Raw genomic sequence first — 265,669 nt, 5'->3', positions numbered from 1 at the left:
CACGTGCTGTGGGGACTTGGCTGCTCTGCTCCTCATTAACCAGAGCCTGACCTGCCTGGATCTGAGTGATAATGAGCTTGGAGATGGTGGGGTGCAGCAACTCTGCCAGCTACTGAAGCACCCCGCCTGCCGGTTGCAGACAGTGGGGTAAGAGATATGGGGCTCCCCTGTTCATTCTCTACTCCAGCCTGCCATGGGACCCCAAGGAAAAGCACTATTATTATTGCACCTACCTGGACTTTTCCATCTGTGCTGGACCAGAATTGTCTCGGCCTGGAGCCAGCACTTGCACTTGCAACATTGGGCTTCATAGTCTGGGTGACTCTTACCAGGCACAGCCACATAGACCCACGAGCCACCCAGGCCCTGCCTGTCCAATGCCTTTTGCTTGGACAGCAAGGAGACCCTGGGCTTTCCTAGAAGACTCAAATACAGAATTGCACTCTCTAGACCTATGCACCCCAGAGCTAAAGAGTAACCAGAAACAAGAGCTCAAGGCCCCCGTGACCTCATGCCCCAGCAAGAGCCAGGACAGAGACTGGCTTGGGTCAGAGTACTTCAGGTGGGCCCTGTGAGACTCCTGCCATGTACTAGCCCTGCCTCCCGTTCCCTGACTTGGCACTTGAAAAGACTGAAGCAGATACGGTTCACGTGGCCAGACACTGAGACAGGATGACCAAAGTGTCCCTCTCTTGCCTGTGGTGCCCTGGGTGCACCAGGGCTGATTTCAGGCCAACATGGTAAATCCCACGAGCTGCGCAGCTCTGAGCCCCTTCTATTCCCTGTCACTCTTTCCCCAGGAGCCCCAGGGCAGTGAATGCCATGGGCAGGGAGTGGGGATGGCATCAGGGCTATGGCCACACAGGCACCCTGGTGCTGGATGCTGTGGGGCAGGGACAGTGCGTCATCATCTTTGTGTGTACCACGGCCTGCAGTCTCAGGCAGCAGTCAGTATCTAGGGTGGTTTTACCAATTCTTCTCTTTTTCTTTCTATTTAAAGATTGAACACATCTGGATTCAATGAAGAAACACAGCAGGAGCTGGCTGCACTCAAGAGAATAAAGCCCAACCTGAAGATAGGGTATTTTTTTGAGCAAGAAAGTCTGCATCCAAGGCCTATGGTCCAGCTGACCTCTCACCAGGGAGTCCTGTTGGGTAGAGGTGGAGGAAGGGTCAGGAAGATATTTCCCTCTTTTATGCATGGGCCTTTTTACAACAGGAACAATTACTAGCTTGCTAGTGGTAGAGATCTGATAAGTGTCCCTGAAGAAGGGGCACTGAAGAAGATGGAAGATGACCCTGGTCATGTATGATGGGACCTGGAACGTGGTCCTGTGTGAATCTGCTGGGGGGTTGAGGCAGAGCAACTCTGTGCAGGGGATGAGGCCATGGGTGAGGGGGCAGATGAGTCTGGCAACTTTCTCTGATCAGTCTGCTGAGGCAGTACAGAGTCCAGTGGGGAGAAAAGGGCTTTGGATCTAGCTCGCAAGGTTTATATACTTATGTATTTCATTCATTCACTGAGATTTTTGCATTTCTGATGGCTTCTGTCATTGTTTCTGATTCCACAGTTAGTACCAGGGACCTTTCTCTCTCCCTTTTGACCATGCACTTACCTGTGAGTATTTCTGTTAGTCTAGTAATGCCAAATAAAGGCCCTGGATTCTGCCCCAGAAATCCTGCAGTGCTGTGGTCCTTCTGTTCCTTCCTGCCATCACCCCAGGATGCTATACAGCACTCTCAATGCCTAGACCCTCCAGGGAGGTTTTCTGTGAGTCCAGCTCCTGTTCCATAATGGCCAAGGGAAGATCTGACTAAGCTGCAGAAAGATGAGACTCTCTGATTGTGGAGCCTTGCTTACTCGGGAAGAGGATGAAGGGCTGCTGGAGCTGGGTACACAGGGCAGCGTGAGTGGAGGACCTGGGCACAGCTCCCAGGAGAGGAGCCAGTGGGAGCCACTGATAGAGGGAGTGGGGGAGTGGGATATGGCTAATAGAGACAGAGGCATCTAGGGCCAGTGGACAGAGGGCAGCATGCAGCAACCACAATTAGTTTTTGGCTGGAACAGTTCTTTTCTCCCTTTCTTGCAGAGCCCAGACTGTAAATCAGCCATGCAATCTCCTCCATGCCAGGGCCATCGCTTCGGCATGGGAGCCCCGCTTGTGCGTGGAAACTCCCAAGGCAGCACTGAGGTGAGCCTGGCCTCGGGCTCCTGGGGCACTTGCAGGGGGTCCAGGCTCCTTGCAGGGGCCTGCAAGCAGATGGAGGTACTGCCCAGCTGCCTGCAGGTGTGTGCCCCACAGCGTGTGAGCCCCCGCAGCAGCTGTGCTTGCCTCCAGCAGCTGAACCAAGGCAGGAAGAAAGTGGTTTCCCCTTTGCGCTCCACCAGCCCCTGCAAGGAAGTGGCTGTGGCAGACCAAGTGACAGTGTGGGGCAGTGGGAGGTGCAGCCGCTGCACTCTTGCCCTAGCACCCATGTCTGCTGGACCCACTAAAAAGCCAGCATCTTGCCATGTGCTTCTGCTCAGCCAGCTGCATTTCAGACTAACATAATGATTTCTCAAGTCAGCCCTTTCCCGATCCTCATGCACTACTGGATGCTCCTCTTCCGCCTGAGCCCTTTCCCTAAGCACAGCAGCCTGGGAGACCTTGTCAAAGCTCTTCCTCACATCTTTCTTCTTTATGTGCCCTTTTCACTGGAGCTTGAGCTGGCTTAGATGGGCTGCCGTCCTGAGATGTCAGCTCATTTCCTGAGCCTCGAGGCAGACTGTTCTTGTGATCAGCAGAGACTGTCCTTTGTGCTCTGCTGGCTGCATTGCACTCGGGTAGATGCTGGGAAGGTTAAATGTGACAATGACAAAGAAGAAGCTTTACCAGTGACTCCACCCACACAAAGCAGTGTAGCCCAGGGGCTGTCCCCAGTCCTTCCTTGAGCAGTCCCCTTGACCAGAAAGGTCAAGGGCACTGCCGCTGGTCTCCCGTGACCCTCAGTTTTGTCCTACGTTGCTCTGGATTTGCTCCAGGCCTTTGGAATATCTCCAAAGATGAAGACTCCACAACCTTTATGGGCAACCTGTTCCAGTGCTCTGTCACTTTCACAGGAAAGAAGTTTTGCCTTCATCCCGGATGGAATTTTCTCTGTTTCAGTTTGTGCCTGTTGTTTTTATCCTGTTCCTGGGCACCACTGGAAAGAGTCTGCCCCACGCTCTTTACGCACTCCCTTCATATATTTATACTCATTGGTAAAGATTCTCCTCTCAGTCTTTTCCACACTGACCAGGCCCAGCTCTCTCAGCCTTTCCTCATATGACACATGCTCCCGTCCCTTCAGTATCTTTGTAGCCCTACGCTGGACTCACTCCAGTAGCTCCACGTCTCTCTTGTACTGGGGAGCCCAGAACTGCACGCAGCACTCCAGATGTGGCCTCCTCAGAGCTCAGGAGAGGGGCAGGATCACCTCCCTTGACCTGCTGCCCATGATACTGTTGGCCTTCTTGGCCAGAGGGACACTTTGCTGGCTCATGGTCAACTTGCTGTCCACCAGGCTTCCCAGGTATTTATCTGCATGGCTGCTTTCCAGTAGATCAGCCCCCAGCCTCTCCTGGGGCATGGGGTTATTCCTCCCTAGGTGAGCAATTCTGTACTTCCCTTTATTCAGCTCCATGAGTTTTCCCCTGCCCATCTCCCCAGATTGTTGAGCTCCCTCAGAATAGCTACACAACCCTAAGGGGTATCAGCCAGTAACTCTCAGTTTTGGATCATCAGCAGACTTGCTGTGGGTGCACTCTGTCCTTTCATCCATGTCACTGAGTAAAAAGATGAACAATAGTCAACCCAGTATGGACCCCTGGGAGACACTGCTAGCTACAGGCCTTCAGTTAGACTCTGTGTCACTCATCACAACCCTTTGAGCTCTTCCAGATAGCCAGTTTTCAAGCCACCTCATTGTCTGCTCATATAACTCACTCTTCCTCAGCTCGCCCATGAGGATGTTATAGGAGATAAAGTCCAAAACCTTACTCAAGTCAAGAAAGATAACTTCCACTGCTCCCCTCATCTACCAGCCAGGCATCCCATCATAGAAGGTCTCACGTTGGTTAGGCATGGCTTCCCCCCCCCATTTCGTCATCCATGCTGACTACTCTGGATCACCTTCTTAGCCTTCACAGGCTTGGCAATGGCTTTGCAGGAATCAAAGTGAGGCTGCCCAGCCTGTATTTCCCTGCACCCTCCTTCTTACCCTCTTTGAAAACTGGAGTCACATTGACTTTCTTCCAGGCCTCAGGCACCTCTCCTGATCTCCAGCACCTTCCAAAGAGGATTGAGAGTGGCTTAGCAATGAAATTGGCCAGCTCAGCATTCCTGAGCACATCCTATCAGTCACATGGACTTGTATATGTCCAGTTTGCTTCAGTGATCCCTAAGCACATCCTCCTCCGCCAAGAGAAAGTCTTCCTTTCTCCAGGTTTTCTCCCTGCTCTCCAGGGCCTGGGATTTGGGGAGGGCCTGTCTTCAAAGGAAAGACTGCAGCAAAGTGGGCATTCAGGATCTCTGCTTTTTCTGTATCCTTTGTCACCAGGGCCTCTGCCCTGGTCATCAGTGGCCCACAATTTCCTCACTTTTCCTTTGTTACTCTCTCTAGACCTGTGCACCCCAGAGCTAAAGAGTAACCAGAAACAAGAGCTCAAGGCCCCCGTGACCTCATGCCCCAGCAAGAGCCAGGACAGAGACTGGCTTGGGTCAGAGTACTTCAGGTGGGCCCTGTGAGACTCCTGCCATGTACTAGCCCTGCCTCCCGTTCCCTGACTTGGCACTTGAAAAGACTGAAGCAGATACGGTTCACGTGGCCAGACACTGAGACAGGATGACCAAAGTGTCCCTCTCTTGCCTGTGGTGCCCTGGGTGCACCAGGGCTGATTTCAGGCCAACATGGTAAATCCCACGAGCTGCGCAGCTCTGAGCCCCTTCTATTCCCTGTCACTCTTTCCCCAGGAGCCCCAGGGCAGTGAATGCCATGGGCAGGGAGTGGGGATGGCATCAGGGCTATGGCCACACAGGCACCCTGGTGCTGGATGCTGTGGGGCAGGGACAGTGCGTCATCATCTTTGTGTGTACCACGGCCTGCAGTCTCAGGCAGCAGTCAGTATCTAGGGTGGTTTTACCAATTCTTCTCCTTTTCTTGTTCTATTTAAAGATTGAACACATCTGGATTCAGTGAAGAAACACAGCAGGAGCTGGCTGCACTCAAGGGAATTAGGGGACTTTTGCTGCTGTCATACCCTAGGGCTTCCTTGGGGGTTTGCATCATCTATGCAGAAAGGAATAACTGAGATGGGGTTTTTCTCCCATCTGGAATTTTACCACCCATCTGGGCCAGTGTTCACCTGGATAGTTGTACGCACTGCAGCACCTCAAGGGGCCGGGCTGTACCATGGACTATAAATTAGCCAGGCAGTCCCCTCCGTGGCTGGAGCTGTAGCTTTGGCATAGGAGCCCTGCTTTTGCATGGAAACGCCCAGGGTAGCACTGAGGTGAGCATGGCCTTGGGCTCCTCAGAGCATTTGCAGGGTGGCTTTGGCCCCTCACAGGGGCCCACAGGCAGAAGGAGAAGCTGCCTCTACTGCCTGCAGCTGTGTGTCCCACAGCTTGTGAGCTTCCACAGCAGCTGCCCTCACCCCCTGACAGCACTGAGGAAGGAAGGAGGTGGTTTTCCCCTCCGCCCCGACACTTTCCAGCCCCCACAAGGAAGCTGCCATAGTAGCCCAGGTGCTGGTGTGGGGCAGCATGGGGTGCAGCTGCTGCACTCCTGCCACATCACACAGGCCTGCTGGGCCACCAGATAGCCAGCATCTTGCCACCTGCTTCTGCTTCTGCTCAGCTAGCTGCATTTCAAACTATGATAATGTTACAATTTGCGTGGCATTATATCTTTCCAAAATCTTTAAGGTTTTAGGATATTATCATGTATTTTACTACTGCAACTAATAATTGATTTTCCATCTCCATGACCACTCAGAGATGAGGGAGGGCAGCTCTGCAGGGACAGCAGTCAGCTCCCTTAGCACCCTTGGCTACAGCTCATTGGGTCCCAGGGTCTTTGGGAGCACTGAGATTTCTCAAGTCAGCCCTTTCTTGATCCTCATGCACTACTGGATGTTCCTCTCCTGCCTGAGCCCTTTCCCTAAGCACACCAGCCTGGGAGACCTTGTTGTCAAAGCTCATCCTTGTTTCCTCCTCCTGTACATGCCCCTTTTCACAGGAGCTCGGGCCAGCTTAGCCAGGCTGCCATCCTGAGATTGTCTCCTGAACCTTGGGACAGACTGTTCTTGTGTTTGGTGGAGGCTGTCCTTTACGCCTTGCTGGCTGCCAGAGCTCTCCTGTGCCCCTCAGCTTTGTTTCCAGAGCCCCTGGGTCACTCTGGATTTTTTTTCCAGGTCTCTGTGGTAGTGTCACAGAGAAGAGATACCGTTACAAAAAAGCCTGGTGTTATCATGGTCTGAAATGCAGCTGGCTGAGCAGAAATAGAAGCAGGTGGTGAGATACTGGCTGTTCAGTAGGCCCAGCAGATGCGTGTACTCTTGACACGGAGCGGCCCTCAGGCTGCCGCAGTTGCCTCTTCACGGGGGCTGATGTGCAACGGGGGAACCACCTCCTTCCTGCCTCCGTGCTGTGTGGGGCCAGCACAGCTGCTGTGGGGGCTTACGGGCTGTGGGGCACACACATGCAGGCAGCTGGGCCAGCACATCCATCTGCCCGCAGGCCACTGCAAGGGGCCAAGGCCCTCCTGCAATTGTCCCATGAAGCCTGGGGCTGGGCTGGGCTTGGTACTGCCCTTGAGGTCTCTAGCCCTGAGGCAGCCCCAGGGCTTGGCCTGTGCCGAGGGCTGAGGCACCTGATGCCAGGATCAGCCCTGCAGCAGCAAGGAAGCTGCAGCAGATGCTGCCCCCAGCAGAGGACGGTCCCTGTCTGAGCAGGGCTCTTGCCAGGTTCCCTGGCACGGTGTGCCAGACTCATAGCCATGCAGGCTCAGGCATGGGAAGGGCCCCCACACCCTGCACCCACTGCAGGCACCCAGGCAAGGAGCCCTGCTCAGCTCATCAGGCTCCCCACAGGGAAGGCCAGGTGGGAGCCCACCCATCAGTGGAGCGCACGTGATGCCAGAAGCAGAGCCGAGCCGCATATATGGGCATGCACGGGGATGGAGAAGGTTATTGGAGGTTGGGGCTCCGTCAGATGGGAGATAACCCTCCTGATAATGTCTCAAAAGGTGTCTGCCACGTTGATTGGCTCCTCTGGCAGCAGGGCCTGCGTCTCTGTCTATATATTGCCCTCCCTACAGCGGGGGCCTGTGGAGCCCAGGAGGTGAGCGAGTGCTAGGGGCTGCACCATGGGGCAGGAGGCCAATGGGATGGCTAACATCAGTCGGTTCCTTGACAAGGCTCTGGGGCTGCTTCTGTGCGTGCAGCTCTGCAGGGGTGAGTGCCTGTGGGCTCGCCAGGGCTGGAGCTGCCTGCCCTCATGCCAAGAGGGGGAGGCAGCCCTTGGGATAGAGAGGCCACAGTGGGGCTGGGGTGGCTGCCAAGGCTCTGTGCGTGACCTGCTGGGGCAAGCTTCCCAGGGACAGCAGCAGAGACACCCTGTCTGGGTAGCCCTCGGGGTCTTGCAGTTCCTGGACTGTGCTGGGTACAGGGTATTTGCTGGTGGGGCCAAATGCTGACCACATGTGGCAGAACACATGCTCTGCCACGTCCCCTTGCATCGGGCACAAGGCTTTCGGGGGCTGGATACGGCCCTGCCTTTCTTTGCAGCTTGCATCCTGTAGTGCCGCAGGGCTTTTCCACCATCACAGCCATATACTAGGGCCAAGGGCCAGGCCCAGAGTGGGGAGTGGAGGTCATCAGGGTAGGGGACAGCCGTGGGACACAGCCCCCAGGCCAGCCTGGCAGGGTAGGCTATGCCAGACATCCGTGGCACCGTGCTGGGGCTCCACATCCTCCTTTACGGTCCCATATGGGCACCCACAGGCACCGGGGAGTTGCGGCTGGTTGGTGGAGGCAGCCGTTGTGCGGGCCGGGTAGAGGTGAAGCACGAGGGCCAGTGGGGCACCGTGTGCAGCTATGACTTCGACTGGGATGCCCGAGGGGCCTCCGTGGTCTGCAGGCAGCTGGGATGTGGCACTGTGGCCAGAGCCTCCCCGTACATCCCGTTTGGGCCCGGGGCTGGCCAGATCTGGCTGCACCCCTTCTTCTGCCGTGGCACCGAGACTGAGCTCCAACACTGTCCCCACTTTGGATGGGGTCAGCACTACTGCGGCCATGACCGGGACGTGGGTGTGACATGTTCAGGTGAGGGATCGGGTGATCGCGCTGGGGTGCAGCCCCTTGGCTGCACATGGTTGGGAGCCGTCATGGCTGTGCCCAGGGCCTCCCTGGGCAGAGATGAAGTACAGGAGTGGGACCAGAGCACAGCATCCTCATGCCCTGTGCGTACCTTTGGTGCAGATGCTGTGGAGCTGAAGCTGGTGAATGGAGGTGGTCCCTGCGCAGGCAGAGTGGAGGTGAAGCTGCAGGGCCAGTGGGGGACAATCGCAGATGACACATGGGACATAGAAGATGCCGAGGTGGTGTGTCAGCAGCTGGGCTGTGGCTCGGCTAAAAGTGCCCACAGCTCAATCCGCTTTGGGAAAGGGTCTGGACCAATTCATCTGGCTCTGGTTGACTGTCATGGGAACGAGTCCGCCATCTGGAAATGTGATGTCAAGGGATGGGGGTCATATATTGGCCCCCATGACTGGGATGTTGGTGTGGTCTGCCAAGGTAAGAGCCATGGGGTCACCCCAGGCTGCCTCGCACCCGGGGCCGGTTGTGCCAGCACCAAGGCTTTCGGGGCAGCCCCTCCACAACACCCCAGCATGTTTCAGGGACCTCCAAGAGACCTCGGCTTCTCTCCCTGGCAGGGTTTGTGAGGCTGGTCAGTGGGGACAGCGCCTGCTCGGGCCGCGTGGAGGCCAGGCAGGGTCGAGACTGGGCCACCCTCTGCAAGGCCCACATGGACATCAATGCCGCCCACGTCATCTGCAAGGAGCTAGGCTGTGGAGCAGCTCTGGCTGTCACTGAGGCAGAGCACTTTGGGTCTGGAGCTGGGCCCATCTGGAATGGGGGCTTCGCGTGTGCAGGCAATGAATCTCTCCTGTCTGCCTGTGCCCGCAGGCTGCCCCACAGCCAGGGCTGCACCCACGCCAGCGACGCCGGCATCATCTGCTCCCGTAAGAGTGCGGGGCATGGGGTAGAAGCTGTAGAGGGGGAGACAGGCAGTGGGGACAGGGGTGCCCTGGGCAGGGATGGGGCAGAGAGGCTGCAGACTGGCCTGTGGCAGCCCCCAGGGGTGCAGGGAGGCAGAGGGGTATGGGGAAGCAGAGGGCTGCCATACCTGCATGCCTCCCCCCATCATAGGGGGACAGGGCATGGAGCTGTCACCTCCAGCTCCGCTTCTCCCTCCCAGCCTACACGGGCTTCAGGCTGGTGAACAGCAGCACGGCGTGTGCAGGACGGGTGGAGCTGGAGGCTCGGGGCACCTGGGGCTCCCTCTGTGATGCCAGCTGGGACACGGCTGATGCTCAAGTGCTCTGCCACCACCTCGGCTGTGGGTTTGCTGCCTCCGTGCCCCGCGGAGGGTATTTTGGGACAGGGAGTGGCCCACTGTGGCAGGACACGTTTCACTGCAGCGGGACTGAGTCCCACCTGGGAGAGTGCCCTGCCATGGTGCTGGGGATCCCCGTGTGCTCGTCAGGCCGTGCTGCTGCGGTCAATTGCTCAGGTACGTGTGGGGCAGGCCACGAGGGTCTCCTGGGGGAAGGGGACCTGGCACTCCTAAAAGGAGGAGTCTCCAGGAGCTGTGGGGCGCAGGGACCATCTGGAGAAGCAGGGCCACCTCAGGGCAGGAGGAGGGCTGAGCCCAGGCACAAGGCAGCAGAGACACAGGCGGGAGGAGGGGAGTGGAGCCATGGTGCCCCTCGCCATCCTGTGGGGCTCCCTGGCACCTCTGGTGCTGCCATCTGCTCCATCGCTGCTGAAGCCACCCCAGGGAGGGACATGGCAGGGACTCTTTGCTCTCCCCTGCCACCCCAGCCCTGCTGGGAGCACTCACATGGCTTGCAAGCTGCAGGTGCAGCCCCTGGGCTGGCAGGGATGGGGCAGCCAGGGCCCTGCGGGCAGGCACAGCACCCTGTGGTCCCCACAGCACCTCAGGACATCTCCCCTCTGTGCGGTCCCAGGTGATGCTGAACCCCTGCGGCTGGTGGATGGGAAGAGCCGATGCGATGGGCACCTGGAGGTGGCTCTGAGTGGGGCCTGGGGCCGAGTCCTTGCAGAGCAGTGGGACACCAGCAGTGCCAGTGTGGTGTGCCGGCAGCTCCAGTGTGGCGTGGCCCAGAAGGCCTATGCCGCCCCTGCACTGGGGCCAGGGTTGAGCCCCGTGGAGCTGAGCGGGCTCCAGTGTGAGGGAACAGAGACTCACCTGGCCCAGTGCAACATCACGCTGCCGAACGCCACACTGGCGGACCGTGCTGAGGACGCAGCGGTTGTGTGCTCAGGTGAGTGTGCCAGGAAGGGCCCTGGGGCACCACAGGGGCCCAAGTAGCTGCCCCAGTTTGGGCTGTCTCCTGCTGCAGGAAGCCAGCAGGTGCGGCTGGCGAGCGGCCCCGGGCGCTGCGCAGGGCGAGTGGAGGTCTACATCCAGGGGGCCTGGAGCCGTGTCTGCGAGGACACCTGGGACCTCTGGGACGCCACCGTCGTCTGCCGCCAGCTAGGATGCGGCAGGGCCCTGGCAGCGCCCGGCTCAGCCCGCTACGGCCAGGGCTCAGGGCCAGTGTGGCTGGGCGCCGGGGGCTGCTCCGGGGCTGAGGAAACGCTCTGGGACTGCCCAGCCCCAGCCCCAGAGCAGGATGGCTGCAAGCAGGGTGCCGGTGCGGCAGCCGTCTGCTCAGGTCAGCACCACACTCCACCGGGGCCGAGGGCAGTGGGGCTGCAAGATCGGCCGTGGGCCCAGTTCTCCCCACCGGTCTCCCTGCCCACCTCCTCAACACTCTAGGCAGTCCTGAGTCCTTCGCCCCACTGGCCTGGAGTGTCTGCTCCTTGGGGTGCTTCTCTTGGTGCCCCAGGGAGGTGCAGGGGAGGCCGGACAGCGAGGGTGTCTGCCTGGCCCCAGCTGAGCCGTGTCCCCTGTTCTGCCCCTTTGCAGAGCTCACAGCCCTGCGGCTGGCAGGTGACAGCGGCTGCACTGGGCGCTTGGAGGTCTTCTACAACGGGACATGGGGGAGCGTGTGCGCCAACGGCACCAACTCCACTACAGCTGCTGTGGTGTGCCGGCAGCTGGGCTGCGGGGCCGGGGGCCGGCTGGCATCTGCTCCTGCAGCCACGCAGGACTCAGGCCCCGCATGGCTGGCCTGGGTGCAGTGTGGGCTGGGGGCTGTCTCTCTCTGGCACTGCCCCTCGGCACCCTGGCACCTGCAGCCCTGCGACTCCCTCGGGGACACCCACATCACATGCAACAGGGAGCCTGGAAGCACTAGAGGGACTCCCACGCCACCCATGAGAACTGGCTACCCAGATGGCACAGCCTACACAGGTAGCTCTGCCCATGCAGGGCAGCACAGTGACCCCAAGAACCTGCAGCTCTGGCCAGTGCAGCCCAGTGGAGGGGGAACAGATCTGTCAAGGAGAGCCTTTGCCACCCCTCAACCACATGCACAGGTTGGCCCTTTCGGAAGCCAAGGGGTGCCCTCCTTGGCCCCTCTGTCCCGGCAGTCACTTACCTGCATCCCCCTGTGCATCTACTGGTCCCAGCACTGCAGGAAGGGACAAGGTCCCCAGCCTCACTCCAGCTTGACCGCATATCGTTGTCCTCGCAGGTACCCCCAGGAGCCTCTTGGAGGGTGCTGGGGCCATGCCAGTGCCTATCATCCTCTGCATCGTCCTGGGGACCCTTCTCTGCCTGGCCTTGGGTGCCCTTGCCATGCAGGCATGGCATGCCATGGCTCAGCACAGAGGTGAGTTGCACTGGAGGTCTCCAGAGCTGAAGCGACCAGGACAAGGGGTGAGGGCAGAGCCAAAGGGGGCCGGGGGCTGCTTATGGCTCCTGGGACTGCCCAGCCATGGGGCAGCCCGGCTGCCTAGGCTGGGGGCAGGCATGGTGGTCAGGCTAGGCTAGGAGGTCAGCACAGAGCAAGGGCAGGACCCAGAGAAGCATGGGAGCCAGACAGAGGCACCAGAGCCACTTGGAAGATGCAGCAAAGCAGTGGAGCTGGGCCACAGGGTTACCAGGGGAGAGCTGGTAACGTCGGCATCCTGTAAGCTGTGCCAGCAGCCTGGGGTTATGTCTGCCCTTCCTTTCCAGGCCCTGGCAGAGGTGCAGATGCAATCTCTGAGGCTGTCTATGAGGAGCTTGACTATACGCTGACGCCTGACTACCAGGAGGTGCCCAGTGGCTCAGGTGTGTGCACACCAGGCCTGGCAGGCTGTGACTCAACAGCCCCCCCCTGCCCGGCCCAGCCCAGCCCTGCCGTCTCTCCCCAATGAGGGAGATCTCTGCACCAAGGCCCCCATGCACCCACCACAGCACCCAGCCTGGGAGCCCGGCCATGTGCTGGCGCAGGGAGCCACAATGCGGAGGCGTCTCCTGGCCCTCTACGGTCTCTGCTCTGCAGCAGGCTGTCCTGCACTCAGTGCTGGCCAGGCCCTGGGGCCAGGTGGACTCCCCTAACACCTCATCCTCCAGGCTCCCCGTCAGAGGGCTCAGTGACAAAGCTGCCATATTACACCAGTGACAGCATCAAGGACAACAGCCCCGGGACAGCACCAGGTATGAGGCCAGGGTGCAGGGCTCTGTTTCCACGTACCCTGAGGTGCAGCCCTTGCACCACAGCCAGGGCCAGCACAGGCCTCATGTGGTGCCTGAGGCAGCACGGTTGCGTGGCCCTCAGATTTTCTGGGCTGGCGCTTGTGGCTGGGGATGAGCCTCAGGGCTGCCGTCTCCATCCAAGAACTGGCAGTGGGCCCCAAAGTCAGCATCCCCAACCCTGCAGCCAGTGCGGGCTGGCACAATGTGACCCATGCCTCAGCCTTGGCCTTCGTTTCACACGCCTGCCTGTCGCAGACACTCCTGCCCAGCCCAAACACAGCCCCCCAGAGGGGTACGATGATGTTGCGGCCCTGGACCCGGGAGAGGCTGCTGCTCCAGAGCCGAACGACGGATGTGCCTCTGAGGTGGCAGGACTGGGAGATAAGAGGTGCCACAGCCTGCGCGACAGCTCCACGGGGCTCAGCGAGGGCCAGCTCCCTGCTGGGGACAGCAGGCCCAGCCCCGTGGAGCTGCCGGGAGCTGCGAAGGACACTCTGGCCTCAGCGCCATGGGACATGAGCTACGATGACGTCGGCGTCAGCGACCCCAGGGTGTCGCCATGAGCACAGCAGGGCCACGCTGCGGGAGTCCCTGAGGCCACGTGCAGCGCTGCGGGGCTCTGCGCCTGCAGAGCCACAGCCCCGCCACGGAGGGGATGGCCCACCTGACCGCCCGCCCGCTCAGGCCTGTGACTAGGAGAACCACCTCCATCGTCCCTCCCACACGGGCCTCTGGGTGCTGCCCGAGTTCACGTGTGCTTCCAGTGTGCCTTTCTCTCTTTTCTATTAAAAAAAAAAAAAAAAAAACGGTTTTGGAGCCTCAGCGCCGGGGTCAGGGCTTCGGGCGCGCTGCCGTCCCCGAAGGCGGCCGGGGCAGACGCAGAGCACGTCCTGAGGGCGCTTCCCCCGCGCGGGGCCGCGGGCGGGCGGCGGCTCCGCCCCGGCAGCGCCGCCCCAGGGGGCCGCCGGCGGTGCGCGCCCGCCGCCGCCAGGGGCCGCCGCGGAGCGGGCACAGCTCTCCGGAAAGAGCCGAGCATCGGCGGCGCCGCCCGAGGAGGCGCGCGGCGGCGGCGGCGGCAGCGGCGGCGGGGGATCATGGCGCAGCAGGTCGAGCAGCTGCGGGCTGACGGCGTCCACAAGGAGCTGATCCGCGAGGGCGCGGGCCCGCTGCCCGACTTCCGAGACGGCACCAAGGTCGGCGCCGGGCGGCGGAGGCGGGGGGCGGGGGGCAGGGGGTGGGGGGGGGGGCTGGGAGAGGCGCGCATGCGCCGGCCGGGGTTGGGGGGGGGGAGGTCGCCGCGTAGCCTTGGCGAGGCGCCCCCCCAACGCTGCCCCGCAGGCGACCTTCCACTACCGGACACTGCGGTGCGGGGCCGAGGAGCGGGTCCTGGACGACAGCCGCGCGAGGGGGAAACCCATGGAGCTCATCGCCGGCAAGAAGTTCAAGCTGCCGGTGTGGGAGGCGGCGCTACGCACCATGCGGCCGGGAGAGCGCGCCCGCTTCCGCTGCGACGTCAAGGTGCGCGGCGGGGCGGGGCCGGGGGCGGGGCCAGGGGGGCGGGGCCAGGGGGCAAGAGCCCGGGGGGCGGGGCCCGAGTCGGGGGCGGGGCCTGTTCACATACGTCCGGGGCGTGCGCCTTCCACCTGTCGCCCGGGGTAGACGTGGTGGCTGTTCCGTACCCTGCACTTCGCACCCTGCAGCATGTCGTGCTGTATCCCATGGTGTCCAAGAGCCTGCGCAACATCGCAGCAGGGAAGGACCCGCTGGAGGGGCAGCGGCACTGCTGCGGCATCGCACAGCTCCATGAGCACCACTCACTTGGCTACCCTGACCTTGACGAGCTGCAGAAGAACCCCGAGCCCCTTACCTTCGACATTGAATTGCTCAAGGTGAGCGGTGGGCCCACGAGACATCATGGGGCTCTGCGGCACTGCCTGCCAAGTGTGGGACCCCAGAGGTGGCAAGGGTGATCGAGGTTCTCCCGACCATTGCACAGGCAATAGTGGTTGGACCAGACCACGCTTGGCCCTTCCTAGGGTGGAGGATCCAGGTGCCCGGGATTCTCCCTCTGCCATGGGAGCAGTGTGGCAGCTTGTGGGGACAGTCTCTTCTGTGATGTGGTGCTGGCAGGTAGAGGAGCCCGGCTCATACCAGCAGGACCCCTGGGCCATGACGGACGAGGAGAAGCTGCAGGCTGTACCCCTGATCCACAAAGAGGGCAATGAACTGTACCGGCAGGGCAAAGTGCATGAGGCAGCCGCCAAGTACTATGATGCCATCGCCTGCCTCAAGAACCTGCAGATGAAGGTGAGAGTCCCCAGTCCCTCTGTGGATTACCCTGCCCCACACACAGGCCCCCCACTATCACCCTTGGGAGCTTTGCCTCACTCTTTCCCCTCATTTTTGTCCTTCTGCTGGGCAGGAACAGCCTGGCTCTCCAGACTGGATTGAGCTCGACCAGAAGATCACACCACTGCTGTTAAACTATTGCCAGTGCAAGCTGCAGTGCCAGGAATACTACGAGGTGCTGGATCATTGCTCCTCCATTCTCAACAAGTATGAGGGTAAGGAGCCGTGGGTTGGCACAGCCGGCTGCAGTGGGTTCCCATGGGACAAGCAGGTGCTGGAGAGATTGTGTGGGAACCGTGGCAGGCTGGGGAGCGCCCTCACGCTGTGCCGGCCCAGCAGCTCTCTCCTTGCAGACAACGTCAAGGCCTACTTCAAGCGGGGCAAGGCGCATGCGGCAGTGTGGAACGTGGCGGAGGCACAGGCTGACTTTGCCAAGGTGCTGGCGCTTGACCCCTCACTGCGCTCCATCGTGGCCAAGGAGTTGCGGAGCCTGGAAGCCCGCCTGCGCGAGAAGGACAAGGAGGACAAGGTCCGCTTCAAGGGCATCTTCTCTCAGTAGAGGACATGGCTGCATGTGAGAGTCCAATACTCTCTAACCAGGTTCTTTTAGATATTCCACATGTGGAATGTTTATTAATGTTTATTAATGTTTAATACAAGGTTTACTTATTTGAAGTTATTTGGAATTGCACAGGGTTTTGACTTAGCAGTGATACAGTCGTGCACTTAAATCACAATATAAGTTCAAATTAGACTTAGCAGAGTATAGCAATTGCAGTATACAGTTAAATCACAGTATAAATGTAAATCTCATTGCCTGTCTCTACAATACGCTCATCAGCAGAACGCCAAGCATCCTCAATCACCAGAAAGGACTGTGTTGAAGCCTGCTCAAACCCATTGCTCTCTGATATCAGAGTTCCTTTGTTTGTTCTTTGGTTTTTATACGTTATATTGGGCTGTATGATCCCCATGCCAGTCTGGCTGAGTTGTTCATAGCCATGGGGTCTCCAGTGCCAAGTTTGTGCCCCATCTCTTACTGCTTCGTGCCTGTACTCCTCTATGACACATCCTGTGTCACAACTTCTCAAGGCCTCTGCACTCATACCAGGCCTGTATTTCTCTATGCCACATCATTTTGTCATAGTCCTAAATGTCTTATTCTACATAGAATAACTGCTTGTTACTGCTATCTGTGTAAAACTATGGTCGTACTATCTAAAGATAAAACAAATATAAAACAAATTAACCACAGACCCTGGTCAATTAGAAACATTGCTGTTGAAGCTAAACCAAAGCTGCAGGCAGGCCAAGAAAAATTCAGAGCAAGCCTGACAAGAGGATCACAGTATATAAGCAGATTTAATACATATACAAGCTATGTTACTTTAACAATAAGCTTATCCCTAAAATTAGTTTTGTCCCGCTCTAGGTCTGGATAGTTTTACCATGGGCTGTTACGCTTAGCTAAGTGTGAGGGGCCTTCTAGTATTTCAGCCTTGCCGAGTGCTGTCTGTCCTAGCCAGTAGCGGCTCAGAGCTGGGGCTGGATGAAGCTTCCCAAACCGCCATCCCCCTCACTGCTATGCCCAACCCTGAGATGGGATTTCAGTCTTTGAGCTGGGATTTAGCCTTGTGCCAGGGACTTAGCACTGCAGACACAAGATGACTACCAGGGGGATGGCAGTGCCATGAAGCTCAATATGTGCCTCACTCACCTGCGTTGCTCTGGCTGCTGAGCCAGTGGCCCCAGCGCTCAGCTCTGCACCCTCTGCGCAGGACTCGTGAAACTAGGTCAGGGCCATGCCGGGTGTCTCTGGCCACTTCAGCAGTCTGGGAAAGCTGCTTAGAGGCTTGTATCATCCAGGGGAAAGGGACCAACCTATGGCTCAGTGGCTGAGTCAGACACCCACAAGGAGCCCAACCTGCCTGGGTGCCTTCTGCAGCAAAACCCAAAGGTAACCACGGAGGATGTGGGGTACACACACTCTCACACAGCTTTGCCAGGGTGAGGCTGCAGGGCTGAGATGCCCCCAGCCGTGGGGACAGACCCTATAAGGGCACAAGCTACAAGCATGCCTCCATGCTAGGGACAAGACAGGTAAAGGAGGCTCCCATGGCCCCATCACAGAGGTGGTAGCAAGACAGCTGAGTTGCCGAGGTCTTGCTTTGCTATCTAAAGACTGTTGCCTCTTCCTGTCCTGTTTGTCTCTGCTGTCCTGGTTCACCTGAACGATGACAGTCCCTGGGATCAGGACTGTGCTTGCAGGGGAACTCGACTCCTCATATCTGCCTCCTCCCAAAGCAGAGGTGGTCATGCTGCGTACCTGGCTGGGGAGGGGGTGGGAGACAAATGGGTGCAAAGCACTGGGTATTTGATGTAACAACAACCTGTACCCGCCAGACCCACACAATTAGACTTACTAAAAAAAAGGTCACAGTCCTCATGGCTTGAAGAATGTTTGAAGAGGTGTTGGTGAGCCAACACCTCAGTCCTACTTTCTCCCTGCATTGGATGCTGGGTTATCCAAGGTCCAGGCATGGTGCCTCTCCCTTTGGCTTCAACCTACAGGCCTACTCAGGAGCCCAACTGAGCCCAGAGATACCAAATTTCCCCCAGGGCCTGTCTGGTTCCCCAGCTGCCCTAGGTGTCAGGCTATCACTCAGGGTGACAACTTTGTTCCTGTGGCCCAGTGAGTGTTGCACCAGGAGAGCAGACATCTTTCCAAGCATCCCTGTGCCAGCGTTAACATCTGTAAGAGGAGCCACACGTGCCCTGGCTGCTCTTTATATTGCTTTATTTCACATTGCAACAAAATCAACAGAACAAAGGAACCATGTTTTAATCCCAGCCCTTCCCCTGCCCGATGACTCTCAAGACCAGAAGGAAATAAATAAGTGGTCAGGGTGGTGGTGGGGAGATAGGGATGGTGCCACTGGCCCTCCCATTACGTGCCTACACCTCCAACTCCAGGGGTAGGCAAGGAGGGCAGACCCTGGGGACTGCAGCAGGAGGAAGCCCTGGGAGAGGTGAACCAGCGCACGACAGCCCTGCAGGCACAGGGCTGGGGGGCAGTGCACCAGTTCCCCACACCATGCTGGGGAGAAAGGCCGGGGGCAAAGCCCAAAGGCCAGCTGCAGCTCCCACAAGCCTAGAGAAAAAGGGGCACAAAGAGCTGGAGGACAGGATGGGGAGGCCAAGGAGAGGCGTTCGGCATGGGGGCAGAGCTGGGGGGCAGCAGGCAGTACCCAGTGTGGCTCAGCACTAAGGGGGTTGCTGCTGCTCCTGGGGCAGCACAGAGCACCATCTCCCAGGGCCCCATGATCTCCGGGCCCGGTGCCTTCCTCTCCTTCGTATCAGCTCCGGGCCTGCGGTGCCAGCTCGGGCACCGGGCACTCCTGGCTGGGAAATCAAGGCTGTTGCCGTGGGTGACTCACGGCAGGGGGACGGGGGCCGCATCACACTCACTCCTCGCTCTCCAGCTTGAGACTGACACTGCGGGGCTTGGCCCGAGGCAGGCCAGGCGGTGCCGGCGGGGGTCCCCCATCACGCTCTGCCTGGCTTGGCCCCCGCGACCGCAGCAGCTGGCTCTGCTTGCGCAGGAAGTCGACGGGCGCTGGGCAGCCGTAAGTGCCTTTACCCAGCGTCGGTCGTGGTGGTCCTTTTGGGGAGTGGGCCAGGGATGCCGCCTCCAGCTGGGCCAGGTGGGCTACGTAGCCTTCAGAGAGGAACTGCAGGATATGGATGGCCTGAGCTGTGCTAGCCCCTGCCAAGGCTTCGCAACCCACTGCAACAGTCACAAGCCCTAGCGGGGACAACCACCCCACCACCTGCTTCCACCACCCTGCCATCCAGATCAGCACATGGCCACCCAACAGCCCCAGCCTAGCCACCGTACCTGGCACTGGCTGTGAAACTTCTTCACAGCCCGGCCCACAATGTAGATGTGAGCTGGTGAAAGCCCCAGGGAGCTGTAGACAGAGATGTCCTTGGTGGAGCCATAGCCAGCGACGATGGTGATCTCTGCCTGTCACAGACAGGAGGAGCCTCATCAGGGCATGGACCAACCATCCCCTCTGGTTCCAACAATTCCCGTGGTAGAGAGAGGCCACATATGTCCTGGTCCTGGCCACCCTGGGCTACAGCCCAACAAAAGCAGCAGGGACCTAGACTCTCTCATCTGCAGTCATGGTAGCTGTAATAGCCCCTCCTCATCCTCCTCCACGCCATGAGCCTGGTTCTGGCCCTGGTTCCGGACAGTGACAGTGGTGGCAGGCTCTGCCATCGCAGCCAGGCCCAGCTCCGAGTACCTCTGCATGCAGCTCCTCTGTGCTACAGTGCTTCTCTGCTATGCTCCAGTCCCAGGAACGAAGGGCAGGGGACCACAGCACAACCCAGGCTCCCACCACCACCAGCACAGGCCCTAAGCCACCTCAGCAAGCCCTCTGGTCCCATCCTGCTCATGTCTCCAGCCCTGAGCAGGCAGGATTGGGGCCCACCTCGGTCTGCAGGCTCTGCAGGAAAGCTGCCTTCTGGCGCAAGGGGTCATGGGTGAGACCATCACAGAAGGAGACAGCGCCATGGGGGAAGTTGTGCTGGGAGAGCCAGGCCACTACGCGGTGCTTCTGCATGTCAGGACGTCCTGTCACATAAATGATCATGTAGCCGGAGTCCTGCCAGTGCCTGAGAAAGGGAAGATGTGTCACTGCATGGTGTGAGGGAGGTTCAGGGGGACCACAGTGCCTTGTGTGAAGAGCAAGGCCACCAGACAGGTGGCAGGATGGGGTGTGCATTGCACACCACAGTGGGGCAAAAGGCTGGAGCTGCAGGGAAGGCAGCAAGCATGGATGTGGCACAGCCAGAGGCACCACGGCAGGGCTGGGAGCTAAGCACAAGATTTTCTATAGCGGGACAACAGGGAAAGGGCCACCTGAAGAGTGGGGACAGGCAGAGATGGCTGTGGTCACCAGGACAGAGGGGGGAGCACTGTTGGGAACACACACTACAAGCTTTACTGGAAATCTTCAGCAAACCCATGACAAAACCACTAACTTTCAGTCGTTCGCTAGGGGAAAGGGGAAGTCACCACTCCCAGAGCAGCCGGAAGGACAGAAAGAGGCTGTTTGTGCTGTGACAAAGAAGTGGAGAAGTCAGAGCCAGCTTAAAGGTCCACTCGAGCCCTGCCAGTAGGAAAGACTCCAGACTTCTCCCAGAGATTATCCATGGGCTCTGGTTCCCAAAAAGCTCTCATGGCTTCCCCCACGCATTAAATCCTGCTCCATGGCTTGCAAAGACCATGCTTATTCTCCCTCTGGGGACTTCAGCAACTCTGGATGCACAGCAGAGCTGCGTCATATCACAACAGGCTTCTACAATTAAAACCACCATTAGTGGAGTGCCACCAGGAACAGCCCAAAGGATCTTCAACAGACTTCCAGGAAAGCTACCTCCTGTGCCTGCTGACAGCACATGCTGAGCAGTCCTGGCATTTCACTGGGCACAGACAAAGCAGTTCCCTCCTCCCAGATCTCTTCTGCAGCCCAGCCTTGGGAGCCTACATAGAGTCCAGCTGAGGAGCTGCAGGGTTGGATAGTGCCAGGCTCTAGGGAAAGGGGGAAATGTTTTCCTGCAACAAGCTGCCAATACAGAAACACCATGAGGCTCCAGGCAAGGCCTTTGTGGGTTCTGAAAGATATCTCCAGCTCTCCCAGGGGACAGGAGGCTACTTTGATGCCCCAAACACCCTGATTTTATGAATGGGTTGTCACCAAGTCACAATAGGAGAGGGTATTTGCCACCCTGTGAGAAAGAAACCTACCTTACAACATCGACAGCCCCAGCCCGCACTTTAGGGTCGCTGCCCATGATAGAGACACTGGCTGTGAAGGAGCCATCGATGCTGAACACAACTGACTCAGTGCCTCGTGCCACCACTGTCAGATAAGCCTCCGCATAGGTGTGATCACCCCTGGCACAGGAGAGAAGAGAGCATCAGAGTCTGCTATCTCAGCATCTGCGGAGCTGCAGGGACCTCCCACCCTCCAGTGCCTGACTCACCTATCCTCCCACTAGGCTTCCTCCCACATTGCCCAGAAGCCCCAACACACGGGCTGGAGCAAAGGTGGACATGGCCTGGCCAGCTCACACAGCCAGGACAAGGGGAGGGCAGAAAAAAGCTACCACCCAAGGGATATCTATGGTAACAGGATCTACAAAGCTGAGGTCCTTCAGGCTGAGAGTGCACACAGAGCAAGAACCAAGCTGAGATGCCCCTACCTGCACCAAATTGAGCGTCAGCCCTGGCCACCTCTCACCTTACCACCATGCGCACAGGGTATATGCCAATGGCCAAGGCCTTGTCTGGAGGGATGGTGAAGTTCAGGCGCCCGCTGCCGCTAGTCACTTCAGTGCCATAGTGCAGCCATTTCCCTGACAGCGGCTGCGTCATGATGTAGATATCCACCTGAGTTGGAGGAAAAGGGCTGATCAAGGACCGGCCCCAGGAAGTCCATCCACTCTGTCACATCCTGATGGCTTCTATGTCCCCACCTTACTCCACCCCAACCACAGATCTACAAGACAAAATGGCTCTTTTCTGCCATCCCAAAGGATCCTGAGGGGCCATGCTCCTTATAACCCTTTCCTGCCCCCCAGGCCACAGCAGACACCAGCCCTGTGTCCACTTCTAGACATACTACTCCCTGCCTTGTCCATCCAGGCCCCCAGCAGGTCCCAGTAGCACCACAAGCCCTAGCAATACCTTCTCCCCTGTCAGCGTCACCACGTCCAAAGGTCCGTACATGAAGCGCCCACTGAGGACCTGCGGTTTGCCCTCACAAACAATGGTGTCACTGGCCCGGTGGTTGGCTGTCACATTCTGCAAGGACGTACAGGGCTCAGCAGCCACAAAATCCTGAGGGGGGAGGGAAGGGGGGCACAGTGCAGAAAGCAGTAACTAGGTGCAGCCTGGGAGGGCACATACCCGAATCTTCACTTGGGTGCGCTTGCGTTGCCACTTCTCCCGGGGGATAGCAGGGCTGTAGACAGAGCTCTCCTCACTCTCCATCAGCTCTGGCCCCTCCTTCTCAATCACCTACAGAGCAGCACAGCCTCAGCTCAGCCTCTCTGGCCCCGCCCACACTGCCGTGCCCACCCGCACACCTGCCACACCTGCCGCAAGATGAAGGCCACTACATCGGAGGACTCCCAGTAGCTGGCGTGGAAGAGGTGAGGCAGGGTGATGGTGGGGAAGGCGGTCAGCGCATCAGGGCAGTACAGTGAGTAGTCGATGCGCTTCGGGCCCCACCAGCGCTCCAGGACTGCAGGGAGAGCTGCGTGAACTCACGTGAATCCATCCCCAGATGAATCTATCCTCCATAACCCATCCATGCTGAGCCCATTTCACACTCTGCATCACGTCTCGGGACCTCTTGCCTTGCCCTGGTCCCACCTCTTACGCCCAACCACCCACCTTCCCCTGGAATGGCATGGGCAACCCAGGTCAGGGTATAGCACTTACTCTTGACAACTTCACTGGTGCTGGCTGGAGTGGGGGGCTCGCCTGGCTCGCTGCCTCTCCAAAAGCCCCCAAAACTGCTGGTGGGGGTAGTAGGGACGGTCACGTCCGCCTCATCCAAGAAGAGAGCAGAGTGTGTCTGCAGGGTGTCCGCTGCAGAGCCATACAGAGTGTGGAGTAAGGTCACAGCATTGCAACCTGTTTGGGGTCTCCCCCATGGCCCAAAGACCCTGTGGGGATGCCCAGCCACGCTGCAGCCACCGCTGTCGCTTCACTCCACTTCCACTCCACTCCTCCCTTGCCCACCGCAGGGACAGCAGGCTCATACAGGCACTTGAGTAGGCACTGGGTGTATCTTTGCTTCTCAGTGGAAGGGGAGCAGCATTGGCACCTGCCTCAGCAAGCTAGAGATGCTCCACACGCCCCTCAAATAGGAGGAAAAACCCCACCATAACCTTCTGTGCTGGACACCAAAGGGGACTGCAGATGCTGCAAGTTGCCTTTCCCCCTTTTCCACCCACCCCAACGAGGCTCCTGTAGTGCCATGGGTGCTCACCCAGCAGCGAGGTGGTGCCGTCTCCCAGCGGGTACTTCTGGTAGCGTGGCACACTGAGAGGTGGTACGGCATGGAAGGCCTTGGCCAAGAGGGGCTCCAGGCGAGAGGCGCATGGGTCAGCCGCATGGAAGAGGTTGTAGATTTGCTCGCAGGCAGGACGCAGCTGGGCCACTGGGGCAAAGAGAGGGAGTCGGTGCACCCAAGGTGGCCCAGCCTGTGTGCCAGGTGGCAAGGAGCCCAAGGATGATGGGGAACAGGCCTCAGGCAGTGGCACATGAGGGCTGGCAGGTACAGGGAGAGGGGCTTGGGCTGGCACCCATGCAGTGAGGTGCTGAAATCTGCCCTCAGCTGGCAGGGAGCTCCAGGGTGCAGGCAGGGAGGGCAGGCCCACAGCAGGGAAGGCAAAAGGAGCTCGCAGCATATTCAGGCCCTCATGAAGCAAGGGGAAAGGCCAGGCCTGAGGAAAAGGCTGAACCTGGAGGAAAGTCCCTCCATCAGCCCTGTAGAGGCTGCATCCAGCTGTGTGCTGGGAGAGGCAAGCCCAGGATACCAGCAGAGGCACTTTGGCCTTAGTAAGGCATATGTCCCCAGCCCAGCTGCCAAGCTAGGCTCAGGCTGGCACACAGCAGAGAAGGGGATGCTCAGGCACACATGAATGTTGAGATCTGCACAGCGAGGGCTTGGCCTGGAAGGGGTTTAAACCCACACAGGGTTGATTGGGGAGATCCCAGGTGGGGTTCAGGCTTGCGCCGGGGAAGCATGATTCATATTTCAGTAGGTAGAAGGGGCTCTTGGGGCCCCAGCACCAGAAGATGACAGAGCAGGGAGGCTCCAGGGCCTGCACCACAGGGCCTCACAGCTCACAGGGGTCCTCACCATCCATAGTAGGCATGACGGTCTTGCGCAGTGCTAGCACCAGCCCCAGCGGAGAGCCAAAGAGGAAGAAGCCGGATACCTTAAAGTCAAGGCGGGCGCTGGTGCCCTCAGCCCCATCCAGCGCTGAGCTACCGCTCCGTGGTGCCTCTGCCTCCAGTGGCGGCTCGCTGGCCTGTAGGCTGGACAGCAGAGTAGACTGGGCCTCAGCCAGGAAACATGGGGCCTTCCTGGCCATGGCGATTCCTGGTCCCACCAGACTCAGGAGCCACTGTGCTATGGAACAGGCAAAGCTGTTAGCAGAGAGGAGCTCCTGGGAGCGGCAGAGCTCCAGCAAGATGTCCCCAGTCCTTGGGAGCAGACTACATCCATGCAGTGCTCCTTCCCAGGCTGGACCCCCCATGGGGCTGCAAAGGACAAATTTCCCAGCCACCTCAGAGAAAAAGCACAAAATCTGTTGCAGCTGCTCCAAAAAGCATTAGTGCTTCCACAGGGACCAAGTGGCTGCATGCATATGCCCTGCCCACCCATGGAGGCATGTCTGGTGCTTCCCAATTGCACTCTAACCCTCCCAGTGCACTGGCTGCTCTCACCTGCATAAGGAGCTGTGGTGTTGGCTGTCCCCGGGCTCCCGGGAGGGCAGCTGTGCCCCCAGCTCTGGACTGACCTGGGCTGATCCTCCTGCTCCATCTGCTCCTTCAGCCAGCAGGTCTTTCCCGCCGCACAGCTCTGGGGAGATGGGCTCCATGTTCTGGGAGATGAAAAGCAGCAAGCGCCCAGCATCTGCTGAGCTGATCTGAGATGCCATGGACACACTTCCCCACCGCTGCCAGCCCCTGTCCATCCTCGCTGAGGGGCACCATGGCAAAATATAGCACAATTCCCCTGGATGGGCATTTTGTTTAGCTAACCCTGCACTCCCACCCACAGCCAACAGCATTGTCTTTAGAGGCACCCATGGGTGCAAATCCCTTTCACACACTCTCTGTGCTCCCAGACACAGCAGGATGCTAGTAGAAGAGCACAGGCACTACTAGGGGTGGAGGGGAAGCGGGCAAATGGGATAGGGCCCAAAATGTCCCATGCACTCACCAGGCTGCCCCGGCGGCTGCTGCTCCGACTGCCCCCTAAGCCTGCTCGGCTTTGGCACAGCACATCGAAGCCCAGGATGCCTCCCACACAGTCCCCGATGAGCACCACCTACAGGACAGCCCAAAGCCATGCTGAGGGCCAGGAGGGAGAGCGCCTCCAGACCCACCAGGCAGCCAGCCCCTCTGCCATTTGGACACAGGAAAATATGTCCAGGTTGGAGCCAAGCTCCAGCAGTCCCATGACCACCAGTTGATGCCTAAGAAGGACCAACATTTTCCCCAAATTGTCCCCCAGCCTCCAGCAACTCATAGCTCAAGAACTCCATTTGGCTAGCACCTCTGTCCACCACAGCACCTCTCACCTGGCCGCAGAAGCCGGCTCCCTCCCCAGAGTGCAGGAAGGTGCTGTAAGCCTGGTTGGCCCGAGCAATAACAGTGCCCACTGCATGCTGGTAGCTCCCCGAGGACGTGGCCAGGAGTGGGAGGGCTGCCAGTGGGATGTGATCCTGGCTGCTGGACAGGCTGTCCCCATCATGGCTGTACGGGCTGAGCCTGAGAGATGGGGGAGAATAAGCAGGGCTGCCCCTGCCCCAACACCCAGGGAAGCCAAACCAGGAGGAGAGTCCCCTCTCCAGAATCATCCCCTCCCCAATTACTTCTGCAGCCCTGGGCTATTTGCCAGGGAAAATTGCACCCTTGTCTTCCCTTAGCATGATATGTCACCCTGAGCTAGCAGGCCACAGCCCCCTAGCCCATCATGACGCCAGCCGTACTTGGAGACAAGGGCGTAAGCAGCAGCACAGATGGGTGGGCAGGGCACCAGGCGCAGTGCCACGTGCCCCAGAGCCTCCGGGAAGTGGATGCGGGTGACGGCATCAAAAGTGGCAGCCAGTGTCTGTACATCAGCCTGTTTGGAGCCCGGCTCGCCTGTGCCCTGGTCCAGGATGTTCCCACTGTGGAGGATGAGGAAAAGCACGTGGATCCGACACGCCTGCGCCGCACTCTCCACTGAGCCACCCTGCAGGAAGGAGAGCGCTGCCATCTACCCCATGGGCATCCATGCTGAGGAGGGCATGGCCAGATTTACCCAACACAAGGGCAGGGGAGAGCAGGATGCACATACCTCAGGCAAGCCAGGCCCCGCCAGTCCTTCGCTACCTGCCTTGGCAGCGCTAGCTCCATCCTCTGCAAAGACAGGGCCCGGATGAGCCTACCTGGGGTTTCCAAAAAGGGATCCAGCTCCTGTCCTGGGACACTCATGCCAGGTCTCAGGCAGTAGACAGGTCAAACATCCACAATCATGCCTTTCCCACTCCAGGCCCCTGCATGTAGCGCTCACAACTGTCCCAGACTCACCTAGCGCTTCATCCAGCTCCACTGGCTGCTCCAGCGTGTCCAGGAAGTCATTAGAGCTCCACTTCGTCATCTCCTTTGCAAAGACCTCGTCACTGTCAGACAAGTCCTCTGTGGCAGCAAGGAGAGCTCTGTGGGCAGGTGGTCCCACAAAGCTCGAGCCATATGTCCTGCACCCACACCCTGCTCCCACCATGGGAGCTAACATCCACCCTAGGAATCCTTCCCAGAATGGCAGAGGTGGAATCCAGCCCACCTAGAGCATAGGCAAGCCAAAGCTTGCAATGAGCCTGCAGTGGGAACTCCCGCTGCACCAGTGCCCAGCCCCGGCTGGGGGTTTCAACCACCAAAACCCTGCATGTCCCCAGGCTGAGGTCACGGGGACCGGGCAGGGCTGCTCTGCTGTACCGTGGGCATCAAAGAACTCCTCCTCAGAGCTGTTCTCGGAGTCCCGTGCGATGTTCTGCATGCGCCATTCGGACAGACTCTGAGGAGACACCCCCCCTGCCCCAGATAAGGAATCAGAGCCCAGAGCCCCCTCTGCAGCAAGGCATCACTCTTGCTCCATGAAACCTATAGGTCCTGCTGCCCCAAACCCCTGTGGCAGTTCTTGTGCCCAGAACCATCCACTGGGAGATCCAGGTTCAGAAAGACAGCGTTCCCCTCTGCAGCATCCCCTCCTGAGAAGGGCTCCTGGGTCCCTATCACTCCACTGAGAAGGGATCCCCATCCCAGTGCACACAGAATCTCTCTTCCCAGACAGGTCTCTCACCTCCATGCTGGGAAGAGTAGGACGACCGGGAGGATGTGGACCATTGCTTAGCAAAGTTATCATCAGGGGAGGCATCGGATGCCCCCTGTGGCTCAGCACTGTCCTGCCCATTGGCACCACTTGGCTCCAGGCGGCTTTCAGTGCTGGGGCCAGCTGCAGGGGTCTCCTCAGCCTCAGTGCACTTGGCCATCTTCTGCGCCAGCATATGGGCTGTTTCCTCCTCCAGCTGCCGGATGTCCTCCATGGTCAGGTCTGTCCATTCATCCTGCCAGCACCAAGCCTGGCGGTGTGCTCGCAGCATCACTTTGCGCAAGCCTGTGAGAACAAAACGAGCGAGGCATATCCTAAGCCCCTGGCAGACCCATCTCCCATTCACTAGGCTTGGTGGTTTAGGATGTTCCATCTAGGCAGAACTCTCAATGGTTTCAGGGGGCTGCCCCTAGCCACCCTGGCCCTCCCCACTGCCTTCAAAATAAGTCTCATCCATGCATCCCCCCAGCATGCCATGTACGGCTCCCAGCAGCTTTATGGCTCCTGCACACACACACAGATCTCTGCCCTTCACCTGCTTCTTGCATCAGCCCTCCTCTCTCTCCATCAGCACAGCACCAGCTCTGCTAGCACAGAGCATTGCCAGGACAGCACAGATGCCAGATGGATACAGGTTCTGATTGAATACTGGTCACAACACCACAGCATGGATGCTGGAGAACCACAGCATCCATCAGCCAACGAACATCGGACACAGCAGGCAGGGAGGTGCCGAGGTCCCACACTCACCTACGTCATGGATGAACTGCTCAATTTTGGACTGCATGCCCCAGTAGCGAAACTCCACCTTGCAGAGCTTGTAGGCACACATTAGGGGCCCACCAGCTGCCACTTCCAGCCAGTCATCACCCAGTGGGCCCCGGCCCGTCTTCACGGAGTGATACAGCTTTGGGTCCTCCTCGGGCTTGTACTCCCCAGGGGAGATAGGGTCTCGCACAATGTCGATGGTGTCTACAGGGAGCAGGCAGAGAGTGGTGCTGATGGTGCTGCATCCCACACTCTGCCATTACACGCTCGCAGGCTGCAGTGATGGCTGGAACAGCCCAAGGGCTTGGGCAGAGCAAGGAAGGGGCAGAGAAGTGTGGAAACAGGAGGGGAGACCCTGCAAGTTATTATAGCTAAGCCAGATCTCCAACACAGCCTGCAGCGCAGCATATAGTATTAGTCTGCCCACCTGAGGGATGGTAAACTGCCCTTCAGGGCAGCTTCTTAAAGCTGGTACTGACAACAAATACTTTCTGTTCCCAAGACCACCAGGTCAAAGCCACCTTTGGCTATACCCAGCTGTCCAGATCCCTTCTCTACACCAGGGCCTGATCCAGCAAGAAGAAAGACAAGGAGGCAAGCCCCCTTCCCATGTCTGCGCACTGTAGGTCCAGAGCAGGCAGAGCATGGCTGCAAGAGGCACAGGCAGCCGCTGGGGAAGGCACAGAAGCTGCCAGCTGTATTAACAGCAAGGATGACACACATACACGCATTAGCGAGGAGATTTGGCAGCTGGAAGAAAGGCTCAGGTGACTCCAGGGAATGCGTGGGCTGGGTGAGGAGGACTAGGCTAGACTGGGCAGACTGACACAGCTGTGATGGGGCAGCAAGGTGTGAAGCAGCAGGGTGTGAAGGCCCTGGGGCCTGAGGGTCACAGGCCCCGGCTCGCAGCTCTGTGAAAGCAGCCTTTGCTGCTGTCAGCTGGGATTTCTGTGCTCATGCGTAGTAGATGCTGAAGGACCCCCTGAAAGGCTCAGCAGAAATCCTCTTGAGTAACTCACAGCATGTCCCCTAACTACTGATTTCCCATCTCAAGATCCCCAAGCAGGCTCTAGCAACAGGGCAAGGCATAAAAGCAGGCTTAGCAACACTTCAAGCAAAAGCAAACTGCGCTGTGAGCAAGGAGGAACCCCCCCCATCAAATAGCCCTTGTTCTCATTCTGCAACTGGAACACTCTTCAAAACTGCTCATGCAATTAAAGACAGGGCTCACAGGCAAGGGGCTGCAGAGAGCTGGAAAGGGGGAAGAAGCAAGGAAAATACAAGATATACTTCTTAAAAGTAAAGGCTGAAGCAAAGCAAAGGATAAGAAGCAGTGAAGCACGGACCAGCCCATGCAGGTAAGACACCCCCAGTCAGAAGAATCACACAAGGCAGAAGCTGGTGGCACCAGGCACTGGAATTACAGAGCAGAACCTGCTACATCTCTGCTCTGCTCAAGGACAGCATCCAGCAAAAATCAGATACAGACTTGACAGTCATTTAGATAGCTCAAAAGGATGGTGCACAGTGGGTGTTTGAAGGAACAAGACTCAGTCGGATTGGTTCTCTCTAATGCCAGGACAGGGTGGGAAGCCCTAGTGCAGAGTTTGGGACCAAAAGAAATCAGTCTCCGTCTATGCATCTGTTGCTCAAAGAGAAACAGAATAAGATTAGGAAGCGTGGGAAGCAAGTGGTGTGAGCCCTGCAGCCACGAGAGACTGTTGTTAGAGCACTCAGTGTTGTCACCCTGAACGCGGCTGGCATCCCAGAGGAGCACACAGACAGGGAAATCTACATTTCTGCAGCCAACACTACATTAGCAAAAGGACTCTGCTCTGGTCAAAACAAGACTAATTCCCCAATTCCTCTCTAATGGAGGACTGTGTTGACTGTCCCTCTCCAGATATCTGCAGGCGAGACCTTTCTCCTAATGGGGAGTCAGACTGACACATCTGGTTTGCTGCTGGGCTGGTCTACTGTAAAAAACAACGCAATTTGCCCTCACCAAGCTAGATCCGAACCTGTATTTGATGCACTATAAATAGCATCTGCTTAGAGCAGTCAGATGGATTGGCAGCAGGGCTAAAGGCAGCACCTGAGACATCGGGCACTGCTTTTTGTTTGCTATGCCTGCAGGATCAGAGGTAGATGCTGCCAAGCAAGCTGATCATCCTAAACTAACCATGCTTTAGTAGTATTCACAGAATCACTAGAAAAACAAATGGGTCAGAACAGACTATAGGAAGTCATTTGGTCCAAATTCTGCACAAACCCTCTTTTATTTTTCATGAGCACCTCTGAATGGGGAAGCATAGGCTCAGGTAAGCCACTGGCACTCTCTCACTCACACCAAAGCAGAAGAACTGGGAGGAGGATAAGGGTAGCTGCCTCAGCCTGCAACACAGAGCACTTCCTACAAAATGTATCTGTGGTCACAGAAAGGTCACAGAGACCCAGCAGGTGGCCATGACCATCTCAGCAGCCCTCCAGCTGGGACACTAGAGACACTCTTGACTTCTCTTGCTCAGCACCAGGGTTTCACCTTCAGGTAAGCACTTCATTGCAGCTGTGCCATCGTCTTGGGACTACAATACATGCAGGGTAGGACGCACATCCTGCAGGTGCCCCTGAACCCAATGCCTGGAGCACAGCAGCTAAGACCACAGGAATATCCCTTTCTATGACTGAGGCAGTCCTTTCCCACAGTATTTTCCAGACTTCTGGATGAGAAATAATGCAGAAGCTACAATTCCAGAAGTAACCCAGAGAGGAGCAACCATTCCTGACTCCTTAGATCCCAAAACCACTCAAAAATGCATTTCAATACCAGGCCAAGACATGCACAGATTAGGTCAGCTCCAAGGACACTGCTTAACACTTGTTTGAAGGCAAGGTCAAAACTCCCACCAGGCCACACACAGCATAAATTGAACTGACAGCCAGGCGATACGCACGTGACCCAGCTGCATCCCACTGCCTCAACCACAAAGAGAACACAAGCCCCGTCTGCATTAAATCAGAAAGCATCCAGTTAACTTACTGAGCAACTCAGATCACACCACAGCACATTTGACAGCAGGGAACTGTAACAAGACCCTGCACACTTGCCAGCATAACATCCTAGAACAGGAGTAACTCACAGCATGTTTCATAGCTAACTTCCCCTAAGAGGCAGCCCCAGTCCTCATCCACAGTGCTCCGCACAGCGAGCAGACAGCGCCTTGCCCGAAGGGATGCGGTGGGCCACAGCACCTCCAGAGCAACCAGCCTGACCGATTAGCCAGGCCAGACTGCTGCAGGCAGGTCATCCTCAGGACTGCAAACAGGTAGTGAATGCTTCAGAGTGAGAAGTGGTATTACCACAGGAGGAAATTGATACAAAAGCCACAAAGAATTGAAACAGCACATAGAAAGCATCAAATGTATCACTATGCAGCAAAGGAAGGGGGTTTCTGAGATGACCTGCAGAACTGAGAAACATTCAAGCTTGCATTTATCCCACTGCAGTATTATTCACATGACAACTTGCAGGTCTATTCACTATTACTGCTACATGCTATGGGACAAAAAAACAATTTGTGAGGATGCAGTTATACAGTTTACAGGTGCAAGGAGACTGGTTTGGATCCTAGAGTCCAAACCTTGGCATTTACTCTGCCTTCAGTCCCCTTTGAAATGTGATACGGGTCAGCAGGGATTTAAGCCTGAGGTGTCACAGGACTCCCGGACAAGAACATAAGCCAGCAAAGAAAATTCCGCCCTGGGTCAGCCATCGCAACAGGAGTGCAACAGGACATGGTCCCACCGCAGCCCCCCTTTCCGAGGGGAAGCCATTGGAGGCAGCAGTCGCCCTCTCCAAGGTGTGGCCAGGCCCTGCAGAAAGCCCAAGGGGAAAGAGGCCAGAGGAGAAGTCAGACCAGGAGATCCAGCCCTGCCACGAGGGTCGATGAGAATGGAGCACAAGGATGGTGCACTGTCAGTGGTCAGTTCATACTCAGTCACTGCCCAATGACTGCGAGAGCGAGATTCATTTCCCCCCCACACACACATTTTTAGACACCAACATCGAAGCTGGACATCCCCAGATCCCACAAGAGCCAATGAAAGAAATAGGTCAGATGAATCATTTCCTCCGAGTGCCTATTTTAAGGCCTCCATTTTAAGAGGCGGCGCATCATACTGCACTCCAGCACCTAAAACGGCGAGCTCTCCATCACCCAGAAAGGGAGGTTGCAGTGACAAGTGCCAAAACCTCCCTGTGGTAGCTGAATCCCACCCAAGTGTCCAGGCTCTCCCACTGCAACGCTTCCAGGAAGCACAAGAGTGATCTGAATCAAAGTGCTGAGGAATGGGGGAAAGCAAAGGAGCAAGGAGCAGGATGGAAGTAAAGGTACGGAGGTGCTCAGTGATAGGTGGTTTAGTCTCTCCTCCTGAGACTTAGAAAAAAATTATTTTTTACCTACTTGGAAGGAGGAGACTCATTTCCCCTCTTCAGCTAAGCCCTGGACTGCCCCTAAATCCCCTCCAAGAACCCTCAGTAGGTTCCCACACACACCTGCTCTTCTTGGAGAGACTTCAGGAAGGCAAAGCTGTGCCAGATGACAGGGAAGAGGGAATGGAATAAGGGAATAGGAGGGAGCAGCCTTCCACCAGCTCCCCTGCCAGCACCGGGGTGTTAGGTTCCCTTCCAGGAAGGGAAGAGCTGAAAATAAAGATACAGCCCAGGGAAAAAGGAAGGGGACAAAATTGTCCTCTGTAACATTTTTAATGTGGAATCTATTTCATCCGTGCTGCCAAGGGGCCTGAGCAGGGAGCTTGGGGCACATTTGCCTCCTGCTGCCACAGTCCCCAGGTAGCTGGCCCCAGAACTCAGAAGACAGCAGGGTAAGTAAAGTCCAGTCTGTTAAAGATGCTGAGCTGTGAGGCTCACCCCAGGACACACAGGGTTGCTCTGTGGGAAGCTGCGCGATAAACCTATACATCCAGTCCTGCTAGGCACTGTGGGAACGCTACATGGGAAGGCTCCACACAGCACCTCCACCTTGGTACGAGTTAATTCCTACTCGTGCCCCAAGCAAGGCTCACAACAGCATCCCCGCCCCACGGCTTCTGCCATGCCATCTGCTTTGCCAACATGGCTGCCCAGAGGCCAGCAACAGCGGTACACACCCAAAATCCTCTGCCTCTTCTCAGCTGCACTCAAGTTGAAGACGTTAGTCTGCTGGCCGGAGTCTGGCCGGTAGTAAGTCTCAATCTCGATGGAGAACTTCTCCACAAAGGGGCAGGTGTACCTGCAGGAGGCACGGGAAGGGGGCTGAGCCAAGCAGGGGGGACCCGAAGCCCACCCATCCCTCTAAGGCCACGTGGAGCGGAAGCAGGGCTGTCCCCCTGGGGGGGGGGTTGCCCACCAGGAGCCCACCTGGTGCGAGTGTAAGGGTAGGCGTTCCAGGACTCCTCCTCAACCTGAAGGGCAGCCTTGGGCAGCAGGGCCCGGAACCAGCTGGGAATGTGAGAGCCCACATGGTAGATCTTGTGGGTGTACTGCCCGCTGCCTCCCGGGCCATCACTGTAGGGCCGGTTGGCCAGGATCTCCACCCCGCTGCCCTCTCCACTCGATTCCTCCCGGCTTTTCTTCTGCAGGGCAAGAGGTGAGCTCAGCTGTGTCCCACAACACCCACACCATAGGGCCCCTCTGTCTGCATCCACGCCCCTGAGCCCAGCCCTGGCACGCAGGCCCACCTTTGAGACTCCCTTACCCAGCCTTATGCCTCTGTGCCCACCCCAGAGACCCTCATGCCCCCAAAGCGCAGCACCTCACTGGCCCCTGCAGCCACCCATGCACCTGCAGATCCCTGTTCACCCAGACCTCAGCACCTGCACGTATCCCCCTGCATCCCTCATGGTCCTGCATCCATCCCAGTCCCCACGCTCAGCCTCGTCTCTCTGGGTCCTTAACATCCCCCAAACCTCACTGCCACCCCTGCACCCGGTAAACACACTGGGCTCATTGGTCGCCATGCCCCTGCACCCCCTAGCTCCATGCTTAGCCCCATGGCCCTGCATCCCTTGGTTCCATGCTCAGCCCCATGCCCCTGCACCCCTATGGCTCCATGATCAGCCCCATGCCCCTGCACTCCCCCCATCTCCACATAGTCCCCATATCCCCAGGCCTCTGCACCTTCCCAACTTCGTGATCAGCCCCATATCCCCATGCCCCTGCACCCCTCAGCTCCAGGCTCAGCCCCACGTCCCATGCGCCTGCATCCCTTGGCTCCACCTAGGTCCCACAGCTCCGTGCCTCCGCCCCCTCCCAGCCCCCAGGCTCCTGCCCTCCCTGGGCTCTGCGCAGTCCCGATGCGCCCACGGCTCCGCACCTCCACGGCTCCATGCTCAGCCCCAAGTCCCAGATGTGCGACCATGCTCGGCCCCACAGCCCCCCGCTCGGCCCCACAGAGCCAAGCCGAGCCGCTGCCCCCCGCCGGCCCCGCGGCCGAGCCCACCTGGATCATGTAGAGCTGGGCCACCTGGTACTCCTCCAGGCTCATGGGCAGCAGGATGTGGTACTCCTTGATGAGCATGGCGGCGGGGGGCAGCGCCTGCGGGCAGCGCCGCCGTCAGCCCCCGGCCCGGCCCGGCCCGGCCCCGCCGCCGCCGCCGCCGCCGCCGCCGCCGCCGCGGCCCCGCCCCGCTCCCATGGCAACGCACCCCCTCCGGCACGGCCCGCCCCGGCCCGGCTCGGCTCGGCTCGGCCCCCGCACCGCCCCTCGCCCCCCGCCGCTGTCACATGCCGCCGGCCGCCAGCGCTCCGCCGAACCTGCGCCCCCTGCGCTGCTCCGCGCCGGCCTGTGACATCACAGCCCGTTCCCAAGGAGACGGCTGTGACGTCAGGGGGCCGTGACGTCAAACTGAGGAAGTGGCGCGCTTCCCGCGTCCTCGGCGGCCCCCAGCGGCCTCTGCCCTGCCCGGGGCCCCTGCCCCCTCCCACGCTCCCGAGGCACCCCAGGAGCCCCTCCAGGCCAAGCCCGGCCCACAGCAGGGCGCCCTGGGCCGGCTGCGTGGAGCAGCCTGCTGTCGGGGTCGAACGCCTCCGAGGGTGGAGCGTTCCCTCTTGGCGGCAACCTGGTCCCGTGCTCAGCCACCCTCACAGCAAAAGATAAAATAAAATTAAATTAAAATAAATTAAATTAAATTAAAAGGGGTCTTTTGTTCAAATAGGATTTCATTTAAGTCAATTTGTGCCCGTTGCCTCTCATCCTGTCACTGAGCACTACTGAGCTACTGAGAAGAGTCCTGCTCTGACTTCTGCACCCCCCCATCAGGTACCGATGGGCTGGTCAGGCGTATTGATCCCTCCTGAATCTTATCCAGGCTAACCAGCCCGAGCTCTCTTGGCCTCTCCTCACATGAGAGATGCTCCAGTGCCTCAGTCATCGCTGTGGCCTTTGCAGGACTTGCTGCAGCAGGTCCCTGTCTTTCTTGTTCTGGGGAGCCCAGACCTGGACCTAGCACCCCAGATGTGGCCCAGTCAGGGCTGAGTAGAGGGGAAGGATCATTTCCCTCACCCTGCTGGCCACACTCTTCCTAATGCAGCCCAGGATGCTGTTGGCCCATGGTCACCCTAATGCCCTCCAGGATCCCCAGGTACTTCACTGTAAAGCTGCTCTCCAGCTAGTCAATGCCCAGCCTGTTCTGGTGCCTGGGTTTATTCCTCCTCAGGAGCAGGGCTGCATTTCCCTTTGCTAAATTTTAGGAGTTTCCTCTCTGCCCCTCTCTCCAGCCTGCCAAGGTCCCTTGGAATGGCAGCATAGCCCTTTGGTATATCACCCACTCCTCCCAGTTGTGTGTCATCTGTAAACTTACTGAGGCAAGTTTACTGTCCTGATCTGTCCCATCATCCAGGTCACTAATGAAGATGCTAAATAGTAGTGGACCCAGTAGAAGCCCCAGAGATGCACAGCTCGCGGCTGACCTCCTGTTGGAGTTTGTATCACTGATTGCAACCCTCTGAGCCCAGCAGCTCAGCCAGCTTTCAGTCCACCTCTGTGTCCATTTATTTAGTCCATACTGCCTCAGTTTGCCTTACGAGACAGTGCTGAAAGCCTCATCAAAATCAAGATCACAGCATCCACTGCTCTCCCCTCAGCCACCAAGCCCATTATCTCATTGTAGAAGGCTGTCAGGTTGCTCAAGCATGACTCCCCCTTCCTAAAGCCATGTTCCAATCACTCCTCCCCACCTGTCCGTGTCCTGCCCTGCCTACCTCTGCCTCTACCTGCCCTCCCTGTGCCTTCTTCCTGCCCTAGTAGGCTCACCATTGCCCCTGCCAGCTCTGCCACAGCCATGGTCTGGAAGCAGGTGCTGCCCTTACTTTTCTCCTGGGACACATTCCTCCCCAATCCCCTCTGCATTACTGCAGGGTTAACGTGGGAACGCTGGACTCAGCCAAATCCCTTTCACGGTCACCCACCCTTCATAGCTCTAGGGGAACAAAGACGTCCTAGCCCCAACAACCTGTGAAAAGCCCTTGTTCTCATTCCAAAAATAGCCCTGCCCTACTAAAATTCTCTTTCTGCTCAGTGTTCTTCCTGCAGCCCTATCTTCTCCCCTCCCCCTAGAAAGGACACTGTGTCACCTCCACATCCCCCAGTGTACAGGGGGCAAGCCAAGCATGTGACCAACCCCACCACTGTTGAGCTCTTCAGTCCCACAGAACAGACAGCACCCAAACTCCAAACATGGGGCACAGGCAGGATGTACGCAATAGGGCGGTGTCATATTTTCCTTGCAAAACCCATAGCTCCAGACCCACCCTGGCAGGCTGCCCTAGTGCCTGGCCCACCAGCATAGCCGTGCTGCACACATTGTTCATCTCATCCCAAAACACAGGGCCAGGCTCCAGGAAAAGAGGCTCTCCTGACTCCAAGTGTGAGATTTAAATTGCGCCAGCTCCTCCACCACTTCCAGGCTTAACCAGCAGAGCAGCTATTGCCCACAGCAGAGGAGACAAAGCACAAGGGCTGGAGGCAGATCAGAATCCCAACAATTTCCTTTATTTATAAAAACAAGCATTTATAAAGAGAGAAGAAAAGCCCTGGAGGTGCTTGCAGCGCGCAGCAAAAGGCCGGCTTCCCAGCGCTGCCTAGCAGCGGGGCAGCTGCCAAGGATCAGGTGGCTGTCAGGTAAAAAGGTCTGTATAGGACGAAGAAAGAACCAGGCTCTCAAGACACTGATTGGTGGCAAGGTTCACAGGGGATGGACGACCTCCAGGTCTCGGACGCTCGCAGACAGAAAGGTCCATAAAGATTGGCTGTTACGTGCGTGCGTTGCGCTCTGTCTCTGCCAGGCACTCTCTCACCAGCGCCCGAGCATGGATAATGCCTACAGTGAGAAGTACAAAGGACACCGTACATCATCCAACTCCATAACGAAGGGTCGGTCCACCTGGAGGGGCTCCCAGACCACCCCAGCTCTGCATGTCACCCCCTAGACACTCAAAGCAGGTATAGCAGGACCCAGTGGGGTAAGCAGAGCTGGGCTATATCCCTTCCCCTCCAAGCCTGCGTGGGATGGAGGGACTCCTGCTGCTGTCGCAGTGGAGACTGTCAGCAGGGCACAACGTCCTGCATTCAGGCTTTCAACTTGAGCCAAAATATTTCCTCTGTCACCCCAGCCTGCTCAGCAGAGGGGAAGGGAGAGAATCGCAAGAGAACTGCTAATTAGCTCCCACTCCAGTCTCCAACGCCAAGGGATACGTGCCAGCAGGACAGCACCACCAACGTGCCTGGCACAGCAACAACATGACGGTGCATTTGTACTCAGAAGATAACACCCAGAGCAGCAAGCAGCTTAGGCCCACCACAGGCTCAGCGGGCTTCATGCATGCAGGGGGCTACTTTTCCTTCTAGGACAGCGGGACCCCTGCTGCACGCACCCCCTTCAGCTGCCCTGCTCAGCCCCGAGGGCCAGCTGGGCCTGAAACCAAAGCATCCAAGCACCTCGTACCCCGCTTCAGCCGTTCCATGGCGCTCTTGCTGCCTGCATAGGTGGGCCGGATCTCTTTGCCCATCTCCTCGATGACAGACAGTAGATCTGTGTATGTGCTCTGGGAGCCCTGTGACCCAGGCGGCTTCATAGCCTGCAAGGGACAGAGGACGATGGGTGAGGGAGGCCCGGTTGTGTGGGCAGGGCCGCTCACCCTGGCCGGCCCCGGCCCCGGGGCTCACCTGCACGTAGCCCATGGACGGTGGGCCGAAGTCATTGAAGAGGGGCCGGAAGGGGGCAGCGGCTCCAGGCACGGATCCGGACGGTGACGGGACACTCGTGGCTGGCGGGGGCAGGCAGAGAAAGAGCAGGTTACCGGGGAACCGGCTGCCGCAGCCTCCCTCCTTCGCACCCACCCCCCCAGCGCACTCTCCCTCCGCGGCGAGGCCGCTGCCCCGCGGCTTCCCGGTGGGGGGAGGGGACGGGCGGGGTTCTCACCGGCGGGCGGGGCCCCCGGCCCGGGCGGTGCGGGGCTGGCGCTGCTGCTCGTGCTGGTGCCGGCGGCTCCGGGGGTGGCGGGGGCGGGCGCGATGGGCTTGTAGGACATCCCCGCCGGCGCGCGCCCTCCCGGCTCCCTGGCGCGCGGCGGCGGCAGCGGCGGCGGCTCCGGCGGCGCCGCGGGTTGGTGGGCGGCCCCCGCGCGCGCGCCCCCGATTGGCCGGCCGGTGCGGCGCCTCACGCCGATTGGGCCTCACCACTCACCCCCTCCGCGGTGATTGGCCGCCGCTTCCCCCTCCTCTCCCCTCCCCTCCCGCTCCGCGCCGGGACCCGGCGCCGCGGGTCGGCTACGCCCCGCCGCTAAGGGCGGGCGGGTCCCCGTGGCCACAGGAGGCGGCCCGGCCCGGCCCGGGCGCCGCCAGGGCACGATCTTGCGCGGTTCGGCTCAGCACGCCGCCGGCTCCGCTCCGCTGCGCGAGGTCCGAAGAGCGCCGCGCTTGCACCCGGCGTGGCCGCTCGCCCTGATGACGCCGCCTGCGCCTGCGCGCGCCGCCCGACTGACGTCACCGCGTCGTCGCGCGCCGCCCGCCCCGCCCCCGTCACCGTGGAGACCGGCGGCGTCGGCTCCGCCCAGCAGCGGCGGGAGGGCGGCGGGAGCGGGGCCGGGCCGGGCCTTCTCCCTTTCGCTAGGGAGGCGGCCGAGGGGGAACCGGCTGCCTTCCCCCCCCGGGGGCCTTGGCCCGGTGTCGGAGTGGGGCGACCGCCCCCCCCGGGCCACCCGCCCGCCGTCCGCGGCGGCCCTGTCGGAACGGCTTCTCCCGTCGAGCGGCAACCAGCAGCCACGGGAAACACCCTTGGGCTGCAGGAGCGTGAACTACTTCTGTTTAGATTCGGTAGAAGTACAGTCAGAAGTACATAGCCCACGTTTTCCATTTTCGAAAGGGCAAAGGTGGAAAATGAATAAATTGGTTCAGTTGAAATCCCCCCAGCAGGGGAGCATGAGAACTGAAAGTAGAGCAGCCAGAACTTCCTCAACTCCAGAGATGCAAAAGCTATCCAGAACCGTTTCCAGAGCTGCGGGAATCAGCTCAGAGCTCAGCTCACCTGCTACCACAGGCCTTCAGCCTGACTCTGAGCTAGCCACACTCGCTTCCCCACCTTCCAGCAGCTGACGACAGGCCTTTCCCCAGCTTCCCACCTTCACTCCTGGGTGAAGAATAATAATGTTTTATTCTTGATTTCTTTCCTCAAGGGTTTTCAGTCAATGAGGCTGAAGCTCCAAAGAATATTCCTTGTTTTGGGGGTAGAACAAGAACATTTCTGAGGGCCTGTGCTGACCCCAAACTCAGATGAGGAAGCCAAAGGGTGCCTCTTCCACATAGGGCAGGACAGAGCAGGACACAAGAGTCTTGGGTAGATCCGCACGTATGTGTATCTGGTCCAAGCAGAAACCACAATAACCAGCGCAGAGCACTGGAAGGAGGCAGGCTCTGGGTTACGCTGTAACGTTAGCCCTAAATCATGCCATGGAGATAGGGTCAGAGTGCAGAGTCAAGACTGAGGGGCTGGGACTCAGCATTACGGTTGGATACAGGGGTCAAAACCAGAATGGAGTGGTAAGCCAGCAGGGTTGGTGTGCAGGGATGGAAGGATTGTTAGATTGGAGCTGGACCACAGCTGTGGGGTAGGGACTGAAGATGTTTCTAGGAGTTTACAGGAATAGCAAGGCAAGTTAAAGTTGGAGTGAGAAGGGGGGAGCTGCAGAGGCAGGGGTAGGAAACAGGACAAGAAGGGTTGGAAAGCAGGGAACTCGGAGAAAGGGGGAGAGATCAGAGCCAGGCAGTGTAAACTGTCCAGCACAGAGATCAGAGCAAGAGCAGCCAAAGTCCTGCTGAATCTGCATTAAAAGAGGTTTGGTGTGAACTCAGGTGTGCCACACCATGTTTTGAACTTGGCAGCAAGACCGGTGTGCAGCCAAGGATGAGTCTGAGCAAGTCCAGAACTGAAGAAGTGAGGGCCTTGCCTAGGGCTTGGGCGTTGTGTTGCCCCAGTGCAGCCCGTGGTCTGGGAGTCCTCCCTTGCGGTAGTCTGAGCTAGGAGTCTCCTCTGTGGCCCCCTCCTCTTTGTAAGGCACAGCAGGGCTCCTGTCTCATGTTGGCATGCACTGCCCTCAGCGTGACATCATCCGCACAAACTCTGCTGGCAGAGAGCAATGCCTCAGGGAGAATATCTGCCCACCTCTCCCCTACATTTCCAGGGACAAGACAAGCCCTGCTCCCACCCGCTGGCCCCTCAAACTGCCCTCCCTGAGCCAAGGCCACAAGTCCATGTTGCAGCTCCCTCCCAGGCTTAACCCACTAGGCCTCAGCCCCCTGTCCATCCCATACCTTCGAAGTCCACCAAGCCGTCTCCATTGAGATCCACATCCTTCAGGATCTCATCCACCTCGCGGTAGTTGAGTTGCTGCCCCAGGAGTTTGCGCATGGCCTCCCGCAGCTCTGCAATGCTGATCTGCCCATCCCCGTTGGTGTCGAACTGCGAGGGAAGTGCTGATGGCTGAGTGCTGCCACGTGCACTGGCTGCCTTTGGCACATTGCGAGCTTTCCCATCTACCTTGCTGTCCCCCTCGGTGCCTGTGCTGCCCACTCAAAGCATCTGTCCCAGCACCATGGCCATTAGGGTCCCTTCCACGGTGCCCACCTTCCTCACGTCCAGCCATGCAGAGCCCTTCTCACCTCACGGAAGGCGTCACGTAACTCCTTGATCCCAATCATGTCCGCTGTCTCCGCCAGCATCTTGGGACCCATCAGCTCCACAAAATCATCAAAATCCACCTTGCCACCTGCTGCAGAAGAACAAAAGTGTCAGCAGGACCAGAAGTGCAAGGGCTAGCTCCTGCCTTTTGAGGTGTGAACCCCCAGGCAGAGCACAAGAGGCAGGTCTGGCTGCCAAGGAGGGAAGAGAGTGGTCCACATCAGGACCAGGTTTCTGCATATGGGAAGGAACAGAACAACCTCACTACAGTCCCTACCCACCCCTGCCATAGAGAGGGCAGAGAGGAGGGTCTGGGTAGGGCGATCACCCTGCATGGTCCAGGCGCACCCCTGGCACGTACTGATCTGCTGCGACAGCTCGATGAGCTCCATCTCGGTGGGCATGTAGCCCATGGTCCGCATGCACTCGCCTAGGTCCTTGTAGCTGATGTACCCGTCATGGTCCTTGTCGAACTCCCGGAAGGCCTGCTTCAGCTCTGGGCACAGGGCAGAGTCACAGTCACAGCCCGGCCACCACATGCCCACAGTCGGGAGAAACAGGACCCAGTTCTGCCCCATGGTATACCCCTTCCCCAGGGCCCCTCAAGCTGCCCTCTTCCACACTGCCCTGCCAGCCACTGGGAGGGATGGCCACATGCTCACAGACAGTGGGGAATGTGTACCAACCCAGGGAGGCTGGGTCCTAGTCTGTGGTCCACAGCAGCCCAAAAGGGAGAGCCCACTTTCCACGCTTTTACCAGCTGGGGCTACCCCAGCTTCAGGACTGGGTTAGCTCAGGCACCCCCAGTGGGCTGCTCTTGCAAGGCAGCACATCCCTGCAAGGACACCAGTGGGGTCAGCCATGGGGTACTGCCCTGTGCTCTACCTTCGATCTCTTCTGGCCGCAGCTCTCGGTCCTAGGAAAGAAGCAGGAAGAGTAAAAGGACAGGCCCTAATGCAAGTCCTTGTCCCCATGGGTCCCCTCCCCAGCAAGCCAGCTGAGCAGCCCATGCCATGCTGCTCTGGGGCCATGGGGCAGAGGGGCAACGGGCACTGTGGGGGCACAACAGGCAATCCTCTGGGATCCTGCAGCTGCAAGGTTGGGGGAGAGGAGAGGATCTGGGGGCACAAGAGCTGAGGCAGCAAGTGCAGGGCACATGGGCTGGTGTGGCACAGACAGCAGCAACCCAAAGTGGCACCCAGTGCCCAGAAGTGGCATGGTCACAAGGCCAACGGGTGGCACCATTAAGACAGGTTCAGCTACAGACAAGGCAATCCAGGAGGGCTCAGGGGCAGGACAGGCAGAGGGAGAATGCGGCCCAGGGCACGGCTGGGCCATGGCCGCGCTATACGTACCAGCTGGGTGATGGCGATGCTCTGGCGGAGGAAGATGCAAGCTGGCCCCACCAGCCCGTGCAGCACTGAGTAGTTCTGCAATGGAGGTGACTGTGCAGCCTCTGCCAGCTCATCAGGGTCTTGGGGGCCCGAGGCAGGACAGCCAGAGTGCTGCTTCCCATCCTGGAGGCAGAGCGGGCCATTAGCAGAAAGGAGGGCTGCTCCGTGGTGGCAAAGCCTCCCTGGGGGCTGGCTAGAGCCAGCCCTGGGAAGGCAGTGTGCACCCTGACCCCGCACGGACTCCTGCAGAGAGCAAGGCCAGCAAGAAATGCCTGCGTTACAGGCTCCGCACAGGGCTCACCAACCTCCTACCAGCACCCGAGCAATTCCCCTCAGGGCTCCCTGTCCCATCCTGCCCGCTCCTTTGGGCTGGTGCACAAGCCCTGGCAAGGATGGGATGAGGCCAGAGCGCGGCGGGGCCTCCCCACGCACTCAGCCAGGCCTTACCTTTGAGAGCCTCCTCTCAGGGGTCTTGGTGCAGTTGCCCATGGCTGGCGGCACCCCCCGTGCCACAGGGCATGCCTGGCCCCAGGGTGATGGCTGGCGCAGTCCTTGGGGCTGGCACTCTGGCCAGGACAAGCCAGGACTGGTTTTTTTATAGTAACAGTGGCTGCGTGGGGATTTGAGGTTTTTATTGAATATCTCTGGATATGCAGGGCAGGCAGGGGGGTGGGGAAAACACGCACCCGCGCGCACTCACACACTCACACATAATCCTCAGGATTATTCTCCACTCAGTCATGCCGCTCCAGATGTGGGGAGCCACCCAGCTGTTCCCCTCCCGCCCAGGCCCCTGCCTGCAGGGATGACCTGCCCCCCCTCACTGCCAGCACACCCCAGACCCCCTGCCCCAGTCCCCTTCGCTCCCCTCATTGGCACGCAGCCCTAATTTCCTGTGGCAGTGATGGCGATGGTGAAATCTCTCCCTCGTTTGCTGGTCAGCTCCCCTGTGGGCAGTGCCACCCCCTGAGCAGGCTCAGGCCACATCATGCATGGAGGAGATGCCCCACTGGATGGGATTAGGGAGCCAGGGGGGGAACACGGTGCCCTGCAAGTGATGCCAGTGCATGGGGGTACTTGGCAGCCCCCAAAACTGGGAGTGGGCCTCGGTTTTCAGCACTGCACCCCCTGCTTGATTCGCTTTGCCCTCTGTCCCTGCCATGCTGCTCTTTTTCCCCAGCCAGGTACCCTGTCCCTCCCCTGGCCCGCGCCCCAGGCTGCTTACCCTGCTAGGGGTTACCTGCCCAGAGGCAGAGGGCACTTCGAGCCTCACATCCTTGGTGGCCAAAGGATGATCCTTGGGAAACGAGCCGCACTTGCTCAGTGACATGTTGTGCTGGATGCTGGTGGCAGCACGGGGGCAGATCTTCTGTCCTCTAGGCCGTGGGGTCTGGCCATGGCCACCCCTCTTGCTGGCCCTATGCCCCGCATTCTTGCGCCAGCTGGATGCACCCTGGGAGGCAGGCAACACGGCGCAGGCTGTGGGGCTTTCACCGCTCAGCCGCCGCGGTCCCCGGAAGAAAAAGAACATGCCTTGGCCAGCGTGTCCTGCCGCACAGCCCTTCTCGCCTTCTGCCCCCTTTGCCAGCCCTCCACTCCCTGCTCCCGTCCTGCACGACGCCAGCCCAGACCTCCGCCACCGCCTGCCCCGAATCCGATTCCCCCATTCCCAGGAGTGAGATTGCAGCGGGGGTGGGAGGGAAACCAGATCCAGCAGGGCAGACACACGACCCGGACCTGTCTCCGCTCACTGCAACAATGACACCGGGCGACGCGATCCCCGGCAGCCCGAAACCGGAGCGCAGGTGGGACAAAGTGGGGAGAGAGGCGGGGGGCAGCGCGGCCCCAGCTGCCAGGTTGCTGGGACGGATGAGCGCAACGCCGCCCTGACAGGAAGGTTACAGGGACAGATGTGGGCCCGGCCCAGGGACAGCGCTGGCCCAACAGGAGGGCTGTGGGGACAGGGACAGCACTGCCCCGACGGGGGGGTGCAGGGACGGACTGAGGCAACCCAGCCCTGACGGGAGGGTTGTGGGGATGGAGGCGGGCCCGGCCGGGGCCCCCGCCCCGCCGACAGGGGCGCGCCGAGCACGGACGCGGGCCCGGCCGGGGCCCCCGCCCCGCCGACAGGGGCGCCCTGAGCACGGACGCGGGCCCGGCCGGGGCCCCCGCCTCCGCCTCCGCCTCGCGCGCGCACCGGCGACGTCACGGCGGCGCCGAGGACGTCACGGCGGCGCCGAGCGGCGATTAACGGGCGGGGGCGGCTGAAGGTGACGGGCGGCTGAGCACCGCCATGGCCGCCCGGCAGCTTCTGGCGCTGCGGCACCTCCCTGCTGCCGCCGCCTACTCGGTGAGCGGGACCCGGGGGGAGGCGGGGGCGGGGCGGGCCGGTGCTGGTGCTGAAGTAATGCCTCTCCGCAGACGGCGCCCAAGAAGACGCAGTTCGGGTCGCTGCGGGACGAGGACCGGATCTTCACCAACCTCTACGGGCGGCACGACTGGAGGTGAGCGCCGGAGGCCCGGGGGGGGCGGCTCGAGGGGGCGGCCCGAGGCGCCGCCGTGCCACGGGCCGTTGCGCTGTTGCTGCAGGCTGCGGGGCGCCCTGAGCCGCGGTGACTGGTACAAGACCAAAGAGATCCTGCTCAAGGGGGTGGACTGGATCCTCAACGAGATCAAGGTGTCGGGACTGCGGGGTCGCGGTGGGGCTGGCTTCCCCACTGGCCTCAAGTGGAGCTTCATGAACAAGCCCCCCGACGGCAGGTGAGGTCAGGCTGGGCTGCCTGCTCCCAGCGGGGAAGGGAACGAAGCCTGTGGGGGGCGCTGGCAGGGAGAGGAGTGTGTAATGGTGCATCCCTTGCAGACCCAAGTACCTGGTCGTGAACGCAGATGAGGGGGAGCCAGGCACTTGCAAGGACCGTGAGATCATGCGGCACGACCCGCACAAGCTGGTGGAGGGTTGCCTCGTGGCAGGGCGAGCCATGGGGGCCCGAGCTGCCTATATCTACATCCGTGGTGAATTCTATAATGAAGCCTCCAACCTGCAAGTGAGCGGCAAGATGCAGCAGTGGGCATGGAGCACAGTGGCGGGCACCAGGGAGAGTGCCCTGTTGACCATCTTATCCGCAGGTGGCCATCAGAGAGGCCTACGAGGCTGGGCTGCTGGGGAAGGATGCCTGCGGCTCAGGCTACGCTTTCGACGTGTTCGTGGTGCGAGGCGCTGGGGCCTACATCTGCGGGGAGGAAACTGCCCTAATCGAATCTATTGAGGGCAAGCAGGGCAAGCCGCGCCTGAAGCCGCCCTTCCCTGCAGATGTGGGTATGTTCCCAGCCCCGTTCCCCTTCCTCTGCCCTGAGAGCTAGTGAGCATGGGACGTTTCTCCCTTCTCCCACCGCACCACAGAGACCTCCTGTAGTCCTCGGCAGCATGAAAACATTTCTAAGCAATTGATGCTGATTGATTGAGAGAAAAGGGGCTGGAGGAAACAACCATGATCATGGCCAAAAATGGTTGTTCCTGTAGCAGGAACGAAACAGCTGATGCGCTCTGAGCAGATGCAGCCTTTACGAGCTTTTGCTGCTTCCAGGTGTGTTTGGGTGTCCCACCACGGTGGCTAACGTGGAGACGGTGGCAGTGTCCCCCACCATCTGCCGTCGAGGAGGGGCCTGGTTTGCTAGCTTTGGGCGTGAACGCAACTCTGGCACGAAGCTCTTCAATATCTCTGGCCATGTCAACAACCCCTGCACAGTGGAGGAGGAGATGTCAGTGCCCTTGAAGGAGCTCATTGAGAAGCATGCAGGTAAGGTGCAACAGGCTGGCCTATGGAGGGGCACAGGGCTGGCTGTCAACTGGCCTCAGCCTGTCTCCTTCTCTGCCAGGGGGTGTCCGTGGGGGTTGGGACAACCTGCTGGCTGTGATTCCGGGAGGCTCCTCAACGCCACTCCTCCCCAAGTCGGTGTGTGAGACTGTGCTGATGGACTTCGATTCCCTGGTGCAGGTGCAGAGTGGGCTTGGCACAGCTGCTGTCATTGTCATGGACAAATCGGTAAGGGACAGTTTCCCTCACTGGTCCTCTGTGTGCCCCAGCAGGACTAGGAAAGGTGCTCAGCGTCTGCTCCTTCCTCCCCTAGACTGACATTATTAAAGCTATCGCCCGCCTCATTGAGTTTTACAAGCACGAGAGCTGCGGACAATGTACCCCGTGCCGAGAAGGTGAGCACAGGGCTGTACGAAGCGGTGAGGCCACTGGGCAGTGGCTGTGCCACAGGTTCATTACAGCTTTTCTCTCTCCACAGGAGTTGACTGGATGAACAAAGTTATGGCACGGTTCGTGCAGGGCAACGCCCAGGTAGCAGAGATCGATGCGCTGTGGGAGATCAGCAAGCAGATCGAGGGCCATACCATTTGCGCACTGGGTGATGGGGCTGCCTGGCCCGTGCAGGTAAGGGATTTGGGCTGGGGCTGGCCCCAGGAGCAGGATGTTGGGGGACTGTGGTGTTATACTGCCTAACTGACTCTGCTTGTTTGGTCTACGCAGGGTCTCATCCGTCACTTCCGCCCAGAGCTGGAGGAGAGGATGCGACGCTACGAGGAGGCCAAAGCTCGAGTGGCATCAGCTTAAGGACAAACTGGTGTAGACTGGGAGGAGTCCAGGCTGAGTTCCTTCTGGAGCACCCCTGCCTGCAGACACACAGGACCACTGACACCCATGGCCCTGCCTTTTCCCGCTAGTGGGCATTTGTCTTGCGCGAGTGGCTCCCTGCAGCTGTTCGTGGGGTAGTGGGACTGTACTCCCTCACTGGTGTTTCTCAATAAACACTGCTGTGCTCACTGGGCCTTCCTTTCTGCAAATATCGGCTGCAGGTGTAAAATCGTGGTAGCACTGGTGGGAAGGGACTGCCAGAGGGCTCTTGGTCCAGCCTCGCTTTGGAGTAGGCCCATCCCAGCACAGGATCAGGGTCACCGTGGCTTTGCCTGGCTACCATTTGGAAACCTTCAGCTTCTCCATGGAAATCCAGGCTCTTTATGCCCTGTCCCAGGGCTGCACAGTCCCCCAGGGGAAGGATTTTTATCCTAAAGCTTGTCCTGGAACTCCCAGGCCATAACTCATGACTGTAGCCCCCATTGTAGCAGCTGTTGCTCTTGCAAAGTGTGGCTCCGTTGCCTTTATTATGGCCATGGCTCACAAGCCGCTATTCGCAAATGCTGCCTAAAGGCTCCGTCACTCACTCCAACCTTCCTCTGCCTGGTCACAGCGAGCAGCAGTGCAGCCTGCAGCTGGGAGGGCAGGCACACACGTGCCTGGTTGACCCCGGCTGCCTTAAGACCTTGCAGGTGCTCCTGCCCATCTGCCTCATGCTGACTTGGGCAGAGAGTTGCCATGAGGGAGCCAGAGCTGCTGCTGGCTGTGCTGTTGGCTCTCTATGCTTCTCTTGTTTCCAGCTGTTTGACTTACTTAATATCTCAAGGAGGAGCTCCCTTTCTGAGGAAAAAAATGAAATGTTGCCAAAGCTTTTCCAAAGGAGCTTAAAGCTGCATGGGTGGGGTTTTTCTTGAAACAGAAGGTGTTTTTCACACATTGTTTTATTAAAAGGCTTGGTCACAGCCTTCCTTTACTTCTCTTTTGCCTCTTCCTGGTATTTAGCTGGTGCATGCTAATTCTGATCCTAGTTAGTTCCCACCAGGATGCCTAGACCAGCAGTCACTGCTCTGGCACTGAGCCACCTTCTCCCTTCCTATGGGATTTTTTAAAAAGTCAGCTACTCCCATGTTTACTGAGAGCAGCAACGGTGGAGGCTGAGCACTGTCATCCTCCAGGGCCTCCGTAACTCCTTGGGGCCTCTCCTGCTGATGTTGCTGATTTGAGCATTTCTGCAGCTGACTCTACAGCCAGATATTGATGGGAGACTTTCCCCAAGGCTGTAGTGATCTGTCTTTTCTTCCGTCTGTAGACCCACCCCAGTTTTGTGTTTGCCCCACTCTCAAGAAAACCCTTGAGATACCCTACACTGGTCTAGCGGATACTTTAAGGGGAGAAAAAAAAATTAGGCTTCAAAAGTGAAGGAGAGAGTGAGTAAAGTAACAAAGAGGTGAGAGTCTCACAACTCAGAGCTTGGGTCGTGGGGCAGCAACATGCAGCAGAGAGAGAAAAATCTTGCACAGCAGCATGTTCTTCCCTGGGCCACTGACACAAGCAAGCGCCCCACAAACTCCCCGAGTGTCACAGCAGGGTTGGTTTCCCCCATACAAATGCAGGAGAGAACCCCCCCCCCAATCTTGCTCTAAGAGCTGAGCTTGCTGCTCCCCTGCAGTGCTGGCACAGAAGGCCCCCACCCTTTAAGAGCTGGAGGCTGTGATGCAAGTGGTTTAAAACATTATACTTTACTTTGCTAAATCACAAGGTGTGGCAACAGCTGTGGGCACAGGACCACTCGAGCCCTGTGGCAAAGAGCTGGCAGCACTGCGGATGAGCGACAGTGGAGCCGGCTCCTGGGCCGCCCTAGTTTCCCAGCAGCATCCTCCTGCCAATCAGGAGTGTGTGGCGAGAGTGTCCTAGAGGTGCCCAAAGGAATAAAACAGCAGCCCAGACAAGGCACTCGGAAAGATCTGTCTGTGCAGGCTCTGCATCAACCACCACTGGCCACATCCCAGGCCTGCAAGTGCTTTGTAAAGCCCACTGTCACCGAGAGCTGGGGCGAGGGGGGGGGGGGGGGGGGTCAACACCCCAGCAGCCTCTGGTCCCCTCCCACAAAAGTCAGGACCCAGGACCAAGCTCTCCCTGCTAACAGAGGAGCAGGCTGGCAGGGTCTCAGCGGTCACCAGTCACCCGTGTCTTCCTGCGGTAGAGGTCAGGCGCCAGCAGCTCCAGTGTCAGCTCGGTGATGATGGCTGTGAGCCCCCATACCTTGTAGGGCCCATTGAGGAAAACGGGCAGGGTGTAGCTGTAGCGGCCCTTGGAGCGGAAGTGAGTGTAGCCCTGGTTCTCCGCCTGCAGCAGGTGAGCCAAGGGGATGGTGAAGACCTCCTCAACCTGGGCAGAGACATGTAGGTGACAGTTGCACTGCCTTGTCCAGGGCCTCCTCCTTGTGGTAGACCCCCCCCCCCCATGCAGGCCAACTGGCAAGTATGGGTATGTAGCTACCAGGGTCTGGGAAGGCATCTGAAACAGCTTTCCCAGGCGAGAGCTCAGAAAGGGGGGGGGATGGGCGGGGGGGACCTCATCCTACTGCCACCCAGGGCAAACATTTCTGGATCCCAGAGAGACTGACCGGGATCAGAGGGACTGACTAGGAGCTAGCTGGAAAGACATTCAGTGCTGGGATGGCCAGCAGGGAAGGGGCCCACAGAGAGGGCCCTTCTGCAGGCAGCACACACATGTCTGGGCAGTGCCAAGGAGAACCCTGAGCATGTAGAGCTACAAGGGGCAGCGTGGGACGAGGGCCGCCGTGGCATCACCCACCTCATGGGGGTTGGGCGTAAGAGTCATGTCCTCGAAGGGCCCCAGGTTCGCAAGGACAGGAGCCACCATCATCCCCTGCTGGAACCAAGCGCAGTGGGACAGTAGCAATGATAAGGGTGCCAAACCAGTTCCCCAGGATGCCACCCAGCCAGGCGGGGCCTTCCTACACCCATCTGGTATCAGCACCAGGTCCCCAGTACCCCAGCCCCCTATCCCTGTAATCCTGTACCCTAGTCCCCAACACCTCCATCTCCCACCTCATGTCCCCCTCCCCCTCACCCCATACCCAAACAACCACGTCCCTGCTACCTGCACCCCATCCCTCAACATCCATCAGCCCTGTTCCTGCCACCCAACACTCCATTCTCCAGACATCCCATCCGGTGTCCACAAGCGGTGCCCGTGTTCCTGCCACCCCCGCCCCAGACACCCCTGTGCCCCATGGTCCTGTTGCTTTCTCCTTAGTCCCTCATGTCCCTGTTGACCGGTCCCCAGATATTCCATATCCCTCATGCTCCCGTTGCCCTATCCCCAAATACTTCATATCCTATGTCCCTGTCACTCTGTCCCCAAACACCCCATGTCCCTGCTACCCCCAGCCCTCTGTCTCTGTCCTGTCACCCAGACACCCCTGCACCCTATGTCCCTGTCACCTTGTCCCCAGACACCCCATGTCCCTGTCACTTCATCCACAGACATCCCTGAACCCCATGTCCCTTTCACCCCATCCACAGACACCTTGTGTGCACGGTGCACCTATAACCTCGTCCCGGTCATCCTGTCCCCAGACCACCCCCGCCTGGGTCCCTGTCACCCTGTCTCCACAACCCCGCGTCCCTGGCCCCAGACACTTGGCGCCCCGTGCCCGGCCGCCCCGCCTCTGGCGCCGCTACCCGGTTGGGCACGGCCCGCAGGAGGCCCCACACGCGTTCGGGGCCCACGGCGAGGCCCAGCTCCTCCCGCGTCTCCCGCAGCGCCGTGGCCACCGCGTCGCCGTCCGCCGCGTCTCGCTTGCCGCCGGGGAAGCTGCAAGAACCCACGCGCGCCCCTGAGCGCCGCGGGGCTCCGCGCCGGGGGGCGCCGCGCTGCCCCGGGCCCCGGCGCTACCTCACGTCGCCGCTGTGGGCGCCGCCCATGGCGCGGGAGCGCAGCGTGAAGAGCAGCGCGGGGCGGCCGCGCACGGCGCACAGCGGCACCAGCACCGCCGCCGCCGCCGCCGCCGCCCCGCGCCCCGCCGCCGCCAGCCGCGCCCGGCACCGCTGCTCGCTGCCGCCGCTCAGGTACCCGCGCGCCCCCGCCGCGCCGCCGGGCCCCAGCATGGCGCCGCCGCCGAGCCGCCGGCGGGGCCCTTCCGGGGCGGCCCCTGCCCGCCCCCGCCGCCGCCGCCCCGGGCACGGCGCAGCGGCTCGGCCGGACGCCGCCGGCGGGGCGGGCCTGCCCCTGGCGCGTCCCGCCACCGAGCGGGTCTCCAGCCGGCGGGGCACCCCGTCCCGCAGCCGTGAGGCCCCTCCAGCAGCTGCGTACGCCTTCTCAGCGGGGGCGGGGGGGGAGGGGGGGAGAGCCTCCCGCCAGCTGTGCACCCCGTGAGAGCCTCCTGCCAGCTGTGCACCCCAACCTGCCCGGGAGAGAGCCTCCCACCAGCTGTGCACCCCAACCTGCCTGGGGAGAGAGCCTCCCGCCAGCTGTGCACCCCGTGAGAGCCTCCCGCCAGCTGTGCACCCCGTGAGAGCCTCCTGCCAGCTGTGCACCCCAACCTGCCCGGGAGAGAGCCTCCCACCAGCTGTGCACCCCAACCTGCCTGGGGAGAGAGCCTCCCGCCGGCTGTGCACCCCAACCTGCCTGGAGAGAGCCTCCCGCCAGCTGTGCACCCCAACCTGCCTGGTGGGAGAGCCTCCTGCCAGCTGTGCACCCCGTGAGAGCCTCCTGCCAGCTGTGCACCCCAACCTGCCTGGTGGGAGAGCCTCCCGCCGGCTGTGCACCCCAACTTGCCCGGTGGGAGAGCCTCCCACCAGCTGTGCACCCCAACCTGCCTGGGGAGAGAGCCTCCCGCCGGCTGTGCACCCCAACCTGCCCGGTGGGAGAGCCTCCTGCCAGCTGTGCACCCCCACCTACAGGTTGTGTGCCTTCCCCCGCCAATGCCGCTTTTACACCCCCTCCTGCCACCGCGTCGCAGCTGAGGCGACACCAGAGCAGGCCTGGCCTGAGGAGCAGCCAGCTATTAGATTTCTCCCTCCACTCCAGGTGATCGCATCCCTGAAATCGAGCCGCCCGTTCTTTGGCCGCGGGTACTGACGGACAGGAAATCGAGCTGAAGCAGATGCCCAGGTAGCCTTACGGTGTCGCTTTTCTGCCTGGGCCCTGCCACAGCCTGCTTCCGTGACTTGCAATTATTCAACAGCCGTCACTGAGCGGCTCGTGAACCCACCAATGTGCCTTCCTGTGGCCATTCTGGTATTTGGGGCAGCCGCTGCCCAATCTCCTGTGAGATTTTCACAGCTAGTCTTTTTAAAAGTTTGGTTATTTCTCAGGGTGTTACTTTTCTAGGCACTGCTAGCCTGCAGAGGAATTTCCTCTGTTGAAATAAAGCCTTAATTGGTTTCAAGGCTGAGAAGAGTCTCTCCCGGGATTAATAGTGGGAAGCAGTATAAAGGTTTCTGGAGCCAATATTAACATAGTAGTCATAAAAACAAGGCACTGAGACTAAAGATCAGTCTGAGGCTGGACCAATTTTCATTCTGCTCTGCAAGCCCCCTATGGAAAGAGGACAAGGATAAACTTGAAAAAAATAAGCACAAAAAAATAAAAAACAGAATGAGGAGGGCTGTGCTCTCACTAGCTCAACACTGGCCCTACAATGTGGCTGTCCAGGAGAGCTTGTCCTCATGCTGCTGAGCCAGGGCCACTGGCCAGCTTAGGCAAGGGCTAACAGACCAAAAAAAAACCCATTATGGATCTCCCATGCCATAATTTCTGACTTTCCTGGAGAGAAAGTCCATGTTTGAGGGCTTGTCCTCCTTGCATTTTGCCTTAGGAGACTCTTGGAAACAGCCCATTTCTCCTTGGCCCCATGTTTAGCTCAACCCCTCATTGCTCAAGGTCCTGGGAAAATGCTTCCCAAAACGCAAGCCTGCTCTGAGCCCTGCTGGCTGTTTTCTGATCCAGAGGACAACAGTGTGAGGGGGCTGCTCCTCTGCACCCCAAGGCACTAAGCTGCCCCTCCACCCTGGAAAGGGCCAGCTCTCCTTATCTCCAGCGTTTTGAGAGGCAAAAATAACAGATAGCTGTAATCTCCGTCCTGGTGGCATCTGAGCCTCAGTCAGTCAAAGTCCCAGCTGCCCTGATCTGCCACTGGAATGCTCCTTCTCCAGGCAGGAGGCTGGACCAGAGATCTCCAAAGTCTCTCCCATCAGCACTGGGGAGTAAGCTGCAGTGTTGCTCCCTCCATGTGCCCTCCTCTGTCCTCACCAGGGCCAACACAGCTTCAAAAGAGACAACATGAAGCCCTGAGGGTGCATCAGATCAAGGCTAGCTCAGTGCTGTCCTGGCTCTTCCACCATTTCCTCCATGTCCCCATCAAGACAGAGCACTGGGCGACTGAGGTCTTTCAGAAGCCACCGGAGCTTTGAGTTATTCACTCCTCGCTAGACGATTTCCAGCCCAGTGGGGCAAACACAGATTTGCACTGCTGCAGTTACAACCTGTCCTGACCCTGCAATGTTCCAGGCTGTCACGGCCCCCAGCCATGGCGAGCTGCAACCCAGAAACCAGTGTCTCAACCACTGCATATCCCACTATTTGTGGTGAGTCCTGCAGAGCACGCAGCACAGGACCCGCTCAGCTCCAGGATGGAATGGAGCCAGCTGGGCCCTCTCCCCTGTTACCCTCCACTTGCAGGGATGCCTGATGAGGCCTCATCCAGCTCTTCCAGGAGGCAGAGCCTCCTGCCCCTTCCCAGGGTTAGTTTTGCAGCTACAGGCCACCACACTATCCCTTCCTCCCTCTCCTTGCAAGATGCACCTTCCCCTATGCCCCTGCTTGTGATACTTCTGGTCAGTCCTGCACTGTGCACAGACATCTCGCCATGAAGCAATACTCTGGAATTTATCCCACTTTCCTCATGCTAAATGAGGGCAAATTTCCTGCAAAAGCAGCAAACTCACTGGCCACAGTGAACACTGGCTGTTTCCCTGTGGTGTCCTTCCCCTCTGCTCTTTCCAGCCACTCTGTGTTTTCCTCTAGTCTCTGCAGCTTGTACCCACTCAGCAATCAAATGTAACCTGCTGCACAAGAAAGGCTCATTTCAGCAGCCACGAGCAGGATTGAGGCAAGCTAGAAAACACTCTGACATTGTTTTGTATCTTATTTTTCTGCCATCACCCATCTGAGTTGGGAACAGGCAGCGCTGTTGCATGTTCCATGAGGCACTGCAGGGCCCTGAGCGGTGGGGCCGCCTGCGCCTGTAGCGTTTGTAGTGTTTGGGGTCTAGGATCACAGCTGGGAAAAAAAAAATGGCTCCAAGGAAAATGGAAGTAGGGAGGGATCCCAACAGCCCCAGCCACTCTTACTGAGGGCAGAGCCAGCCCTAAGGCCGGGTCGGTGCTCAGGCCTCAGCCACACATGATCTCTCCCAGAAGGGAGATTCTCTTCCCTGGCCTGGCCCCAGGCTGCCCTGCTCTCACATAGGCTTCTTCTTCCCCCCTACACCCAGCCACAACTGTAGCACTGCTGGTCCCCAGCCCTCCTAGGGCAGGACTTGGTTGTTATTTCCACGCACTGAGGTCCCCCTGACCCCAGCACTGCCCTCCAGTGCTCCAGCTGCTTCCCCTGCCCCATTTTTGGCGCTCCCATGCCTGTCAAGTATGCAGTTCCATCCCATCATCCAACTCGTTAACGAGGACATGAAACTGCAACAGCCCCAGGACCAATGGGAGCAATGCCCCTAGTGACCAGCCCCCAACTGAACTTCCATAGCTCTTTGAGCCCAGATGCCCAGCCGCTTTTCCACCCAGCCAGCTCTCCTCTGTACATCTACAAGAATGCTAGAGGAGCCCATGTTACTCCAGAAGCCTCAGGGTGCAGGGGAGAAGCGTGATTCACCATGAAGCCACGGTCTTGTCTGGCCAAATTGAGCCCACAGCAAGTGCACGGCAAAGGCAGTCACCTAAGTACCCTACATCTGGCTGTGGTGCCTCCCTTGCAAAGTCCAACAGTGAGGCCTACTGTGGTTGCAGCAGGGACAGTGCTCTCCAGTTGTTGGATCTTGGCCCAGAGTAGGAGGGAACCTAGGAGATCAGCCACAGCACGAGAGGGGGGATGGTGTGTCAGCTCCAGCAGGCTGCAGGAGCTCTATGAGGGCCACAGGGATGCACGACCATCCTGAAGTCACTGAAGTCTGATTCCTGACTGCAAGGATAATCTCATTTTCCTGTCCATAGGAGCCATGGGGCTGTCCATATGGGATTACACTTAACAAGCTAATCCCACAGCCTCAGGGCTCTGCTGGGACATGTCAGAAGAGATTTTCTCCTCTGATGTAATAATCCTGGTGTGGTGCTCAAGACCCTGCGTCCGGGAATGTGAACGTCAGGATGGTGGCAGGGCCCCAGTCTGCTGTTTGTCCTGCTCTTGTCAGGGTGGACACCCTCGCTCAGACACAGAAAAGGGGAGCCCATAGAGCCATGGTGAAACATGCTTTGTTACACCGAGACCTGAGAGGTGACGTCTCTACCTGGAAGAGAAGGAAGCCTTCCCCCAGGAAGCCCACAGCCCCACAACAGACACTCTTGCACAACCACCTTCGCCTCTCAGGATTAAATGATTTTTTTTTAAAAAAAAAAAAAAAAAAAGAAAGAAACAAAAGAAAAGGAGAAAAAAAGAAAAAAATCTGTATAGAAATCACCACTCTCTCATGATTCTGTGTGTCTGGAGCCCAGCATCAGCTCTGGGACTCTACTTGCAGCTCCAGCTTCAGCGAAACCTCCTCTCCTCCCACACATATCGCTTCCCTGTGGGCACCTTGCGGAAAAACAGGCTGTTCCCTCGGCTCATGTTGCCCTAGAAGGGGGAGAGAATTACCACTGGATGAGCCAGGGCTGCCCAAATCTACAACAGGGCCCCAAGCCCAATCATGGCTCCCTAGCAAGGGACAACCCACCACCTCCTGGCCAACAGCTCCATCCTCCAAGTGCTCTGAACAGAGTAGGGCTCACCCAGGGCAGCCCAACCGGGGGCAGCCCCTTGTGCTGCAGGGGCTGGCAGGGGGCAGGACACAGGCCCCAGAGCATTGCAGGGCTCCAATCTATCCCTTCCTAGCAGCCAGGCAGCATCGGGCACTGCCCAGTGCTGGCTGCTTACCTCCTTGTGCAGCTGGCTCCAGCAGTCCAGCCAAGATGAATAGGTGGGTGCATAGGGCAGGAGGCCTCCCGCCAGCCTGGGGAGAAGAGAAGAGAGCCACAGGGAATTAACTTCTGCCCCAGACCAAGCCAGCTGGTGAGATAAGACACATATCTCTGCCAGCCTGAGCTCCCCACCAGTTGCTGCAGCTAATTCCAGCCCAGCTGCACAGACTCCACTCTCCAGCTGCACACATGACCAGCCATGCTCCTGGGTGCGGCAGATCCTGCAGCTGTGCACTAGATTGAACCCCGAGACAGCCCTTTCCAAACACCCCTGGGGCTACGCTTAGGCTGAGGGCCCTGCCCAGCTCCACCTCAGTGCTTCCCCCCTCACAGCATCATCCAGTAAGGGATCAGGCATACAGGCAGCATGGCTGTGAGTGTTGGGAAGGCAGTTTTGGGAACTGATCCATCAGGGTGGGACATGGCTGCCACCTACACCAATGCCTCCAGACACAAATATGTCCTCTCAGGGATGCAGAGAGGAGCCGTGCAGCAGGGCCAGGCCCAGTCACAACAGCAGGAAGGTCCCAGGGCCCATGTGCTTGCGAGGGAGGTGATGGTGGCACACTCACCCACAATTATTAATGGCCATCAGGTTGGAGACCAGCACAAAGGGGTATGTCAGCATGCTGGCAAAGAACTGCAATGGAGAGCAGGGTTGGTTAGCCACACTAGGCACACCCACCCCAGCTGGGACCTGCCCACATCCCTGGCATGCAGTAGGGATCCCTCCCACAGCACACAGCCCTGCTGGGTTAAACAACTCACTAGCACCTGTTGCCCACCTGGAAGTGGGGAAAAGCAAGCCCCGGAGGAACCCAGTGATCCCCCCACAGCTGGGAGGTAACCCTCTCCCGTAGGCCTGCAGACAGTCTGGTCTGTTGGTTAAGCTCCATGAGACACCACACAGGGATGGACAATGCAGAAGTATGGTCAAGGCCACAACACATGCCCTACACAGGCAGCCTGCTGTGTGTACGGCCAACTCATGCTCCTCCATGAGCGCGAATTCCTCCACAGCCTGGGGCAGCACCCAGTTCTGCTCCCCAATCCCAGCAGCAGCAAGGTGGACAGGCTTACACATCACCCTCTTCTCTCCAGGGATACGCTGCTTCCCCAGTGCCAAGGAAAGGATTCAACTCACTCCACCCACCCCTTGAGAGACAGCATCACAGATATGCACACACACATGCACACACACAGAGGGGCTGTACTCACTCCAGTAACTGCCTGTGAGTAGCTCTTCATCTCAGTCATGGTTGAGACCTGTGAATGAAGAAAGGTGACTTCAAACCCTGCCGAGTCACACTGCCACCCCAAAGGGGCGATCTGGGCAGCTCCGGGGCCAGATCCACCCCAGCCTGTGCTCTGAGTGCCCTCCCACTCAGTCCTGCAGCCCTCACTGATTGCAACCCCTGGGCCTGCTGTCAGCTAAACACCAATGTTGCAGGCAGAACTCCCTCAGACCGGTCAGGCAGGTCACTGCATCCCCGAGCCCACCGCAGGGCCTATGCTCCAGAGCAACATCCAAGTGAGAGCACAGAGCCCGTACCCCGTTTTCCAGGGCATATGTGTTGATGAGGTAGGCCAGCATGTTGCAGAGCCACAGCGAAAGGATGTCTCCAAGAAGCCGGGGGATGAGGCCCCTGAAAGAGAACAGGCAGCAGGAACATGAGCAGTTTCCCATCCTAGTGCCAAACCCCTGCCGTGATCCAGCCGCAGAGAGAGTCTGGAAGCAGCCAGCCAGTGCAGGTGTCCTCCCCAGACCAAGATGGCAAGGCAGAGCCATCACACGACAGTGGCAGGAGGCAGGTTTGGAAACAGAAGGCAGCAGCTATTCCCTCAATGCTCAGGTAACCGGGGGAACTCCTTGTCACAGGAGTGCACACACAGAAAATGAAGGCCCACAGTAGTTCAAAAAGTAACTGAGTGCAGAAGAAAACTTCTTTGAGGGCTGTTATACAGTTCTGACTCCAGATACCCGTGAGCTACCAACTGTGGGAGGCACATTTTCCTGGGAACGATTACTACACACTTGCTCTCTTTTAAAGTTCTCATGCACCAGATGTTGGTCACTGTCAGGCAGAACCCAAAGCTGATGGACCTGTGGTCTCAACTGCTAGTTGTACTCATGACGCAAGGACTTGTTGGATCTTCCCCAGAAAATCCTCTGTGGGAGGGCAAAGTGGGGACTGCTTGCTCCAACAGCAGCCCAAGCTGCAATTAGGGCAGAGATTTATTAAGCCCAGCTAGCAAGAAGACAGAAGACATGCAGCACCAGGCACCACTTGCCAAAGCAGAAGCAACATCAGAGCAATGAGCAAGGCCCACAGATCTTTTAGAAGTGACTGTGCTGCCCCATACAAGGCCCAAAGGAGAGCCAGCCATCCACTGATGGCACTCACGCGAAGAATCCCAGGATGCCTTCTTCTCGGTAAATCGTGGTGAAGGCGCTTAGTGTCCCGCTGGGCCAGAGGAAAAAGAGAAGAGAGACCCAGTCACATGGTGCTCTGCACTAGAAACAAGTCACCTGGGCAAAATGCCTCAGCCTCACCACTTGGACCTGAAAGCACAGCTCCCTCCCCACCACCACAGGGCTGGGCAGTGCCCTCCCCTCCCCAGATCCCAGCCCGAGGGAAGGTGAAGTCCACAAGCCCCACTGCCCCCGTACCTATACTTGGTCTCCCTGCCGATGAACTGCACCATACATCTCAGGGTGATCACTGCGAGCAGAGCCAGACAGCGTGGGATCAGCGGGGAGCAAAGGCATTCCCGGGACTCTCCCGGGCAATAAAACAGCAATACAGCTACAACATCCATCACTCAAGCCACCAAGGCAGACAAGGTCGCATGGAGGAGCGGTGGCCTCAAGTTCTGCATCGGCTGTGCAGGGGTTACCTACCATGAAAGGGGTGGGTGATGAGCGTTGCAGCAGAGCGAGCAACCATCTCTCGAGAGGTCTGGAGGAGAAACAGGCTGTCAAATGAGGGGAGCAAGACTGGGTGGGGGCAGGGGATGGGGCAGCACAGGTGTGGCAGGAGAGAGCCCAGCCACCAAGCAGCACCAGCATCGCACCATACACCATGAGCAACACCGATTTGTGTGCTCCCAGCCCCTCTCTCGTCACAGCAAGCCCAACACGCTCACCCCAACACTCTTCTCCTCCTGTCAGCTGCAAGGAACAAAGGCAAACGTGGGTGCGTGCCAGACCTCAGCCCTGCACAGCCCCACTGTCACACAGTGCTCTGCCAGGGCAGAAGCCACCTGGTGGGTGGTGGGACACACCAGGGACATACTGGGGCAAATCCCTTCCTCTCTGCCAGCACGTCCTCAGACAGAGGCTCCAGCACAAGCCCTAAGAATGAAGGCTCATGGCCTTGAACCTGGATCAGTCCCTGCCTCAATCTCCAGTTCCAGCTATGTTCTTACCTCCTTGAGAACTTGTTCCAGTGAGGACACAGGCTCCTTCTTGCTTGCTCCTGGCTGGAGAGAACAAGAAAGCATCAGACAGGGAACAACCCCCTAGATGCACCACTCCCTCCCCAGCACCCCACCTGCTGAAACCATCTGTCCTCCCAAGTACAGGGTCTGTAGTTCCCCATATCCTGGCCCCACCAGATTCCCCCACACTGTGTGCTGCGCAGCTATGCCATTTCTCTGGGAGCAGCACTTAAAAGCCAGCTCTATTCTGGGCTGCCTCCTCTCTTCCCAATACCCACAGGGCACAGCCTTGCCGGGCAGGAGCAGCTGCCAGGGAGAGGAGAGAGATTCACAAAGGGAAATAGTCTCAGACATACCTCAGCCTGCTCAGCCTCCTGGTACCGCTAGGGAGAAAAGAGTACAGTCAGTACAGCTAGACTGGGACAAGGGAAGGCCTTTCCTGTCACAGAGACCTGCTGGCATGGGGGAATCTGCGCTGCCAATGAGGTGAGATGCTGATGAGACAGGAGACAAAAGAGCCTTCAAGGCCTCGGCAGTCGCACTGGCCCAGCTCTCAGACCACTCAAGAAGTAGAGACAATCCTTCTGTGCAGCAGGGTTTCATAGCACCCCGCCGGGGACAACGCTTCCGGCCCTGTGGGGCCCCACGTCCCCTTCCAGCACCCAGCACAATAGAGGTGTAGGCCAGCAGCTGCCACCTGGCAGAGCTGTGCGCACATCACAGCTCAGGGTACAAGTTGTTGCCAGTGAGGTCAGGCCACTTGTTCTGCGCCTCGTGCAAACTGTGCGTGATACCTGCAGCACTTTGCTGTGCACAATGGTGCCGATGGCTCCAGAGCAGAGTCGAGGGGTCAGGCCTTTGAAGAGTCCTGCTCTTCCATCAACCTTCACAATGTGTTTGGCTGGGCAAAGAAAAGTTAGCAGACATTAGGGCTTGTCATGCCACATACCTTCCTCACCATTTCCCCTCTAGTTTATCTTACACAATCAAGAGAAACATCTCCAGAGACCTGTGAAGCAAGCATCTACCACTCAGCTCCAACCAGAACAAGACTCCAGAAAAACCTATCTGTCTGTGTCACTGGTGGAACAGGGACCCATGCCCAACAGGACACCAAAGAGCTCTGCTTCACTGCTGCCCTACACGCAAGAGAAGCAACTGACCCACGTCACAAACCACGAACTTCTCCCTCCTTAGCCCTAGTGCTTCACATTAGGTTACTCAGACTTCAGATTGATACACATGTCTCGGAGACAGACTCACCATAAGCAAAGAGACCTGGCAGCTGGTAAACCTGTCGCCCAAAAATATTCCTTCCTAGAGTTGGCGGAAGAGGCTCATATCCCACCTTTAAAACAAAGAGACAGCCTGCACTGGCCACCATGCAAGGCTGGGCATCCCTCCCACAGCACCCCTCATGCCACAATCGTTTTGTTCTCTGGATCCTGTCAGTCTGCTCGGGCCTTCTAAAGACTCTGGTGCCTGGAGGTGATGGGAGCCTGGAATCCGTCAGCCTTTGGGCTCGGGCCACGCTGCAGACCCCACATCTCACCCAAGGTGAGTCCCAGGAAGCAGCCCCTTGCGCTGCGTGCCAGCCTGGCGGGAGGCCTCTAGAGGCAGCGCAAGGGGCTGAGGGCAAATAGGGCTCCTGTTCCCAGCAAGACCCTTCTCTCAGACACGCTCAGGGCTGGCCGGCTCTGTGTATTCACCCTGCCTGCCCTGCGCGGGCCTGGAGCCCCTGTCACTGAGCGGGGCGGGGGGGGGGGGGGGAGAAGGACACCGATGTCATTGGAACAGGAAAGGGAGGGACCAGTGTCACCAGGCAGGGCAGGGAGCAAAGGGACGGGCACCTCCGAGACCAGGCAGGGGGGAAGTGAAAAAGGACCGGTGCCACCGGGACGGGGCACAGAGGAGCCCCGGGCGCTGCGAACCGCTGCTGCTCCCTGCACGGCTGCTGCCGCCCGCCGCCTCCAGCTCCTCCTCGCCGCCAGCTACCGGGGCTCCCCCACGCACCGGCTCCCTTACCTGCACCAGCACCTTCACGTACATGAGGGGCTGCGACAGCACAGCCAGCCCCGAGCCCAGCAGCACCTGCGAGGCCGTATCCGCCATGGTGCCGCCTCGGCGTCACGGCCCAGAAGGACGCCGCCGCCGCCGCTTCCGCTGCCGCCGCCGGTACTTCCGGCGCGCCCGCCGCGCGCCCCTGCCCGCCTCGCGCTCGGCCCGGCCCGGCCCGGGGCGCCGCCTGGGGGCAGGGAGGGCCCGGCCCGGCGGCGGGGCGGGGGGAAGTCCAGCGCTGGGCGTCTCCGCGGGGGCTCTGGGTTCCCCATCCCTGGTGGGAGCATCTCCTCCCTGCTCCACGCACCCCGCCGCGGGGGGGGCCACGGCGCCGAGGCCCCAGCAGCACCTGCCTGGCCAGAGGCATCACCGTGGTGATGAGGCCTGAGGCCTCAGTGGGGCCTACGATGCTGGGGATGTCACCATGGCAACCGCACCTACCTGGCCTGAGACATCACCATGGCAGCAAAACCTACCCGGCCTGAGGTGCTGCTGTAGCACCAGGGCCTGCCCGGCCTGAGGCATCATCATGGCCACAGGGCCTGCCCAGCCTGAGGCATCATCATGGCCACAGGGCCTGCCCGGCCCGAGGCATCATCATGGCAACAGGGCCTGCCAGGCCTGAGGCATCATCACAGCCACAGGGCCTGCCAGGCCCGAGGTATCATCACGGCCACAGGGCCTGCCCGGCTCGAGGCATCGTCATGGCCACAGGGCCTGCCCGGCCCGAGGCATCATCATGGCAACAGGGCCTGCCAGGCCTGAGGCATCATCACGGCCACAGGGACTGCCCAGCCTGAGGCATCGTCATGGCCACAGGGCCTGCCCGGCCCGAGGCATCGTCATGGCCACAGGGCCTACCTGGCCCGAGACATCATCATGGCCACAGGGCCTACCTGGCCTGAGGCCTACTTGGCCTTGGGCGTAAGTGTGGCAACAAGGCCTAGGCCCACAACCTGAGGCACAGGGCTGATGCTGGAATGGCTAGAGTAGCCCAGAGGGGAGCGCACCAACAGGCCAACAGCTGCCGGCAGGCAGAGGGGCTGGGGCATCTGGGTTCAGCTGAGGAGCAGGCTATGGCAGTGTTTGATGTGAGCACCTAGGCAGGCTAGCAAGATCTGGGGGCCATGCAAGGAGGGGCACCTGGCATGGGACAGTGTTGAGGAGCAGGGTCTGGAGAGCATATCACCCTGCACACCTGCCTCACCTGATGCTCCTCCTGCAGCTGCAGGCATCTCTGGCCCAAGTGGCTCATCAGGCCATGCCATAAGGTGGCTGTGCTCTGCTGCCATGACCCCAGCCTTCCTCCTTGTCCCTGTGGGAGGGAGGTGTTCTTCTGCTCCCAAGCAGCCTTGGGCTCCGTCCCCCATGGAGCCCCATTGCCAGAAAGCACCTGTGCCCTTCATGCGAGACAGCAGTAAGGGAGCCTGGCAGCTCGGCTGTGCTTCTTCCTGCTCTCTTGGTTTGGCTGCTGCAAAGTGACAGAAAAGCCTGGGAGCTGCAAAAACAACCATTTCTGGGTGTGTTAACCATGGAGCGGCTTGTTCCCTCACTGGCCCATACACTGGTTCCTGCGTACTGCTGGTTTAGGTGGAGTGATGAAACTCAGTTGCCCGTGGGGACCCACTAGCAGTGGTAACCCTGGAGAAGTTGCTGTGTAGTCCCATGCAAAGGCCTGGCCCAGAGCATCCAGGGGTGCAGCCCTGTGCTGCAGCACCACCTTTAATACTGAACACAAGCATGACAACACACCGTTGGTGAGCAGCTACATTTGGAGGCTGGGTATGGGACCTGTGGCCTTGCCCAAGGGTGAGCACTTTCCATTCCCACTGGGTTTCTTCTGGCCAGGAGCTGAGGCAGGTCCCCCTGTGGCACAAGACAGCCGGCTCCTCGCTGTCGAGAGGCTCAGCGCCTCTGCAGAGTGCTGCCTGCGAGCAGCTGCTCGGTGACGCACGAGGCACTTGGAGCAAGCACCTGCGGGGTCAGGCGCCACAGCCCACCCGTTGCAGCGCTCCACGCAGGGCCGGCGCCTGTGCTCCCCGTGGGGGCTGGTAAGGCAGGACTGCGTCCTGCTCCCGTGGGAAGCTGTCTTGCGTCCGTCGTGCAGCTCACCCCACCATACAGGCAACTTGGTTATGTCTCCTGAGTCCGCAGCCTGTGGGGAAACAAAGCCAGCGCTATGGCAGGTGCCGTTTCCATGGGTGCTGCCGCAGCCTGCCAGCTGGCATCACCCGTCTCTGCTCCAAGCAGTCAGAGTCCCATTTGCAGCAAAGCTTTGGGGCTAGTTCCTCAGCTCGGCATCTCTTGGAGTGGCCAGGCCCGTGTGGTGGCCACTCAGCGTTGTCTGACAGCCCAGCACAACTCGGATGCTGCCACCCACTCTCCTTGCCAACTACAAATCCACCACCCCACCCCACCCCCCGCCAGCAGCATGGCTCCTTGGGTGACAGTGCGCACCCTGTTCCAGCCAAAATGTGTGCACTCATGTTACCGGGAGTGTTGTTCAGGGGCATCAGTAAATCTCAAACCTATGCCAGTGCTCCAGGCCTCCTCTGAAGTCTTGGTTTTGTCCTTGCTGCTGGTGTTCTCTGGCCAGCAGGACACTGCAGTGATGGGTTGGCAGCCAGCACCCACCATGCCTCCCCTCTCTGCTAGGGCAGCCCTGGGCCAGGCCAAAGAAAAGACAGGATCTCCCTCCTGGGAGAGGGGTGAAATGTAGCTGAAGCTGGGCTCCCATGTTGGCTTTGAGGTTAGTCACGCTCTGAGCAGGGGGTGCCTGGGGGAGCCAACGGCCCTCCCACCTCGTGGCACCCATTGGCGGAACTGGGTGCTGGCTAGGATCAGAAAGGTCTTGCCGGAGGCAGCACCACGTACCTGCTTCATCTCTCCTCCTGCACTGCTGTCCCTCATCAGGGCCGTGTAGAGAGCTGGTTGCCTCTGTGGTCTAGGCGATCCTGGCCTCACCTGGATGGGGCCAGTAAAGAGGGGCTTGACCCACTCGAAGCCCCACTGAGTGGCTGGGCCTCATGCTGGTAACAGCGCTGTTCTGGCCTGGAACCCAACTGTGGCGCCACTGCCTGCTCTGTGCTGGGCTCCTGCCGCAGGTATCCCCATGCTCCATTGACACAGGGGTGCCAGAACCCAAGCTGGAGCCAGGGATGCTGCCCCGAGCTACAGCCACAGGTGCTAGCGGATGGTGGGAGAGGAGCTGGATCCTTCTGGCAGTCTGGGGAGATCATGGCCAATGCAGGGAAGTCTCTAATTGCATCCCCAGCGGGAATCTCCCAGAGGGGCCCTGGGTAGGATGGCTTGGGCTCCTGGCCCTGATCTGCCCAGGTATCTCCCAGGCCCTCTGCGCTGCTCACCAAGACGCTCTCCCGGCTCGGCTGGTCCCAGGAGATGGAGTATTGCTGACGCAGGGCGTTCCTCTCTCTCCTTGTCTGCAACTGCTTCTTTTTCCTTTGTTTAAGCTGGTCCAGGCAGCAAAGTGACACCTGAGTATGTCTCTGCTGGGAGTCCCCATCCCTGCGAAGCCTTGTGTCTCCCCAAAGCTTCATGGGGCAGCTCTATTTACTGGCCTCCCCCATGCCACTCCCATCCTGAAAGCAGCTCGCAACAAGGCAGCCTCCTCCGCGCTGCCTTGGCTGAGCCTCACTAGGCCCAGAGGGCACGGATGCCCCCAGGCTCCGCACACCATGGCCCCCAGGCCCAGGCGCTTGGTGGTGAGGTCTCAGCTGCCCACGGGCTTGTGCTGAAGACACTCACCTGCTCTGCCGGGCTGAGGAGGTGAGCAGGAGGACTGTCAGACTCGGAGCTGTTGGAGCCACTGGTGCTGTGCGAGGGAGAGAAACTGCCTGCAGCTCCTGCAGCTGGATGGGTCTCTAGCTAAGCCCTTGCCCTACTTCCCCTGTGAATTTCTGTGATTTTGAGATGCCCTTTACCAAGTGATGCTGGGGAAGACATGAGCTGGCGGCAAGACAAGTGGACTTGGGCAATGGGGCATGTCTGCATGCTGGGGTTTTCCAAGTCTCAGCCACGCCAAGCCACAGCCACTCTGATCCAGGGCTGGAGTGATCCTGCTTCAAGGGGACCCTGGACTGGAGAGCCCCACCAGTCCCATCCTGCCAGTGTTGCTGGGAGATCTGGGGGTGTCACAGAGTTGTATGCCTGGTGACAGCAGAGGGATTTACCTGGATTCGAGGTCTGAGAGGGAGATACCACTCCAGCTACCACCAGAGCCTGGCTTACATCCAAGCTTTTGATGAAGTTGCTGCTGCAGCAGCACATCCAGCTCCAACAGGCACTGCTGGACCTGCAGGCAGTAGTGAGGGTCACTGGTGCTGCCAGCTCCTGTGACTTGGGCACAGCCAGACTATGGCTGCAGAGGTGACGAGGAATGCCACCGGGCACTGTGGCCAAGTGCGGAGCTGCAAATAGTACCTTTACAGCACTGAGTTCGTGCCTCTACCAGGAGCCAACCCAGGTACCTGGGCTGCCCTCGCCTGTCCCTCAGCATGGACCCACCTTGGAAAGATCAGGGCTGCAGAAGTCCAGTAGCGTGTAGCAGATGTGGTAGCCCAGTGATTTGAGGTCCTCCACACTGAAGTGTGAGTGCCTCTCACCTGAAAGGGAAAGATGGGAGCAAAGCAAGCCATGGCTTCATGATCCAAGCCCCAATCACCTTGTGCTGGGTCCTGCCTTCCCCGCCAGCCCGGGGGGGCCATGCACTGTCTGTCTCCCCATGCCAGACTGTCCCAGCCAGCCACCGCTCTGCATCCCAAAGATCATCTCACCATGGCCCCTAGTGGTCACCTTCTTTCCCACCCCAGGGGCCTCGGGGCCCAAATCCCATCCCCAAGCATGATGCCACTGTGCCCAGCACCCAGCTCCTCTTTGGCTGCGCCTCAAGATGTGTGGCTCTCTCCGTGGTGTTCTGGCAGCCCCTGGCACCCACAGCACTCCCGGGCCCTCAGTACAGTCTCTCACCCAGCGTGGAGCCGCCAAAGGCTGCCTCCATAGTGTAGCTGTTGGAGATGCCCATCCGCCACATGACGATCCTCCCGGTTCCCTCTTTGCTCTTTTGCACCTTAAACTTACAGCTGCGGAAGGAAAACTGGGGCCAGCCCCACAGTCAGCATGGCAGAACAAAGGGTGAGGGGGACATATCCTTCTCCCAAGCCCTAAGGGGACAACCTCATGCCTCCGCCTGTGGGGCGAGGCAGTTTCTCCATCGTGACTCTCCCTGTGTTGGGAAGCATAACATGGTGGCCATGATCTGGTGCCCATGTTGCCATCCATCATCACAATGAAACTCATCAAGGAAACCACTTCCCAGGACCACCAGGTGTGGGTCCTGTCTGACCAGGAGCAGAGGATGGCTTCCCCAAGGGATGTGCCCAAGCAGGCAGCCTCAGACAGCCAAAGGGAGCAGGATGGAAGAGGTGGCACTACATCTCCTGGTGCAGAGGAGAGATGTCCTCAGGGGCACCCACCTTGTCAGGGGCATTTTTGCTCAGGGGCACCCACCTTGTCAGGGGCATTTTTGCTCAGCATCAGTGGGAAGACACGTTCATGTAGCCGTGGCGCAGCACCAGCCTCGCTGCCGCTACAACCATACATGAAGACGTTGTTCTTGCGGCTGTGCCCATGGAAATCGCAGTACAGCAGGATCTCACGCTCTGCCAGGACCCTGTGCACAAGCAGTCCGGCACATGGGTACAAGTGCTTGGAGCTGCCCTTGCAGCCTGTTGGCACCATGGGTGCCAGCTTCCCTGGCCACAGGCCAGAGCGTGAAGTGGAGGACATTGCTGGAAACACATGACCAAACAGCAGCCCCATTCTGCATCCCACCAGGCAACCTCCCAGCGGCTGCCCTGTGCCCCAGCCTCACCTCTCCACCATGGCTCGCGTGTGCCAGACACAGGGGAAAGAGTCCTTGAGCACCGTCCTGTAGGCCCTGTTGAGGTCCTTGCCTGCCAGGGAGCAGCGGGAATTGCCCACGACCACGCCATCAGGGTTCAGCATGGGCACAACCTTGAAGATGAAGAGCTGGCGGAGGAGCTGAGCATCGGGGGCATCACTCAAGATGAAGTCGAGGAAGCCTCTCATCACCCAAGAGCCACCACTCTCACCGGGGTGCACGCGGGCGCTCAGCACCACTGTCTTCTTGACCGCAGCGCCCGTGGGGCTGCTGATGGTGAGCAAGTAGACGGTGTTGCCAGCCAGGCTGTGGCACAACACTCGCACCTTGCAGTACTGTGAGCGGACAGGGTCACCCACCACCGCCTGCAGGTAACGCTGCAGGTCCGAGTAGGTGTAAGGGTAGGAATGGGCAAAGTAGCAGGTATCGCCATCATGGGGGAAACGCACAGTCCAGGTGAGGCAGTAGGCAGCCTGGCCCTCTCCAGAGGCACCCCGGTAGTAGCGGATGTCATCCCCAGCTCTGCGCCAGCCAATGCCACAGCCCTGGGCATCCCGCTGCGAGTAGAATAGTGGCTTCATGCCTGCACTGTAGAGGCTCTTGGGCTTCGCCAGGTTGGCGATGGTGAAACGGTAGACAGGGTCTTTCCTGGTGTTTTGCACGCGGAAGTAAAACCATTGAGTGTGCTTGCTGGTGTACAGGTCTGGCCGCAGAGTTAGCACGTACTCATAAGGGCCCCTACAATGCAGCAACAGGGACACTCTGGCTCCCCCTCCCCACTGCACCCAGCTCCTGCTCCAGCAGCACCTTCCCCCAGCATCGCCTTGCTCACAGACTCAGTGCAGGAGCTTTGGCACTGCTTTCCTCCCCAGCTTCCCCAGCCCTCAAGGCTCCCAGAAGCCTCCCCTCTGGCTCGAGGCTGACCCAAACCTCGTGTGCTAGCTCCCATAAGCAAACTGCGACACAAGCAGCGGGGGCAGCTCCTCCTCACTGCAGCTATGGGACGGTGCCATCTGCCTTTGGTTGCTACCTTGCACAGATCCCCCCCCCCCCCCCGCCATCCTTGCACCCTTACACCTTGATGGCCTTCTGGAGGTTGCCACTCTCAAACCGTGATTCAAAAAGGAGGGTGGTGTCACAGGGACCTGCCAGGGTGGCCGCTGGTGAGGAGAGGGGGCCCTGAGCCCCCCCAACTCGAGCACGGGTGAAGCAGGAGCCTCCAATCACTGTGGGAGGAAAAGATGGACTCAGCATGGCAGTGCCCCTGGAATCGGTGCTGGAGGCTTTCAGGAGATGAACTGGGTGCCTGTGGGTGCTTCTTCTCCCTGCCAGGCCCCAGGCTAGCCCAGGCCACGACAGAGCCACGGAACAGGCTGGCCCCACTACCTGGGCTGACATGGTAGACAACGGTACCGCACTCCTCACTGCCAGCTGGGGCCTGCTCGCACCCTGTGGGCTGGTAGAACGGCTCCGGCTGAGGGGGAATCCACTCTGAAAGGGGACAGGAGACAAGGACAAAGGCCAGGGCCCTTTGGCACGAAGGGCTCTGACAAAGAAGAAGGGTCCGGGGGCCGCCCCCAGCAACATGGCTCCAGCTATGGCAGGGATGGCGACAGGACCTGAGAGCCTCCTCACCAATGTGCTCAATCTCCTCCTTGATGACTTCGCACTCCACAGGCCAGCGGGGAGCAGGGAGGGGGCCTCGCGCCGACGGCAGGGCGAAAAGAGCCCGTGGCTCGCGCAGCAGCAGGGAACTGCGGCCTGGAGGCTGCCCCAAGACAAGCTGCTTGCTCTTGCAGAGGGCCAGCTCCAACATCTGAAGGGCTGCAAGAGGACCAGAAGCTGTTTGGGGGGGGCCTGCAGGATACCCCGTGCTACCAGCCCCACAGTCCAACTAAGGCAACCCAAGGCAGGAGGGGCTGGTACTGCAGCCCCCAAGGGGAGCAGGCAATGGGAAGGCTCTGGGGTCCACAGTTCAGAGCAATCCTCACACCAAGGGAGATCACCTTTCCCCCTCTAGATCCGCTGCCCCTCACCTGGAAGGGGCAGCAGCAGCAGGGACCTCCCCAGGCCCTGTCATGCTCAGGCATCGCGCAGAGAGGAACACCAGCCCCTCCGTGGGGCTTCACTCACATGTTGGCTCCTTCCCCAGGCCCTGCGGAGAGCTGCCGGCTGTCTTGGCACTGCCCAGGCTGGGTGCCTCAGCAGGCTGGCACTGGGAGGACCCCTGCCCATGCTCCTGGGAGGATGCAGGGCTCTTCTGCTGGCCTGTCTTCTGGCCTTGGGGAGAACATTGCTGCCACTAGGGTGCCAAAACAAAGGGCCTGGGGATTGCTGTGGGGTGGGATAGGACCAGGCTATCCAGCCTCATGGGGACAATGGGGAGAGAGACAGCCCTGGTGCAGGGACTGGTGCTGCGAGCACGATGTCCCTCACGTGGGACCCAGCATACCCACCAGTCACGGCCCACCAAGCTCACAGCTCACCTTGGAAGTAGCCATAGTAGCTCAGGTGTCTGTGCATGAAGCTGTCATAGGGCTCAGGGATGGCCTGGGCAAGGCAACACCAGTCAGGTATCATTCCCAGTCTCCCTTTCCCAGCTGGAGATGGGAGCAAGCCCTGATTCCACCCCCCTCCTCAACCAAACCACCCCCACCCTGGGCTGGTCCAAGCCAGCCTCCCTCCCCCCAACCCCCTGACCTGGGCAGTGGGGCGCTCGCAGGGCTGCATGGCTGCTTAAGGCCAGGCCTCATCCCTCTCCCTAATGGTGCCAGAGCAAGGACGCGGTCACTTAGCAACCAGCAGAGCAAGGGCAGCAGGAAGTTGGAGCAGGATGGGATGGGGCGGTCCTAGAGCTGAGCTGGGCAAGGGTCCAGAAAGCTTTGTTTATCCCTTCAATCAAGACAGCATGTCCCAAACTGCTACAATTTATTGGACAACAGTCAAGTCTAAACTGTACATCTGTAAAAAATAGTGCCGCGCGCCTCATGTGCTTGAAGTGGTTTTCCTCCGCTTCAGCCGCGCTCGCCAGTCTTCTGGCAGTGCCTCGAAGTTGGCGTTCCTCTCTGCCATACCACTGTGGGGACAAATGGGGGTTAGAGCCCAGGAGATGCAAGGAGACATTTGCTACTGCCTGCCACCCAGCCTCCTTCATCTCCCCCATGCCTGGACACCCAAGCACCCACTCCTCCCTCTGTCCTGGGAGCAAGGAAATGGCCCTGCCCAGGAGAAGCCCATCAAGGAGTTTCTCCCTCAAAGCAGCCTTGCGGCAGGTGGGTAACCGTTGAAGGACTAGTTCTTCTTCAGGAACATGACTCTACTGGTATGTGTTTATCTGGGTCTTTGTATGACATCCTGCTCCATGGAAGCCATGATCTCACATGTTCCCTGGGGCCTGAGGGATGAAGATCACCAGGAGCCAGTGCCCTAAGGCACCACAGCAGGGGAACCTGCCCAGTCCCTTGCGGAATGCAGGCTCCTCAGGGAAGAGGGGAGTTCCTGCCAAGGCGCCTCAGCCATTTCCAGCTGGGGCAGGCAGCACCACCACTGAAGCTAGGCAGCACTAGAGCAGCAGCAAGAAGGGCTGCTGGCTCCCAGACAGTCTCCGGAGCCTGCATGTACCTCAGCAGCTGCTGCTGCTTCCATTCCTCAATACGCCTCTGTGCGGTTGTCTCCCGGTCCTCCTCGCTGGAGCTGGAGTTCTCTTCCTCATCCAGCTCTCGCTGGATGCTCTGCCACTTCTTCACCAGAGACGGCATCTTCGTTTTACCCTTCTTGCCCTGTGCCAGGAATTCCATAGGCCACAGTCAGAGCAGGCGAAAGAGGAGAGGAATCTTGCAGATTCTAGAGGGTGCTGAGCTATAGTTACTCCCAGCAGAAGGGCAGCCTTGCACACTGGCAAGGGAACACCACAGCTATCCCACGATATCCCTTCCTTCTGCTGCCACAGCTGCCAGGGAACAAGCTGCTGCTTTAAGGCAGAGCTACAGATCACACAAGCAACCCAGCAGTTTTGGCTGCAGCCAGGGAACACAGGAGCCGCTTCAATCCGGCTCACTCAGTCCTGGAGCCTTTCTGCTGTCCCATGGCACTGAGGCATGCGGGCCAGCCCAAGGCAGCGGAGGCTCCGCAGAGCTCTTGGAGTCCCATCAGTGAAAGCCATCCCAGGGAGGCTACTCAAAGCAAGGCCCTGGAGGCAGGGACAGGACCCTGATGTCCTGGTTTCCAGCCCTGGAACAGCAGTGGCCCACGCACCCCTGCCTGCCCTCCCGGCCAGGCACCAGAGCACAGTCCTACCTTGTCCTTCCTCCCTTTCCTTGGTTTCTCCGGTGGCAGAGCCTTGGGGGCAGGAGGAGGAGGTGGCTGCGGAGGAGGTGGGGGAGGCAGCTGCTCTGTGGTGCTGGCAATAGGCAGGGCTCCTCGTGCAGGGGCTGGCTGCATGGTGGCAGCAGTAAGCCCAACGGGCATGGCACACTCCGAATAGCTCATGACAGAAGGTGCAGCGGGTGCTGTCACTCCCAAGTAGGCAGACTGTAGACCCAGTCCTGCAGGCTGAGGGCCTGCATGCCCTGGAGCAATGCGGAGGTTGGTGCGGCTTTGGATCTCGCCTTGCAGGCGCTGCCGTGGCCGCAGGGAGCCAAGGGGCACAGCTGAAGGCTGATACTTGCTGGCAGCCATGAGGGGCTGGCTGTAGATGACAGGGCAGCTGCCAATGGTGGCTGTTCGTTGCATCAACCCCGGGCTCATCTCCACAGCTTTCCTCTTCTGAGACTTGGTAGAGAGCAGAGAGGCAGGGCTAGTTTCAATAGCACCCTGGAAGGGAGAGAATCAAGGATGAGAGCTGGGTCAACAGGCCCCAAGGCTTGGTCAAATCAAAACAGCAGCGGTGCCCAGACAGGCCTTCTGAGCTGGGGGCTTTGCTGCTCTGCTACCCTACCAGCGCCATCCTGTTCTCTACGTTGCCTTTGCGGCCCCTTCTCCCTGGGCTCACACTCTCCTCCTATCTCCCTAGTCCCAGTACTTTGTGGGTCACACACTCTGATCAGGGGCACATGCCATGTGGGGTTAGGAAAGGAGCCCAGTCACAGCAGGGCCAGTCAGATACAGAGCTGTGCTCCTGGTCATGGAGAGACACCGGCCAAGCCTAGCTTGTTCTAGCCCCAGTTGCCAGAACTGCTGCTCACCTGGCCACTGCTGACAGCTGGGCGGAGAAGAGGCTTCAGGGGAGCATCTTCTTCCGTTCCCGGGGCGGGTGGCTCCTCACCCCCCTCATCTTCCATCTCCACTTCCTGGATCTCTCCATCTTCTCCAGGAGGCGGTGGTGGTGGTGGCGGCGGCGGTGGGGGCGAATCTGGTGGAGGCGGAGGCGGCGGAGGCATTTCCAAAGGCAAAGGAGGTTGGAGTACCGGGACAGAGGACTGAAGCAGAGTCCAAAATGGAGTGAGCGGCATGAGAGACGTAGCAGGAACTTGGCCTGAGAAGGATTCTTTACAAAGGGAGCCTGAAGAATACATATTGACACAGGCTTGAAAACCCACGCTACTGACCGCGCTGCCCACCGCTCCCCAGTCACCTCTGCTGCCTTCACTCGAGGCAGCTCCCCAGCACAGGTACTTACTGCCTCCCTTCCAGAGCCCTGCCTGGGAACTGGGTTGCAAAGATCAGGCCACAGGCTCTTAGACCTCAATTTGAGGAGCTGCTACATCCCACCTTCACGAGCACTACTAGAATCCCAGGCAACTAAAACGATTCAGGACACTTCAGCCACTGGAGTAGCATTTGTCCCAGCTTCTGTAAAGCTACTGCTAGATGCCTGGGTAAGAGAGTCGAGGAGCACTGTGGACTGCTCTAAGCACCACTGTGCTCAAGGGGGCCAATGAAGTGCCACAGCAACCTGGCTGCGTGTCTGCGGGGAACACAGCACAGAAAGGGACCTGCTTCTGGGCCAGGACGCTCAAACCACAGCAGCAATCTGCTAACCACTTTTGCTCCCACCCTTCGTAGCCCCCCACTGTGCTGTACCTGCGGAGTGCTCGGATGAGTCCCCGGTGTGCTCTCCTTTCTCTTTTGGAGGTGGTTTAGGAGGACCGTCGGCTTTTCTGTCAGTGGTCTGCTGTCCTTCCTCTTCGTCCTCCCCGTCGGGGAACTCCCACTGCGACTCTCCTGAGTGCTCGTTAACATAGAAATAGCGTCTATGCTCCCTAAATCACAAGAAAGAAACCGAGGCTTTACATTCTCTCCCCCTTAAATGACACGTTAAGGCAGGCCTGCCTGCGACAGCAATGTGCTCTCACAGGGAAGACCCTCTGCAGCAGGGCTGCCATTCACAAACGCAACAAACAACTTTGAGGACAGAGGCAGGAGAGGCCCGAGCCGATTCGCTCAAAGCTATTTGCATTGCTGGCTCTGTGAATATAGCCCTGAGCCCTCCGCTCCAAGAGAGGAGGGCTGAGAAAGCAGGTCAATGTGCAGCAGAGCGAGGTCTCGCTAGCATTGGGACTTTCAGCCACTGCCCTGGCTTAAAGTCACCCTCCAGAACAGGTATTGGGGAACAGCCCAGTTTAGAGAAGTGGCTGCCCCCCTACCCCGTGGTGCGTGGAGGTCGCATTTATGATACTCTTGGTGTCAAACATACAGTGAATGCTAGAAAGAGGGAGCGGATCTGGGAGCTGAAAAACAAAAGAGCAAACATTTCAAATAAGGAAAAATTAATCGAGAAAGCCAAATAGAAAAAGAAATGTTTGGGTCTGACCTGCTGGCAGGAGAGAGAAATCTTGTTCTTCATTCCGTCGATGAGTTGAAGTTTGTCCTTTGTCAGTGCTGTTGGTCAGAAGAGGTGATCCAGAGGTCCTGCAAAGTTCACAGAGCTCTCGCATGCGCGACCCCCCAGGCCCGCCCTCCACAGCGCTTTACACTCGCGAGAGTGAAAACCAGCTCTGTCCAATCAGTGAATCAGATCCGTCTCAAAACACTGAGCAATCACTTTGGATTCTCCAATTTGGTGGCTGGCCCAAACTCTGTAAGTGCTGGAAGTTTCTCTGCCTGCCCAGCACTGCTAACAGAAGCTGCTCTCAGTCTCCAAGAGGGATGGCACCACGTCGTCAGGTGTTGATGTTCACAAATCACGTCTGAGATGTCAAAGATGAAAGGTGAGAAAGGTAGGAGAGCGCGTACCTGTCCCAGTGGCAGGACCAGCCTTTAGGGGTGGCGTTTATTTCGTATTGTTTTAGCTGTTCGGCTGCGTCTTGAAGTTTGCGTTTGAGGTAGTTTCCATTGAGAGCACCTTCTCGCCAGTCAGCAATGCGGGTCTAGAGGGCAAGAAGTAGGGGAAGCCATTGAGACAGAGCGCCAAAGGCTTTCAGGACAGGACTTGTGGTCAAGGATGGCCCTTATAGCACAGGACCAAGGGGGCCAGAAGGAAGATACTGCTTCCAGCAAATCATGGTCTCCCCACCACAGGGTAGGGGCCTTGCAGGAGGCATGCACATGGCACTCTACTGCCTGAAGTTACAAGGTTCATGCAGCACCAGCCCCCACTGCTTGGTGCTTGAGTGGTGGAAAGTGTTTTGATCCCCTTCAAAACAAAAAGGCCTCGTTACCTCTGTCTGCAACAGCAGCATGTGGAAGTTGGAGACAGATTGTCTGTTGATGCCAAGAAACTCCAATTTACTAGTCAGAGTATTTGCCAGTTCTCCAATTTGAAACTGCCAAGGAGAAAAGGAAGAGTAAAGAGCTGTTCTCGGATAGCATACAAGGCTGCTGTACCCACTGCAGCCCTGTGGCTCAAGGTCACCTCAGGCAAATGGGAGTTAGGACTGCCTACAGCCCTTCAGCCTGCGCAGGCAGGAGGAAAGAGGAGCAGGAAGAATAATCTTGAACTTCTACTTTCCCAGTTACCCCCTCCTATAAGCCCCACAGCCTCCTGCACCCTCAGGGATGGGGTCTGTGCAGGGTGGCAGGACACAAGACCTTCTCTGACTCCACTAGTTGGAGATACCTGCAAAAATGCCAGCAAATCCCATTCCTTTGCACCCAACCTTTCCTCACTTCCAGCTACAGCTCCCACAGCTTCTTGGCAGTTACCACTTCAAATCAGCCAAAGGAGACTACAGAGTCAGTCCATTTCAGCACCCCAACCACAAAGTCATAGCACAGCAATCACAGGGGCAGAAAACATTGAACAACACTTTAACCATCTCCCAAAGGAAATGGGCCAGCCTGTACTTTCAGGCTTCTTAAAAATCATCACTTTCCAACACAACTAGCTGGAAAGTGCACAAGAAAAGCAACAACTTTGGATTTACTCTCAAGTAAAGGACAGTATCTATTTTAAGATTCAGACTGGAATATAGTGATTATGGTTACTCAAATCCAGCATCCATGTAGGAGTGAAAAATCCAAGTTACACTATGACATGACTGATTGAGGGAAATTGCATAAAAGCAAATACAAGCCACAAAACAATTAAAAGTAGAAACAGAGAGATGCCCACAAGTGGGAAAAAATAAAAGATTCCTTTAAGGAAGGCTCTGAAAATTTTTTCCTTCTTTCTTCAAAAGAGACTCCGGAAGGCCTCAAAAGCCAGCAGTGTAGCATCCATCTCCAGAGACAGGGATGGGCAAGATAGACTAGCAGTGCTAGAGAAGCCCAAGGCAGCCAAATGAGTTCTCTGCATCAACACTGACACAAGTAAGCTAGGAAAGATCCTGCATCAGTGGGTTATTTCACAGCAGAGGTGCCGGAGAATCTCCTACAAAAAAATGAACTGGCAGAAGAGATATTAGCCCAAACCAACACAGCAAATATAAATTACCAGGCAGATGGACATTCATCCAATAGCTCTAATGGCATCTTGCATGTGTTACAGTATACAGTCCATCATATAGAGGACCTTTAGTATTAGAGGATTTCAAAGGCTTTCAGAAGAATCTGGGACACAGCAAGCCAGCGAGCACGATTCTTGCAGCTGGCATTCTTTAATTGAAAAATGGGACAGACTTGTGTATATAATACACTTGGAGAGGCTTGTAGGTTACATGCAGGGAAATCATGTCTCAGAACTCCTATGTTACTTTTTTTTTTTTTTTAAAGGAGACAGAGCCTGACTCTATGATGAGGAAAGCAGAAAAGACACTTCACACTCAAAAAAAATGATTAAATGATGGGAAATGAAGGTAGGACTAATAGTCTTCACAGTGAAAGACACTTCCCCTGGGTCCCTGGGTTTCTCCTGAGCTATCTATTCTCCATATATAAAGCATCTGGCAAAGGGAGGCAACAACATTTACTAATGAAGTAAAATTACTCAAAGGCAAATTCAATGCTGCAGAAGATGTCATGGTACTGAATGACTGCAAAATAAAGTACAGGCTGATAGGGACAGATGGAAAGATTTCCGCTTGCACCCCGCATAACTATGCACACACAGCAGCAAGTTCTGAGTGAACTATACGGCTCTAGGAGGGACTCTGGGTATCATTCAGCTGCCATCAAAAAAGCAAACCAGGCCTTCGAAGACAGCAGAAGAAAAAACATCAAAACAGCGCTGCAAAAATCCTTACAGCATTCACAACTTGCATCCAACAGCCAATTTCTGGCCACTCTTGCCTCAAAAAGAAGTGATGCCAAGATACAGGAAAAATGACAAAGATCAACAGCCTCCAGACAGAGAGGCTACAGATTCGGATTCTTCAGTCTGGAAACAGGATGACTAAATGGCACCTGAGAAAGGACTGTAATATCATTAATAGTAGGAAGAAAGTCAAAACAAAAGCATTTGCTCTCTGTCTCATAAGATGACCTAGGGGTCATTCTTTGCCCAGTTCTCCTCCCCTCCACCCCACTCCCTTCAAGCCTTTGCTGCTGGCTTCTGCTGCAGACAGGACACTGGGCTAAAGAGATCCTGGCCAGCCATTCCTTCATAGGGAAAAGCCAACACTAAGGGAACTGGCCAGACAAGCTGTTCTTGCAGTAAAGCTCAGAGATCCAGGGCTGCCCCCACCATCCCTTTCAGCACAGACTACAATGCTGTTCTGCCAGTGGTGTGGAAGGCAGGCAAAGTTAGCCCTGCACAGGCTGGGTTAAAACCCACAGCTTAAATATCAACGGCTCAAGTGTCCAGCTAGCTTGTGTACTCTGCGCAGAGCTGGCCAAGGCAGTGAGAACACCCCTCAGCACTGACTGCAGCATGGCAACTACCATGGAGGCTGGGGAAAGACCAGGAGCTGTGGTGAAAGCACACTGCTCGCAGCTTCAGGGAGCAACTGAGCTCCCAGCCATTCTCTTATGCACACTGGAACAACTCTCACCAGCACACACCTCTGCATCTCCATACCTTTAAGTCCTGCTCTTCCTCTTCTATTTTTGGTGCCCCTTGGACTTTTGCTTTCTCCTGGGGCTCCTCAGGCTCTGCCTCTTTTTCTGAATTCTCATCAGCTGCTTCTGTGCTTGCTGCTGCAGGAGAAGAAACAACTAGTGAGCCCTTTTCCCACCACCACCACGGCACTGTCCTCTCTCTCATACACAGTGGGCCCAAGACATCCATGCTAGGGAATTTCCTTCCTACAGGAGCTGATGACAAAAGGCTGAGTTTAAAAGGAGAAAGGGTCACACACACACGTACTGCAGATGATTGGGTTCCTCCCAGAAGGACATTACAAAAAATGGTGAATTACAGATATTACAAAACAAGGACAGGAAAGAGGAACAGGAGTATGGAAGTTAAAAGCAGCAGACCGAGAGCAAACTGCCAGGCAGGCAATCATTGAACTCCTGCAGTTTAACATTTTTCCAGGAAAAGAGATTAAAGTATATATACATATATAAGTTGAGATAATTAGCTCAGAAGATTGAAGAGATAAGAGAGCTCCCAAAAGATGTTCAGATATTAAGGTCTTCTTTTGAGTCATATCATGGGTTAGCAGCAGCTAATTACCTTTCCAAGTGACAAAGTCCTAGGAGGAAGTGGGAAGTTTTGTTAGGGACGCCTACCAAAAACTTTGTTGGAGGGGGAAGAGAAGAAGAGCGGAAAAAAACAAAATAACCCCCAAAACACCCCATGCCCCACATTTCAAGTATGTCTTAGGTTTCAAGAGCACAACAATTCTCTCAGTTACCACGGAACACTAGGGTACACCCCCAAATTTAAACATGTTATTTTAAAATAACAGCTTTTTTCCCCAGGTGTCAATAAATGAGAAAACAGCATTATTGTTTAAGAGTTGGCTCCAGACACACACTGCTTGCAAGCTGCTGACAAGCTTGCAAGGTACAAGACATCAGAAAAGCTTCCAGTAAACTCTTAACTTAGAAAAGCCGCCCTGAACAAACAACTTTGCCATGCAGTTCCACTCACACTTCTGCCTGAAGTATACTTACACAAGAGCCATGCTCTCACAGCACCCCCTGCCTAGGACCGGCACCATCTCCCATTTCAGCAGGATACAGATTGGTATGAGCATAGGGCACTTTTGTATCGTATTTTCTCTGGGAAAAGCAGATATCTCATTCAGTAAGTTTTCTTTGCTATGAGGCAGGCAGCTGGCCTGCATCCCTAGGCCAAGGAGGGAATGGCACATTTAGGAGAAACAGGGCTGCCAGGCACACGTTGACTCCTTGGACGCAATGGAGCGCAGCACTCTGGCTGGCATGTTTGGGGACAGCAACTCTGGAGCGGCTGGGCTTGCATACTTAGGGGTGGACTGCCCTAGCACAGAGCTACTCTGTCCAGCCATAACCACCACTAACTGGGGACAGCTGGAGGATTGGTAAAAACAACATCCATAACATTCAATGAAGCATGAACAGCATTCAAGTGTATTGTCAACAATCACACTACTTCCCAAGACAGTAGATTTATGTGATGCTAGGCAACATCTGCCAAACTGCTGTTAAAATCCATTTGATCATGCTTTCTAAAATAAAGTGGCTGTATTTCTCACACCAGTACAGAAGGCCAGAGAGCTAATGGACACATGAGCAAACTCCATAGGCATAAGTAATAGTGCACGTGCTGCCATTAGGGGTGCTGCTGCTCAATGAAGTGTTAAATCAGCCAGTGCATCTGAGGTAAGAACAATCCTTTTACAAATCAGATCTTTCCCACAGTACAGTCCTGTCTAATACTTTTTATTCACTAACATGAGAATAGGTGGACTGGCTCTCAAGTAACAGATCAGCAGTCCAAAATTTGGAGGCTGTTACCAGGCAACTTAGTGAGAAACAGACTTCAAAAGAGGAAGGTAACAGTTCTTGACATATCATGGTCAGGCTTTATAACTTCAGGAGGAAAGTGCAAGGCAATGGGGCATGAAGCAGCCGTTATCACACTTCTGCATTCCTTTTTCTGATATTGTTGAATATGTGCACTCTCCTAATTTTACTTAATCACTGGATAAAGGAAAGAATGTGGAAGAGCATCATCTTATCCCCAGCACCATCCTGAGCCTGCCAGATGTTACTGTACACTTGCATACTCTGCTGCAACAGCAGTGGAAATCACACCTGCAGGCCTGGCTCTGCTCTACACAGATACCTCATCTACCATATCCTGATTTCTATACACACAGAGTGAGACTTCGTATCTCCCACGTGAGCTGCTTCTTTGGCCAATAGTGGGTAAAAGATACTCTGGTGGGAGAGGGCTGCAGACTTTCAGATTGCCAGCTTCTCCCTCCAAGGGGAGCTGTTCAAATTACCTGCTTCACCAGCTTCTGGGCTGTCTCGGCCCGTTTTGCTGGAGCCTCGACTAGTAGACTCTGGGCTGGCAGCTCCAACAAACAGTTTCCATTTCCCTCGCTTGGAGGCCAGTCTGCGAGTTGCATCCTGTGAGGCTGACTGGCTCCCATCGGAAAGCGGGCTGGAGCCCGAAACACTGCCATCTCCCTCTTCCAAGGCACGCAGTTCTGCCTGTGAAGGGACAAGACGGTGAATGGCGCTACAGGGACCTGACCAAAACTAGGACAGCAGCCATGGTGACTTACAAGAAGTAGAGAAGATATACGAAATAACAGACACGAATAGCTGCTGTAATCAGAACACTGTGGTAATAACAGCGAAGAGAAAGCAGGAGTTCACTAATGGCTCCTCTATTGCCAGCAGCATCCATGCGAGGCAGTGGCTGATCAGCTTCCAGCTCCATTAGGAGCCCATGCCAGCAGAGGACTTGTATAGGAATTGCAGTTTCTCTCTCAAAGGAGCCATACAAGAATTGCAAACATTTTCCTTGTATTATTTCTAACAAGACACACCCTTCCCTCAGCTTCCCTAAAAGCCACTCGCTAACACTATTCATTCACTGCAGCCATGGCCTTATTTCTGTGAAAAAAGTCTCCCCATTACCTTCTTTCTCTCTAGCACCATCTCCAGCTCAAGGGTGTCTTGCTCCTCCTCTTCCTCACCACTCTCCCCTGACTGCACCACACTACACAGATCCTCTTGCAGTGTGTCTTCCAGAGGATGCCTGCAAGGCTCCGACTCTTTGGGGGCAGCCACTACTTCTGCTTTTGCTTCCTCTTCTGGAGGTGGCTCAACTTCCTCTTTGCAGATCACCTTTCTTCTCCAACGTTCCTCTTCCTCCTTCACCACATCAGGCAGGAGAGGTGCCAGGAGGGATGCAGCCACCCCCTTCTTCTCCTCCTCACTATTGGAGAGGGCTTGCACGCCTTCATTCACTTCCTGAAGGATGTGCACAGGAATAAAGCATTGCACGGGCTGACAGTAGCAGCAGCACTGCTCCCCCACCAGCCAACCCCAAAGCAAGATCTTCCCCAAGCAGCAAAGGAGATCCCCAACCCACAGAGGAAGAAGCCTGAGCAGGCCCACACCCTCAGGGCACCCGGGGCCCCTCTCCAGCATGCAAATGCTTTTACTGGAGCAGCCTGACCCACCCACAACTGAGGAAACCAAAAAGGGCATGTGTACAGGCATTAAGGCAACAAGTACTTGGTGCTTGGATTGTTTGACTGACCTTCTTCACCTCTCGCTTGGCAAGGCTGGCCCCACGGCTCACACTGCCTGTAGCAACCCCTTTTTCCTGGGGGTACAGGTCTGTAGTCACTACAAAACTCCCATTCGCACCTGCCGCTGTGCTGCTGAGGAAGAGGAGAGAGAGTGAAGGGCTGGCACAGGGGTAAGTCCCTTTTACACCCCCTTGCTGCTGATGGGCCAAGTGCTGCAGGCCTGGGTGATTCTTACCTGTGCTGGTAGTGCTGCAGACCCTGAACCTGTGTTGCGAGATACTGTGGCAGTTCCCAGGTCACCTCGTTACTCTGAGTGTTCCAGTAATAGTAACAGCCAGTGTTCTCGTCCCACACTTCCTGCCAGTCACCCATCTCTACACCCACTGGTGAGGAAACAAAGAATGGCTGTCAGCCACTGGACACACAGAGGAGGCATCTTGGTGCCAGCCAGCTCTGACATCAGTTCCCCAGGCAGTTGTCACTCCGTGCCCTTCCTTGCCGTAAGTCACTTGTCACCTGCCCTCACTTCCCTTTAGCAAACAGGAACCCCTGGCATTTGCTGGTCACCCAGAATGTCACCCTTGGAAACCACAGCAAAACACCCTCCCTAGAATCACATCACTAGAGGTGTCTGTAGACAAATAAGGAAGGGGAGAGCAGTCCCCCAGGATGGGCGCAGCAGAGGACACCCACAGCCCTGGCACTGAGGACCCAGAGACATGCTCACCTCCTGCCAGCGAGCACTGCGTGTCATACTGCCACTCTGAGGCCTGAGCGGAGCCTGTGCCGTTGGCAGTGGCTGAGGAGTGACCTGACCCAGACTCCTTGGGCTCGGGGCGTGGAGGTGTGGGAGGTGGAGCGGAGGCTGCAGCCGTGGACTCAGCAGGCTGTGAAGGAGCTGTGATGGCATCAATCTCCTTTAAAAACATGAACATCACAAGATGAATTGAAATCCCAGAGGAGAAAGTGGGCTGTCTGGGTAATGGGACAACCAAAGTGCCTACAAACGGGCAAAGGACCACATCTAGGACCATGAAACTAACCTTTTTATCTACAACCCCCTTCTTTCCCCTGTGATGCGGTTTCTTCGCATGGAGAAAACTCCCCTCTGCCCTGTCTCCCCACTGCCCTCAGCACTCCCCAGAGCCACAAACAAGCTTCACTAACCGCCAGAAAGTTTGCCAGCGTGCTGTCAATGTCTGTTGAATTATTTCCATTTGCATCTGTGGAATGTGTCGACTTCTCAGGAGTTTCACCCTCTTCATCATCGCTGTCTGCATACGCACCAAGCAAACACAAGCCTCCTGGCAGGGAGAAGAGAAGAGCAATAGGCTGTGACAGAAATATATTGTGAAAAGGAAAATCAAAACAGTTCAGCATCTGGGTATCTTGGTTTTCAGAGTGAGGTAAGAAACCTGTACGGGTCAAACTACAAAAAGCTCACAGGGAGTAAGCAAGCGATGACATATTTAAAATAAATAAATAAGAGCTCTATATACACATTCATGCATCTGCTCAACACACACTGCCTCCAAGCCATTAATTGTGAGCTCCCCTGGATGTACACTGAGATCAGGGCCCATCCTGCTGCAGAACAGAAATGGATCCAACCAGCCGCTTGGCTGGATTCTCTCTCCCTGTTAATCCTGCGAAGCATACAAGGAGAGAGCCAACCCCTTCATGACATGAGGAGGAGCGAACTGCGCAGCTAGAGCAGCACGTCACCATCACGGAGCGGAGCCAGGCTGCGCAGGGCCCAGTGCGGTTGGGAGGCGGTGCAGGCACATCCTTCCTGCTACACACATCCAGCCAGAGCCGCCCCAGAACCACCCCCCACCCCGTCCCTCTTCCGCTCAGGGCTGGCAGCCCTAACCTTCTTAGGGCGAAACAGGCAGCCCTGAGACAAAAATGCAGCAGAGAAAAACACCTCCCACCCCTCTTAAAAACAGTTGCAGGGCCATTTGCCCCACCACTAAATCACTGGGGTGGGAGAACATCCTCCTCCTTCACTCTAAAGACCACTGGCGTGGGGGGAGGCATCCAGCACTCCCATCCACCACATGGAGCAGAAAAAAAAAAAAAAAACCACTCAACATCTCCTGAAGGTTGGGAGGAGGGAAACTATCCTCCCTCCTCCGTTAAAAAAAAAAAAAAAAAAAAAAAGTAAGAGGGGAAAAAAATCACTTCCTCCCCCACTCAAAAACAAAACACTAACAGAGTAGAACCAATACCTCCCTCCAAAATAATAATAAAAAAATACTGGTGTGGGGAGATGATGTCCACCTCCTCTCAACACAGCACTTTAGAGGACAGTCACAACTCCCCCTCCAAAGTAGGGGATGACTTAAGCCACGCAATCTCTCCACTCCCCCAAAACACACTGCAAGAGTGGCAAATGCATTCCTCCCTCTCCCTAAAATCCCGTGAAGAGCAGAAATCGCATGCTCCTCCTCCCTAAAAACCACACTTAAACGGGGCAATCGCACCTCTCGGGGGGCGGGGGCACTTATGGGGGAGCAATCGTCCCCATGCAGGAAGTAGGGGAGAAAATGTCCTCACTCCCCTCCAACATGGAGGAGGGTGGAATCTCCCGCCCCCCAAAATCTTAAGAAATACATTAAAGGAAGAAGAAACACTCCCCCTCAACCCCCCCCCCAAGCCGTTACGGCGGCAAACTCCTCCCCCCCCCATCCACGGAGATCCCCCTTCCCAAGGGGGGAACGGAGGGCCACTCCCGCCCGCCTCACGGCCGTACCTGTGGGCTTGACAGCGGCGGGGCCGGCGGGCGGCGGGTTGGGAGCACTGCGGGGGGGCTCCGCCACCACCTCGGGCTCGTCTGTGGTAAGAGAGGGCGACTGTTAAACGGGCGGCGCCGCCAGGCCTCGCCCGCGGGGTCCCCCCGCCCCAGGCCCCGCAGGCCTTACCCGCCACCGCGGGGCTACTACGTGGCCGCGGCGCCGCCGCCAGGCCCTGGCGCCACTAGGCCGCGCCCCGCCAACAAAGCGCTCCCTCCCCCTCCGCTTCCCCGTGGCGCGGCCCGCCGCGGCCGTACCCGGCTCAGAGCCCGATTCGGCCCCCTCAGCCGGCGGCGTCGCCGCCGCCTCGTCACGGCCGCCGGGGCGCGGGCCCGGCGGCGACAGCTGCAGGATAGGCCGGCGGCCCGGCGCGGCGCGAGACTTCTTCCCCATGGCGGCGGCGGCGGCAGCGGGTGCGGCGCGCGGCGGCGGCGGGTCTGCGCCTGCGCGCGCCCGCGGAGTGGGGGTGGCGCGGGGCGGCGGGTCTGCGCCTGCGCGCGCCCGCGGAGTGGGTGTTGGGCGGCGGGTCTGCGCCTGCGCGTGCCGCGGAGTGGGGGCGGGGCAGGGTGGTGCCGCGCGCGCCGCCCCGCCCCCGCCCGCTTCGCTCCGTTGTTGGCGGGCGGCTGCTGGGGCCTGCGGCCCGGAGCTGCGCTTAGGACCTATCGTTGCGTGTCGTAGCTCAGCCCTATAACCCCGTCCTGCCCCTGAGCGACGAGACGAGCTACAGGGGTGAGTCGTTCGGCTCCATCCTGCACATCAGCCGTATAGTTGAAGCGTGTGGCTTGACCCTGAGACATTCAGAGCAGAAACTTGCTGAGGTCTAATAAATTCCTAGAAGCTGCACCTGGCTCAAAGCCCCTGAGCTGCAGGGAGGAGGGGGCCAAGAGCCTCCAGGAGCAGCAGTACAATACATGCTGGCTCTGCTTTTCCACGGCTCCACCAGCCCTTTGTCCACAGGGAGGATGTTTGGGAAATATCCTCCTCCCATAGGAGGAAAGGAAAGCCCAGCGCATACCAGGCTCAGCCAGGATGGGTCACCATCACAAGCGCTTTGTGCCACAACGGCCACTAAAGCACAAAAGGAGGCAGGCCCTCAGTTCAGGACTTGTAACAGCTAGTGGGTAAATGCAGCTGGGACTACAGGAGTTGCAGCTCACATTGCATTTCTCATGATCTGTGACTTTTCCCTCTCCTGTCTGCCAAGACCACTGGCTAAAGCAGGCCCCCGAAGCATGTCAACACCCTCCACAAGCTGAAACGGGGAGAACAAAGGGCTTCAAAGTCAGCAACTCAGACTTGCACGCTTACAGTGGATGATCTCTCGCATCGGCGACTGCTCCAACCATATTAAAGGAGCACATGAGACCATCACAGTCCTGAGCAGTGGTTTGAACACTGACAGGGAGCTTGCAGGTCATCCATCAATGAGATGAGCCCATAATGTTCCCACTTGGACTTCTACAGAAGGTCCCCAGCAAGAAATCAGTGTACATGCAGGAGCCTGGTGTAGGGTCCCTATAGTCTGCACTTTACCATCCAAACCCTGCTAAAGCTGCCACTGTGCTCCCAGAATGTCCCCCTTAGCAGGCAGCAAAAGTGTAGAAAATATCAGTTTTCAGTCACTCAACAGTCTTGACTCAGGCTTGTAGTAATGTTTTCTTTTATTAAAGGTCATTCAAAAACACCACAATAAATAAAAGAAATGACAAAACTTTCTATGTATCATACAGCATGAGAAAGACAGTATTTCCCCTGGCAAAGGAGTTCAGTAAAAAGAGGCAGGGCGTACTGAACACACCATATTAAGCCAGTGTTCTTTGTTAATAACTGCTGATACCCCCAAAGGATATGCGGATGCATATTTGACACATTGAAAATATACTTTGTCCCCCTGAATGGGACCATTATGGAAAAATGACTAAAAATAGCACCACCAGCTGAGTGAGCAAAGAGTGGGACTTTGTCAACTCACAGAGGCAGGCCTTGGTTGACAGTGTCACAAAGACCTGTCACCTTGAGTACAAGCTGTTCTGGGCCCCAGATCCAGGTCTCTCCAGGCACTGGACAGTGGTCAACGCTGCACAGATTGGGCTACTGCTAGTTGCACCGGTACAAGCGGTCTCGGGTGGCCATGCTGACCTTCTGCTGATAGTCTTCCATCTTGTCATGTACCTTCTGGTAGAGCTAGGCAAGAGGCAAAGCAGCCATCAGAAACAAGCAACATGCTTTGCTTCCATCTCCTTGTCTCAAGCACCAGTCTCATCTTTATTCTGCTTGTACACAAGAGGAGCCAGCAGCTAGCAGGGCTGCACTCCTGAGTCTCCCTTGAAAGCAGCAGTTTTTGGGGGTCTCTCCCCACCATTGGGAGGACTCTAGGACACAGATGTCACAAGATGGAACAGCTGCCCTCAAAGATTGTTCACCACCTTTTGTTCCTAATTTGTCTTATCCATCAGCTCCTTTCCCCCAACCAGTAGCCTGCCTCAGGTATCACTGAGTGTCCGAGGGTCACCTACCCCGGTTTCATGCACTCAGTTCCAGTTCCCTTCCTGCAGATTCCCTCTAGGCACACGCCCTGCTCTGCATCTAGTGCAGAACACAAGCATCACCTGCACTGCCCTTTGTCAGGTTTCCCTTGAAATCAGCTTTCTTGGTACGACATCCCCATTTGGATGGGGATTCCCAATCCCATTCTTCTAATCGCAATTAGAAGCCTCCTGCAGAATGCCCCAGCCATATGTGAGAGGACTTGTGCTGTGCAGCAAGGCAAGGGAGTTAGGAACTCCAGCTCCTATCACCTGGCACATACTCTGGGCATCCAACCCTCCAGCTCCTCCTCACCAAGGTCTGAACTGCAGTGACTTCTTTCACAGCCTCCTGTTCCCACTTGCTCCCTGGTAACCCTCACTCCCCAAACAGGATGTTTGTGAGCACCCTTTATTTTCCCTAGCAAGCCAGTGTTCTTTGCATATGGGCTGGAAGCTTTACCTACCACGATGTTGTGTTGGTTGGTGGTGCTTTCTCGTAAGGCTTGGAGCAGCTGGTCAATAGCGGTATAGGGCAGCCACACCATTGGGGCTGTAGCAGACAGAGGGAACTGGAAAGAAAAGGAAACCTTATGTTGTGTGGTGCTCATGGCAGAAACACTCCTCTCCACTTTCAGGGTGAGCAAGAGCTCACAACTACAATTGCTTCCAACACCTGCTTGTTATTCTACACACACTAAAGGGTGGTCTCTAGAGTGGATTATTCACACTAATTTTTCCTGGGAGCATCCAAGTCATTCTTACAGAAAAACCCCAACACAGAGCAGTGAACTGCCCCAAGGAAGCATGCTAGAATTAAACAGAGGCACCTGCTTGCAGGCTGCTGATGAAAGAGCTGCTCTGCCACCCACCCTTATGCCTTATGCTCTGAGCATGAGGCAACTCATAGCTTCTGCTCAGTTGTTCCTTCAGGAGAAGCAACTAGGAAAGAAAGGGGAACTGCTACCTAAGAAGCTAATGTTGCAAAGGCAGCACAACACATCCCATTCTGGAGATAAGCTCACCTCAATTCCAAAATACTGGTGACCTTTGCCGAGCACAGCATCTACGTATTCCAGGACCAGATCTACAGCTTCCTCCAGCAGATCATAATTCAAATAGAGACGCAGCAGTTCAGCAGCATCCACTTTCTGCAAGTAAAGGGGATTGCTGTCACCATGGCCCTTTTTTTGCCAGGGAGTGCTTTAAAGAACTACTATGATGCTTAGAGGAATTAAGTCCCAGTAACAGGCACAAGGTATCCAGCACAGGTTCCCAGAGCTGGGGCAACAGGGAGGCAGGAAAGGTGACATGTAGCCAGCAAGTGTCTGGCTGGGAACATGCTTGCCAAAGCAAAGGCTAGCAGCCAGGATGACTGCCAGAAGAGGAAGTCAATGAGGCCTTCTACAGACAGCTGGAAGTAGCCTCACTATCATAGGCCCTGGTTCTCATGGGAGAATTGAACCACCCTCATGTCTGCTGGAAGAATACAGCTAGGCACAAACAGTCCAGGAGGCTCCTGCAGAGCATCAATGATAACTTTTTGACACAGGTGGTGGGGAAGCCAACAAGGGGGGTGTCATGCTGGACCTTGTCCTAACCATCAAAGGAGGACTGGTTGGAGACATGAAGGTTAGGGACAGCCTTGACCGCAGTGACCATGAGATGGTGGAGTTCAGGATCCTGTGTGGAGGAAGCAAGCCAATAAGCAGGATTGCAACCCTGGACTTCAGGAGAGTGGACTTTGGGCTCTTCAGAGACCTACTTGGAGGAATCCCACAGTTAAGGCCCTAGAGGGAAGGGGGGGGGGGCGGAGAGCTGGCTAGTATTCAAGCATTACTTCCTCCAAGCTCAAGAGCAGTGCATCCCTATGAGTAAAAAGTCCAGCAAAGGGAGCAGGAGACCTGCATGGATGAGCAAGGAGCTCCTGGTAAAACTCTAGCAGAAGAGGAAAGGATACAGAATGTGGAAGAGGGGACAGGCTGCTTGGGAGGAATATAAGAATGTTGTCAGAGTATGCAGGGATGCGATGAGGAAGGCTAAGGCCCATTTGGAATTAAATCTGGCAAGGAATGTCGAGGACAACAAGAAGGGCTTCTTCAAATACATTAGTAGCAAGAGAAAGACTAAGGAAAATGTCGACCTGCTGCCGAATGGGGTGGAGACCCTGGTGACAAAGGCTACAGAGAAGGCAGAGTTACCGAATGCCTCCTTTGCTTTGGTCTTTACTGCTAAGGGCAGCCCTCAGGAATCCCAGACCCTGGAAACAACGGAGAAAGTCTGGAGAAAGGAAGACTTCCCTTTGGTCGAGGAGGATCGGGTTAGAGATCTTTTGGCCAAATTTGACATCCACAAATCTATGTGCCTTGATGGGATGCACCCACACGTAATGAGGGAGCTGGCAGATATTGTTGCCAGGCCACTCTCCATCTTCGAAAGGTCATGGAGAACAGGAGAGGTGCCTGAGGAGTGGAAGAAAGCCAGTGTCGCTCCTGTCTTCAAGAAGGAGGACCCAGAAAGTTATAGGCCAGTCTCACCTCCATCCCTGGAAAGGTGATGGAACATTCTGGATGTCATCTCTAAGCATGTGGAGGAAAAGAAAGTGGTCAGGAGTAGTCAGCATGGATTCACCAAGGGGAAATCCTGCTTAACCAATCTGCTAGCCTTCTATGATGGAATGACTGGCTGGGTTGATGAGGGAAGTGAATGTTGTCCACCTTGACCTCAGCAAGGCTTTCGACACTGTCTCCCATAACATCCTCCTAGGCAAGCTCAGGAAGTGTGGGCTAGATGAGTGGACAGTGAGGTGGATTGAGAACTGGCTGAAAGGCAGAGCTCAGAGGGTTGTGCTCAGCAGCACAGAGTTGAGTTGGAGGCCTGTGGCTAGTGGAGTTCCCCAGGGATCAGTACTGGGTCCCGTCCTGTTCCACTTATTCATCAATGACCTGGATGAAGGGACAGAGTGCCTCCTCAGCAAGTTTGCTGACAGCTGAGGAGCAGCTGATACACCTCAGGGCTGTGCTGCCATACAGAGAGACCTGGGCATGCTGGAGAACTGGGCAGAGAGGAACCTCCTGAGGTTCAACAAGCACAAGTGCAGGGCACTGCACTTAGGGAGGACTAATCCTATGCACCAGTACAAACTGGGGGCTGACCTGCTGGAGAGCAGCTCTGCAGAGAAGGACCTGGGAGTGCTCGTGGATGACAAGTTGACTATGAGTCAGCAAGGTGCCCTTGTGGCCAGGAAGGCCAATGGTATCGTGGGGTACATTGGAAAGAGTGTTGCCAGCAGGTCGAGGGAGGTGATCCTGCCCCTCTACTCAGCCCTGGTGAGGCCTCATCTCCAGTCCTGTGTCCAGCTCTGGGCTCCCCAGTACAAGAGAGACATGGAGCTACTGGAGAGAGTCCAGCACAGGGCTACGAAGATGGTCAGAGGACTGGAGCATCTGCCCTACACGAGGAACGACTGCAAGAGCTGGGCCTCTTCGGCCTGGGGAAGAGAAGACTGAGGGGAGATCTTATCAATGTGTATAAGTACCTGAAGGGAGAGTGTCAAGGGGATGGGGACAAACTCTTTTCAGTTGTCCCATGTGACAAGACAAGAGGCAATGGGGACAAACTGAACCACAGGAAGTTCTGCCTGAATATGAGAAGGAATTTCTTCACTGTGAGAGTGACGGAGCACTGGAACAGGTTGCCCAGAGGGGTTGTGGAGTCTCCTTCTCCGGAGATATTCAAAGCCCACCTGGATGCAATCCCATCTAACATGCTCTAAGTGAGCCTGCTTGAGCAGGGGAGTTGGGCTCAATCTCCAGAGGTCCCTTTGAACCTCAACCATTCTGCGATTCTGTGACTGGGTTTTGGCCCGAGCTACTACAGACGTGCTGAGCAGCTACCCTCTCCAAATTCTTACCTTGTAGCTGTTGATGAGCCAGTTGGGCAGAGGTATTCCGTGTGCCATGAGCTTGTTGATGACACAGCGATGGTACAGACTGTTCTGGGATGGATAACGTTCAAGGTAGGATGACAGCAGTCGCCAGGCTTCGTCTGTGGCACTGCAAGACAACACTTCCCCTCAGAAGCCATGCCCGCAGCACAAAGACACACACTCCTCTCCCACAGATGATGAGGGCCTACCTGGACTCCTTGGTGGTAACCAGTGCAGAAAGCTGGTTTGCTGCAAGCCAGTCCCAAGCCTCTGCTTGTGCCGCTTCCCCTCCCAGCTGCAGTTTGATGCACCTGGAACATACAGAGCAGGTACAGTGCAAACATGACCACCTTCAGAGCACAGCCCTTGTGTCCTGCCTTGCCACAGCTGCCAGTGGAGTCAACAAGCACAGGACTATTCCCAAACAACACCTATGAATTAACTGGCTTGGCAGGAAAAAAAAAAGACTATTAGAGTGATTTCTAAGCTGCTCAAAGTGCCAAAGAGGAATTAATACATACTCTGTTTGCAAGCTTTAGGGCCTGAGCCTAGGTAAGAGGGGCCCCTCAACACATCCAGCCAAGGAACAGGTCACAGCAGAGCTCCCAAATGGCTCTGCAGACACAACACATCTTGTATAAGCGTGAAAGGGTAAAGGAAAAGAGGAATCCTGAGGTTACAGATGAGGCATGAGAGCAAACAGCACAGAGGAGATCAGACAGAAGAGCAAATGCTCTGCCAACCACTGTTCAAGAGCTGCCGAACGGCTTGAACAAATCTTCTGTAAGCAGCTCACTGAGTATCAACAGGAGCATGTCATGAGCCAGCCTACCAGAAGTGTTTCCAGATGATGACTGTGCCTGTGTCAGGGCTGTCTGTGACTGTAACGTGTCAGCTCTCCCTCCTGAGACAAGGGAGAAATCTCCCTTCCACTACCTGCTCGGCAAGGCTCTTGCATTTTTCCTTTTCAGGTGTCAGGAGTAAGTTCCATCTCAAAACCACTAAACCAGCAGCTACAGGTAAGGGCAGCTCTGGCTTCTGAGCCTAGGAAGCTGCAAGCTGCACTCTGCAAACATCACAACAACGCCAGACTCTCCAGTTGTGTGTCACCCAAGGGAAGAAGTAGATGCTCATTACGTACTTGAAAGCGAGTCCCTCAAAGATGGGTGTCAAGGGAAGTTTGAAAGTTTGGCACAGACTTATGGCGGTGTCAAAGAGGCCAGCTCGGACCAGGAGAGCAACCGTTTCCTCGGGAGTAGAGCTGCCTGCAGGGAACAAGGTTGAGGTAAACACCTTCCCCTGTCACAGCCCCCCAGGCTTATTGGTGCCTGACCCCATGCGGTTCAATGACAGAATTACAGTGGCACCACACCAATGGCCAAATATAAAATACATTACAGCCATATTACTCATTGTATGGTTTGAGGTCTTCTTGGTGTCAGGAGCATCTCACGAGCCCAGGAGCATTCCCCACAGGGATTGCACAAAGCAGCAGTGCTCCTCATTAGAGCACAGTAACATACGGATGCATCTAAGAATAAGACCCCAACTGGGAGAGGGACAGAAGTAGCAATACTTAGTCCACCTCCAAATTCTGCTATCATTTAGGCAGATGGGAAGGGGACATGTCCCATGCTGCAGATTGCCTAATAAGAGCTTGGCAGAAACCCTCCAAAAAGTGGAAGACTTAAAAGTGGTTTTCAGGATCCGCCTCTCCAAAGCTGGTAAAATTGGTGGCAGTGTTTCATGTCAGGGAGGTGAGCTGCACTGTCAATGCCAGCTCCTGTTTTTTCCTTTGGAATGGAACATAACTGTTGCTTACTTGCTTGAACTACAACTGCATGTGCTGCAACTAACAAAAACCATGAGGAAGTTAGAGGTGGTTGCTCTGTGTCCCTCTCTTACCTGCCACAGCAGCTGTTGACAAGTCATGCTGAACCAGAGTCAGCCGGATCTGGGCCAACACACACTCCCTTTCCAAATCCTCCAGCTCCAGGATCTCAATTTGGCGTGTTGCTGTATCACATATAAATTAATGGCTTTTAGCATTTTAAAAAGGACTCATACAGGATCGTGCAGAATGTCTACACCCCTCTGTCATCCTAGAGTCACATCACAGCCAAGCACTGAAGGAAGGATCGGGTTTTGTTGTCCTTCCTTGCTATCTTGAAGTCTATGCATCTCCTTGATACAAGCCTCCCCTCCCACCTCTATTAGGGATACAGACTGTCAGATTATCTTATGTTTGGTAACAGCTGCTATGCCAACTGCCAGCATACACTACAAAAGAGCTCATCAGAAGTGTCACTGTAAAAATACCTGACCTTAAACTTTTCTAGACTAATGCTGAGAATTACAAGGCCAGCCTGACCCCACCATCCTATGCTTAGATAGATATATGTGCAGAGTAGAGACCTTACCAGCAGAGACTAGCTGTATCAGCAGGGTTTTCAACACTATGAGCAACAAAAATTTTAAAGAGCTGGAAACCGCCTCACAAAGGCTTTATATTTAAGAAGTACAAGGTATTTCTACTGAATGTAAAAAACTGAACAAGACGTCAAACTACAGACACGTGTGCACAGAAACTCCTCAGAGAATAGCTGTAAACACATCTGTTACACAGTGGTATACTGTAGCTGGCAAACATCAACACTGGGAGAGTTAACTGGCTTTCAATCCCCCAAATAATTAATCTGCCAAAGAGCCACTGCAAGCCACCTCCCAGCTCACAAGGGAGCAACAGAGCTCTGAGGCAATGGGAAAGGCTGTTGGAACACATGAAAAAGGAAACACCAGGACCAGGCACTTACTTGGAATGACTGTGCACTCCCCATCGTGGCTTCTCTTTGGGGATGCTCCTGGGCGCTCATACTTTTAGGAAAAAATGGAAAAAGGGTTTGCACCCAGCTTTCCAAAAGACAAACTACCTCAGTGCACCCCCCCCTCTCTCCTCCAACCCCAGCTCTTTATTTTAATTCTTGAGTTGGATCAGAAGAGCCATGCAACTGCTTGGCAGTTCAGGTTATATTTCTGCAACTTTTGATATCAGAAATGCAGCACAGCATTAGCTGAACAGACTACACTCCCCTCCCCTCCACAGACAGATCTGAAACATAAGCCATGTTCCAGTAATTCTCCTTCTCACACATATTTTGGCTATCTGGACTCCCCCAAAAGATTTGCTCTGATTTCAGTAAAAGGTGATATATATTCATATTTCTGATCTCCTGCAAGTCCCATTAAATACTTTAAAGCTTTTTACATGTTTGCTCCCAACAGAACTGAATTCTCCTCATGCCCCTCTCCCTCTTCTGCGCCTCATCTAAGTTTCAGTCAGGAACAGTCTGGGAAGCATGAAAGCATGGCCTTGTAAGTCTCATAGGAACAAACCACCAGCAAAGTTCCCACATGTGCCCATAAGCTGTCCTGGTTCCAATCTGCTCCACACGGGGGCAATGACACAAGGCCAATAAATAGGCAGGATCGATGTTTCTGCTAAGCAAGGCAAGAAAGTGCTGCACGTGACCAAGAGCATGAGAACAGCGGATTGGAAAAGCCCAACACCTCTACTCATTGTCTTGGGAAGGATTTTTGAAAGCACTTTCTCAAGCATACACCTGTAAACGTCCCTACAGCTCCAGTCAGCTCAGCATTTCCTACCACAGCTCCAGAAGCAGGCTGCACTATCCATGCATACTCTGGGCGAATCAGCCGTAAGCAGTTAATAGCAGCGAGGAAACAGTTTCCTTGTTTCTGGAGTCCTCGGAGTGTCCGCACCTCCCTGCCTAGGCGCATGCCATATTCAAACATCACTGTTCCAGCTGAGAAGAAAAGGGGAACACATTAGCCCCGTCACTGCTCCCTGCTGGCAGCACAAGACTCAGGACAGGCCACCCCACAGGGTAGGGCGAGTGGTGTACCAAAGAGGCTGGTTGTTATGCTAAAACATGCCCTCCCCAGGCCTTACCCTTGCGATAGTTGTGACGGTAGATATGGAAAGCATACAACAGTTCATAGTAATTGTGGGTCATCAGGTCCACTGCTCGAGCATGAGATTCAATGATCCCCACAACCTGTAGCACATAAAGGGGGCAGTCAACCTATCTGAACTTCTAAGAGAGCAGTTTGCCCCCCCCCCTCCCCCCCATCCCAGTACAGGAGGATTACCTCATTATGGAGGTTCACATAGGGGAACTCCACCAGGTCCTGGAGCTGGGAGCGCTCACAGAGAACCACCACTAGCTGGCGCAGACAGTCCAGCTGCCTGGGAAGAGAGAAGGACATCCATTCTGGAGGAGCTGAGCAAGGGGAGCACGAACAAACGACTCTCCAGGACACCCAGCTCGTAAGCCACAAGCATGCTGCCTTGGATGAGCTGTGTACGCTTTTCCAGCCAAAAGCAGCAACTAGTGTTTGGCTCAGGACCGGGGTCCTTTCAAACTACATTCATGTCGGAAATGAAAGTTCAGGACAATAGAGACAGAGCCTCCTCTCTGTAAGAGTCACTAAAAAAGGCAACCTTCCCCCCTCAGCACTATTAGGTAAGATTTTCTTCAGCCTCAATTCTGCAATACATTCCTACTTCTTACATGAACATGCAGGACTCCATCTTCCAGCCATTTCTGCTCATCACACCTATCTCCACTAGCCTGAAGTTTCCTCCATCTAATTCACTTCCCACAAGTGACTCTGGCCAAAATTCAATCCCAAGTCTTTTCTTCAATAACTAAATTGTTTTGACTCCTAAAGCTTTCCAAATTACAATGCCACCTTCAACTCTTAAGTCATTCTTTCGGCTTTTCTCTGAATTAGCTCCTAATTTTTGGGGGGTTTTTTTTTCCCTCTCCACTCTTCTTGATAGTGCTGATCCCAGTTGAACACAGCTACTGATGCTCAGTCCTTACAAGGAGGAAGCTTTTTTAAACACACTTCTGTACAGATTAAAACTGAACCTCTCAATGCAGCAGTCATGTCCTGTACTAAAGTATCATCTTCCTTTCACTTTAAAGCAAAATTTGAGAGAGGCAGACACACACACATATCTCCAACACAGGTATATCAAAAGGCATAAAACTGTCACCTACCTGCTTGGATCTGGATTTTGTGTTAAGGCCACATATGCTTCACTGTTATGTCCTAAATCCAAGTGGTGTTTGAAGATGCAAGTCCTCAAAGTAGCCTGAGAACACCAAAGAGCATGAACCAGCATATTTCAAGTTAAATAATAATAAATTAACCCCCACACATATTACTAGATTCCATAAGAAAACATCAAGATGGAAAAGAAATAACATGTACCTGACTTCTCCAGTCATCAGCTGCTTCCATTATAGCCAAGGTAGCCAGCTGGATGACCAGTTCTGGTAAACCAACCATGTCCAATAAGCGCAGAACCTGAAGATGACAATATTCTAGTGTTGGCTACAGCAGTACTGAAGAACTGGCGATACTGGAGAGGGTTTAGGTTGTTTTCAAGAACTATTCCAGCCCCCACGAACCATAAGAACAATCAAAAGATTATGCCGATGTTTCTAAATGACTAGACTGAAAGAGGAAAGATTTTGGCAAATCACAGATGTCTGAATCAAGTCCCAGCATAACAGGCTCAGGCTATGGCTTTTCTGAAGGATTTCACCTCCGCAGGAGTGCAGGTTCTTTGACTGATTTAACATTAATGGCAACAGTAAAACCCTGTAACAGACATGTAAACAATTCTGTCCCCTAGCATGCACACAACTGTATCAGAGAGATAAGTGCTGTCTCCAAGGGCACCTGACAACTCTTGTATTTTATATGTTTTAAAACCAGGGAATCCTTTACAGTAAGTACAGGTTCTAGCCTGCAGCCTGTCTGAGCCACGCTATCATGTAAGAAGGTAACGGCTTTAAACAGAGATAGAATCTAAGTGAAATTTGCCTCAAAGCTTAATAACCTTCCCTTAAGCATACATCTTACATCTGGTCTGGACATGCCTAGCTTCTACTTCCAGCAGTGAGATCTCATCCTGCCTTTTTCTGCTGAATCAAAGTCCTCTGCTATTAGGAAACTAACAGGAGGAAAGCATATAGTATTAGGCACTTGTAAAAGTTACTACTAGTTACCTAGTACATTCTAGTCACATCTTCACCACCCCCCAAAGAAACTACATAACTACTATGAAGTTTCCCGAGAGAATATGTTTTCTAAATCTCAAGTCATTTCTCCTGAAAGGTGAGGTCTGAGTAGGAAGTCTCTCTCTAAACAGCATCTTTGTAGGTGATTCAGTGCTGACCCTGCATGGTTGGGACCACATATATTGGATTAGCTCAGCCGTACCTTGTTGTAATACTGCAGACGTGGAGTGGAGATCATCTCACCTTCCTCAGCTTGGATCAGCCTGTCCAAGAACTCTTCTCTTCCCACCTCTGATGCAGCTTGACAGAAACAGTCCAAAGCCTAGAATAACACCAGAAAGCAGCTCACATGTGTTCCTGGGGGGACTGACTCAATCTCACATACTGGTGAGAAGACAGTGCTGTCCAGTCTAGCTCCAACATGTGGGGTCTGCTGGGCCCAAGCTAACAACAACTTCCCCAGGAGCAAATCCCAATGTCCCCCTCCAGATCTGTTTTACACCCAAAGGAGGTAGAGTTCAACAGATTGATATTTCTGACTCACAAAGCAGTTGTGAAGACTGAGGAGAGAGGGAAAAAAAAAACGGTTATGAAGACTGAGGGGAGAGGGAAAAAAACCTTTGTGAAGACTGAGGAGAAAAAAGTTAGAGAAAAGGCTTATTTCTGCAATTTCTCCTGCACTCCCCCAGGTTCTGGTAGCTCCTAAACGATTTGTTCAGGATTGGGCCCATCCTCATTCCCATTCTGCTGAGAGCCCTGTTCTGCCTGCATATCACCCCAGCACTGTCAGCACAAAGACATGTTCCCTCTCATTCACCCTAGATTATGCAGCTAGCATAGGCCCTGGTGCTCAGTCGTATCCTCTCCACTAGTACCCTGGCTCAAGCTTTAGCTCTCAGCTGCTATATTCAGCAGTCCAGAACACCAACCAGGTGCATGTCACGCTGCAAGTACACTGTAGGCAGGGGACTGTCCCCAGCACTCTTGCCTATATGTCATTAGGCAAGTCCAAGCACTGTGTGTGTGTGTACAGTGAAAATTATCTTTCCCCACAGCATGAATGCCGACAGTGCGAGCTGCTGAGGGGGCACTGATTTGTGCAAAAACCTGCCTGTGTTTTTCACCCCTTTCAAGGAGAAGGGTCGTAGCCCCAAACCCTAGAGGTGAGGCAATGCTGGAGGAAGAACAGTGTCTTACCTTATGCCCCTCACCCATGACAAGGTAGCATCTGCCCATCATGAAGCAGCAGGAACCCATGTTCACATGGCACCACGGCTGCAGCAGGCGAATGTACTCCTGCAGAAAGGAACGCAGGTCAGCACATGCTTGTTAGCTGCAGGCACCCAGTACTAGAAGAAAGAATGGAGGGTTTAAGTCTCAACCCCAAAGCACTATTTTGGTGGCACCTTTAGCTGCAGTATTCACAGAAATCCAGCCTGAGGGCTAGTTTCCCCAGCCTCAAAGACCCTTTGGTGCACAGATGGAGAGAGACCCTCTCTGTACTCCTAGTAAACAACCCGCCTTGATCAGCTCCAGTGTCTGTACAAAAGACATCCGAAACAGCATCTGACTTCCAAGCAAATCAGACACAATGCTCTCTAAAGCTGTTACACACTTGCTGAAGGGAACCATAAAGGAAATATTACATTGGTGCGCACAGAGCACAAATGAGAGTGTGAGTGTATGAAGGCACCAGGAGAGCAGGCAAAGCAGGGATTAAGAGTGGTATTTGTGCAGCAGGGCAGCAGACTGAGATCAGCCATGGCACCCAGGGTAGATCGTAGATTCCAGCACCAACTGACAGGCATCAGGTGGGGGACTGACGGCACTAAGAACACACAATGGATAAGGCCTCAGCACAGATACCGGCCAAAATCGGGTGATACAACTCAGCCTGGCCCTGTGCCTTCTTTGGCAAAAGAATACAAAATCTACAAAATGTCATCACCAATTAAAAAGAAGATGGAAGACATGATGAAGACGCAATAGGTGGCATCCTTCATCTTCTATGCCTCAGAAGCATTTCTGATCAGACCACCAGGACACCTGTCTTGATATGTACAAGTATAAAAGAATATGCAAGAGAAATTAGTGACGGAAAGAGTATCGGTGAGTGACAGCAACTTTGTTTAAAGAACAGATTCCACAATGCTATACTAGCTATGGACACAGCTATGTTAGCTGCCACAGTATCTTCTTCTGAAGGGCTACAAGAGAACAAAACCAATAGCACTAGAGGTTTCCCTGGGAGACTGATATTTGCTCTTCTTATTGAAAGGAAGAATGATGAGCCAGTCTCACTAGCAGGACACTGCAACTCAGAGGGAAAGGACATGCAGGAATCAGAGTTCATCAGTAAAACGTGTAAATGCAACACAACCAGCACATATGCCTTGCCTGTCCCAGCCACAGCTCCACCAAAACCCACATGAATTCTGTGCTCAAATCAGCCACCTGCAAGACATAAAACCCACACCAGACTTACTCAACAGCTTGTCATACAGAATAAACAGCAAGGGAGGCTTGGCTCTCATCCCAGGCCTGTGTGTTGGTCACTAGACCTTCTCTGTGCCTGCTTGTTACTTACAGGATGCTTCCTGTATCTCCACCTCTATTTGGGTCAGCGTGTTCACATTCACAGACAAATCTGGTGTTAGCTCACTGAGGTCGATGCACTTAATCCAAGTTTACGTGACTGACTGGGATCAGTAAGCATAACAGAAGGTAGCAGGGGAGGAGGAAGAGCCCGCTCCTGCAGAGATAAAAGCCTCTTGCATCTCCTTGACAAGCGAGACAAAAGCACTGCAAGAAAATTCAAAGTATGCTCGTGCCATGAGAAACCGTAGCACTGCGCACAGAGACCAAGAGGCAGAATGACGTTGTCCAAACCATCTTGGCATTTCCTGGCTCAGAAGCTTTAAAGATTTGACATTCTTCTCAACAACACAAGCACAAAAAGAATAATTCAGCCCCCAGGTGCAAGTGGCTGTGAGAATAAAAGCCCTACTAAAATATATAGGAAAAATGTCTTATTAATAACACTCTGTCTAGTCTTGAACACATCAAGGACTGCCATCAGTAGGGCAATGAAATGCATCACACGGCACTACAGACAGGAAATCACAGTTTAGGACTGGAATACAAGCAGCTACAACTACCAAGCCTCTAAAGAGCACAGGAAGAGACAGTGCAAGAAATAATGCAATGAAATATAACAGCCTGTGGAGATACCTGAAAATAAGTAGTTCCTTCATATTGCTACCAAGACATCAAATGCGTAGCCAGTGATGAAAAGATTGATGGACATTTCTTATGTCACATTTTACTCATAAGAACACTTAAGTTATAAATGAGCCCTCCTGAAATTGTATTTCTGCTGCTAGATTTTAGATAGTTTCTCAAATGCCTGATCTTGAGGCCAATATGCTTGCAATTGTACCACAGAAAGAGTTACGGGGTTTACCAGCAGCTCACAGGTGATTAGGTTACAGGTTTGCTATGATACTTCAACAAGCTCACAAACAAGTTACGTGCCCACAGTTTCATACTATCAGACAAGTCCTGGGAGACTGAACTTCTGCACAGAAGGTTATATAATAATCCTGAGCATTTCTGTCTGGATATTGTTGAAAACATAGAAGACTAAACCTGTAAAGCAGATCATCTTAAATTAACCTGCAACAAAATCATTGCTGCATTTTGTTGGTATGAGACACTTAACAAAAAGCCCTTCAGTTAGTAGAGGCTGAGGTGGGCACTAACAGGAAAGGGATGGCTGCACAAGAAAGATGGAAGATATTTTCTAACTTACGTTTGTTTAGTGTGCTGACATTGCACTAGCTATGACATAAGGCAAAGATTCCCAACAGCTCTCCAAAAGAGCAGTTCCTTATAGCTGATTTTATCCGCGGGGCAAACTTCCAGCCCATCATCTCCAGAAGGCAAAACGGGAGCAGAGAGTTTGGAAAGATTAGGTCACATGTGAGTTCAGAGAGCAGCGACTATGGAAAAGCAGAACAAACTCCACTGACTGCAGATGCAGTCTTGGGTAGACAGGGCCTTTCTAAGTGGAGGTCAGGCAGCTGTGAATGGAGATTGCATTGTGTTACACCTGTGCAACAGCAAAGGTGCAGACTTGCTACTGAAAAAAGAAATCGGTCCATAGGAAGAGGCAATTGCACTCACCGCTGTCCTCTTTCAACTCCCAAAGGCAAAAACATCACTTTTTGCAACCTTAGCTGGAAGAATGATGCACTCCAGTAACACTACCTCTTAAGGAGGTGAGCCATGGCACACTCCAAGTGAAGACATGCAAACAGGTCTCCCAAAGAGACTGCTGTCAGGCAAGAATCAAAAGCAGTAGCTGATGCAACTAACATTTCCCTTGCACACAGAGATTAAGTTACTCTTAGGAAAACTGTGCGCACACAGTGCTAAAAGACTATTCTTCAGCAATATCATCCCTTTGCAGGCCTTTGCTGACTCTGGGGCATGTCTGCATGCCACACTGCTCCTGGTCCCAGCAGTACTTTCCTAGCTGTGTAAAGGAAGGCATAGGGCATTTTCTAGAGCTTCATTGCACAAGCACTGTTAGAGAGAGACAGAATGAAGCACTCACCTGCAGCTGGGTATACTGACAGCTCCCCATCAAACACTCTGGAAAGAGAAAGCCAGGATTGCTGGGCCACCTGAGCAGAGGTTAAGGAAGAAAGCAGAACCCAGTCCAGAGAGCTTGAGGCAATAGTCTAAAACTCTGTGCCTCTCTTAGCTTGTGGGGGGAGGGGGGAGAAAAGAGAAGATTAAGCTGCTCTTTACACAACTTATTATTCTGTAATAAGATTTATCCATATTAGAGCAAAACCATTATTATATCTAATCCATAACTACCCAAATCCTGTTACCATTCCAAATCTCCCAGCATCACTCCTCACCAGGATAAGTTTCTAGAACTCAGGGGCTTAAAGTCAGAAATTCAAATCTGTTCTTGTGCACCTAAACAGGATGGATTCTGTGAAACCTTAAATACCCACAAATCCCACAAACACTAATAGTTGCTTGTTCAGGAGACTTGTTTTGGAGATTCGGGTTTGGAAACGTTGCTTTTGAAACTGCACAAGGATCTCTGGTGGAGATGGCCAACTTACTGCTCCACCACCATAACCATTCCGCTAGTCCCAACACTCTGCTTACAAACCTGCCAACACATTCAGCCTCATGACATGGATGTGATTCACGTAATCTCGCAGTCTTCATGTAATCTCGCAGAACTCACATGGCAGCCCCACATAGGGGCTGCAGCACTGCCACGCTGCACAAAAACTTCCACTAATTACAGTCCAGCAAGATGGAACACCTTGCTGTGGGTTTACAGTCAAGGATACAGGAGTGGCAGAAAGTCAGCCACTATCGCAGTAATAAGATGGGGCCAATTCAAACTTGTTTCGGCCAAAGAGGTGTTTGGTTGCGAAAAGAGTCGAGATATGATGTGCTTTCTGGCCACTTCCTGGAAGAACAGCTCCACAATTGTTTGAGGGCTGGATACTAAAATACAAGTTAAAGAAACACTGAGAACAGGGCCCACGGCAGACTTCTCACTTCCTACATCAAGCTGCTATGCTGGGCTCATCAGCCCAAACATCACAGATTAAATCACAACAAAACAAAAAGCATGTTGAATACTCCAATTTGTTGGTTTTGGATTCCTCTTGACGTCTGCTGGTTAAATCAGAGGCGGTAGCAGGAGATCAATGAATCACACGCTGCAGTGTTTATTAATTGCAACTCAATTATAACCAAAAAAAAAAAAGAAAGGAAAAAAAAAGCGAGCTGCTCTCTCTCTCTGATTGTGCTATTAGCAATCCATTTGTAGCTTTCCAACACAACTGGATGTTTTGCAGGGCAGAGCTGAGGGAGTGCTGACTTCGCTATCTGGCTCTGTTCAAATGCCTCCCTTCTCATTCCAGGCCCCTAAGCAGTCTCATCTGGCTAACCTCTCAGTAGCTGTTTTCAACGCCTCTCCCCAAGCTGCCACCTCCTTTACATTTTTCCCCATTTTTTACATATTTTTTTCCTGAAGCACAGTGGTCAAATAGGACTTTCCTCATGAATGGGTCAAGAAATAACTCACAACACTGGCACACACAAAGGATATTTTCAGTTTCCCTTTAACGCACTGACATTTGCTTTGAGGCAACTGCCTCTTGAACTGAGGTTTTCATGGGGAGTTCAGACTCTGAAGATCTCAGCATAGTCACAAAGAGGACAAATCCCCCAGGCCTATCAGTAAGTGGAGATAATTCCTCCCAAACTCATAGCCCTTCACACCTGGCATTGCTGCCTCTGTTCGTAACTGAGCTTCCCTTTAGCTCTCTCTAAAATATCTCAGCTCTGACGTTTCATACAAGCTACTTTCAGCAGGGTCACCACTGTGCATTTTCCTCATACTCTGCTCATCACCTGCTCCTGCAACCATTTCAAGGAATTCATTCCTCTGCTTAAGTTACCTTTTACTGTCCTCCATTAGGATCCCTTTCCCCCAAGACAGTGACTGAAAGTATCTCTCTCTGTCTAGGGTTTGCAGCAAGACTTCCAAAATGTGAATGAATTACCAGCTGCTATTTCCCATTTGTGTGTTGCTGCTCACAGCTGGTAGCTCACATCTTAACTGTCTGAATTGTGAATCGTTAGAAACACAAACATGTTCTTGTAAAGTATTCCTGCATGTTCTCCCTTCTCTGAGCTGCTGCTTCTGCTCACTGTTGGACAAAGGCTAGCAAGCAGGACAGACCTAGTATGACCTGCTACAGTCACTGTAACACACGAGTGGCAGATGAACTTGGCTGATACTACCGGGCCCAGAATTAATACCATTTGGCTGAGCGAGGCCTTCCCCTCCATTGTCAGTTGACTCAGGTTGATAACAAGACTTGTGTCTGGGATAGAAGGTCCAACATGGCAGATTTTTTTTTTTTTTTTTTTTTTTGGGTGGATAGCATGACAAATGACTCCATACAAAGGAGTTTGTTCAAACATGTCATCCATTGGCACGCTGCATTAAGCAATTTCCTTGGTGGCAAAGACACAGGAGACAACAGCATCCTGACGAGTAACAACCCCTGTAACTCTAGCACTGCTAGGGGGATATGCACTCACTAAAAGGCAAGGGTCCTTACAGATGCTCAGAACAGTTTTTCATGCATCTGGGAAGTTACACACCACCACTTCATTAAAAGAACATTGCTGGGATTGCAGAATCCAGCACGCACAGCACAAACTGCTGTACTAAAGGAGCTAAACCATCACCCTCAGTCATAGATGGAGCAATCAACTTCCTCTGTGAAGAAAGGCCCAATTTAGAGAGAGGAATGTCAAGCTCCAAAATCAGGAATCCCCCCAAATCAGGCTTTTTTTGAAAGATTCAACTATCAAGCTTAAGGAAGTATAAATAAAAAAAAAATGAGAGCTGATGAACTGCGGACATATCTTACCTAGTTTGTGAGGTGTTATGGCAGTAGTGTCTGCTAACTCCAATACAGACAGATGCTGCAGATTAGATTCCCTAGAGAAGAAAAAGCCATCAGTGAAAAGACAACAAAAGGCACCTCCTGCTTTAAGCATACTCATTGTTCAAGTCAAATCACTCTTTATCACTGAAAAAAGGCAGTGGGTCATGGAGCACTGAACCCTCACACCACAGAATTAGCATAAGCTAATTCTAATAAGGAGTCAACTCAAACAGGAAACAGAGAGAGAGAGAGAGAGAGAGAGAGAGAGAGAGAGAGAGAGAGAGAGAGAGAACAAATCCAAAACAGCACAGCCTGACTCCTACAGCAAGATTCGCAGAGAAACCATCACCTTCTCATACTTATAATGGCATTTCAGGAGAATTTAGTACAAAACCCACATCAGTCAGAGACAGAGTGGAAAGATACTTACAGTGTGTCAACAGGGACATCCGAAGCGAGGCACTGACTTGCCCACCTGATCAGATAGTATGACAGGAGCAGAGGAGAAGTGCGGTGCAGCAGGTCCTGCTGAGACTGGAACAGCTGTCCCCCTCCCATAACCATCTGCAAGGAAACCTCAAAGGTTGGCACACCAAGAGGCCAAGCCCAGAGAGGAACAGCAGGACAAGGACAATCAGCATTTTTTTTTTTTTTTTAACCAGGCCCAACTCATTCCTCCTGCTAACATGAAGGTGGCCAATAGGCTGGCAGACAACCAGACCCACTCAGACCACCAGCAGTACTGCTGCATGTACCAGAATAACACAGATATGTGCTAAGCCCTAAGCTATGGGCTTAAGGACTGCTTCTCTACAAACACCAGCACGACACTCAGTATGCCTACTGATATCAGGGACACCAGCAAAGAGGGGCTTTTCACTATTGTGACAATGCTGCTTAGTGGGGAAAACAGCTTTTCTACAGAGACCATCTCCCAGCCTAGCTCTGCTTTCCAGGGGTTGTATTTTTTCATGTTCCAGTCAGAAGCAGCATGGGCAGGAGATGTGGAAGGGAAAGCAATCCACACTTGTGAAGGACACAGGCATGTCAAGGAGGGAAAACACAGTTCCTAACCAAGCGAGCAGCACAAGTCACATGCCTTACTAGTCTGTGAGAAAGCTTGGCTCCAGAAGGACACCTTGCAACACGATATAAGTGCTACCAGGGTGACCTTATCCAGGAAGAAGTTAATTTCTGTTAAATCAAGAAACTAAAGCAGTAATGATTCCAAGTAAACAATATTGGTTGAAACAATGCTCCCCTTGCCCGTGGACCTGTTCCCATCCCTTGTGTTCCACTCAAGGCATGAGCACAATCACTTCTGCAGCCACACAGCCAACAGGATCAACCCAGACCTGTCTACCACAGCCACAAACACAGCTGCCACCACAGTGGCTGCTTACACTGGCTGAAGCAGCCCTCACACAGAAGGTGAGATCAGTCTCTGGGGAAATGCTACTGCCACAATACAAAGGTGCTGTGCTCTGTGCTGCCAGAGAACAAGGCCATAGTCATCAGGCTGGGCATTCTAGGCTGGCACAGTGGCGTGGGAGTGATGGGGCACAGAAGGAAGAACTGTATGTGCCCAAACAGCACAACTTTGTATCAGAGGCTAGAAATAATGTTCTCCTCCTACAGAACAGAGCAAAGAAAGTTTTGCTTTCTATTTCCTGGATACTGAGTATGAAAACAGGGAGTTAGGGTGTGTTAGCAGCGCACTGCTTTACTTAGGATGATAGAAGTCACTAGATGAGAAGAAAAGGGCTTGTGAATGCCTTCTGCTAGTTTCAACAGCCTCCAATGTTTTTATGGGGGAGACAGCTCAGAATCTGGCATTGGCTGAACCTCAGACCCACAAAGTTCAAAGCACTGACAGTGCACTCAGTAGCTTCAAGAGCTATACTCACAGGATCTCCAAGTCGCAGTAACAGCTGTTGGAGGATCAACAGGTCCCGGCAGATCAGGAAACGGATTGTGACAATCTTACACACTCCCCAGCAAACCACATTGACCGCAGTACCACTACCATACAGCTGTGTGAGGTTCATGCGCATATTTAGAGGCTGAGCTGAAAGACAAAATTACTGGAATAAGAGTAGGAACTAGATCAACAAGAACCCTTGCTAAGCAGCTGCTGCTTTCCTAGGCTGATTACGCTGCTGTAGAGCTTTTACCTCTTTCCATGTCAGCATCCGTCTCATAGTCCATTTCTCGGATAAGGGCTCCTATGGCATGGATTGGGTTTCTGATCTCCTGCAATTTGCTGTGAATGTCCTCCATCACATTTTCTCTGCAAAGAAAGAATTATTTGACAACATGACATTTGAACTCAAGGGGGTTCTTTCTCCTCCCGTAACGATCCTCTCTGGGAGGGAGCATATCTGATCAGCTTGGACATTCCTGAAGGGAATCCTCTTCTGGCTTTGAGTTTTTATTACAGTGCCTGCAGGGACCAGTCTATTCCACTCCCTCAGGCTACCAGGAAATAACAGTCAGATAGCTAGCATTCCACAGGGTAATGATTTCAGGAGGAGGTTAGCACACTAACCACAGGGCTTGACCAAGGCTCTGGCCTCTAGCTGGTGTCCACAAGCACTTGCTTTCACGCAGCAAGGAGGATCACCTACCAAGAAGTCAGCTCACCTGCTTTGTATCTCACCTAAGAATGGCTAAGATTTCTGCTGAGTAGGGCCTAAGCTGCAGCAAGGAAGGTCTGGAAGGAAAATCCCACTAGTGACACCAACATCCATTTCTCCCCATCTCTGAGAGGGTCTGGAGAATTCTCCTGCAGTGCAGGGAAAGTCCATACATCCCCAAATGCATTTTTGACCCCAGTCAAAGATTGTTCCAGGCAATCTCTGCTCAGACATCCCTACGTCTTCACAGGGGAGTTTATGTAAAAATATCTCCTTACGTGTCATTAGCTATCAAGTTCTCCAGGATCTGCTCTGCAGCCTTTTCTGGAGGCTGGAGGCGGGAGCAAGCCATTTCCATTATGAATGCCATTTCCATGGAAATTGATTCACCAATCAGTCGAAGGCACTGGACAAGACAGACAACATCACGAGACATCTCCAAATCTGTAATGAAAGAATCTAACTGTATATTCACAAGAGATTTCAAAATGAAGATGGAAGGTCTGTTCTAAACCAAGTCAGTTTACCTCATTCCAGAAAGCTACTAGCAGCAGATTGGTCTCAGCCCTGCTTGTCCAACTGACCCTTCACTGCTAACTATGAGGCCAAATTAAAACTTAGGAGTTGGCAAGGGAAAAATTTGTGTTTTACTATTTGAAAAATAAAATAAAAAAAAAATTCAAATGCAACAATAAAACAACCAAAGTAAATCCAAAGATTTGGATTTAACAACCAGTTACAGCTTAAAAGCAAATAATTAGTACAGTGTAAAAGTAAAGAAAACCAAGAGCAAATGGCTCACATAGCAGTTATCCATACCTCTCACAGAGGAAGGAATGTTTTCACATTATTAGAAACGATCTGAAAATGCATTTTTGAAGATTACAGGATAAATCACTGATTTGCAGTGCATTTTATATATATTTTTAAAGATTATTATTTTTTTGTGAAGCTTGAAGTGAACAGGGCAGAAACTGCTAGCCTCCTAAGAAACACTGCTCTCCAGGCCTCTAGCTTTCCTTCCAAAACCCTGGAGAGCTTCAGAGGCAGAAATAGCTCAACCAAATGGATGATGGTTCTTTAAAATTAAAAACAACAACAAAAAAACCACTCAAGCATGAAACTGGAACTTAGGTAACATTTTCCATTGCCTTTTTCTTCATGAAACATGTGATTGCATGGCTAGCAAAGCATAGAGGGCAGTGTGGCAACAATATCAAGAACAAGTTTTGCACTCCATAGCATTTACTTCCTGGAGGCAGGGAATTGCATAATCCTTCCTCAGAGCTTACATGAAAATATTTATGCAAAATCATTTTGCTTAAAACAAGCAAGTAAGTTTGCAGAGCAGCACAGCTGAACTCAGAGTGCCAGAGTATGTACAGGATTTCAAGTTTCCTTCTCATCCTTAATCTTGTACAGTTTATTCCATCAGCAAGATGAAGAGATTGGGGAATTCTATGAAAGAGAACCACTCACATCAAGTCAGGGTAGGTCTTAAGGATCCCAGTGGGCATTGCAAAAATGAGCAAGCATCCAACTAAACTAACATAAAGAAGAGCTCATATAAGGGATTACCAGCTGTAATGTGACTTTTTGATGTGTTTTTTGATGGAACTTCCCCTCCTGGCATGGGCTTGAATTCACTTGGCAGCTTTTAGAGAATCAAACAACAATTTAGGGGATAGAAAACTGAGCTTCTAAATCCTAATCTCCCCAGCAGTACTGAAGAACCTGCCAGCACACTACTGAGCTCAATCCTGGCAGATCTATCCCACAGAGAGCAGACACGAAAAAGACACCAGTTAACACCCCCAAACCTGCACAGGTACCTTAGAACGCCACAAGGGCAAAGAATCACACCAATGCAGATGCCTACCGCTGAACAACATGTGCCCTGAAATCTAGATTCTTCTTTTTTAAGTTATCTGAAATGAGCCAAGACAGATTTTCAGCCTTGTCACATTATTTTTAAATTCCTTGTATGAATATTATGGCAGGTTTTGTAACATAAAATTTACAGTAAGTGCCAAAATAAGAAAACAAAGTTAGAACCCATGCTGATAATCATGGAGCCAGCAGCACTTCAACAAGCAACTATGAAAACTCCTGCATCCCCCTGCCTAAGGCTTCCCTTACACGTAGTATTTCAGAATCCAGCAATGAAGGAGCCTCTGCATTTCCTCACTTACCATCAAAGATGGCAGCGTCATCCTCAGTCAGTAAGTGTTCATTAGAGAGGAGATAGAGATGGTCCACCATGGAGCAGGGCACGAGAAAAGACAGGGACCCCTAGAAAGGTAAGGAGAAACCCATTCTTTGAGCTCTCCAAATTCACGTCTCAGTCAGAAGATCATGCTACAATTCCCTGGTGGTAACTGCTTCCACTGGCCACGCAGGTCTAGGAGCCCAGAGCCACTTCTGCTTAGTCTCACCTTCTTCAGCAGACACACCATGTTGGTATAGGGATTCAAGTGCAGTGCCAGAGGCCGTGAGAGTGCTTCTTGGTACTGAAGGCAGCAGGCATAAAACTTGGACCAGAATTCCACCTGCAGCTGCCAAAACTCTTCCGGGGAGCATTCGTATTCTGTCACACTGCTGTGGAACTGGTGGGACCAAAATAGGACTTCAGATGAATACAGGCAGTGACAAAGAGAAAACCTGTAGTGCTCGGACTGCAATTTTGTCCCTCGCAACCAGTGTCACAGCTTTACATGGTTAAGGATTGGTAAACATCTGTTTGTTCTTTTCCTCATTGCCTTACAGACAATTTTTTTTCCTATAGCAGAGATATTACACAGCAAACAGCAAGGGAACAAGGCCCACAAGAACTACTACTACACTATCTTATATAAAGAAGCACCAATGGTGTCAAAACAAAAAGTGGCATTGCAGATCCTTTTAAATCATGTGAAACAACTGTTACAGGATATATGAAACTGCCTTCTTTCAACGAACTTCCTAGCAATATTCCAAACAGCCCAATGGATGAACTGCAGGTAGGAATACTAGCTTAGAGAATCAGGCATATGAGAGTAAAATCTGGACAAGTAGGATAAAATGGGGGAAATTCAGAGCCAAAAGGACAGAGAGCTGATTTGCAGATAGGTTTCCCTAAGTCCCCTACAGGTACCCCAGATTCAGACACATCTTCTGCTGTCCAAAACTATGAGCAACAGATCTGTTTGCTGCTAGCCAGCATCCAGGACAGGGAGCTGGAACATGCAGCACATAATGTGCGACCAGGACTCCACTTAAAGAGTACCCAGACAGAAGAAAGTAGAAAATCTAGCCAGAGGAACAGACTCCAGAAAGGAAAGAGGGAATGAAAAAGCCAAGCAGAAATGACAGAGATTTTTATATCCCTAAATAAGCAAACAAATAACTCCCTTAGAGAGGCAAAGACCAAATAAGGCCTTGGGTCACTTGAGCATCTCATTTAACTCCACTGAATCATCTAATGATACATATAATGGATGTATGAACAACAGATGACAGAAAAAGTCTCACCTCACTTTCCACAGCTAATGTAACCTCTTTTTTTAACTCATCCCATGTCAGATCCGAGTGTCTCTCGGTTCCTTGAGAAAAGATCTAAAAAGCAGTAGAGGAAACTTTTACTTTAAACCAAGAAACCTGTTTCTCCAAGTTTGAGCAGCAATAATGATGTAAAACAAACAAGACAGCACCATCAAGTGCTCTGTTAGAAACACAAAATAGAAAGATTGCTGGTTGCTAATGCAGGGCACATGGGGGTACAGCCAGCTTCACTCTTCCTACAGAAATGAAGAAAGCCCCAAGCCCCGCAACGGGTGGCAGAGGCCGTATTGGGGCAAATAAAGTGCTGCACACCTTAACATCAGCTTTTTCTTGTACCCTCCTATAGGTTTCCACAGGAGGCCTCAGGAGAGGCTGAACAGTGAGAGCAACAAACACTCTCACACTAACCTGTAAAGCCTTCTGGATAGCTGCATTTGTGAACCGTCCGGGCATAAAGAGATACTCCAGGTACGTTTCCTATGAAAAGGACAAGAAAATAACTTAAAAGAAAGACATATGCCAGAAGGCCAGCATTTAAAAGCACTGCTTCTGGTCCTTATTTCCATTTTCAAACTCACCCCCAGATCTGTGTTTCTTTCCAGCTTCAGTTCAAAAATCCCCTACCTGCTCTAACTTCTCCCCTTTCACTCCCTTTTCAGTTCCCATGACTGAGCACAGCTTCCCCCACACTCCAGATTCTTTTGGCGTGTTTTGTCTCAAGGCTTGCTCTTAACTGACTTGAAATTCTCCTCTTCCCTCAACTTCTGGCTTAATAACCATGCTCATTGCTTTAACACTCTGATAACAGAGGCTAAGTTTTGTCCCCTTTAATATGGAGAAATTTTAAGAGGGTGACAAAGGTCAAGACTCAGAAAAAAGATAAATATTGTACACTTGACTTATCCTGATTTCTCCTTTGGGCAGGGAAGCTTCATTACTTCTTGTTATTTTATAGTCAGCTCACCCTGGGGTCCTGGTCATGTTGAACTGTCACCTCCTCTTCAGGTAGTGGCTGCACAAAAACCTGGTTCCATTGGCCTGCAACGTTTCTGGAAGAAGGGAGGAAAAAAAAAAAAAAAAAAAAACAGGAACAAAACAGTCAGCTTTGTATTGCAGTACTACAACACAGAGCCTCTGTGAGCAGTCACCTAAACCAGATTTGTCATTGCCGGTAGTCATCACAAAATTTAAAGCAACCATAGCCCCTCAGATTTATTAACAGAGTAACTTTGACCAAGTGACAAATGACAGATTTAGGCAGCAGAGCCTAGTGGTGGTATCCCCATTCCTGAGGTAAAAGAACAGGCTGGATTCTTGAAGAGGCTCATCAATATGGTTCCTTAATTTTTATCAATGTTATCTCTTTCACAAGTGCTCACCAAGTAACTCTTCCTTAGACTGACTGGTAGATTCTTCTGCCTAAACAAGAATACGCACAGCACTTTTTACCCAATATATAATTGCCTGGTCTGGCTTGTGTTTAAAAACAAACAAACAAACCATACCCTATCCTCCTGGCTTTATAAAAATAAGGCTGACACTTTCACATCACTGTTCTCTTCAAAACAAGATCTTTCTTGGAAGAGATCAGCCAGTTTTGAAGGAGTTGTCAGGAAAGTACAACCCTCCCTCCAACACTTGCAGCAGATTCCATTCACAGCAAGCCTGTCTGGCTTTCTACATTTTTCACATTCCTGCAGCTGAGCTGTAGCTTTATTATAAAGCAGGACAAAAAAAAAATCCAAGTAATCTGCACTGCAGGAAAACTGAGCTGTGGATTTGACAAACCCCACAATAGGAAGAACAAGGTACCACTGCATCTTAACACACTGAAGTCAGCAAAGCAGTACCAGGACAGCAAAGTTGCCCTTTGCCAGGCTCTCAACTCCAGCAATCCAGTGCAGCAGAAACTCACTGTTCGAAATTGATATATTTCACAACGGTTTGGTTCTCTTCATTGTGCCACAGTGCCCAGATCTCAGCCGAGGTTAAGGCAAAATCAACAAGAATCTCCTAGAAGACATAGCACAGATTTACTTTCTTGTTATAAATTCAAGTACAGCAGAGAAACGTGCATAATTCATACTAGCAAAGCACTCCCTTGATTCATTTAATCACAACTGGAACAGAAAATTCTTGTTTACTCACAAAACAAATCCCTAAGTCTAGGCCTCTTTAGAGAGCTCTGCACTTTTCAGTGAGCAACCCTCCTGTTATCTCAGTACTTTCTGAGGGAGGCCAGGCTGAGCACTTACCTGAGAAGAGAACAGTGATGATATGTGGTCAAGGCTGTAGCGGTTACTCTCAGTGCTCACCAACTGGAAGACACAGAACTACAAACACATCTCATAAGTTATTTGCTAAAGATACACTAGTATCTGTGCCTGTAGTGAGCACACTGCAGGGAAACTCATCTCTCTAGTCATACTTTTTGCCTTGATGCTACAGTCCCCAGACATCTGATGGCAGAGCTGCCTACGTGAGATTAAGGCCAAGCAGAACACACAATGCACTGAGTCACCTCAGCATACGTGAACGTGGATTTAACCAAGCCCACCCTCTATGCTATGCACTGATATCAGCCTTCTTGGGAGGGACATCTTAATTTCTGTCCTGAATTTGAAGGATTTCTAGCCCTCTTTTGAAAGACTGCAATAGAAAAATAACAATGATAATACTTTTGGTTACTGCTTAAGATTAGATGATGCATGCAAGCAAGGGGTAAGATGGAAAAAGCTCTGCTTCCACAGGCCACTTGCTGCAAACCAAGCTCTGCATGTTTTGACAAGAGCAAACACACCATTATAGGGACAGAAGAATACCCTAGAGAACTGGACGAGTAAACTGTCCAACAGATGAGAGTGCTGTCATTTCTGCTCTGCTAAATTTATTATTCATTACATGAAGCTGGAGTTGTACAGTAGTCAACATTTGGCAATGCATAGTAATACATTTGTATGCTCCCAGGAGACCAACATAAATACACTACTGGCATTTCCATGCTTTTGGCTACTCTCAGACCTTTCATTTTCCCACAGCATGAACGTGCTTTCAGGATCTAACCGGAACAGAAGGTGAACAAGTGAACTAGCACTCACAGGTCATCTTAGTTCCACAGGGAATTCCACTCCCAAAGCAAGAGCACCCGTGTCTTACAGCGTTTCAAGAGCACAAATGTTTATTCAGAAAGTAGTGTCCTCCCTAAAGCGTCAGACATGAAACCTTTCTCTATTTGGTGCCTCATGCACAAACTCAAATCCAAGTAGGAAAACATATTTTCAGCATATGCGAAGAAAGACACATTTGTTGCATACCTGCCCTCGCTTGGGTGCATGCATATACACGCCGAGATAAAGCCCCAGTGACTGGGAGAAAGCCAGTCGCAGTCGGTGCCCAGTCCCAGCTGCAAGCCGCAGGTCCCTACTGACTGGCATGAACTCCAGAAGGTCTGCAACCATCAAGCACATTTGATCCTGTCCAAAATAAAGATATCAGACAAGTAGCACAGGAAAACTCAGGACTGAGAAACTACTCATCTGCTTCCTGGTTCCCCCCTTCTCTTCCACTCCTTTCACTCTGCCCCTCTCTTAACCCCCTCCACCTTCTCCCTCATTAGATAGATTAGAGCTTGTTGCATGGAGCAGGGGCCAGGATGGTAAGGACTGCAACACGGACACAAACAGATAAGCTTCCTTGTTTCCTGCGTAAGAAGCTTTATATGCAGAAATCGCTCCTACGGAAACATGAATAAAGTCAAGACAGCAGCCATCAAGAAACTGCTCAATGCTGGAGTTATAGCCCGTGCTTTTAGAGAACAGTGGGTTCTGCATTACATGGCTGTTTCTCCTTCTACATCATCTGCTCTCTTCCTCTCCATTTTATCCTCAATACCAAAAGAGACTGGTCTTTCCCAGTACCACACCAGTCTGGTTTTAAGAACTAGAACATCACGTTTGATGTTTCTCCGAGCTGCTTTATGAGGAGCAGCATGTTCAAAGTCTGCATAGACGTTCCCCTAAGGATGCAAACAAAGCATCCATGCATGTACCTGAACCATTCTTTAGTACTGCTTAGTTTTCCCTATCTCACCTATGCTCTCTCCCATTGAACATGGGATTTCAAAGTCCAGGCATGTATAATAAAGCTTCCTTCTCCCTCCCTTAACACACGCACACATTCCAACGCAGACGAGCCATGAAAGCAGCTGTATCTGGTTGATTAACTTCGGCACTGATATTTGGAGCAAGTGGCATTCAGCTAGCTGAGGCTTTTATTACCTTCTTCTTGACAAGGAACCATGTTACAAAGATGCTCTTATTACTTCTAAAACAACTGAAAATGATTTGATATACTTTCTCATCCCTTGAAGTGTTCCTGCCTGCCTTCCTGAACACCCTTATGAGTTTGCAGACAACCTGTGCTCTCCCTACATAAAAGGCTTTACCATATAGAAACTCATCTACTTGCCAAGCACAACTACAAACACAAACTATGATAGTCTCAAGAGATTGCCCAAAGCCCAGCAAGCAGAAGTTAACTGGAACACGTTTTAATACCAGATCAAATCTATGCTAACCATCCAGCCTTCATTTCTCAAGCCTCTAAGTGTCACCCAAGCAGAAAACAATCAGCAATGAAAGATGGTACTCTCTGAACCCAGGCCTCACTTACCTTGTAGGACCACATTCTAAGTTTATGGTCCTGGCAGAGAGCAAAGAGAAAGGCATCATGATCTAGGCAGTGAACAGAGAGGCTGATAGGCAGGTCTGATGGGCCACAGTCACCTCTGAAAATTCAAGTATTATTTCAAAGATTAGAGGAGGGAAAAAAAAAGTCAAGGGTACTGCATAGATCCAAAACACATGGTTTCTATCACACTGCATTTAAAATAAGGGTTAAAAAAAAAAAGAGTAGTGGTCTCAGACCACAAGAAAAGAGGGTAAACAAAAGTGGTTAGAGCGTGGTGCTGCTAATGCCAAGGTAGCGGGTCCAATCCCCATATGGACTACGCTGAGGGTTGGACTAGATGATCTCAAGAGGTCCCTTCCAACCTTACCATTCTATGATTCTATGAAGCTGAGACAGTAACATACATGAGGTATACAAAAATATTCATTTCTGCACTAAGTGCCTCAACCCATTCTAACTCATGGTCCAAGTCAAGGTACTGCGGGACTTGCTCCAATTTTTGGATAACAATACACTATGGCTTAGAATTTGTTTTTGCAGCCATAGATACCGTAACAGTTACAGTCCAAAATTGACCCTCACCAGTACATAGCATGTCTGGTGTCATTCACACATAATATCAGCTGATCAGGAACAAGCCTGGCATTTCAGAACAAGGACAACAACGTACCACTGTTGTAATCCTTAATCTGCCCTGGCTGCGAGCCATATCCTGGGTAAATCCTCAGAACCCAATTACTAGATGTAATATATTCATAGACACAGACATACAGAACCAGTAGGACCCCATTAAGATGAACTAATCTAGCACTGAAGTCCCAACTTCAGCACTGTGTTAGATCCTGTGACCAAGTTACTTAACTTCTTTGACAAAGTATTTATAGATGCTGACTTCTTTGTACTTATCTTTGACTTCAGCTAGAAACACTATGGGTATCCATATGAGGGAATAATAATAATAAAAAAATGTTTCATTTATTTGTCACCAAACACTAACCTGATGGCAGTTGGCATCCAACCAGTAAGAAAACGCTGCATCACTGAGCTCTGTTTCAGTTCCACAATTGAAACTGTTCCTTTCAAAATAAAGAGAAATATTTTAAAAATATATTGAGTGCTTGTTAACAAGAGAACTTACTTCCACCAACACGGGATTTCACAGATCTGATATAGAAGGGTGTGTGTGCATGCATGCGCATGTGTGTAGTGAAATTACAAGATACACATGATAAAAATCAAAATCAGATGAAGTCTAAAGCTGTAAAAGTCATGTTACTGGACAAGCTAAGATGTACCAGCACAACTGCAAAGACCACAGTGACACACACAGAGCATACTCTAAAACATATCCCATGTGGAATGGGTGTTCCTGTCCAGGTAAGGCTATCTGTTAGTGTGTAGGATAACACTAAACTGTGCTTCACAAAGATATGGATTTGCAGACACAGCCTGTTCCAGTTTCTTACCAGGTGCATCGTGAGGAGGCAGCTTAAGGACAAAGATTCCTCCCGAAGCAGAGGGCAGAGCAAAGAGAGCCTCTCCCTCACTACTAAGCCAAGCTGCTGAGGCAACAGAATTAGATGCTAGGCCTGGCACGCTGGGAATCATGTAGTAATTTGAAGGATCTCTGAAGTTGATTTTGCCAACATCCGTAAACACGGACTGCATTTGGCTCTCTGTTATCAGCTCCTGGAAACGTGAAACAGAGAAATGAGTACAAATCCTGAACACACACACACACACACACACACACACAGTCACAGAAAAAAAATGTCAGTGGAATGGCAGTTGCAGCTCTGCTACTTTATAAAAGGGATCTTTCTGGTAAGAACTCTCTTGTCACTGCCATTTCTTGTTTTCCTTACTTTTAATCCATGACCACTCTTCTTTAAGAGCAGGTATGAAAGGGATTTAAAACTTGTAATTTTTTTAGCAGAGTGTTCTCTCCCTCCTGCACATAAGCTAACATTCCCAAAGGAGTCCTCTAGTCTTACCTCTATCAGCTGCTTTGAGAGCAGCTGATAACAAAACATTGGCAACAGGTCCCAGAAAGATAGCAGGTTTGTAAAAGCATAGCATCACTGCATGGGAATGCTGTTTTGAACCCTAAAAGCAAGAGATGATGATTTCTCCAAGAGACATCCAGATAGAGGCATGAAGAAAAAAGGTCACACCAGATGGATAAATGTAATGTAATTTTTGCATAAGATCTGTCTTCCACATGAAACCGATTATATACCTTGTTATTTATACACAAGTTACACACCCACTCAAGCCTTCTTTCTCTGAATTGCTTAGCTCCTATCTCCAAATACTATTTTGTCCTCCGTGTCATGATGCCTGGTCTAAGAACTGCGAAGAGCAAATACAACACCAGAACACACACACACAACCATAGCCAAAGGCAGTAATATGACTAGAGACAAGGAGGATGAGGAGCTCACCAGAGTGAGACCAAGCCACTTTAACACTGTAAATATGGAAATACTGTAAATCTTATTCTGATGGCCACCGACTCATCAATGCATGCTGTCTGACTAAATTCAGGTCTACATGAAGTGAGAGATTTCCAGATTTTTGTTCCAAATTGACAGATACTTTTTCCAGCAGTTTTCAGTTTCACATAGAGATCTGCCTTCTGTTGATGAACAATCCTGTTGCATTTGGTCAAAAACGAGAGGACTTGTGAATTTAGCAGTTTAACACATCTAAAAAGCAGTTTAACTGGAAACATTAGTAGGTCATTTGAGTAAGAAATTAAGCCAGAGTTTTCCATGAAACTAAAGAGAGGCCCCTAAACTGACAGTCCAGACCTGTGCCTCTGGAAACACTAGACAACTCCAGCACAGGACATAAATTCTGATCACAAAGCTATGAAACAAACTAATCTGCTAAGAAGGAATATTCAAATTCCCATAGATCTATGTGCCCAACTCTAAAAGGCACAGGAGGAGTTCTGATTTGTATTCTTTAGCAATTCACCGTAAGCGTTTCTATACCCAGTCAGCCCATATGACATAGGCATGATAGATGCGACCTGTTATCACCAGGTTTGCAGGAAGCCCAGCAACAGTGCTGAAAGTACCACCACCTCCCCATCTTGATGGGAAACACCTTGAGGTCTTTGCACTCTTGCAACTCGTGTAGGTGCTTTTCTGAGGACTCTGCATACTTGGTGTACTGAGGTGGGTGACTAGCACAGCAGGAGGTCCTGGAAGCACCTGCACACCATGACTATGCACAGGACCCCCGGGAGAGGCAGGTGCTGGTACTCACACTGCGGTACATGCGGGCAGGGTGCGGCAGGAGCAGGCGGTGCACGGTCTGTGCAGTGGCGAGCAGGATGACGAGGTGGCTCTGCACCTCGCACACGTGCACGCCGCCAGGGAGCAGCGGGCAGCCCTGGATGCGGAGTCGCACCGCGTTGTTGAGGAGATTGATGTCCAGCGACTCCTCCACCAGCTCCACCGCATCCCCTGACGTGGTCCTGAGGGCAAAACAGAGCAGGTATGGTGGGAGGTGCGGGGGCCCAGCCAGGGAGCTGGGAGAGGCCCAGGGCGAGGGCCGAGGCGGAGGCCGGCGCAGCGCCGGCGGCGGGCCCGGGCCCACTCACCAGTGTATGAAGCGGTTCCTGGTGACAGCGGCGAGGTGGGCGCTCTCCTGGTAGCAGAACCCGCCGGCGCTGTCGCCGTAGCGGCCGGCGAGGGCCGGGCCGGTGCCTGGTGGGCTGAACGCCACCTCCCGCACCCGCCGCGGCGGGCCCCGCGCCGCCCCGCTCAGCTCCAGGCAGCTCCGCTCCGCCAGCCCCGCCGCCATCTTCCGCCCCCACCTGCCTTCCCGCCCGCCCGCGCGGGGCACCACGGGAGAACGGCGCCGCGGGGCACCACGGGAAGTGGGCAGGGGCAGGGGGGAGGAGGGTCGGGGGAGGGGGGCTGGGATAGGGGTCCCCGGGAGGAGGGCCCAGGGAGGGGGGAGAGGGGCTGGGATAGGGGTACCGGGAGGAGGGCCCAGGGAGGGGGGAGAGAGGGGCTGGGATAGGGGTCCCCGGGGGGAGGGCCCAGGGAGGGGGGAGAGGGGCTGGGATAGGGGTCCCCGGGGGGAGGGCCCAGGGAGGGGGGAGAGGGGCTGGGATAGGGTTCCCGGGGTGGGGAGGGCCCAGGGAAGGGGGAGAGAGGGGCTGGGATAGGGGCCCGGGGTGGGGAGGGCCCAGGGAATGGGGAGAGAGGGGCTGGGATAGGGGCACGGGGGGGGGGAGGACCCACGGATGGGGGAAAGAGGGGCTGGGATAGGGGCCTGGGGTGGGGAGGGCCCAGGGAAGGAGGAGGGAGGGGCTGGGATAGGGGCCCGGGGCGGGGAGGGGCCCGGGGTAGGGGGAGGGAGGGGCTGGGATAGGGGCCCGGGGCGGGGAGGGGCCCGGGGTAGGGGGAGGGAGGGGCTGGGATAGGGGCCCGGGGCGGGGAGGGGCCCGGGGTAGGGGGAGGGAGGGGCTGGGATAGGGGCCCGGGGCGGGGAGGGGCCCGGGGTAGGGGGAGGGAGGGGCTGGGGTAGGGGCCCGGGGGGAGGGAGGGGCCCAGGGTAGGGGGAGAGAGGGGCGGGGGTATGGGTCCCAGGGAGAAAGGGGCCAGGGTAGGGGGAGAGAGAGAATGGAATATGGGTCCTTGGGGAGAGGGCCTAGGGAAGGGGGAGAGAGGGAATGGAATATGGGTCCTAGCGCAGAGGGGCCAGGGAAAGGGGAGAGAGGGACTGGGATATGGGTCCCAGGGGAGAGGGGCCAGGGAAGGGGGAGAGAGGGAATGGAATATGGGTGCTAGGGGAGACAGTCCAGGGTAGGGGAGAGGGTCTGGGATATGGGTCCCAGGGGGGGAGGGCCCAGGGTAGGGGGAGAGGGGCTGGAATATGGGGCCTTCCCAACATTACACAACCATCTGCCCCCTGTGGGTGGCCCTGCCCCAGTGTCTGGGGGTTGGAGAGACCTCTTATATGGGGATGGCCCCAGGAAGCTAGTGGCACTCAGTACTGCTGGCTGGTCCCTGTGCGGGCAGCTTGCTGCACCAGCCAAGCCCTTGGATCAGTGTCGGCTCCAAATTTGCCTTGTGTACCGTCAGATAGAGCCTGGAAAAAGGCATCAAGCAAGCTGGGGCCCTGGATGCACCCCTGAGGCACTGCACTCATGGCCAGCTGTCAGTCCAGTGCTTGCTAAATGCAGGAGCCCCCGAAAGTGATACAAGACTTCAGTTTGGGGTGGCTGTGCTTGAGCCCCCCTCCTATGCAGGGATGCAGGTAACACGGTGTCAGTGGAGGCATCTGCCTTCCCACCGTGCATGCAGACCGATCCTGGCAGTATTCAGAGTGCACACCAATTTCTCCAGGTAGTGGCACTTCCTGTGTTGCTTAGGGCTCTTGCAGAGCAGCTGCAAAAGTCACATTTGATTTACAAGGGAGATAGATAGGTCTCAGTTCACAGCTCACCTTGAATTTCACATCATGATCTTGCAAAGCCTCACAGGGGAAATCTCCCAAGCTCTGTGGGAGCTTTTGCAGGAGGCCGTCATCGGCTTGAAATCATCCTATGCTAGTAACAGATGCAAAAAAAAAAAAAAAAAAAAAAAAAAAAAGTGCCTTCAGCAAGGGTATGCTTTCATCACATGGTCCTGAACAAAATGTGTTGGAAGCCTGGCAGAGGCTTGGCCTGTGGCAGCCACAAGGTTGGACCATAGCCGCTCACAGTGCCCTGCCTTGTCAGATGGGAGATAATGTGCAACCTTTTCAATTCCCACTTTGTCAAGCACCTCTCGAGTTTCAGGTAAGCAAATTAGTCCTGGTTGCTGCGATCCTGTGGCCCTGGCTGTTTGCCAGCAGCACTTGGGGCTGCAGACCTGGCTACATGGCAGCCTCAGCACAGTTGTCTTTGTCCCTGCCAGTGTCTCAGCAGGATGCGTAGTGCTGAGGCTGTGCCAGGAAGGGGGCACCTGACAGCCTGTGTGGCAGCAGTTGTTCGGGTGACCCTGATCTTCTCTCTGCTCTAATGAAATCTAGGTCTCAGGATCCCCAGGAGGAATAACCGCAGCTGAGCAGGGTGAGGGAGGCCAGTCTGCCCGTGCTAGAAACTTTGCAGACCCCTCCAGACAGCACAAAAGTGGAAGGAAATCACTTTTCCAGTGATTTATGAATTGCTAAAGGAAATGTTATAGGAAGATACCATCCTGGATTTGGAAGAGAGGAGCTCCAAAAGGCAAGAAGGGTGCTGTGTGAAGTCAGTGATCATCTGGCTCTTCAAAACCCTGCCTGAGGTGCAGAAGAAATCAGTGCATTTGGGCTGTGTGGGCAGGATCTGGTCCATGACAGCAAGCCAGGATGCTGTACAAGAGTGGAGAATGGAGGGAAAGACACTGGGAAGGCCAAGTCTCCATGTCCTGGTGCAGACCTGGGCAGAGGCAGCTGGGTGAGCTGGGAAGCTGGCCTGACCCCGGTGGCCCAAGGCATTTGAGGGGAGCTAGAGGGGAATCACTGCTGCCTTGTAACGCAGACCCAGAGACAGCAAGGCTAAATGTGAGGTTGCTTTCTGGGAACTCGATGCAGCTGGGTCACTGCTCAAAGGGTTAACCATGGCTCTCGGCTGCAGCAGCCAAACCCAAGGGCAAAGGGACGCCTGTGACCTTCACAGCCGTGGTCTCGCTGTGCGCCGGCACAGGGCTCAAACACACCATCTGCGCACCGCCCCTCCGCTGCCGTGCTGGGCACACAAGCACACCCTGTACCCTGTGGGGGCCCCAATACCACACCAAAGGGCAATGCAGGAAAATCTGAAAAGGGGGAAGTGGGTTTGGTCCTGCCCCCTGGCAGGCAAGGGAAATCCTGATGCCCTCATGGCGAGGCAGCTCTGGCAGGACATGCTCTGTCAGGGCTGAAGGCAGGTAGGGCAGAGAAGCGTGACATGAATTTTCCAGTGCACTTTGCTAGAGCTGAGAAAGGTCAGAGAGCAGTGAATGTGCCATGTGGGAGCACTGGCTCTACCTGTTTAGCTGGGTGAATTTCCTCAGCAGCAGTGCAGCTCTCCAAAGAAAGTGTCTGTCTGCTAAAGCACAGGGATGAGCTCCTGTTCAGGGAAGCACCGAAGCAGGGGGTGAATCCAGAGCAGCCTGATGCTTCCTCTTCTCCAGCAGTTCAGCCCAAGTCTACTCCTGAAGGCTTTGGAGAACCAGCCAAACAGCAAGCCCAACACTTCATGGCCCTAGGAGAAGCTCTGCTCCCAGGACCAGGCCAACCCCACCATGCTCACTGCAATTCCCATGCGATCCCATGGCCCTGCCTCCAGGCTGCTGCAGCCAGATGCCATTGTATTCCCACGCCTTCCCCAGCCCAGGCTGCAGGATGGGGCTGTCTGGGACAGCGGCAGTTGCAGCACCCCAGTTGGGAGCAGGCCCTACCATGGGGTAACTGTGCTTGCATGCTGCAGGCAATGCCAGCAGATGGGGTGGCCCCAGCGTGGAGCAGGTAGCTGCGTCCTGCGCCTTTATGCTTTCTGTGTGAATGCCATCTGAGCTTCATCGGGCTCCAGGAGCAGTGGGGGAAGAATCCCTTCTGTGTATCTAGCAGGATCATTTTAACACAGGGGATGTTTCATGGTGCTCCAGGTACACGGATGGCCCCGCTGGGCGTGAACAAGGCTTGTCACAGTGCCATGTGCACTGTGTAGGGAAGGGAAATGCATCTGGACCATGGGCCTCAGATGCTGCACCCCACTCCAGTGCTGCTCTCACCTGCCCTGGCTTCAGCTCCAGCTCTGCTCCAAGTCATCCCGCTGCTCCCAAACTTTAAACCCTGATGGTGACTGCTCACTCAGCAGTGCCCCTGCAGCTCCATGCTGCAGGGACAGCGAGAGCAGCATGGTTCCCTTCCTATGGCTGCTGCATAGCTGGGAGCTGAAGGCTCTGTGCCACCACAGGGAAGGGGTTGCATGCAAAGAGATCCTTTGCATGTTCATTTGCACATCAGCAAAGGTGAGGTGAAGGGAGGAGGAACAGGAGGCCTGCTAGGCAGCACACAGCAGGCACTCTACCAAAAGGGGGGACCCTGAAGTTCCATGGGGCACTGCCCAGGCACAGAAAGGCCAGCCAGGGACTTGCATCCTGCAGTGGGCATGACATGGCCCTGTGTGTGGCCTGGGGGCTGCATGCCCCTCTCCCCCCTGCTGCCACACCAAATAGCCCTGCAACTGGCACTGGGGCTGGCCTGGCTGGGGGCTGGGCTGTACACGCGATGCTGGGGGCGGTAGCCCCTGAACAATCCTGCCTTTGAGTGGGGGAGGCGAGAGCTCGGCGCTCGGCAGCACAAAGCGCTCTGTCTGCCCACCCGCAGAATGGCACCATTCTACTGCCGGCAGGTGCCACGGGGCGCCGGGCTGCGGCACGTGGGCCGGGAGGGGGGAGGGCTCCGGTCTTCCCAGCTCAGCACCTCGCCTCTCCAGCCCCCTGGTGAGTCCTCACCACCTGCAGGGCTCTTGGCCTGGCCCCCTTCCTGCGATGAAGCTGGGCAGAGCGTTTGTGCGTAACCTGTACTGTCCCTCTGCTGCTGCCCCAAAGCCCTGCTAACCGCACTGCACTTCTGGACATCCACGGTCAGCGTTCATCCCTCCGCAGCTGGGATGAATAGCTCGTCCTATTTTGAGGTTCGGTGGCTGCAGCTCAAGGGATGCACAGGGCTGGCCGGCAGGGCTGAACGGCAGCCAAAGAAAGGGGAAATCGCCTCATCTGCGAACTCTCATCCTGTTTGGGGGTTAGCGCGTCTACAGCAAGCGCTTGAGATATGCCGTGGGGGAAGGACCATGCGCCAAGTCCATGATGGACAAGCAAAGGTGGTGGGAAAGAAGCTCCTCCTGGGCTGTGTGGACAAGCCTTCCGTGGGAGCTGGCTTGCCAGGCCCTGATGCTTGCGGCTCCCCTGCCCAGGTAGTAGCAAGGGCTCTCACAACCCACCTTGCCCCCGGGCAGCCCTGTGCCTGGGGCCGCCTCAGGGACTGTGCCTGCTCGGGAGGCGACTCTGGTGGGGCACCCATAGGGATGGGACCCTGGCTGGGTGCCTGTGTTCCCTGGAGCAGGGGCCCAGCAAAGGTGTCCGCAGCTCGGGGCAGGGCCCCGGTGGGCAGCTTGTGGTCCTGAGCAGGGATCCCGCTGGGGTCCTCACCCCCCAAAAGGGGCCCCCCGTGTGTGTGTGGGGGGGAGACCCCACCTCTGTCAGGGTGCCTGTAGCCCCGGGGGAGCCCCCTGCACCGTGCCTCAGTGCCCCATGGGTCCACGTCTGGGACTGCACCAGGACCACACCGGGACCGTGTTGGGGCCATATCCAGGACCACCGCAGGGCCGTGCCGGGCCCGCGGTGGAACGGTCTCCGGGGCAGTGCCGGGCCCGTGCCCGGGACGCTGGCTGGCCCGTGTCCGAGCCCGTGTCCGGGGCCGCGGCGGGGCCGGGGCGAGGCCGGAGCAGCCCCCGCGGCCCGGGCGGGGCGGCCGCAGTCCCCGCCCCCGGGGCTCGCCCGCCGCTTCCTGCGGGCACGGGCAGGCCGGGGCGGCGGCGGCGGCGGCGCGCGCGCGCGCGGGGTGAGTCTGGCGCGGGGGCGCCTGCGGCTGTGGTCGCGGGGGGCGCGGGCGGCGGGCCTCCCTGCGCCCCCCGCCGTGGGTCTCAGTGGGTCCTGGGGCCATGGGTCCCTCTGGGTGCGGATCAAGAGCTGGGGAGCGCGCGGGGCAGGAGCTGTTTTTAGGGGGCCCAAGGCCCGGCGGGGGGTGCGGGGCAGGGGGCTGCAGCGCTGGGGGCGCCCTCCCTCCGGGCGGTGTCCCCCCGGGCCGTGCGTGGGGGGCGGGTGATGAGGCGGCCCCTGTGGGGGCAGACGGGATGCCGCGCCGGGATCCCCCTCGGAAGCCCAGCTGCGCCTGGGCAGGGCGCACTCACGGGTCCCACGTCCCCTCGGTGGGATTAGATGGTCGCGGGACACGTCCGGCTCCGGGCGCTAAGAGGCTTTGGCAGCCTCCGCGGGTTGGGTCCGCCCCCGCATGTCCCGTGTGGGGAGCGCACCGCCCTCGCTGCCTTCTGTATCGGGGCATTAGCATCTGCCCCCCAGCCTGACAGGGGCCTTGCGGGGCAAGGCGTCAAGGCTGGCGAGGAGTGCTAAGCAGGTCCTGCTGTGTGCCGGCATGGAGCGGGGTGCAGCTTGGCCCCCCTCCTGCAAAGCCTTCCCCAGAGCCAGCCCTGCGTTAGCTACAACTGAGGGGCTAGGAGAGCAGGATGGGGCTGGCCGAGCGCCCCGCCATAGTGAGGTGCAGCTCTGTCCGTTGGGATCGTCTGGCCTGACTGCAGCCCCAGCAAAGCCCTGGGGTGCATGGGTGCCAGGCCCACCCCCAGCCTCTGCGGGTGCCTGCATTTGGCATGTGCCCACTGGGCACCCATGGTGCCAGCCAGGCTGCTCCAGGGGTGGTTGCATGGGCACCAGCATCCTGCCAAGTCCTGGCTGGAGCCGTGGCAGCTGGGGCTGACCGTCCCCTGAGGGCCACTGTTATCCAAAAATGACTGGAAATGGTGAACCACCTTCCCTTATATGGCTCCGGTGGGCTGTCCCTCCTCTGTCCAGAGCCAGAGGCCTTGGCAGGGGCTGTCTGGCCCCCCACTCCGTCAGCCCTGTTCATGCCGGCGCTCTCTCTCCTGGCGTGCCCGGCAGGCTGATGCTGTTGCTGTATGAAAATAGCAGCTGTGCAGGCATGGCAGGCACCTCTCTGGTGCTGGCAGTGCCCAGCGTGGGAGGCTCGGCTCTGCTGCTGCCCTTCCCACCCCTTGCCCTGCCTCAGTTTCCCCCTGTGCTGGGGAGCAGCGTGGGGCCGCTGCAGGCTGGCTGGCTCCCGTAGGGGCATGTTGATAAAGGTATGCGTGGCTCGCCGCTGTTGGTGGCTGCGGCTCATCGGCTGGCACCAGCCCGATGGCGGGTCAGTGCGTGGCTGGGCTCTCCCCAGCGTCTGGGGCGGGGGCGGGGGGCTGGCTCCCTATCAGGATTTAAGATGAGGTGGTAGGCTCTCGAGGGGTTCCGGTGCCCTCCAAGCTTGCCACAGCCTCGCAGGGATGCTGCCTGGAGCCCACCCACTCTGGAGAGCATGGGGGGCTCTGGGAGGGAGCATCCTGCACCCTGGGTTGGGGGGGTGGTTAAAGTCAGGGCTAATCCTGTCTCTGAGGAAGCAGCAGGAAGAAACACAGAGGCTTTGGCCTGCTGCCTGCCCGCTGCAGTTGTGCTTCTGGGGGTAAGAGGATAAACCCCACCCCCGGCCGGAGGGACGCCCGGGTGGCAGGAGCGTCTGCGAGGTGGGGGGGGGGGGGAAGGACACGAGGCCAGCGGCCCCGGCCCCTGTGACGTTGGCCCGGCTCCGTAATCCCTGGGCTGGCGTGCTGAGCGGATTAGGCTGGCCAGGAGCCTGCCAGGCCCCCGTGTGGCGGGGGCAGCGTTTGGGGGGTGCAGGCCGAAAATCCCTTGCCAAGGGGGTCAGCACGGCAACCCACCCCACGGAGAAATTTCCTATTTGTCCTCCTCTCCCCACGCATCTGGGCGTGGGGGCCAGCCATGCTCAATCCACCCCCCCCGCCCCATGTCACAGCCCCGCCAGTGCCACCACGCTGCCCCATCCTGTTGCCCAGTGGTGGGAATGGTGGGTCAGACCCCAGTGGGGCCAGGAGACGGGTGTGTGGGAGCCACCTGGTGCGTGGGAGCCACCGTCTCCTGGCCCTGGGGCACCAGCACTGTTATTCCCGGCGGCCTATGCTGGGGAGGAGCCCACAGGAACCGGCCGGACCGGTTGGCGGCCCGGCACCCTCGGAGCCAGCGAGGAGCTCAGGCTGCCCCCGGCAGTGCCGGCTGAAGGTTGCCAGGGCATGGGGCTCCCCACTGCATGAGGCCCGGGTAGAGCATGGGAAGTGAGTGGGACTGGGGGCAGAGAGGCAATCCCACTGGCAGGATGGGACTCCCAGCGGTGCTGCGGCCCAGCTGGGAGCCCCTGCTGGCCATGGCCAGCCCACTGCGGGCCAGTGCTTCGGCTCAATGCCGTCTCCGGAAACGCAGACAGCTGCGGCCACCCCTCTGTATGGCCCTGTTCCCAGAAAACGTCCCGACAAGTCCTCGCCTGTTCCCACACCCTTTGCCGCCGCCATCCCGCCCCATCGGCGCAGCGCCCTTGGGGCTGCCCACCAGGCTGCCCCTCTTTCTGGATGGTGCAGGGCTGCTGGCCGCGTAGCCGGCAGCTCAGGGCACGGCACGGAGCCACGGCCCAGGAAGGCTTGCAGCGCCCGGAGGCGCCCCAGGCCCCCCTGCCGTGTGGGATGGGACTGCGAGTGGCTCGGGGCTCCGGCTCTTTGCCTTGCCCGGAGGGGTGTCGTGGCCGCTGGCGGTGCGGGATGGCGCGGAGCTCCCTGGGAAGGTGGCCCAGTGGGCGCGGCGGTGACGCACGCGGCCGGCGCAGGGCAGGGCGGGGGGTGCCCGCAGGCGGAGGCAGGACGCCGGGCCGGGCGCAAGGTGTGGCAGAGAGTTCTTCCTGGCTGCATGTTCCTCCGGGAGCACGTCCCTTGGCTCCCAGGGCGCCTTTCCCGGCTCTGGGGTAAGAGGGAGTGAACCCCTGAAGTCTGGAGTGGGTGTGGGGAAAGCACAGGGCAGCCCTGGAGCTGGGTCTCTGAGCACGCGAGGCCTTGCTGTGCCCGTGCGCTGTGTCGGGCTTGGGGCTGGGCCCTGTACTGCCTCAGGGCAGAGCAGCAACCTTGTAACTGGGGTCGGGGGGAAGTCGATCCAGGTGCCCTGTGGTGCAGCATCCCCATCCTGAGGATGGCCAGTTCAGAGTCCTGCCAGCTGGAAGGACCCATGGGAAGGGTTGGGGTGGTGTCTGGCCATCAGGTCAACCCTGTGCACTGGCGGGGCCCGGGGGAGGGTTATCTGGCTATCAGGCTAACTGGGGGGCTGCTTCTGCTGCCCTCGCTCCCTGGAGGTGTATGGATCCTTTTTATACCCAAACATCTGCCTATGACTGAGAGTCAAACCATGCTGCACATCTCCCAGACCTCACTGTCTCTTGCTACAGACTCGTCACGGACCCTGCCGGTGTCCAGAGATGTCGACATGCCGGTGCCCGCTTGCCTACAGCACCCTGCTTTGAGCTCCGTGCCCGACACTGGCCGTGCCATGGAGGGGCTGGGCCGGGAGTCGGCTGCAGATGGGGCTGAGTCATGGGCAGGCAGGCTGCACAACAGTAACAACAATGCGTCACCAGGGGGCTGGCTGAGTCCCCACGGTGGGCGCCCCTTTTCACCCTTTGGTGCTCGAGCCCCCAGCACTGAGCCCAGCTACCTGGAACGCGTGGTGCTGGAGATTGTGGAGTCAGAGCGCACCTACGCGCGAGATCTGCGCAGCATCGTGGAGGTGAGCAGCTTGGCAGTAGCCCATGGCGCAGCCTGCAGCTCCCCGCTAGCCCAGGGGCTCAGGCATTCTATGCCCTCTTGGCCTGCAGGCCTTCAAGGGGCTGGCTGTGGGACGTTGCCTGTAGGATAGGATGGTGTGGCAGAGGGGTGGCGTGGCAAGCCCCACAGGTGCTGTCTCTGATCATGGGTGCCCGGCAGGGTTACTTGGGCAAGATCATTGATGCGGAGGAGCCGTTGCTGCAGCCAGAGCAGGTCAGCGCACTCTTTGGGAATATCGAGGACATCTATGAGCTGAGCAGGTAACCGCAGTACCTCTGTGTGCCTTGGGGATCTTGGGCAGCTGGGTACTGCTGTCCTGCCAGGACCTTGGGGCTGGCTCTCCTGCAGCATGGCAGCACAAGGTGGCCCAGACCTCCTTGCTAGGAGGACTGAAGGCAGGTGAGGGGCATGCTGTGCACGTACTGGTCTTGCCCTATCCAGCGTCCTGGGGTGCTTCTGGCAAGCTGGCAGTGCCTGGCACACGTGTGTGCATGGGCACTGTCACCCTCCTCACTCTATTAAGACCCTGCTCTCTCTACCCAGCAACCTGCTGCAAAACCTGGACAGCTGCGACAGCAACCCTGTAGCTGTGGCCGTCTGCTTCGTGACCCGGGTAAGGGGCAGGTGTCCCTGGGGCGTGCAGCTTAGGGAGCCGGTGGGCATGGTGAGTGGGAAGGCACAACAGACTGTGCCAGGCTCTCACCTTGCTCTCTCCATCCCCACAGAGCCAGGAGTTCGATATTTACACTCAGTACTGCAACAACTACCCCAAGTGAGTGTGTGCAGGCGTGTGAGCGGGCAGGGCTGGTGCTGGGGCTGGGCCAGGTGTCCTTCAGTGGCTTGGGGCGGCCCTGGCCTAAGGCTAAGCACGTGTGTGTCTCCCCCCAGCTCAGTGGCGGCCCTAACTGAGTGCATGAGGAACAAGCAGCAGGCCAAGTTCTTCCGGGAATGCCAGGAACAGATGCGGCACACATTGCCTCTTGGTGCCTACCTGCTCAAGCCTGTCCAGAGGATCCTCAAATACCACTTGCTGCTCCAGGTGAGCAGGCACCTGGCATGGCATGGGTGCTCATTACAGCATGAGTGCCTGGTGCAGTTCGGGTCCAGACCTCTGGTGTAGCCCAGGCACTTGGTAGGGTGCGAGCGTATGGCATGGGCACTGGGCACAGTCTGGGCATGGCATGGCCAGGGCACCCAGTATGGCATGTTCCCCAGCACAGTTCAGGCACCTGGCACGGTACATCCCCTTGGCACAGTCTGAGTATTCAGCGTATCATGGTCCTGCAGTGTGACACGTTCCCTGGGCACTTTAGCTACCTGGCATGGCTTGTTTCCCCCATCACTGTTGGAGCATCTGGTACAATTTGGGGATCTGGCACAGTTGGGGCACCTGGTATATTGTATTCCCCAACACAGTTTAGGCACTCAACACAGTATGGGTACTGGGCATGGCACATTCTCTCAACACATTTTGGGCACCGGGTAAAATTTGGGCATCTGGCACGGTGCCTTTCCCCGATGCTATCCACACTTCGGGCATGACGTGAGCACCCAGCACAGCAGTGCCAGCAGAGCCCACCTGACTGGCGCCGGACTCTTCCCCCAGGAGATTGCGAAGCACTTTGAACACAAGTCAGGGGATGACTACGAGGTGGTGGTGGAGGCCATTGACACCATGACCTGTGTGGCCTGGTACATAAATGACATGAAACGCAAGCACGAACACGCCATCCGCCAGCAGGTGAGGGATGAGGGGACCCCAGGGTCCTCATGGGGTACTTTGGCTGTGGGTCACCTGATGTTTCCATCCCTTGGGGCGTAGGAGATCCAGTCGCTGCTACTGAACTGGAAAGGGCCGGACCTGACCACATATGGGGAGCTGGTGTTGGAGGGCACTTTCCGGGTGCAGCGGGTGCGCAATGAACGAGCCTTCTTCCTCTTTGACAAGGCCCTGCTCATCACCAAGCGTCGCGGGGACCACTATGTCTACAAGAACCACATTCCGGTGGGTGCTGACATGGTGGCAGGACCCACAGGGCTGCAGCCTCTGGGACCTGGAGCCTGCTGTGGCCTTGTGTCCAACTTTGGTTGTGTGCAGAGATGAAGAGTCCAAGGCCTTCCTGGTCCCCTGGTTGTGCTGGTACTGCCTGATGTGGGGAGGTCTTGGTGCAGGGATGGAGGGGGTGGCTATGAGGTGGCCATGGAGCTGACAGTATCTCCCCGCAGTGCTCTTCTCTGATGCTGATCGAGAGCACACGGGACTCATTATGCTTCAGCGTGGCTCACTACAAGCACATCAAGCAGCAGTACAGCCTGCAGGTAGGCCAGTGTGGCATGATGGGAACTGGGAAGGGGGCCGGTAGGGTCTGGCGAACCCACTGCACTGACCCATGGCCCACCCTGCTCTGCAGGCCAAGAGTGTGGAAGAAAAGCGTGTGTGGACCCACCACATCAAACGGCTCATCCTAGAGAACCACCATGCCATCATCCCCCAAAAGGTGAGGATGCTTTGGGCTCACTGCTGTTGGGCATGCTAGAGTCCTTGTTCCAGGGCACTGCTGTCCTGGATGGCTGTGGGGAGGGTTACCTTGGCCTTCACCCGCTGACCTCTCTCCTCTCCTCCTCTGTACCAGGCCAAGGAAGCCATCCTGGAGATGGACTTGTTCTGTAAGTGCTGTCCGTACTCCACATCCCCCTTCCTGTCCCAGCAAGCCTCTGTACCTCAGCATTGCCCTGTGTGCCCCGCAGACCCCCCACGCCTGCCCCGCTACAGCCCTGAGCGGCTCAAGAAGAGCTGGTCGTGCCAGCCCCTGGAGGAGACCTCCATGGAGCCACGCCAGGGCCGCCGGCAGTCAGGTGAGAGCTACACAACCTGGGCTGGCATAGCATCCTGTGGGGTGCCTCTCGGGGAGCTCTGGGCTTGGACATGCTTCACTGACAGCACAGCTAGGCTGTGGCCTCTGCCTGTGCCAGTCTTGGGTGGCAGCTTGGGGCTGCTGGTCCCCGGCTGGCTCCCGAGAGCGGACCATGGCACAGCAGAGCCCAGGTGGCACTGTGGGCCCTGCTCTCTGAATGTTCCCACTGTCCCTCTCCATTCTTACTGCTCATCCGTCCCCTGCGAGTGCCCTGCAGCAAAGTCCAGCAGCTGTTGGGCTGACGCCAGCCAAGAGCCCTTCCTCAGGCCCTCTCACTGTCGGCCAGGCACTGGAGGGGAGGGCTGCCCAAAGTCCATGCCAGGCTGGTCTCCGCACTGCAGGGTTGCTGGTGCTGTGGGTGGGGAGGCACATGGCTTGGGGCGGGGCTTCCAGTTAGCACCGCTATGTGGGAAGCCAGATATGGGCTCCGTGGGGACATAGGCACTTGGTGTCTGGTCTAATGGGTGTTTCTCCTGTCCTCAGAGCCCTTCCAGCATCGGGATCACGCAGAGACGCTGCCGGACAGGCTGCACAGGCACACCGGGCGCAGGCAGTCGGGTGCGAATGTGCCCAGGGGATGGTGGAGGGATTGCAGTGATGGTGGGGCAGGGTGAACATCCTGTGTGCCCAGGGATCCCAGTGGGCTGTGCCAGGCCAGGTGGCTTTCCAGAGAAAGGTGGCATGGCAGGGCTGGTGCAAAGGGGCTTCCTTAGGTGCAGGGCTTGGTTCATGGCCATTGGAGCTTCGTGGGGCTGGGGATGGCTTGGAGGGCCTAAGGCCACTGCTGTGGCCTAGCCTTGACACTGTGCTTCTCCCTCCAGAACCCGCCAAGCAGATCCTGCAGCAGCTGGGAGAGCAAGGTGAGCAGGCCCACATGCGCATGGCAGACATTTTGTGGGCATTGGAGGGTTGAAGGGACCCTGCCTGGGTCACATGATGGAGCACCTAGGTCCCACTACCCAGCTAAGGAGGCCCTGTGCAGGGCAGGCAGCGACTAGTGGGTGGCATGAGCCAGGGGTGCTTTTTGGGCGTTGTGACTCCTTCACTAATTTCTCCTTTTCTTTCTTCCATGTGCGGCTGACAGGTCTCCAGGTAAGGCCAGAGTTTGGGGTGGCTGTGGAGTGCCTCACTCCGGTGTCCTCAGCAGCTGCCAGGCCTGGCAAGCTGCTTGCCCAGCCAGATGCTGGCTCTGCTGCAGTGAGGCTGAGACCAATCCTTTTATCCAAGCAGCATGCTGATAGTGTAGGAGCTCTGCTGGAGGTGGAAGAGCCCCTTCAGTGCCCTAGGCCCTGGGCTACGGCTGAGGGAGTCGTGGAGGAAGAGGAGGAGGAGGAGGAAAAGGCTTTCTGCAAGGATTCCCAGGAGGATCTGCCTGGTGCCGACACTGTGCCCACGGGTTCCCAGGGCTCCCAGGTAGCTGCTCTGGCCTCCTCCCTGCCAGCAGATGCTTTGCTTCTGCCTGATGTTGGCTCAGTGAAGTCTCCCCACACTCACCTGCATGCCAACTGGGTGCTGACTGCCATCCACCCTCCCCAGGCACCCCAGCCCCACACCTGGGGCAACTGTGGGGCCTAACACAGCTTGTGGCTTGGCCAGGACTAACCTCTGCCAGCAGTCCTGCTCAACTCGAGCTGAGCTGCCCCAGGTGGGTGCTGCACCCTCCAGCCCATAATGCCCTGCATTTTCTTTTGACCAGGCCCTGGGGCACTCCCAGGTGCTGGAGGGACCCAAAGCCTGCAAGAGGCCAAGCAGCCGAGGTCCGGGGAGCTGTGAGAAGCGCCGCAGTGTGGATGCTGCTGGTGCTGGCCAGGAGGTGAGTATGGCCTTGGTGCCAGAGCGCTGGTCTGGGTGGTGCACGGGCACAGCAGGGCCTGGCACCCACCTGGCTGCTCCTCTGCAGGCTGGCACTGAGGGGGAGCATGAGGAGGTGCTGGGGGTGCCTGTGGTGGTGGCTGAGCACCCCGAAGAGCCCCCTTCATCGGACACGGAATCATTGGGTACCCTGGAGTTAGCGCTGCCTGGCCAGCATGAGCGGGGCAAGCTGGAGCCAGAGCTGTGCTCGGATGGGGGTGTTGCAGAGACGGCAGAAGATCTCCGAACCCTGAGCAGTGAGGAGGAGGAAGAGGAAGAGGAGCGGGCCCTGCATGTCCCCAGCAGCATCCTCCCACCCTCTGTGCTGGACCAGGCCAGCATCATTGCGGAGCGCTTTGGCAGCAGCTTCTCACGCCGCAGTAGCCTGGCACTGGAGGAGGGCCGGGCATCACTGGGCGTTGCAACATCACGCCTGCCCAGTCGCAGTAGCAGTGTGCTCAGCCTGGAGGGCAGCACTCCAGATGCCCAGAGTGGCCCCCTGCTCCTGGCCAGCGAGGAGGGGGAGCCTGGGGTGCCCTGCAGTACCTCAGTCTCACCAGACCCCCCGCCCTGCCTCAGGAAGGAGTCATTGCTCTCCACACAGGATCGCTTGCTGCTCGACAAGATCAAGAACTATTATGACCATGCTGAGCACCAGGATGCCAGCTTCAGCATCAAGCGCCGCGAGAGCCTCTCCTACATCCCCAAGGGGCTGGTGAGGAACTCTGTTTTCCGCATCAACAGCCTGCCCCAGCCACCTCTGGAGCATGATGTCGGTGCTGGTGGCCGGACCGCTGTCTGGGTGCTGGCGGCCAACACCAAAGCTGCCCCATTGGCACAGCCGGAGGCAGCCGAGCTGACACCCAGGGCGGCCGAGGATTTCTGCCTGCCTTCTGCTGGGTGGCAGGAGGCAGAGAGGCCGCAGCAGGAGAATGGGCTGGAGCCGCACGAGCCACTGCTCATCCTCGAGGAGAACGATCTGGGCGCTGTCGCTGAGGAGGTCCCTGAGAGCCTTTCACCCACCAGCTGCCCACAGGAGAAGGGTGCTGGGGCCAGCGAGCTGCTGCAGCCCCAAGCCTTGCATCCGCGCCTACTGCAGCTGGCTGCCAACGGCGAAGCGGCTGAGCGCCCTGGCACCAAGGTGTACCAGCTGGCACGTCAGTACAGCTTGCGCATCAAGAACCGCCATGCGGGTACCCAACGGTCCCTGGCACAGCTGGAGGAAGACATGCGGCTGAGGACGGCAGCACCCCAGGAGCAGCTGCAGCCCCCAGCCATGGGCACAGGTGGGATGCAGAACGGGGGGCTGGCTTGCTGAACGTGCTTGGGGCGGGTGGTCCATCCCTCTTAGTCCCATCCTCACCCTGCTGTGTCCTCCTTTAGGTCCACCAAAATGTGCCCCGGCACTGCCCAGCTACGAGCAGGTAGTAATCCAGGAGCAGCACCTGCTAGCGCCACTCTCCACGGCTACCTCGCCACGGGAAAAGTCGCCACGGCGCTTCTCCCCCAGCCCGTCCTCCAACAGCCCCTGCCTGCCCTCGCCAGGCAGCCTGGTATCCCGCAGCCCGCTCAGCCCCAGCAGCACTGAGCCTTTCACCTGGCCTGATGTCCGTGAGCTGTGCTCTAAATACGCAGCCTTCGGCAGTGCCAGCCCCCGCCGCCCCCCACCAGTGAACCGCAGCCGCTCGGCGCCTGAGCAGGTCGCGGCAGCGCCAGGGCGCAGTGGACGGGCAGCAGCAAAAGCCTCGCCGGTCAATGGCCGAAGCCGGAGCGCTGAGGCTGGGGCCCCCAAGCACCAGCGCAACAGCAGCGATGGGGCGCTCTGCATCACAGCCCAGGCTGCCCTGGGCTCCAGCCAGCGGGTCATTGTCTTGGAGCGGGTGGCCCCGGCCACCGAGGCGGTGGCTGACCCGGAGAGCTACGTGCAGATCCGTTCACCCACCACGCGGGAGAAGATCTGCCTCAAGGCGGTGGTGGAGCGCTGCAAGGCCTACCAGGCCTCGGAGGCGTACCGCCGGCGCCAGGCTGAGGTGCCATCGCGGCCCGCACCCTGGGATCCCCCCGATGCCACCCGCCCTGGCCTCGTCAGAAACCTGCGGGAGAAATTTCAGACGCTCAATGCTGCCAGCTAGGCAGGCGCCCAGTGGGCAGGACTCAGCATGCACATGTGGCCGCAGTGCCCAGCTCAGAGCCCACGGGGAGGATCAGGGCAGGCATGAAACTCAAACCAGCTGCCTGGCAGCCCCTCGCTCTCTGCGGCGCTTCCCAACCCGGATGGAGGTGCCCAGTGGTGACTCCAGGCAGCGCTGGAGCACGAGGAGAGGGGAGCCCGCTGGGGGCCCCTGTCCATCCCGGTGCTAGCCCCACAGGCTCCCGGCTGGGGCAGCACCAGGGGCGGCCGCCCGCCTGCAGCTGGCACATAGCGCTGGCAAGGGCTTTGCTTTGATTTCTTTACTAGAAAAACAGAAACGAACCAAAAGTTACTCTCTGGTTTCCCAAGCGCTTTCCGGAGGGGCAGCTCGGGCGCTTGCAGGGCACTGTGCTGTGCCGTACCGTGGTGAGGGCGGTGCGTGCTGGAGGCCGGTCCTAGTGGCATGGCCCCCCCTCCGCCCTGGGCTGGTTGTGCCAGGGGACGACAGGTCAGGAGAGGGGCTCTGGCAAGCGGTGCTGCGCCAGGGTGCGGGCAGCCAGCGGCAGCAGTGGCGCCCACCAGCCCCCCAGGAGCCTCGGCCAGGCCCATGCCACCCAGTGCTGTGGGCAAAAGCTCTTTGGTTAGTGCCCAGGGGAAGGGGGGGGGTGCTGGCATAGGGCTGCTGTCTCCCTTCACACGCATGCTAGCCGGGGAGGAGAGGGGGCTTATGGCTTTGAAAGGGGGAGAAGGGGCGCGGCGAGGGAGAGCCAGGCACCCACGGGCCCTCCCCACGCCGCATGCGCGGAGCCCCGGGGCATGCGGGAGGTGGGAGGGGGTGAATGCGCATGGCGAGCACAGGCATGCACAGGTATGTGCAAATGGTGGGGGGGGGGTGCGCGGGTGCATGTGCACACGTATGGTGAGACAAATGCACCCACGTGTGTACACACAGCCACTGGCATGCAGGTATTGGTGTGTATACACACACGAAGGGGTGCACAGTAGTACACAAGTTCACATAAATGCACCTATGTGTGCATGTGCACAGAGCTGCGCGCATACTCTCCACATACGGGCAGGTGTGTGCACAGGTGCATAAGTTGTACACACACCTACGCGCACAGGTGGTGCCCACATACAGCGCTATACGCATACACGCAGGCGTGCATGCAGAAAGGTGGGCATAACCGTATGCTGACGTGTACAGCTACACATGGGTAAGCACACTGGTGTGCCTGGGCATACACCTGGAGGTGCACATACAGACGCATCACACAGACGTTCAGGTACACACAGGTATACGTCTGGAGGAGTACATATACGAACATACACACGTATGCATACACACATGGCTGTACCTATACGTACTTGTGCACACAGGTATGTCTTCACATACGCACAGGCGTGTGCACAGAAGCATAGATATGCATACATTGTGCGTGCCGATATGTATTCATGTACATGTGGATGCACAGCTGTACGTGTGCATGGAAGTGTACCTATACATATGCGTGCACACTGGGGCGTGTTCACCTACACATAGGTGTATGCATATTTCTAAGTATGGAAGTGCATGTACATGTCCATGCACACAAAGGCATGTATTCCACATAGGGGTGTGCACACCTATATACATGGAGGTGTACATATACATGCATGCATTCACATACAGAGTGTATGTGTGCATTCATGTACAGGTGCGTGCACACTCCCACAAGCAACGTACATCTACGTGTGCACACAGGCTTGCACTGACATACACAGAGGTGTGTGCACTGTTGTGCACATAAAGGTGTCCACGTGCACATGTGTAAGTGAGCAAGCACATGTGCACACATACACACACACACACACACACACACACACACACGCGCATGTGCGTTCCCCTCCCCCCGCCGCCCCGGCTCGGACGCTGCGCTCAGCCCAAGGAGCACCCTGCCATATGAAGCTCAGTGCCGGGTGCCCCTGCACCTTACTGGCATCCATGGCCTGCAAGCTGTGTGAGCGCCAGCGGCACATGGACGCACCCTGCTGGCATGGGGCTGGGGGTGGGGTGCAGCTCACCCACGCAGCTACTTTTTCTTGGGGAAGAAGCTGAACCGTTTCTCTTTGTCCTTTTTGGCCAGGCCAGGCTCCACGGTGGTGATGAGGGGCAGGGGCAGGCTCTGGGCTTTTGTCTTGATGCTTTGGGATTCAATTATTGCTGTGCTGAGACCCTGCAGCCATGTGTGCATCTCCTCCTGGGGGCATGGAGTTGGGGTAAGAGGTGGCTGTGCCTGGCTTGGGCACTCCTTATGGCCCCATGTCCCTCCCTCAGCACCACCAGCTGCCCAGCATCCCTCCCACCACTGCTTGTTGTCCCACATCCCCTTAGGCACAGCCCCATCCCTCTGGGCATGGTTAGTCACCCCATGCTTCCCCACCCCCAGAGTACCACCAGCTGCTCCATGTCCTTGTGGGCACCATCAGCCACCTCATGGCCTCCTGGACACTGCTGGCCATCTTGTCTTCCCTTCGGTACCACTGGCCACCCCATATTCCCCTGGGTATCATTGGCCCCTCCCATCCCTTGGGCACTGTCAACCAACCCATCTCCCCCTAGACACTCTTGGCCATCCCGTGTCACCCTGGGCAGTGCTCGCTGCCCCTCACCTCGTCCTTGCCGTGGAAGAGCCACTCACTGCCATTGCTGAGCCTGGGGACAGAGCAGAAGTGCTGGTGAGGCGCTGGCCATGCCACCCCATGCTGTGCCGCCCGTCGGCAGCTGGTCCCTCTGCTCTAGGCCTGAGGGCTGCCAGGGGGCCTTACCTCAGTTTGAAGACATGCTTCTTCTTTTTGTAGCCGGCGGCCACCTCGCAGAGAGCGTTACACAGCCTGAAGGGCTCCTCACCGTGGTAGGGCACTCCCAGCGCCCGGCTCTTAGCGTCCTTGTAGAAGGCAAGCTCACCGCCCCGCAGCACACAGTACAGCGTGCTCCACGACCTGCACCGCAACAGCCCCCGTCACCGCCAGCGGGCACGTGCCTGCTGGAGGAGGACACAGCAGCAGCGGTAGTGCGGAAAACGGGGCCGTGCCCACCTGTTGGAAGCCCTTTTGGTTGCTGCCTCGAGGTCATGCTTGCGGCCCAGGTAGCCCTCAAGCTGGACACTGTAGGAGCGCTCCAGCTGGGCCGGCAATGTGGTGGGCTCCTCGAGCTCGCCTCGAGGTGTCTGCAGGCCTGGCACCACCGGCTCCTCCTTGGCCTGCCATGTTGCTTCCTCCTCCTCCTTGCCTGTTGTCTCCCTCTGCGCTAGCTGCCACAAAGGGACACATGTGTTACATGGGGGCCACCAACCAGGCCATGCAACCCATGCTGGAGGAGGGTGGGGTGGGAAGCCAGATGGCATCACCTTGTCCCCCGGCCTGGTGCATGGGGGTCACCTAGGGGTGCCCAGGTCCAGTTGTCGGAGCTGCAGCTACCCGCCCACTGCTCCGGCCACCAGGAAAAGGCACATCCCAGCACCCTGTCCCCTCCTGTCCATGCTGTAGTGCAAAGGTCCAGAGCCACTCAAGTGGGCTGTGGTCCCCTCCACTCCCAGAGTACTCCCTGGTGACGGTGCTATGAACCAGAGGAGGGACAGGACCCTCCAGATGCCTTTGCATCTCACAGTGGAGAGAGCTAGAAGGTGCCATGAGCAAGTGCCTGGCTCCCAGCCCAGCCGCAGTGCCATGCCGCCTGGCCCCTGGGCCGGGGGCACTCATGGCCACGGGGGCAGTGCCTGCCATTCAGCACTCCCAGAGGGGCTGGTGCCTCAGCCTCATGCAGAGACCAGCATCCCCAGCTCCTCAAGGTGCTGGGGCACCCCTTGTCATGGGGGTTCCCTGGGGGGCTAAGCACCCATGTGGCTGGATGCTGGTCCCCTGTTCCCTTGGCGAGGGGACTTGTGGATGTGGGGCAAGGGGAGGTAGGGAGCTAGCAGGGCAGACAGCCCAGAGAGCTGCCTGATTGCACTGGCATCAGCAAGCTGCCACCAAGGGGGTTTGGGAGCATAAATCACAGCAGAAGGAGGAATCAGAAGCGGGGGGGGGGGGGTGGGGGGAAAGGGACAGTGAGGGCTGAAGCCATCATCTCCCATTCGGGGCACGAACAGATCCAGCACCTTAGGCAAACCGGGATGGGCGTTGAGGCAAAAAGTGCCCAGGAACTGGGCTGGGCCATGGTCCATGCAGGGACCCAGTTGGGCATCCTAGGCCCAGCTGCAACTGGGGATAATGGATGATCGTGGCTGGCTGGGGCTCTAGGAGGGGATGCCAGGTAGAGGATTGACACAGTTTGGGCAGTGTCTGCAGTTTCCAGTGGCTGTTGCAGTTGGATGGATGGGATGCCCATCTGAGGGTTTGTGCCTGCCACTCTCCTTCTTTGCCTGTGCCTGGAGCCAGTGGGGGGTCCCAGGATGGTCCCAGGCCCACCAAGGCTTAAGAAATGACCCTGGGCATTGGTCTGGGCATCCATCAGGCTGTAGCCATTGCAGGCAGCTATGGGCCAGAGACCACACGGAGCAGCTGCATGGTGTGTTGTGGAGAGATCCTGTCCCCAAGCAGTCAGAAGGTGGCAATAGCCCCAAGCAGGCAGAGCAGGCATGAAGAGAGCAGGGAAGAGTGAGGGCTTGTCCCCAAGAAGACAGAGAAAGCAGGAGGGCATCCTGCCCCCAAGTAGCCAGAAGATGCTCATGTCCCTGAGCAGGCAGAGCAAGCAGAAGAGGATCCTATGTCTGAGCAGGCAGAACAGACAGTAGGAGCAGAGGCAGTCATAGGATGGTAGTGTAGGCACAGGCAGCCAGTACTGTCACTGTGTGCCTCTGTGCAGCTCTGACTGGTGTTCCCTCTGGGTCAGGGCAGAGCTGGCCTGACTCCCAAGGCTGGGTGCTTCAGAAAGCTTGGCATCATGTGGTGAGGAGAGTTGGGGCAGCACGGCATCCCCACAGCCCGTTCACGCAGGTCTTGGAGCTCTCTCCTGGGGTGTCTGTTGTCCACAGAGCCTCACCATCAGCAGAGGACAGAGAGAGAGTGGCATGGTTGGAATCTGCCCTCCGTGGGGCCAATGGGTCCATCTCTCCTGTCATCCCCTGGACATCCCTGGGTATCTTTTCGCTGGGGCTTGCATGCAGCACTTCACATTGTAACTTGTGGCCTCCTGGCTGCTGCCACGATCCTGGAAAGTCACCAGACACCCATACACCAGCCTCTGCTGGCTTGCCCAAGCCTTGTTGCAGGGAGCGCAGCCCAGGCAAGGGTGCACTGAGCTGTCTTTGCTCACAGCACAACATTTCCTGCCCACAACACAAATGAGTGCCTCTGGCAGTCTTTTCCTCAGTGCTGGAGGGACCTCCTGGCCTGCTTGCCACCAACAGCAGGGACAGCCAGGCCTCCCTGCACTGCCGACAGCGGCATCCAGGGTGCCTCTCCGATCTTCAGCCACCAGGCTTGTAGCCCCATGGGACACGCATGGGCTGATACCACACATGAACGTGCCCTGTCTGACCTGGCATGCTCCAGGAAGGCTACAGGGCAAAACATGCAAGGCACATCACTTCTGCTCCCACAGCAGCCCCTGACCCCGGGAACAGCCATGCAGGGACAAGCTGGGGCACAAGGGAAGATTTGGCCTGTGTGCCTGGCGGCCACCTGGCATTTTGAGGTTACTCCAACATTTATTTAACTCAACACAAAGAATAACTCAAGGGCTCAACATGCAGTTCATAGGCCCTTCTCCAGCAGAGCCAGTGCAGGGAATGGAGGGAGACCAAACATGGAGCAGGGACCAGGGAGCCATCAGCATGCCATGGATAGGTTCACAGGGAGCAATCTGCCAAGAGCCTGTGGAAAACATGGGGAGACTTTTGTGCTGTTGGGGAAGGAGAAAGTAAAATCAAGAACTGACCGGTTCTGGTCCATCAGGGGCAAGTGGAGAGGCATCCTGCACTATTAAGCCCTTCTTCTCCTCCTCCTCCTCGGACCTATGGCACGGAAGCAGCCTTTTCAGCAAGATGACCCAGCAGCATCCCTGCTTAGGTACAGGAGTGGTGGTGGGACAGTTTTGAACGGGTGTTTTGTGCCTTGCGCTTCACAGAGCATCCCCTAACGGCCCAGCCCCACCAGCTTTGAGGAAAATCTCACGATCCCATTGGGAAAACGCAGCCACCCATGGCCTGGAGTGTAACAGGTGTTTAACATCCCACTGCGGAATTGCTGCAAGCACCATGACGGAGCTCGGGTCAAGGATGGCAAACGGGTTTTGGGAATATCTTATGCTTTCTTTTCCCTTGGAGAAATAAAAGCCCCTGAAAGATGGTGCTGAAGCAAGACTAACGGTTGTGGATGGATGGCACTGAAGCAAGACTAAATGTTATGGACAGGTCTTTCGCTCTCCTACTTCACTTGCATTGATTTACCTATGAGTGATCTTACTCAGAAAGGGTAAATCACTAAAAAATCCTTCATGTTGCACTTCAGGGAAGAAAATAACGATATTGAAATGTTGAAAATGATGCCCACCTTCAGCCCTCATGTGTAAGCTGAGACGTCTGGGCTGCTCCAGGGACTAATCCCTGCCAGAGATGCTGTGGCCTTAATGGCCATTTGGGCACGTTGGCTGGCCCTGTGCAGAGGACTGCAAAGGCACTTCTTACCCTGCTTCCAGCTCAGCATCCAGATCCAAGTCATAATCGTGAGCCAAGGTCAGTGTCACCGTGCCCTGTACTGGCTCCTCTTGCAGCTTCTGCTTGCCTAGGAGTTCAAGCTGCCAGGGAACAGGGCAAAGGAGTTAGAAGATAGGCTGGAACATAGCCAGAAGTGGAGCTGGCCATGGCCATGGGAAGGGGCTGTATGATATGGGGAAACTGAGGCAGGATAGCTGGCAACGTCCCACTCTCAGGGTGATCTGGGGTTGGTTGTGCCCATTTGTGGTGGGGCTGAGCCACCTGGGGCACCCTGGGAGGATGCTGGAGACTGGGTCTTCCTCACCGTAGTCAGCTTCCTCAGGGCGGTGAAACGCTCCTCCCAGGTAGCCGTAGACTTCTCAAAGGCCTCATGCCTCTTCAGCAGTTTCTCCACACTATCCACAGTGTGCCCGTAATCACCACTGGCCAGGTAAGGTTCCTGCGCGATGAGCCAGGCCTCGGCCACCGAGGCATCCCTGGAGAACTGGCAGACCTCTAGCACTGCGGGGAGGATGAGGGCTGTCTCAGCCCTGTGGCATAGGCCTGTGCCACCTCGAGGGTTCTGGGGGAGCTGACCGACATGCCAGTGCCTGGCAGTGTCCCCCTTGCTACCCACTGAACCACAGCCCCTCTGTGCACTCACACAGGCGCAGCCAGTCCCAGCGTCTGTCCCATGTCTCCACCATGGCTTTCCTCTTCTCCATCAGCTCTATCAGCTTTGCCTTGATCTGCAAGGGACAAGGGTGTCACCACTGAGGGACAACTTCCACTGGTCACCTTGCTCTGGCCTTGGGGCCCAGCAGAGTCAGGAAACAGGGGATCCCCCAGGCAGTTGGCTCTGAGCCCCTGGTCCTATCTCCAAACAAAACCCTCCGCAGTCGGGCTGGACGACTCCACGTGGACCTGCTGGGGAGCCCCCAGATGGGGCAATTCTCTCCTGGCAGCCCAGCACTCAGTGTAGAGGCTGCCCCAAGCTGCAGCCAACCTTACCTCAGCCGCCTCACGGTGCTTGTGTTGCAGCAGCTTCTTGCCTAAGTTGATGCAGGTGGTGAAGCTCTTATCTCGTGTGTCAATCTCTGCCTTGATGCCCTGATGGTATTTCATGAGCAGCTCCACGGATGAGACATCCCTGGGGAAGGAGAGGTGCCCATGTCACTGCCAGACAGCACCATGCAGGGACCCAGGGATGGGCACCTGCGGTGAACAACGTTACCTGGGCTTCTCCTGTGTCTTGATCTGCCAGATGATGCTCTCAATCCAGGAGAGGAGGTCCCGCACCATGCTGAAGAAGCGAAATTTCTCGGCCGTGTCCAGGAGCTGGGCACGCCGCCCACTGCATGCCTCCAACAGTGCCCGCAGGGCCCTCACCACCTCCTGCTCCTGCTGCTGGATGCTGTTGGCCTTCTCCCCCGCATATGCTGTCTGCAGGCGTGCTGCCACCTCCCGAAACTGCTGCACCTGCCTCACAGAGACAGAGAGCATGAGGGAACATCCTGCCATTCGAGGAGCCTTCCAGAGTGTCCTCCCCACACCCCATTTTCCTGGCTGCCCCAGGGGTCCCCATCAGCATCCCAGCTACAGTGCCTGGCTGAACCTTACCTGGGTCTCCAGCAGCTGGATGTCCCGCTCAAAGGCAGTGTGCATGCGATGGAAAGCCTTGGCCGTGCTAGTGTCGCAGCCTAGGTCCTGGGGCAGCTCCTTCTGCTTGTCTGCAATGAGGGCAAGAATCTCAGCAGCATCGTAGAAGTACTTGTGCAGGTCATGGGAGGCAGTGAGGAGCTGTCTGCGTGTGTCAATGAGCTCCAGGAGGTCAGCCCAGCTCTCGTTCAGCCCATCCTTCCACTCAGCCATGGTGGCGGCTTCCGTGTGCCCCGCATCAATGAGGTCCTCAATGGTCAAGTTGACTCGGTCCACACGCTCCTGCCCCACGCTGCCCGTCTCCCGTGCAAACTCCCGAAACTTCTCCCGCAGCAGCTGTGGGGAGAAAGGGTCCCACCTGTCATGCAAGAGTGCATGCTGGCCCCTGGCATGACACCATGCCCTGCATCTCCTGACCTGGCTCCTGCTGCATGCTAGCCCTGGGAACAATTGGTGGACTCACTGTGGCATGGTCGAAGTCCTGCCCCATCTCCTGGGAGGAAGCCACCACATCACGCTCAGCGATCCATTGCTCCAGATCCTCCACCTCGCGCTTCAGCTGGAAGAGGCGGCACATGTTCTCCAGCCTCCGACGGCGCTCCTCAGCCGCCTCCTTCAGCCCCGCATAGTGCTTGTCCATCTGGCCCTGCAGCCGGATGATCTGCTCCCTGCACAGCCCCAGGCACATAGACACCCCATTTCTCATCAGGCATGGCCCTGGGCAGCCCGTGGTGCCCACTCCTTGCCAGGGGAGCCGCCCAGTGCCCCAGTGGGCCCCCACTACCATGAGAAGCCTTCCATGAGAAAAGTGCACCACATGGACTTGTTCTCCCAAAAATGCAAAGCTGCTGATGATACTGGGGACTGGCCCATGGGCTGGGAAACCTGGTGATTTATGAAACATTTCCCAGCAGAGATGCCACCTCTCACAGTTAGTCTCCAGCCAGGTCCAGCAACTTGCCTATGAATCATTTACTAGACATTTAATGCACCAAATGGACTTTGGAGGAAGAAAACCCATTGAAGCTAGGTTTTGGGCTGCCAGCAATGAGCGACTTGTGTTCCTGCCTACCCCCCCATATTGTCATCACAGAGCCTGGGGGAACCAGCAGAGCTGCAGTCTAGTGGTGCTACTAGCCTGACCAAGGCACCATGGCACTAAATAGCACCAGAGCTTCAGCAGTGCCCAAATCTTACCTAACTGTAAGCCTACAAGGTGCTGAGGGCACCATGGGGACAGCCCCGAGCTGGGGGACACAGGTGGCACCTACCCCTCAGGGTGGCCAGCAGAGAGCAGCTGCTGAGCTCTCCCTGCCAGCTTCTTGATGTTTTGGCCATAGTCCTCGATGGATCGCTGCTGCCGGACATGTCTTTTCAGCATCACCAAGCTACTCTCTTCATCCTGTGGCAGGGCAGACACAACTGCCTGTCAGTATGCGGCATGCCCACAGGACAGGGATTGAGATTCAGCCCCAGTGCCCACCCTGCGGGCACATCCTGTCTCCATCCCAAGCAATTGTGAGCTCAGTCCCTGCCAGTGGCATGGCATAGTATGGTATGGCATAAGATGGCACGCCATGGTAAAGAGGGCCCTCCAAAGGCCCTTGGGCATTAAACAGGCTACAGTGCTGCCTCTTACCTTGGGTTTCTCATCTGCTACCATGTAGAGCTCCTGCTCACTGATCCAGGCCTCTGCCTCACTGGCATCCAAGTAGTACTGCTGGGCCTTGTTGGCCTCGTGCAGGCGCTGGAGGCGGTTGCTGGTCTCTGTTTGAAGGATGTCCCACAGCTCCCTCAGCTCCTGCACCTGTGTGTTCAGCTCCGGCCACTGCCTGTCGGCCTCTGCTGCCATGGCGTCACCCCGGCTCAGCACCTCAGCCACGCGTGGGGCATGGCCCACCAGTTCCTTCTGCAGAGTCTGCCAGGAGAGTGTCACAGGCGTCAGGTGTTCCTGAGTGCTTGCACTGGCACAGCGCCTGCCTGGTACAGCACCCTTCCCTGCACATGGGACTCTGCATCCCCCAGTGGCCACAGGGGGCAGATGTCCCTTAGGGGACCAGGCTAGGCAGTGGCTCAGGTGCCCAGGAGCCAGCAGGGTAGTGAGTGGGCTGGGCTGGCTCAAGACATGGCTCAAGACTTCCCAGCACTGTTTATAGCCAGGCATCCCCCAGCCTCCTCGATAAAGGCAGAGAGGCGAGGTCAGAGGCCTGAGTATGGTTACCAAGACCAGTCCCGGTGTCCTGCAGCGAGTCTCTGCATAGACTCACCTGGTTCTTCTTCATGAGGTGCTGCACGGTTTGGAGGTCAGTGCCATGGTCAGTGGATCTCGCCCGGGGCAGCCTCTCCTGCACCCAGAGCTGTGGGCAAGAGTACCCCACTGAGGGCTCGTCGGCACATGCACAAGGCACTGCTGCAGCCCTTCCCCATGGTACCGGCCAGAACACCCTTGGGGCTCCCCACGCCAGATGCTGCAGGCACAGGGTCTTTCCCAGGCTCCTGAGGCTTGAGGCTGAGTGCAGCCCCAGCCTGGCAGACCTGGGGTGTTCCAGGAACTAGTGTGGCTGGAATGCCGGGCAGGGATGCCAGCCAGAGAGGCAAAGAAAGGGCCCTGGCACGTGAGAGAGCTCACCATCTCTTCCTCCACATCCAGTTTGAGCTTGTACAGGGCCTTGAATGCCTCCATCTCCTTCTTCATCCTCCCCACGGGCATCAGCAGGTCCAAGAATCGCTGCAGGAGTGCCTGCATCTTGCTGTCTGCCTCCTGTGTGGCCCCTCCAAGTGGGGCACCCTGTAACATCAGCTCCTCCGTCTCCTGCTTTCGTGCTCCCACTTGCTCTTCCAGTCTCTGGAAGAGAAGAGTGGTGTGGGCCAAACCCTGTCCAGAAAGGGGACTCGCCCACCCTGGTTTCCAGAGTTGGGATGAGTGGGCAGAGTGGGGATGTGGGTGCCACGGGAGCAGAGGCACACCGAGCTGACAACAATCCCTAGCAGGCATGCCTTAATGATGTCCAGCCCCTTCCACACCAGCAGACCACAGCAGGACCGACTTGGACTTAGCCCTGGCCTCATTTGGGGATGCTCCTAGTGATTCAAACCTGCAATCCCAAACTGGATTTGTGGTAGTCAGGTGACCCTGCTGGGTAGTTTGTACCTATACCTGAAGGAAACACCCAAGGCAATACACTTTTTTGAAGGATGTGGAGGAATATTCCCATTTGTCCTCCATGAGAGCCTTTGATTTGAGGCACAGGGTAAGTATGAAAGCAATTTGCTGTATCGTGGTATTATGGCAGCTCTGATTTAGGCTCCTTGCTTGCCCTGGGAATGGGGCTGAAGAGCATTCCTCTAAGCCCCAGGCTGCATCTGCAGTTTCACTCCCTTTCCCATGGTTTAACCAGGAGAGCTTTCCCACAGAGCAACCACAAAGGGTCTGGGTCCTTCGACACTGTTGTGGTGCCACCCTGGGACTGTGGGCACTAATTCAGAGAGGTGCTGACAGTCCAAGCCCACGTGGCTTGCAGGATGCTTGGTGTCCCAGGCGCAGGCAGTTCTCTGCCCACAACAAGCGGTTATGGGAGGTTAAGGGGACAGAGGTCTGGGTCCCTCCAAACTTGAGGTGCCATTCCACCCACCGTCAGCCTCTTCAGCAGCAAGTTGGTACTGGTGAGGTCTTTGGCCTTCTCAGTGGCATGCAGCTCATCCTCCATCTTGCCAAGCCAGCGGTCCAGGTCGCTGTAGCTCTGGGCGTACAGCTCCGAGCGGTTGACCTCGAAGAGCTGCTGGGCTTTTTCCTCGGTAGCAGCCCGTAGTTGGTCCCACAGTGCATGTAGCTTGGTCAGGTGCTGCAACACCAGCGCCCCATACTGCGGCTTCCGGCCTGCCAGCTCCTTCCCTTCCTGCCAGCACACGCAGAAGTTAGCATCCACTGAGCACCAGGGCCCCTGGCACCAGCCATACCAAACCCAGGGAATTTTCTGCTCCAGGATGGGGCTTCCCCACCTGGCACTTGGACGAATGCTGCCACCTCATCTGGGAGCACCCCTGGCGGCTGTTCCTGGCCTTGGTGAAAATAGCAGGTCCCATTCCTGCTGAAGCCAGATGCAACCACCCCCAGGACTTACTGTGTCAATCTTCTCCAGCCAGCTCTGGCTGGCAGCCTGCTCTGCCATGAATGCCTGGTGCTTCAGCCACTTCTTGTGGAGGGTCCGGGCTGCACCATAAGACTTGTCCTGCGCTGTCAGCATCTTTTCATTGATCCACAGAGTGAGCTGGGAGCAGGACAGGACAGGTATCATGTCTTGGCTGCCCTCCCAGTGCCGTGCAGGGGCACTGTAGAGCCCACAGGCCCTGGAACATGGGGTCCCACAGGGCTCCCCGACCGAGGCTCAGCCCTGACAGGGCAGCACCAGCCCAGGGGTGGCAGACAGGATATAGTCCTTCAGGCCCTGAGGCTCCACCATGCCCACCCGTGTCCACTGCTCTCCTACCTCGTGCCAGTTTTGAAGGAAAGTCTGCAACTCGTGGTTGTCCTGCAGCAAACCCGTCGCCTCCTGCACCTTGGCCACATTTGCCTTGTGCCTGGGTGGGACAGAGAAGAGCAGCATCCGCCTGTGCTGCCTCAGGACAGTCTTTGCTGACTCCTTGCCACTCATTTTTTGGGGGGGACTCACCTTTCCTGTAAGTTCTGACACTTCTCTGTGATCTTCTCGGAGAAGATGTTGCCATCGGCCACCAGCTTAGTACCACTTACCACTATGCTGGTGATCTTCTCTTCACTGTTCTGCATGCTGGTGCAGAAGTCCTCGAACCTCCGCAGGGCAGCAGCTGAGCCCTCCAGTGTGTTAGGCAGCTCAAGGTGAGCCAGTGTATACTCCTGCAACATGGAGTGGCTCAGGGCTGCGACACGCTGCATGCCACCAGTGCCACGCAGCCCTTGATGCGATCACTGCCACCCTTTTCAGAGTGCTGCCAGTCTTCGCCTGCAGCAGAGCCCACTGGGGATGAATGCTGCTCCCCAGTGTGGTCTCCCTAGTAGGGACTGGGGTGTGTAGGGGAGAGTGACTTCCTTGTCTGACTCAGTCCAGGTCTTTTCCAGGATTTGGGACCCCTGCCCAAGATTTGGTCATGCCTGGCATAGTGATGTCTCCAGCTACCCCTTCCCTTTTGCATGTGGGAGCATTCCAAGGGCTGCACTTGGGATGCCTTCACCCAGACGTGAGCTGTGTCTGCAAGAGCCATGTCTGGCCAGCACAGACATCCTGTGAGCACCCAGGCCCCTGCACCTACCTGGTTGCTGAGGAGCACCTCAGCCTGCTTGGTGTCACGGAGAAACTCCTGGAAGCCAATGCACTGCATGAGGAAGTGGTGCCGGGTATCCCACATCTTGCACAGGGCACCCCAGCCCGTGTCCATGCCCTCCAGGCGCTGCCGGAGCTGTTCATACTCAGGGTCCACCTGGCCCTGTGTCACTTGCTTGCCCATCTCCTTCACATTGCTATACGCAGCCTCATGCTCCTTGATGTCCTCCTGTGTGGCCACGTGCTGCCGGAGGAGCTGCTCGGCTTCAGCCAGCGATACTGGCATCTCATCTGAGGCAACGGCTTTCTGTGCCCTGAAGAGCCAGGCCTGGAAGTCATCAAGGTCTTGCAGGAAGTGCTGCAGCTTGCCAACTTCACCCAGCGAGGCTGCCTGGCTCTGCAGGGCATCCTGCAGCTCATCCCAAGCAGCCACCGTGACCCTCAGGTGCTCCTGGATGTCTGCTGCCAGGTCTGGATGATCCTCAGCCAGGTGCTGAGCTTGGGGCCGCAAGGCACCCAGGCGGCTCTCAATGGCAGCCAGCTCACGTTCGATGCCGTACAGCTTGCGCTGGATGGCCAGTACTCCAGCCAGGTCCCGTCCCATGTCCTGTGTGGACACCACCGTGCGAGTCTTGCTCAGGATCCACCTGTGGGTCTCCTCGCAGTCCATGTAGTAGTTGAGCAGGCTCAGCGCTGAGTCCACGGCTTTCTGCTGCTGTGCCACCAGCTCACGAAACCTGCCCCATCTGCATGGTAGAGGGAGTCAGGGCCACTTTGCCCAGATGCTACTGTGGCTTGGTCAACTGCTGGGCCAGGCAGTGGCCATACAGGGACACACATACCCCTGCAGCATGGGCATCAAGGGGTGTGGGAGCAAAGGAACAATGTCCCAAGCATTCAAACCCAGTTGCCAACATCCCCCAAACTCCCACCATGGTGCAGTGCAAATGCAGTGGGAGCTGACAAACGGTTCAATCTCCTCTCTTCTCACAGGGTATATACCTGGTGTTGAGCTGCTCCTGACACTGCTGGATATGGGGGCTGCGTGGGTGCCCACTCCTGATCAGGCTGTCGGCTGCCTGGTTGATGCCATCAATTTGGGAGGCCAAGCTGCTCATCTCCTGTTCCAGGCTGTCAAACCTGCTGAGTGCAAGGGCTAAGAACAGGCCCCACCTCAAGACACTAGGTCCCGATCCTGGAAGTGGCAGGTGCCCATCCTCTCCCAGCGGAGCCCATACCTGTGCTGGACCACATCCAGGTCCTCCAGTGTGTTGGGGATCTCCATCTGTTCCAGCCACGTCTCCTTTGCACCCATCCAGAGCTGGCAAGCATCGGTCTCACTGAAGATCGTATAAAGGTCCAGGCTGTCCTGCAGCTTCTGGCGCCGCAGTTCGGCCAGGCTCGCCACTTCACTGTAGAGGGCCTGCAAGGTTGTCAGCCGGCTTTGGGCCTCAAGGTCAGCACTCAGCTCAGGAGGGAAGTCCTCAGCTTGCTGGCCCAGGCTGCTGAGAAGCTGCTCAGCCCTGGCCACCTCCTCTAGCAGCTCCTGGTGCTTCTTCACCAGTGCCTGGGTGGAGGATTCATCATGGCCCATCTCCTCGCTGCCCGCCAGCCGCTGGGCATCCTGCAGCCAAGTCTTTAGCTCATCCGCTTCCACCTGGAACTGGAAGAAGCTCTCGGCGTCCTGTAGGCTCCTCTGGCGGAAAGCAGCCAGCTCCTGCAGCTGGGCCCAGAGTGCCCGCACCTCTGCCATGCGGCTCCGCAGCCGGGCCGCCTCAGTGTGCCCTGCGGCCACCAGGCACTCGCCTGTTGCCAGTGCCTGCTCCAGCTGACCACCCCGGCCCCGCAGCTCGTCCTCAAATGCAGCATGCTTACGCTGCAGGAGGAGGACACCAGTGAGGTCCTTGCCATAGTCCAGGGAGGAATAGATCTGCTCCTTCTCCTTGATCCAGCCCTCTGCCTCATCCAACTCCCAAAAGCATTTCCACAGGCACTTGGACTGCTCCAGGCGAGCCTTCCTCTGGGCTGCCAGTGCCTGCAGCTCCTGCTGGCACATCTCCAGGTGGCTCACACGGTCCCGAATGACTTTAGGGTCACAGGGCCGGTACCCTGGCAGGGCAGAGCATGGGCACACATGAGCATGCTCCCCTATCTCCTGCACTGCCCAGACATCCTGGAGGCAATGGCACACCTACCTTCGGCATCAGCAAAGCGGAGGGCCGCACAGCTCACAGCCTGCACCTTCTCTGCCTGCATGGCCATGTCACCCTCCAGCAGCCGGTGCTTCTGCAGCAGGTCTTCTACCTCCAGCAGGTGCTTCCCAAATTCAGGTGATGCCAGCTGTGCCTGTGGGAAAGCATAAGCTGGCACAGCTCTGCAGTAGGCACGTCCTAATACTGAGCCATAAGGACCCTATGGAGGAGGGCCTGGCAAGTCCGCAGGTATTGAACCTATGCACTGCTGCCAGCTGTACACTCTAATGCTGCTTCTCCAGCTGCCTTCGTGCCCTCAGACTACACCCCTGCAACTGTTGTAGCCCGATGTCTCAAGCCTTTCCAGTCCATATGCCTTGCACTGGAGTATGTGGGCTCCCAGGTGCTGTGACTGTTTGCTCTGAGAGCTAAATCCCCTTCCACACACTGCTGCTTCCCAGGACAAAAAGATCCTATAATCTGTTCTGCTTCCCTGGTAGGGTCTCATTAATGCCCTGGCTGTTGGTGTTAAGGCATCCAATCTGCAGTGACATTAACCCAGGGAAGTGAGCGCCACTGAACACAGGTTATCAACATGGAAGGACCCCAAGAAACCCAACGTTTGATGGCCTCCCATGGCATGACCTGCAGCTCACCTTGATTTCATCCATCCAGTCAATGCTGTGCAGCATCTCCTGGAAGAGGTGCTGGAGGGTGAGGTTCATCTCGAGGCGCTGGCGTCGGGCATGTAGCAGCTCCAGGAGGTATTCCCAGAGCCGCAAGATGTTGTCCTTGCGGCCATTGATGCGCTTGATGTCGTGGTAGTTCTCCACCTCTAGCTCCTTTGCCACTGCCTCAATGGCCTGCACACGCTCCTTGTAAGCAGCTGTGTCCGTCTCAATGGCCTCATGCTTCTTCTTGGCTGCCTCCACCGCTGGCAGGTCTTGGCCAAAATTATCCTACCCAAAGAAATGTCTTTGGTGACACCCACGCTGAGTGTGCACTGGAGTGGTGCCTGAGCTGGGCTGGGGTCCTCAACTGTGCCCCCCTCACCTGTGCCACCAGGCGCTGGTTCTCTCTCAGCCAGGCCTCCCGCATGGCTGCCTTGCTGTCAAAGCGCCGCGCCAGCTGCTCCAGCTTCTCCTGCCGGATGAGCTCATTGCGCAGCACCAGCTCCCGCTCGTGCTCCGCTTTCTCCAGCTGCTCCCAGGCCTGGGCAAACACACGTGAACCAGGGCTGACACCCAGTCCCACAACTCCCTTGCAAGGTTTCCCAGTGATGTTTTACTTTGCTAGCAAACCTGAACATGCCCAGTGATGCAGGGAGCATCGCTGTGCCGGCAGGCAGGGCTGGCAATCTGGCATCTCCAAGGGGGCAACAAATGCCCCATCCTGACCAAGGGTAAATCTGTCCTGCCCTTGCATGGCCAGGGCAGAAAAGGCCTGGGAGGGGGGCTAAGGGAAGATGTTGCCCCCGAGTTATGGGGTGCCCTTTGGAGAGACTGGAGATCCTTGGCACCAGGCCTGGCCAGGTTGGTGTAAGCCCAGGGGAGGCTGACAAGACAGGCCACCTACCCTGTTGATGTCAGAGACCAGCCGGCCCTCATGTGGGGTGTACACACGCTGGTTGTTGGCTCGCATCCGTGACTGGATGGTGAAGAGTAGCACCTCCAGGTTACCCTTCTCCTGAAATCTGTCCCAGAGAGAGCTCAGCCCTGGGACACTTATGGATACCACGCCACCCAGCCAAGGGCACAGCACCAGCCCTGCTCCAGGGGCTTGTTCCCCCTGGGGCATGGCAGTGCTGCAGGAGAGGCTCAGGGTGCTTACTTGGGGGGTTTCTCCACAGTGCGGTAGGTGCTGAAGGCTTGGAGCTGGTGCTGCACACCAGCCAGGGAGTTGGCAAAGTTGCGGCTGTTGAGGGAGGTGATGGTCTGCTCGATCCAGGTGAGCAGGTCAGAGGCCAGCCCACTGTAGCGCTCAATCATCCGTTCCGTCTCCTTGGCATGCTCAATCACCTGTGGCAGGGGGGGGCAGTGAGCATCTGTGGGCTCCCCCCATGTCTGGGCATTGGCACCATGCCCTAGAAGCTCCCTCACAATGGTCCCAGTGCTGTCCTCTACCTTGCCCAGACGTCTTCCCTCCACCTCCAGCACCTTCATCTTGGAGAAGTAGTGGTAGAAAGCCACCACGTAGGTGATGATGGACTTCTCGTCAGGGTTCTCTGTGAACACGTCTGCCCAGCACAAGGAATAGGATTTAGCCCCGTGCACCTACCCTGTCCCAGTCTGCGCAGCATCGCAAGAAAACAAGAGCACCATCCCGGATTGCTACCCCAGCCCCAGGCAGTGATGGGCCTGCATGGCCTCATGAGGTCTTTCTTTGTGCTGGCTTCCAGCCAGGGAGCTCTGGGGCTTCTTTATTCCCAAAATACAAGCCCCAGGGTGAACATTTCATTGTGACAGTCTCTCAGGCAGCCAAAATCCAGCACCTCTTTCCTTCCATGGGGCAGAGATATGTTCCAATGAGGAACAGTGGCAGCAACAGTGATGACAGCAGCCAGCTTTACCCTGGGAGTCTGCCCAGGAGCCCTGGCCCCTGTGCTGGCCCCAGCTCAGCCCTGCAGCCTTACCTTCGGGATCAAGGAGCGGAGTGATGCCTAGGTGCCTCTCTGCCACACTGAAGGCATGCTCCAGGTTGTGCCGGGCATTGGATTTGGTTAGGTTGTGGAAGTCAACCAGCTCAGGCCTGGGGACGAAAAGTGTAGGACAGTGGTGATGCAGCTGGCAAGGGGATTGTGCCCCGGCTGGACCCCCTGCAGTAGCACCCAGCACCTCCTGCCACCATTTCCCCAGGCTACCTTGGCATCTCCCGATGATGGTGGCACCGTGGCTGGGGACAAGGTGCTGGCTTCCCAGCTCCACTTACCTGTGCTTGTGAATGAGGGCATTGAATGCCAGCCCATCCTTCCAGCTTGAGGTGAAGTTATTGACGTTCACATGGGGGTACCTGTGGGAGGGACAGGCATCACCCTGTGCTGCAGCTGGGCAGCGCTGCAACACCCCCAGACCCCATCTACCCCAGGCATCACCAAACCCTGCTGGCTAGTCCAGATGTAGCCGAAGTTCTGCCACTTACCCTGCCGTCTTCATCTGGCACCAGAGCAGCAGCGCATCCCTGGCGGAGCGCGTCTCCCGGCCCTCCTGTGTTTCCACGATGATGTCCTGGATCTGGAAGGGCAGAAGGACATCCTTAGGGCTGGGGGGCCTCCATAGGGCATGGTTTCCCTTGGGAAAGCACCATGGCCCCTGTGGCAGTGCTGGCCAGCAAACCATGTGCTGCCAACCTCATGGGGTGTGGAGACACCCCCTGGGGAACACAGTGCACCCTGGCCTGGCCTCCTGGCACAGCCCCACCTGGAAGCGCAGGATGATGGTCCAGATGAGGCCGAGGACGAGGCGGTGGTTGCCATCCACAATGTCATGGGAGCCCATGTTCTCCAGGTGCACCCGCTGCTCCTTCAGGAATTGCAGTGCCTTGTCCACATTTTCCAGGCAGTGGATCCGCATCCGGCCCTTGGTGGGCTTGGGCTGGGGGACAGCAGCACTCAGCACTTGCCCTGGCCCAGCCCCACAACACTCTCCCCTCGTTAGTGAAGTGTCCCCATTCCTGCCCACCAGCTGCCGGTGACACCCTGCAGGAGCAGAGGCCACCCTTTTGGCACCCCCATGTCCCAAAACCATCCTAACCCCTGTACCCACACCAGTTCAACAGCCAGAGCAGGTCAGCTCCAGCCTCCTTGGAACCCTGGAGCCAAGGTTGCATGGAACAGCATGACTCTGGCCCAAGGTTCCCCAGCTAGAGGGGAGTCATACCAGGAGCTCTCCCGAAAGCACTTCCAGCAGTTTAAGGAGCACCCGTCCGTCTCGGAGGTCCATGTAGAGGTCAGAGATGCGGCATGTCACACGAGCCAAGTGGGAGTTCACCCACTTGGTGAAGGTTTTCTTCTGCACGGCCTCCCGCTCATCTGCAACAAGAACAAGTAGGGTAGCATCTGGCGGTAGGTACATACCTCAGCACCACGGGATCAGGGGAAGAAGGGACCCAGGAGGGTTGATGAAGCCCAGGAGGACAGAAGGAACTCAGGGAGATGGAGGGGACCCAGGAGGACAGAGGGATCTACAGGGATGGAGAGGATCCAGGAGGGTCAACAGGACCCAGAAAACCGGATGTAGAATCAGAGCCCCAGACCTGCCAGGGCTTTGATGCGGGAGCGCTCGAAGAGCCGGGCTGAGCTGTTGTCGTTGTCAAGCTCATTGTCGGAGGCATCCCAGCGAGTGTTGATGCGGCTGTACTGCTGCTGGATCTCCACATGGTCATAGTCATTCTCCGAGGTCATGTTCCTGGTGTCCCCTGGCCAGGTGTCCTTCAGCTACCAGGAGCTGGCACCTGCTGGGACAGCATATGCGAGCTGAGCCTTACCAGTGGTGACAACAGCGTGGGTACAGGCATCAATGCCTGCGGGCAGCCAAAGCAGGCCCCATCCCTGCTGAGACCCAGGCAGTGGCACTCACCGTGACTCAGGATTTGCTGCTAAGACTTGACAGTTAATCCACTCAGGGGGATTTAGTGTAGTCCCTAGCTGCAGCCCCCACCCAGGTGTTTGGGTGCACCAGGGCTGCACGATGACATGGACCTCCACACTGTGCTGTGCCTGTCCCTGATGGTACCCACACACCCAGCTCCAGCTCCTCAGATGGTACCCAAGGGCTGGTTACAAGGAATGAGTGTGGCCATCAGTCCTTCCCCGTGCCCGGGCTCTTGCTGCCTGCCAAGCACCCACTGTCCTTGCTGCTTGGGGACAAGGAAGTGGCAGCCGGCTGCCAGGTCCCACTTGTAGCGAAGGAGGCTTTGCCGGGCGCCCGCCACAGAAAGCAGGTGACAGCTGCCAGAGGGGGAGTGGCAGGGCCACCCGCGAGGGCATTAGGGATATAGATAGGACAGGCTCATATCTAAAAATGCTGGTGTGCAGCTGTTGGCCCAGGGTGGACGGGGCTGCGGGAGAGTGCCTGGCCTGTGCTGGGGCCCCTCAGGGAGCTGGGCCAGGGGTCTGCCCTCCATTTCCAAGGCTCACGGTGCCATAGCAGACCCCAAAGCAGCCATGCTGCTCCCACAGTCTCCATGTCCGACCTTCCAGCTCCCAGCACTGGGAGCCATCGGATGCCACCACATGGGACTGCTTGGCAGTGGGTGAAAGGTGCCTGGGACGGACCCACCTGGACAATAGATTTGAGGGAAGGCAGGGGCACTAAAACCAGGGCAGGGTATCGGTGCGTGCCCATGGGGAAGCCCTCAAGGCTGCAGGAGTTTTCCATGGAGGCTAAAGCATGTATACGTGCAGGATAGCTTTTATCAGGGGCCGGCAGGACTGGGCTGGGTCCTGTCTCAACTCCCTAATCTCCAGGGTTCAGGCATCTCAGCCCCCCCGCTCGCAGGGCAGGTACCAAGCACAGGGCAGCAGCTGCAAAAAGCAACAGAGCCCTAATTGCCGCTACCCCATTCCACTCCCCTGCCAGCGATATTCCTCGTCACCCCCATTTTGGTCTGGAAAACAGGATCTGAAAACGCTGCTTGCAGCTGCTGCACTCTGCCCCAAAGGCAGCTGTATTTCCACTGGGCAGCGTGGGGTTGCAGCGGGTGCTCCTGCAAGCCCAGCAGTGTCTAGCCATGACAAAAAAAAAGAAGAAGAAAAAAGAAAAAAAGAAAAAAGAAGAAAAAAAAAAGAAAGAAAAGAAGCAAGGGAAAAACTAAATACCCCCCAACCAGCACTACCCTGCTATATGGGCAGTATATAGGTGCAGTTCGCCTGGCTGCTGCGTCAGCCGTGCCAAGAGGCTCTGGCTTGGTGTGCTGAATTGTGTCCGGTCTCTGTGCCGCAGCCCGGTGCTGCCAGCCTCATGGGCCAGCGTCCTTGATCGCAGCTGGGCCTCTTCCGCTCGACTCCACCGCAGCGCAGCAACAATAGTGGGGCTGCGCCTCCGAGCATCCTCCGAGGAGAAAATTGCTTTGAATGGAGTCTCCACCGGGGCCCAAATCAAGCTGACAGCATGCATTTAAAGAGCGGGTACTCTCCAACCCTTTACATCTTCCTCTGCCACATCGGTGCCTTAAAAATAACAGCATCTGACAGAGGAAAGCCGCTGGCAATATCCTCTGTGTGACGATTTTAATTCCACCTGCTCTGTGGTAGGAAAGCGGTGGAGCACAAGTGGGGCTAGAAGCACTGGGGTGGGCAGGGAGTGCACCTGCCCTTCTGCCCCCTTGTCTCAGGGCTTTCCCCTGGCCACCTCCCAGCCAAATCCCAGCCCAAAGAGTCCTGTTCCATGGCCACCTTGGCTGTGCACAGGGTGGTGAGACAAGCTGTGTATCGCCTTGGCACTGCTTGACCCCAAACCACAGGTTTTCAGTAGGTAAACACAGCCAGCAATTGCCTTCCTCCCCCTGCCCTGGCACCCTCTACCCACTTCCTAGGGTTGTGCTGACAGCACTCAAGGCCAGCTTCAGCACAAGAGAAGGGGGACATGTGGGGAACAGCTGGGGGAAGCCTTGCCTGGAGCATCCACTCCTGCAGCCTCCCCAGAAACATGGTTCAGCCTCGTGCCAAAATCGCATCCCACCTCCCTACCCAACAGCGGACGCCGAGTAAGCAGCTCTGGACAGGAAAGCGAAGCTGTTGGCAAGCCGGCCACCTCCATTCCTGCAGCCGAGGAGCCAGGCAAGGACCGGAGTTCAGGCTGCACCGTGGCCACTGGGGTGGATGAGCAGATGGCTCCGGCTCAGCACTGAGCCCCCCCTCCCTCCACAGGAACTGCACTGAGGGCAGGGCGGCCGTGGCCCCACTCTGGCTCCAACAGTGCCAAGCTGGGGATGGCACCCCATGGCTCCCAGCACCCAGCCCCTGGAAAGATGACGAGCGAGCTGCTTGGTCAGACGGGAGGAGAGGCAATGAAGAGATGTATTTCCGGACGCGCTTCTCCAGAGCCCAAAGCGAATGCCAAACCAGCCACCAACCCAAGACCCCAGCAAGGCCACGGGACTGTCCTGTGTCACCTAATCTGTGAGCACACATAGCTGTGACATACACACGTGCTGACACTCCACATACATTTTTGGCTAAAAATAGTCCTCCCTTGCGTAAAGCACAGGCTAATCTTGGCTCCTTTCTTAGGAACTTCCCCCTGCTCCGGTATGCACCAGCTTAATTGTTCTAAAATCATTAGCCAGGGCCTTAAAAACGTAGGTTACGCTTCAAAATATTCTTTGGGGGGTTGCACGGTAACACACAAAGGGTTTTCACAGGCCTCCTTTGTGCTTGCTTTCTTTTATAGGTCGTATTTGTGAGTTGTCCTCCACCCCCCAAACACTCTTCACTTATTTAAACAAGCCAAACCAAGAGCTCTGGCAACCCCCTGACTCCAGGAGCAGGAGTTTTGCAAAAACCTCCCCTGGCACCAAATCTATGCTGAAACACAAGCACCCACCCAGCCTCATCTGTCCCTTCTCAACCAAATCCCAGGGGGAGGGAAATACTCAAAAGTTGCAAGGACAATAACGGGGACAGAGACACAGGAGAAACCACAAGGGAAGCCCACTGAGTTGAGGTGGTGGCAATACTCAGCGAAGGTATCCCTGCCCTCTGCAGAGGCTTGGCAGCCAGCTGCGAGGGGAGCTGGGAAATCAGCGCCTCTCACTCAAATGTCCAGGCGGGCCATGGGGCCCGAGAGGTATGTGTGCCATGCGGCTGCCTCTGCTCCCAGTACCCCCCACGTTGCCAGCATACCGGGGGACAGCTTATTGCAGTGCGTGAGCTCTGAGGGCAGGAATTCCCTTTGAGAGCCGGTATGCAGATGCCCCATGCAGCTCAGGTAGCCAGCCCAGGGAGCCGCCCTGGCATTGCCAGGCCTCCTCCATGCAAGGAGGAAGGAGATGGCTCCCATTCCAGCTCCTGCTTGCAAGGATCCTCCTGCTGCATAAAGGTGCCTTCTCTTGCTCAGAAAAGAGGTGGGCATGGAGATTAAAGGTGGCAACTGCTGGGGTATGTAGTGCATCTATGCACAGTGCAACCTATTTAAAGGCACTCTGGGTCCCTTTTTTGGGTAAAAATCCATGCATTGTGGTCAAAACGGACCACACGAAGCACTGTCAGGCATGACGGCACTGAGAGCCTGCGACATGCAGGCAGGCTCCCAGGACCTTATCTCCAGGTGCTCAGTGCTAGACCTGGCTAGTGAGCTGGTGTTGCTCCCAGCTAGCAGGAGCTACCCTATGCAGATGACGATGCTAAAGGAGCTGATCCCTCCTGCATCTCCCATGGTGAGCTCTGAGTGGATTAGCATGTGCTTGCAAATCCTGGGGAAGGCGAAATGTGCTGGGGAAGCACCCAGGATTGGCATGTGAAGCCTCACGCAGGCTCTCCTCACCCCAGCAGGGATGAAGTCTGTGGCAGTGAGGCTGGGTGCTCCCCCTGACCACCCCAGGGCTCCTCCAGGACATGGAGCCACTCTGCCTCCCCAGGCTATGTGCCTCCTCTCCTGAGAAACTGGCACAAGATCCAGCGCCTCCCGGTAATGCAGATCTGTGCACAATGAGCTGGGAATTGCCCTGCTCGGCGCAGCCGGCTGGGGCTCCCTGTGGCCAGAGCAGCAGCACGGCGCTCCCTCTCTGCACGTGCCCTTGGCCGGTGCCAGCCCTATCTCTGCTTGGCGGCGGCGCGCGTGGGCAGCACTTCTGCTCCAAGCAACGTTTAGAAGGACACTGCCACCTTCCCCCACGCCACAGCTGCCAGCCCAGCCTGGAGATCGCTGCCCTGCACCACCGGCAGCACAGCCAAGCACCCTGTGGCTTGCGTCAGGGCGCATGAGGGCTCTGGGAGGCCAGACTGAGGCTTTTTAGCCTGATCTCTCTAGCATGGACTAGGCTCAGGCACACCAAGGAAGGCCAGGGCAGGCAGGGACAGCACTCTGCATACCGCGCCAAACCTGCATCAGGCACCTGCTATCCATTCATCCTGTCCTTCCCAGTCACTTGTGTGTCTGGAACAAGGAAACCAATCTTTGGGAAGAAACACCTCCCAGGGGCAGGTGACACTGACACAGCTGTCTGGCCAGGACAGCCCAGCTGTGCATCAGCCCCCAACATGGGTGGGCAGTGAGGCAAGGAGCTTTCATGCAGCGCTTTGGTGGCTGTTGTGGCTGGAGCACCCCCCCCCCCCCCGATTGAGCCCAGGGACACAGAGCACCAAACGCTCCTCAGTAGGGGCCACCCATACCCTGCCCCAGAGCCAAAGTTTGCTCTGCCCCCTGAGCCGCGCTGTCCCCAGGGCAGTCCACCACCTCCGGGAGCAAGAGTGGGCCTTGGGGCAGGAGGGGGGCAGGGAGCAGACGGAGCCCCCTCCGGGCGCATTGCCCAGTGCTCGATGCTGGACAGAGCCAGCACCCGCAGCCCAGCGTCCCCGCGTCAGGCAGCGCGGCCCGGCGGCCCCGGCAGCGCCCGGCGCCGGTCTCCCCGCTCAGCGGCGGCCCGTGCCGCCTCCCCCCCCCCCCGCCCCCGCCGGCGGCGGCACTCACCTGCGCGGGGCGGCGGGCGAGCAAAGGCGGCGGCGCGGCGCGGCAGCGGCGGGCCGGGGGCCGGAGCAGGGCGCGGGGAGCGGAGCCGCCCTGCGCTGCGATATAAATAACATTATCTGGGCGCGCAGGGACATTCCTGTCGGGGGCCAGCGGCGCTGCCCGGCCCAGATAGCCCCGCTCCCCCCGGGGAGGGACGGGCGGAGGCGGGCGGGGACGGGCCGCCCGCCCCGCAATGCAGCACAGCGGCCCCCCCCGGCCGCCGCCGCCGGCACCGGCACCGGCTGGGCACGGGCGGGCGCCGCGGCCGTGCGGGCCCGGCAGCGGCCGCAGCCCCGCCGGGGCGCGCAGGCCCCGGAAGGTGCTGGTGCCCCGCACCCCGGGGAGCCCTGCGCAGGACTGCCCCCCACGAGCCCCAGCTAGCCCAGGGAGCCCCACCTAGCTCCAGGGGTAATCCAGTCAGCCCCAGTTGCCCCAGCTAGCCCTGGGGGCTCCCAGACCAGCCCCAGTTGTACCCCAGCTAGCCCTGGGAGCTCCCAGCCAGCCCTGGCTGCTCCTCTGCTTGCCCTGGCAGTCCCCATTCAGCCCTGGGAGCTCCCCAGCTGGTCCCAGCAGTACCCCAGCTAGCCCAGGGTGCTCTCAGCTAGCCCCAGCTGCTTCCAGCTAGTCCTGTGGGCTCCCCAACTAGCTGCACATATGCTTCAGCGAGCCCCAGGTACCCCAGCCTGACCAGGGAGCTCCCCAGCCAGTCGCATATTCCCCTCAGCTAGCCCCAGGTACACCCAGCTAGCCCAGGGAGCTTCCCAACCAGCCACACATTCCCTCTGGCTAGTCCCAGGTACACCCAACGAGCCCTGGGTGCCTGCAGGCAGCCCCAGGTCCAGCTAGTCTGCCCCAGCTACACCTCAGCCAGTCCTGCACACATCACAGCTGGGCTCCTAGGTCCTAGCTAGCCCTAGGCAACCCCCGTTACCTTTAGCCACTCTCCAGCTTGCCAACTGTGCCCTTCAGCTAGCCCCAGAAAGTCACGCCAGCCTGCCTGGGTGCCACCAGCTCATCCCAGGCATCCCCTAGCTAGCTCAGGGTGCCCCACAGCTGCCCAGGAAGCCCGAGGAGTCCCCTCATCTAGCCCAGGTGCCCCACAACTATCTCTGGGTGCTCCCAAGCTACCCCCCTTGCCTCCAGCTGGCCCTGGGACCTTCCCAAAGCGGCCAAGCACACAGGCATTGCTGGGCCTGGCTCGCCTCCACTCCTCCTGGCGGGCGGCTCCGAACAGAGGGGCCCCACGGAGGAGGAGTTTTCAGCCCACATGGAGGAATTGCAGTGCGGGGCTCACGGTGCCACCGCCTCCACTCGCCCCTCTCAAGGGAGGCAGGCCCCGAGCCTGCCCCGCCGCCGCCAGGTCCCGCCTGCCTCCAGGCCCCGCCCCTTCCGCGTAGGCACCACCCCCTGCGGGAGGCCCCGCCTCCCGAGGGCTAGGCCCCGCCTCTAAGCCCGCCCCTCGGTGAGAAGCCGCCGCGCCGGCCCCACGTGGGCTAGGCCACGCCTCTCACGCCGTCCTCCCCTCGCAGGAACCGCCCAGGCGCGCTGGGTACCGGCGTTGAGCTCTCGCGAGAGCAGCGGCCGCGGGATGTGCGGGGGCTGCGTGGGCACGGAGTACCCGGCGCGGGTAGGGCCGGCGCTGGGGCGTGGGGCGCGGGGCGGCCGCCGCGGGCCCCGGTGCAAGCCTCGTGCTGCCGCCTTAGGGCACCACTTGCCTGGAAGGCGGCTCCTTCCTGCTCAACTTCGTGGGTTGCGCGCAGTGCGGCCTCCGCGACTTCGTGCTGGTCGCCAACCGCGCCGCCGGCCTGCACGACGGCGAGGAGATCGTCACCTATGACCGTAGGGGCGCTATGGCGGGGGGCAGGGGGCTGCGGGCCGGCCCGCGAGGTTGGGGGCTGGTGTCCAGGGGCCGCCGAAGGCTCCGGCCCCCGCCCCAGGCAGGTGTCCTGAGGGCTGCTGGCGAGTCCGAGCGTGTGTGTGCGGGGGAATTGCTGCTGGGGGGCGGCTGAGGGGTAGGGAGGGCTGGGGGGCTCGAGGGTCTGGGGGGAGGTCTGAGGGACGGAGGGTTGGGGGTCTGGAGGGAAAGTCTGGGAGTTCTGAGTGGTGGGGGGCGTTGGGGGTCTGGGGGAGCCCGAGGGGCAGGAGGGAGTAAGGGTGTCTCAAGGGCAGGGGTGCTGTAGGAGAGTCTGGGGGGTCTGGAGGATCTGAAGGGTGGGGGGAGTCTAGAGGCAGGGGGTGTTGGGATTTTAGGGGGTCTGAGAGGTGAATGGTGATGGGGGTGTTGGGGGCCTGGGGGGGGGGTCCTGTAGGATGGTGGTGTTGGAGATCTGGAGGGGGGTCCTGAGGGACGGGGGTCAGGGGGTTTGGGGGGGGTTCTGAGGGGTCAGGGCTCGTGGGGGTGGGGGGTGTCTGGGTGGTGGTGGGATGTTGGGGTCTGGGGGGACTGTGGGGGGATGTTGGGGGTCTGGAGGTGGAGGAGTAGGGATCAGGGAGTCTGAGGGTGGGTGTTGGGGATCTGAGGGGTGGGGGTCGGGGGGTTTGAGGGGGGTCCTGAGGGGTCAAGGGTCTGGGGGGTGGGGGTGTTGGGGGTCTGGGTGGCGGTGGGATGTTGGGGTCTTGGGGGGGCTCTGAAGGCTGGGGGGATATTGGGGGTCTGGGAGGTGGGAGATGTGGGAGTCAGGGGGTCTGAGAATTGGGAGTCTGGGGGGGATCTGAGAGGCTGGGGCATGGGAGATTACTGCTGAGAGGGTTTGGGTGGATGGGAGAGCTTGCTGATGAGGATCTGAGGGGTGGAGGGGTCGGGTGAAGGGGTTGTTGCTGATGGGGTGGGGAGAGATTGCTGCTGGGGAGATCAGTGGGGATGGGAAGATTGCTGGTGGAGAGGGATCTGAGGAGATGTGTGGAAGGGAAATTGCTGGTGGTGGGGGATCCAATGGGGTGGGAGGATGGATCTGAGGGGAGGCCTGAAGGCTTGTGGGGCTTTGGGAACCTGGTGCGTGCCCCAGGAATTGGGGAGAATTGATGTTTTGGGAGGGAGGTCTGAGTGACCTGGGTGGGGGACACTGATTCTTGGGGGCTCTAAGGGCCTGGGATGCTTTAGGGGCCTGATGCTTGGGGGGGGGCTGTGAGTCAGGGGAGGATTGGTGCCCCTGGGGGCTGTCCTGTGAGCTGGGGGAGGCTGATGCCCTGAGAAGGTTGGAGGAATTATACTTTTGGAAGAGGGGGGAGGGTCAGGGGAGATTAATGCTCAAGAGGGCCCCCAAGGGCTGAGGAGGATTGATACTTGGGGGGGTGGCTCAAGGGTTGGAGGAAGGATGTTTGGGAGCCTGATGCTCTGGGGGGCCTGTAGGAGCTGGGTATTGGTGGTGGTGGTGGTGATCTGGGGGAGGCCTTACCCCTAAAGGGGCTGAGGGGATCAGAGGTGAGCCTGAGGAGTCCCCTGGGGTGCTGGGAGTCCAGAGAGCTGGGAGTATGTCGGTGGACAGATACCTTGGAACAGTGTTGTCAGAGCTAGGAGTATCCGCTGGCTCCTGTCCTCCACAGACCTGTGCAAGAACTGCCACCATGTGATAGCACACCACGAGTACACCTTCAGTGTTGTGGATGACTACCAGGTACCTGCAGTGCCCTGTGGCTGGGGGTGGTCCTCCTGTACGAGTATCCCAGTGGTTCCTTTCCAGCTCCAGAGGGGGCCTGAGCCAAGCCCCAAGCTGCCGAGGGCCAGGCTGTGCCCGTGCCATTGGGATTGGCTCCGGGGATGAGTGCAGTATCGTCTGTGGCAGGCTGTTGGCACTGGGAGGTGGAGGCTGCTGTACCTGGCAGGGCCATGCTTCCGGCTCCTGTAAGCTGCAGGAGGGATGCTCTTGAGTGGTCTTCTGCAGGCAGCACTTGCAGCCTTGGCCTGTCAGCACAAAGCAAACTGGGCTTTGGGCTGGGGGATTGGAGCTGGGGGACTGAAGGGAAATGAGCCTTCCAAAAGGCTTCTGTTCCTGGAGGTTCTGGGGCTCTGAAACTTGCCCAGGGCTGTAATTTTCCAGACCAAATGTTGGAAACATGAGGGCTGTAGGCAGCTGTGCTGATTCCTGTCTGCCCTTACAGCTACTGAAGGGAGCGAGGCAGCTTTGGAGGCGAGCCACAGGAATAGCCAAGAAGGCTTCAGAGACTCCTTTGCAGAGCCATGTTCTTGTATCTTCAGGGCACTGGTCTGTGGTTCAGAATGGGTAGCCTGGCCCAACTGTGTCAGCTCAGGAGCTTGGTGTGGGCATGGGCTACTCAGGCTCTGCTTCAGTGTCTGAGGTGGGAAATGAGAGCCCAGACTCAGTGCAGTAATGCCAGGCTTTTCTACCAGTGTGTTGGTCTTTCCATGCTGCCCATGGGAGCATCTGAGAGATGTGCAGTATTTAGCCCAAGTCAGAGCAAAGGATGTCTGCGTAATGGAAGGAGCGTGAAGAGAGCGTGCAGGGCTTGCCCTGGTTCTCCCAGCCCTCCTTTCCTATTGAACAGCTAAATGCTGGAAAATGGGCTCTAGGGAGCCTTTGGGACTTGGTCCCAGGGGAAGAAACTAGATCTTCCTAAGTCTGATTGCAATCGAGACTTCTGGAGGATCGTGTGCCGGCTCCAGCTCGGGTTTCCCTGGCTGTACCTCAGGGCTGCAACGAAATGGTGTGGGAGAGACCAGCTCCTGCTGGGCCCAGCAGCCCCTCCCTGCTGCTGTGTTCTACCTGCCTGTGCTGTGCTGTCCTGTTGCAGGAGTACACCATGCTGTGCCTGCTGTGTGGCCGGGCTGAGGACTCTGTCAGCATCCTGCCTGATGACCCGCGCCAAATGACCCCCCTCTTCTGAAGTGCGAGCTGGTGTGTATCCCAGGATGGCGTCACAGCTGCCCCCAGGTGCTGGGTCTGTGCAGGTCCCCTGTTGCAGCTGGTTGGGGCCTGCACAGCCCATCCCTTTCTGGGAGATAATGTGTGGTCCCTTATACAATGCTCTTGTTCCAACCTCTAGCCTGGATGCAATGGATGCCCAAAGCCGGATCCAGCTCCCATGTACCCTGCATATCCTGTAGTGGTCATTCCCAGCCTGTGTCTGCTCTGCTCCAGCTCTGTGCTGCCCTTGTCACTCACCTGTGCCTGCTGCCCTTGGGATGTGAACCTGAGCCTCAGGGACAGGGTGGAGTATCACAACCTCCATCCCTTGTCTGTTGAAGAGACAAAAGGTGTTGGCGGGGAGCAGGTTGTTGCCCTCAAATGGTTCAGCAAGGGATAGCTATCCCAGATGCCCAGCCACTTGTGCCTCAGCAGAGGAGGCAGTGTTCGTGTGGGGGGAGCAATAAAGTAAATGTGTTGTGACTCAGTGGTGGAGACTGCAACATGTTGGAGGGAACAATGAGGGATACCCACTGCAGAAGGGGCCAAGTGAGCCCCCTCAAGTCCTTACTGGTCCTCATAATTGGCAAAGGGGCTACAGCTCTATACCATGATCGAGGGACTCTTCCCCTGCCGTGAGCCTGCGAGATTCTCCTTGCCGTAGTGTATCTGGCTCTGTCCCTTCTCCGAATTCTAAAGCCTGCTCTGCCCTTTGTCTTCCAAACTCTGCAATTCCTGAACCCTGCTGAGCAGCAATGTGAAGCATTTCAGCTCACCTGGAGGGAGGCAGGTCACACTGAAACCCAGTTTTGGTAGGGAGCCCATTTCCCTGCTCTCTTGCATCTGTGTAACCTAATCCTCTACTTCAGGATGCTAGCAGCGTGTTCCTGAGGCCGGCAGGAACCGGCCAGGGTAGGAGGCAGCCGGGTGTGTTGGAATGACTCCAGAAAGCCCTGTGCAAACCTCTGTTAGCTGTTGCTATGGGGCTGCTAGCCCTAAATGCCAAGATCAGTCCTCCTTAGGCAGGGTTTGAGCGCCTAGGCACCCAGGACCGGTGGCTGTTCCCTGAGTGCGCCTGGAGAGACTTGGGCGCTGTCTGCTGGCAGTGCGAGCCACTACTACCATGGCATAGTGGTGCCAGTGAGCAGTTTCCTGGATCTGCCAGCCTGGGGTGCTTCCTCCTACTAAGGGCTTCGCCAGGTCTGCCGCTCCTGAAGATGCACCTACAGCCTCCCCCACTGTGAGCATGGTGCCCACTGATCTGGGGCCACTAGGCAGGACAGTGTGGTGAGCCCTGGCATGTACTGCCAGAGCTACCTGCACAAAGCACACAGAGACCAGAGCTCCTTCCGGCTTCTTTATTGGACCCAGGCCATGCGAAGTGCCTCCCACCACAGACACGGCTGCTCCAGCTCTCTGCCTCATCAGGCTCCCTCCACGAGGGTGGTTTCAGAGGGGGCCATCACCCAACAGAGGGCTGGGACCGTCCTGAGGGGTGGCCACCAGCAGGCTGAGCTGAGGGGTGCTGGGGCTGGCCCTACTTGGCCAGCTTGAGCAGGCGCTGGATGTCAGGCTCCAGCTGAGCGGTGGGCATGCGAGGGCTGTAGCGCCGGAAAGGTTCACCCTCAGGGCCCACCAGGAACTTCTCGAAGTTCCAGGAGATGTCAGCCCGCTGCACAGGGCTCCACACCATGAAGCGTGGCTCTGCCATTAGGTGCACCGCGTCGTCAGCTGGCGCAGGCAGGTGCGCCTTCAGGTATGCGAAGACAGGGTGGGTGTTCTGCCCATTCACCTGGCACTTCTGGAACAGGGTGAAGTTGGGCTCAAAGCCACCCCCTGGGCGCACGTACTTGAGGCTGTTGAGGATCTCCTCGTTGGTGCAGTTCTCCTGGGGCAGGGAAGGGAGAGACCCAGGGCTATGTCATGCTTTCCCCATCCTAACAAGGATTTGGATTTCCCTGCCACCCTCCCTGGCATGCCCATGCCCACCAGCTGCAAGTGGGGGCTGCTCATGGACTCTGATTCCATTTAGGGATGCACAGGGCTGGGCACTTACCTGGTAGCCGAACTGGTTGCAAGGGAAACCCAGCACGACCAGCCGCCGAGGGTAGCGGGCCTGCAGCTGGTTAAGCTGGGTGTAGTCCCGCACAGTCGTGCCTCAGAGTGATGCCACATTCTCGATGAGGACCACGCGACCCCGAAAGTTGTTGAAATCCACCTTCTCCCCCTGCAAGGTGGTGGCGCTGAGGTCGTAAAAGGACTTGGCGATGGGCACGGTCATGGCTGCGGGTGCGCTCTGAATCCTGCGTGTCTGCTGCTGCTGTCTTAAGGGCTGCACCCTGCTCACGTGACATCTGCGCTCCAAAGGTCTCCTTGTCCTGGTGTGACTTGGCAGAAACTGGAGCCATCCCACCTGCTGGCTTGGAACCAATGCAAGGAGAAGGAGGATGTGGAGGAGGCCTAGGGTGGCCTCGGGCCAAGGCAGTGCTCCTATCTGCCTCAATAATTTATGTTGCCTGCCAGAGTGTGATGGAGTGTGGCTGCTCCCCCTCTGACCATGGGATATGGGATGCCTGGGCATCAGCCTGGGGCTTGACAGTTCAAGCTTAGCTTCTTCCAGAGGCCTGGACGCACTGTCTCAGAAATGACAAGACTTTGGGTGCTGGTGCTTTGCAGGCCTCTTCTTGCTGCAGATGGAGGAGGTGGTTGACTTGGGGTGGTGGGCCGCACATGCTGCTGGAGCTAAACTGGGCACTGGGGAGGGCTGGGTCCCCTAACTCTTCTCCTTTCCCAGACTAATGCTGGGCAGCTGCCTTGGCATCACCCTTGTACTCTTCTCTGGCTTCTGACATGCCCTTGTGTGCTTGCAGTCCGTGACTGTGTTCCCAGTGTTCCTTTCCACTGCAGTACCCTCTGCTGCCTTGGTGCCCACAACTGTCCCATACCCACCTGCTTCAGTGCATATCACAATCTCAGTGCCCACTGCTGCTTTAGTGTCACCACTGTCCCATACCTGCCTGTCCCAGCCCGCCACCGTTCCACTGCCCACCACCATCCCCCATGCCTTCTTCTGTCCCAGTGTCTCTTCCCATCCTGGTGCCCACCTCCATCCCAGTGCCACCAACCTCAGTGCCTATTGCGAAGTTGCTCCTCCTGGGACCAGCTCCTGCAGCCCCTTGGGGCTGCTCCCCTGGCTCAAGGTTGAGCTCAGATCCCAGGTGGGCATGGCACCCTGCACCTCCATGGACCTGTCCCCAAGTCTGGAAAGGGGACACCAGCAGCCCTTGGAGCAGCCTGAATTATTCATAGCCGCTTAGCTTGCTGTGCGCAGGCACCAGGCTCCGCTCGCACTACAAGCGCAGCTCATTGCACCGGAGCCATCGGGGCAGACCCCAGACCTGGTACTGGCTGCACTGGTGGTTGGGGTGACCGAGGAGGACATGGCCAGTGTGGCACTGCCACCTGCTGCACTCCCGATGTGGCAGCAGCAGTTGCACTCGAGCAGGCTCATGAGGCGCTACAGCATCACCTTTATTCTGGAAACCATATATGTAAAACTGGGAGGAGGGCCTGGGCAGGAATGGGGCAGGAGGGGCAGTGGGCACAGGACAGAGCACAGGGCGGGCACGGGGGTGTGCAAAGCGTGCCCGTGACACACATGCACACATGAAAGGGACACAGTGGGTGAGCGAGAGGGCAAGGTGGGCTCTGGGCTCTGGCAGAGGGGAGCACGGGCCAGCCTGGAAAGGGCTGCCCTTGCCAAGGGTGTGGAGGGTGTCCAGGACCCTGCGTCTGCTGCCCTGGGAGGGAAGCAAGGCAGCGCAGAGGCACTTCCTCACCAGTGCCCACTCAGTGTGAGTGCAGTGCCCAGCCCCAGCACCACCAGCGCCCACTGCCCTTCTCAAGTGCTCCTCTGCATGCAGCCCTGAGACCCTCCCGGGCATTCTGGTCAGGTACCCAGGCACCCAGTCTCCACCGTGGGCCTGGGGAAGACACACGCCAACGGGGCCACACTGTGAGTTGGGGGCAAGTGGGAGCACCGCGGCAAAGCTTCAACACCAACAGGCTTTGGGACTGTCCTCAGCGCCTGAGGGCTTGTACTCGTCCTCCTCCAGCTGGGCCAAGTCGGGGACGCCAGGTGCCGTGGTGGCACGGAGCCCTGCCAGCTCCTTGCGGTGTGCCTGCAGTACCAGCTCCGTCAGTCGTGTGAAGGACTGTGAGGAGAGGTGACGTGTGTGAGCCCCGCAGCCCCTGCCCCTGCAACCCCACCTCCCTTGGCTGGTCCCACTCACCTCCTTGATGTTCAAGTTGCTGCAGGCACTTGTTTCGTAGAAGTCCATACCGTACTCCCGGGCCAGCTGCAAGGCAAGGGCAGTGCTGTGGCACAGCCACGGCTTGTTACCCACTCCCCCCCACCCTTCTGCTCCTTGCACATCTGGACATGGGTGATGGATGGACAGGCGGGCCATGCTGGTAATGGGGGGGGACACACCACCTTGGCTAGCCACGCTGGGTACAGCAGGGTCTCTGAGGTGGAGGTGCAGAGATCCCTGGGGTGGTCCCTGGGCACACTGGAGATGCAGGGGAAACATGAGGGGTCCTTGGCTGTGCTGGGGGGCTGTAGGGGGTCCATACAGGGTTACTGAACATATTTCGGTCTGAAAGGGGATTGTAAGGGCCCCTGGATATACTGAGGGCTGTGCAGGGAATAGCCTATGGGTCCCCGGGCACGCTTGAGGTGCAGGGCTCACCTGCAGGCCTTGCTCTTTGGCCACTTGCCTCTTGTGCTCCTCATCCGCCTTATTCCCGATGAGGATTTTCTGGACCCCGTCTGGTGCGTACTGGGGAGGAGGGGGCGGCGTGAGCCAGCCCGTGCCGCCCCCAAGCCCAGCACACGTGGCTGCTGCCCTTGGCACCACAGGCTCCTACCTCATCCACATCGCTGGCCCACTTCATGATGTGCTGGTAGGAGCGCTCACTGCTGATGTCGTATACCAGGAAGATGCCCTGCGTGGAAAGGAGCCAGGGAGCGCAGCGGCAGAGGTTTACCCTCCAGACCCATGAGACCTCCTCCCAAAAGCACCACCACCCCAGCACCACCGCCTCGTCCTCCTCTCATTCCTCAGTCTCCCCTGCATGGGATCTGCAGTCGGCTGCTGGGCAGAGTCTGTGTCCAAGAGCCAGATAGGGCTGGGGACCCCAGCCGACTCAGGAGGCGATTGCTACCCACCCCAGGGGCCCTTGGCCTGTGCTGGGACAGTGCCATGGCCACCACAGCCACCTGCTAGCTCTGTGCCCACATGTACCTGTGCTCGCCGGTAGTACTGCTTGGTGATGGTCTGGTACCTCTCCTGGCCCGCCGTATCCCTGGAGCAGAGGGAAGAGCCAGCTGGTGAAGATCCAGCAGGGAAGGGGGGCTACTTCCCTGTGCCACCATCCACACAAAGGAGCGGGGCCTCCACAAGTGGCACGAGCTGCTCAGGGCTCAAGTCCCAAATCCAGAGGTGGGGGAATAAGCCGTGTTCAACCCCTGCCCTCCCACCCAGGTTCAGTTCCCTCCAGGATTTGATCCCACCCTGCTTCCCAACAGCCCGCACATGGGTGACAGTCTGGTCCCCAGTGGTCTGGATGAGCTGGCAGTGCAGGGACTCGTGAAGGCCCAGCCCAGGGAAGGAGCCCCCATCCCCCAGGGCGCTGGCACTCACCAGATCTGTATCCGCACCTTGATGCCGTCCACTTCTATGGTCTTCATCTTGAAGTCAACCCCTGGGAAGGGAGAGGGCAGAGTCTTTGGGTGCCCTGGGAAAGGGGCTGTGCTGCAGGGGACACCTGGGAAGCCCCCTCCTCCCCCTCTCTTCCCCTCCTCCCGGGGGCAGGCCACGACTCCCGGTGCCTCGCAGACACTGGAAGCCCATCCCCGTGGCGGTGCGGCTGTTGCAAGGGGAGCCGGCTGCCCGCAGCCCTCGGCCCGGCGCTGCGCCGCGGCGCGGCCGCCGCTGCCCGGCGCCGCCCGGGCGCCCGGTGCCGGTACCGATGGTGGAGATGTGCGCGGGGTGGAACTCGTTGTCGGTGAAGCGGCAGAGCAGGCAGGTCTTGCCCACGCCCGAGTCGCCGAGCAGCAGCAGGCGGAAGAGCACGTCGTACTGCTTGGCCATGGCGGGCCGCGGCTGCGGGGGCTCCGCGCCGCCCTCCGCGCCGCTCAGCCCCGCGCCGCGCCCGCCGCCATCGCCCGGCCCCGTCGGCCCCGGCCCCGGCCGCGCCGCGCCGCGCCGCACCGCGCTGGGGCGGGATCGCCGCCGCCGAGGTGCGGGGTGGGGTTGGGGTGGGGGGGCACCGCGGATACAGCGACGGGAGGCGGGCATGCAGCGGGCACAGAGCGGGGGGGGGGGCAGCTTGGAGGCACTGGGGGCGGCGGGCACGCACCGAGGGTACCGGCGGTGGCAGCTGAGGAAGCACTGGGGGACACCGGATGGTGTCCGGGGTGGGGGGGACCCCAGGGATGCACTGGAGGGCATGGCAGGGGGATGTCCCAGGGGACAGCAGTGGGGACACTGGGGGATGCACGAGGGGGACACAGCCCGCGGTGCACTGGGGAGGCCCCCAGAGATGCATCAGGGGGCGCACTGAGATGTCCCGCTCCAGGGGACAGCCAGACAGCTGGGGCCCTTCAAGAGGGGCAAGTCCAGGTGCTGGCCTGGCAGTGAGGGGTAGCCCTGCATGCAGTGTACCAGCGGGGCAGTGCAGCCCAGGGTGCAGAGTACCCTGGCCCAAGCTTAGTTGTGCAGTCCAGCTTGCAGCACAGTGCAGGGATGCTGTGGCCAGAGGCTATGGTGGTGCAGTGCAGCTCAGTGAACTGTGGCCCGGATGCAAAGTGCAGCAATTCAGGGAGACACCATGCAGCAGCACAGTGCAGGAGTGCAGCACAGTGCAGCAGTGCAGGGTGGCACGGTGCAGCACAGTGAGCACAGGCTGTGGTACTGGCACACAGTGCACTGCTGTAAGGCATTGCAGCCTCTAGCACCATCATGCAAAATGGAAGTGCCATGCAGTAGTGCAGTGCCGCCTGCCAAGGGCACAGCATAGTGAAGTGACACAGGGTGGCATGTCACCATGCAGTGGCAGCCGGGCAGCGGGGTGGTGCGGCACAGCAACACAGCCAAGGGCCCTGAAGTACCAGGGCCCGCCGCTGCTGCAGGGCAGTGCCGCGCCGAGCAGCGGCACAGCAGGACGCAGCTCAGCGCAGCCCCGCGCGGTGCTGTGGGGCACAGCCCCGCGCTGCACCGCACTGCTGTGTCACGGCGTCACCGCGCCGCAGCGCGCTCCGCGCCGCCGCGCCGTGCTGCGATAACGGCGCGCGGCGCTGCAGCGCCCCGTGACGACACAACCGCGCGGTAACGTGCGCCGTGACGCAGCCCGGAGGCGCGGTGACGCGCGCGCCACCCCCGCGCGCCTTCACCTCCAGCGCCGGCGGCGCGGCACGGAGCGCGCATGCGTAGCACGCAGCTGGGCCAAGGCGGGATTCGGCCGCACGGGGGCGCTGCCGAGGGCCGGGCGGTGGCGGGGCGGAGTGGAACGCGCGAGCCGTTGTGTCCCCCTCGGGCCGCCGTCGGCCGCGGCGTCCCGTGCTGGCGTGAGCCGCCTCCGCCGCCTCCCCGCAGCATGGCGGGCGCGAGCTCCCCGGCGGGGCGGCGGCGGCTGCGGGATGACGGCGTGCGCACGGCCACCTCGGCGGAGCAGGTGTGGCGATGGGGGGCGCGGTCGCAGAGGGGCGCAATGGGGCTGGAGTGCCAGGATTTGGGGTGCAGCGGGGCTGGGATGCGAGGGTGTGGGGTGCAGTGGGCTAGGGTGTGGGGGTGTCATGCTGCAGTGGGGCTGGAGTGTGGGGGTGCAGTGGGCCTGAGGTGTGGTGCAGTAGGAATGGGATATGGAGGTGCAGTGTGGGGTGCAGTGGGGCTGAGATGTGGGGTTGCGGGAGGGGCTGGGATGTGGAACTGTCAGGCTGTAGTGGGGCTAGGATATGGAGGTGCAGTGTGGGGTGCAGTGGGGCTGAGGTGTGGGGTTGCGGGAGGGGCTGGGATGTGGGACTGTCAAGCTGTGGTGGGGCTAGGATATGGAGGTGCAGGTGCAGTGTCGGGTGCGATGGATTGGGGTGTGAGGGTATGGGGGTGCAGTGTGGGCTGCCGTGGGGCTGGAGTTGTCAGGTTTCAGTAGGGCTGGGATGTGGGGGTGCAGTGTGGGCTGCCGTGGGGCTGGGGCGTGGAGGTGTCAGGCTGCAGCGGGTCTGGAGTGCAGTGGGGTGAGGGTGCTGTTGGGATGTCAAAGTGCAGGTCGCCCTGGGACTGGTGGGGGGACCTGGTGGAAGTGTGGCTAGGTGGAGGGCTCAGTGGGGGGGCCAGACAGGGGGATTGGGGTCACCCCAGTGGGGCGCAGGTGGTTTCTGGGCTCAGCAGGGCTGTGGAGCAGGTGGGGTGCAGCGAGCAAAGTTGGGGAGCTGCCAGGGTGCATAAGGATGTGTATATTGGGGTGCATGCAGCAGAGCTGGAGAGTGCTGTCGGGGACGGCCATGTGGCTGGCATGGAGCAGGGCCAGGGCCTGCCATGGGGGATAGCTGTGGGGCTGGCATGGAGCAGGGCTGGGAAGTGCCATGGGGGACGGCTGTGGGGCTGGCGTGGAGCAGGGCGCTGGGTGCAGCGGGGTTTGCTGGGGCTGCTGCAGTTGCATGGCACGTTCTCCTGTGCTCAGGCCGCCCTGAGCACGTGCGAGAGAAGAGAGCAGGGTTGGGCGAGCGGGTGCGGAGGGGTCTGGGGACATCCTGAGCACGCCGACTGGCTCTGAGCCACTGTGTACCTGGTGTGCCAGGATGCTTGGACTGTACGCTGCCACATCCGCTCCATGCCGTGCCTGCAGCGTGGGGCGTGCAGCGGCACCTGCCTGCTCTGCTATTGGGCTGAGGCACAGATGTCTGAGTAGCTCAAGTAGTGTGGGAAAAGGGCTGGCCTCTTCTGCGTTATCACTGAGTTATGGGGCCAGGGACCTTCTGGGAAGCCCTAGAGAGGAAAGTGTGGTGAGCAGGCAAGAGAGGTGACAGCTCAGCTCTGTCCCCCTTGGGCCCTTGTGTAGAGCTTGTTCAAGGGTACAAGGACAGAGATTCTTTGTTTGGCCATGCAAAAGATTGACTTGAGTTTTATCTGCGCATTGGAGGCCTTTCCTACCCTTGACAGATCACAAAGGGATAACAAATGGAGCTTGCTGTGTTTCTCAGCTGTCCAGGGCTGCAAGAAGTGTCCCTCGGGGCGGCGTTGTTGAAAGAAGGCTTGCTCTGGGCTTGGTCAGTATGCCAGTTCTTCTTGCAATGCCTTTCGTGGTTGCCTTGTTGCTGAAAGCTCTTCAGGTGCTTGTCCTGGGAATGGCAGTGGCACAGGCCGCAATGCATGTGGCTGGGCCCAGTGCTGGGCCAAGGGATGGTTCTCTCTGGCTAGCTGGGGGATGAAGGAGGAGGCATTTCTAGTTGTTGTCCCTGGCTGAGGAGGTCAGTGCTGAGATGAGTCGGCCAGCACAGTGCTGTCCTGGGGGGCTGGAGGCTTTTATTCCTGGAGCAAATTCACCAGGCGCTGTGCTCCCTTCCCACTTCCAACCTACCCAGCTGGAAAAGCCTGTTCTTCCCCAGAGGGCCGATCTGTGATAAGTACAGTGATGTCTCCAAGTGACAGAGTCTGGTGGGAGACAACAGAGCCCACTGCAGGCAGACAGGCAGGCAGAGAATAGCTCTGGAAGCTGTGGTTAGCATGGGGCTGGAGCTCGATGAGGCTCTGGGGAAGGCAGCGGGAGTGCAGGGTGTATAGGTTGCTGGAGCCCAGTTAGAGTAGGGCCATGCATAGGGAAGAGGACACAAGGGAGGAGATTTCTGGGCAAGAAGATCTCTTAGGGAAGGGAAACTTCTCCTGTTGGGTGACTTGCAGAGTGTTTGCATTTCCCATCTGTGAAGTGCAAGGTAGGACTTGGAGCACCAGGACCTGGGTGCAGAGAATGCCTCTGTAGAGATCTCTTCAACTTGTTGAGCCTCTGTGGCTTTAGCTCAAGCCAGCAGTGCTGGAAGTGGTGGTGATGGCCCAATGTCACCATTGTTGCAGGGCATGGGGGCTGCCTGTCCCTTCCTCTGTGACCTGGAGAAGGCCTCTGCCGGACAGAGCTGGGTGCTGCTTGCTCCAGTGTGGATCTGCGGTGTTCAATCCCACTGGCACCTCCCTTCCTCTAAGTGGTACAAGTGGTGTGTGGCTCATCAGTGACCGTTCTGATGCCCTCATGGAGAGGGCCTGGTTGCCACTGCTGCCTCTTGCATGTGTTTTGTCCTCACCACTGAAAGGCATTGCCCCTTTCGACTGAGCTCTTGGAGTTACCTTCTGAGTTTGGTTTGTCAGATGAGAGGAGTGCAGGACAGGTTTGTACCAGCCAACAAGGATTGTGACTGCTCTGCTGCCTCCTGGCCCAGCAGGAGGGACGATGTAGGTTCACTCAGGCCTGCTGTGTGGATATGTGGGGGTTGGTAGGGTTCCCTGATGGGAGAGCAGTGTGTTGGGCCTTGTTTCCCGCACACAACCAACTGCTTGCAAGTGTCTGATGTTTGCTGAGCTGCGTACTAGTCCTCCTCAGCCACCTGATTACATGTGGCTTGGTCAGATTTGGCTTGGATGTCATCTCCAAGCCCTCTGCCCTGCTCTCTGCTCCCTGGTCTTGCAGGAACTTGAAGCTGAGATGCCTCAGGAGGCTGGTCTCCCATCCCAGTACTGTCTGGTGGGAGATGTTGTCAGTCCCTCCAAAACTGCTCCAGGAAAGCGCTGGAGCCTCTTAGCCCTTGCCACCATTTTTTTTCAGTCAGAGAAACCTAAGCAGAGTGATGAGATGCTGCACACACGAGTAGTTTCTTAGAGGGCCAGTGGATTGTCTGGGATGCTTGTTAAGTGGAAATTCTTGGTCCTGAGGTGTTCTTCTCCTGGACCTGATGTTTTATCTTTCTTCACAACTACATTTAATGGGAAAGGTGATCCTGCCTCTGCCCACTGTAGGACCTTGTTCCATCCCCTGTGCTAATATAAGTGCTCATATGGCTGGGTCACAAAGCAGTGGCTTCCTGATCTACTCCACTGTGTGAACAGATTTGGAAGAGGTGCTGGTGTAGGGGAGATGCGTTGCCAGGGCAGCAATCCCAGCTCAGGCCAATTCAAACTCCTTGTGAAGCCTGAATGTTGATGCAGGAGGTGTGTGCTCCTGTGCTTGTGACTCCAAACCTTGTACAACCAGAGCTGTTCTCTGACAGTATGATGTTGTGCTGAACCACGGCCCTGTGCCTAGGGGCAAAGGCTACTTGCTTTGCCTTGAGCATGTGTCTGCAGAGTGACATGTGATGTGGTGGTGTTTGGTGACCTTGGATGCTGCGTGGAGCAGGTAGGCTGTGGCCATGTGTGATGGACTTCATGCTCCTGACTGAGGCAGCCTCAAGTGCTTTTCAGGCTTGGTGCTGTGCTACCAGAGGGATCTTGGTTTCTTTGCTGTGGTGATACCTTCCTTGCCATCTGTGACATGTCCCAGCAGCTCAGGGCCCTGGTGTCTCCTGAGTGCTGTGCAGTGAGCTGTGTGGCAGAAAGTGTTGGTGAGGAGAGAGTTGGGTTAGTGTTTCTTGGGCACAGACAAGGCCTCTGTTGTTCCTGTGGTTAAGAAGCTCTGTCTGATTTCTGCATGTATATATTTTTCCTCCTTCCTTGCACTGACTCTGGCTTTTTGCCCTGGGATGTGTGGGATGGGAGAGGGAGGCAAACACAGAAATGGTCAGAGAGGCAGAGGAGGGTCTGGGAAATAAGCAAATGCTCCCTCTGCTGTCTGGGGTGGGTGAGTTCAGCCTCCTTGGACTGACTTGGCAGAGGGGTTATGACTTCTTGAGGATTGCCTGGCACCCTCACACAAATGCCATCCTGCATGAGGCTGTTGTGAGCTTCCTTGGATGCATTATAGTGAGGAAGAGTGCCTGACAAGCCAGAAGCAAGAAGCGCTCAATATCCCTGCTCCCGTTGAAGGGCTAGCAAGGTTCCCTAAGGCTGCTGAATCCAGTGCCCCTCTCTGGAGCCAGACCTGTATCCTTCAATCTGTGTCCCAATGGCATTAAACTTTAGCCCAGAAGCTGCTTGCTTTTGGCCTTGCTGAGGAGTCTGTTCCATGCCTCCTGGCTCTGCTAGTTGGGAGCTGCTTTCCCATCCCCTGCATCCCCTCTGTGCTGTTGGGGGCCCTCCTCGCTCCTGCAGTTCACGCTGTTGCTTTCCTTCCCCATTGCTCCATCATCAACAACCTGGGTGCAGGGAAACTCCCCTCCTCCCTCTTCAGCCTTTCTTGGCAAGGCTTTTCTTTTGAGAAAGACAGTATATGCAATCCCTTGAAATGTCTGAACTCTCCTCCATGCCTGAGGGATGGCCTCTGTTGGGGTGAAAGGGGATGCTGGTGTTTCTCAATCCTTGGTGCTTCTGCTCTCCCTGCTCTTCTCTGGGCTGAGAAAACGCAGCATGCCTCCCTCCCAGACAGACATAAGGACATGGTGATCCAGGTGCCTCGTTGCAGGAACACGTACAGCATTTCCAGGAGATAGTCTCACTAGGAGCCTGTTTTGGGCTTCAGCAAGCTGTACTTAGTATTGCTTCAGAAACTCAACCTTGGGGCAGTGCTACCAAAGGGATCTTTGTTGCTTTGCTTGATTGCTACCTGGCATTCTGGTTAGCTGCAGGAGGTAGTTGGACTTGTCATAGTTGTTTCTTCTCACCTGAGAATCTGTCTCATTAGCGAAACCATGACTTTACTGTGTGTGCTCCCAGTTACATGATTTTCTTAAGCTTGGTACATTATTGAGGGTAAGGAAGATTACCCTGGCTTGGAGTGATGCAAAGACAGTAGTTATGGAGGTGAAGGAACTCCTTAAAGTTACATCAAAAATGAGTCAAAAATCCCGCAAGTCCTGAATTGCACAGGTGGGACCATCGAAGCCATCCAGCTTTGCTAGAGAAGGGCAGCCCAATGTGGTTTACTTGGAGGCCTCAGAACAGATGAAACTTTGTCTTGAAAAATTCTGCCATAGAAAACAGAAAACTGACCATACTTGAGACTGTTCTTAGTCTTGAGTGAAAAACTTCTTTTCAGCGTTCACTAGGTTGCTTCTCTGGCAAAAGCGTGTAAGTTACCCTGGGCACACAAAATCAAGTCAAGACCAGGTGGCTCTCAGTTGGTTTGATTTCCTGAAAAGAAGATGATGAGACAGCAAATCTGATAATGGAAAGCTAATCATATTTAGCTGAATAAATCCTGTGGGATGAAGCAGATCTTTCTTAAGGAGAGAGGCCTTTCAGAGCCAGTAATATCGTCTGACTCTGCAGAGTGGGTTTGGGCAGTGCAGGGCTTGCTTCCGGCAAACGTGGCTCCATGCAGAAGAAGCTGAATGCGTTCCTGAACCAAGGCAGCCAAGAGCCTCCTGCTGCCTGCTCCCCTGACCCTGTCACATTGTTACCAAAGAGCGTTTGGTGTGCTGGGATCTCGAACAGCTCTGCCATTGCCCTCTGGGAATGAACTTTTTTGGGGGTGGCGGGAAGGGTCTTTCCTTCAATCTTGCCAAACTGGATAGAGACTGGCATGCCAGGCCAGCTATGTGATTGGCAGCATGGGCCCCTTGCATCTTTTGCAACACTGTGTTGTTCACAGTTGTGTTGTTACGTTCTCATGAGGTGCTGTTCATCAGCTTGGCCATGGTCGCTATGTGTGCGTGCTTGTAGTCTCCAAAAGATGCAAAGAAAGGGACAGCCAAACCCTTTTCTGTTATCCTGCCTTTCTTCTGCAGCAGAGAGAGGGTAGCCAAAAATGTCGTGGTCAAGGGAACTGCTCTGAACTGCCCCAGCAAAAGTGCTCCTCTGTTGGCATGTGGTAAAGGCAGGGGCTGCTGTGGCAGGTCTTTGCTTGTGGTCAGTCAGTCCTTGTGGTCTGTGTGAGTTTTTGGCAGCAGTTGGGTGTAGGTGCAAGCAGCGGGGGGATGTTGCCTGTCCCAAGCTGTTGGACTGGACATTAATAGTAGAGCACAATGCAGATTTTGTGATGATCTCAGAGGGTCAACTGGGAGATCTGCAGCTTCTTTCCTTCCCCATGTGGGATTAAGCGCTTCGGGGTGAACATGTAAATGGTGACAGAAATCCAGCATTGTACTTTGGTGCCATTTCAAGTGTATTTGGGTAGACAGGCATTTCCAGCCTGCTCCTCTGTGCCAGAAGGCTCTGGAGAGATGCCACTGAAAGCAGAGAAGTGGGCGAGGAAGACAAGCTTGCGACCCAAAGTGCTTGGCTGTTGATCACTTCCTTTTATGTTGGTGGGTTTTTTGGGGAGGGGGAGGGAGGGCAGGGGAGCCACTTGGCTGTTGCCAGCCAGACCTGGTACAAACAACTTACCTGCCTTGAGGATGAGAATGGCAGGATCCTCATCCAGCTCCGATACAGCTCCCTTCCAGCTCCCTTCTGGCATGAGACTGGGACATGTTGGAAGCTGTAGTGGGGCTCACTGGGAGAAAAGCAGGATTGCTTTCCAAAGCTGACATTGTTTTGTTTCTTTCCTTTGCTTATTGCTGGCTCATTGCAGACTAAAGTAGAAGATATTGTGCAGGAAGTCTTCAACGCCTACAAGACGAACCATCACACTTCACAGTAAGTAGCCGTGTGGCTGTGGGACTCTCCCTGGCTATCTGGGTTAGCGCATTGTCCTAATGGTGTGGCTCTATGTGTGTAAAACAAGAGTTTGGCTGTTCTGCCTGCCAAGTGCTCTGCACCTCTAGGGGCGGAGCTGGCTCTGGCTTACACGGATGAGTGTAGTATGAGGCAGCCACTGCCAGATGCCCACAGGGACGCAAGGGAGAGATGAGGGTTTAGAAAGAGCTACAGCATCCCCTCATTGAGTTAGGCATGTGGTCCTCTGCTCTCCCTCAACCCTTTGCCTTCTTTCACAGTCCTCACGTCTGCTTGGTGATAGCTCCACCTTCACTTTTAAAGCTTGAAGCTGCTGAGAGCAGTCCGAGCAGGTGAGAGGAGCAGCCCTGTTGCTTGACTCTGCTCCTCTGTAGGCAGCGTGTCTGATGCTGCCCTTGCCACGCGTCTGCCCCTAGAACCTGCTGTGGGCATCTGGCAAAGGGGCTGCCGGCCCAGGGGTTTCAAGCATCTGTTCAAAGACTTGCATAAAGCAGTTGCTGAAGGGGTATGTATGGATATGGTGGTATCCTCTTTCCTCCAGGCACAATCTGATCTCTACTGTTCAAGTGTTTAGAGGGCCAAGAAGCAGTCTAAGCAGATCTCACCAGTCTGTCTCCAGATCCCCAAATCTTTGGGTGCTTGAGAATCTCTCCCAGCTTCTGTAGATTTCTCAGGTGCCTAAATCCCTTCAAACACTGGGCCTGAAACAGCCTTCTGTAATCCTTTGGATTAGTGGAGATAATTCAGTGGCCATCTGATTTTACATCCACTATCTGCTGGGAAGTTTCAATTAAAAACAAAACAAAACAAAAGACATGCAACTCTCGTGACCGAAGAGACTACAGCATGCTCTACAGTTGAGCTGCCCTTCCTGTGGCCTAACCCAGGGAGGCATACACCTTGCAATCACTGTTTCCCAGTGTACCTAAACTCCCTTTGCTGGCTTCACACCATAGGGTCAACTGCTCTTGCAAGTGTGGCCATGAGAGTCTTGCCTGTCTTCTGTCTGCAAGGCCTTAATGAGATGCTATCTGTTTAGTCTGCTGGGTTTCTGGAAATTGTGGGGCAGTACAAAGCAGGAATATTGTTCTTGGCTTTGGGAAAGGGCTGTTGGCATGTCTTATGCTTTCTCTGGCATCTCTCTCGCCCAGAGGCCACGTTGTCTCCCAATTCTTGCCCAAGTTCACAGCGTGTGGCTGTGAGCTCTGCAGGAGGTGGTGGACAGTTCTGCTCCTTTTGAAGTGTTCCCACGTGGCCTTTCCCAACTCCTTTTTTGCCTGTACACCCACTTCTGCTCTGTTGGAGATTTGTTCCTGGCAGCAGGCAGAAGGAGGAACTAGTCCCTGTATGAAATTCCCGGCAACCCCTCCAAGGACAGCAGGGTGACCACAGCCAGGCTCATGTCTGCTCTTCAAGGTGCCATGGATGGCAATGCTTTGCATGCTGAGCCCTGCCTTGCTCTGCCTGTCTTTCAGATTTGTCCTGCAGCGGGAGAAACACTTCCACTACCTGAAGAGAGGCCTCAGACAACTGACTGAAGCCTATGAGGTACCTGTCATGCCTGCAGCACTGCTTGTCCTTCTCCTGCCACACCAGGCTGTGTTTGGTGTTCTTCCCCCAATGCTGATGGCTCTCTACTTTGCCTTCTGGCTTGGGTGAACCATCCTGCCCGTCAGTGATGCTTTAATTGTCACTGAGTTTTGCCATCCTGAATTTGTTGCTGCTGGCTGTAGGGTGGCTGCAAGACTGGCCCTGGGGCAGGTGAAGTGATTCTTGGCTGCCTGCATGATGAGTGCCCGCATGTTGTACTTGTCCCTGCAGTGACACTCCAGAGCAGTGACTGTGAGAGCTCTTCTGCCTGCACCCTCTCCTGCAAGAGCTCTGCCTGCTCCTGGTGGCATCCCCAGGCCCTTTCCTATTTGACTGCTTGTCCTTGGTAACTGCTGTTGCCCCACTGGTCCCTGTCATCCTTACAGTGTTTGGATGCCAGCCGACCTTGGCTGTGCTACTGGATCCTGCACAGCTTGGAGTTGCTGGAGGAGCCCATTCCCGAGTCGGTCACCTCTGAGTAAGTGATGCTGGGGGTCTGTGGTGCCATGAACACCAAGGAGGCTGGCCTTAAGGCTTGGCAAGCTGATCTTTGAGAGCAACTCTGGAAACCTGTTCTTGAGCCCCTATGCTGTTCTGGAGCCCCAGAGTGGAGGGGTTAAAAGTGGCATCTCTACTTCTTGCCTCTGGGACAGACACATTAGGACTGTCCTGTAGTGACATCTCTGTGTAGTGTCTGCAGCAGTTTTGCCATTTGGCACTTTGCCCTGCTGAGCAGGTCTGCCAGGGAATTTGGGGTAGCATCCAACTCGGACAGCCCCAAGGGAAGGAGAAACTGCTTGAACGACCAAGTCAAATTTGTCCTGGTTTAACTCCTGTGAGGGTGAGGTGAATCTGGCAGAGGCTGAAGCAGCATGGCCCTTTGTGGCAGGAGCAATGATGGACTTTGAGTTGCTGGTAGTGGGGAAGGGGGTGAGAGACCAATGGAGTGTGTGTGGCTTAGATGTCGATACCCGGAGTGAGGACACAGGATCATATGGCATTTGTCAGAGCAGCCAGGAGGGCTGGGCAGTGACCAGGACCTGTCAGCCAGAGCAGGTGTTCTGGCCACCTCCCTGGGATAGTCCTGGGATGCCTTGGGGAGAAATGGTGCTGACGGCAGAGGCTAGACTTGGGCAGGCTCCTTGCACAGGTCCTCCACTTGCTTGCGGCACCCATCTGCTCTGTGCCAGCTCCTGGTTTTGTCAGGCCTGCAGACTGCGTGTGAGTTTGCTGCCTTGGCCCTGCTGCTGATCCCGGAGGTGTTTGCTCCTGTGTCTGCTGGGTGCAGCCAGACCCACCTCCTGCTGTCCCCACGTGTTGGGCACTACCAGGCGGGAGCACAAGAGTGCTTTGTCTCATTCATGGCTATCAATGCCTCCTATTCTTGCCTGCCAGCACAGTTAGCTTTCAGGGCATCTCGTGACAGATGGAGATGGGGGAGATAAGGGACCCAGCTTTAACCTCCTGCAAGGGAACGAACAGATGGGAATGGGCTGGGTGAACTGACCTGCCTCCTGCAGCACAAGGCAGGCAGAGACCCTTCGCTTTTGATAGGAGATGAGCACGGTTCTCCCTTGCCTCAGTGGGAGAAATCATCCCTGTGTTAAGGACATAGTCGGGTTAAAATCCTCCTCTAGAAACCCTTAGGGACATTCAGTCAGGTCTGAAATCTGTTCCTGGCAGCAGAAACACTAAGGGAAGTGTCTGACCTCCCTGCAGGGGCCTTGGTCCCATTGCCTGCTGCAACTTCAGGTTCACAAATTGGGAAATGCTCCTGATGCCTTTCCTTCCTGCTGTGGGGCTGTATTGAGAGCAGGCAGAGGATGATCAGTGGTGGCCATGGAACCATCTCACATGGTGTTTGCAAGGAAATCTCATGGGCAGACAGGCTCCCAGAGCTTAATGCACTTGGCACGGGATGCAGTATCTGCATAAGCTGTGTTGGGCCCTTCGTGTCAGTCTCTGGACACCCAGCCTGCCCTCTCATGCAGCCAGCTACATGATAGGATCACGTACTCATGTGGAATCTGTCCTGCCACCCCACCGCAACGAGCTGGTGGTGCCTGGCTGGGAGATAACTGAGCCATTAGTGTGGTTGGGTACCTTGTGAACTGCAAGGCAGTTGGCAAGGGCCAAGCCCCTTTCTTAGCCCTCCCTCCGTCCTCTGCAGTGTCTGCCAGTTCCTGAGCCGCTGTCAGAGCCCCCAGGGTGGCTTTGGCGGAGGTCCTGGTCAGCACCCCCACCTCGCCCCCACCTACGCAGCTGTCAACGCGCTCTGTATCATTGGCACAGAGGAGGCATTCAACGTCATTGACAGGTAAAGCAAGGCTGGTGTGTGGGGGCCCTCCAGGGAGGGTCCCTGGGCAGCCCTGCTTCCCGCTGAGATCCCTGGGGAGATGGCAGCCAGCATGCCTCACTTCAGGCAGAGATATGGCCAGACACTGCCCCAGGCGGCTCTCTGTACCATGAACGTTTGGGGTCTTTCCCCTCGCATGGGCTATTGCTTTGCACAGGTGGGGCTAGCAGGGAGGCATGGCCATTGGAGCCATGCAGGTAGATGCATCTTGCTGGGACAGAGTTTAAAGTTGCTTCTTGCCCTCCAAGGGCAACAGCCTTCCTTGGGCCTGGATGCTTCTGGCAGTGGGGCTGGAGTGATGCCCTATGGGGGAGTGAGATAGCAGGGGAGCCATGGCAGGTGCTGTGATGTGTGGGCTGGGGAAGACTGGGCCCTCACTGGCCCCTCATGCCTTGGTGGGTCTTGCAGGAAGAAGCTCCTGGAGTACCTGCACTCGCTGAAACAGCCCGATGGCTCCTTCCTCATGCACGTTGGGGGTGAAGTGGACGTGAGGTGGGTGTGCACTGCAGAAAACAGGTTTCCAGCTCGGGCAGTGCCAGCCAGGGAAATGTACCCACAGGGCTGTTAGGCAGGGCATTCTTCTCTGCTGCAGTCACAGTGTCTGCCTGGGCCATGGACAGGCACATGTGCACAAGCAGAGCTGCATTCTTGCTGCGAGCCTTCGAGTCAGCTCCAGGGTTGAGACTGGTGTGTGCTGAGCTCAGCTCCTGGCAGGGGAAGGCAGTACAGCCTTGCAGGCAGAGTCCTGCCTGGATGCTCAGGGTTTGGGTCAAGCTATTGCACGGATGGCTCTGCCCTGGTTTGAACCTGCGTAGTTGGTTGGGTCCTGCCCTGGGAGACGGTAGCTGTGGGGTTTGCTGCGCCCATGTGCCAGCAGCTCTGAGTGCCTTCTCCTGCAGGAGCGCATACTGTGCCGCCTCTGTGGCATCGCTGACCAATATCCTCACGCCCACGCTCTTTGCCGGGACGGCTGAATGGATAGCGAGGTGAGGAGAACCAGGCAACGAGACCCCCATGGACAATGGTGGGGTGGTGGGACAGGACAGTGGACAGCTACTGGGGTACCCTTTGCATTGGTGTTGTTCTGGCCAGCCTTTCCCTGCACAGGTGCCAGAACTGGGAGGGCGGCATTGGTGGGGTGCCAGGCATGGAGGCCCACGGCGGGTACACATTCTGTGGTGTGGCAGCCTTGGTCATCCTTAAGAGCGAGCATCTGCTGAACCTCCGGAGCTTGCTGGTGAGTGGCTCCACTGACATCCACAGTTCCTCCACAGGAGCTGCAGCCCACTTCAAGTGTCCCTGCGATGTGTGGTGTCACACAGGACCCCCTCTTCTCTCCCAGGACTGCTGTGTGCTCCTGCTTTGGCTCTTAATGCACCAGGGGCTGGATATGGGCCAGCATCCTGCTGAGATGGGGATGGGAGTCTCAGCTGGCCTGTGGTGGTGGGGGGTAGTACCTATGCCCAGACCTTGCCAGGCTGAAGCTGCCTGTGGCTGTCACCGCATTGGCATCTGCTCCTGTCTGTCCTGTGCAGCACTGGGTGACCAGCCGGCAGATGCGTTTTGAGGGCGGTTTCCAGGGTCGCTGTAACAAGCTGGTGGATGGTTGTTACTCCTTCTGGCAGGCTGGCCTGCTGCCCCTGCTGCACCGCGCGCTCCACGCCAGAGGTGAGTTGGCCACACAAGGTTATCGACCTGGAAGTCCTGGCAGAACCAGGAAATAATGTCTCCAGGGGATGGATTTGAGGATGAGTTTTAGCAAGGAAACAAAGGAGAGACTGACTTTGCCTGCAGCTCGTGGGTGCCACTGGTGTTCCCTGCCCTTGATGGGGTGCTGAGTCACAGCAGAATCCACCAGGCTTCCCAGAATGCTTTTGGGCAGGAAGAGGCTTGAATTTCTACCTGGAAAAAAAGGAGGTGGTTGTTTTCCTGGGGGTGTGTGTGGGGGGGGGGGATTTGCCATCTTTCTGAGGTTTCCCAAGTGTTTCACTGCCTGTCTTCCCCATCTAGGTGATGCTGCTCTCAGCATGACGCACTGGATGTTCGACCAGTTGGCACTGCAGGAATACATTCTCCTGTGTTGTCAGTGTCCGGCTGGGGGGCTGCTTGACAAGCCAGGGAAGTAAGTATCCCACTGTGAGCTTGAGGCCTCCGAGGGGAAGGCTTCCTTGTGCTCCAGGCCCCAACTCAGCAATGCTCTCTCATCTGCAGGTCCCGGGACTTCTACCACACCTGCTACTGCCTGAGTGGGCTGGCCATTGCTCAGCACTTCGGCAGTGGGGACCTCCACCATGAGGTGGTCCTGGGCATCCCTGAGAACCGCCTGGTAAGGGCCCAACGTTCAGCTGCAACAGGCAGGGCTGTGCTCCTTCTCTCCACTGTCCCTCGGCACCGGTCGCCTGAATCCCAGCAGGGCGGCTGTGGCAGTCTGGCATTGTAGAGTTGCTGCCTCTCCTGTTTGTGGCAGCCTTGACTCATCCCCACAGGGAGCGTGTGAGGTGGCAGACTGCTTCCCTGCTCCAGGCCATGGTGGAGGCTAGATTCCTCATGCCCCAGAGTCTGAGGTGGGAGGAGCTGCTGTGGCTTTTTCTTCCTGAAGCTGGAGCTGCCCTGCTTAACACCTCATTGCCTTTGCTCTCTTGCAGCAGGCCACACACCCTGTGTACAACATCGCCCCAGAAAAGGTGATAAAAGCAGTGATGCACTTCCTGCAACAGCCTGTGCCCAGCCTGGAGCCGGAGGCAACAGCAGCCACTGCAGACTAGGGGTCCTGCTCCCTGTGGACTCTTGTGCAGAGTGACACTCCCTGAGGGCCAGCAGGGAGCTGCTGGGGTGGTTCCAGCACGGACATACAGATCGTGGTCCTCAGGATGCTAGCAATACCAAAAACAGCCTGCCCTGTGGCTGTAGGCTGCGCCTGGCCGCCAGCACCCATGGCCGTTGGGCTGGGCACCCCTCTAACCTCCCAGCAGGAGCTGAGCTGGCTGCGAGTAATATGGCCTGTGGCAGATACTTTGGTATCAATAAACCAGAACTGACACCTGCCATTTCCTATGCCCCTCCAGGTGGCTGGGGAGGGAAACGAACGCAGGCTGGGTGAGCAGGAGGATGGTACAGCAGCCAGGCATGGTGACGATGCCGGTGCTGGTGGATGAACTGCCTTACGAGCCCCTGCAGCTGGAACAGGCTCAGCCTCATCCTGCAGTGAACAGAGTACAGCTCCTGGAAGCACAGGGCAGCTGGTGGCATTGTACTAATGGTGTTTAGGCTGGGTTTTAAAACACGAGCTTTCTGCACAGTCCAGTATCCTGCTGCAAGCTCCCCCAGTGTCACCCCACCTCCAGGCCCCCAAACATGCAGCTACAATGGGGAAGGATAATATCGGGGGTGTGGTGTTTTGTTTTGTTTTTATTTATAGACTTATAGTAAAGGGAAGCCTTAACTTGCAAGACAACTCTGGGCAGTATGTACAACATACCGTAGATCCATGGAATGAATGGCATCAAAACTGGGCCAGGGCCACCTACGGGGCAGGGACAGGATACTAGAGTTCAGAAAATGCCACAAAGGTGGGATAGAGATGGGAGGTGAGTAAGGATGATGGGAGGGAAGAAGGACCCAGACAGATGGGCAGGATGCAGGCACGCACTCAGACCTTTGCCCAACCCAGGGCCAAGGCCCTACTGTGTGCCCAGTTCCCCAGCTTTGTGCTGTGGAGGGCACAGTCCCATCAGCACTCTGGAGCTGCTGGGAGCAGTGGCAGAGCTAGGGCCAGGTGGAATTGCATATGCAGAAAATAAATAGCGAGACTCCCACTGCTTACTTGAGAGCCGACACAGCTTCTCCCTCTCCTCTGTCCCTGGGGGTGCCCACAGTGCCTGGCATTGAAGTGATAGGGGCACAGGGGCTGCCCATCTTCTCCTGTACAGCCTCAAGTTCAGCTCAGGACTGCAGTGGTCCCCGGGTATAAATAGAAATGCTCATACAAAATTGAAAGGGAGGCTGAGGAGGGTGGGGGGTTGGAGAAGGGCTTGCTAGTTGTGGGAGGGAGAGTGATGTGGACGTCTCCTCGGAGCCAGCAGGGCCCAGATCCCCCAAGTCTCTTGGGCAGGTGCGGCGTGGCCATCTGTGCCATGGGGAGCTGCAAGGCCCTGCCTGGCTGGCTCCCCGAGGAGAAGCTGCTCCCAGGGCCGTTCTGGTTAGCGCGGGGAAGGGGCCGGGGAAGGCTGGAAAGCTGCAGTCCGAGAGCCTCTACTACAGAAGGGAGAAAGTCCTTACAGAGCTGGCGGGCAGACAGCCAATGGCACCTGAGAGTGGGTGGCTTCGGTGGCCAGGGCCAGTCCAGCATGATCGGGCAGGGGCCTAACTGGCCTCCATGCGCAGTTTCTTCCTGCTTTGTGGCTCATCAGGCTCGGAGTCGGAGCTGGAGTCGGAGCCGCCATCGAAGGCAGAGATGGTGCTGCCCTTGGGGTTGGTGTAGAGGCTGTTGTCCGACGACGGGTAGTTGGCCTGCAGCTGAGCACTCGACCGGGCTTTCTCCAGTGCACGCACTGCAAGGCAGGGGCACAGCATCACCCCGCAATGCCTGACCCTGGGCTCTGGTATTCCCCCTTTCTGCTGCCACGAGGCCTGCCAAAGTATAAACAGAGCCCTGGGCAGGCAGCAGGGAGGGCCCAGAAGAGCCCGGGTGCACAGCACTGCTCACCTTGCTGCTCCAGAAGGGCGTTCTGCCGTTTGAGGTCGTCAATGTCCTGCTGGTGTGTGTGGTTTTTCCGGCGCATGTACTGGATGTACTCTGTGGCTTTGTCCAGGATTTGGGCTCGGGATGCCTGTTGCAATAGTGGGAAAAGACACAGACAAAATAAAGACCTAGTCCATGCTGCTGTGGGGAATGACAGCAGGGCTGCCAGCTGGATAGTAGGCAGAATAGTTTACACATTGGCTTTAATCTCTCCTGCAGCAGAGCAAGAGAATGGACTATTCCCTTGCTGTACTGCTCCAAGCTCTCACTCTGCTGGGTGAGCCAGAACCAAGCTCTTGTCCCCACTACGGATCAATTTGGTTGCTCCTGGCTCCTCTCAGGTGCCCGTCAGCCTGCAGCAGAGACTGTGCTGATGTCACGACGGGTGAAAGATTGTTTCTTGATTCTGTGGACTGCCCTCTACTTGGCCTGGGATTGTTATACCCTCCTTCTGAGGCTTCTTCCTAGCTGACAGCTGGACCTGCACTACTCCTTCATCTCTCCTTGATGTGTCCGCAGCTCCCTGTTCCTCTTCTTTAGCAAGCAGGAGTGAGCTGATGCTTTCCTAGCCCTTTCTCCCATCTCACAACTGCTGCAGAGGCCACTGACATCCCCAGCTCTCCCAGTCCTCCAGCCAGACTGTTATGAAGCCCCACTGCAGCTGAGATACTCAGTTTATCTGAGCAATCCCTCCTCCTTGCCTGAATCCTGCACCTCTCATGTGATTTTTAAGTGCTGGAAGTTGCCACACCACTCCTTGTGACACACAAACCCCTTGCTCATTCCCCTTGGGAGGTTATTTCAGTTGTGCCTCTGATGCTAATCTGCTGACGCTGTATTTTTTTCTTCTCAGTCACTCAACAGCACAAAAGCTTCTTGGGACCCAAATCTCACAAGCAAGGCCACACTGCCATGCTCCAGGATGATGGGACATTCAGGCAGTGGCCCTTTGCCCACACCAGCATAACGTGCCAGCATGACACTGTGCAGGGCACCCCCAGCTCCCCGCTGAGCCACTGCACGGACAGGTGAGCAGGACAGTGAATGTGCCAGGCCCTCATTTCGCAGCAGGACAGAGAAGAAAGCCAGCAGCTTTCTCCACATGGCAGGGCTGTTGGTACAGCCCTGTGGGAGCAGGGCTGGGTTTAACTCAGCAAGAAACCACAAGAAAATCCTTGCTTGCACAACCGCTGCACCCAGCCCTTGGAATCTGCGGAGCTGCATGCTCTGTCTTCAGAGGCAGACAACCTCACTGCCTACTCCTGCTGCCCTGACAGCACGGCCATCAGCCCAGGGAGATAAGCCTGGACCCTGGATATGCTCCTTGCTTCCTCTCTATGCAAGGTGCATGCCCCAGTGTATGTGAGCAGAGCTTCGCACAGTGAGCACCCGTTAGGAACCAAGCTGTACTTATGGAAAAGGGGATGCCTGGTCCCCCATGCACTAGGCTGGCACCCTTGTGCCTTGTACCAACACTGGCATTGATCAGACCCCTCAAGTCAAACCAGCTCATCACCTGGGAAAAAACAAACAAACAACCAAAAAAAAAAAAACACAAAAAGGAGGTGATATTCTGCTGGCTTAGTGACTCAAATCAGGTGAGCAGGGGGTGGGAGGCAGGAAGGAATGGCAGGACAAGGAAGAACTATCAGGTTGCCTTGGGTGCTTGAGAAGCCAAAGCTTGTAGAACTCAGAATGAAGGCAGCCTTAGGGCCTGGAGAAAGCCAACCCCAGCTAAAATGTACTTAACAACAGCATCCAATAGTGCCACACGAAAATAAGAACTGTGGAAACCAGTCATGTGTGAGCATGCCAACAGCTCTACCACTGACTGTGTAACCTAAAAGCAAAGCACTCTGGCAGGCAGAGAGCCCCCAATGCTGCCTTAGGGTCAATCTTGGCTCATTCAATTAAGGTAGGTGGGATTTTGTCCCTTCTCACCCTCCTAGACACCCAGAAAGCACTGCCCCTGTGTCACACAGGCCAAGATGTGCAGCAGGTGGCATGTGAAGCCTCTCCTTGCTGCGGGGTGAGAGGACATTCTGGATTTGAGCAACCCTGTGGGCACCGAGCACTATGTTGTGACATGCTGCACGCTGGGTCCAAGCAGCTCAGGCCAAGCAGGGAATTCAAGAACTGCACCCAGGAATGTTGCTTGGCAGGCCCCTATGGGGAAGCTCTCTAGCCAAGAGTTGCAGATCAGCCCTATGGATGTAGCTTCTCCCTCTTCTCATTGGTGCTCTGGAAATCCCCTTCCAACCTCTGTGCCAAGCATCAGAGATAGGGCACTGCAGCTCCCTCTGCCCACAGCCTGATAGGGCACCTAAGCTGGGACCACCGCCCACAGCCACAGGAGCACATGGTATCTCAAAGCCAGCAGAGGTTGCAACAGAATGCCTGTCTCCCCAGGAACAAGGTCAGGCACTGCTTGGCTCCAGCCCCAGGGCTGGGCAGCTCTGCACAGGCCTCTAGTGCCCACGTGAACCCAGGCAATGCTCGGGCAATGTGGCATGTGGCTGGTTGGACTGGGCACCGTCGTCCTCAATAAACTCACCTTCTCCCCCTGGAGGGAGGGAACTGAATCCCGCAGGCTGTGAAAGCTGTCTTTAATGTGGTCCCTGCGCTTGCGCTCCAGTGCGTTGTGATGAGCCCGTTTGTCAGCCTGCAACGGAAAGGAGATGTGGAGCTTTAGAGGCATGCAAGAAGGAGAGAGAATTGCTACGCATCACGTCACGGAGCCACTGAAGGTGACGAGGGCAAGCAGCAACACTGCTGGGAACCACTGTGGAGAGACCTATAACCCTTCTAGCAGGGTGTCCCTCCCAGCACTGCATGCTGCTATATCCCGGCAGTGGCCAAGGCAAAGGACGCAGCCAGCAGGAGCTGGAGAACCCCAGAATGTCTGGCTTGCTCCTCCGCACCCAGTAGGTACCCAGGCACCACCTCATGCCTGCCCCTTCAAGCTGGCTGCCAGCGCATCCCCTCTGACTGCAAGTCCCTGGCACCACCAGGGAGCCAAGTGGTCCCAGGGACCACGTGGGCTCCAGCTGTGCCAAATTACAGGGGACATGGCGCCGAGGCCCAGCTATTGCCTGCACCCGCTTAGCAAACGCAGGAGCTACCTGGCATACCCCAACTAGCCAGTGGTTCCAGACCCTGGGGGCAGCACTAGGGGGTGTCCACAGGCCCTGGCAATGAGGCCCAGCAGCTGCGTCACCACCTCCCCAGGAGCACCAGGCCCCCCTTGCCCAGAGGCTGCAGAGGGTCAGCCATGCACCTGCCTGAGGAGCAACCACGCTGCAGCCCAGAGCTGAAGGTGGACAGTCTGACGACATGGCGTCCTGTTGGTTTGCGCCGCAGAAATGGGTTGACAAGCACCAGAGCATGTACCAAGCCACATCACAAAGGACAGTAGGGAAACTCTTCCTCTCGATCAGCCTCACAACCTGCCTCAGCAGCTGGCTCATCTCCCTGCTGGCTGCCCAGTGCAGAGGAACACACGCTGGCAGTGAGAGGGCTGACGAGACGGACCCTGGAGATCCGTCCCCCCAACACTGGCAGGCAGCCCAGCCTTCCACGCAAAGGCCAACCACAGCCTCACTGCTCCACACATCCATCGTCCCTATGGTGCCTGGTGCTCTTGCCAGTAGCCTGGGGAGCATGCTGCAAGGAGGACCCAGATCTAGATCAGGGCTGGAGACAAGCAGCAGCCCATCCACATCTCCTCCCTGTTACCCTGAGCTTCAGCCTCAGTCCTGCCTTCCCTCTGCAAGGGATAATTTCCAAAAAGCAGCCAGAAGCTCCAAGAAGGCCTGCTGAGTCCCAAACATGCACACAAAAAGCCTCACTAGTGTTTTAAAACAGCAGGACTGCTTAATATGGCCAAGCTCCCACAGACAGTGTTTCCAAGAGGCTACCACAGGAAAAGACAGGGAGCTGTCTGCAAAGCAAGTTGCTCTGCAGTTCCCCGGATGTTTATCTAAAAACACCACATTTGAGCTGGCGACTCCAGACAAGGTGCTCAAAGCAAGCTCTGAGTGGCCAGCAACTCATTCAAGCGAAGAGTCCAAAAACCTTGCTTGGATGGGCAGCACAAGTGGCCAAGACACTTCCTGTTCCTCCGGGAGAGAGTCTGAGGAATGCTTGCCACAGGCGCAAGTTGACAGGGGAAGCAAGCGAGCGACTTGGCCGTGAACTGGGTAAGCGCTTCGCTTCCTGGCACAGAGGGAGCCTGGAGGCCTTGCTCTGCAGCTGAGCCTCGGTGGGCTGCCCAAGCCCTGCTGGCTGCACGCTGTTGTGCAGACCGGAAGGGACGCACCTACGCTCCGTAAGGCCTGGCTGGGAGCCAGAGGTGCTAGAGGGGTATGAGAAGGAAGTGACACCCTTCACTTTCGGTTTCTTTCCTGAGCGTCACAGAGCCTGGAGAAAACTTCCTCCTAGCATGAGGGGCCAAAGCCCATGACAGAGGTGGCCGTGGCCAAAGCTCCTGAGGAGTGAGATCGCCTGCTGCAAAGCTGGCATCCACCTGGGGCCAAAAGGGCCAGGAGGAGCCAGGAAGGGTGCAGAGAACCCTCACGGGGAGGCTCAGCTGCGCCGGGCCCACCTCACGGCTGGGGCGATGCTGCAGGGCGCTCTCCTGGGGCCCGCCGGCAGGCCGTGGGACCGGGCCCCTGCTCACTGCCTGCCTGGGGGGCCTCCTGCCCGCACGGCGCCTGCAGCCCCCCGGCCTCGCCCCTGCCCCCATCAACACCCGGGGGACGGAGCCCCCCCCCCCGCTCCTGGCCTGCCCACTGCTGCACAGGACGAGGCTTCTGGGCCTCCCTTCTGTGCCCCCCGCACCTCCACGGCGGCTGCCCACGCGCGCCGCTCCCTCCCCACCACGGAGGCCCACAGCCCCCCCGCCGCGCCGCGCCGCCCGCCCCGGAAACGCCCCCCCCCCCCACCCAACGGCCCCGCGCCCCTCGCTCACACCCCGCCCCCTCCCCTCCCCTCCCCTCCCGCCACGGTCACGCGCTCGCTTCCCTCCCCGCGCACGCGCACTGGCCCCCCCCACCCCTGCGGGAGCGCGCGCCGCCGCTCGCGCCCCGCCCCCGCCCCCCGCGCGCCCCCACGTGGGCTCGGCCCCTCCCCTGCCCGGCGCCGGTACCGGGGGCGCGGCGGCGCGGCGCGGGGACGTACCGCGGACTGAAACCTCGGCTGCTCTTCCTGCGGGGCGGGGGGGGGGGGGGAAGGGGGAGAGAGAGAGAAAGACAAACACGCGTTACCGCCGGCGGGCACCGGCACCGGCGCGGCGCCGAGCCGGGGCCGGGGCCGGGGCGGCGCCACTCACGTCGCTTTCCACCTCGATGTCATCGTTGTCGCTCATCCTTGCCGGCCGGGGAGCTGCGGGCCGCGCCGCCACAACAACAGCCCGCACCGCGCAGCCGCCGCCGCCGCCGCCACGTGACCGCCCGCCCCACCTCCCCGCCGCGCCGCCCTCTGGGAGACGTAGTGCGCCGCGCCAGGCGCCGCCGCCGCCCCGCCGCGCCGCGCGGACTACAGCCCCCGGCACGCCCCGCGCCGCCCGCGCCGCCCCGCCCGCAGCCGTCGCCGCCGCGGGGCGGAAGCGCCGGGCTTCCGCCGGTGCCGGGCACACGTGGAAGGCGAAGGCACGACGACGGCGGCGGCGGCGCCCGCGGGCTCCCCCCGTCCCCGCCTCGCAGCCTCGACGGCGAGCCTCCACGGAGCGCAGCTGACTCTTTATTGAAGCGCAGCAGGGCCGTACGACAGAAAGCAAGCGGTGCTCACAGCTGGCCTCCCGGCCTGGGGCGCCCACGAGGTGCCAGGCTGGGGCTACCTGCTCCCGGCGCAGGAGCTGCTGTGCGCCTGACTGGCCACCTCCGCGTGCTGCCCTGGGCTCCCTGTGGCCCGTGGGGCAGCCCTGCTCCTGGGCCTTGTCCCGCCTCAGCAGGATCCAGCGGCGATAGCAAACAGTGCAAACAGGGGTTAAAGGCACTTCTTGGAGGGGCTGCACGCCCCCTTGGCTGCCCCACAGCACACAGCGGGCACAGCAGGCAGCAGTAGTGTGGGGCAGGGCACCCAGAGCTGAGACACAACCCTTTCTAGCCCAGGCGCTCCTCGTCCTCCTTGGGCAGCTCGCAGGCAGCCTCTGCCAGGCATCTGTCCTCCTCGGGGTGCTCCGGGGGCTCCCCTTGCTCGTTGCTGTCATGTGCTGCCTCACCCTCCGAGCCTGTCTCATCCGAGTCATCCTCCTCCAGATAGCGGTAGCCACGCACCTTGTGCCGTGGGCGGGGGATGCGGGGCATGCGGTATGCCACATGCCGTGCCAGCTTGTGCTCCATCCACATGTAGGCACTGGTGGCCACCGCCAGCGCCAGCAGCATGATGGACAGCTTGGCCTGCAAGAGGGCAGACCGGGGGCTGAGGGTGCTCCTGCCCCCCAGGCCCCGTGGTCTCCATGGGTGATGCAGCTGACCCTGGGCTTGGGGGCACTGTGGGGATGGCTGCCTGCTTGCCCCTGCTCACCTTCATGGGCAGCTCCAACCACAGATACACCACAAAGATGGCCAGGGCCTGCCACCAGTGATAGATGGTGAAAATGAAATCTTGGCGTTCTTTGTCTTCATATAGCATGCCCAGGAGAACTGCATGGGAAGAGATGAGCTTAGCCCATCGGCGTGTCCCCCCTGCCCTGCTGGCAGCCCCTCTCTGGGCAGCACCTGACTGTGCCATGCCATGGGATGTGCAGAGGGGACACGTTGGGAGCTGAGACCACATGGCTATGTCATAGCAGGTGCTCAAGGTAAGGATGTGTTGGGAGCTGAGATTGCCTGGCTGTGCCATGCCAAGGGATGGATGGAGGGGAGGTGTTGGGAGCTGGGAACCTGGCTTACCCATCCCTGGTACTCACTGCTAATGCCCGTTTTGTTGAGGGCACTTCCCATGCCCCAGAGTGTGGCCAGTGTGTACAGCAGAGGTGCCTGGACCAGGGACCGAGGCTCGGGCGCCCAGCAGAAGAGGGTCACCAGCAGTGCAGCATGGATGAGGGCTCCAGCCAGCAGCAGGCTGTGCCGCTGCAGGCGCAGGGCGCAGAGGGCCAGGCTGGAGAAGGCTGAGGCGGAGAAGCCGTAGGCCATGAGGAGGTATGCCAGCTTCTCCAACCCGATGGCACACACGCCATAGTTCTACAGGAAGGGCAGACAGGCACCAGCTCTTAGTAAAGCCCTGGCCAAGTGCCAGCCCTTCTGGTGCCCCGAGGCCCTTCCCACCCTGTCCCAGGGGCCGCAAAGTATACCAGGGAGAAACCAGTGCAGACGAAGAGCACCTCGAAGCCGCTGTAGATGAAGAAGGGGAAGAGGTGACGGAGGCGGTAGTCCCGCATGTGCTTGAAGGGCAGCTGGAAAATGTTCCCCCAGCCGATGCTGCGCAGGTCAATCTCCTCTGTGGGCCGGTAGGCTGAGCCGCAGAGCACTAAAACCTGTGACGGAGCCATGAGCAAGCTGGTAAGGAGAGCCCATGCCAGCTAGCACCTGCCCCAGCACTCACCACCAGCATGGAGAGGAAGGCTGCTGCCATGAGGGCACTCTCTACGATGATGAGGTTGACACTGCGGGGCAGGCTCTGCAGCACGGTCTTGTTGAAGCCAGGCAAAATGCCCTTGCTCAGGGTACCTGGAGGGCACACGCTGCGTCTCAGCATCAACCCAGTTGCCAAGGGAGAGGGGAGATGGCGCCAGACCACGGGGCAGTGTTACGCCTTTGGCACTCACCACAGTGCTTGACCCCGAGGAGTGTGTGGTTGAGCTGGTAGAGGTAGTTGTTGAGGAAGAACAGCATGGGCATCTGAGCGCAGACGAAACTCAGCTGCAAGAGAAGGCAGGGGGCGCTCAGCGCCAGGCTGCTCTGCCTACCGTCTCCCCTATGTCCCAGTGGCAGTGCTCACGTGGAAGCAGGCATAGAAGAGAGTATGGAAGACAACAATGTAGGCATTGCAGGCGCCTCGCGGCGCCCGCTGCTGCTCCTGGACATGCTCCTCCTTGTAGTTAGCATACTCGTAGTACTTCTGGGCCATCCTGCAGGGCACAGTGGTTCAGCTGATGGCACCTGCCCCCTCTCCCCCCCGCCCCCCGCCTACTCGGTGCCTACCGTGTGATGTAGTTGCCTATAGAAGCCCAGAGAGGCACGATGGCCACCCCGATAGCCACTGCGGAGGGCACCAGCGTGTAGTAGCGCTCCCAGTAGTTGCTGGAGACGAAGAGGGCATAGATGCCCATGGCCAGGAACATTGTCCACTTAGTGCCGAAAAACCTGCCAGGGCCAAGGAGAAGTCCAGATGGGTGCCAACATGGGTGCCAAAAGGAGCAGGGAGTGCAGGGCAATATTGTACCTGATGAGAACAGGTGTGTAGAGCAGTGCCACGATGGGGGTGACATTGATACCCATGAGCACCTTGCGGTCGATGTCCTCCAGCTCCATGTTGCTGTATTTCACCTCTCGATAGGTCTCATCATAGTGCAGGATGAGCTGCATCTGCAGTAGGCCTGGGGGAGCCCCGAGCACTCGTCATGGACCAGCCCTGCAACGGCGACGCAGGGAGCCCCGGCTGCGGTAGGCACCGCGGTGGCAGCCGGCGCGGGAGGCAGGGCCGTACCCAGGTACACGCCGTAGGTGAGCATAGCCGCCAGGCTGGCAGCCAGCACGTTCTTGACGACACCGAAGCGTTTACGGCGGAAGTACTTCTGCTCTTCCTCCTCCTCGTTGTAGTCGGGGTGCGCGCCCACAAAGTCATCCAGCTACAAGGCCGCTGCTGGTCAGCCTCAGGCACAGCGGCCCCTGTGCAGCCACGGTGTGCCCGGGCCACCGTGGCCACCTGCTGGCTAGGTCCTGGGGACTCACAGCCACCCATGCAAGACCGCTGGGCCTCCTCACCTGTGCCTCTGTCCCCTCAGAGCCGAGCCTGTTCCCCCCCACCATGTTGGTGGTGTCTTGGCCGCAGTTGGGGCCTTTCTCCATTGCTGAGTCTGGGGGGTGGCCTGGGGGAGTGTCAGAAGTGGGCAGTCCTGAATGGCACCCCATGTGGCCTATACCCCTGTGCCCAGCACCCACGTGCCCCAGGCCCCTGCACCCGTGTGTGCTGCAGCCCCTGTGCCCAGCACCCGCATCCCCCAAACCCCCAGCCCCAGCATCCACCTAGGTGAGAGTCCTTGTGCCAAGCACTCATGTGCCCCAAATCTCCACACTCTGCATCATGTGTGCTGCAGCCCCTGCAGCCTCTGTACCCAGCACCCATGTCTCCAGGTCCCCCGTCCCTGTACCCATGTGTGCTGCAGCCCCTGTACCCAGCACTTGTGTGCCCAGCACCCATGTGCCCCAAACACCCACACCCAGCACCCAGGTAAGCTGCAGCCCCTGCAGCCCCTAAACCCAGCACCCTCAGCCCCTGTATGCCCCGAGCCCTTGCACTCACGTGTACTGCAACCCAGTGCCCAGCACCCATGAGCCCCAAACACCCACAACCGGCACCCATGTGTACTGCAACCCACTGCACAGCACCCATGGGCCCCAAACACCCACAACCGGCACCCATGTGTACTGCAACCCGCTGCCCAGCACCCATGGGCCCCAAAAACCCACACCCGGCACCCATGTGTACTGCAACCCGCTGCCCAGCACCCACAGGCCCCGAGTCCCCACACTCTGCACCCATGCGTACTGCAACCCACTGCCCAGCACCCACGGGCCCCGAGCCCCCACACTCTGCACCCACGTGTACTGCAACCCACTGCCCAGCACCCACGGGCCCCGAGCCCCCCGACCCTGTACCCATGTGTACTGCAACCCGCTGCCCAGCACCCATGGGCCCCAAAAACCCACACCCGGCACCCATGTGTACTGCAACCCGGTGCCCAGCAACCACGGGCCCTGAGCCCCCCGACCCTGCACTCATGTGTATTGCAACCCGGTGCCCAGCACCCATGGGCCCCGAGCCCCCACACTGCACCCATGTGTACTGCAACCCGGTGCCCAGCACCCACGGGCCCTGAGCCCCACACTCTGCACCCATGTGTACTGCAACCCGGTGCCCAGCACCCACGGGCCCCGATCCCCCACACCCTGCACCCATGTGTGCTACAGTCCTTGTGCCCAGCACCTGCGTGCCCAGCACCCCCAGCCCTTGCACCCGTGTGTGCTGCAGCCCCGGTAGCAGGCACTGGGGCCGGGCCGGGCCGGGCCGGGCGCCGCTCCCTCGCGGGGGCGGGGCGGGGCGGGAGGAGGTGCCCTTAAAGGGGCCGCGCCTCAGCCCGAGCCCCGCGTGCGCTGCCCTCCGCCTCCGCCCAGCACCCGGGACCCCGCCAGCACCCCCGCCCAGCATCCTGGCTCCCCGGGCCTCAGCACGCCGCTGTTGCCTGCACGGCACCGGGCCCTTCCTGCGCAGCACCCGTTGGATCTCAACCTGCCCAGCAGCGCCACTTGCATAGCAAACATTGTACCCCAACTTGTGCCCCTTCCCCACAGCATAGCGCCCCCAAAATCCTCTGCATGGCACCCCTGCCCCTATGCAGCACCCCCGTATGCCTCACACCCGACAACACAGCACCCAGCCTGTTCCCATCCCCACCCTGGGTGCCACCGGCGCCTGCCGCCAGCCAACCCACCTGCAGGGCTCTGGCTATGCCTGGCCCAGGGTGCTGGTGTCACCCTGTGCTGCCGAGACCAAGGTGGGAGCTGGGCTCACCCGGCGGGCACTGCAGGCCTGGTGGGTGCTGTGGGGTACGGTGAACCAGCTCACGGCTCCCTTCCCCTTCCTGGAGTCGCTCTGGGTGCCTTTTGCTCTCTCGGTTCCCCTTTCCTGGCCCTGGGGCCCTGCTGAGGCAGCGCCAGGGTGACAGGGCAGGGTGCCCTGCCATGCTGTGCAGCAGGGGGGGACCCCAGCTCGGGGAGACCCTGCCAGTCTGGCATGGACCACCTCATTGCACCCCTGTTTGCATGTGTTGGGGCTGGGGGCTCCCAGTGGGAAATCACTGCTCCTTCCGGCACAGCATTCCAAAACCTGGGGTCAGGGGGGCACCCGTGCTGCCCTCCATCAGTCCCCTGCCAGGGAGAGCAGCAGTGCCAGGGGCAGTGGGAGGCTGCAGGGGTGAAGGTTGCCAGGGGGCAGGGTGGGGAGGAGCAGGCTGAGCCTGTTTGCAGGGCGGAGCTGGCAATATGGCTGTTACTGGATGCTGTGAGAGTCGGGGCAGGAGCTGGCAGAGCTGGTAGTGGGACATTTTTTGAGATGTAGTGCCAGATGGCAAGCTGGTGACTGGCACATGCATTATGCTGGCTTTGGGTGCATTTGAGGAGGAGGTGAGGGTGAGGGGGGACATAGGCTGGGGGGAGAGCAGATGGGAGGTGGCGCATGGGGGTTGCCTGGGTTGGCAGAGAAGCAAGCAACATGCCTTGGTACTGCTGGCATTGGTCCCAGGTGCAGTGGTGGGGCAGGATGTGGCCCATTACTGCAGAGCCACAAGGATGGGCAAATATGATGGTTGAGAGGAACCACTGCCCTGCAGCACCCTGCACTCTGGGCAGGAGGAACCTGGCAGGCCCTTGGATGGGGGTCCCATGGGGAGCAATGCAGGAATGGGTTTGTTTCCTAGCCCTGTGATGTTCCTACAAGGAGCAAGGGGTTGCTCTGGGCTACCCGTCCCCATGTTGCTTGCAGTACCCAAAACCTCCAAGGGTGCAGATTCCCTCTTGCCAAGGATGGAGCACATCCCTTCCCTACCTTGGCACAGTGTTGCGATGAGGCTATACACAGTGGCTGAGGCTTGGGGAGGGTAAAGTGTCCATGAAGGCACAAGAAGCAATAAACTATTGGTGGGCAACCCCAGAGGGAGCGGGCTTCAGTGGGCTTGTGTCCCCATGGGATCTGTCAAGGTCCTCCTGCATCAGGGCACCCCTGAGATGCAGCATGAGGAGCGTCTGCAAGGTCCCTGTGGGTCAGGGTGCCCCTGGAGCTCAGTGTGTGAGGTGTCTGTGGGGTGCCCCTACATAAGGGTGCCTGTGGGGTGCAGCATGAGGGGTGCCTGTGAGGTCCCTGTGGGTTAGAGCACCCCTAGGATGCAGCATGAGGGGCACCTGCAGGGTCCCTGTAGGCCAGGGCACCCCTGGGGAGCAGCACAAACAAACGTTGAAGATCTCTGGTAAAAACAAAGCTATCTTGCAGAGCAGGTAATACCAGGGTGGCTGGTGGAAGCGGAATAAGTAAAACCGTAACAAGTTCTGATCCCCCAAATAAAATATCCAGAGCAAACGAGATCATTCCTTTCTCTTTTGGGTGTTGGAATAGGGGAGTATAAAGCATCAAAGATGAGAAAGGAAAGGAGGGGTCAATACTGAGTCCAGTACTGTTCAACTTAATAATCAGTGACTTAGATAATGAAACAGAGTGCACGCTCGGCAAGTTTGCTGATGATACAAAATGGGGAGGAGCAGCTGATACACCAGAGGGCTGTGCTGCCATTCAGAGGGACCTCAACAGCCTGGAAAGATGGACAAAGCGGAACCTCATGAGGTTCAACAAAGGGAAGTGCTAAGTCCTGCGCCCGGGGTGGGCTACTAAGACGATAAAGGGAACAGAGCATCTCTCCTATGAAGAAAGGCTGAGGGAGCCAGGGCTGTTCCACCTGGAGAAGACTGAGGGGAGATCTTATCAACATGTTTAAGTATCTGAAGGAAGGGTTTAAAGAGGATGGGGCAAGACTCTTCTCAGTGGTGCCCAGCAATAGGACAAGAGACAGTGGACACAAATTGAAACATAGGAAGTTCCATCTGAATGTGAAGAAAAACTTCTTTACTGTGAGGGTGACTGAGCACTGGAATAGGTTGCCCAGAGAGGTAGTGGAGTCTCCTTCCTTGGAGACATTCAAAAGCACCCTGGGCAGTGTTCTATGGGTGACTCTGCTTGAGCAGGGAGATTGAACTAGATGATCTCCAGAGGTCCTTTCCAATCTCAACAATTCTGTGATTCTGTGATCCATGGGATATATGTGGGTCGCAGCACATTAGAAGTGGTTGTGTGGCACTGGGAGTCCCTCAGTGCCATGGGGGAGGTCCCATCCTGTCCCCGACCTCATCTCCATTCCCACCCCACGGAGGCGGGACACTGTCCTGCCCGCCCCTGCCTGTGGGTCTTGTCCACCTGCCCCACAGCATTTAGAAGGGCTCCCCAAGCCCTGGCACCACCAGCCTGGCCTCCTGCTCCTCTCGCCACCACTCAGCCCCACAGGTAGGCACTGTGGGACCCTGAGCTCAGCCAACCCCTACATGGTATTGGTGGGCCCCACGTTGGGTCTGTGTTGGGGGGCATCTCCAGCCCCACACAGGTGCATGTGGGAGCCTGGCAGCCTTGTGGGGCTGTCTTACTTGCCTCTCCCCTTCCCCAGGGTCTCTTCAGGAAGGATGGGTGGCTTGGTCATGGGGGCAGATGTGGGGCTACAGCTACGCCTCCTGGATCTGGGCATGTTCTCATATGCTGACGCAGTGGCAGTGGGCCCAAAGGAGGGCTGGCTGCCATGGGGCAGAACCAGCATCAAGGACCCTGGGAATCCCTGTGGAGTGAGTCCCATGGTGTCATGACAGCCCTGGGAGGAGGAAGGGAATCCCTGTGGGGTGAGCCTCATAGCTGCATGGAGGTGTGCTGGCAGTCCTGCGCCAGTGATGGGGCTGGACACAGGGCCTCTGGGGGTGCCTGAACCTGTCCGGGCTGGACCCTCTGCTCTGACCCTGGCAGACATTCCAGGAATCTCAGGCATCCCCCAGCGGGTGCACCAGGGCCTCCGGCAACCACACAGGGCTGAGTCACCGCTACGGCCAGGACAGCCCTGAGCACAAAGCCACTTTTCAAAGGCGCCACCAACTGCCCTGGGCTGGGCCTGTAAAGGGGGACATGTATATCCTTGTAAGGCGACTCCTCTCTTGACTGAGCCAGCCTTCCCAAAGCTTCTCCATGACAGGGCTGGCGCATGTCCTGCTCTGCTTGCTTTTTGACTTGCCCTGACACAGCACCCGCCTGGTGTGCCTGCAACTGGGGAGGACCAGTGCAAGCCCCAAAGCTGGCTGAGAAATGGATGGATGGACGGAAAGGCTGTGCCTGCCCATCTTGCCCTTCTTGCAGGGTGTTGCCCAGCTCTTTGGAGCTTGCTACGGGGCCCCCCACTGCCAGCCTGGCTGACACTGGCCCCAGCCCATGTGCAGCCCTGCCGTCACCCACCCCCTGCCTCTCCCCAGGGCCTCTGTGTGCTCTATGGAAATCAGCAGCCCGGTCTCGCAGTTCGGCCTGCAGCAGCCCCTCGAGCTCCCTGAGCAGCAGCTTACTTACGGCAAGTGCAGCCTTGTGGGCAGTGGCACCGGCAGAGAAGCAATGGGTGGCGAAGGCAGCCAGAAGGGAAGCATTAACTGCATTGCCATGAGGTGAGAGTGAAGGGCTGGGGGCACATGCCTGGGGACAGAAGGGAGTTGAGGTGCTAGGAGAGAGGGGTGGAGGGTGGTGGAGGAAAGAGGTGCTGTGGCAGTGCCAGGTTGGCAGGTGCCAGTAGGATCCCCTGGATGGTGCTGATGGGGAACAAGGATGCTGGGGACAAATTTTGGGGAGCCAGTGGTCACCATGATACAAAGTGGCCCTGTAGAGTGGAGGTTTGGGGAGGAGGTACTGTTGGGAATGGCGAAGCATGAAAGGCAAGAGGGGCCCTTGTCCCCAGTGCGGCCAACCTTGGGAATACCTAGGTGTCCAGACTCCCTGCCTTCTCCCAAGGGCCCCTGGGCTCCAGTTTGATCCAGGCGCAGGGCCTGGGAGACATGGAGCTCCTCTCCCTTGTCACCTTGAGTGGTGGGCCTGGGCCAGGGTGCAGGGCTGGGGTTCCCTCTGACACCCACATCCCCGCAGTCGGAACCCCTACGCAGGGCTGGTGAGCCGCCTGCGGGCAGCCTGGCTCTCAGGGAAGACGCGGCCCATGGAGTACCGCGTGTCCCAGCTGGAGGCCCTGGGCCGCTTCCTGGATGAGAAGAAGCAGGACATCCTGGAGGCCACTGCCTTGGACATGCGCAAGGTGAGGGGCTAGGTAGAGGAATGGGGTGCTGGGCATGGGGGTCCGCTCATCAGGGTCCAGCATCCCCCCATGCTGGGATCTTGCATCCTGCTGGGTGCAAGCACTGAACAGAGGGGACAGCTTTGGGGGTCCTGTGTCCCCCCTTTTGAAGGGGACACAGGACCCCAAAAGGGACCTTGGTCCTATATCTTGCTGGCTGCAGGCACAGGGCTTTGGGCATGGGGGTCCTCTAATCAGGTTCCTGCATCCCCCCTCACTGGGATCTTGTGTCCCACTGGGCCCCAGAAGCCAAGGAGCTGCCACAACTCTTCCTGGGCTGCCAGCTCCCATCTTTGTGCAGTGGGTTGCCCAGATAGGCTGGAGGAGTAGGGTGCAAGGGCACTCCAGGGCTGTTGTGGGGCACCTGTAGGTGCTCTGAGCGTGGGGTCCCCTGCAGAGCTCTACACAACAACGGTTAGCTAGGGCATGTGAGTGCTAGACGGGCAGGCTGAATGCTGCTAGCCACGTTCAAAGTGGCTCATGCTGGCCAGCAGGAAAGGAAAATATCTCTCTGCCTGTGCTCACTGTGAGGATGCAGTGCAGCATCAGTGTGACAGTGGCATAGATTGCCTGATCCTGCCTGCGCAACTCCCCTCCAGCCCTGTGGGCCACATCCTGGCACCACTAAGGTTTTCCTGTCCAGTTCAATGCGCCCTTCCCAATCTTGGTGCTGGCTTCATTGTAGAGCACCAGCTTCTGTAAGCAGCATCTTCCCCATGGAGTTACAGAGCTTCACTCTTGATGTACACCCAAATCATCAGCAAGTTCCAGGTGGCCTCACGTGGCATTCATGGTGTCGCAGGTGTGGAAAGCTGCATCCTGGGTTGCTACTCACTGGCCAAATCGTACCAGGGATTACCAGTGTTATGCAATGTGCTGGCTTTGCGCATTCTTCTGTGGGCCATTCAAAGCTGCTGTGGCTTGCTTGTCTCTCAGGGGATGGCTTTTGTTGGCAGGGTTGTTGGGCTGCACTGTGGCACAGTCAGGGAAGTGGCTGTAGTTTTGGGAAGGCTTTAGGTATTGTGGTACCCTGGGAACTTCTATGATGGTGCCCATCAAGGAAAGAGGGGATGATTTTCACCTTTGTCATATTCAGCAGTCTCCACTCATCTCTTGTCTGGTTTGGCACATCAGGACACTCCTTCTTTTCCCCTTCCTAATATGTGCTACAGCCTTTATGAAGGGAGAGGGATGTTTTCTGAGGGATGGATTGCCTAGTTATAGTGCAACTGATCCCAGTTAGGTGCCCCTGCACACTGGTTAGAGGATTTTTGCAATTTTTCATCTCTCATCAGATTGGGTACTCTTTCAATAAGGTATCATGGCTGTAGATGTCGTTACCTGGTAGTGGTAGCACTTAGAGGATTTGTGTCTTTGGGTGTATCAGTGCACTGACTATGCCCTCAAATGTGGATTTCATAATTCTAAAATCTCACAAGGCTTGTAATTGCCTTGTTTGCTTGAGGTGAGAATCTTCTGCTTCAGCAAGATGTTGATACACATCAGCATGGGAAGTACATTGTCCATGTTTCCTAATTGTATGTAATTAAGAGCTGATTGACCAGTAATATGCTCGTTATGCAGTCAGGCCTTCATAGTTAGATGGACAATTCATCTGGTCTTACGTATCTGAGGTGGGTGCCTCACTCCTAGTAGTGCTCATTTCTCTCCATTGATGATAGAAAGAACCTGGATGACTCACACTTAATGTCCCATCTTCCAACTTTAATGCCTCATCAAAACCCTTAATGTCTCATCTTCACTAGCAATTGCTTCATCCTCCTAGAAATGCGATTATCAGCCTGAGCCGAGATGAATGGCCCGTTGCTTCATCAGACATCCGATGGATGTGCTGGCTGAGCACTCATCTCTAGCAGCTGTGAATTGTGGAAGTGGAATACGTCCAGTTGCTTGAGCAGTGTTGAGAAACCAAAAGTTCAAGCACAGCTGGTTGGTTGAGTTGGGCTTGGTGGTGAAGTACATGAAAGGTTGCCATCTGAGACTTAGCAGTCAGATTTCCTAACCAGAGAAACCCTGAACCAATATTTTGCTGAAGAAGGGCTCCCACCCAGAGATTTACTTTGTTTGAGGAGTCTGAAGAGAGTTGTGGCAGTGTGTATCAGGCAGCTATGCGCACAAAAGTTTGCAGGCTGCTTAATAGGGCAAAGAGTTTTGCTTCTTCTGCTCTGGAGTCATGTTTTGGAAGCTTGAAAATAAACTTCCTCCTGGCTATTCTGCACCATCCTCTAGCTGAAGTGTTGCCTCTCCAGAGCAATGGAGTTGTTTTACTGATCCTGCTATCTTCTTGTGTCTTAACGCTTCTCCCACAAGACCAGGCAGTTGTGTCCTTAATTCTGTTTCACTGTTATTGCGTCAGTGCCAAGGACCTACCACATGCAGGAAATACCTCTGTAGCCTCTTTGATTCCAGCTTTTACACCCAAGCAGTATACCACTCTCAAGTAATGGTCAATACTGCATGTCCTGACAGTTTAGCTTGATAGAACCCGATGGGTTTATTTAATTCAGTTATTGGGATTTTTCACCCGATGTTCCTTTCCCAGCCTAATGTGGGCTCAGATGCAGTAGCTCCAGAAGTTCAAAGGATTTTTCTGCTTCAGACAAGAGTTTGATGGCATGTGGTAGAGCTCTGCCCTGCACAGTCCTGCAGATCTGTCACAGGGCAAATAACTAAGCTGTTAGTCTTCTTTATATTCCTCTGTGAATAAAGTAATTTTGGCTTTCACACACAGGCCCAGGCTTTAGAAGGCAGCTCTGAACTTTGCTTCCAGCTTGTGTTCCCAGGGAGGGAGCCTATGCCTAGGAAGCTGGGACATGGTGACTCACGGCAATAAGGGCAAGCACACCAGTTTGAAAGCTTAACTGCATGTTTTCCAGTCCCAGGTCAATGACGTGGAGCCAGTGCCCAGCTCACAGCTAACTTGGATTTGAGCACTAAGGATGGCTGCATCTGATACAGCTTTTCTGTAGCCATTCCTTCTCTGGAACTCCGGTGACAGTGCTTGGTCCCCCCTTGGCTCAGGTCTCTACTGTTAGATAAACTTGGGAAGCTATTAAATTTTGATTTCTCAGTCAAAATACCCATTTCCATAAAATTTCAGGGACTGTGGTATTCCTTGGACCTCTGTCTTAGGGCCTGCAGGAAATAATAGCCACTGGGGCCTTTTAGGGGGCAGAACAGAAGAGCAGAGACATGTCTCTCATGGATGGGGAGGAAACAGAGCACAGTGTTGGGAGCGATGCTTATGGTATTCTCTGTCCCCAGCCATCCTTTGAGGCCTGTTTCTCCGAGATTCTCCTCTGCAAAAATGAGCTCAATGACACCCTTAACAACCTCTCCCACTGGATGAAAGATGACCATGTGGAGAAGAATCTGGTAAGGACAGAAATTCTGGGCTACCATGGTGGGAGAAGAAAAATTGCAGGTGGAAAAGGGCAGAGCTTGTTCAGAGGGAGAGCACAGTGTGTCCTTGATTTGAGGCAGGGCAGGAGGTGGTGGGAATGGTGCTAAGGCTATGGCCTGACTTGCAGGTGACACAGCTGGACTCAGCTTTCATCCGCAAGGACCCGTATGGGGTAGTGCTCATCATTGCTCCCTGGAATTACCCTATCCACCTCTTCCTCGTGCCCCTCATCGGGGCCATCGCTGCTGGTGAGTCTAAGCTGTGCCAGAGCCAAATCCTTCCTCCAGCCCAGAGGACCCAGCCCATAGTGGTAGCAGTGCTGGGCGCTGGGGATGGTCTGGCTGGGTGCCTTATCTCCAGTCTAGGTCTGGAGTGCCAGGAACACTGGCTGCGAGTGTGTCACTGCTCTAATATCCTGCCCATCTTCCCCCAGGTAACTGTGTCATTGTCAAACCCTCGGAGACGACGAAGAACACTGAGAGGCTCGTGGCTGAAGCGCTGCCCGGCTACTTGGACAATGTAAACAGCATTTCCTGTCCTTCTCCCTGTCCCTGTCCCATGGCCAGGGCGTTGCCAAGCCCACTGCCCTGTGCACGCCAGGCGCTGTGCCTACCTTGCATGCACTGACACCAGAGCTGCCCCTGTGCCCAGGCGCTGCCCATGCCCACTTCCTCCACTCTCAGCCAATGTCTCCATGCCCAGCAGCCCTGGATGCTCTTTGTGGGAATGAGGACAGAGTGGGCTGGGCAAATGCTCACAGAGGGGTTGGGACTCTTCCTCTTATGTTGCAGGACTGTTTTGCCGTGGTGACTGCTGGAGTGGAGGAGACCACCAAACTGCTGGAGAACAAGTTTGACTACATCTTCTTCACTGGTACGTGCCAAGGGCCAGAGCTGAGCCCTGCCTGACTGCTGGTTTCTTGTGCAAATTGGGAGAGGATTCCCACCAGACTGCTTGCTGCAGCTTAGCGTCTCCATCACAGAGGAAGGGTAGCAGCCTGCCTGCAGGCATAAGGCCCCCTTCCTGGCCCTCCAGGAGGCGAGAGCTGCTTGTGAGGGCTGTCCTGGGGATCTGGTGTCAGGATCCAGTGGAGGATCTGGGGTGTATGTTTTTGAGACACTGGTGGGACTTGATGTGTTTCCCACCGGGCCTGGCTCCCTCGAAGTCAGGGGCCCGTGGCTGTGGGATCCCTGCTGTGACACATCTCTCCCTGCCCTCAGGCAGCCCCTCCGTGGGCAGGATCATTATGACAGCTGCTGCCAAGCACCTGACACCAGTGACGCTGGAGCTGGGAGGCAAGAATCCCTGCTACGTGTCTGACACCTGCGAGGTGCAGAATGTGGCCAGACGAGTGGCCTGGGGACGCTTCTTCAATGCAGGGCAGACCTGTATTGCACCTGACTACATACTGTGCAGCGTGGAGATGCAGGAGAAGCTGCTGCCTGCCCTGCGTGAGGCCATTACTGAGTTTTATGGCCCCAACCCCCAGGAGTCTCCTGACTTTGCCCGCATTGTGGGAGACAAGCAATTCCGTCGTATCCGGGCTCTGCTGAGCAGCGGGCGTGTGGCCATTGGAGGGCAGATGGATGAGCAGGAGCGCTACATTGGTGAGGACGTAGGGATGTGGGTTAGCATGTGGGGAGCAAGGAAGCTCTGGGCACGGGAACATGTGATGGGGAAGCAGAGATGGTATAAATCAGAACCACAGGGGATTTTATGTGTCAACCTTCAGTCACAAGGACAACATGGACATCTAAAAACTGAAACCTATGGAGAGATGCATAGAATCTTTTGTTGGAAAAAGGAATTTGTGAACCAGCTGTTTCCTAGCATGTCCTGGGGTTGCGGGACCATCAATTTCTGTGTGCTAGGTAATACACTGCCATAATCTCTTTCTGCAGCTCCCACAGTGCTGGCAGATGTGCAGCCCTCTGATCCTGCCATGCAAGAAGAGATCTTTGGGCCCATCCTGCCCATTGTTGTTGTGGCCAGCATGGATGAAGCCATTGAGTTTATCAATTCCCGTCCACAGCCACTGGCCCTGTATGTCTTCTCCTGCGATAGCAAGGTGTGGTGCATGGATCAAAAAAGGGGGCAAGGAAAATGGGGCTGTAAGGCTAGTGCCCACCTGGCTGGCAACCCAGGGCACGCTCTAAAGGTCCTTCTGAACTCTGCTCCTCTGGGCACACAGGGGCTGATAGTAGAGTTAGCTGATGTCTGGCAAGCGCTGCCTACAATGCGAGGGCTGTGCCCCATGTGCCCCATTCTGATGGGAATCCTCTCCCCATGTCCTCAGCAGATGTGTTCAGCCCTGTTGGTGTCCCATGGATCTTGATTAGAGCAGACAGTCCTGGTCATGGGGGAAGAACTGCAGCTTGAGGTGCAGGAACAGGGTCTGTCACATCTGCCTTCTCTGCTTCCCTTCCAGGTGGTGAAAGAGGTGCTGGAGCGGACAAGCAGCGGTGGCTTTTGTGGAAACGACACCCTGATGCATGTGACGTTGACCTCGCTGCCCTTTGGTGGGATTGGTAGGTCCAAACCCCCCAGCCCTGCCTGTCTTTAGCCAACTGTGAGCCAGCTATGATCAGCTCCAACAACCCTGTGCCTGAGTTACGCAGGGCATGGTGAGACATGATATCCAGGGAGATGGGACACCATACCTGGGCCCAAGATCCTCAGCCTCAGGGCACTCAGTGAAGCCTACCAATCTCTACAGTCATACTTTTGCACTGCTAAGCTTTGAATTAGACCCCATCAGAAATGTCAGCTCTTTGCTTCACTGTGCCGGGGTTGAACTCTTGGGCTTTGCAGCCCTGTTTCTAGTGAACATACCTAGAAAACCGTAAGTTTTCTTCTGTCCTGCTTGCTGTCACAAGCACAGTGTCAGCAGGGGTACTTCATAAAAAAATGTAGGGGTTTATATCACTGACCCCTTGAGTATTTCCTTGATATTTCTGAGCAGCATGGGTGGCTGGGTGTGAATTTTGTGCCAGTGTAGAGCTCCTCTCTTGCTCATGCTTACATGGAGGCTCTTCAAGTACTGCTTCCTAGGGTCAATCTCTCACTCTATTCCCCTTCTAGGAGCACATTCAGTGGTGTTGTGCTTCTTAGGTAGGTGAGCTTTTCTTCTGTTGAGAGCAAGCACCCATCAGCAGTGCTGCATGGGAGCCTGTAACACTGCTCGTGAGCAGGCTTGTCTGTGAATTTTGCCTTCCTAAGACAAATAATAGGAGTAGAATGCTTACAAACCTCTCAAAAATCCGTTTGTGGTAACTTGGAGATTCTCTTCAGGAAAGGCACAACCATCAGCAAGGAAGAGTTTGCCTTATATGAAAACAAAATTTGTTTTCTCAGGTGAAATGCCAAGTCTGTCTAGCCTTGGACCCTGTTTGTAGCCTTTCTCACAATTAGATGCTCAAGGAAGAGCATGGGAATACAGAAAGCCACTAACAGTGCTTCTGCAGAACATTTTCCCAGTCTTCCCGAATCTTACCCAGAATATTCTCCCAGTCTTTGGATCTCAGGATAGAATATCTCAGATTTATGCTTGACATGAAGCAGTAACACTTTTCACTGGAGAAAACACAGAGCCAGGTAAGGCAAATGGGTAAACTGAATGAAAACATACTGCTGATCTTGGTAGGTGGCAGTTCGTTGCCCACAGGAGAAGTACAGTGTTAGGATGGACTAGGGTAAGGATGGATGACCACAGTATGCTAACTTAATGAACCATCTCCAGCATACAGGCATTCCGAATAACTGCGTATCAGAGAATCCACAAGAGAGAAGTGAGCTTAGATCATCCTAGACTGTGTATTTTGTTACAGTGCCTGGTCACCTCAAATTTAACAGCTCTGAAGGAGCAGAAAAGCCAGACAAACCTTCCATAATAATACTGGAATCAAAAGGGGCAATTGCTTAAAACAGAGGAAAGTGAAATATGTGGAAATTAAAAGAAACAACTAAAGCAGCAAAATGCTTGCAGGCAGTCTGAACACTTTTTAAAGATGGGTTGTCAAAAGTTTGAGATCAATTAATACGATTATTCAAATAGACTTGGAATGAACCATAAAACCGGCTAGCTTGTTTGACTAGCAGAGTAAAAGGTGAATACTTGGTTTAAACAAAAAAAATCAGTGTTTTGTCCAAGCGAGAAACATGTGGAGGCAACTTCCCTCTTCAAGCTGACAGATGATTCAGACATAAATGGTCACCATGACAGCAAAGCAGAATGAATTCCTTGCTTGAGTATGAATTAGGGAACAAGTTTTAGTGGTTCCCATACCTTAACTTTCCTGTATGGAAATGATTCTCAAAAACTGCCTCGCAGTGTCAGGTGAAGCAGTTTTCTAACAACCTGATATGAAGATATAAAGTCACTGCGCTATTAACTGTGATGTACAACCTCAAGTTTAAATCAGCTGCAGGAATCAGAGGATCTGCTGTTGCCAATGTGATTCCAGTTTTTAGGATTTTCTAGAAGAAGCTCTAACAAGCCTAACCATCATTCCAGGCAAGCTGGTGGTCTCTAACCAAAAGCATGGTTGAATATGGTGGAGTCAGGAAGAACAACATAGAGTTTTTTTAAAGGAAAATCAAGCCTCCAAGATCTGGCAAACCTTTCTGAAGGACCTGTGATTGTGTAGATAAATGTAGTCCAATATAACCAATGTACTTGGATTTCCAAGTAGTGATTATTTGCAGAAGGATTTGCTAGTACTGGGAAGCTGAGCAACAAAACAGTGAGTGAGGGTTGCATGGGAGACTGTGACTGTTTCACTGAAATCCTCAGCATTGCACTTGGCACTGGGTCATCAGGGACCCAAATGTCAGGTATGGCTAGTGAAGGCAGGGAAGGCGAAAGGGGAAACTTTCGGTAGCACAGAACAAATTTGAGGTGCACCTGGGCCTGGGAGATGACTAGCAGGTTGGTTCCTGCTTCAGAAGCAAAGTGGTAGAGCTTGAAAAAGTACAGAGAAGGCCAAGAGATTTGATCAGAGATGTGGAGGAGATGGACTTTGTCTTGTAAAAAGGCTTATGAGAGGACATCTGACAGACATTTGTGTGTTCAGTGCTGTGCTTACATGGCTCTCGGCTCTATGGCGCGTCTCCATGCTTGCTCCCAGCCAGCCAGCCTTTACTTCCTAACAGTGATTTCTCCCATCCTCTGCGATGGCTGTGAATCCTGCCAGGGCACTATACAGCCCTGTGACATCCCAGTGAAGCCACCTCGATGTCTGCCCATCTCCGCTGCACACAGACGCAGAGCTAGCAGAGGTCCCTTGCTCAAGGAGATCTGTTGTCTGTGTGATGGGTCCAAAGCTCATGCTGAGAGTGCAGGTGTGATTTTGGGGTTATTTCTGTGTTAGGGAAGTGAAAGAGCTCAGCCCAGCTGGTGCTCTGTGAGCACCCTGTAGCTCTGTAACCCATTGCTGCTCCGTACTCCTACACCACATCTATCAGGTCCTCCGCTGGCAACAGCGTCATTCAGCAGAACAAGTATTTACATCAGAAGGGCCTGTAACATGTTTCCCTTGTATATATTATGCTTGAGTGGGCATGAGCAGAGAGTCCCATAGACTCAAACCCGTGCTTTGTGTTGCAGGGAACAGCGGCTTGGGAAAATACCATGGCAAGTTCACCTTTGATACCTTCACTCACCACCGCAGCTGCCTGCACCGCAACATGGGACTGGAGACCATCAACGCCCTGCGCTACCCACCTTACAGCCAGCAGAAGTTAGGGTTACTGTCAGCTGCCTTTGAGATCAGGCGCAAGGGCATGTGCACCCTGCTCTGAGGACTGCTGCGGGCTGCCCAGCGCCACTCATAGACTGCCTCGGCTGGGGAGAAGACCTCCTGGCCTGGCCCCTACACTGGCGCCAGGAACTTTACCACTTTCCCCAGGAGGCTGTCATGCTCCTTCCATCCCTGCGCCAGTTCCCAATTCCCTTGCCATGTCCTTTGCCTCGCTGTCACCCCTACACATGTAGGACAGCAGGGGAAGACATTTGCATCTAGTCAGCCCTGTCCACTTGCTCCTCCCCAGCTTCCTCTGCTCAGGACCATTTGCCATGATGATTTGAAATGATAAAAAATTCTCTGGAATGACCTGATTCTCCCTTTCTCACCCTACATTTCTCTTCCCAGGAGAGAAATAATCTCCTCAATGCTCAGGACCAGCAGCTAGCCCCATCTCTGTTTAGATGAGCTTTTTCTTCCAGATGAACCTTGCTCTCCCTGCTTTCAGTGTCAGCTGCCACTTTTCCCTCCATGCAACCCTGCCTTTAGTAAAGACTTTGCATTGAACTCTGCTGCCTGGCCTCACGCTGCGCCACCTTTGCCCAGCCTGGTTAAGGTTTGGGGGCACAGATGGACAGGGAACAGGAACCTGAAGGAATTGCTGTAGCCAAGCTCTGAAGAGCTGCTGGCTCTCCTTCCCTTCTGCTCTCCACCTGGGGTCTCTCAAGGAAGGGCATGTGGGGCACAGAGAGGCACTGGGGGAGGCCGATGTGGGGGTCACAGCAATTCCTACCTGGCTCAGCTGCTGATGCATGATTCAAACCCTGAGTGGTTTGGGCTGGGGCAGAGCCAGTGCTGACTCAGTGCTGTGGTAAAGAGTGATGGGGAAGAGGTTCCAAGAGGAGCAGGAAGCCAGCAGTGCCGCAGCTTCCCCATAGCCCACCCTCCATCCCTAGCACCCAGAGGAAGTCTAGCTGCCCACAGTCACGCTCTGCTAGGACGCATTTCTCTGTGTGTCCTGAGCCAGACCGCCTGGAGGCGGGCATTGGGCCACATTGGCACCAGCCTCCTGAGGCAGCCCTGATGCAGCCTTGCGTCTGCCTCCCCAGGCTGCATCCTCCTGTGGCACCGTGTCCTGCAGCGGGAGCGGGCAAAGTGCTGAGCCTCCTGCAGCACTGAGCCCCAACAGCTCAGCCAGGCAGGAGCTGTGGTTTCCAGGCAGCTGCCCTGGTCCCCGGACAGCCTCAGCATCACCTGCCTCGTGCCTCCCCCAGGGCCACCGCATGCTACATGGAGATTGGCAGCTCCTCCTCACATCCTGGCATGCAGCATCCCCTTGAACTGCCCAGGCAACAACCCCTACGGTATGGCAAAAGCAGCCCTGCAGACAGTGGTGCTGGCAAAGTGTCCAGGGCTGACAGAGGCGGCGGGACAGGGACTATGGATTGTAGTGTCATGAGGTGAGAGCAAAGGGCAGGGGCAGAAGGGAGCGGTGAGGCCTGGGGGACACAAGGGGCTCTTGTTCTCTTTACAGCTGGGGAGGACCTGGGTGTCCAGACTCCCTGCCTTCTCCCAAGGGCCCCTGGGCTCCAGTTTGATCCAGGCGCAGGGCCTGGGAGACATGGAGCTCCTCTCCCTTGTCACCTTGAGTGGCGGGCCTGGGCCAGGGTGCAGGGCTGGGGTTTCCTCTGACACCCACATCCCCGCAGTCGGAACCCCTACGCAGGGCTGGTGAGCCGCCTGCGGGCAGCCTGGCTCTCAGGGAAGACGCGGCCCATGGAGTACCGCGTGTCCCAGCTGGAGGCCCTGGGCCGCTTCCTGGATGAGAAGAAGCAGGACATCCTGGAGGCCACTGCCTTGGACATGCGCAAGGTGAGGGGCTAGGTAGAGGCATGGATGGGCATGGGGATCCCCTTATCAGGACTCCCTCTTGTTGAGATCTTACATCCCGCTAGCTGCTGTTGCTGGGCATGGGGAGGGAAGAGGTTTTGGGGTTCTGTGTCCCCCTTTTGTCAGGGTTCTGCATCCTGCCAGGTACAGACACAGGTTGCTGGGTATATGAAACCCTGTTTGGGTCCCAGCCTGCACAGCTCTCCGTGAGCTCCGGTGAGCCATGTCTTGTGACTGCTGAGGTTTCCACACCAATTCAATGTTCCCTCCTGGCCATAGTGCTGTGTGTGTCCTGAGAGCGAGACATAGCATGGATCTCTGCCCTATCCTTGGTGCCAGTGGGTGTGAGCAGAGCTGGACAAAAGCAATTAAGAGGAGACAAGACTAGGCTGAGTGCTGTGTGGTGTGTGTCCCAGCCCACCTCACCATAAGCTGGTCCCTGTCTCTGGTGAGAGCAGCCCACTCATCAGTGCTACATGAGCCTGGCTGACTTGGCACAGCCGCTTAACTTGGAGATCAGACCCTCCCTGCTCTCATCCCCAGATCTTTTGCCATCTCTCACCCACAAGTCCCAGGATAGACCTGACACTAGGGCTCCCCTCACGCCCCAGCCAGCCACAGCAGCTTGGGACATGAGGGCTGGGGTAAGCATCCAGACACATTGGCTTTCCCCCTGTTCCCAAACTCATTAGCCTCAGCTCACCTCTTCTCTGGCCAGGTGAATCTCTGAGGAGCACACTGCTACCCTCTTCGTGTGCTCTCCATCTTGGACTTTATGCTGAATGTTGCCCCTTCTGTATTCTTCATGGTTACACAGGGCTGCTGGTCTCCTAGCCTGGATCTGCCCAGTATTGACCATGTCTCCTGGCTTTGCATTGCCTTCCAGTCTCTTTGCTCCCTTCATTATGTTTATGTCAAGGTCTATAATGAAAGAGTCACATCCCATGCATCTTTGTGTGTCCTCAGAAAGCTTAAGCCCCCCAACCCCAATGGTTTCCCCTTTTGGAACAACTTGTTTTACCATAGCCTGGTCCTTATGCATCATGTGGGGCTTGTAACAATCTTAGTTCATAATTTCCTGTTTAACAAGCTCTCAGTCCTTTATTGAAATCTGGATAGAGAAGATCTAGATTGTTTGGTCATTTTTAAGCAGTCAGCTGTTGTGTCAAAAGGAGAACCAGACTAATGCTTGATGACATTCAGGAAATGTGTGCTCCATTTTCCTCCATTTTCCCTTTGCTTCTATGATCTTAGTGCTTCTTGTTTCCAAATGTGGGCTGTAGCCTGACACACAGACTTTTGCTGGGAAGCCTCAGACACTGAACTTAGGAGGCATTGCCCATGCATAGTGCTGCCGGCTTTGAACTGGTCCCAGGCAGACACTACCTCCATGGAGGGCAACAGGAATGGGGAATTAACACCTTGACTTCCTGCCTGTTCAGAAAGTTTTGAAAATATGTTTGGATCAGGTCTGATCTTGTGTTGTACTTGCAGATTGCATGGTACTGAATCAGGGCGTGGCTAAAGATCAATGCTCTTGTTATGCCAGTCCAAACCTCAACATGAGATAAGCTATGGTCAACAACTACTTTCACCCAAGAGAAAATGATAAATTCGAGACAGAGAAGGAAGCTCCATTGATAAGCCCAAGAAAGAGCAATGCCATTGTAGGATAAAATTTGGGATGTAATATAAATTGTCACAATGCACAATCTGAAAAAAGAAGAGCACAAATAAGCATTGCATGAACGTTGCCTGGGCTGACCATTTAGCAGCCCTGTGGGTACCTGAAATTGGTGAACTACAAATGGGAAGAGACTGTGCAAGCAAGTGATGGCTGTGTTTGTGTTCGCAAGATACCTCACTTAAAGAACATATAATAAATACTAATTGACATCATTCAAGCTGAAAAGGATATTGTGTAACTGTGTGAGAACCATGGTTTTTCAGTGAAACTCAATAAAGCATCTGTGTACGATCTGGCACTAGCAAAGTGGCTGCCTGTCAGCCTGGGCAGAGCACTGCTGTGTCGCCCTGCGTGGTAACCGATGTGCATGTTCTGCATGAGTCTTCAGGGCAGCGCATGTGTGATCTAAATAAGTGTGCACATGTGTGCAGGAATGCTCTTAGCCATCCTCTATGGAATACCTGGCTCCTCCTTTCCCTGAGGAGTCAGTAATATCAGGCGTGGGAAAATCTAGGAGCTAAAAATTGCTGAAGAGGTTCTCTATCCCTTGGCAAAAAACAAAACAAACAAAAAAAAAAAAAAAAACAAACTCTGAAACCCTTTTTGGTAAATTAAATGAATGAAATGAAAAAGAATGCTTTGAAACAGGGCCTTTTAATGACCTAAATCATAGTAGGTGAAGCTACTTAAAAGAGACTGGCCTCTGGAACCATATTACTGAGAACTTGCTACTTCTATGTGATACAACTTTGCAAGTGCTCCTGCAATTCCAGCACTGTTTTGAAGTCAACAACACCTTTTTATTACAACTGTTAACTATTTCAAGGCAGTACAGTCATTTCTTTTTTTTTTTTTCCTGGTAATTGCAGGAAATGATTTACTCTACATCTGCCCATACAAATCCAGGTTGGTTGCACCTTGCTCAGAGTTATGATCCAAGCCACTGGCAACATTTGCATCTTAGCAAAGTTCCTCCAGCTTACATATGAAAGTAAGGATGGTGTATTGAGTGAGATCAAAGGTCTGTCTAGTCCTCACAGTCCTCACAGAAGAATGCTTAGAAACAGTGCAAATATATGTGATACTTTCAAATAGTCTCCCAGCCTCTCACAGTTTGTGTCTTGGAAACTTCTTGAGCTAGACATAGTTTCTATGTATTTAGTACCGAGAGCCTAGGTAATGGATTCCTCTTCCATGACCTTATCCAATCTTGCCCTGAACCCACATAAAGTTTTACCACCTGTAGTGCCCTGAGGCAAGCGTTATGAAGACACAGCTTAACTACACATTCTGTGAAGAAGCACCTCGTTTTGCTTGCTATAAGCATGCTAGCTTCATCTGCTAATCATTAGCTTTTCTGCAGGAAAATTCAGTGTCCAATGAATTGCCACCTCTCCTCTGCAGACCATGAGGGATTTTTCTGAAATATTTCCAGTGGTACTCTCTTCTATCCGTTGTGAGAAGAGCATGCACACTTAAGACTAAATACCATGATTTTAAGGCTAGCATTTTGATACCCCACTGATGAGAACCCCCCTGTATCATCCCAAATCCCCATGAAAGGGAAAATGAGAGACATGAATGCCTTCTGCTTCTTGCTTGCCAAGGAAGGAATTTTTGCTGTTTTATGAGGAAATCAGATGAGCCTGATGAGGGTGTTCTGGCTGTTGTTCTTACAGAGGACATGTATAGTGGACTGCAATATTCTTCTGCGGTCTGGAGGGTCTCTGGGTTCCTGCATCTTCCTTCTTCCGCTTCTTTAAATGATGGCTCAGGCATGGCTTTTTCTGGCCTTCTAGACTTTTTCCCACTCCTCCTTTTCAGAGGTAAGAGTGAATGGCTTTGAGCCTGCTTCAGCTGGTTTGTTGCATTCCTCAGATGAAACCCATCAGGTCTAGATGATCTGAAGACATTCAGCAGACTGATATTTATTGATAGTGACAGCTGTGCTTGATTAGCCAGCTGCAGTTCCCTTTTTCAAAAAGCTGAAAAAAAACATTCAGTGCCGTGATCTACTCATATAATCTGTTTTCTCTCTCTTCTGAGTAGCACTTCAGCCCTTTTCTTAGTCTTACTTTTACTTTTTCCCAGCATCATGCAGAGCCATTCCTTGCTCCCCTCTGCACCCTTTCCTAGATGTACCCCATTTGTACCTCCAAAACTCTGTTTTTGTCCCAGTGCAGTCACACTCTGTTTATTTTCTTCTTTCTCAGCCCAGCCTGGCTCCCCTCCTGGTAACCTCTTGGGGTCTGAGCTTTCATTTGGGAATGACAGCTCAGCCTGTCTCTCTGTACTTTCCCTTCCCAGGTTGCTCTACACTTTACCTACGCTCCCATTGAGGACCTGTCATCTCCCCTTGACTCTTCTCACTTCCCTTCAGACTCCCTTTCTGCATGATTTACCTAGCCCCTCTTTTGAAGATGGTGACAATATCATCTGGAAGCCCATTAACTCTATTTTGCTGTTCTCTTTGCTTTCTAGGCTCAGTGATTTGATCTCCTCCTCTGCTTTCTCAACTAACTGTATCAAAAAATTGCACAAACATGTTCCAAAACCTAGATATTCTCTATTCTGCCATATTTTTCTTTCTTGAACCCTGGGTAGCTGAAATCCTCCATGACCAAATGGCTATACCTTTGAATCTACCATTTCCACAATGGACCCCTTCCACCTCACCTTCCAATGTGCCCCCAGGGAACAGAAAACATGATTGTGCCTTAAAGGATAAGTTTTTTGGGGTTCCCTTCCAATTAGAGCTAAGAAACTGCTGACAGGCTGTGCCTCAGAATTGACACTATTCCCATGCTAGCAACACCTATTATAGGAAAGTCAAAGCCAGGCAACTTGAGGAATAGCATGGGGAGCTGTCCCTGATGCTCTTCTGTGCTTTTATTTATCTGACTAAATCCTTTGATAGTTTTAACTGAGCTGGTCTCTGGCAGATTTGGAAAAACTAGGTAAAACCTGCCACAAGCAGGTTATTACAGTGAATGCCAGGACAGCTGGGTTAGGACTGGCCCAGCAATATTGCTACGGCATTGCAGAATTCACCAACCTCACACACCACAGACAAGCAATAGGGTTCAGCCCCACATCCCTGCATTTAGCAGCACCATGAAGCTCAGGGTTGAGAGCAGCATGCATGTTAACCACAGTGCAGATCAAGATGTGAGATGTTTACCCTGAATCCTGGGTAAATTGGGGGGAATCATGGGAAAAGGCAGTGCAACTGCAAGAATTGCCTCTGTGCTCCTCTCATGTGGAGGTGATGTGTATGGTGCTTCCTATCCTCAGCCACCCTTTGAAGCAGAGTTCTGTGAGATCCTCCTGTGCAAGAATGAGCTCAATGACACCCTTAACAAGCTGGGTACTTGGATGAAGGATGAGCATGTGGAGAAGAATCTGGTAAGGGAAAAAAAAGAGGAAGGGAAGGATACACAATTGAAAAGGCTGGGCTGCGTGGGATGGAGGGATTGCGTGCAGCAAGACTAATGCATGGAGATAGCTGTGCAGTCCTGGACCTGTCCTGAAAAGAGCATTGCTAATGCCATGGGCTTTCTCACAGGTGACACAGCTGGACTCAGCCTTCATCCGCAAGGACCCATATGGGGTAGTGCTGATCCTAACACCTTGGTATTGCCCCATCCACATCATCCTCATGCCCCTCATCGGGGCCATCGCTGCTGGTGAGTCTAAGCTGTGCCAGAGCCAAATCCTTCCTCCAGCCCGGAGGACCCAGCCCATAGTGGTAGCAGTGCTGGGCGCTGGGGATGGTCTGGCTGGGTGCCTTATCTCCAGTCTAGGTCTGGAGTGCCAGGAACACTGGCTGCGAGTGTGTCACTGCTCTAATATCCTGCCCATCTTCCCCCAGGTAACTGTGTCATTGTCAAACCCTCGGAGACGACGAAGAACACTGAGAGGCTCGTGGCTGAAGCGCTGCCCGGCTACTTGGACAATGTAAACAGCATTTCCTGTCCTTCTCCCTGTCCCTGTCCCATGGCCAGGGCGTTGCCAAGCCCACTGCCCTGTGCACGCCAGGCGCTGTGCCTACCTTGCATGCACTGACACCAGAGCTGCCCCTGTGCCCAGGCGCTGCCCATGCCCACTTCCTCCACTCTCAGCCAATGTCCCCATGCCCAGCAGCCCTGGATGCTCTTTGTGGGAATGAGGACAGAGTGGGCTGGGCAAATGCTCACAGAGGGGTTGGGACTCTTCCTCTTATGTTGCAGGACTGTTTTGCCGTGGTGACTGCTGGAGTGGAGGAGACCACCAAACTGCTGGAGAACAAGTTTGACTACATCTTCTTCACTGGTACGTGCCAAGGGCCAGAGCTGAGCCCTGCCTGACTGCTGGTTTCTTGTGCAAATTGGGAGAGGATTCCCACCAGACTGCTTGCTGCAGCTTAGCGTCTCCATCACAGAGGAAGGGTAGCAGCCTGCCTGCAGGCATAAGGCCCCCTTCCTGGCCCTCCAGGAGGCGAGAGCTGCTTGTGAGGGCTGTCCTGGGGATCTGGTGTCAGGATCCAGTGGAGGATCTGGGGTGTATGTTTTTGAGACACTGGTGGGACTTGATGTGTTTCCCACCGGGCCTGGCTCCCTCGAAGTCAGGGGCCCGTGGCTGTGGGATCCCTGCTGTGACACATCTCTCCCTGCCCTCAGGCAGCCCCTCCGTGGGCAGGATCATTATGACAGCTGCTGCCAAGCACCTGACACCAGTGACGCTGGAGCTGGGAAGCAAGAATCCCTGCTACGTGTCTGACACCTGCGAGGTGCAGAATGTGGCCAGACGAGTGGCCTGGGGACGCTTCTTCAATGCAGGGCAGACCTGTATTGCACCCGACTACATACTGTGCAGCGTGGAGATGCAGGAGAAGCTGCTGCCTGCCCTGTGTGAGGCCATTACTGAGTTTTATGGCCCCGACCCCCGGGAGTCTCCTGACTTTGCCCGCATTGTGGGAGACAAGCAATTCCGTCGTATCCGGGCTCTGCTGAGCAGCGGGCATGTGGCCATTGGAGGGCAGATGGATGAGCAGGAGCGCTACATTGGTGAGGACATCAAAGCCTGAGCTTCATATAAATCTTTTCATTCTTGTGAATGAGTGAGTCTGAGTTGTGGTGAAGAGCTCACAACCAAAGGGAATGTGCTAGATGGAAGATACTTTTAGGCAAGGTTTGCATGGAAATCTAGGAGCTTGGTGAAACCTCTTGTCTTAGATGAAGCATCTGATGGGTCCTGGGGAGAGCTCCATCACCCACCTCTGTGCATGGGTGATGAACTCTGGTTTCCTTTTTTATTTATTTTATTTTATTTTATTTTATTTTATTTTGCAGCTCCCACAGTGCTGGTGGATGTGCAGCCCTCTGATCCTGTCATGCAAGAGAAGATCTTTGGGCCCATCCTGACCATTATCACAGTTGCCAGTGTGGATGAAGCCATTAAACTGATCAATACCCAGGAGCGGCCACTGGTTGTATATGTGTTCTCTTCTGATAAGAAGGTGTGGTGTACAGGCTCAAAGAGAGGACAAGCAAAACAGGGCTGTAGTTCCTATCTGGCTGATAACATTGACCATGCCCTAAACCTGTGTTTAGTACGAGCTGTTCCTCCTCTAGATAGAATTAATAAGGATTGGCATGGCTGCATAGCCACTCACAGTTGGGAATTCTCGCATGGCCATGAGTGCTGAGCAGGCCTCCAAAGAGATGGGCTGTGCAGGAGCAGGGCTCCTTGCTCTTGGATCAGGGAAGGGTATGAACTGAACTCCAGATGTCTTTAACTGAGTTCTGAGTGTTACGGGTAGGATCACAGTGAATACGGACTGGCTTCAGCCTGTGATCAGTCCCTCACCTGGGACTGAAACAGGACAGTGCCTGATGGCTGAGAGCAGGATGCTCTCAGAGGCCGTGATCTGGGCACACAGAGACTGGTGGTTGATGTCTGGTGTTTGATGTCTGGCAAATGTGGCCCACGGTATGAGGGCCTCACAACCCTTGGTAGATGCATTCTGCCATGTTAGTGTCCAATGGATTTTGATTAGAGCAGACAGTCCTGGTCATGGGGGAAGAACTGCAGCTTGAGGTGCAGGAACAGGGTCTGAATGTCACATCTGCCTTCTCTGCTTCCCTTCCAGGTGGTGAAAGAGGTGCTGGAGCGGACAAGCAGCGGTGGCTTTTGTGGAAACGACACCCTGATGCATGTGACGTTGACCTCGCTGCCCTTTGGTGGGATTGGTAGGTCCAAACCCCCCAGCCCTGCCTGTCCTTGGCCAACTGTGAGCCAGATGTGATCAGCTCCAACAACCCTGTTTCTGAGTCACACAGGCCATGGTCAGGGGACATGGGAAACCCGTATCTGGGTGTCTCTACTACTAAAAATATCTTGGGGTCAGCAACAAACTTTGTCATTTGCAGCTTTGCCTTTCCCCAAGTCTTCCGTGGACTTCCTCAGTGGCCTCTCTCCACAATGAAAACTGACCATTATTTCCTGGTCATAGCCAGCAGCTGGCTGTATGTTAGTAACCACAGCTAGGCAGGAACCCAAAGCAGAACTCACCTGCCCTCATTGCAGACATGTACATTGCAGAGAGCCACCTGTGTCCAACTGAGCTCTATGGGATTACTCTTTAGAGAAAGGAGAGAAACAGCACTTCTGGGCTGTGATGTCTTACCCATTCTGGATATCTCCTTAGGCTAAAAAAATCTTGACAAGAAGTGCATATCTCTTTCCTTGGAGAGGAAGGAGTGTAAATGATGGAAACACAGAGGTTTGGTAAGATGAATTTCAGTACCAAGGAAAAATGCAATAGCCTGGGATATATATTCCACTCTGCACTTCCCCTGGAAGATAACCACTCAGTGATCTTGCTCCACATTGAGGTTGCTGACATGAGAGATTGAAAGTAATTCAGCAACTTGACTAGGATTTACATGTTATTAGGAAGACAAATCAATTCAAACTGACTCACAGAGTTTTATCACATCAGTTATCAGCACACAGCTGGATTTCCTTCCAGCCAGTCAGTTTTCACTTCCTAACAGCAATTTCACCCTTCCTTGGAAATGGGTGCATCAACCTCACTGGAGCCACCTTTATGTTTCCATGTGTCTTCTCTTGGAGCCTCACTGGCTGTGGGGCCGGTGCTGCCCTCGGGGGACTTGCAGACCATTGGGACAGTGCCAGGAACCCAAGCCACACTAGTTTGTTCCTCTTCCTCGAAGAGTGAGCTGTCCTTCACTCACAGAATTAGTGCAGGCCAGGCAGTGCAGAGGGAGGGCTGTTGTCAGTATATAACAGATCTGAAGCCAGTGCTGAGAGCACAGATGTGTCTTTCTGGTGGTCTCCATATTACGGAAGGTGGAGGGCACAGCGCAGCTGATGTGAGGTTCCCACTGCTGCTTCCTGCTCCTAGACCATGTGTGTCAGTGACTCCCTTCCAAGTTATTTGTTACCAGGCAAGGTTTTCTGATCAGTAAGGTAAAAACTTATGTTTTCAAAGTTAGTATAAAAAGAGAACAGAAAGTTGAGAGTGGATGTTGGAAGTAGTTACAAAAGAGGAGTTTAAGACAAAGAAACAAGACCAGTTTTATTTACCAGTTTTATTTATTTAGGTGCTTAAACATCTCTGGTTATGGAGATGGGGACCCCAGCATCCCTGGGGGCATCCTCTAAACAACATTTCTCAGTATCAAGTTGGTAAAAACACTGCTTCCTCCCTGGCGGATGAGGAAAGGAGAAGAGCAATAGGAGCTCTCACCACCTGTTCTCTGCCACACTGTGCTGCAAGTGCTTCCTCCTGCTTGCCAGGGCTCCCCCATCTGCAGCTACCAGGAAAGAGGGAGCACTTCTGTCCCTCTCCCCAAACCTGCACGATCAAATACACCCTTTGGCTGGTTTCTCCTGCTTAGAAATTCTTGAAGATACATTCCCTTATGTTGTAAAGCTAATGTTTTGCAAAGCGCTTACTATATTAACATTTTTTTATCAGCCTCATTTAACATAGTGAGCTTTGCATCAAGACTAAAAACGCTACAGGAAATGGTGAAATTCAGAAAGGCTAGAAAGTCCCTGGGGCGCCTCTTCTCTTACCAGTCACGTGCTGGCCATTTTCTAGGTTCTCCTTTCTGAAAGCTCTGAAGCTCTGAAAACAGCTTTGACTACTCAGCCAAACCACCTCCAGCTTCTATATTACTCCTCTTTAGTCCTCTTTCCAGGGAAGGCACAGCCTTCCTGCCAACAGGAGTGTTAGAAAGCAGCTGAGTTAACTGATAATTTTATACCATCCATAAACCTTACAGAAATCACTCTTGGTGCCAGCACCTTTTTCATGCTCTATTTAACAGGGCACAGCAGGTTGGTTTGGGTTTGTCCTTAACAGGTGTTGCCAAACCCATGAGTTCCTGGTGTGCTGTGTGTTGCAGGGAACAGCGGCTTGGGAAAATACCATGGCAAGTTCACCTTCGACACCTTCACTCACCTTCGCAGCTGCCTGCACCGGAGCATGGCCCTGGAGACCATCAACTCCCTGCGCTACCCGCCTTACAGCCTGCACAAGTTGAACCTTGTCCGATTTGCCTCTGAGGTCAAGCGGCAGGGCACGTGCACCCTGCTCTGAGGAGTGCGGAGGGGCACAGGCTGCCCCACGTGTAGGCTGGAGGGAACCCAGCTGCTGCTTGGCAGGGGGGGGCTCTACTGCACTTTGGGGGTCAACCCTCACTTTCCTTGCTACCAAACCCAACAGCATCGTTAACCCTGTCCCGTCTCCATGGCCTCCTGCCTCTCCAGCTCCACTGGGCAGAGCCACCGCACAGTGGGCTTGAAGGGAATCATAGAATCATAGAATTGGTAAGGTTGGAAGGGACCTCTAGAGATCATCTAGTCCAACCCTCAAGCAAATGGCCCATACAGGGATTGAACCCGCAACTTTTGCATTATTAGCACCATGCTCTGACCAACTGAGCTAAACCTAACCCCATGGCAAGGGGTAAGCCTCCTGCAAGGAAGGGATGGATGGGGCCAGCAGCAAGGGGGCACTGTCAGTAGGAAATAGGTGGGGCCTGCACTGGGAATACATGGGGAGGGGGTGGACCTGTGGGGTAGGGGCAAGGTTAGCGGGGGGGGGGGGGGGGGCAGGACCCAGGGCAGGTAGGGGTGGGGCATCCCCCTTCACCACATATGCCCCCTACAACCCCTATGCTCCTGTGACCAACACGACTTGCCGTGCTCCGCAAATGTCCTTAGCTCCATATATCTCATGCCCCACAACACTGCTGTTCCCTGTGCCTCCTGTGCCCCACAAAGCCCTATGCCCCACATGCCCCCGTGACTGACATGCCTCCCTATCACCTAGCCTCCCAATACCCTCCTGCTCCCCACATGCCTTCTTGTGCCTCACATATGTCCTGAGCTCCACATGCCCCCTGTGCCCCACATGCCTCCCTGTACCCTGCATGAATCCCACTCCCCACATGCCTCTTGGTGCCCCACATACCTCCCTGCACCTCAAACTCACCTGTGCCACACAAGCTTCCTGTACCCTACAGACCTCTGTGCCCCACATGCCCCTGTGCCCCACATGCCTCCTGCACCCCACACATCTCCCTGTGTCCTGCACCCCTGTTCCCACACACCCCCCTGTGCCCATGCCTCCTCTGCTCCACACCCACCTGTGCCCCACATGCTCTGTGTGCCCCATGACTCCCAATCCCCTCCATGTCCTCCACACCTCCTGTACCCCAACACCCCCTGTATGCCACTTGCCTCCCTGCACCCCACATGCCTCCTGTGTCCCTCACTCTTCCCTGAGTCCCACATGCCTCCTTCTGCTTCACACATCCCTATGCCCCACATGCCTCCAGATTGCCCCCCCCAGCTCCTGCTGGTGCCCCCCAGCAGCACTCCGCCTCACTCCTCCCCTTCCCGTGCCTGATCTTCCGGGTTTGCCCTGGCACCCTGCGGACACCACCCTGGCCCAACAGCCCCCGGCTCCATGCGCTGCAGAGGAGGCAATGCGGGGAGGAGAGGGCTGCTGAGAGGTGGGGGCTCCTTTTGGAGCATCTCTACGCTGCTGTGCCCGGAGACGCGCGGCGAAGCCTGCCACTCCTCTGTGGCCGGCAGCCAGCCAGGCCTGATCCGGGATCGGCCCAGCGCTGGCAACGGCACTGTTGTGGGGGTAGGTCAGGGCTCCCTGCACCAGCTCCTCAGCAGCGCCAGGCTCTCAACTCCCAGCCCCCAGGCCTGCCCTTGAGCATGTTTTAGTCCTCTGACTCAAGGGTTTTCTCCTGAATTGAACTGGGGCGATCCCTAGCACAACAGCCTCTTCCTGCCCGCAGTTCACCCTCCCTCTCTTACCTTGCCTAGCCCTGTTCTGGTGAACTTGCAGCTTGGCGATTCCCTCAGAAGCTGAAACCAAGGCAAAAGAGCTTAGGGGGTAGCGCACGGACACCTCAGACCGCAGGAGTCTGGGTCCAGGATCGGCAGGGAGCTTGGAGGAGGGGGCCAGGTAAGGGACAAGCCCAGAAGTGGGGATGAGGTCCACTAGCCATAGCCCTTCTAGGCTTGCAGTTCTCCTGCACAGTCTCTCTCTGCTTTTTGCCTTTTTTTCCCTGCTGCTCTGCCTTTTTTTTTTTTTTTTTTTTTTTTTTTTTTTCCCTCCTTTGACTAGGGCAGGGTTCATTTCTGGGCTCCTCCCCCCATGCCCCAGCTGCCCTAAGTCTCCTTTCTCCCAGCCTGCTCACCTCATCTTGCCATCTTGTCACAGGAAACCCTGCTCTGGCACCTCTGGGTGTCCTCCAAAGGCTTGAAGTCCCCCTCCCTGGGGTTGTCTATACTTGTGGTTTGGGGCAGTGGCAGATGCCGAGCTTGTTGAGCCTGGGATGAGGATTGGCATTAAATGAAGGTAGAACTTTCATCTACCTTACAAAACCAGCAAAACCAATAAATTGCACCCTCCGCCGGTTCTTGAGAACAAAATTTGTATGCTCTATTTGTTGTGTCTGGCATGGTGCACTGGAGAGCAGAGGGATGTGATGGATTGGCTCCTTTGGTCCTCATCCTCCCAGGTTGCAGTCCAGTTTGTGTTGGGGGCAGGGGGAAGTCCTCTCCCTGCCATGCCGCCCCTTTTGCTGTGCCACTGGGCTGGCACCGCAAGCCCACGGCCACTTGCTAGTTGGGGGAAAGGGAAATGAGGCAGCTTTGCACGTCTGCAGGTCAGGCTGAGCTCTCTGTGCAGATGGAACAGCAAGGGCAGTTTGGCAGCACCATCCAGAAGATGCCTCTGAATTTAACCCCCTTGGGGTTAAACTCATTGGAGTTGGGTCTTAGCCTCCTGCTCTGGATCTACATGAGTGATATCTCCTTATTCTGGACGGGACCCCAAGAGCCCTCTCCTTGCACCCCTCACAGGATGAACCCCTATGCGGGGCTGGTGAGCCGCCTGAGGGCAGCCTGGCTCTCAGGGAAGACACGCCCTATGGAGTACCGAGTGGCCCAGCTGGAGGCCCTGGGCCGTTTCCTGGATGAGAAGAAGCAGGACATCCTGGACGCCTTGGCCTCTGACATGCGCAAGGTGAGACCGTAACTCTGCAGCTCAGTGCCTTCCTCCAGATTCCTGCCAACAACCCCCAGCTTGGGGGGGAGGGGAATCCACAGGGCAGCCTCATACGCAAAGGCATCGGGCAGCTGTGCCCTGGCAGTGGAGGACTGGGTGCCTGGCTCACCCTCTCAGCTCCCAGAACATGTCTGGGCACATCCTTGCAGAGGAGACTTGGAAACCTCACCCACCTCCTGCCTGCCTCTTCACTGCCTATTTGCACAGCAGAACAAAAGTGTTTTTTCTAACTGTTGTTGATTTGCTGCTTCCTAGGTATTTCTTGATGAGACTCATCTGCTGGTGGTTTTTGCTTTTTGCTGTTAGCTTTTGGAGGAAGCCCTTGGAAGCCCTCCCAGGGTATGGGAGGGAAAATGAACTGCAACTTGTGTTTGGCTGTACAGAAATGGAATAAATTAGCCCTGGGGTAGCCTTTGCTCAGAGCAATTTGGGGCCTTTGTTGCCATCACCACCTCTGCAGCTATGTCTGCACTGTGTGGCCATCTAGAGCAGCTGAAGCTCTTGAGTTACTAAACACATATCTTCAAGCAAGGACTTTTGACATGCCTTAGGAACCTGCTGGCAAAGGGTGGTGCACAGCCAGGCAGGCATGCCAGCACGTTATGACGAAAGTGTCCTGCTGGAGTGGTGGCTGTGCCCTGCGGAGGCCCATCCTTGCCACTCTGAGGGCACAGGATGCTGCCATGGGTCTCCTGCCACACTGGAGCTGGTAGCACCTTGCTTAAGGCTGCCCAGCAGGCTCTGTGTTCGGGGCTGGGGGAACAGCCATCTCCATAGGGTGTCTCTGGGGCTGTGCCTGTGGTGGGAGGCACTGTGCTGACTTCTTCTATGTCCCCAGCCCCCCTTTGAAGTGGAGATCTCTGAGATCTCCATTTGCAGGAGTGAGCTCAACCATGCACTGAATAACCTGGGCACCTGGATGAAGGATGAATACGTGGAGAAGAACTGGGTAAGGGCCAGTGGCCAGGCAGGTCTGAGCCAAGGAGACATAGGATGGGAACTGGGGATTCCTTACACCATGTTTCCCTCCCCAGGTGACACAGTTGGACTCAGCTTTCATCCGCAAGGACCCATATGGGGTGGTGCTCATCATTGTTCCCTGGAATTACCCCATCAACCTCCTCCTGGTGCCCCTCATCGGAGCCATCGCTGCTGGTGAGTCTGGGCTGCATTTCCCCTGTGCTGGAGGTCACCAGGTGCCAGGACCTCAGCATGGGGGGTAGTCTAGTATTTTCCCTGGAGCAGGCAGGGGTGAGGGTGGTGGTCCTGTACCAGAAGCAAGCCCTCTGCTTCCCAAGAGTGAGGTTCTTATGGGGAGGGAGCCCCTGTCCTGCAGGTAACTGTGTCGTCATGAAACCATCTGAGATCAGCAAGGATGTGGAGAAGTTAGTGGCTGAGACGCTGCCCAACTACTTAGACAAGGTAGGAAATATCTCTGTCCTGGCCCCTTTCCTCTCTGTTGCCTATAGCAGGATTGTTCCCAGGCATGTGCCCCTCTCATGGCTGCTGTGCTACATCCCTACTGCTCGATGCTCAGCTGATGTCTCCCTCCCAATGCTCTTACTCCACTCCTGCCCAGCTCAGGCCTTACACTCCCCTGCTGTCTGGATTGCAGGACTGCTTTGCTGTGGTGACAGCTGGTGTGGAAGAGACCAACAAACTACTGGAGAACAAATTCGACTACATCTTCTTCACTGGTACACCTGCAGGGGCCTGGGTCCCCTGCTCCCACCCCATCCCTGCCTTTCCTCAAGATGGGGATGTGAATGCAGTGGCCAGCTCATCCCCAGAGCCCCAGCAAGCCAGGCAGTGATTGGGGCTTTGCAATCTCAGACTCTGGCTACACTCAGAGGGGGTGAGAGCTGAGAGGGACAGGCTGTGCCAGCTTTCTCTAGCCCTTATAGGGAGACTCGATTGTAGGCCACAGCTCCCAGCTGCCTGAACCATAGGGCTGAACATTCACACTGCTCTCCCTGCCCTCAGGCAACTCTTCCGTGGGCAGGATCATTATGACAGCTGCTGCCAAGCACCTGACACCAGTGACGCTGGAGCTGGGAGGCAAGAATCCCTGCTACGTGTCTGACACCTGTGAAGTGCACAACGTGGCCAGGCGGGTGGCCTGGGGGCGCTTCTTCAATGCAGGGCAGACTTGCGTGGCACCTGACTACATACTGTGCAGCGTGGAGATGCAGGAGAAGCTGCTGCCTGCCCTGCGTGAGGCCATTACTGAGTTTTATGGCCCCAACCCCCAGGAGTCCCCTGACTTTGCCCGCATCATGGGGGACAAACATTTCCAGCGCATTCGGGCTCTGCTGAGCAGCGGGCGTGTGGCCATCGGAGGACAGACAGATGAACAGGAGCGCTATATCGGTGAGGGCACAGGACTGCATGACCAGGCCATGGGGCAGAAGTATTGATAGGGTTGCAGGGGTCTCGGTCCCCCCCCACTGCAGCTGCTTTCCACCAAGTATGGCACATCACAGGCAGCACAGGCTGAATTTGGTATTTGCACTCTGATTGCGTGAGGCCCTGCTATGACAACTCAGCTCTTTCCTCAGTTCTCCTCCCCTCTTCTGTGTTGTCTCACCTGTAGACCCCAGGCCAGCTTTGCCTCGAGGTCGCATCCATATTGTCACTTGTTGCTGCAGATCTGAGCTTAAGTCATGACTTGCCCCATCATCATCTGCAAAAAGGCTTTTTGCTGGCTGCTCTCAGCCTCTCTGCAATTTTGAAGGCGCAGTTGAACTAATCTCTGCCATATGCCTGACCTTGCACTAGTGCCCTGGGTGCCTGATCCTGCTGGGGCCCTGGCAGTCACTGCTGCATGCAGCAAAGCTGTTTGGGGCCTATGCACCACTAGGCATGGTCCAGCTGACTGTACTTGCTCTTCCTGGCCTACTTTCTCTCTGCAGCTCCCACGGTGCTGGTTGATGTGCAGCCAAAGGACCCCATCATGCAGGAGGAGATCTTTGGGCCCATCTTGCCCATCCTAACTGTGGCCAATGTGGACGAAGCCATTGCCTTTATCAATGCTCGGGAGCAGCCACTGGCCCTCTACGTCTTCTCCTCTTGCAAGAAGGTATGGGTAGGAGCCAAGCTGGGCCAAGAGGCCCAAGGCTTCCCTGACAGCAGTGGCAGTGGCCTCTCCTGGCCTTCTCCCTGGTTGGGGGAGGGATGCGGAGGGGTGCTGGGCCAGGCATGCTCTGCTCCCAGGCAGTGGGGAGTGCAGATGGGTGCCCTGTGCTCATCCCCCCAACCAGGTGCTGCGGCAGGTGCTGAAGCAGACCAGCAGCGGTGGCTTCTGTGCCAACGACACCATGATGCATATGACGCTCACCTCGCTGCCATTCGGCGGCATCGGTATGGCCGCCCGGGTCCCCCTGTCCCTGCTGCCAGGGGACGGCAGGCCTGAGCCTTCCCAGCTCGGCCCCCCCGCTGTCCCTGGGCACGCTGGAAGCTGAAGCGCTGTGCGTTGCAGGGCACAGCGGCCTGGGCCGCTACCATGGCCGGTTCACCTTCGAGACCTTCTCGCACCCGCGCTCCACCCTGCTCCGCGGTGCTGGCCGGGAGGCCCTCAACACCCTGCGCTACCCGCCCTACGCCTCGCGCCGGCTCCCGCTGCTCCGCGCCGCCGCCGAGACCAGGCGCGCTACCGCCTGCGCCCTCCTCTGATCCGCCTGCAATAAAGCCGAACCACCGCGGCTGCCAAGCTCGTCTGCCGGCCCCCGCCGGGCTCGAACCGGCGGCCCCACCGCGCCGCACCGCCCCTCCCACCCCCTCAGCCCCGCCCCCAGCCAGTCTCCCTTGCCGCCTTCTCGCCTGTCCGTTGCCGCCCTCCCCGTTCTCACGCAGCGCAGCCAATGAGAGGCGAGCTGAGCGCTGGTTGGCCCGTCCCCTACTCCAAGCTGCGGCCTGTGACCCCGGCGCGCCCCAGCCACGCCACGCCCCCTCTTTCCCTGGTCCCGTGACCGCAGCTACCCCTTTGCGCAGGCGCCGCTGGAGAGCGCGCCTGCGCGTTTCGCTTGGGGGCGGGCCAGGGGTCAGGACGCCTAGGTCCTTGGGGGGGAGGTAAGGGGGTACCCGAGCACCTGGAACCCTCGGCGGGCGGCGGTGAGGATACTTGCGGCCCAAGGGCTCGGGGTGGGGGGATCAGGACTCCTGCGTCCCTTGGGAAGGGGGTACTCGAGACTTTTGGGCTCTGGGAGGGGGTGTCAGGACGTCTGGGTGCCTTGCGGGGTGTAGGGGGAGGGCAGGGCGCTTAGGTCCCCTTGTGCGGGGCGGGGGGAGGGAGAAGGAGGCCAAGGGTCCCGTGGAGGAGGGAGCCTGCGGTTTGGGAGTCTCTTGTAGTGGAGGACTGGGGACCAGGACGCCTATGTCCCTCGTGGGAAGCAGTGGGAGGGGGAGGCGGATGGCTGGATCCCTTGGGAGTGGGGCAGGATGCCTATATCCCTTGTGGTAGGTGGGGGGCAGGGGGGAGACACTTGTGTCCCTCATGGGAAGTGGGAATTCAGGATACCTGGATCCCTTGTGGGAGGTGGGGAGAGGCAGGATATCTGGACCTTGGGGGTGGGGGGTATAGAAAGGATACCTGGATCCCCTGTGGGAAGAGGAGAGGCAGGATGCCTGGATTTCTCTGGGAGGAGAGGGGCAGGACACCTGTGTCCCCTCATGGGACTCAGGATGCCTGGATCCCTTGTGGGAGCAGGGAGGGGGGAGCTCAGGATGTCTGGGTCTCTTCTGGTGGGTAGGTGGGGGCCAGGGTACCTCAATCACTTATGGGAAGTGGGGGATCCAGGACCCTGCTGGTACTGGGCCTTTGTGGCTGGCTCCATCCCGGCTGGCACCTGGACCTCAGTGGGTGCCAGCCTTGTGGTGCCAGCTGGGTGCCTGCCGGGGTCAGGGCTGGCAGTGAGTGACAGGACAGGCCACTGCCCCTGCTGCAGGACTGGACACGATGGCACTGCGCTTGCTGTACCAGGCTGCCCGCACAGGTAAGGGCCTTGCTGGGCACCAACTCTGCCCCACCCCCCCCAAGTTATCTCTGACTCCTCTCTGTTCCACTAGGCACGCCAGCCAGTCTGTGCTACCTGCGCCCCCTCAGCACCACTGCCCCCAGAGAGTCCTACAGTGAGTACTGGAGCCTGACATGACCTGCTTCCTTGGGTTGTGCCAGTGGTCCCTTGTGGCATTGTTGCAGGGGCTGCCTCTGTGCATCTCCTTCCCACTACACTCCACACAGAGCAGGGATGGTATCTCTCTCCCTGCAGAGTATGTGAATGTCCAGGACCCAGCCATGGACATGAAGTCTATCACTGATCGGGCTGCCCAGACCCTGTTATGGACAGAGCTTTTCCGAGGTGAGCCCCACATCCTGTGGCAGCTTGTGGCAGTGCAGTTCTACACCTGGTGTGGAAGACCCCATGGTAATGTTGCATGCCATGCCTCTGCTGTCATGTTGTTGTCCGGTACAGTATGTAGCTGAGGCAGAAAGGGATCTTCAGGAGTCTTCAGTCTGACCCATTGTTTTGTAGCTGGTCTCACTAGGTGAGGTGTCTCAAGGCTGCATCCAGTCAAGTTTGAGCATCTACAAGGATGGAGAGTCTTTCTCTCTGGTGCTTGTTGCAGCTTGTGACCACCTTCATGGGGAAATGTTTCTCTTGTTCTAATGGGAGCTTCCCTTGTTGCAACTTGTGCATGTTTCTTCTCGTCCTGTCACTGGGCAGCTCTGAGAGAAGATGGAACCAAGGTCTTCTCTAACTATCCATTAGGCAGTTTGCAGACATCAGTACCTGCTCTTCTGTAAGCTAAACAAATCCAGCTCTCCTGGCTTCTCCACATGCATGCCATGCTGTGGCCTCTTGCCACCTTTGTGGCATCTTGTGAGGAGTCCAGTGCTTTTCCCCTGTTGAGCAGGCAGTAAGTTACTTTCTCTGTCTCCCTCCAGGCCTAGCCATGACTTTGAGCTACCTCTTCCGGGAACCGGCCACTATCAACTACCCTTTTGAGAAGGGCCCGCTGAGTCCCCGCTTCCGTGGGGAGCATGCGCTGCGCCGCTACCCATCTGGGGAGGAGAGGTGCATTGCTTGCAAACTCTGTGAGGCTGTCTGTCCAGCCCAGGTGAGTATCCATGGGGAGTCCCCCTCCTCCTCTCCCCAGGGCACCCAGCCTGAGTTGACTCCTTGCCTTCCTGCCTCTGGGTCTGAGGGCTCTGCTGGGCCACAGAGAGTTGGCTTCTTGGGCAGGTCAGTTCCCCCTTCTCAAGGCTGGCTCAGCGGTGTTCCTGAGAGTGCTGTTCCTCTCTGTGCTGGAGCAGGAGCTGACTGCGTCCCTTCCGCTCTGTGCCAGGCAATCACCATTGAGGCAGAGCCAAGAGCGGATGGCAGCCGCCGAACTACTCGCTACGACATCGACATGACCAAGTGCATTTACTGTGGGTTCTGTCAGGAGGCCTGCCCTGTGGATGCCATTGTGGAGGTGAGTGGGGAGCCCAGCTTGCCACCTCTGCCTGGCGGTGAGGAGAGGAGCAGAGCCTGCAGACCTTTGCATCAAAAGTGGAGACAGGCAGCAGAGCTGCACAATGGCTGTGCTCTACAAGACCAGGGGCTGGAGCAGGGAAGCGGGAGGGAAGGGCCAAACCAGCCCTTCCTGCCAGGGGAGGCAAGAGGTTTGGCTGGGCCTGAGGAAGAACTTCTCCTATCGTGCTTCTGGCAGGGCCCCAACTTTGAGTTCTCGACGGAGACACACGAGGAGCTCCTCTACAACAAGGAGAAGTTGCTCAACAATGGTGACAAGTGGGAGGCTGAGATTGCAGCCAATATCCAGGCTGATTACCTGTACCGGTGACTGCTGGACCCTGTGCAACGTGCCCATGCTGTGTTCTTCCTGCTCCCATAATAAAGGGCCTAGGGGTGTTGCCACGGCCGTCTGTGCTGGGGACCCTGGCCCCTTCCTAACCCAGACCTTGTGCTTTTCCATGTGTCTGTTTATTTGTAGCTTTTGGGTGAGGGGGGACAGGAGTGGGGGCTGAACCCCCTGCACAGGTACAGCTGCTGGCCCTGGATGGCCCCTTCAGCACTTGCCAGCCCCAGGTTTGCAGCTGCATCTTGGGAAGGGTACAGGGATCCCTGGGCACCAGCATCCTGTCCTTCCCTCTCCCAGGCAGGAGGGTCTAGAAATGAGGAGAGCATCCAGGTCGGGGAAAGCTTCAGGAGGGCATGGGGGCGGGGAGGGGGAGGGAAGTAGGGAGTGGGCACAACCCGAGGAGGGGCACGGCAGGCAGGTCAAAGGGCCCGTGGACGGCCCCAGTGCCTTACACCGGAGTGGTGGCCGGTGCTTGCAACCGCCTCGGGGGCCACGGGGGGGCAGCCCTGCCCGGGAGGGAGGAGGAGCGGGGCTGGCGGTGAACCCTGGCGCTGTGGGTGTGGAGGGCAGAGGGGGGTGCAGATCGGGACCCGGAGACCCGGTTGCGGGGGGCGTCCCGGCGTGCTGCGTCCCGGCGGTGCCGGTGCTCCCCCGCTCGGCGCTGCGCTGCCGGGCGGGTCGGTCCCTCCCTCCGCGGCCGGGCTCTTCCTGGGGAAGAGGAAGTGCGGAGCCCGGCCCCGGCCCCGGCCCCGGTGCCGGCGGTGCACGCTCAGGGTAGGCGCGGGCGGCGCCGGGCTGCCCCCGGTGCGGCAGGGCCGGCAGCGCCCGAGCATCCCCGGCGGATGCAGGAGCCGCGCCGGTTCCCCGAAGTGGGGGGTTGGCTCTTCACTCCCGGGCATCCTGACTCAGAGGCAGCTGAGCTGGGGGGCGGGGAGGGTGGCTGGAAAGTATTTTGCAACTTCAGCACTGGGAAAAAGCTGCTTGTGACTCGACTGAGTCACTTCCTCGGCCCCCATAGCTGCAGCCTCAGGTCGCCGGCCAGGTGCTGGTCTGGGGTGGCTTGGCTGCCAGCGCTGCAGCTTGGCTTGCTGCCCCAGCAGTGCCAAGACCTGACCCTAGCTAGGCCACTGGACGTGCTCCTTCACTTTCCATCCTGTGGGCCACACAGCCTGGCCTTGACGCTCCACTGCCACGTGCTTCCCTCTCCCTCCAGGCGGGTACGCTGGTGCCAACGCAGTCCCGCACCGCAGCAGTGCCGGCAGCACCATGGGCTCCCTTTTCCGCAGCGAGGAGGTCTGCCTGGCCCAGCTGTTCCTGCAATCGGCCTCAGCCTACACCTGTGTCAGTGAGCTGGGCGAACGGGGGCTGCTCGAGTTCAGAGACGTACGTAGGGGATGGGGCAGCCCTGGGGGGAGGGGGGACTGTGCCAGGGCTTGGTGAGGGGATTTGGGGTGGGTGAAATGGGGTACCCAGAGCACAGGGGATTTGGGGTAGGTGGGACAGGGGTACACTATTTGAAGGGGGGATGTGGTGAGGTTGGCCAGCTCCACACCTGCTGGGGCTGACGCTGACCCTGGTCTCTTCCTTCCCCAGCTGAACCCCAGTGTGAGTGCTTTCCAGCGGCGGTTTGTGGGTGAAGTGCGGCGCTGTGAGGAGATGGAGAAGACATTCAGTGAGCATTGGGGAGCCCTGGGAGGCTGCTGAGTTGGGGGTAGCATAGAGAAAGGGTCTTTTTGGGAAGGGTGCTGGGGTCTCCTGGGGGCAGGGCAGCCCTGCAGTGCCCTGGCCACCTGCTTTGCCCTTTTCCTGACTGTTCTTCTGCAGCCTTCCTGCACCAGGAGCTGCGCAAGGCTGGGCGGGTACTGAGACCGTGCCCAGACAACCCGGCGGCCCCGCTGGCCCGCGATGCCCTGTACATCCAGGAGCAGTCAGAGCAGCTGGCACAGGAGCTGCGTGAAGTCAGCCGCAACCGAGAATCGTTGCATGGGCGCCTCCAAGAGCTGCGCGAGTACCTGCATGTCCTACGTGAGGGCCAGCGCTTCACCAGCCTCCCGGTGGGTCCGGGGCACAGTGAGAATGGGGCCACAGGGACCCAGCACTCCCTCAGGGGCTGTGGTGGTGTTCCCTTTTGCTCTCCTCATCTCTTTGCTCCTTGGCACAGCAGGCACCACTGGGCTCCCCACCTCGGCCCCGGGCCCACTCTGAGCGTGAGCCCATCCTCGACCCCTCTGTGAGCCAGCACCTTGACCGCAAAATCAAGTAAATGTGGGCTCCTACACATTCAAAGAGAGGGGCCATGAGGCAAGGGGCATGGGTAGGGCAGCGGGACAGGGCTTGGAGAGGGGCTGGGGGCATGGTCATGGGTCTGGGGTCCATGCCTGCCCCTCACTGCTCCATCTGCACTCTTGCAGCTTTGTGGCGGGTGTCATTCATCCATGGCGGGTGAGTGCCTTTGAGCGGCTGCTGTGGCGTGCCTGCCGCGGCTACCTGATCGCTAACTTTGTGGAGATGCCTGAGCCCATGGAGGACCCAGCCACAGTGAGTGTGGACGTGCCAAAGCGAGGGGTAGCTGGGGGAGGGGGTGCTGGGGCTGGCTGTGGCTGATGCAGCCTGCACTGCCCCCAGGGGGAGAGCATCACCTGGGTCATCTTCCTTATCTCCTACTGGGGTGAGCAAATAGGGCAGAAGATCCGCAAGATCTCCGACTGGTGAGTGAGTGGCTCCGTTGCCCCCATGCCCTGCACCATGTCCCCAAAGCATGTGGCATATGTACACCCACTCCCCAATGCCACACGGTTTTGCTGCCTAAAGGTTTATTTAGCAAGACTCGATCCCATCACCCATCCCTTCCTGGTGCCACCTGGGCCTGAATCCCTTCCTTTATGTCTGCCCATCTGCTTCAGTGCCATCGTCTGATTCCTTTTCCCAGGATGTCACAAGGGAGGTGCTGTCTTGAGTCCCCAGCTGGTCTCTGGTCCAGGAGGCTTGTGGGATGCAGAGATGGACGTCCTGGCAAATGCCTCCCTGCAGGCAGATCACATCCCTGTGCTGCCCCAGGGATGGGTTGGGCTTTTCCAGGGAGTGTTTTGCATCCCCCAACATGCTTGTGTCTGTCCCAGCTTCCACTGCCATGTGTACCCCTACCCTGAGAGCGAGGCTAGCCGCACAGAGACCCTGACGAGGCTGCTCAGCCAGATCCAGGACCTCAGTGTGGTGAGCTGGACACTGCAGGAATGGAGGGAGATGTGCGGTGAGCTGGGGGGGTAACCTGGACCCCTTTGTCCCTGACCCACTGGCCTGGGTGCTCACAGGTACTGGAGGAGACGGAACAGTACTTGGCGCAGGTGCTTGACAAGGTGGTGCTGGTGCTGCCCACGTGGCGCGTGCGGGTGCAGAAGATGAAGGCGATCTACCTTGTCCTCAACCAATGCAGCTTTGATGTCACTGAGAAGTGCCTCATCGCAGAAGTCTGGTGCCCTGTGCGTGACCTCACACTGGTGCAGGATGCCCTGCGCCAGGGATCGGTAGGTGCCCATTTTCCCCTCATGTGGGGAGCAGTAGGTGCCCCTCTACCCTCTGTGTGAGGGATCAATAAGAGTCCCATGCCCTCCATGTTAGGGTTTGCTAGATGCACCTCATGCTCAGGGAGGGATGCACCCCCTACATCTTGTGTCCATGGTGGGACATGAACCCCACTTCTTGTGCTTATGGTGATATGTACCCCTTCTGCCAGGAACTGGGATACCTCTCTGGTGTCCTGTGTGCCTGTGCCTTCCCCTTAAGCTTGAGTTTCCTTGGTCCAGCCCTTATGCCATGGCACATGCCCTGTGCTGAGCTTGCAATCCTGGATTGCAGCAGGATGAGACCTGCTCAGGGATGTTGCTGGCCTTTTGCCCACACATTGTGGGGGTGCAAGGGCAGTAGGGCACTGTGGGTCATACACTGGGTGCCTCCCCTGCAGTACAAGAGTGGCTCAAGTGTGGAGTGCTTCGTGCAGCGCATCCCCACCTCAGAGAGCCCCCCAACGCTCATCCGCACCAACAAGTTCACCGCTGGTTTCCAAAGCATTGTGGATGCCTATGGGGTGGCCAGCTACCAGGAGGTGAACCCCGGTAAGGACTCTTGCCCCAAGCAGGAGTGAGGGGGCCATGGACTTTTCAGGAGCAGTGCCTGGGTGGTGAGAGGGCTCCAGGAGGGTCCTGTGTAACACAGTCCCTATACCCCACAGCACCGTATGCCATCATCACATTCCCCTTCATCTTTGCCATCATGTTTGGGGATGTGGGTCATGGGCTGCTCATGTTCCTGTTTGCCCTCTGGATGGTGCTGTATGAGAATAGCCCCAGCTTGCAGCAGGCCAGCAACGAGGTGAACAGGGCCTACAGGGACTGGTGGCATGGGATGGGGTTGTTGGTGTGGGGCAGCTTTGATGTGGGGACGGGTTGGTATGTGGCAGAGTTGGTGGGGGGAGATGGAGTTGGTGGGGTGAGGCAGGTTTGGATGGGATGCAGTAGGTGGTGTGGGATGGGGTTGATGTGTGGTACGGTTGGTGAGATGAAATGAGGTTGATGGGGTGGGGCTGGGACGGCATGGAGCAGGGTTTGTAGTGTGGGACAGGACTTGTGTGTAAGGCCGTACCAGGGGAGAGTGGTGTGGGGCAGGTTGTGGGACAATGTGGGAGCCATGTTTGCTACTCCCAGATCTGGCTGACATTCTTTGAGGGGCGCTACCTCATCCTGCTCATGGGGGCCTTCTCTATCTACACTGGCTTCATTTACAACGAGTGCTTCAGCAAAGCCACTGTCATATTCCCCTCAGCCTGGAGCGTGGCCACCATGGCCAACCACTCTTCCTGGAGGTGAGACCCCTGCCCCCCTGCAGCCTCCAGAACCAGCCCTCCCCCCTGTACTGATGCCCCCTCGCTCTTTCCACAGTTCTGACTACCTTGCTACTCACCCGTCCCTCACCCTGGACCCCAACATCACAGGCGTCTTCCAAGGGCCCTACCCTTTTGGGATCGACCCAGTGAGTGGGGCTCTAGGGGGGACGGGATGGCACAGGACCTTCAGCAGAGTGGCTGAGTCTCTCACCCCCTCACTCTCCTTTGCCCTGGGCAGATTTGGAGCTTGGCCACCAACCACCTCAGCTTCCTCAACTCCTTCAAGATGAAGATGTCTGTGGTGCTGGGCATTGTACACATGGGCTTTGGTGTCTTCCTGGGGGTCTTCAACCATGTGTGAGTCTCCCCTCACTGTGCCTGTGGGCTCTGGCCATCCCCACCCACCTGAGTTCTGCTAAAGGTCCAGAGCATGACTTTCTTAGGGCAGAGCAATCCCTGCAGGATTGATGCTGGCCTTGGCACCAGACTGGGACAGGCGAGAGGAGTCCTGTGTCCTACATCAGTTTATGGTGCAAGCCCTGTGCAGACCCCCTGCAATACCTCCATGAGAGGCACCTTGCTCATGTGGGCATAGGGTTTGCACCATGCCAGGCTGAGCCTTGGTGGTGCCCCTCTCTGCCCAGGCACTTCCAGCAGCGACATCGACTGGTGCTGGAGTTCCTGCCCGAGATGGTCTTCCTGCTGGCCCTTTTTGGCTACCTTGTCTTCCTCATCTTTTACAAGTGGATCAAGTTCAGTGCTATCAACTCCATGGTGGCCCCCAGCATCCTCATCCACTTCATCGACATGTTCCTCTTCACCTCCAATGATGAAAACCTCCCGCTCTACAAGGGCCAGGTAGTGCCTTCTGCCACGAGGCAGCCATGGGAGGGCCCAGCTCTCCTTTCTAGCTTGATCCTCTGGCTGGCCTTGATGTGCTGCGTTGTCCCCTTTGCCTTGTATAGTCCTGCGCTCACCCAGGAACGCTGCCAAGCCAGGGATGCTGAGCAATGCTGGGAGCAGCAGGGAGCTCTGGGGGGCTTGGAGCAGTGGGGATGGGTGTCCCATGCTTGGGATGAGGTGCACAAGCCTTGGACACAGAACTGGGAAGAGGAGCTTCTCCACAGTCCACCCCTCCGCATGGTGCCCTCTGCGTGTGCAGCCCTGCTGGGCAGCCAGCCTGTGTTGCAAGCAGTGTATCTCCCACTGTTCTTGGTTCAACTTGGCAAAGCTGCCTGGCTGAGGCAAGACATCGAGTGCTTTGAACCCAGATTATGGGCACAGGGCTGCTGGGGTCACTTGAGGGGACCTTGAGATGACGTCTCATGCTGGATACAAGACCTTGGAAACTGGGGGGTACCACTCAGGACTCTCCCCTAATCTCACAGGTGCCTGTGCAGACCGTACTGGTGGTGCTGGCTCTAGCAGCAGTGCCTGTCCTGCTGCTGGGAACACCCCTCTACTTGTACTGCCGACAGCGCTCACAGTGGATGGGCCACTCTGTGGTAAGGTTGAGGCCAGAGGGGCACTTGGCTGGAGCCGGGAGATGCAGCAGGGTCTCACCTTAGGTCTTGTTCCTGCACAGCCAATGACCAGGGGGGAGCAGGAGCCACTGCTGGAGGGACAGGAGGCTGGCAACTCTGTCAATGCCACCAAGGAAGATGTAGAGAGTGGGGCACACATCTACAAGGCTGAGGTGAGGGCTCCAGCCAATGGACCTGAGCCTGGCACTGCTGGGAAGGGTAGCAGAGCCAGGCGAGCCATGCCCGCCTGATGTCCCACAAACCTTGTGCCTCTGCAGCATTTTGAGTTCTCCGAGGTGTTCATGCACCAGGCGATCCATACCATTGAGTACTGCCTGGGCTGCATCTCCAACACTGCATCCTATCTGCGTCTCTGGGCCCTCAGCCTGGCGCATGCACGTGAGTCTTCCCTTGCCCTAACGGTCTCCCCTCTGCATGCTCTGGGATTCCTTACCCAGCACCTTGGGGCTAGGGAGAGCCTCACCTTGACTGGTGCCCATCCCACAGAGCTGTCAGAGGTTCTCTGGAACATGGTGATGCGCAATGGATTTGTGAGGCTGAACTATGTCGGTGGTGTCGTGCTGGTGCCAGTCTTCGCCTTCTTTGCTGTGCTCACTGTGGCCATCCTGCTGGTGATGGAGGGGCTCTCAGCCTTCCTGCATGCCTTGAGGCTGCACTGGTGAGCCCTCAGCAGAGGCACTGGGAGGGGGGACAGGGGTGTCCCCCCACCGGCTCTGACTGTCCCCTCTCTTTGGCAGGGTGGAGTTTCAGAATAAGTTCTACGTGGGTGCTGGGTACAAGCTGTGCCCCTTTGCCTTCACGCCCGACGTCTGGGAGTAGGGTTACCGTGCCATGCCATGCCACCCTGCTGCGCTGCCTTTGTGCCTTTTGCAAGGATGCTGTTGCTGGTCCTGCCTGGCTGCTATTTCCCAGAGCCCTCTCTTCTAGCCCAGAGCAGTTTATCTTTTTTTTCCTCCTTTCTCTTTTATGATGGCAAACAAGTGAGTGGGGACCTGGCAGAGTGGTGATAAAGCCAGAGGTGCTGTGCTACCCCTAATATCCGAATTGCCTGCCTTACCATGCCCTCGTGATGGAAGTAGGGGGGCTCAGAGCTTCAGAAAACCCAATCCCATGTTGACTTTGCCCTTCCATCCTACCTGCTGCCTTTGTCCTGGGGTGGCAGGAAGGATGCCTGAGGATCCTGTGCAGGGGAGTCCATGCTGGCTGCCCAGGTGCAATGAGGCAGGGCTGCATCCCGTCCCAAGGTGGTATGCTGGGGAGGGGGGCACCAAGAGGCTGGATGCAGGATACGTTCAGTGATGCTTGTACCCTCCTCCACTCTTCTGGTCTGGGCAGCCTTACTATGCCCTGGGAAACTTTCCTTTGGCAGCAAATAAAAGCTATCCAAGCAGTGCTGTTCTCTGACTGCTCTCAGCTCAGCCCTTAGGATTCAGGAGGCTCATGAGCACCCAGCCCAGAGGTTTCCATACCCAGCACACTGCCCCTCTTCCACCTGCTTCGGCAGGGCTCAGAGGAGGATGAGGGTCGGCATGGGGCATGGCCTGTCCTGTCTGCCCCTATGCAAGGAATGGGAGGGCATGGGCCCAGAGGGAGGCATGCGACCCTAGCAGGACAGGGGCTGATTCCTGGCACTGCCTCACTGCTGGCTATAGCCAAAGGTGGGTGCTGGTCCTGTCCCATAGACATTGAGTGTGTGGAAGCTGGCTGCCCGCAAGGTGGGAATGGAGTAGGGCATGGCACGGGGCTTGGCTCCCACATACACGCTGTGGTAGGTGAGGGACTGATATGGAGGCACAGGCAGCTCTGGAAAGCCAGAGGAGCCTGCTGCTGGGACAAGAGCTGGCTGGTGGAGTGGGGCTGGCTCACGGGGCACAGCTGGCACCAGGTCCCCACTGCACCGACGGGTCCTGGGAGCCCCTGGAGGGAGAGAAAAGTAGAGTGGTGTCAGCACAGCCTGTGACTTGTGGGAGACCAGCCTGAGCCCTCATTCCAAGCACCACTACCTTTCTCATGCTTGTCCTTTGGCTGTGAGGAGAGTGCTGCTCCCCGTGTCCGTGTCAGTGCACCCAGCAGGGGCCCTGCTGCCACCCCAGACCTGTACAAGATAAGTGGGCTCAGGGTGGTGAGCAGGTGGCACTGAGCCCCTCATCGCGGTGGTGTGGCAGGGGATGGTTACCAGGCCTCAGATTCGCAGTCCCGGAAGCCCTTGGCAAAGGGATTGCTGGCGATCTTCAGCTGTGTAATCTGCAATAGGAGGAGTGTGGTCAAGGGATGCCCCAGTGTGGGTGGCCAACTGGGCAGGTGCCCCAGGGTCCCTTTGTGAGGCTCACCCGGTGGTTTTGGTAGGCTGTCACTGCCATAAACTGCGTCTCAGGGAAGCTGAAGGACTTGAAGTTCTCATGGGCAAAGCGCTCACTGTCCCTTCGGGGGTCCACAAAGACCACGTGGAAACGGGGCTGGTACCGGTGCATGGAGTTGAGGATGATCTGGGCAGAATGGGGAGAGATGAGATGGATACCTGTCTGCCACATCTCTTCTCCTTTGGCCCTTCCTCCCCACCATGGAGCCACTTTCTGGAGCTGGGCTCCATCTCCTGCCCCTGCCCTGGCACACAACTCCCACCACCTAAGGTTATGGGCTCTTACATGTCCGTTATCATCCAGGAGGTTGTTGGTGAGCTTAAGCTTGTCAAAGGAGACGATCTGCCGCATCCACTGGGCTCCCTTGGCAGGTGAGTCTGGGTGGAAGTGGACACGGCCAGGTGCCACAGGATCGGCCCGTCCTGCCACCAGCCAGGATGAGCTGTGGAAGGCGTATCTGTGGGGATGGTGGTGGCTGAGTGCCAGCAAGCATGTGGCCACCTCGCATGGAGCTGGATCCTGCAGCGAGTTCTGGCCACTCAGTCCTGCCCTGCAGGGAGCCCGCAGAAGGGGTGTGGGTGAGCATGGACCCTTCTCAGCCATCAGCAACAGCCAGGGACCCTGCTAGGCCTTTCACCACCACCCCTCCATGTGTCCTGGTCCCAGGTGCCCTGGTCCCCACCTGTATCTCTTGTCATCCAGTGGGACAAAATCCATGAGCAAGACATAATCGGCCAGTGGGTCCAGCCCTGAGAGCTTCACCTGGAAGGTGGGGAACATCCTCCTATAGGAAGGGAGAAGTTGGAGGAGAGTGCTCCTGGGTGCTAAGGACCCAAGAGTCTTTGTTACCTCCACTCCTGCACCTACCTCCCTGCCTTGGTAACGATCATCTCAGTGCCCAGACGATTGAACTCCTCCCAGAGGCTGCCCATTTCCAGTTGCACTGCCACGTGGCACACGCGCTGGTTCTTTGTGCTGGATCCCAGCCTCTCATCCTCCATCCTAGTGCCCGCTGGGGGTGGCCCCAGGAGGCAGGGTCTTCCTGTGGCACCTGCCCACTCAGGGCTGGCAAGTAAGGGACTCCCCTCGCCTGGCAGCATGCTCAGGCCAGCTGTGAGGAAGGCTGTGGAGGACCGAGGGAGTGTTTCACTGCCACCCTGGGCTCACTGCTCTTGTTGCCGGGTTGGGATCCCTGGTCCCTCACAGTCCCTAGAACACTCTCACGGTCATAGGGATGGATACACATATTGGGCAGGTCCCTCTGTTCTTATGTCTCTGCTTGCTTCTCAGATGTGGCATTTAAACCCATGCAGCCTGCCCCCCACCTTAATCTACTAAATACCCCATCTCATCCTCCCTAAACTGACGTGGGGGAGAGGACCCAGGTATCCTCAGGACCCCCAGGCCCGCAAGCCCCTAGGTGTAGTGTGTTTTCCCCGACTCCTTACAACCACATGCTTTTACAAGGTCACTAGTGCTGCTGCTGTGAGCTCCATGCAATATCCTGCCTATGTGAGCTGCCCCCATTCCTGCCCTAGGGCACCAGCTCCTGCTCATCCCTGAGGAGACAGAGAATGGCAAGATAGCCACAACCAATGCACTGACCTTTGGCAGCCCAGCTGCACATGGTTCCCGGAACACGCTGCATGCACCCTGTCACCGCAGGTACACTCTGGGCTCCCGTACGGCACATGAAGTGTGGGGGACCCGGAGCTTGAGGCATGGTGGATGCCACCAGCGGGACCCGAGAAGCTTTGTCGCGGGCGGGTGTTACCTGTCATGAGTGCAGCAAGTGGGTGAGAGGCTGCTGTGGCTCCGGCTGTTGGCTCTGCGCAGTGGGGCCCCAAAGCCCCCTCGTAGCACAGGGCAGCACCAGCTCTGGACTCCAGTCCCCCACGTGTGTGCTGAGGATTTTATCCTCCTGCTTGGGGGTGGAGACTCCACTGCCTTGGCTGCGCAGTGTGGAGATGAGCAGGACAGAGCAGCACTGGTCCTCGGGGGCTGGCTGCCTTGTGGCTATGCAGAGCACATCCCCCCTTTCCCAGAGCAGGCTGCCTTGGTGCCTTGATGAGCTGTTGATGGACGGGAAGCTGGTGGTGGCCTTGGGATGGGGCCAGGCTGGGCTGGGATCACTGCTGCCGCTCTTGATCAAGGGGCAGGGGTATCCTGGGCCAGGGAGGGCCACATCTGACTGTTTCTGGAGCAAAGCCAGACTGTCTCCTTAGCCATTTCATACAACACATTGGATCTGGGGGACATTAGGGTTGCTCTGACCCTGTCACCCTGGAGAAGGCCAGGCTGGCGTTGGTGGTGGGATTTGTCTCCTGGTTGCCCAGCTCCCCTTGTGAGCAGAATACAGGTTCCTGGGGCCCCACAGCCGCTTCCCTTCCCAGTGACAAAGTCATCGTTTCACCAGATCATCATCCCCTAGAGAGGGCTCCAGCTCTTTGCACATCTGCCCAGGCCCATCTCCCTCCTCCAGGAGGACAGTTTGGCCCAGCAAGCCCCCAGTTCTGAACAGGAGTGGTAGTACATTGCCTTACTGAAGCAGTTGCAGGCCATGGCAGCAGTGTTCTGACCACAAGCAGGTTGTTGGCAGTGGGGAGGCTCACGTGGCCAAGCCCATTGCTTGGCACCAGCACTGACAGCTGAGCTGTGGGATACTTGATCATGGGGTGGTGCTAACCTGGGCTGGGGGGGGCATATCTGGCTGTTTTCACATTAGGGCAGATCATGGGGGCCGGGCAGTCCCCAAGCCCTAGAGCAGGAAGAAGGGGGCTGCTGAAGGTGTGAGAGCAGGTGCAGTACATGAGGGGCTGAGTGCATACAGATGCAAAGGTGCTGTGCCAGCGAGAAAGCACCATGGCAGGGGAATGGAGAATGCAGGCATGGGCTGATGGGAGAAGCTGATCTCTGTGTGCCAGCCTGGCTGCTGACTGCTGCCAGCCCCCTTGCTGTAGCAAGCTGGTGGCAAGATGTGGTAGAAGAGTCACTCCCTTGGACCCCTGCCTGAATTAAGGGGTGCTGAGAGAGGCAATATGAGGCTGGAGATGGATGTTTCCCTCCATTACACCATCCTGGCTCTTAGCACGTTTCAGCTGTTCATGCAACAGCCTCTGGCAGCTCATCCGACAGCCTGCCATCAGCACCCATTATTAAAAAGCACAGCAGTATTTCGAGGCCTTCACAACATTTCATTAGTTCATGTAATGCCTCTGTGGCTCTGGGGAGGTGCAAGCAGTCCTCCCTACCAGCCCACCCTAGCTGAATCCCAAACAGCAGTCTCATCTCTCCCTTGCTCCTCTGCAGGGAAGACTGAGCCCTTGCCTCCAGCGTTCTGTGCTGGGGACCCTCTGAGCCCACCTATGCAGTGCTAGTCCTGATGAGGACTAGCTCTGTCTGTGCTCAGCCCCAGGCCTCAGATCCCCTCCATCCATCTTCCTGTCAGTGCGCCTGCGCCACCTGTCACACCTCCTCATCTTTACGCTCAATACCTACCCGACGGCAAGAGATGGGAGCTGCCAGCACCGTTGACAGCAGGAGATGAATGGGGCTGAGTCGTGGCTACAGGGCACAGAGAAGGAGGAGAGATGAGCACAGTTGTGATGAGTGCCAGGGCTCAGGAGGATTGTCTGAGAGGCCAAGGCTGTGCGATGACTGTCCACCAAGCATCTGCATGGCAGGTTGTTAATGAGCTACCAGGATCGGGTCTCACTACTAGGCTGAAAACATCCATGGGGAGATTCTGGCTGGTGGGTGCCTGCCCAGCCCTGTGCTGTCTACCCCCATCCCTGCCCCCGGACCTATGGGCTTTGCTGGGTTTGGGTTCTTTAGGTATGTATCTGAGTTTGCTGCCTTCTGTCCCTGGAAATGCTGGATGGGGTTGTCTCACTGGACACAAGAGCTGGGGTTGATCTCATGGATGCCACCAAAGGACGAACCCAAGGAAAAGGAGCAGATGCTGAGACTAGCTCTATGTAAAGACGCTCACGGGCTTTCTGTGGATTCTGCTCCCCTGGCAGCACCTCAGGATGCCCCAGGAGCCCCTACTCTAGCCTTCTCCTTGGGCTTCTCCTGCCCTGAGTGCTGCCAGCCCCACATTTGCTCCAGTGCCAGACTGATCCCTTGCTTCTCCTACCTTGCTTCTCCTTCAGGCGCATAGCAGCAGCGCTGAAGCAGACACTACACCCACAGAGCAGCAGAAGTGATGGGCTTCGGGCTCCGGTGCTGGATAAGAATCACTGTACACAGCCTGCTCCCTCCCCATATCCCACACCAGGCCAGGAGACACCACCTGGAAGAACATGTAGGAGCACTGACTGGCCCTACCAACGCAGCCCATAGTAGCAAGGCAGGCCAGAGAAGAGGCTATACCATGGTTGAGGATGGGGAGTGAGACTGCCTGCCTGCAAGAAAAAGGAAGAATAGGGTGCAGATGGGAGTAGCAGAGGGGACATTATGTACAGGGATTGAACTAGAGGTCATGTTCCTTCCCAGTTCAACCAGTTAATTTATACAATGAATGCCTGGACCTGGAGTGTCCAGGATTTCTGTAGGTGCATGTTGAAGGAGCCACAAAACATGCCTGTTCTGGTGCGCCTATACTGGGTTATTGGCTGGAAAGTGGTGGTCAAACCAGAGGACTGCGTCTTCACTGAGCCTGTGTGGTGGATGAGGCACTTCAGAGCTGGGACCTGCCTGATGGAATCACAATTCCTCAAGAGCTGGGGCTCCTCTGTGACCTCTTCATTAAAGCAAGTCGCTTTGGAAAACCTGGTCCTAGGTGTCCTGTCTGTGGCAGATGGCCGATGAGGTGGCTGCAGTACTATTGCTCTGTCCTTGTCTTGTACATGGGTCACCTAGAGCCTCCCAGAGGTCTTCCCTCTCCAGCAAAGCCTAAGTGATGGTGAGCAAGGGCTCTAATCCTTCCCCATCAGAGGCTTTGCAACTGCTTGCTTCAGCAAAGCCAGCTCTTTCCTGTAAACTTGGACTATTAACTTAAGCAGCAGCTCAGGCTTCAGTTGTGCATATAGGTTTGGTGTTTAAAATCCTTCACAATTCTTGGCTCCCCAAGACAGAAGTGTCTGCCACAGCTCCACATATCTCCTCTCCCTCCCCATGCCCTGCAGCGACCACTTAGCCCCATTCATCTCCTTCTGTCAGCAGCACTCAGAGCTCCTATCTCTTGCCATTGGGCAGGTATTGAGCATAGAGATGAGGAGGTGTGAGAGGTGGTGCAGATGCACTGACAGCAAGAAGACGGATGGAGGGGATCTGAGCCCTGGGGCTGAGCAGAGCCAGAGCTGATGCTGTGCAGGACTGGCACTGCATGGGGCAGACTGGGGTGGGGAGATGCTCAAGATGTTCCTCAGTGCACAGTGTGCTACTTTGGGGTCCCATCTGCTGCAGGCAGAGCTTCCACACTGCACGTCATGCTTACTCACTGGAGGGAGCTGCTGCCACTCTACAAGGGAATCCTCAAGGCATTGCAAGTATGAACCCAAGAACAAAGAACATCTTCCAAAATCCCTTCCCTGGGCTCTGGGGAGCTTGTCCTCAACACAGTCCCTCAGCCAGAGAAAACACAGCTAGATGCCACTGAGGGCAAAGGCAGTGAGAGTGGGAGTTTTCCAGTGTGTGGGGGGGTGGGAGGTAAGAAGTTGCCTCACACCCAGGCTTGCAGCTGAATGTCAGTAATGAAACTCCCTGGTCCACACTTGGGAGCTGGCTTACAGGCACCTGCCCCTTCAAAGAGACCTCCTTGCACAGTGCCTCCAGTTGTCTAAAAATGTGAGATTCATCTTCAAAATCAGGTGGTGGGCTTAAAAACTGCAAGGCTTTTGTAAACAATTGTTGTATTTCTGAGACAGAGTGTTAGCTTGATTAGTTTTTTTCATTTCTTTCTTCCCAAGGCTACAAACCTGTTCCCATCTCCCACATTTTTTAGTAAATGAAGACTGAGATTCCCGTTTAACCACGGCACTGCAATGACAAGGCATCAGAAAGCAGACTCATCTGCCAGGAGAGCTGTCAGTACTGACCCCACCAATGTCTTTAAAATGGACAATGCCAGTTAGGGAATGGTCTCATAGTGCCCAAGTATGTGAAGAAGATAAACACGAGACCGCTTTAAATCAGACCATTTTATATGACATTCCAGATTGGTTGGTCTCTGCAGAATTTGGTCCTCTGTAGTGGAAGAAAATTTTATTGGCATTTTTTCTTGGTGTTTCCTAGCAGATTTTTAAAAATATTCTGTTTGCTTTGTTTCTCCCTGCAGTTTGAGACTCATATTTTGTTATGGAGCTTTGTGAAAGGGGTGGAGACGTCCAACATATAGAAAAGAGAAAGAGAGAGGCAAGCAAGGGAGGTCCTTCTTTTAGGAAGTGATACTTTGGCTTGGTAAGAGTCTGTCCAGTTCTTGGTTTCACGCAGAGAAAAAAACGATGCCAAGACTGAATGATCCAGGCTGCTGCTGCACTGGATAGTGAATTATGTACAAGCTGCATGAGACGCTCTGAGGGTGGCTACCTTGTATGTCATGCAAAAGCAGGGACACTTCCAGGCATCAGAGAGCAGTGCTCCTGCAATCTGAAGTGCTCCTGGGTGAGCTTGAGAGCCTGTTCCCCTCTCTGTGTGTGAAATTGCAAAGGAGTGTTTGCAATTTCCTCTTGTTTCCTGTGCTGTAGCAGATGCAGAGCAGGAGGGAGGGGGAACTGAAGCAATCAGGGGGTGACATCCAAAGTGAAAGGGGAAGAGGACTTGTCCTAGAGTTGATAACTCCAGCTGCAAACCCAGAAGGTGTCAGGGCACTGGAGGAGAGAGCACAATGTATTCTGGATGCTGACAGCCCAGGGGGAACTTACTGCAACCTATTGTTAATATTCTAGGGCTGTTTCTCTTCCAGCTCTGGCTAACAATGAACAAAAGCCTGGAAGACCAGCAAATGGTAGGAGACCTTGTGGTACACAGCTGTACTGAGCAGTTAGCAGGGAGCAGAGGCAGTGATCAAGTCAAGCTGGCATCACCAGAGTCCCCTGGAAGATATGGAAAAGATGGAAATATGGAGGAGTTGCCCTCTCAGAGGCCCTAGTGCTTGTGTCTTAGGTTTTCTTACACTTTCAGAATGATTAAACAATCTTAGATCATGGCCTATACCCCTTAATGAGGCTCTAGAAAGGTTTTAAACCTCAGATCCTGGACATACACTAGTGGTCTGCTCTCAGCTCTGGACGTTGTCAGAGAAGGGCTATAGAAGTCTATCTCAGAAATCTGAAGATCCAGGACAGAGGAAATGTTTATATTGATAGCACCACTTCAGTAGGTCAGACAGGTTCCAGCACATTTGCATGGCACTACTCAGGGCGCGCAGTTCAGGAGACAGGAGAGTGAGACAATCCTAACAACACGCTGGGGTGGGACAGCATAGAAAGGCTCATTCCACGAGCTTTGAAAGGGTACTAAAAGAAACATCCAACCCAGCATGCTATTTCCAACCTGGGAACCAAAGAGGTGTAAGGAAGACTTGATAGCCACTGACCTTCATCTTCTGTGTGATTGCAAGGGCTCCCAGACAGACTGCTTGGATGTAAGCACTTTAGTGACTGCATGCTTCAAACCGCATGCTCTGAGAACTGACTGCTGAGCAGATTCCTTGGAAACACACATTCTGGTGCTTCTGAGTACATGAGAGTAGGAGTGTGAGAATAAATGAGACAAATCGGTCTTTCAATTTTTTCTTTTTAAAAAAAGACCATTTCCCTCATCTAGGATCTCATTTGTTACACTTGTTACAATGTTGCAACACCTTCTTAGACAGCTGTATAATGTAATCTGCTTTGGAAAACCTCTGTGCTGTATTTGTGTTCACAAGGAGACCTAGTTTTTGATTGTACTTCTATTTCCCATTCCCTACTAAAGGAAAATCAAAGAGAACTGGGGAGACCTGCTATGGAAATTCATTATTCATTATTATTCATCCTTCTTTTCCAGGAAGAGTCTATAAGGCTTAAATATCCACTACCATACTGTGACCTGGGGGACAAAGATGACATTCCTCAATGCATCCTAAGGGTTGCTGACATGTGAGATATTAGGAGAGTCTTTTTTTTTCCCTATAATGGTGGAAATACTGCAGTGGACAGCACTACGCAAGTTCTCACATGGATGAATTTCAGAGATTCTGCTCCTGGCTCAGAAGAGGAAGAGGTAAGAAACCCAAAGTGGCTGCAAAACCTGTAAATTTTTGTTGAAGAAAGGTGCCTTGACCACAGGAATGAGAAAGCCAAAGCCCTACAAAGGATTTCCAAGCAGTGAGTGCCCTCTATTCCCTTCAGACAGTGCAGGAACAAAAGACAGGGTCTGCAGCCATCCAGCTGAGGCTGTCTTTGCCATGTGGTCTTGGCCTGACAGAGCTGGGAATAGCTGGTCAGCAATAGAGCCACCCAGACTTTTATCATGGACAGTTACCAACCTCTAGGATCCCTTGCTGGAGGATGCAGATGGAGTTCATGCTATCTGCCACTCAGGCAAGATCAAACTTCATTCACAGAGCCTAATTTGCTGATTTGCCTGCCCAGGGGCCTACCACATCCTTCATGTTCCCTTCACATTAGGGAATTGAGACCTTCTGTGCATGCGGCATCCTTAGGATGGCTTTAGCAGACAAGCTCCTTCATGGAGCTGACTTGGAGTAAAAGTTCATCAGAAAGGCATGTATATCTGTTCAAAGAATCCAAGTCTTCCTTAGCTTGACAGAGAGGGGGACAGAGCTCTGACTTTTTAACTGACTGACCAACAGATACAGAAGAAATATGAACTCCATATATGCAAATTGATCTGCCTGGACATGTTAAGGCAGAATAAGTTCTTGCATGGAAATGAATATATTGCAAGTGCATCCGAACACATGGCCCGTTCCCCATTGTGGGATGTGGAATGGAGGTACTAAGAAAATGAGGACAGGAGAGTGCAGGAAGTGCTGGGGAGCTGGAGGAAGCAATACTAGAGTACTGCAGAGCAAATGGCCATCTGGGTCAGCTCCTGCTGACTCTCTGGTGTCTCAGCATCACCATCTGTTGGCCAGAAATGATTATGATCCAGATGTGGCCTCTGGCTCTAAGTCTGTAAAATATTAATGCTTAGAGGCTAAGGGAGTGTCCAGCCCTATCTGACTTCATATTAATCATTCTTCACCATGAGTGGAGGTAGGGTCTTAAACCTGCCTGAACTCTAGTGGGAATCCATGTGACTTTTACTTTCTTTTCTGTGTGTAGCTCTAAAAGTTTTCAATCTGCTACCCAATGCCATGTTCTGCAAAGGATAGCGGTCAAGACTTTTGAGTCTAAGCTAATTGCCATCTGCAAAATATATTGTGTGACCCTATCCTACAGGCACAGATAACTTGTGCTGACCTCAGCACTCACCATCATTAGTTGTGGAGGATGGACAGGGAGCTACTGGAGAGAGTCCAGCAGAGGGCTACAAAGATGATTAGACAACTGGAGCATCTCCCCTATGAGGAAAGGCTGCAAGAGCTGGGCCTGTTTAGTCTGGAGAAGAGAAAACTGAGAGGGAGTCTTATCAATGTATACAAATACCTTAGGAGGGTGTATCAAGATGGGGCCAAACTCTTTTCAGTAGTGCCATGAGACAGAACAAGAGGCAATAGGCACAAACTGAGCCACAGGAAGTTCTGCCTGAATAAGAGGAGGAATTTCTTCACTGTGAGAGTGACAGGGCACTGGAAGAGGTTGCCCAGTGAGGTTGTGGAATCTCCTTCTCTAGAGATATTCAAAACCTGCCTGGATGCAATCCTGTCCAGCGTGCTCTAGGTGACCCTTCTTGAGCAGGGAGGTTGGACTAGATGATCTCCAGGGGTCCCTTCCAACCCGTAATTCTGTGTGATTTTGCGGAAGAGCCATCAAAGGAGGAACATTGTAACTTTCACTGGACTTGGAAATCTGCCATCAGAGCCACTGGAAATAGGGCGAGCCTTACCATTTTTCTTTGTGTCTTCAGAAGATCATTGTTTTCCCCACTTGCTGCCCCACTGGCTCCTTTTTCATGCTCCAAGTTTGATCCTTCTTGTCATCTTCCTCCCTGCTTTGGGCCTCTCTCCCTCAAGCTCTCAGGTCCATTTTCTCCTTCAGCTGACACAGGTAGGTGCCTGATGACTGCAAAAGCCAAGTGTCTTTCCAAGCACCAAGAAGGAGAAGCCAGGAATTACAGGCTGCCTCAGTCTCTAGAAATATTATGAAATAAATCATCTTGGAAGTTTTCTCCAGGCAGATGAAGGACAAGAAGATGATTGTGAATAACCAGCATAGATTTACCAAGGGCAAATCAGGCATAACTGAGCTGATTGCCTTGGATAATGAGATGACTGGCTGTGTGGACAAAAGGAGAGCAGTAGATGTCCTTCACCTCAAATAATTTTTCTGACATGATCTTCCATTGGCTTCTTATACTCAAACTCATGAGATGTGGTTCACATACATGGAATTTAAGTTGGGTAGAAGGCTGGACTGCTAAGGTCAAAAGGTGATGATGAATGGTAGAATTTCTCAGGGCTACTGTTGAACATCTTGATTAATGACCTGGATGAAAGGACAGAGCGTACCCTCAGCAAGTTTGTGCATGATAGGAAATTGAGGAGAGCAGTAAATGTTAACTGTGACAGCAGTTAACTGTTTAATCTCAGTCCTAAACCAATCAGTTTCTAACCAACAGAGAGGAACTGCTTAGAGATGTGAAGGTTGGTGGCAGCCTTGGCCACTTGGGAGGATTATAAGAATGTTGTCAGAGTATGCAGGGATGCGATGAGGAGGACTAAGGCCAATTTGGAATTAAATCTGGCAAAATGTCAAGGAAAAAAAGAAAGGATTCTTCAAATACATTCATAGCAAAAGGAAGACTAGGGAAATGTGGACCCGCTGCTGAATGGGGTGGGGGCCCTGGTGACGAAGGATACAGAGAAGACAGAGTTACTGAATGCCTCCTTTGCTTCAGTCTTTACTGCTAAGGGCAGCCCTCAGGAATCCCAGACCCTGGAGACAGGGGAGAAAGTCTGGAGAAAGGAAGACTTTCCTTTGGTCAAGAAGGATTGGATTAGAGATCACTTAGGCAAACTTGGCATCCACAAATCCATGGGCCCCGATGGGATGCACCCATGGGTACTGAGGGAGTGGTGGATATTGTTGCCAGGCCACTCTCCATCATCTTTGAAAGGTCACGGAGAACTGGAGAGGTGCCTGAGGACTGGAAGAAAGCCAGTGTCACTCCTGTCTTCAAAAAGGGCAAGAAAGAGGACCCAGGCTACTATAGGCCAGTCAGCCTCACCTCTATCCCTGGAAAGGTGATGGGACAGCTCATTCTGGATGTCATTTCCAAGCATGTGGAGGAAAAGAAGGTGATAAGTAGTCAGCAGGGATTCACCAATGGGAAATCATGCTTAACCAATCTGGTAGCTTTCTATGATAGCATGACTGGCTGGGTAGATGAGGGGAGAGCAGTGGATGTTGTCCACCTTGACTTCAGCAAGGTTTTCGACACTGTCTCCCATAACATCTTCCTAGGCAAGCTCAGGAAGTGCAGGCTAGATGAGCAGACTGTCAGGTGACTTGAGAACTGGATGAAAGGCAGAGCTCAGAGGGCTGTGCTCAGCAGCACAGAGTTGAGTTGGAGGCCTGTGGCTAGAGGAGTTCCCCAGGGCTCTGTACTTGGTCCCATCCTGGTCCGCTTATTCATCAATGACATGGATGAAGGTACAGAGTGCCTCCTCAGCAAGTTTGCTGGTGATGCCAAATTGGGAGGAGTGGCTGACACACCTGAGGGCTGTGCTGTCATTCAGAGAGACCTGGACAGGCTGGAGAACTGGGCGGAGAGGAACCTCCTGAGGTTCAACAAGCGCAAGTGCAGGGTCCTGCACCTAGGGAGGAATAACCCCATGCACCAGTACAGGCTGAGGGCTGACCTGCTGGAAAGCAGCTCTGCAGAGAAGGACCTGGGAGTGCTGGTGGATGACAAGCTGACCATGAGCCAGCAGTGTGCCCTTGTGGCCAGGAAGGCCAATGGTATCTTGGGGTGCATTAGGAAGAGTGTTGCCAGCAGGTCGAGGGAGGTGATCCTGCCCCTCTACTCAGCCCTGGGGAGGCCTCATCTTGAGTCCTGTGTCCAGTTCTGGGCTCCCCACTACAAGAGAGGCATGGAGCTGCTGGGAGAGATTCCAGCAGAGGGCTACAAAGATGATCAGGGGACTGGAGCATCTCCCCTGTGCTGAAGGGAACAGCTGTGAGAGCTGGGCCTGTTTAGCCTGGAGAAGAGAAGACTGAAGGGGGGATCTTACCAATGTGTATAAGTACCTTAAGGGGGAGTGTCAAGGGAATGGGGCTAAACTCTTTTCAGTTGTCCCATGTAAAAGGGCAAGAGGCAACAGGCACAAACTGAACTGCAGGAAGTTCTGCCTGAATGTGAGGAGGAACTTCTTTTTTGTGAGAGTGACAGAGCACTGGAAGAGGTTGCCCAGAGGGGTCGTGGGGTCTCCTTCTCTGGAGATGTTCAAAACCTGCCTGGATACAACCCTGTCTAACAAGCTCTAGGCAACCCTTCTTGAGCAGGGAGGTTGGACTAGAGGATCTCGAGAGGTCCCTTCCAACCTTACCTATTCTGCTATATTCTGTGATTCCTGGTCTTTCAGTCCCTGTCTGAGCTGTTTTGTAAGAGTGTGTGTCTCTAGCCTTGACTATGGCCCTATTTCCTACATGGTCCTTGGACCTATGCTGTAGTAAGATTGTTCCTGAATGGAACATACCCCTGTCTCCAGTCCTGTTTCTGACTCCATTTTCTTTTACTTCTGCCTGGAGTTCCTGGATGAACCCTGGACCTCTTTATTCTTTTTTTTTTTTTTATTTGGCTTGTGGTACCTGGAGTTGTCAGAAGACTCCAAAATCAGCCCCTAGTTCTGCCCTCTGTGTTCCCTGCAGGGCAGCAACCTGTTGGTGCATGCACGACCTGCACTAGGGTGACCCTCAGCTGCCATTCTCTTAGGGAACAGCCAGCCTCGACTACACCCTGACAGGGACCTCAACAATCTTGAGATGTGGGCTAACCATGCTGTGTTCTGCATTTTGGATGGGCTCAGGGCAAGTGAATGAAGAACAGTTCAACAGTAAAGGACCTACAGGTTCTGGTGGACACCAGGTTGTCCACAAGTCATCAGGGTGCCCCTGCAGCCAACAGAGGCCAGCCACTTCTTGGGCTGTGTTAGCAAGAGTGTGGGCAATAAATTGAGGGAAGGCATTGTTCCCCTCTGTTCAGCACTAATGAGACCATATCTGGAATATTAAACAGAGTTTGGGGCTTCCCAGAATAGGAAAGACATGAATGCACTGGAGGAAGTCCAGTGGAGACCACTAATCTAGTCAGAGGGCTGGAACACGTGATATATAAGGAGAGGCTGAAAAATTTTGTTTTGCTTTCCCTGAAGAAGAGATGATCTTTTTGCTGTCTTCAAATACCTTGTGGGTGGATAGAGAGAAGACTATAGCCAGATGTTTTGGAGGTGCACACTGGCAGTGTGAAAGATAAACAACCAAACTGTAACACAGGAAATTTGGATGAGATATTAGGAAAAAAATGTTTCACCCATGAGAGTGGGCAAACATTGGAAAGCATCTTGATCAGATATCATTGATCTTTTTTGAGATAAGAAAGCCAAAGGCTTCAGAGAGACCTCACCTTCAAAGAGATTGCCTAACCATCCCATCCCCAGCTCAGTCCTCCAAAGCTATAGAAGCTGCATCTACTGACCATATGCTCTTGTTTGAGTTCTTGGAAAGAAAAAGGCAGGGTCAGCTGATTCACCTCCTGTGATCATATTATCAAATTATGAAAAGAGGTACTACTTTCAAGAAGTGTCTATTATCTCTATACGCTTTATGAAGTCAGCTGATAGTGAAAAGCTTGATATAGAAGTCTGAATTTTTGACTTTCACAATTTGGTGGAGCTGAGCCACGAGCCAATTGGAAAAGCATATGAGTCACAGTAAGGGAAATTCAAATCTGATACCGAGAAATAAAAGGTGAGGCTGGTCAAACACTAGGAGTTTCCCAAGCAGGTTGCAGAATTTCTATCCTTTGAGAATTTTAAAACTAAACTTCTATCTTTGAAGCTCTCCTGCTCTATGTTGGGATTTGGACCACATGACACTCAGAGGTCCCTTCTAAACTCCCAAAGTTTGACTCTGTGATTGTATAATTCTATTTCTCTTGTGCATGGTAAAGTTAAACTAACCACTTCTGGAGTTATTATTGTCTCTGAGAAGTTGTTCAAAAAATGGACATGAAAGATAGGATGTGGTTCTGTGGTTTGTCCTTTTTGATTTACTTGGCTCAAAGTCCTATTGTTCGTTTAGAATGAGGTCATTTCCTCTGGGTATGCTTCTCCAAACTGAGAAGTGTAGCAAAAAGATAATGACTTGCTTTGAGCTCTTTAATGCTGCAGAGACTTGAAGGAGATTCTCAATCTCCAAACCTCCATATTAGGTAAACTAATAAGGGTGTTTGGTGAAGGTGGCTTGTTTTCAAGTTCTACTCTACAGCTTAAGCCAGGTGCTTCTTCATATCCCTCACTCCTAGACATCTGCATAGCAGACATCTCTGTGTGTTCTGTGCACACTGCTCCATTTGTGGAAAAGGGAGAGTATAGTTCAGCTTTTGTTATTTGAAATTCTCCTTTCCTCTCTGTGTGAAAGAGCCCCTCCATGCTTTCCCAAGCATCTGCTTTCTTTCTACATAATCCTTCCAAAACCTCTTCCAGTCTTTATGTCATACCCTCTCTGTAGGATCCTGAGTTTCAGTTCCTCAGTCAAATATTTGTCCTGCCAGCAGTAGCTACCTGAATGATTTACTTCTGGAGCTTTTACAGGTCTGTAATTCTGGCTTTGCTGACAGCATAGGCATCCTTACTCACTCTTCATTCCTTCACAACCCAGTTTGTTCTTTGTAAAAGCCTCCTGTGCCTGCCTCAGTGGAGTCCTTGTCATGTCATTGTGGGCTCTTTAAAGATATTTTTTCCATGTTGCCCAAACTGGGAAGCTCTGATTTTGGTCAAAGCTCTAGTTACCTCTTTGGTAAGAGGGAAGAGTGCTGTTTCTTCTGTGGTATGATGCTCTGTACTTCTCAAAATGGGCAACTCACTGTTCTGCCTTCTTATTGCGTAACTGTTGAGATGACAGGTCTGGTGATTACATTACCAGAGCATGTTCTCAGGTGACATTCTTTCCCCATTGACCAGAACGGACTCCCGGGTGAGGACCAGAGTCGTTCCCATAATGAATATTTAGGGAGATTACTTTGAAGATGAGGCATGTCCAAAGGCTGATTTACCTCCCTCTCCCCATGTATTTTCAAGGAGAGATTCTTCAGTTTCTGGGCTAGCCAATTCCTGCTTCCACCATTTTTCCTGCCTTCTTTCACTTTCTTTAATTCATAACTACCATTTTCCCCATTAATGAGAATGTAAGTAGTAAATAGCAAATGTTTTATTGTCATATTTTGCACTTAGAGATAGAAACACGCAATTCACCATAAAAAATCTTGTCCTCAGTGTTATTTTGATTTGTAATATGAAGCATATAAATATGATATGATTCATATCAAGTCAAAAAGAACAATATTATTCTTTCTTTGTTCCTGAAAAGAGCTACAAAATGGTACTTAGCCATAATTATTTAATATTTGAGAGGAAGTCTTACATGCAGATTGCATGGTTCATGAATGTAAGAGTTTGGGCTGTGAATGAGATTTACCTCTCTTCATCTTGCGTGTCTCCAAATGTGTTAATCAGGACCAGTTCCTGAATCAGGACCCTTCTATATAACTCCTGCTGTTTTTCCACACTTTTGCTGTTCTATGACTGTCATCCCTAGAATGCTGTTTAACTTAGGTACATCTTTTTCTCTAGAAAAAAGATTAAAAATTATTTTTGTTTTCTGTACAATCTCAGAGTGTTTCTTCTTGCTACAGTGATCTGTGACCATTATTTGACTGTACGTAAAGAACTATAAATTCAGTGACTATGGCCTCCAAGCTTTGTGTCCAGCTGCCCTCACCTTCACAGTCAGCTGGTGTATAATGGAATTGCACACGCTCTTAAGTGTCTTCAAAATACAGCTCTGTGGCTAAAGCACTACTGGTCTGCTCTTTTGTGGCTTCCTACTGAAGCTGTTGTTCTCAAGTTTGAATGACACCATCTTTCTGATCGTAAGTCCAGGGTAGTGGTAGTTTCTTTATTTGAGCAAAACAGTGGTTTGGCTATATCTAACTGCTATTGCTACCTTCTGTGGGATTAGCCTGTTAATTAAGCACAGATCAGGGAACATCCTGTGTGGATCAAGAACCACCTGAGGAGAGTTATTAAGAAGAACACCCAATATTACGAAATATTGTTTAGATGACAACCCACCCTAATGGGTGGATAACGATTAATGAATAGTGAACAGTAACTGGTATATTACATCCCATTTCATATTTGCTCTGATGAACTGCAAAGTGCTTTGGAATTTCCTTCCTCTGAACGGCCACACACTTTTATAGCCACATCCTTAAAAAGCTGGTTTATCCTATCTCTATGTTATGCTAAATGCTCCAGTAGTTCAGGTGAAAACAAATTTCCAAATGAAATCTGTTTTGCCTAAGAAAGTAGAAGGAAGACAATCAAAATAATGGTTTAACACTGTAGCTACTATATGTTTGGAAACTTGTATCTGAGACTATTCTCTGGCCCTCCTGTGGAAGGAAGGCACACAATGGATCTTAGAGTTTAACTGGAGCTGGTGAGGCTCACTATTTTAGGCATAGCTACCTTAATCCTAGCTAAACCTATTTTAAATACAGAGCTGAGCAAACACTGCTATCACAGGGGTAGGATTCACCTCCTCTTGTTTAGATACTTAGTGATTAGAGTCGGAGTCAACTTTGGGGGAAGGTCTTAGCTTCCTAACTCTAAATAAATACCATGACATTTTTCATATAGACTAAGTGTTTAAGTTCTCTTTATGGTCAAGGAAGATCTAGTCAAGACCTTCAGGGGAGTCTAGGGAAAAATGTGGCCTTTTGTAAGGTAGATATCTACATTTTTGTCAGCTGAACAGATCAGTAAATGCTGCTGATTGCATTAACTAGCATTCCATTACTTATAATAATGAAAGCTCAGCTCACAAACAGGTAACTACAGACACTTAAATTTAGGTCTTAATATGAGCTGAATTCCACCTCTAAAATAAGGTGAAGTGAACTCTATTCAGGGCATCTACATTACAGCTAATAATTCTAAATTCTCTCTAGCTGATGAGAAAAACAGGCACATAAGCAGAGGAATACATTTCTTGTCCTTTGATTAAAAGGCAACTGAAGACTTAGGCTTCAAAAAAGAAAGAAAAGAAAGAAAGAGGGATTAATCTCACCCAACTTTAGGTATCTACAGTGTAAGTATCTACTGATGGACTTATCTGTGTATGATCAAACATGGACATCTGAGATGGGATGAATGATGGTTTGCACCATATAGATTACCAGTGGAGCTGAAGCCAAGGGCAAATGCAAAGCCTTCTCCACCTGTGCCTTACACTTGACTCCAGTGAGCATCTTCTATGGGACATCACTGTTTATTTAAAACAGCTCAGGCAGCTCACAGAATGAGAGTAAATGGGTGTCTCTATTTTATATTGTGGTGACTCCTATGCTGAACTCCTTGATTACCTAAGGATTAAGGAAGTGAAGAATGATATGAGGTGTGTCAAGGAAAAGAGATGTTTTTTAAAGGTATAAATTAACAACCAGATGGTAACACACATACCTGTACGTACCCCTTAAATTTAGTGTCTGGGCTTGAGAATGAGATCTTTTTGTCTGAAGACATTTCCATTAGTGCTACCTTAATTTCTTGATAGTTGTATTATTACTATATTTTGAAAGATTGGGAATCCTAGTCATTCCCTTAAAGGTCTTAAGGATTATATAAGAATTCTTTTAAACTAATAAAGCAGTGATAGAGGAATATAAGCATATAATTTTCTTAAATTTTTGATTTTGTTCTGTAATGGTTTCTTTGTCTCTATCTATAGTCCAGGACCTTAATTGCAGGAACAATTAATAAATGGAAGGCCTGCAAGGGTTTTATGTCGCAATTGTCTTAATTATGCATCTTGCCACCTAAGTCTAGCTGTATAGATTATTTGTAGTTCCCAGTTTTCCAATACTGATTCTAGAAGTTTATGAAATGACTGGTGTCCTAACAAAAGTCAGGTGTAGCTATAGCACTATGAAAACTCCATTTAATTATTGTTTCTGCCAGATTATTTCCCTCAGTATTAGATGGGGATCGGGATGTCAGCACCTTTAGCAGGAAAATTTTAAATGATAAGTAACTCATGTATTATTTTAGAGGTGATTTTTCACATTTGGGGTTATCAATTGAAATTCAGAAATGACAAGATTCACTTCACTTAAATTTACTCACTGAAAGCTCATAATTCAATCTAATCTAATTTAAGGATGAGATTTTGTGTGTTTCTGAAATGTCATTGTTTTTATGCTGTATCTCACATGATCAGAGAGGTAAGCTTTTCCCTAGAAAGTACTGCATAACCTAGTACCTGCCTAACAACATTTTTTTTTGTTCAACAATATTTTGATAAAATATGTTCATTTATTAAGCCTTGAAAGGATTAAAGCGTGAAAATATATATGATTAATGTTCTATTTGGGATGTCTTTAAATTATTAACAGCTTCTTCATGTGAGGTTGCATGCTGGTTAGACAGAAAGAGACATGAGATAACATGCAGAAAATATTTAGAAAGAAATGCTTCTGGCACATAGATGAGTGTGTTCCACTCTAGGACAGTATGACTCTGTGAGAGAGAGCAATCCCAGAATTTATAGCAGATCGGTACATTCCGATGTTTTACTTTGGGCAAACCGGTTTCAGACCATTCCAAGTACCAGCTTCACTTTAGGACTATGCTAACGTGTCCAAATCTGTGAGTGACATCTCACAAGCAGGAAAAAAAATAATAATCAAGTGAATCTTCTTTATCAAGAATGTACTCCTTTATAATGTTGTACTTATAATACTCATGACTAAATGCATGCACCCCTTTGACACATTGGGATTTCCATCTGCATTTTATACTTTGAAATTGTGCTCTGTAGATATTTCAGGAAGAATTTCTGTCCAAATGATGGACTTCATTCACTCTTTGCCCCTTTTCAGAGAATAATCTTGTTATCCTGATGGAAAACCTTGGAATGATTATTTTTATTAGGACCAATTCTTGATTCTACAGTATAACATGTAATTGATCTGAACACTTGACTTCTGCTCATTTCTGTTATTCTGCAGTCGTGTTTGAACGTAAGAGCCCATCTTTGTTTCTTCTCCATGGATCAAATCCATTTTTGGAGTCTATTTGTGGCATCAGGGTCCTTTTGGTTAGAGAATCAAAAAAGGTAAGATATTATTTTTGGATAAACTTAACAGAGGGATTCCACCAATCAGCTGGTTCAGTGGGATCAAGATTTAATATTTTCACCTACTATTGTTATTAAGACCATCAAAAATAGGGATAAATGTGGAATGTTCTGATAAAATTTTACAGTAATGATCAGTTGAAGGAGTAAAATCAAAAAATAAGCTACTTCCAGCTCTAAGACTATCCTTATAGACTAGAAACCCATTCAGGCTACTAATATTTTCTTAGTGGAAAAACAGATCAGGGTGGGATTTTGATGTCTGTTTGTGGTTGATATGTAATTGCTTGTGAAAGTTTGTTGTAGATACCAACAGTTTACTTGTGGTTAAAGAAAGTCTAAGCAAATTCATGGAAGTGAAATCAAAAAATGGTTTGCCAAATACTTCATCTTTGGATCTGCAAGACTGGGAGAATATTTTGGCATTGCACCATGCTTATTTTATCCTTATATGATTCTCTGAGCATCTGTCTTTTGTCTTTGCCAGAAGCAGGATTTTGGGCTAGGAGAACCTGTAATCAGGCCTAGTATGATTGCTCCTATGGTTTTAGATTAAGCAGTTTTGAGGTATCTTAAGGATGATGATGATAGTGAAGATATTTTGATGATCTTAATAATGATAGTAGGTGGAAATGTAGTCACCAAGAATAAGTGAAAAATGAATACATCTTCCCAGTCTTAATTTGAACTCAATTAACTAAACTGTGTGGACAGGCAAGCCTATATCACATAATCAAACATACAGCTCTCTAGGGAGCCTTGGTTACAGAATATCACAGAATAACAGAATGGTTGAGGTCGGAAGGGACCCCTGGAGATCCTCTAGTCCAACCTCCCTGCTCAAGAAAGGTTGCCTAGAGCATGTTAGACAGGGTTGCATCCAGGCAGGTTTTGAACATCTCCAGAGAAGGAGACCCCACAACCCCTCTGGGCAACCTCTTCCAGTGCTCTGTCACTCTCACAAAAAAGAAGTTCCTCCTCACGTTCAGGCAGAACTTCCTGTGGTTCAGTTTGTGCCTGTTGCCTCTTGCCCTTTTACATGGGACAACTGAAAAGAGT

The 265,669-nt window shown here is 55.8% G+C and overlaps 27 protein-coding genes and 1 long non-coding RNA gene across 65 annotated transcripts in view; 13 read left to right on the top strand and 15 right to left on the bottom strand.

Annotated features, from left to right (window-relative positions):
- LOC134140971 (NACHT, LRR and PYD domains-containing protein 3-like) overlaps window positions 1-1,677 on the top strand; it is a 10,754-nt gene extending 9,077 nt beyond the window's left edge. Inside the window, exons 7-8 of the mRNA XM_062576763.1 lie at window positions 1-147; window positions 1,001-1,677. The exon at window positions 1-147 is cut by the window's left edge and continues 24 nt beyond it. Coding sequence (XP_062432747.1) covers window positions 1-147; window positions 1,001-1,232 — 379 coding nt within the window. The 3' untranslated portion in view covers window positions 1,233-1,677. The remainder of the gene's footprint in view (window positions 148-1,000) is intronic.
- Window positions 1,678-7,386: 5,709 nt separating this feature from the next.
- LOC134141429 (scavenger receptor cysteine-rich type 1 protein M130-like) lies at window positions 7,387-13,660 on the top strand. Its single transcript, XM_062577664.1, has 12 exons — window positions 7,387-7,474; window positions 8,024-8,344; window positions 8,501-8,815; window positions 8,956-9,264; window positions 9,501-9,815; window positions 10,273-10,590; window positions 10,669-10,983; window positions 11,238-11,624; window positions 11,908-12,049; window positions 12,403-12,488; window positions 12,774-12,857; window positions 13,152-13,660. The coding sequence occupies exons 1-12, from the start codon at window positions 7,387-7,389 to the stop codon at window positions 13,457-13,459; spliced, it is 2,988 nt and encodes a 995-aa protein (XP_062433648.1). The 3' UTR covers window positions 13,460-13,660.
- Window positions 13,661-13,911: 251 nt separating this feature from the next.
- AIP (aryl hydrocarbon receptor interacting protein) lies at window positions 13,912-16,494 on the top strand. 3 transcript variants are annotated; one of them, XM_062577892.1, is made up of 6 exons: window positions 13,912-14,089; window positions 14,235-14,414; window positions 14,597-14,785; window positions 15,027-15,203; window positions 15,319-15,452; window positions 15,599-15,671. In XM_062577892.1, the coding sequence occupies exons 1-6, from the start codon at window positions 13,991-13,993 to the stop codon at window positions 15,669-15,671; spliced, it is 852 nt and encodes a 283-aa protein (XP_062433876.1). In that variant the 5' UTR covers window positions 13,912-13,990. The 3 variants fall into 3 exon arrangements, with proteins under 3 accessions (XP_062433876.1, XP_062433875.1, XP_062433874.1); XM_062577891.1 differs by having other exon boundaries at window positions 13,914-14,089; window positions 14,627-14,785; window positions 15,319-15,460; window positions 15,599-16,494; XM_062577890.1 differs by having other exon boundaries at window positions 13,915-14,089; window positions 15,319-15,460; window positions 15,599-16,494.
- A 1,444-nt stretch (window positions 16,495-17,938) lies between these two features.
- PITPNM1 (phosphatidylinositol transfer protein membrane associated 1) lies at window positions 17,939-35,069 on the bottom strand. Of its 13 annotated transcripts, XM_062576134.1 has the most exons (24): window positions 35,019-35,069; window positions 34,705-34,800; window positions 33,624-33,838; window positions 33,374-33,495; window positions 28,187-28,408; window positions 27,407-27,721; window positions 27,043-27,138; window positions 26,638-26,745; window positions 26,405-26,466; window positions 26,055-26,299; window positions 25,644-25,833; window positions 25,283-25,390; window positions 24,784-24,941; window positions 24,194-24,372; window positions 23,318-23,488; window positions 22,765-22,914; window positions 22,416-22,564; window positions 22,228-22,338; window positions 22,006-22,122; window positions 21,560-21,708; window positions 21,064-21,213; window positions 19,745-19,928; window positions 19,144-19,272; window positions 17,939-18,976 (listed from the first exon to the last, which is right to left on the bottom strand). In XM_062576134.1, the coding sequence occupies exons 2-24, from the start codon at window positions 34,780-34,782 to the stop codon at window positions 18,710-18,712; spliced, it is 3,675 nt and encodes a 1,224-aa protein (XP_062432118.1). In that variant the 5' UTR covers window positions 34,783-34,800; window positions 35,019-35,069; the 3' UTR covers window positions 17,939-18,709. The 13 variants fall into 13 exon arrangements, with proteins under 13 accessions (XP_062432118.1, XP_062432123.1, XP_062432122.1 ...); XM_062576139.1 differs by lacking the exon at window positions 25,283-25,390 and having other exon boundaries at window positions 24,858-24,941; window positions 26,055-26,316; XM_062576138.1 differs by lacking the exon at window positions 19,144-19,272.
- A 2,163-nt stretch (window positions 35,070-37,232) lies between these two features.
- CDK2AP2 (cyclin dependent kinase 2 associated protein 2) lies at window positions 37,233-38,961 on the bottom strand. The gene is made up of 4 exons (XM_062576296.1): window positions 38,684-38,961; window positions 38,428-38,528; window positions 38,207-38,339; window positions 37,233-37,582 (listed from the first exon to the last, which is right to left on the bottom strand). The coding sequence occupies exons 1-4, from the start codon at window positions 38,790-38,792 to the stop codon at window positions 37,515-37,517; spliced, it is 411 nt and encodes a 136-aa protein (XP_062432280.1). The 5' UTR covers window positions 38,793-38,961; the 3' UTR covers window positions 37,233-37,514.
- Window positions 38,962-40,200: 1,239 nt separating this feature from the next.
- Window positions 40,201-44,292, bottom strand: CABP2 (calcium binding protein 2). Its single transcript, XM_062576295.1, has 8 exons — window positions 44,057-44,292; window positions 43,279-43,441; window positions 42,793-42,954; window positions 42,323-42,353; window positions 41,799-41,933; window positions 41,419-41,528; window positions 41,071-41,218; window positions 40,201-40,879 (listed from the first exon to the last, which is right to left on the bottom strand). Exons 2-8 carry the CDS (start codon window positions 43,318-43,320, stop codon window positions 40,854-40,856), a joined length of 654 nt encoding a protein of 217 aa, XP_062432279.1. The 5' UTR covers window positions 43,321-43,441; window positions 44,057-44,292; the 3' UTR covers window positions 40,201-40,853.
- A 759-nt stretch (window positions 44,293-45,051) lies between these two features.
- NDUFV1 (NADH:ubiquinone oxidoreductase core subunit V1) lies at window positions 45,052-47,659 on the top strand. The gene is made up of 10 exons (XM_062578079.1): window positions 45,052-45,181; window positions 45,253-45,335; window positions 45,421-45,591; window positions 45,692-45,875; window positions 45,958-46,147; window positions 46,416-46,628; window positions 46,708-46,874; window positions 46,960-47,041; window positions 47,125-47,270; window positions 47,367-47,659. The coding sequence occupies exons 1-10, from the start codon at window positions 45,125-45,127 to the stop codon at window positions 47,448-47,450; spliced, it is 1,377 nt and encodes a 458-aa protein (XP_062434063.1). The 5' UTR covers window positions 45,052-45,124; the 3' UTR covers window positions 47,451-47,659.
- A 1,532-nt stretch (window positions 47,660-49,191) lies between these two features.
- Window positions 49,192-51,624, bottom strand: NUDT8 (nudix hydrolase 8). Its single transcript, XM_062578081.1, has 4 exons — window positions 51,396-51,624; window positions 51,182-51,314; window positions 50,289-50,366; window positions 49,192-49,859 (listed from the first exon to the last, which is right to left on the bottom strand). The coding sequence occupies exons 1-4, from the start codon at window positions 51,605-51,607 to the stop codon at window positions 49,638-49,640; spliced, it is 645 nt and encodes a 214-aa protein (XP_062434065.1). The 5' UTR covers window positions 51,608-51,624; the 3' UTR covers window positions 49,192-49,637.
- Window positions 51,625-56,084: 4,460 nt separating this feature from the next.
- On the bottom strand, window positions 56,085-62,290 carry MTCH2 (mitochondrial carrier 2). The gene is made up of 13 exons (XM_062578080.1): window positions 62,153-62,290; window positions 61,391-61,475; window positions 60,922-61,028; window positions 60,484-60,510; window positions 60,116-60,169; window positions 59,589-59,646; window positions 59,358-59,409; window positions 59,092-59,151; window positions 58,239-58,332; window positions 57,905-57,952; window positions 57,259-57,326; window positions 56,643-56,718; window positions 56,085-56,342 (listed from the first exon to the last, which is right to left on the bottom strand). The coding sequence occupies exons 1-13, from the start codon at window positions 62,237-62,239 to the stop codon at window positions 56,256-56,258; spliced, it is 903 nt and encodes a 300-aa protein (XP_062434064.1). The 5' UTR covers window positions 62,240-62,290; the 3' UTR covers window positions 56,085-56,255.
- A 1,583-nt stretch (window positions 62,291-63,873) lies between these two features.
- Window positions 63,874-70,631, bottom strand: AGBL2 (AGBL carboxypeptidase 2). The gene is made up of 13 exons (XM_062576425.1): window positions 70,239-70,631; window positions 69,741-69,929; window positions 69,492-69,596; window positions 69,181-69,331; window positions 68,076-68,843; window positions 67,712-67,874; window positions 67,172-67,298; window positions 66,710-66,807; window positions 66,376-66,497; window positions 65,951-66,017; window positions 65,551-65,655; window positions 65,060-65,149; window positions 63,874-64,340 (listed from the first exon to the last, which is right to left on the bottom strand). The coding sequence occupies exons 2-13, from the start codon at window positions 69,919-69,921 to the stop codon at window positions 63,951-63,953; spliced, it is 2,367 nt and encodes a 788-aa protein (XP_062432409.1). The 5' UTR covers window positions 69,922-69,929; window positions 70,239-70,631; the 3' UTR covers window positions 63,874-63,950.
- Window positions 70,632-71,016: 385 nt separating this feature from the next.
- FNBP4 (formin binding protein 4) lies at window positions 71,017-85,266 on the bottom strand. Of its 6 annotated transcripts, none has more exons than XM_062576410.1 (17): window positions 85,116-85,266; window positions 84,819-84,899; window positions 83,231-83,367; window positions 82,791-82,980; window positions 82,299-82,446; window positions 82,072-82,195; window positions 81,444-81,779; window positions 80,801-81,011; window positions 78,439-78,557; window positions 75,704-75,808; window positions 75,279-75,412; window positions 74,857-74,954; window positions 74,127-74,305; window positions 73,289-73,522; window positions 72,402-72,917; window positions 71,727-71,884; window positions 71,017-71,181 (listed from the first exon to the last, which is right to left on the bottom strand). In XM_062576410.1, the coding sequence occupies exons 1-17, from the start codon at window positions 85,249-85,251 to the stop codon at window positions 71,091-71,093; spliced, it is 2,997 nt and encodes a 998-aa protein (XP_062432394.1). In that variant the 5' UTR covers window positions 85,252-85,266; the 3' UTR covers window positions 71,017-71,090. The 6 variants fall into 6 exon arrangements, with proteins under 6 accessions (XP_062432394.1, XP_062432396.1, XP_062432395.1 ...); XM_062576412.1 differs by having other exon boundaries at window positions 78,439-78,554; XM_062576411.1 differs by having other exon boundaries at window positions 82,072-82,192.
- A 1,235-nt stretch (window positions 85,267-86,501) lies between these two features.
- NUP160 (nucleoporin 160) lies at window positions 86,502-119,711 on the bottom strand. 2 transcript variants are annotated; one of them, XM_062577412.1, is made up of 35 exons: window positions 119,411-119,711; window positions 119,074-119,284; window positions 117,264-117,486; window positions 116,795-116,873; window positions 115,780-115,894; window positions 114,423-114,581; window positions 113,364-113,441; window positions 113,024-113,121; window positions 112,073-112,157; window positions 111,517-111,585; window positions 111,079-111,162; window positions 110,004-110,174; window positions 109,761-109,860; window positions 107,847-108,012; window positions 107,107-107,222; window positions 106,840-107,000; window positions 105,363-105,496; window positions 104,915-104,985; window positions 102,809-102,968; window positions 102,046-102,115; window positions 98,625-98,723; window positions 97,630-97,749; window positions 96,613-96,708; window positions 96,399-96,493; window positions 95,482-95,578; window positions 95,282-95,387; window positions 94,975-95,135; window positions 94,125-94,185; window positions 93,217-93,327; window positions 92,453-92,576; window positions 91,521-91,622; window positions 91,297-91,438; window positions 88,409-88,534; window positions 87,851-87,955; window positions 86,502-87,042 (listed from the first exon to the last, which is right to left on the bottom strand). In XM_062577412.1, the coding sequence occupies exons 1-35, from the start codon at window positions 119,611-119,613 to the stop codon at window positions 86,956-86,958; spliced, it is 4,185 nt and encodes a 1,394-aa protein (XP_062433396.1). In that variant the 5' UTR covers window positions 119,614-119,711; the 3' UTR covers window positions 86,502-86,955. The 2 variants fall into 2 exon arrangements, with proteins under 2 accessions (XP_062433396.1, XP_062433397.1); XM_062577413.1 differs by lacking the exons at window positions 119,074-119,284; window positions 119,411-119,711 and adding an exon at window positions 118,242-118,332.
- A 663-nt stretch (window positions 119,712-120,374) lies between these two features.
- Window positions 120,375-125,054, bottom strand: LOC134140565 (uncharacterized). Its single transcript, XR_009958430.1, has 4 exons — window positions 123,558-125,054; window positions 122,812-122,893; window positions 121,267-121,369; window positions 120,375-120,909 (listed from the first exon to the last, which is right to left on the bottom strand). It is a non-coding gene; the product is annotated as an uncharacterized LOC134140565 (long non-coding RNA).
- A 2,144-nt stretch (window positions 125,055-127,198) lies between these two features.
- Window positions 127,199-136,517, top strand: PLEKHG3 (pleckstrin homology and RhoGEF domain containing G3). The gene is made up of 18 exons (XM_062575914.1): window positions 127,199-128,418; window positions 128,893-129,230; window positions 129,428-129,528; window positions 129,812-129,881; window positions 129,994-130,040; window positions 130,157-130,307; window positions 130,875-131,009; window positions 131,091-131,273; window positions 131,495-131,587; window positions 131,680-131,766; window positions 131,902-131,935; window positions 132,017-132,124; window positions 132,667-132,741; window positions 133,005-133,051; window positions 133,414-133,596; window positions 133,880-133,996; window positions 134,084-135,320; window positions 135,418-136,517. The coding sequence occupies exons 1-18, from the start codon at window positions 127,866-127,868 to the stop codon at window positions 136,164-136,166; spliced, it is 4,308 nt and encodes a 1,435-aa protein (XP_062431898.1). The 5' UTR covers window positions 127,199-127,865; the 3' UTR covers window positions 136,167-136,517.
- Window positions 136,471-161,772, bottom strand: SPTB (spectrin beta, erythrocytic). 3 transcript variants are annotated; one of them, XM_062575911.1, is made up of 36 exons: window positions 161,617-161,772; window positions 156,242-156,439; window positions 155,866-156,017; window positions 155,407-155,580; window positions 155,129-155,220; window positions 154,919-154,999; window positions 154,623-154,738; window positions 154,114-154,226; window positions 153,821-154,008; window positions 153,566-153,683; window positions 153,044-153,202; window positions 152,647-152,949; window positions 151,994-152,144; window positions 151,037-151,907; window positions 150,801-150,941; window positions 149,788-150,544; window positions 149,172-149,374; window positions 148,989-149,079; window positions 148,623-148,769; window positions 148,134-148,397; window positions 147,131-147,346; window positions 146,769-146,858; window positions 146,141-146,419; window positions 145,773-145,903; window positions 144,965-145,169; window positions 144,463-144,837; window positions 144,077-144,321; window positions 143,854-143,992; window positions 143,507-143,591; window positions 143,168-143,364; window positions 142,834-142,943; window positions 142,086-142,161; window positions 139,244-139,458; window positions 138,974-139,147; window positions 138,818-138,860; window positions 136,471-138,405 (listed from the first exon to the last, which is right to left on the bottom strand). In XM_062575911.1, the coding sequence occupies exons 2-36, from the start codon at window positions 156,387-156,389 to the stop codon at window positions 138,238-138,240; spliced, it is 7,017 nt and encodes a 2,338-aa protein (XP_062431895.1). In that variant the 5' UTR covers window positions 156,390-156,439; window positions 161,617-161,772; the 3' UTR covers window positions 136,471-138,237. The 3 variants fall into 3 exon arrangements, with proteins under 3 accessions (XP_062431895.1, XP_062431896.1, XP_062431897.1); XM_062575912.1 differs by having other exon boundaries at window positions 150,801-150,938; window positions 161,617-161,771; XM_062575913.1 differs by lacking the exons at window positions 136,471-138,405; window positions 138,818-138,860; window positions 138,974-139,147; window positions 139,244-139,458; window positions 142,086-142,161 and adding an exon at window positions 141,836-142,021.
- A 1,404-nt stretch (window positions 161,773-163,176) lies between these two features.
- On the top strand, window positions 163,177-167,000 carry CHURC1 (churchill domain containing 1). Its single transcript, XM_062576014.1, has 5 exons — window positions 163,177-163,282; window positions 163,359-163,494; window positions 165,199-165,269; window positions 166,405-166,508; window positions 166,657-167,000. The coding sequence occupies exons 1-4, from the start codon at window positions 163,244-163,246 to the stop codon at window positions 166,495-166,497; spliced, it is 339 nt and encodes a 112-aa protein (XP_062431998.1). The 5' UTR covers window positions 163,177-163,243; the 3' UTR covers window positions 166,498-166,508; window positions 166,657-167,000.
- Window positions 167,001-168,054: 1,054 nt separating this feature from the next.
- GPX2 (glutathione peroxidase 2) lies at window positions 168,055-168,823 on the bottom strand. Its single transcript, XM_062576255.1, has 2 exons — window positions 168,574-168,823; window positions 168,055-168,405 (listed from the first exon to the last, which is right to left on the bottom strand). The coding sequence occupies exons 1-2, from the start codon at window positions 168,796-168,798 to the stop codon at window positions 168,055-168,057; spliced, it is 576 nt and encodes a 191-aa protein (XP_062432239.1). The 5' UTR covers window positions 168,799-168,823.
- A 1,204-nt stretch (window positions 168,824-170,027) lies between these two features.
- Window positions 170,028-173,774, bottom strand: RAB15 (RAB15, member RAS oncogene family). 3 transcript variants are annotated; one of them, XM_062576254.1, is made up of 7 exons: window positions 173,692-173,774; window positions 172,223-172,283; window positions 171,824-171,884; window positions 171,447-171,524; window positions 171,269-171,358; window positions 170,810-170,875; window positions 170,028-170,731 (listed from the first exon to the last, which is right to left on the bottom strand). In XM_062576254.1, exons 2-7 carry the CDS (start codon window positions 172,267-172,269, stop codon window positions 170,570-170,572), a joined length of 504 nt encoding a protein of 167 aa, XP_062432238.1. In that variant the 5' UTR covers window positions 172,270-172,283; window positions 173,692-173,774; the 3' UTR covers window positions 170,028-170,569. The 3 variants fall into 3 exon arrangements, with proteins under 3 accessions (XP_062432238.1, XP_062432236.1, XP_062432237.1); XM_062576252.1 differs by lacking the exon at window positions 173,692-173,774 and adding an exon at window positions 172,549-172,702; XM_062576253.1 differs by lacking the exons at window positions 171,269-171,358; window positions 173,692-173,774 and adding an exon at window positions 172,549-172,702.
- Window positions 173,775-174,142: 368 nt separating this feature from the next.
- FNTB (farnesyltransferase, CAAX box, beta) lies at window positions 174,143-188,266 on the top strand. The gene is made up of 12 exons (XM_062576009.1): window positions 174,143-174,254; window positions 181,170-181,234; window positions 182,749-182,821; window positions 183,250-183,341; window positions 185,034-185,180; window positions 185,628-185,711; window positions 186,119-186,205; window positions 186,327-186,456; window positions 186,755-186,887; window positions 187,230-187,341; window positions 187,431-187,545; window positions 187,865-188,266. The coding sequence occupies exons 1-12, from the start codon at window positions 174,177-174,179 to the stop codon at window positions 187,982-187,984; spliced, it is 1,236 nt and encodes a 411-aa protein (XP_062431993.1). The 5' UTR covers window positions 174,143-174,176; the 3' UTR covers window positions 187,985-188,266.
- A 343-nt stretch (window positions 188,267-188,609) lies between these two features.
- MAX (MYC associated factor X) lies at window positions 188,610-195,408 on the bottom strand. Of its 3 annotated transcripts, none has more exons than XM_062576010.1 (5): window positions 195,290-195,408; window positions 195,107-195,165; window positions 192,515-192,622; window positions 189,925-190,048; window positions 188,610-189,769 (listed from the first exon to the last, which is right to left on the bottom strand). In XM_062576010.1, the coding sequence occupies exons 1-5, from the start codon at window positions 195,323-195,325 to the stop codon at window positions 189,494-189,496; spliced, it is 603 nt and encodes a 200-aa protein (XP_062431994.1). In that variant the 5' UTR covers window positions 195,326-195,408; the 3' UTR covers window positions 188,610-189,493. The 3 variants fall into 3 exon arrangements, with proteins under 3 accessions (XP_062431994.1, XP_062431995.1, XP_062431996.1); XM_062576011.1 differs by having other exon boundaries at window positions 189,497-189,769; window positions 195,139-195,165; window positions 195,290-195,407; XM_062576012.1 differs by lacking the exon at window positions 195,107-195,165 and having other exon boundaries at window positions 189,497-189,769.
- A 284-nt stretch (window positions 195,409-195,692) lies between these two features.
- UNC93B1 (unc-93 homolog B1, TLR signaling regulator) lies at window positions 195,693-200,190 on the bottom strand. Its single transcript, XM_062576960.1, has 12 exons — window positions 200,110-200,190; window positions 198,888-198,991; window positions 198,610-198,751; window positions 198,346-198,499; window positions 198,105-198,266; window positions 197,902-198,031; window positions 197,729-197,822; window positions 197,506-197,630; window positions 197,255-197,437; window positions 196,871-197,144; window positions 196,486-196,604; window positions 195,693-196,358 (listed from the first exon to the last, which is right to left on the bottom strand). The coding sequence occupies exons 2-12, from the start codon at window positions 198,969-198,971 to the stop codon at window positions 196,062-196,064; spliced, it is 1,764 nt and encodes a 587-aa protein (XP_062432944.1). The 5' UTR covers window positions 198,972-198,991; window positions 200,110-200,190; the 3' UTR covers window positions 195,693-196,061.
- A 3,470-nt stretch (window positions 200,191-203,660) lies between these two features.
- On the top strand, window positions 203,661-214,310 carry LOC134141428 (aldehyde dehydrogenase family 3 member B1-like). Its single transcript, XM_062577663.1, is given in 12 exon segments — window positions 203,661-203,807; window positions 203,809-203,849; window positions 204,231-204,413; window positions 204,886-205,048; window positions 208,373-208,483; window positions 208,639-208,759; window positions 208,945-209,030; window positions 209,303-209,384; window positions 209,732-210,118; window positions 210,413-210,579; window positions 210,940-211,039; window positions 214,117-214,310. Coding segments are annotated over 12 exon segments (1,782 nt in total).
- Window positions 214,311-215,670: 1,360 nt separating this feature from the next.
- LOC134140880 (aldehyde dehydrogenase family 3 member B1-like) lies at window positions 215,671-226,440 on the top strand. Its single transcript, XM_062576542.1, has 10 exons — window positions 215,671-215,712; window positions 215,962-216,124; window positions 221,124-221,234; window positions 221,395-221,515; window positions 221,701-221,786; window positions 222,059-222,140; window positions 222,488-222,874; window positions 223,160-223,326; window positions 223,960-224,059; window positions 226,247-226,440. The coding sequence occupies exons 1-10, from the start codon at window positions 215,693-215,695 to the stop codon at window positions 226,438-226,440; spliced, it is 1,431 nt and encodes a 476-aa protein (XP_062432526.1). The 5' UTR covers window positions 215,671-215,692.
- A 1,291-nt stretch (window positions 226,441-227,731) lies between these two features.
- On the top strand, window positions 227,732-233,143 carry LOC134140924 (aldehyde dehydrogenase family 3 member B1-like). Of its 7 annotated transcripts, none has more exons than XM_062576649.1 (11): window positions 227,747-227,997; window positions 228,208-228,327; window positions 229,230-229,392; window positions 230,273-230,383; window positions 230,469-230,589; window positions 230,771-230,856; window positions 231,050-231,131; window positions 231,418-231,804; window positions 232,347-232,513; window positions 232,695-232,794; window positions 232,913-233,143. In XM_062576649.1, exons 3-11 carry the CDS (start codon window positions 229,231-229,233, stop codon window positions 233,104-233,106), a joined length of 1,410 nt encoding a protein of 469 aa, XP_062432633.1. In that variant the 5' UTR covers window positions 227,747-227,997; window positions 228,208-228,327; window position 229,230; the 3' UTR covers window positions 233,107-233,143. The 7 variants fall into 7 exon arrangements, with proteins under 7 accessions (XP_062432638.1, XP_062432633.1, XP_062432637.1 ...); XM_062576650.1 differs by having other exon boundaries at window positions 227,750-227,860; XM_062576652.1 differs by having other exon boundaries at window positions 227,750-227,860; window positions 228,186-228,327.
- Window positions 233,144-233,402: 259 nt separating this feature from the next.
- Window positions 233,403-236,393, top strand: NDUFS8 (NADH:ubiquinone oxidoreductase core subunit S8). Of its 5 annotated transcripts, none has more exons than XM_062576657.1 (7): window positions 233,403-233,502; window positions 234,335-234,425; window positions 234,499-234,561; window positions 234,702-234,791; window positions 235,379-235,551; window positions 235,780-235,908; window positions 236,146-236,393. In XM_062576657.1, the coding sequence occupies exons 2-7, from the start codon at window positions 234,389-234,391 to the stop codon at window positions 236,275-236,277; spliced, it is 624 nt and encodes a 207-aa protein (XP_062432641.1). In that variant the 5' UTR covers window positions 233,403-233,502; window positions 234,335-234,388; the 3' UTR covers window positions 236,278-236,393. The 5 variants fall into 5 exon arrangements, with proteins under 5 accessions (XP_062432641.1, XP_062432640.1, XP_062432642.1 ...); XM_062576656.1 differs by having other exon boundaries at window positions 233,454-233,544; XM_062576658.1 differs by having other exon boundaries at window positions 233,454-233,544; window positions 234,314-234,425.
- Window positions 236,394-237,022: 629 nt separating this feature from the next.
- On the top strand, window positions 237,023-244,108 carry TCIRG1 (T cell immune regulator 1, ATPase H+ transporting V0 subunit a3). Of its 2 annotated transcripts, none has more exons than XM_062578055.1 (20): window positions 237,023-237,069; window positions 237,509-237,678; window positions 237,889-237,967; window positions 238,120-238,349; window positions 238,460-238,554; window positions 238,707-238,833; window positions 238,921-239,003; window positions 239,415-239,508; window positions 239,607-239,819; window positions 240,257-240,407; window positions 240,524-240,663; window positions 240,996-241,153; window positions 241,230-241,320; window positions 241,413-241,531; window positions 241,819-242,032; window positions 242,563-242,679; window positions 242,760-242,870; window positions 242,976-243,096; window positions 243,205-243,376; window positions 243,456-244,108. In XM_062578055.1, the coding sequence occupies exons 2-20, from the start codon at window positions 237,562-237,564 to the stop codon at window positions 243,535-243,537; spliced, it is 2,514 nt and encodes an 837-aa protein (XP_062434039.1). In that variant the 5' UTR covers window positions 237,023-237,069; window positions 237,509-237,561; the 3' UTR covers window positions 243,538-244,108. The 2 variants fall into 2 exon arrangements, with proteins under 2 accessions (XP_062434039.1, XP_062434038.1); XM_062578054.1 differs by having other exon boundaries at window positions 238,457-238,554.
- Window positions 244,109-244,890: 782 nt separating this feature from the next.
- Window positions 244,891-246,079, bottom strand: TBX10 (T-box transcription factor 10). The gene is made up of 5 exons (XM_062577662.1): window positions 245,946-246,079; window positions 245,761-245,862; window positions 245,364-245,535; window positions 245,049-245,204; window positions 244,891-244,962 (listed from the first exon to the last, which is right to left on the bottom strand). Exons 1-5 carry the CDS (start codon window positions 246,077-246,079, stop codon window positions 244,891-244,893), a joined length of 636 nt encoding a protein of 211 aa, XP_062433646.1.
- Window positions 246,080-254,274: 8,195 nt separating this feature from the next.
- Window positions 254,275-265,669, top strand: part of LOC134141426 (olfactory receptor-like protein COR2) — a 14,328-nt gene continuing 2,933 nt past the window's right edge. Inside the window, 2 exon segments of the mRNA XM_062577661.1 lie at window positions 254,275-254,284; window positions 255,230-255,238. Of these exon segments, the coding sequence (XP_062433645.1) occupies window positions 254,275-254,284; window positions 255,230-255,238 (19 nt within the window).

The sequence above is a fragment of the Rhea pennata genome, chromosome 5 (genome assembly GCF_028389875.1).
Source record: "Rhea pennata isolate bPtePen1 chromosome 5, bPtePen1.pri, whole genome shotgun sequence".
NCBI lineage: Eukaryota > Metazoa > Chordata > Aves > Rheiformes > Rheidae > Rhea > Rhea pennata.
This window is presented reverse-complemented; position numbering and strand designations above follow the sequence as displayed.

Bases quoted from the DNA above. Each gene is read 5' to 3' on its own strand.
- MTCH2 (XM_062578080.1), bottom strand. From the start codon at position 62,239: ATGGCGGATACGGCCTCGCAGGTGCTGCTGGGCTCGGGGCTGGCTGTG. The intron at 57,953-58,238 runs GTACGGGCTCTG...CTTCATTCACAG, and splicing joins CATATGCCCTGGAAAACGGG to GTCTCAACCATGACTGAGAT. The intron at 57,327-57,904 runs GTGAGTACAGCC...TCTCCATTGCAG, and splicing joins ACTCACAGGCAGTTACTGGA to TTCTTTGCCAGCATGCTGAC.
- TBX10 (XM_062577662.1), bottom strand. From the start codon at position 246,079: ATGGAGGATGAGAGGCTGGGATCCAGCACAAAGAACCAGCGCGTGTGC. The intron at 245,536-245,760 runs GTGGGGACCAGG...CCATCCCCACAG, and splicing joins CTGGATGACAAGAGATACAG to ATACGCCTTCCACAGCTCAT. The intron at 244,963-245,048 runs GTGAGCCTCACA...CTCCTATTGCAG, and splicing joins CAGCCTACCAAAACCACCGG to ATTACACAGCTGAAGATCGC.
- LOC134140924 (XM_062576653.1), top strand. From the start codon at position 229,231: ATGAACCCCTATGCGGGGCTGGTGAGCCGCCTGAGGGCAGCCTGGCTC. The intron at 230,590-230,770 runs GTGAGTCTGGGC...CCTGTCCTGCAG, and splicing joins CATCGGAGCCATCGCTGCTG to GTAACTGTGTCGTCATGAAA. The intron at 231,805-232,346 runs GTGAGGGCACAG...TTCTCTCTGCAG, and splicing joins TGAACAGGAGCGCTATATCG to CTCCCACGGTGCTGGTTGAT.
- CDK2AP2 (XM_062576296.1), bottom strand. From the start codon at position 38,792: ATGTCCTACAAGCCCATCGCGCCCGCCCCCGCCACCCCCGGAGCCGCC. The intron at 38,529-38,683 runs GTGAGAACCCCG...TGCCCCCGCCAG, and splicing joins GCCGGGGGCCCCGCCCGCCG to CCACGAGTGTCCCGTCACCG. The intron at 38,340-38,427 runs GTGAGCCCCGGG...TGTCCCTTGCAG, and splicing joins CGTCCATGGGCTACGTGCAG to GCTATGAAGCCGCCTGGGTC.
- FNTB (XM_062576009.1), top strand. From the start codon at position 174,177: ATGGCGGGCGCGAGCTCCCCGGCGGGGCGGCGGCGGCTGCGGGATGAC. The intron at 185,181-185,627 runs GTAAAGCAAGGC...TGGGTCTTGCAG, and splicing joins GCATTCAACGTCATTGACAG to GAAGAAGCTCCTGGAGTACC. The intron at 186,206-186,326 runs GTGAGGAGAACC...TTCCCTGCACAG, and splicing joins ACGGCTGAATGGATAGCGAG to GTGCCAGAACTGGGAGGGCG.
- UNC93B1 (XM_062576960.1), bottom strand. From the start codon at position 198,971: ATGGAGAAAGGCCCCAACTGCGGCCAAGACACCACCAACATGGTGGGG. The intron at 198,032-198,104 runs GTAGGCACCGAG...TGTGCCCTGCAG, and splicing joins ATAGGCAACTACATCACACG to GATGGCCCAGAAGTACTACG. The intron at 197,145-197,254 runs GTATACTTTGCG...CCCTTCCTGTAG, and splicing joins TCTGCACTGGTTTCTCCCTG to AACTATGGCGTGTGTGCCAT.
- FNBP4 (XM_062576410.1), bottom strand. From the start codon at position 85,251: ATGGGGAAGAAGTCTCGCGCCGCGCCGGGCCGCCGGCCTATCCTGCAG. The intron at 75,413-75,703 runs GTAACGAGGCCT...CTTGCCCTCTAG, and splicing joins TGCTGCTGTTGCAGACAGAG to ACCCGCATTGCTGACTGGCG. The intron at 72,918-73,288 runs GTGAGCAGCAGT...TCTCCCTTCCAG, and splicing joins CAGCTGTCAGCAGTGGCCAG to GGTGCTATTGAAACTAGCCC.
- PITPNM1 (XM_062576134.1), bottom strand. From the start codon at position 34,782: ATGCTCATCAAGGAGTACCACATCCTGCTGCCCATGAGCCTGGAGGAG. The intron at 26,746-27,042 runs GTACAGCAGAGC...TTGCTGCCACAG, and splicing joins GGAGTTCTTTGATGCCCACG to AGGACTTGTCTGACAGTGAC. The intron at 22,565-22,764 runs GTAAGTGCTATA...CTCTCCCTGCAG, and splicing joins CACCAGTGAAGTTGTCAAGA to TCCTGGAGCGCTGGTGGGGC.
- AGBL2 (XM_062576425.1), bottom strand. From the start codon at position 69,921: ATGTTGGAGCTGGCCCTCTGCAAGAGCAAGCAGCTTGTCTTGGGGCAG. The intron at 68,844-69,180 runs GTAAGGGTGCAA...GCTGCATTGTAG, and splicing joins CTCCAGAAGGCCATCAAGGT to GGGCCCTTATGAGTACGTGC. The intron at 64,341-65,059 runs GTACGTGGTGCT...GTTTCCCCACAG, and splicing joins CAGGAGGAGAGATGAAGCAG to GCTGCGGACTCAGGAGACAT.
- LOC134141429 (XM_062577664.1), top strand. From the start codon at position 7,387: ATGGGGCAGGAGGCCAATGGGATGGCTAACATCAGTCGGTTCCTTGAC. The intron at 10,591-10,668 runs GTGAGTGTGCCA...CTCCTGCTGCAG, and splicing joins CGCAGCGGTTGTGTGCTCAG to GAAGCCAGCAGGTGCGGCTG. The intron at 12,489-12,773 runs GTGTGTGCACAC...CTCATCCTCCAG, and splicing joins GGAGGTGCCCAGTGGCTCAG to GCTCCCCGTCAGAGGGCTCA.
- NUP160 (XM_062577412.1), bottom strand. From the start codon at position 119,613: ATGGCGGCGGGGCTGGCGGAGCGGAGCTGCCTGGAGCTGAGCGGGGCG. The intron at 111,586-112,072 runs GTGAGCTGACTA...TCCTTTTCATAG, and splicing joins AACATGACCAGGACCCCAGG to GAAACGTACCTGGAGTATCT. The intron at 91,623-92,452 runs GTACGTAATGAG...TGTATGTTCCAG, and splicing joins TTTGAGGGACTCGCTTTCAA to GTGCATCAAACTGCAGCTGG.
- AIP (XM_062577890.1), top strand. From the start codon at position 13,991: ATGGCGCAGCAGGTCGAGCAGCTGCGGGCTGACGGCGTCCACAAGGAG. The intron at 14,786-15,026 runs GTGAGCGGTGGG...TGGTGCTGGCAG, and splicing joins TCGACATTGAATTGCTCAAG to GTAGAGGAGCCCGGCTCATA. The intron at 15,461-15,598 runs GTAAGGAGCCGT...CTCTCCTTGCAG, and splicing joins CATTCTCAACAAGTATGAGG to ACAACGTCAAGGCCTACTTC.
- NDUFV1 (XM_062578079.1), top strand. From the start codon at position 45,125: ATGGCCGCCCGGCAGCTTCTGGCGCTGCGGCACCTCCCTGCTGCCGCC. The intron at 45,182-45,252 runs GTGAGCGGGACC...GCCTCTCCGCAG, and splicing joins CTGCTGCCGCCGCCTACTCG to ACGGCGCCCAAGAAGACGCA. The intron at 46,148-46,415 runs GTATGTTCCCAG...TGCTGCTTCCAG, and splicing joins GCCCTTCCCTGCAGATGTGG to GTGTGTTTGGGTGTCCCACC.
- NUDT8 (XM_062578081.1), bottom strand. From the start codon at position 51,607: ATGCTGGGGCCCGGCGGCGCGGCGGGGGCGCGCGGGTACCTGAGCGGC. The intron at 51,315-51,395 runs GTAGCGCCGGGG...GGGTTCTTGCAG, and splicing joins GCCCACAGCGGCGACGTGAG to CTTCCCCGGCGGCAAGCGAG. The intron at 49,860-50,288 runs GTGGGTGATGCC...GTCTCTGCCCAG, and splicing joins TTACGCCCAACCCCCATGAG to GTTGAGGAGGTCTTCACCAT.
- NDUFS8 (XM_062576657.1), top strand. From the start codon at position 234,389: ATGGCACTGCGCTTGCTGTACCAGGCTGCCCGCACAG. The intron at 234,562-234,701 runs GTGAGTACTGGA...CTCTCCCTGCAG, and splicing joins TGCCCCCAGAGAGTCCTACA to AGTATGTGAATGTCCAGGAC. The intron at 234,792-235,378 runs GTGAGCCCCACA...GTCTCCCTCCAG, and splicing joins ATGGACAGAGCTTTTCCGAG to GCCTAGCCATGACTTTGAGC.
- MAX (XM_062576010.1), bottom strand. From the start codon at position 195,325: ATGAGCGACAACGATGACATCGAGGTGGAAAGCGAC. The intron at 192,623-195,106 runs GTACCGGCGCCG...TTTCCGTTGCAG, and splicing joins GCCGCGCCGCCGCGCCCCCG to GCTGACAAACGGGCTCATCA. The intron at 189,770-189,924 runs GTGAGCAGTGCT...CCTGCCTTGCAG, and splicing joins CGCCCTTCTGGAGCAGCAAG to TGCGTGCACTGGAGAAAGCC.
- LOC134140880 (XM_062576542.1), top strand. From the start codon at position 215,693: ATGGATTGTAGTGTCATGAG. The intron at 216,125-221,123 runs GTGAGGGGCTAG...TCCTATCCTCAG, and splicing joins CTGCCTTGGACATGCGCAAG to CCACCCTTTGAAGCAGAGTT. The intron at 222,141-222,487 runs GTACGTGCCAAG...CCCTGCCCTCAG, and splicing joins TGACTACATCTTCTTCACTG to GCAGCCCCTCCGTGGGCAGG.
- CHURC1 (XM_062576014.1), top strand. From the start codon at position 163,244: ATGTGCGGGGGCTGCGTGGGCACGGAGTACCCGGCGCGG. The intron at 163,495-165,198 runs GTAGGGGCGCTA...TGTCCTCCACAG, and splicing joins GGAGATCGTCACCTATGACC to ACCTGTGCAAGAACTGCCAC. The intron at 165,270-166,404 runs GTACCTGCAGTG...GTCCTGTTGCAG, and splicing joins GTGTTGTGGATGACTACCAG to GAGTACACCATGCTGTGCCT.
- SPTB (XM_062575911.1), bottom strand. From the start codon at position 156,389: ATGACCTCGGAGAATGACTATGACCATGTGGAGATCCAGCAGCAGTAC. The intron at 154,227-154,622 runs GTAAGGCTGCAG...TGTGCTGGGCAG, and splicing joins TCCGCTCCTTGATCCCGAAG to ACGTGTTCACAGAGAACCCT. The intron at 144,322-144,462 runs GTAAGGTTCAGC...TCTGTGAGGCAG, and splicing joins TCCAGCTGCTGGAGACCCAG to GTGCAGCAGTTTCGGGAGGT.
- RAB15 (XM_062576252.1), bottom strand. From the start codon at position 172,672: ATGGCCAAGCAGTACGACGTGCTCTTCCGCCTGCTGCTGCTCGGCGAC. The intron at 172,284-172,548 runs GTACCGGCACCG...CTCCCTTCCCAG, and splicing joins CGCGCACATCTCCACCATCG to GGGTTGACTTCAAGATGAAG. The intron at 170,732-170,809 runs GTGAGTGGGACC...CTCTCCTCACAG, and splicing joins GCAACTTGAACATCAAGGAG to TCCTTCACACGACTGACGGA.
- PLEKHG3 (XM_062575914.1), top strand. From the start codon at position 127,866: ATGCCGTCTCCGGAAACGCAGACAGCTGCGGCCACCCCTCTGTATGGC. The intron at 128,419-128,892 runs GTAAGAGGGAGT...CTCTTGCTACAG, and splicing joins GCGCCTTTCCCGGCTCTGGG to ACTCGTCACGGACCCTGCCG. The intron at 131,767-131,901 runs GTGAGGATGCTT...CCTCTGTACCAG, and splicing joins ATGCCATCATCCCCCAAAAG to GCCAAGGAAGCCATCCTGGA.
- TCIRG1 (XM_062578054.1), top strand. From the start codon at position 237,562: ATGGGCTCCCTTTTCCGCAGCGAGGAGGTCTGCCTGGCCCAGCTGTTC. The intron at 242,871-242,975 runs GTGAGGGCTCCA...GTGCCTCTGCAG, and splicing joins CACACATCTACAAGGCTGAG to CATTTTGAGTTCTCCGAGGT. The intron at 243,377-243,455 runs GTGAGCCCTCAG...TCTCTTTGGCAG, and splicing joins CATGCCTTGAGGCTGCACTG to GGTGGAGTTTCAGAATAAGT.
- CABP2 (XM_062576295.1), bottom strand. From the start codon at position 43,320: ATGGGCAACTGCACCAAGACCCCTGAGAGGAGGCTCTCAAAG. The intron at 42,354-42,792 runs GTACGTATAGCG...CTTCTTTCCTAG, and splicing joins GCATCGCCATCACCCAGCTG to GACCGAGAGCTGCGGCCAGA. The intron at 41,219-41,418 runs GTGAGAAGGGCT...CTTCCCTCGCAG, and splicing joins TACGTGACGCCTTCCGTGAG to TTCGACACCAACGGGGATGG.